The sequence below is a fragment of the Ammospiza caudacuta genome, chromosome 2, assembly GCF_027887145.1.
Source record: "Ammospiza caudacuta isolate bAmmCau1 chromosome 2, bAmmCau1.pri, whole genome shotgun sequence".
Taxonomy (NCBI): domain Eukaryota; kingdom Metazoa; phylum Chordata; class Aves; order Passeriformes; family Passerellidae; genus Ammospiza; species Ammospiza caudacuta.
The window spans coordinates 86,148,672-86,437,029 of record NC_080594.1 but is presented as its reverse complement, the minus strand read 5'-3'; the positions used below and the strand labels follow the sequence as shown (position 1 = coordinate 86,437,029).

Below are 288,358 nucleotides of genomic sequence, written 5' to 3'. Positions count from 1 at the left end.
TATTGTATTCATCATAAGTAAAAGCACAGGTATTTTCTCAAGCAGATCTTCATCATTTTTATGCCAGGATACTTCAGTTCCAGCTTTTACATAATAAAAGCAGACACCAGCCAGTGTTCTGATGAAAAGCAGCACAAATACCAGTTTTATATTTTGTAACCAATATGCTTTTGCCAGAATATTATGCTCTCAAGGTCTTCTTGACCATCATGACCCCAGAAACAGATAAAAAGTCCTGAAAATTTGGGCTACAGGAAAAACATTTAGGTGGTAGTGGTGTTTGACAGACGCATTCACCACAATATGAGCACATCAGTCATAACCTGAGGGCTGGAATCAAGGTACATCAGATTAATTTTTTTTTTCAGATTGAAATAGTTGCTATCTTCAAAGGGGTTTATTTTACATGTAGCACTGTTTTATTTTGTTCACATGCCAACTTAGACAGAGATGTATGAGACATTATGTTCCTGAAATCTCATATCTAGTAGAGAACTAGACATCATGGAACTGGAGACGCTGTGAACATAACTACTTTTATTTGCAACTAAATATTAGTCATGGAACACAGAGGGGTAACCACCTTCCTGTGAATTCATCCTTTCAGGAATTCAGCACCATACTAGAACAATATCAAAGTAGGAGCCATGATAACCAGAGACCAAGGCAAAGAGAAAATACTCCTGTTTCTCACTGCAGAGACTCAACACAGTGCAAAATGCAGCTACTTTGGCAATAGTGCTTATTAAGTACCTGGTATTTTATTTTTATGGGACTTTTACATGCAACTGAAATTTAGTTCATTAAAATAAAATCCAGCTGAAAAGAAATAGCTTTTTATGCTTGATCCAGCTCAACAAAGTAACATAATTGTTTTATCTATAAAGATGCTCCATAAAATGCCAGCTACACAATCCAAAAGTAAATGATTAATTGGAACAGAATAGATAGAAAAGGGCCCTTTCCAGACTCCCAGCTTTCAAGAATTTAAAATTTTCAGCTGAGTGAAATGTTCAGTATTTGTTTCCATTTCTTTCTAGTGAAAGTCCTTTGGGAAAAGCATAGTGTGGAACACTGTAAATTAGTCTACTTGCATTTGGAAAAATATTAATTCCTTGTTTAGTACTTCTATAATATATTTTTTATTTTGACTGAAAATTCCTTTAGTCCATCAAATACAATACTGGTCAACTGCTTTTGTTTAACCTGCAACTATCCTTTTCCTGAGAAGAGATTAATATACTTTATCTTGTATCTGTTTTCACTCCTTTCTGGAGTTTCTTTATTTACCTTTAATATTTTGTAGATATATATGATTATTTGCCTTTTCTCCTTCCAGCAATGCAATAATTCACTGTTTGTGTTATTTTTGGTTTTGTTTTTTTTTTTTTTTTTTAATTTCTAGGCTATGTCTCGACCAAAAGAGTGCAGATAATAAAATAAGCTCCTGATTTTTTGTTTGGGAATAGCATATATTTTTAAAATTTTGATCATGCTTGTTTTTTCTTCAAGTAAAAGTTATCCTTCAGATACTTTTGTATTCCAGATCATGTTTTCCTTCCCTAAACTTCTCTGCATTCACATGCACAGCTAGTTAATAAAGTCCTCCAGATCTGATCATGTGAAGCAAAAGAGGTAAGTGCAAATTTACTATCTTTAATAATTTACAATCAATATAGGTCTGAATGGAGAGTGTTAAAAGCCTTGTTTCTGCACCAGATCATTTAGCCTGTCCCTCCACCTTCCTTCTCCTAGGACCCCAGGTGTTCTTTGAACACCTCTAAGATATTACACAGCCAAAACTGGGGCTCCCTCCCTTTTCACTCCAGCCCATCTTCATATTCCAGATCTACCTCCTGTCTTTGCTTCATGACCCAACCAAGAGAGGCTCTGCCTATTTCTGAACTTTGCCTCAAACCTCTGCTCCACTTCTGCCAGCACTAAACATCTCATAAAACCATCGCCCTTTTCTGATCACTTAATTTAAAAGCCTTCTTGTACAAAAATGATGTCATTTAGTGGAATCATAACCATAAATCTATTAATTTCTTTTGCTTGTCTATCTAAATTTATTTTCAGAAACATAGTATAAACATACCTGCCCTGCCTTTGTTAGGTTTATTTTCCACATTTTACCTTCACAAAAAAAAAAAAATTAAATTTATATATTCTTACATGTATAATTTAAATATTCTTACACAGGATGGCTCCACTGAGCCACTGCAGATCTCATTGGCAGTTCTATCACCATCCTTCTCAGATATGGATCTTTTATATCTTTTAATCACAGTTTTGCCTTGAGAAATTTTTTTCATAACCATAGTTCTTGCCAAATCTAATAAAAAGCCAGCAAATAGAAATGCTGTATATGTCTGTGAAATCTAATCTGCAGCAAAATTGCTCAGACAATGAAACATTCCATTGAGATGGAAATTTATTGTTTTAAATCTATTTCTATTATTTTAAATCTAACATCTGGAAAAGTACATAATTAAATAACACATTTATTTTTTCCCCAAAATTTTAATTTGAATCTACATAGTGCTGAATGATTGGAGCCTCTCTGATGACAATCTAAATGAGTCCACTGAAGAAGGAGGATGGTACTTTTTGCATTAGCAATATGCATGATCAGTTTAACACTTTTATTAACAAATATAAAAGTAATTGCACCAGGCTGTTTCATCCTTACCAAGCAAAGTAAATGAAGAGATGATTCATGTTCTCGGGAGGTACTGTGATATTAGGGAGAAATTAACTCTATGCAGATTTGAAGAAAGATATACAATAATATTTGGGAAGAGTAAATTCAGTGTTTGTAAAATATTCAGCCATGTCCATAACCAGAGAGTAGGCTGTGGGATTTCATCCTTCTCTGATAATTGTCAGCATTCCCTGTGGCTGGGAAATCACATGAAGGATTGAAGGGATGTTTTGCCATTTAAGCCTTTTTGGTGAACCAGCCCTGAAGATGCCCAATGTTGTACTGTTCCAGTAATGTGGGCATCATCTGCCTCTTCACTGGGCTTTGCATAGAGCCCACCAACCTTTTCTTTACAAGCTTCTGAACACCTCAGAAGAGCAAAGCTCCTCAGTCCAGGCCTTACTGAGCCAGACAGTCCTTGGATATGTGTGCAAGCAGTATGACAAAGAGCAGGACAAATCCAGGGAACCACTACTTGGTTGTTATTGCACCCTCAGCTGGGCCGTGCAGAGCTCACTGAAGACCTGCTTCTTTTCCTCGCAGGCTGAGACTTCCAAAAATTAAAAAAAATATAAATGTTAATAAATTTATAAAAAATAAATAATGACTAAAAATTCTCTTCCCTTGCCAGTTCACCCCAGAAAAACATCCACCCAAAAGGCACTCTTTTGATGTCAGTATTTTTGCCAATGACTTCCCTTATCCAATATTAATTTTGGGGGTAAGATGGTTAAGACTCCCATACTATCTGGAAAAGGATTTTATGCATGTGGCTTATTTTAATCCTGGGAAGTGGCAGAAATTATACTGTTGCTATTAATTTACCTCTTCTGATGAAAATGAGTATTTTTTTGTCTCATGCTACATTTAGCTCTCTCTGCCTCTCCTCCCTCCCCGAGGTGTCACTGTTGAAATCACAGGAGCATTGGCACCAGCTGGCTGCTGCTAACTTTGGCTACCTCCTTCTCCCTTCTCATGGCTGGTTTGTGTGAGTTGCTGCCAGTAACATCCCTCTAGGATCTGATTTGCCAGATCTCATACATAAAATGCTGCTATAGCACTCAGTAGGGTGTTACTAGCAGCATTGCAGCTCACAGTGTTTTGCAGAGTGCATAAGATTATTAAAATTGTAAAGGGGTTGAATTTTGGATAAAAGCTCTCTTTTACAGACATCCCCAGTGAAAGCTGAATGAGGAAGGTAGATTTTTCATTTGGGAAGGTTTTGGCAAGTAATTTTTTCACATTCCTGTTCATAGGAATTTTTCACATTCCTGTCATTGCTCCTAATTTTAACTTGTTTTAAAATTCTTTAAATACTTATAAAGAAAAATGCCTTCATAAGCAAAAAAATTAAATAAACACATTTAATAGATTTCAAACTGAGATAAAGACTTCTCCTGCTCTTACTGAAGTTCCTGAGGACAGTGTGAGACAGATATTTCACAGTCTAAAAGTCACAGTAAGACTTGACAATGATCTTTTGGCAATACAGAACACTAATCTGAGACACAAGAGACCGTGAAGTGTATCTGCAATAAATTGTAAATGAAAAAGTTAGGCAAGGACAAGTGTATCCATTAAGATTTAACAGAATTATTATGATCATTAGGAGCTGTTAGCTTAATGAAATTGTTATTAGTTTTACCAACCAAATACAGTATCTGTGCAGGAATTACTCCAAGCAATGCTACTGGAATCCCTGAGCAACAATGGATTAATTACCGAAGTAATTCTTCTCCCTCCCGCCCCATGACCAGACTTCCTTGTCAGTGTCATTGGAGACAGTGTTAATCTTATAACTTTATCATCCCTAATTGGCAGAAAAGGGCAGACAGAGTAAGATGGTGCTGTGACATCAGGTATTCCATCACAATCCACAGGGGCATGTGGTACATCCTTGTCTGTAGTTCAAAAGGAGAACAGAGCATTTGAGTTTCTAGCCTGGCCACCGTTCACTCTGACTTTCCTTTTTGCCACTGTTTGGGATGCTGGAGTCTGCCACTGGCATGGGCAGCCACACGTTTGTTGGCCTCAGTCAGTCACCTCAGCAGTTAAAGAACATCATTTTGACACCATCTTGCTGGGCAGCCCAGGAATAGAACAGAGCCGCCCCTGCTTGAACAGACAGCCCTGCTTGCTGCTCTGGCTGTCCCACCAGCCCCAAGGCAAGCTGTCTGTGCCAAGGTGGCCCTGGCTGGGTCACCAGCCCCTGGACATGGCCTGTCCATCCCCACTGACAGCAACACTAGTCCTAGAGGGTGGTCTGACATCTGGGGAGGTGTTCGTGGACCTTCAGAATATTTCTTTCTAAAATTATAAAGAAAACTTAGCTGTTTAAATGTTGGATTAAAAGGACTCTCATACAGATTAGATTTAACTCAATTTTTTATTTATACTCAAGGAGACTTCAGTATTTAAATCAAGCCTTCATTTCTTAGCAAAAAAAATTTTGGAACATCTAACAGAAATCTCGTCTTCTGATTAAAGAAAATGCAGAAAAATTAAATCAGACTTAACTGTTTATAACTCCTATGGAATAATTTGACTTTGATTACTCCTTCTTTATTAATTATGGGGTTTTCTAATGACTTATGACCTAGATATCAGGTTTAATTACCTTTGTCATCCCTACCTGTCACGCTTACAATGTATTAGTGCATGATGTATCTAACACACATGCATGTTTGAAGCAACAGTACATCATCTGTTTCAATTATTCTCCATGTGTGTGTTTGAATATCACTCCATACAGGATCTGGCAGGGGTGCAGTAAATTTCCCACAGAACAGCCCAGTATGTGCTGTATTTTGGATTTGTGAACAGAACAGTGTTGATAACACAGGGATGACATGTTTTTTTCTGGTGAGGCAGTCCTGAGGCACAAAGCTTTAAAAAAGAAGAATTAAGTTGATCTGAGATAATGAATTCCTTGGAAATGTTTTGGTTTAGAGGCCTGTGTTTAAAAAGGTGAATGAGGACCCTTGTCCCAAACTCTCAACACCTAACTTTTAAGATCAATATTCAAATCTATATATCAATAGCTAACTCCTAGTCAGAGTCACATGATAAGCAGTCAATAAGTGTTACAAACATTTATTAAGCACAAGCATCTGTGCCTGTTTAAAGACTAAAATAAATAATTTAAGGACTAAAGTCAAGTAATGCAGAGTATTCCTGAATGGTGCCCCGTGTCCTCATAATGTTTCCACACAAAATTTTCTGTAAGGTCAGACCTGTTTACAGCTGTGATGGTCACAATGGTCCCATTCAGTATTTACCTATCATGCCATCCTACTATTTACACTTCGGCTGAAGTATGCTTATTCCTAACAATAGTAAGAATATAAATAAAATCACTTAATTATAAGGTATTTTCTTCAATAATAACTTAGGGCTCAAGACTTCCCCCACCCCCGCTAGAAGTTGAAGTCACTTGGCTGTTAAAATTCCATTGTTACAATCACTTCAATTTTATTATGGAGAATAAATGGCTGAAACAGATGGTCATTCTCTTAGAGGACTCATCTTCATTTAAAGTGAGTCAGCAATCTAAGTGCCTAGTAAAATAAATCTGTATATATTAAACATTTGATGTGGGGAAAGGACAAACTGGAAAGGAAAAATACAAACTCATTGAATCAGTGTTCTGAGTACAACACATTGTACCTAAAGAATCAGAAAGAATAGTACCATATGTGCTTCTGATATCAACAACATACAAAATAAAAACTCTGTACCCAGAAGCATTTTTTTTCATTTTCTAGTATTTCACATTTGATACTCAATAAATCTAATTCTGGAGTTAAAATAGGTTTTGCATAATTATTTTTACATTCTTTTTATTCTGATGAGTGAGATCTAGTACTCAAAAACTAAGATTTGCTATATTATTGAATATTTTTGTGGGTGCTAACTTTTATAATTATGCAAATAATCTTTTGCTATTTTTTAATTCAAATTGCATAGAACCAGTTCTAGTTACAGGCAACTTTGTTATGTTTAGTTTAATTAGCCATCAGACTTCAAATGGATTATTAAGAGTTCCAGGTGGTTAATGCTCAGGTTCATTACACTGAATTTAGAAATACATCATGTTACTAGAGCTGGAGGCCTAACCAGAGTGACTCAGCTTCATCACTGATTTCCCAGGAACATTTTGATTGATCTTTTGTTGTGAGACCAGAGGGTACTGCCTGCCTAGATCACTTGAAGGATATAAATGGCCCATGTGCAGAAGAGCTCCTCTCAATCTATATGAGGAGGAGAGGGTGTATCAGGAGAGGTATATCAGGAGAGCTCTCCTGATACCTCCTGTTTCACCACAACAACATCAGGTCCATATCTATGAGGGACTAAGTAGAACTGGAAGGTCTGTAACCTCACCTGACAATCTCTCCAGTGACAAGTGGATGCAGGAGACCCTTCCCCAGCAATGGCATCCTACAGTGGTTCTCTCTTTTCTGCTCACTGACAGAGGATGTGCTTCTACAAACTACAACAATGTCTTGTAGATAGAGCTTGTCTGTCTTGCTGTGCAGCAGTAAACCATAATTTGGGGTGCTGCAAGGTGTAGCTTGTGTTTTAAATAACAGCATGAGCAGAGAGACATGACAGAAGGGCTGCAGTAAAGCATTAGTTCGCCTGCGAGAAACTTGGATGTTTCTCAATTGAACCTGGGTTATAGGACAATTTAAATATTTCACAAGTCTCCTTAGATCCTCTGGAAAGTGCATGCAATTATCTTTTAAGTACCTGAAAGAATAATACATGATCATAATACATGATTAATAGTTGGTAATTATTTTCTTCTTCTATAAGATATATTTTCAACATCCCTTAATCCTAATTAATTGTTAGTTGGAATACAGATGCTTAATAGATGCCAAGTACTGGATCTGTTCCACTTTTTTCACAGTGTAGAATATGCTGCACATGGCAAAAAGAGAGTTTCTTTAAATCCCTGGGCCAAGAAACTACCAGGAAATGGGAAAACCCAAGGCCTTAGAAGGCAGCTTGAATTACTCTGGACACCATGGAAAAGCAAGCACGGTAGAAAGACTGTTGTCATGGGAAAATACAAGTTAAGACCTAGTGGCTAGTCACTGGTGACAGCATTTGATGTGATTTTCTAATTCTAGCTGAATAATTATCATGCTTTTTGAAGGGAGAAAACTGGGGCTGTTTGTTACTATGGTAAAATGGCCCTGGAAAATGGAGAGATGGATAGCTGAAGCACTGTCAGAGAAGCTGTGTTAAATAGGAAGGGGCCACACCTATTTTACCATAATTGATAAGGTAGAAGTGACAAGGGAGCAAGCTATCAGGGGGCACAGGTGCTTAGCATTCATCTGGAGCAGAGATTGCTGTTACATGAATCATACAAGGTGATGCTTTTTCTCCTAGAAAGCAACCAGAAGAGTATCACACTGTGACTGTCAGTGGGAAACTTCCCACCCTTTATTCTCTCTTGCCCTTCCCTGCCTCTGGAATATCAGTCCTTATCCATCCCAAGAAATAGAAGGGTAGCAGTAAAAGAGAATAATCAGTGGCATCTCTGTTGAGGCACTTGAGACCTTTTTCATAGCATATTGCAGCTGAATAGAAATTTCATGCATTTCAGTGGAAACTTGGATGCTAACAATGATATTTACATAAAGAGATTTTCTTGTCAGACTAATGATTTATTTCTAGGTAAACTGAGGTCTCAGGAGTTGTTTCTATAGGGTGGATGTTGGGAGCACTCCCAGTCCCTGCAAGCACAGGCTGAATGCCAAGGCTATGACAGGGCAAGATCAAGCTAGCCCCATCCCTTCTCAGCCCACACCTTGCTTCTATTGGGGAAGAAAACTGGGGCAATGAACACCTCCCATCAGGTCAAGGCACCAGAATTGGTGTAGTTTGGGTAACACAAGGCATTGAAAACTTCACGGTTTACTAATGCCTCTCCTGCCAAGAATATGATACTTACCAGGTGTAAACATGGTGACCACGCCATGGAAAGCAGCCCTGCTGTGACAGCCTCTTCTGAGGAGCACAAAGTTAGCTAGAAACTGTAGCACTGCCAACAAGGGACCAGGATCATCCCCTCTCTTTCCCACCAGGCAAGTGGGATTTATGCTACATATGATCCGCAGATTGAAAAAGTTGTCTTCCATTTCTGGGGGTTTCACATTGGATAGGGTTGGCAAAATGAAAGCAACTAGGATGAAGAAGGAGCTGAAGTTTTGATTGTTCTCTGCCTCTCACGGTTTCTTCTTTTAAGACAAAGCACTGGCTGTTGTGTCAAATGAGTGCAATCCAAGCACAGTTCTTCAGCTCAGGTATAGCCTGAAAGAAATAATTTCAGCAGTGAACACCTGGTTCAGTAAGTGCTGGGTTCAAAGCCAAGGACCATCATATCATGGCTGGCAACAGTTTCAGTGTCTAAGACCCAGACACAAAGTCCTGGATTCAAAAGAACATAATAAAAGATACTTCAAGATGTTGTGGTTGATGCTCAAGGCTTGAAGATGTGAAATAAGAGTTTCCTAAAGGCTCTGCAGCTTGAACATGAAGTAAAAGAATGTTGCTAATATTTTTGGAAAAGGATGAGAAGGGAAATTAGTTAAGAATTGAAAAAAAACTGGGATAGGCAACCTGATCACATCACATTATAAGATATTTCATTGTCACTTGCAGCATTTCTGGGAAGTGAGAAAAGCCATTTAATGCCTTGACAGGACTTTGTGGGGCATATGAGTAATTTTATTTCCCTGTAAGAGGGTTCAACATTCAAAGATAGAAACTTGAAGCCTTAATTGTTATCCTAAAAGTAATTAGGCAACAAGCAATAGAACTCTATCTTACCCAAACTTTCCTCTTCATCTGTTTTCCAGTCCTCTCTTCCTTCTCAATGCTCTTCCGAGAAAATTTTAGCTCTGCATGCCATCCAGGCTGTCCTGTCTTCCTTGGATTTCATTGCTCAACAATCAGTATTGCTGCACCGCAGCAGAGGTCAGCACTGAAAGGAGAAGGATTATTTGAAATGTCCTGTTAGCAGTGACAGTTTATTAATCATTGTGTGTGATTAATCACATGGGCTTTGCATTTACTCAATTCTTGAAGCTATGATTCACAACAATTCTAAATATACTTCTACAGAGCTCAAACCAAGCCCTTTGTTCCCTTCCCTATTTTTGTGCAGTTAATTGTTCTTACCCAAGTTCATGGCCTGAGACTTGTCCGTAATAAACAGCATCTTTTCCCTTTTTATGTGATTTCCCTGTGTATCAGGATTCCATTAACTCGATTCCCATTTTGCAACTATACTATCAGCTTATTGGTGTCTTCAAATATAATGAAAACATATTGTGTTTGATCATCTGAGTAATTGAAAATAATATCTGATAATACCACTCCCTTAGGACTGATCCTTGCAGAGCATTATTCAGTCCTTCTCAGGGTGTACCTGAACCACTGGTAATGAATTCACAAGTAGAAATTTTCCCCTGACTTTAGAAATATTTTTTCTCATCAAAATACTCTTTAGCTTGGCTACTAGACCTCTAGATAACATAGTGTTAAAGTCTTACATTAGCCAAGGTATGGCATGTTTTGCTTCTTCTCTCTGGTAGCAGACCTTCTCTGCTACCTTGAGTATTAAGAAACTGATTTGATTTGATATGGTGTGTTTTTATAAAATTCATTCTGGCTATTACTAACCTCTATGTTTTATTTTAGTTCCTTAAAAATAGCCTGTTTGTCCTATTGGTTTTGGTAGGAACTATGAGAAGCTGTAGGTTTCTGTATAACTATTTCTGGTGCCTGGTGCCTGGCAGCAGGCATGTGAGCATGCCTAGCAGCGATGGCAGTGGAGCCCAAGTTTCCCAATCTTAGGTGTGCACAATTAAAGCTGTTAGCAATGAAGCAAACTGTACTGGTTAGCAATGTGCATTTAACCACATTCTGACATAGAATCTTAGAAACATTAAGGTTGGAAAAGACCTCCAAGATCATTGAGTCCAACCTTTGATCCAACACCACATCAACCAAAACATAGCACTAAGTGCCATGTCCAATTGTTTCTTGAACACTTCCAGGGATATTGACTCCACATCTTCTCTAGGCAGTTCATTCCAAAGCCTAACAGGTTTTCAGTGAAAAAATTCTTCCTGATGTCCAAACTGAACCTCCTCTGGTGCAGCCTGAGCCCATTTCTTCTAGTCCTGTCCCTGGCTGTGTGGGAGAGAAAACTGACACTCATCTTACAGTGATCTCCTTTCATGTTGTACAGAGCACTAAGATTTCTACTGAATCTCTTTCACTCCAGGCTAAAGAATCCCAGTTCCCTCATAGGGCTTGTGCTCCAGACTCTTCACCAGCTCCAGTCCTCTTGTCTGGACTCACTCCAGCACCTCAGTGTCTTTCTTGTAGTGAGGGGCTCAGAAGTGATCACAGGGTTTGACATGCAGCTTCCCCAGTGCTGAGCACACAGGGACAGTCACTGCCCTGGTCCTGCTGGCTGCACTGTTGGCACTACAGGCCAGGGTGCCACTGGCCTTCTTGGCCACCTGGGCACACCCTGGCTCATGTACAGCTGCTGTCAACCATCATTCCTAGGTCTTTTTCCACCAGGCAGCATTCCAGCCACGTTGCCCCCAGCCTGTAGCGTCGCACGGAATTGTTGTGACCCAAGTTCAGGACCTCTTACTTCACCTTAATAAACTTCACACCATTATCCTCAGCCCATTGCTCCAGCCTGTCCAGTCCTTCTACACGGCGCTCCTAACCTCCAGCAGACCAGCACTGCTGCCCAACTTAGTCACATGCAAACTGATTGAGAGTGCACTTGATCCCCTTGTCTTTGACTGCATCAACAAAGGTTTTATTGTAGGCAGAAATATAGCAACGTGGAAAAGAGCAAGCAACTCACACCTAATACTTCATTCTGTTTTGTTCAAATGAAAAAACCCTTCAGTCTTTGAGAATGAACCTGTGCTGATCCTCTGCCCTCATATGTGTTCTGCATTTCTTCTAGGCAGCCTCCAGTGACTGATGGTTTTTACCATTCCACTACAAATTCAAGCTCTTTAAAAATCAAATGGCAACACCATTCTGAGCCTGATGTGTCACTAAAAATTGTTTCTGTTACAAACCATTGTCTCAGCTCATATGGTGTATATGGATTGACTAGCCTTAAGATTTAGCCCTGCTGTTCATTTTCCTTTCTAACTTTCTACGTGTAGTAAAGTGTGTTGCAATATTTTTCAAGGTAAGTATGAGCATCTTATTCAGAAATACAAAACTTATACCAAGTTTCAGCAAATCTTGTTTGTGACTCCTTTGTAAGATGCAGGTTGTAGTAAAACTAAAAGAAACCATTGATCCAGAAGTATTCTTTATTCACAGCAAAGTAGGGACAGCAAATTTGATAATGAGATTGCAGAAAAGAGATCCATTCTTGTTTCACCAGTCTGGAATAGGATTTTAAAAGCATTGGATTCATTCTCTCTTCATACTGAGTTTACCTCTCATGCCAAGGGCAGTCATTACCATGTACACAAAAAATATCAGTCTTAAAAATGGGAATTCCTGTCTTCTAACAGCTTAGTGAGCAAGACTACAATTCTTTAAAAAGAGGTATTACTTTTGTTATTCTTAAAACAACTTTTTCTGTGAAGTTTATTATTTGAAGCAGCAATATATCTCAAAATAGAGATTTTTTCCCATGTTCATGGATCTGTTGAGTTTGATTTTTTTTCTATTTCCCCCTGTAGGTACAGAATATTTTTATTTGTTACATAGGAGTATAGGTTAGAGAATTGTTTTCTGAATAAAATTAAAAATTATAATCTATCTTATTCTCTATTTCTGCATCAGCTCTATTAAGACAATAAGATCATTTTCAATCTTTAATAATATTTGAAAAGTGCACTCTACTGTGTCAAGTCATACCGTGGGAGCTGACAGCCTACATCTCAACTCAGCCTTTATATCTTATGAGATCCATAAGCAACTGTGTCAAGACTTACTGTGTGTATTAATTAATTAATTAATTAATGTATTTTTCAAGTACTTTCAGATGGAGAAAAAATATTTCTGTATTTTTGATGCTACTGATTATAGATTTTAAATACTGATTATTTTGAATGTTCCAAAATACCAAGATATGATTTTGGTACTGGGAAATGAAAGTTTGTTTGTTTAATAAAAATATATTTTCTAAAGCATATGAACATTGAGAAAATAATTTCCAAGGAATTTCATATTGTATGCAACAGAATTAGATGTATGGCTTATCTAGAATTCAGTGTACAGATTCAACTATTTTTCATGTCAAATGTGAAAACAATGTAGCCTTTATTTACATGGTGATATGGGAATGAATACTTACAGCCATCAGTATTTAGTTACTGGGTTTGGTTTATTGCATAGGACTCAGAAAATGGTGTGGCGTTGCACTGGCTTGATAAGGCTTGCCACAGTATTAGAATATATTAGTTGGTCTTTAGTAATTTCAAAAAGATGTTAGGAAGTTGCCTCGTAGACAGGAGATAAGATGTACATATTTAAGGAAAACTGCCTTCTCAGCAGCCATCATTATGGCTATGTCTTGGCCAGCCAAAATATTGTTTAGATCTACTGCTTTTGCTGCTCCTGCAGCTTTTCTTGTTGCTATAAGATGACATGACAAGCTTACTCTTCCTAAGACCTTCAAGACTAAATTACCTACAGAAGTAGAGACTATTCCAGTGCAAAAAGAAGAGAAACCTATTTCTGTTTAATTTTCTTCCTCAGTCAGGTCAGTTCTGCAACATATAAGGACCCATTTGTCATTAACATTAGAACCTTTTTATAGGAAACTGATTATTCCAATTGCAGCTGTTGCCCCTGGCCCACTGGTGGTTCAAAGGCTGCAAGGGAATTTCAAGCTGCTTGTTCACCTCCCCAGTGTTGTGAAGGACCAACACAGAACAACAAAAAAACACTGTAGCAGTGAGATAAGAAATCATCTGCCTGAGCTGATAGTAAAGTAAAGATTAGTTCATACTTTAGGATAGTACAAAAATCACTGGGAGGAAGCAGCAGGCAGGAGGGGAGCCCAGGAGATGGCCTCCTGCCATGTGCAGGGCACACACCTAGGCACACGCAGCTGTAATGCTGCTCTCAGCACAGAAGGCATCATGGATCAGGCCTGGCAAAATTCATCAGCTGCCACCAGTGTACCTACATGGAGGACTGAGACAGCTTCACCTCTACTGTGGCCCAAGCTGATGAAAAACAGGGCACCTCCAGCCCAGCCATAGGAGATTGGTGCTGTGCTTAGGCTCTCACTGGCATTCGGCCAAGCAGAGCCAAACACATTCTGTGTAAATGCACCATTCCTACTCAGCTGGCTCTGCCTCTAAATGCTTCTCAGCACAGCATAGAGCCCAGTAGGGCTCTGAGTGTTCAATGTCCTAGTGAAGGCTTCAAAATACATTCAGTATCAGGCTTGGAAGATAAGCAATAATTACCAGTGTTGGGACAAGGAGACAGTCTTTCTAACTGCTAATGTATTGAAGTATTGACATATTTACAAATTTGTTTTGGCAGTTACCCTGCTGACATTCCTCTCCATTTTCCATTGTGCCTCTGTTTTAGTCAAGGTAGTTTTTCTTGTTATAGGCAGCTAAACCAACATACCTGCGTCCACTGAGAGGGGAAGGAATTTTTTTCTCAGGCAAAGTTGTACAAAAACAATCAATCTTCTGTCACAGACATTTTTTCACAGAAATCCTTTCTTTCAGATTTCTGTGTCTTCTGGAGGGCAGAGGCCTCAGAAGAGAACATAAACAATTATTATCAGCTGCTGTGGAATGCAACAGGGGCACCTTGATTGGCTCATGTTCCCATGTTTATAATTGGAGGCCAATCACGGGTGCAAGCTAGGGACTGAGTCCTTGGACACAACTTTGTTATAGAATTCTTTCTTTCTATTCTTAGCCTAGCAGCAGCTCTGCAACTTCTCTCTTTATTCTATTTAGTATAGTCATAATGTATTATATATGATATATCAATAAATCCAGCCTTCTGATCTAGGAACAAGATTCACCGTCTCTCTCTCACCAGCAGTGACCCATGCAGGGCGCTGTAATAATCTTCCTGTTTTAAAATGAGCCTGGTCCCTTGCACAGTCCATGAACAAATTACCACACTTGAAACTCAGTGCAGCTACAAGGGCACAAGACAAATCCTGTTCTCCTGCTGCATTTCCTGAGCAGGTGAGTTCATCACAGTATCCTTCAATACTCTTAAATATAGTGTCACAATTGTACTGAATAAAGAAAATAGTGCCCAAAGTATAGTAAAGCAAACCAAGGGAACATTGAGAAGGATGAAGATATTGAGATTGAAGTTGCCTTTGCTACCTCAGAGCAGGAGCTCTCGAGATGTGCATGTAGCTGCTCTCCCTGCAGCCTCTTGCCTGGGTCAGAGCAGCATGTTGTGGAGCAATGCCATGACGCAGGCATTTAATGGAAGTGAACTCTGCCATTTCCTTAATTTGACTGTCAGGTCTTGCCTGCACAAGATCTGGATTATTTAAGATTATTTATTGTTGCAGTTTTTTTGGTTAAAACAGCTGGGTAGACAAAGGGTCCATTGTATGATAGCACACTGATTCCCCACAGACACTTTCTCAAGTTTGACATGGTTTAGAGTGAGCCAGATGTGATTGAAAATCTTACTCAGTTGTGTTTTAAATAAACATATAGAGCCTTCTGCCTGTTACTGTCTCTGTTTGGTTCAGTTGTGTGCACTACTCCATTCAGAGAGTCCCAAAAAGGAGTACAGCACAGCATTAGGGCTTCCTGCTATTTTTCAGATTGGCTGCCACTGGGTTCAGCACTTTGTCTGCATGTAAAAATCTCATTCAGGATCCTGGAAACAATAACATCATGCTTTTCCCTGCCTTCTCATCTTCCCTCTCTAGGCAGCAGTGCCAGCAGTGTTCCTAGGACAAAACCCAGGCACAGCTGGTTCTCTCTCTGAGCGTCTGCCACCCCAAGCGTGGTGCCTCGCCCAGTGCCGCAGTCTGGCTCCACTGGTGGTCCTGCAGGCTGCCATATCCTGGCACCAGGGCAGCCACTGGGACGCTCACAGGGTCAGGGTGCCTTGTCAGCTTAGAGAAAAGTTATGCTAAGTCTTTGGAACTTGTGCAAACTTTTCTTTAGTGTGATAAATTACTTTCCATTTTTGGGGACAAGCTCACTCCATGGATCTACACAATTAAAAGCGGAAATCTACTCCACTTAGGGGAGAAGCATCGCATGTCTTTATTTATTCTCTAAGCAGACACTTCCATCTCCTTACTAAATCCAAAAGAATAGGTGGAAAATTCATTGTATTTCTTCCATTTTGCTTAACAGGCTTCAAAACTGACTGATTTTCATAAAAACCAAAATGTTATACCACTCAAATTTATTACTGAAAGGGTATTTGCACCATTTCAGAGACTGTTATTATTGTAAAGGCCTAGAATTTGTGCTCTTTATCTGCATAATACTAAATTTTTTTGTGTGAGCAGGAAATATAACATTCTCTCCCATATTTCGTCTTCAGATCTACACAGTAATGTGCATTCCTGCAAGTAAATGAACATTAAGTGGCTCAATATTCAGTTACTGTTAGACATTTCAAGGTCTGAAAGACTAAATCAGAAGATAATTTCAGGTTACAAGAGCAAAAACTGTGATTTCCTGTAATGTAGTTATTAAATAAAAAAATCTATTGATTTGCAGAATATTATTAGGAGGGTTAGTCTTCACTAGATTTCCTTTACAAACGTTCTGGACTATGCTATTTAGAACAAAATAGGTACTGCAAAAGTGAGTGTTGTACCTGTCATTCAGAAAATAAGTGTGAATGCATTGCATTTTGTGCAAGGGAACAATGACTAAATAATTCACATTAACTGAAACAGAAGTTCAGCTTTATTTGCTGTCATAATCACAGAGGTTTCGATGGGTTTATGATAATTTTGACCTGAAAAGATTCTGCTTCATTATTCTAACTGCAGAGAGTGATCATCTGAGTTTTCTTTTAATACCTTACACTTGAGGTTAAAATATGAAGGAGATTTGCCTCTTCAGCCTACTTCTCCCTTACTTTTTCTGCTTTTGCTTTTTCTTAAGTCTCTTATAGAAGTAAAAGCAAGAAAAAAGGTGTGGTGGTGATAGAGACGAGTGAAATTGCAGAGAGTGGCACAGCTTTTTGAGGCATCTTAGCATTCACATGGCTCTACGGGTTGAAGACTGTAACTGAAAGAAAGTACAAATCTGCAGACAATCTAAGATTTTTTATTTTTCCATTTCTCACAATCTTGTGGGAGGGAACAATCTGGTCAATTTAACCAATTCTTATTTTACTATCACCTACTCAATTAATGTGTAAGTAACATTTCTTCCCCAAAATGTGACCCATGAAAGTTATGGAATGATCACTTATCTGGGTCAGATTCTTTATAGCTGAGACCAGAAATGCATGTATCTAGTAAAAAACACAGGTTTTACATAAGATGTCGTGTCATGCTAATTCAACACAAAGAATGGGAACAAGATAAACAAAGACTCAAAACAACTGAAAAAGAGGTAACAACAACAGAAGTTATAATTTAATGTTAATGTTTTGATTGATTTCTGTCCATATATTTGAATTTTATATAACCAGCCTTCAGACTGCCTCTGCCTTGGGCTGTCCTTTCTGCTTGAGCTTTGTGTTTCCCATTAGCCTCATCCCTTGGTGGATTCCTTTCTCCCTTTCAGAGGGACAAGCTAAATCAATGCTCCACTGCTTCCTCCTGACTTTTTCCCTGCAAATGCAGGGAATACCCACAATGAGCCAGGCAGGATTAGTCTTGCTAAAGCATGAGCTGATCTTGGGGTCATCAAGGCAGAGGCTCTGGCTCTGCTGGTCACTCCAGGCTGGAGATTCTATCCACACAGACACCCGCATACACATTCAGGGTATGTGAGTCTCAAAAACAACATTCAAACCACTAAAAATTTTTAAGATTTACAGTTGACACTGAAACTACAGCTTCTACTTCTTCATTAAGTTGTTTTGTGTCACAGTCATATTTTCTGAAAAATCCATCCGCCCAGGACTTTTCTCCTGAGAGGCTGAGAAGCCTCAGAGAAAAAGGAAAACAAATTCTTATCTCATTTGCTTTTCTTGTGTTGTGCTCACGTGGGGAATGTTTTTGGAGATTGTTTACCAGCAGGTGGTTGTTTCATTGGTTTAATGTGAATTGTTTTGACTAATTGGCCAATCAGGGTCAAGCTGTGTCGGGGTTCTACAGAGAATCATAGTTTTCATTCTTTTTTGCCTTCTGTAAGTATCCTTTCTGTATTCTTTCGTTAGTATAGTATAGTGTTCTTTAATATAATATAGTATCATAAAATAATAAATTAGCCTTCTGAGAGCATGGAGTCATATTCATCATTCCTTCCTGCCACAGGGCACCCCGCAAATGCAATAGTTTTGATAAGCTTGTAGTGTCAGAAATACTTTGTGGCATTAAGCTTAATGAAATTTCAGTTTAAAAAAGAGGAATGGAAGAGAACTTTCCTGACATTTCTAGTGAAAATATATAATGTTACTATCTCACAATAAAACAACCTAATTGTTTGTGTGAGGACCTTCATTTAGAGGACTAATTTGCAAGTCACATGGGACTGTTTGATCTCTTCATGTGGAGAATGGTAGAGCTCTGTTAATTTGAAGCAGAGACAATCACATAATGAATTTGCCCATCAGGAAAACAGAGGTCATTGAGCAAGTGTGCCCAGAGCTGTTAGTGCCAGGGAATGACCTCTCATATCTGATTTTACACTGTAATAACTGATGGCAGAGCTCGCTGAAATCACATCTTTGTTCAGCAAACTTAAAGAGAAAGCACTCTAAATTTTTTTAAGCACAGCCTCTGTTTTGCTCCCTCAAAAAATATCTGCACCTGACACAGTTTAGGCTTGTAAGTGTCTGGAGAGAAATGTTACCTCTGATGAAAAATTACTTCTTCAGGAAGTACATTGAGGAAAGATGGTTACAATTTTTTCCTCTTCATTTCTTAAGGAATAATGTCACATTTTTTCCCCTGTGCTGTTCCCTGGGAAGTAAAGCCTTGCAAATAATTCTGATTCCATCTTATTTCTTAAAACAAAACACCCCCAAAAAACCAACCAAAAAAACCAAACAAAAACCAAAACGAACAAAAAACAACCAACCAACCAAAAAACCCACCAAGCCCCATGTGTTAGGTGCAGTGTTCATCTTGACAGGAGCACTGAGTAAGAATAGAGCTGCTTCTCACCACTGCAGCTCTCATTAATCTTTTAAAATCTTGACATAACAGAAGGACACTGCTTTTCCTGATCAGTGTCATCCACCCTCTATTTCCAGAACCACTTACAAAAATCAGACTGGAGCTATATGCAGCTAGGCTCTAGCTGTGACAGCTGACCACCTCAAATTTCCACCTGGGTTTCTCTTTCACTTCATCTCTTTTAAATCTGAGGGTACACAGTCTGCTGACTGGGTGCTACAATTTTAATGTTATATAGGTTAGTTTTTAAAAAATAGTAATTTTACAAGTTCAGAGTAGTGCCAGTCCCTTCACAGAGGTGGGAAAGAGTGTTCCTCCTCAGAGAAATAATGTTTTCACACAAATGCCTTGAATGCAATATAAAAAGCAGGTTAAAAAGCACAGCAACAGAGAGGATGCACAGAGAAAGCAGTTTAAATAGTGCAGGGGATATTTCCAGACACTGAAAGGAGTCCTTCCCATGGTCGATTGGCCTCCATGGGCTTCTGTAACATGAATCCACCCTGTGGGCAGCAGTCCTCCATGAACTGCTGCAACACAGGTCACTTCTTCAGGGGGTGCTGTCCCTCAGGAACAGCCTGCTCCACAGTGGGTACCTCACAGGGTCACAGCTCCTACCAGGAAACTTGCCTCAGCTTGGGCTCCTCTCTCCACGAGTCCACAGATCACTGCCAGCAGTCTTCTCCAGCACAGGTTTCCCATGGACTCACAGCCCTCTTTCAGAACCCCCCCTGCTCTGGTGTGGGTCTCCTCCATGACCTGCAGGAGGATCTCTGCATCCCTGTGCTCCTCCATGACCTGCAGGAGGATCTCTGCATCCCTGTGCTCCTCCATGACCTGCAGGTGGATCTCTGCATCCCTGTGCTCCTCCATGGGCTGCAGGGGCACAGCTGCTCCACCATGGGCTGTGCCAGAGGCTGAAGGGGAATCTCACCTCTGGTGCCTGGAGCACCTCCTGCCCTTCTTTCTCCACTGACCTTGGTGTCTGCAGAGCTGTTCCTCTCATCCATTCTCACTCCTCTCTTGTCTGAGAGTTCTTCTCTGAGAGATCACTCCTCTCTTCTCTGAGATATCTTATGAATAAGATTGACATCTTATCAATAACTTTTTTTTCCTTCCTCATCACGGAGGCATTACTATCATTCCTGATGGGATAGGCCTTGGCCAGAAGCAGGTCCATCATGGAGCCAGCTGGCTTTGGTTCTGCTGAGTGTGGGGGGAGCTTCTGGCAACTTCTCACAGAAGCCATCGTGCATCCCACTCACTACCAAACCAGACCATGCAAACCCTGTGGCCACAGCTCTCTTTACAGAGAACAGCAGGCACAAGTTCTCCAAGGATTTTTCCTGGGAAGGCAGTGAGAACCACAGAGAGAAGATGAGAAAAAAATTCTTATCTCTATTCACTGCTGCTGTTGTTGCACATGTGGAATGTGTTGTGGAGATTGTTTACCCAAAGTGATTTGGTTATTGGACACTGGTGAAAGTTGTTTTGAGTGATTAGCCAAGCACTCAAAGCTGTGTCCTGACTGTCTCAGACAGTCTTGGGTTTTTCTGTAGTACAGTATAGGATAGTATCTCTTTAGTATGTAATTTAATACAGTATTAGTGTAATATAGCATAGCTTAATAAAGCAATTGTTCAGCCTTCTGAATCATGGAATCAGGGCACATTATTCCCTGGCTGGGAGATCACCTGGGTGACCCAGGTCAGAAATTTTGGTCAGAAATTTGTATTTCTACAATACAAACCAAATCCAGGCTGTCTGCCCATTGATTTGCCAAATAGAGAGAAATAGATTTAAAGAAGGGTTTCCTTTGGGTCCTGTTTTGACAGAGGCATTGGAGCCTTTCAGCCTTCTTACTGTGAGCATGTCTGCTGTCTCCTGCTGGTTGGCCAGCACAGGTCTGGCCCATATAGCAGAGGCACTCTAGATCTTTTCTGTGGGATGAAATATGGGTGCAAGTATCAGAAAACTGCCTGACATTTTAAGTCTGACTTTTAACCTTAGGTAGTGACCATAGACCATTTCCTATGCACTCATATGCACATTCCTGCCCATGAGGAAAGCTATGAAAGAGGAAGGCAAATCTATGTAAGTCTATGAAAGAGGAAGATCTATGTCTCTATACACAGGACAAGGGCACTGACTTTTTTTTTTTTTCTTCTTTTTTTTTTTTTTTTTTTTTTTTTTTTTTTTTTTGTGTTAATCTTAGAATGCAGGGTTTGGTAAAAGCTGACAGGAACACAGGAAAAGGCCTGTAGTCTCTTCAACATGACACTGCAGAGATAGTGACAACAGAAATGGCAAAAGAGCAAAAATATATCCTTTTAACTTCTTTTTAGTAGAAAATACTATCCAGGCCCGTCAATGGCCTTAGCCTTCTCATTGTGATCTCAGTTTTGGGATGTCTTGAAAATGCTCCTTTCACTTGTATTACAGACTGTATCAGAGGTCTGGTAAGATGAGGCTTCAGTGAGATTTACCATTCACATAAAAATGACAGATTTCAGTCACAAGATGCTATCAGTAGCTTGGGAGATAGTGAAATGAAAACTCTTCAGAAAGCAGACTGCACAGAGCAGTCCTGCTGAAAGATGACAGTGCCACAGGACGACCTCACACATCTGATTCCCTGCCAGTGAAGGCAGATGGGGCTGTGTGGTGTGCTGCAGGCACTGGGCTGCTTCCCTTGAGTGATCAAATACAAGAGCTGAAACAATCACTGAGGCAGAGAATTGCACAAAGCTGCTGCTCCTATCCACACACCTTCCACAGAGCATCTTGGGAAAAAGCAGGGATCGAGGGGAAACAGAAAAATAGAAATGAAGGAAGTGGTGCAGACTTTTTTGCAAAGTGTTTTCAGACCAGCAGATTAAAGCCAAATGTGAACCATATTATTATTAGCAATACGATTTGACAAACAAATGTATTACAACATTTTGAACAATGAAATTTAGAGTGTTTGCAACTTTTTAAAAGAAAAATCCCTCTCAAGAGACATGTACAGAGCTGTCTCTTTCTTGCAGGAGATGTAAAACAGGGAAATGCTTCAGAAACTTGCCTAAAACATGGTTAACTCTGTTGTTTTTCACATTTTCTCCCCACATTTTAAAATTGTCTTTGAAAGTAAGTGACATCATGGCTGTACCAGCTGGAGAATGGCACAAACAAAGTGTACTGGAACAGGAGTGACAGACTGCAGGGCAGCTCTAATTAATAAATGACTTGCCTTGCCAGGCACAAAGCAGTTGGGTATTGACCCGATGAATAAATTGAGCTTTTGCATGAGTAATATAGTACTAAATAAAGCAGTGCATGCATGTTTTGAGAGAGTACCCTAGCAGGGGGTTTTATGGAAAAGAGAAGAGTGTTGGGGTTTTGTTTTTCTGTTTACTGCTTCTTCCTTTTGTGCTTTGCTGTGCACTTTTCAGTCTGAAACTGGAAGGGTGGCCCACAGGGAGCTATTCTTTTGCATCAGCAAAGGGCTCCACCACAGCCCTCATTCGTCTGGTGCCTTCACTCTCTGCAAAGACCAGTACAGAGCACTGACTAAGTAAAAAATCCTTGCAGCAGGTTACAGTAATTTCCTGGACTAATATATGTTCTTCAGAGAATGACTTGTCATTATTTATATTTGTTTTTGATGACTGTATGCAGGTCTCTCTTAAAGTGAACCATCAACTGTTGACATATTCTATTCTCTGTGTGTTCATGCCTTTCTATACCTGTGGAAACCTGCAGGAAGTCGTTATGTAAGGTGAAATTTATCAAGTGTGTTTTCTGTCTCTTCCACCCACACTTCTTTATTTGTTGTTGAAATCTCTCTGGGCATCACAAAGGTGAAAAAATCCTCATTGTAGCCCTATAGCTACAACCCTTTTAAGCTCCATATGGGTCTTTAGGCTCCATACAGATGATGCATACATCAAAACTTTAACTTTGGCTTGCTGTGCTTGCTAAGTCTTCTGGTAAGGCTTTGGCTTGGGCTTTTCCCAAAGTCATACACCCACACCTCTCAAACAGTCCAGTGGCTTGGCAATACTCCTTTCTGTGTCTCAGTCTAGGCTGGTTTGGTGGTTCCTTCTTCTGGGAGACACAGCAGGGGATATAAATTGATGTAAGCACTAGAGAGAGATTTTTAATACAAAATGTGTTGTGCAAACAGGGAACATCATGGTCATCATCATAATCTGTAAATTGAACTTGGTCTCTCCTTATTCATAACTAAATATTCTTTGGAGTTAGATCACTCATTTTCCTGATCGTCTTGTTCTGAGCTTTCTCAGTATTTATCTGTGGCTTAGAAGTGTTTCACCCTTTGCCCCTCTTGTTGCTAGCTTGCTTTTTCAGATGCCAAAATTCATTGATCAGTTCTATTTCACCTGGAAAGGACTACTTCTCTTTCAAATACACCTTATTTTTTGGGAGAGAGAAGGATTTGCTTCCTTAGTGTCTCAGTTCATGGCTGTACCAGATGACCTGGTAAAGCTGGTTTCTCTCAGGACACAAACCTGTCTCAGGACCAGAACAAAAGTCATTTAAAGTGACCATCCTGTTTTCCCATTCTGGAGCTTCTTCATGCATCATGCTTTTTTTTTTTTTTTTTCCCTAGGTCCAGTAGTGATTTATTTCAAATTGAAGTTTTGAGTTACATATGAAACTTATAATCACAAATCAATGAATGATCCTTTAAAAAACATTTAATAACAAAAAAACCAAACAAACGCGAAGTAACCATCTTTGTTTTAAACAAACTTAACACAGACCTACACAACACCCTTCCCTAACACTATGTTAAGGTCAAAAGTTAAATAGTCAATTGTACTGCCTCTTCTCACACAAGCAGAATTGTTGGGCGACACAATTCAAGCCAGGATCATGGTTGTAGAGATGGCACTTGTCTCGTTATCTGCTGACATTTGCAGCCTGTGCAAACACATATGAGCTATTTGGTCACCTCTAAGTATTTCTAGAGAGTAATTTACTTATCTGCTGCACACATCTGCCTGCATATCACCTTCTGTAAGTGCCTCCATTCCTACCTTGAGTGCAGTGACTCTAGGTGCATGTCTCAGGAACCTCACCTCACATCTCTATGGCTCTGCTTGTAATTTCAAGGTCATACAGATAAAATTATCTAGGATTATATATCTTGGTGATTACACTGGAATCATTATCAAGGACACATTTGCTTCCACAATTGTAGCAATGGAATTACATTTCTACTGTAAAATTGGGCTCTGTTAAATGAGATAGTGGCTTTCCACCTTCAAGGTGTTACCAGTTTCCATATCCTACTTTCTATGTGCACAAATAAAAAAAGGATTTTATCATCTCTCCCCTCAAACTCATCCCAGATTTCAACAGCTCTGCTGTGTTTTTTCCAGTTCATGCACCAGCACCTCTGAAAGTGCTCAGACAGAAAATGGGATTACAAATGGAATCCTTAAAAACAATGGCAAGATAACAGCTACACAGGTGTAATAAGATCTGTTTTAATTTACAGAGTATGCTTGAAATGACAAGCACATTAGTCAGAATAGAGCATATCAATTCAGAAGATAAAACCTAGAGAAGGAGAAAATATGATTTCCAAGACTTATAGTTTTGCTTTCAAGTCTACTTTTAAACACAAGTATTTAGATGTTATTTCCATATATATATATATATATATATATATATATATATATATAACATTAAATATTTTTTTTTCCCCGTAAGAAATATAAAAATAAGATTTTTTTTTCTCAGATTTCTTACGAAAGAACAATACTGACTTGATTTCTGTCAAGGACATACCCATTACTAAACCTCCCAGGCTGAACAGTTGAACACTCTATTAGTACCAAGAAATGGCATAAATCTTACAATTAGGATAGAGTCAGTGCCAAAGATATTAACTTAAAACCTAATTTTAGCACAAAAAAAAGGCATTTAGAAAAGCTTTTATCCACTAGGAAAAAAGAGCCAGACATTGAGAAAAAAAGAAACAATATAACACATGTGAAAATTTCTCATAATACGTTTGTAATTGTCATTCCAAAGAACCACAGTGCTGTCATGGAGTCTGTTCTTGTGCCCTGTTTCCCAAGGGTCCTGGTTTCAGAATTGTTATGCAGAGAACAATGATGAGGAGAATCACTGTTAGCTAACTGGCACAGCAATTTCAATTACTGTAAGGATTTAAGGAGCACAGCTGCCTGTCTCAAACACTCTTAAGGCCACAGAAGGACTTTGCCATGAGATAGGCACAGGATGGAGTAACAGGGTGGTGCTAACCCAAGGTCTGGTGAAGGCCAGATCTGGTTAGCTCATCCTAGTTAATGCATCCAGACAAAAATTCCCACTGGGGCAAACAGTGTAAAGCAGCTACTTATATGCATATCACTAGTCAAACAAAGATAATGTCCCCCAAGTTAAGGGACAGATGGCATCTGTGACCACCAATGGTCACTAAAGCCCCCCTGAATATGCCTCCATGGATGCATGGAACTTGGACTGTAAGAGAAGTCACCACTGTGGGAACTTGAGATAAGAATAGGTGATACTATTTTCCAGGTGCTGTCTCAGACCTTGGGAGAGGCCAACAAAGCTTGGGGAGAAGAATCTATCACTGATAATGGACAGAAGGAATGCAGAATTTATGGACCACAAGGAAAGCCAACTCTGAAACTGTGCTGAAATCAGCTCCAGTGGGAAAAAGGTAATTCTGGCAGGAGGAGATCATAATGATGGACTCACAGCCTATCACCCCAAGAAACGCACAGACTCAAAAGAAGAAAAAGACTGAACACACAGAATAATGAGCATTAGATGTGAGGCAATCATTTAACCAATAGTGTAAGAGAGCTGTGTATCCAATGAGCCTTAATTCCTATATTTGCTAAGATGTATAAATAGTGAAAAGTTTTGAACAACAATGCAGCCCCCCACAACTGAGAAGCCCAGCGTAAAGCAGGAGCAAGGAGAGGCCTCTGGATCCAGGTGTGGTGACCATCTTCTTCTTGTTCCCTCTCTCTGTCTTTCCTCTCTTGTCTATTGCTTGTCAATTTATTTATCTTGTCTATTTTTTTCTATGGCTCTACCTCACATTCCTTGTTAAATAAAATCTGTATTATTGACTTTGGCATATGATCTTGCTTGAACCTTAATGCTGACACAGGCATCTTTCACTAATCACATCTTAACAATTACAAAAATTATTTGGTGTGTATTTCCATCAATCTACCTTGTGGTAGATTTGTAATGGGAATAAGTCTTATCCCCTGCCAAGCTAGATCTGCTTGGGGAGCCTTGCATCCAGCAGAAAGTACTGTGGTGTAATAGGAACCAATTTCCAGAGCATTAGTTTCTGCTGGAGACCTGACATCCAAACTATCTGCATTTCAGGAGCTCTTTTCTTTGGATTAACTCTAATTAGGACCAGTTTTGTCCCGGTGTCTGAACACTGACTGAAGAGTGCTTTGGGTTCCTGCTTTGTTTTAGTTTCACCTGAGAATCAGAGCCTAAGTACTATGAATAGTTTCTGGACAAGAACCAAGGTGCAATAGGCAAGGAAGCTATGAGATTGGCTTCCAAGCTTCCATTCCAGCCTGAATGGAAACACTAATGCAGGTGCACCCAGCAAGCACTACACTCTAGAGCTAACAGTAGGGCTCCCCAAACTCCTTCTACAATAAATTGAGTAAGCTGGAAGTGCTCTTGAGCATTAATTCTGGCTGTACCCGCTGTGGTGCCTCCTCTATAGGGATAGTGACTGCAGGGAGAGCACAGAACTGGCATTGAGACACACAGGAGTAATAGCAGAGTTAAAAATAAATCAGCATTTGGCTGTTTTTCTGGATCAGTTTTGGTTGCATTATCATAGCTGCTAATAAAGGATTTTCCAAAGCCATGTGCTGCATGGAAGAGCACTGCACATCCCAGTATCTCTTGTGCTCACAGGAGGCACCTCTGTGCTGCATCCCAGAGACTTCCAGGCTGGACAGGTGTCCAGGTTGGGCTGGTTCCCAGCACAGTGAAGCCCACCTTTAGCCAGTCTGTAAGGATTCAGATCTTAAGCTCAAATATGGAGGTGAGCTCAAATATAGAAGATGCACTCAGAAGATCCCCCATGACTGATTCAGGACCTACAAATATTGTAACTCTACAGATGAGAAAAAACAGCTGTTCATTGAAACACAAATCTATCAGGATCAATAACCTGATTTACAATGTTTCCTTGATAAAAATGAAAATAGGAATTGCATTAAGCTTAGTCAATCTTATTTAGATTATCATAATACATATTAATGTATCTTAAAAGTCAGATACATACAGTTTTTTGTTCTACATGATTTTTATCCTATTGAGAGAAGGAAATTTCAGTTTTCTGAACTGAGATCTTATGGCATTTCCTGTTGGTCTGTGAAAAACTTGGAATTTTAGCTGTTGTTTAAATTTCGAAAGGAAGCACAAGTCTGAACAGATTTCCCATGAGAACAAAATTGCCTTCTCAGTCTGTCTCTAGGCCATAATTATTCAACTCTTCACTTCCTTACCAATAACACTTAATTATGGCTGGCTCTGGTGAGGGCTTACAGAGTGTGCAGAATCCTTCCTCTGTGTTTTATCTATATCTCACCTCTATTTCTTTATCTGTACCCACTATGGATGTAGGCTCATCCTGCAGCCTTTGAAGGTAACTGTAAGAGATCAGGAGGAGCAAAGCTAAGGTCTAAGGCTTAGAGCACTTCAAATGATAGCTCATGATCTGATTGATTCACCCTCAAACTACCCTTTGTCTTCAAGGACACTCCATTTAGAGGCAACTTTCCTCTTGTGAGCTATCAGTGGCAGGATCACTGCCATAGGCTTTCTGTTAGTGCTTTGAGCAGGGAAATGTCTCCCTGCATTTGTCTGAAAAGTGACAGTAAAACTCAAGGCTGTTGTGGAAAGGAAATAATGAATATTCAATTTAAACTAGAATGTACATTTTGCAAACTTTCTTCTCCAAATTCGGTGCACATTTTCAAATGCAGCCAAATTCAAGGCTTAAGAAAATGTCTTTGAGAAATATCTACTAATGGTGTATATCTCAGTAAAATTTACTCAAAGAAACATACATCATAAAGCTGTTTTATTCCTTAATAAGGAATGTACATGTAGAATGAATTTTAATGCACTGATTTCACACCACAGATTTATTTTGTTCTAATATTTTGCAATATTGATCAAATTGGTTTGAGAATGCTGAAAATTATTTCATCGTGGCATGCTTATTTATACCTCTTTCTTACATAAATTCACTGTTTATTTTAAAATTGTCAATAAAATTCAGTGATCTGCATCTAATCTTTTTTTGGAGCAATGATTGTGTGTGTAATCTGTTTCTATCAGGATCATATCCACCTACCAACACTGGTTTTTTGCTCTCTTTATGGATTAATTTTAGGCAACCAAATTAGTAGGGATTGAATTATTAGAACAGGGGGAGAAAAAAAAGTTTTTATGCCTAGACTGAAGCCACACAAATTTTCAGATCATGAGTAGAAGGAACAGGATTTGGGGCATTCAATCAGGTATGCAGATGTAAAGATGCGTAATATCCTGTCATTTGGCCTACCATGCAAAACAACTGTTTCTTAATCTCCCCATGGTAAAATCTTCATCTAACAACCCTTCAGCAAATTAGAAAGCATGGTCTTTGAAGGTGATCTTTCTTGTAATAACGGAGGCTAAGAAGTCTGCCAGAAGGGACACATAAATGTTGGTGTAATTATCCTATGTAAAAAAAAATGCTGTTGTCATGTATAAATGTATTTGTATATGAACAGATGAAAATGCCTACTATATTTTCAGCATATTTGAACACTAAGTTGTTGGTGGTATTTCTCTGATTACAAAGAGGTATAAAACATGCTATCTGCATCAGCAGTCTAATGTTCCAAAATCTAAGTCAAAAAATATTTAAAATTACATAATTCATGGAAATATCTCCAATTAGTTTTATAAATCCTAGAATCCAAACAGTGTTAGCTGATCTGCTGGAGACTGGAAAGCTCCAGCAGAAACATGAAGTTGGAAATGTTCATTGTGATACTCAGCAGAGCTGGAAATGAGAAAGCGATTAAGAGTGATGAAGGATGTGAATGTTTGCATTCAACTCCGCAGCTTTTAACCACTGTGACACTGCATACTCCTGAGACCTCACTCTTTGGAGTAAGTCCCACTCAGTTTAGCAGGTACAGCAGTAACAAGTGCTGAAAGTTATTTTTCTTATGAGGACAGGTGTTCTAGATGATTTTTGTTACTAAAAATTACTGGCCATCATTTAACCTGAGAAACCTCTGCTTACTGAAAATCTAAATTTTCATGCTCTGAATTGCCCCCTGGATGAACCTGTTTCTCTCCATCAGCTGTGCTGGCCAGAGAGATAGGTTTGCAAATTCAAAGTAGTCTTTTAATTGAGCTAACAAGAAGCTTCACTTTCTAATTACTTTTCCCTGGTTTCATTTAGCAGAGGATGTCTTCTGGGACACATTCCTAGTTTCTACTTCAGCCTTATGACACAAGCAGTGGACTTCAAATAGGATCTGCACTGCTAGAAGTACCTCATGCAGCTGTTTCCTCTTAATACCTATGCACTTGTTTGTCTCTAGGCAGTATTATCTAACAGGAAGTGTGACTAGAGATGAGAAAATAATATTTTCTGGATGATCCAGGAAATTCAGCTCTTAATTTTCAAATTAATTAGCTTTGACCATCTTACTCTACTTTCATGTTTTGTATATGAATATTCCAAAACCCAGGGAAGCAGATTGAAAATAAATAGCAAAATATGGAAGAAATTCACTATCATATTTTAACTAAGGCTATTCACTCTAGAAATCCAAGCCTACAAGGTGTTTTTAACTATGAACATAAAGGTGTGACATGATCAGTGGAGCCAAAAAGCGTATTTCAAACCAAATAGTCTTTGGGGAAAAGTTCATCTCCCTTGTCTGTGACCACTGAAAATGCAGATATGTAAGTCAGATCAAAAGTGCTCTCTTCAGTTGCGCTGGTCAGCATGGAGGAATAACCGCTTTAGAGGGCAACTCCTCTCCACTGCTGTAGACATCTGTGTGAGAAGATGATGAGCTTCCTAGACAGAGGCTGCAGTGGCTAGTTCACATGCAGAAGTTTCAGAAACCTAAGTGAAGGTGTGACCAGTGGATAACTTCCAGCAGTGCACGCCTACGTGTTGCCACATTTCTCTTCACAGAGAAAAGCAAGGCACAATTCTTCCCAAGAATATTTCTGGGTTTCACATTCTCTGAACTTCAGAGAAAGAAAAACAATTCTTATCTCATTTACTGCTCCTTTAGTGGTTCACAAGTGGAATGCATTGTGGAAGATTGTTTACCTGAAGGGAATTGATAATTGGGTTCTGGTGTGAGTGTTTTAATTCACTGACCAATTGAATCCATGTGTGTGTTGGGGCTGTTGGATGACAGTCATGAGATTCTGTGCGGTTGGGCAGTTGAGTGCTTGGCAGATTCAATTTAGATGTAATGTAATATAGTATAGAATAATAAAGTAATACAGTATAATAAAGTATAATAAAATACAGTATAATCAAGTAATTAATTAGCCTTCTGATAAGATGGAGTCCTCTTCATCATTCCTCTCCTTCATCAGGGACATAAGTATCTACTACACCCACGAGTCCTGAAAGCAGAAGTCTGCTGCTGATGAAAGCCAGCAAGCAACAGCACCAGCAGGGGATCTGATCTCATCCACAGATAATGGAAAGCATAATCAACAGGCAGAGAAGATTATGGTAAAAATGATAAAGTAAGGCACTGGAGATCCTGAGCAATGGGAATAGCAATACAAATTGTTTAAATACTACCCTTTATTCACATGAACCTCAGGCAGGGTGAAGGAGCTCATTCTACAAAGAATGTACATTCCTATCTTAAAGTGTAGAAACACACCTAGGGTATAGCTGATGGAAATAAGACTGCAAAAGTGCTCATTTTCTATCAAAATCTCATTTTTCACTGCTTGTTTCATAACAATCTTGTTGGGAACTATCAACTGTTGTTGGGTTGTAAGTAGAATGGACTGGGGCAACATGAAGGCAAAATGCTTTTAAAGATGTTTCATTGGGGACATTTACTATTTAAATGAGCAGAAACTTAACATTTACTTGATTAGGTGCTCTTTTCTAGGAATGTTTGATCTGTAAACAATGTAGTACCTGGCAACACCCCCCATAAACCATACACAGTGATGTCCTTAGCCATGCATGAATTGTTTTAATATGAATTTTCAACAGAATTTCATCTACTTTTCCACTTAAATTTTCATGATTTGTGGCATAAATACCCATTCATGTATGGAATTTTCTAATAGATCATTCATTCTGTCAAAATAAATTCTATTAAAACGCTATCAAAACTGAAAGTTTTGTGAAGAATACAATAGAATGGAAGTGAGAATGAGAGAACAAGTCTTATGAGAAGGGATTGAGGGAGCTGGAGCTGGTTAGCCTGAAGAAAAGAAGGTTCGGGAGGAGTATTGCTGTCTACAAATACCTGAAAGAAGGCTGAAATGAGGTGTGGGAGGTCCTTTTTCCAAGGTGATGAGTGACAGGGTGAGAGGAAATGACCTTAAGTTGCGCCAGGAGAGATTTAGATTTGATATAGGAAAAATTTATTCTCTGGAACAGTGGTCAGGCATTGGGAAACACTTCCCAGGGAAGTCATGGAGTCACTATCCTTGAAAATGTACAAAAACCAGGTGGATGTGGCATTTGGGGACACAGTTTAGTGGAGAAGACAGTGGTACTGGGTTAAGGGTCAAAAGCAATGATCTTAGAGGTATTTTCCATTATCAATTCTATGATTTTATAAGTTTTTCTCATTTTATTTATAAATATCATGTTGTCTTCCTCCTTCCCTACCAAAAAAAAAATAAATTCAGGTGCTGAACAGAAACTTTTGAGGGGAGCAGATCTAATCACAAAGTAGCAAATGGTTCTGAGTTGGCATTAATGAGAAACCTGTGTAGTGGGATGTGACACATGCAGATCTGGACTCCTCATATAAGAAGTGGATGTCCACTTTTAAGTCCTGCATCTTCAGGAATGCTAAGCAGGTTACAGCCTGCTCTTTATGCTCTTCCAATTACCCTTTCCTCACTTGCAGTGGTGCTGGGGATGCTTCAAACAAAACACGGATTTGTTATCTTTACTTTTGGTAAGTGCTCATCTTTTTTGTGTTTCATATGCCCTCCCTAAGCAATACTTATTGTGATTTTTTCCCACACTACAAAGGTTTATTCTAGACTGGATCCAGAACCTGGAAATAACACAGATGTATAGCTGTTGTGTTATCCTTGATATGAGCAATGGGCAGAAAGCTGAAAAAAATCCTCACAACTTTGCTTCCTGTTACTTTACTGAACAAAAATAACCAATAATTTGTCAAAAAATAAAGTCAAGGGATTATTTTTCCTACATTATTTCATGCAATGGGGTTGTTTTATCAGAAAATATGAAACCAGGTGTAACCATTCAGGATCTAACCCTTTGCATCTGGTACCACCAGGTGTGACAGTGATCAGTAACAGATGTATAATGTGACAGGCTAATAATAAAGTCCACAAAATTGATGTTTTATTTGCTCAGAGGGAAAATACTTTCCCAATTCCTACTGTCTGTTATTTGTCAATGCCTGAAGCATAAAGATAACCTCCTTCTTTCAGTCTTTGGTTTGGTTTTCAATATGCTTGAGGATGCAGCTTTTTTTCCCTATCAAAGATACACACAGGGTCTCAAGCTATGTATCATTCTCTTTGCTTGTGTGAGTTTTTTAAGTAGTTTGAAAGACCAAAATACTTGCATATAAAAGTGTATGGCAATACTTTAGCTACCAGACCCTTATTCTAAAGGCAGGATGTGTGCAACTGGCACAACCCTTCATGTCTGGAAGCTGGGAGACATAAAAAATGGCAATTTGTTGCAGGGATATACTAAGAATAATACCTTCAGGTATTAAGGTACTTCAGACTTCAGTGTTCATAGGGCACTTCTCTCTGAATATATAAATCCTGCCTTTTTCCTCCTATTTTCCTCCCTTTCTGGATAGTATGTCTGGAGAAGTCCCTGGGGCTGTATGGAGGGTGAGACTTGCAGCCACTCCTGTTGTTTGGTCGGAAGCTCTGAAAGAAGTGGCAATCCTTTCCTATACACAGACCATGGCCAGTATCACCTCTTTGGACAATTTTATTTTCATCTAATTTAACCAGACGTTAAGTCTTTGCAATTCAGCCAGAACTATGTGACCTAACCAAGGTCGAGGCCCAGACAAAGCCCAGTGTTAATTCCTGCCCACTCTCAGCCTGCTGTAGCCCTCCTGGGCTCCCATCTCTGGCAGCCTCACTGACATGGAGAATCTCCTCACTGCCCAGTCCTCTCTTCTGGCAGCAAACCCATTTGGATGCATATTAAATACCACAATGAACAATCTGGTTAAATCTGTCCATAGGGTGTCATGAATGGATGTGGGGGGTTTAGATAAGTCCTTGGATTTTGCCCAGGCCTGAGGCAGCAGCCAGAGCTTTACTGAGGCAGCCAGCACCCCAAAACCCACTCTCATTCACAAGTGCTTTAATTCTGATTTGGTCTGTTATAGAATGAATTATTTATTCAATAGACATAAAACTAACAGGCATAAGACATACTACACAGGAATTAGGACAAAAAGAGACTACTAATAGATATATACAGCACAAGGTTAAAGGTACCTATTAATGTTACAGCTAGTGAAGAAATAATATAACTTAGGATTCAATGCATCTTGCCATCCAGTTGTTGGTGGGGCATACATCGAGATCCTTTCCCTCAGTCCCCTGGGAAGTAACCACAGAACTGGGGCCAGGCTCCAGGGGCAGGTCTCCCACACTTTCAGGGTGTGTATGTAGAAGGCTTCTGCCTCTGTGATAATTTGTGTGTCTTTTACAGTTTGCAAAACTGTGTCTCTTAGTCAAGAATATTTCCTTTATCTCTTCCCATATCTACTCTCCAGACTAAGATGCTGATTCTTAGCTGAGGACTGAGCCCTTTTGGCAGCAGAGATGACCCCTTGCTGGGCCTTTCAGCCTGGGTTATCTCTTTATGCACTAACAATCTGTGGTATAGAGGGAGTGAGGGAGATGTCCTGCCACATAGGGACAGGCAGAAAACAAAAGAGACTATTAATTTTAATCTTTTCAGAAAAATGAGTACAACAATCATGAGTGATATAGTGTATACTGTGGTAACACACATTGCAATGTTTACTGATGCACTGTGAAATTTCAAAAGAACACTTTTTCCATTGAAAACTTAAGACCTTCATTGAAAGCAATGAAAATTGCATGCTAATTTTACAAATATTGCCTGTCATCACTGCAAGACAGTTTTTACATAGTTTTCATTGAAGCAACAGAGCAGAAATATCATTTTAAATTTCATAGCCATTCATCTCCATTATTTTGTTAATATACTCTGCCATTGCCACATCTCCACTCAACCGAAAAATATACTGAATAGTTGTAAGAGGATCAGCACCTTCCAAAATAATTGTTTGTTCAGGTGTGAAGTGTCTCTTTCATACAGAGTCTTTACATTAATGACTGTGTTTAATTAGGCTGGTTAAAAGTCAGAAAGAAGAAATTCGTTCTCAGCATAATAAACTGCTAATTACTAACTGCAAGGAAAAGGTTATGAATAAAGAGGACTTTGCTATTAAGGCACAAAGCAGAACAACTTCCATTCCCCTCACATTCCCTGCATTTGTTACAAACAATTGCAAAACTCTTTTCAAGGCTTATTGGTCTCTCTTTCCCCACACTACTCTAAGATAAAGAAGCAGCTTTAATGCCAACAGTGTCATTTCCATTTTTATAGAGGGTGTAGAGGTATTTAAAGGAACATTGCCAAAACACTAAAGATAGACTCTTAGAATTTCTATTTTTCTAGGGTTTTTTTAATTCACAAACCAAGTGACAGACACTTCCAAAACTCCTGCAGGAAGGATATTTGCAAGCATTATTTGGGAAACTGTTTTAGTTTCAAAATACAGAGATTTGTGTCTAGAGAATGTCAAAGTAATCATAATTACAATAGCAAGTGGCATTGTAATATGATTTTAAAACAAAGGTAACAGCTATCTAATGGACATTTTATAATTAGGGTTTTTTTCTTCTTAAGCCTAAATAGTTCCTATTCACACTGCAGTACAGAGCTGTGCTCCGTGACTGTCACCCCTGTCCTTGCTGCACATGTGCATAACCCATGTTTGTTTGCGTGCCAGCAAGGCACTGACATGGCTTTCATCTCCCTGTGGGATAACTCAGGCTGGAAGGGGCCTCAGGAGGTGTCTAGTGTAGTTGGGTCCTAAGCGTTCTGCTTTACTCCATTTAACTGCGATAGTGGTTATTGTATTTGCAGGGAAATGCCCTGATGAAGGCAGGAATGATGCATCTGACTCCATGTTCTCAGAAGGCTAATTTGTTACTTTATAATACTATAGTATATTAAAGAATGCTATACTAAACTATACTAAAGAATCCAGAAAGAATACTTATTGAATGCTAAAAAGATAGTAATGAAAACTCGTGATTCTTTCCAGAGTCCTGACACAGCTTGGCCATAACTTGTCAATGAGTCAAAACAACTCACACCAGAATCCAATGAAACAATCACCTTTGGGTAAGCAATCTCCAAACACATTCCAGATGAGCACAACACAGGAGAAGCGCATGAGATAAGAATTGTTTTCCTTTTCTCTGAGGCTTCTCAGCTTCCCAGGAGGAAAATCCTGGGCGAAGGGATTTTTTCAGAGAATGTGAATGCCTCGTATGTTTTCAGGTCAGTATCTCAATTCACCACCTGATTCATATCTGAAATTGTCAGAGACAGAGATGGAAAATCCGTCAGTTCTTGCTATTGCTATCATTTAAATATGTCTTCTCCAGAAGCTAATTTATCCTCTTTGCCTTTATTAAATGCACTATTTTATTTGAGGTATAGTTATTCTTCCAGCTGTTGCATTTGTTTTGCTACTATAGTAAAAAAAGCAGAGGAAAAAATTCAGAGTAAAAAAATAGCAACTAGTTATGTTCTCACTGAGCTACAACATCAGGGATATAAACTCCATTAGCAGATTGCAGGCTTTATAGGTTTACCTGCAACATGCAGTGTTAAAAATATACTCTATGACAAAATGTCTGTGGTTTTGCTGCTGAAAGCAGTAACTAGCAATGTCTGTGATGAAACATGTCTAAAATGAATGGACACTGATATGCTATTGCTTTCCAGGTATCTCTATTGACCATAGCATCATAGTACTGTTTTCCCTAAGACAGTGCATTCTTCTTGCTGGCAGTGAAACATGTCAGGAAGACAGCCTTGCCACCCACTTATTTTAAATTCTCTTGTTCTTCAGTCTTAAACCATACCTCATGGGAATGACAGAGGCTTTGGAAATATGATAAACAGGTACACAAGTGCATAATCAAGAAGCATTTAGAGTTTTTTGCAGAATCCACTGGGCAAATAGGCAAATGTTTGATAGCTAGTTAGAGGTCTCTACAGGATATCAACATCAAAGAAGGCAGAAAACAATTTGTTATGTCTAAATTCCAACAGCTGCGTACTTATTCACTTAACATACTTCAAACCAAAACAGATAGCATGTCTATAAAGTCTCAGTGAAGTGGATTGTAACTCAAAACATTCACCAAAACTTAATTTAATTGTAAAACAAACTTTATTGTGTACCTGCAGTATTCCTCAGTAGTCCAGGTGTCTTTACCATTGAGATGGCCAGATGACGAGGCCGACCTCCTTTACAGCAGGAGCTCAGCCCTCTGTCTTCAGCTGTCTGTGCAATGACAAACAAGACTTCCTCATTGCATCTCTGTCATAGCTGCTGCACAGAACTTGTTTGCTAAGAGCCAGAACCACTTTCAACCATGAGAGGAAAGCTGGCAACACAAAGAGCTGCTAATGCCTCGTCCCATCAGGGGCCACAAAGGTTCATCAGGCATCTCTCAGCTTCCAGCAAAGTGGAAGCTGCTGTCAACTTGTCTTAGCTGATAGTAGGACAATGAACTTAAGTTAACCCTTCTGCTTGAGAAGAACTAGAAATAAGTTGTTTCAGATATATAGACACACTTATGTATATGTATGTGTATGTGCACATGTGCATATTCACCGGTAAAGATTGTACAAGTTTGTTATGCACATATGTGAAAGCCATCTTTATCCCACTAGATAAATACACATTTAAGTGGGAATTAATTTTAATATTTATTTCTTCACATCTGTGTTTAATTTAGTGTAATTTTCTTTAAGGAATGAGTCCTGTGAAGAACTATGTTTTAATTCAAAGTTTACTTATATAAAATTCAACATTAAGGTTAAAATTCAGGTTCTGCTTTTCTTACAGTATTGAAAACTTGGGGATCTCTTACAGGGTCATCCACTTTAGCCCCAAGACCTTTCCTAGGACACCTACCAGGGGCAATCCATCTGAAGCCATGGTGAATAACATTCAAACAGCATGTCCTGAAAGCTGTTTGAAGGGCAGTTTCTTCCAGCCAAACTTCAAGCAAGAAACATGGACCATTCTTTGGGAAAAGCTAACATTTTGAGGGGTTTTAAATACCTTTAGAATATATATGGTGTTTTTGAAATACTAAAATAGCTCTTCCCTCACTCTGAGACTCACTCCTTTGGGTTGTGAATTTTAAGCATTTTGTATTCAGACCCCAAGCAGTGTTTCTCCCTGGAGTTTTAAAGCATGGTCTTGGTGTGAAAATCTTCTGCTGATCACCACTGTAGTATGATTGTTGTAATTCTGCTGCGGAAGTGAGACACTCCCAAGGATCTGTTTGAAGAAGCAAACACCTACTGTGGGGGCCAGGGCAGACACCTCAACTTTTCAGAGGTTTACCATGGGAAAAGGGCAGTTTTTGATGACAGTTTAGAACAAGACCATGAAAGATCCTTATTTCTTTCTTAGCAATGGAAGATACTGGATCATACAGACTTGTCACACAGCCTCTACTCTCTGATGACTTGCTGAATGTCACTCCTTGTCCCCTCACTGCCCAGGTCTGCATCCAGCACAATTCCAGTCATCATCCGAGCTCCAAAGGTTGTCTGCTCCTTTGTGCCTTGATTGGATTATGACAGTTGCAGAGTCACAACAGCCTGTCTTCTCGCCTCACAGCCTTCTTCTTCCCTGTGGCTCTGTCCATCCCTTTCTATAAATTTTGTACTTCATTAAAATGTGAGATATCATAATTTGCTAGGAGTTATCAAGTACAGGTCACACCATGTACCAAAAAGTCATGAGCAAGAAGAATGGGAACGGACATCAGGAGAAAGATAAATAAAAACAGACAAATAGGTGCATGTCAGAAAAATTACCAAGTATGCCAAACATCCCTGTCTTCAAGAAGTACAATATCAGATTCACAAAGGTTATGTTTGCAGTCCAGATCCCACCGAGATTAACAATGAATTCCAATTCACCGAAGCAAAAGTTGATTTAATTTTTGAAGACGGCTATTTTGTTTATGCTTCAGCAGAAGTTCAGGCAATCTTTGTTCTAGACAGTGGTACTCAAGTATATTTTTACAGAGAAAAAATTATCTTTTGAAAGTGCACACAATATTTCAGAAGTCAGCAGCTCAAATACTTCTAATCTGAAAAATTATTGTAAAAGTAATATCATAATATCCCTTCCTCTTCTCCTCTTTATTTCTGATATCAGTACAGTTAATGATTAAAATAAAAAGTACTTTAGAAATGAGGGAGTTTACTACAGACAGTGAAAATATGTCTTCCTGAAGTATGATCAGCAAAAACAAAATGCACTTTGCAACTGAAGGAGTTGTAAGTTCTATTTATTTTTTCATACTAGTGTTTTCTTTAACCTGGGCACAAATAAATTACTTACTGCTTCTCCAGAAGGTTTTACTCATAAAAGTAGTAAAAAAAAATCCACCAACAAAGATACAGAACTTGTCTCTGAAAAAAACCCACATGCTTTTTTTTTTGGACTATTAGTTGCTTTCTGCATATCACTTCCTTTCTGTAGAAATGAGCATTATTTTTCAAATGAAAAAGCACCCTAAAATGTTCATCAATGGATGAAATTGGTTTAGTTCACTTTTCTATATTAGACTTCATTTTTTGTAAATGGAAGAAAATCAATTCACATCACATCAAGGACACAGTGTTTGGTGCATATCATTCCTCCAGCAATGTTTTCACATAAAAATGGAGACTCAGATGTTCCTGAATGAGGGTGGAACAATAGGAACCAGAAATTCTATTCTATTATGCTCAATGATAATTACAGACAAGTATACTCAGCTCCCTTCTTCCAGATTCAACAGACAGCTGCTGTCATAAAAGTTATTGACTGTGTAAAGACCGTATTGTGGCCAGGTATAGATTACTTCAGTTCAGAAATGCAGTAGCTTGAACTGTTTCAGATGCCATTAACATTCCTGTTCCTATTATAGAAAGCAAGAAAATTTATAAAAATCAACCTCAAGCTTGCAGCTACAGGCAATGTAGTTACATAATTGGAAGTGCAACGTAGAGTACATTCCGGTGTTTTGAAAGGCTCAGGGGCCTGAATCAATGCCATAAATCAGGGGAATAAATTCTGGTACAGAAAACAAATTTCTGCTTAAGTTCAAGTAAAACTCAGACATTTAAAATGTATGCCTCCATTCTCAAAATGACAAACAAAAGATAGTTGGAATTCAGTCGTCAGTACAGGTCTGATGTGTGGGCTGCAAACCCTACTCTCTTTATAACACGAAAAAAAGCACATTTGCTTTTTTAACATGACATATTTTATTTTTCTGTAACCAGAGAGACCATCTGATGAAATAGTATTATTAATGATGACTTTATAGAGCAAGTATTTCATGGTATGTACCACAGTGCATTCCATGTATTATGGATGGTTTTGCTGTTAATCAAAAGATTCTCTGTTTGTCAGAGAAGTCAGAATTGACATATGATAGAAAATCATGGGAGCCCTTTTATTAGACACAGCTTAGTATGTCAGAAATTGTTTCTGTTCCCAGAGAGACCAGTGAATTGTCAAAAGCAATTGTGGCTGTTCCAGAGAGCCAATCATCCAGGGAAAATTATGTACAGCACTTACTGGCTGCAGAAGAGTTGTATATTTTTGCTGCCCCCAAGATGATTGAGACCATGGAAAATCCATTTCACAAGAGCCGTGGTGGGCTGTACTTTAGGCAACATCAACACCACAAAAATCTGCCCTTGTATCTTTCACATATTTTAAACCATCAGTTTCCCTTTTACATTTTTCCAGTTCCATTTCCAATGTACTCAAAATAAAATATGAAGAAGGATTAGGCCAAGAAAAGTCTATCCAGTCCTGTGTCCTTCAGCATGCCTGGAAGGGCTAGGAACATATTAGCAGTATAAAAAAATATCAATAATAATTATCTAACAATATTGACACACTCAGAAATACTTCCTCAGAATGCTCTTCCAGTCTGTGCAAGCCATGGCTCAGAGACCTCCTTGGCAGGGGCAGAGTCTTTGCCTTTGGGAGTCACTAATGTGGTTTTTGCCCCCTTGATTAGTCCAGCTGTCCCTTGACATCATGCAAACTTTTAACTCCGCCATATCCATTTGTAAAATTCATTGTGCAAGATGTGAAAAATAGTCTCTTTTTTTGGTTGATGTTTTAAATATGCCATTTACTGCTTTCACTAGATCCCCCTTGCACTGAAAATGACAGGGAAAATCCATTCCCTGTTGACAATGATTTCAGCCAGCATGTTACCTGTGTTCTGTTCCTCCCCATTTACCACCTGGTGAGCTCTTACATCGAGTGATTCTTTATTTGTAACACCATTTCCCTCCTTTGGTCCTTGTCATTGCCCTCAGTGGATCTTTTCCACTTCTGTTGTACTGGATGGAGACCCAAGATTTCTATTTAGCATTCAAGATGCAAGCACCCTATAGACTGTGTTTGTACCAAGCCACGAGACTGCTGCTGTTTTGCTGCTTCTCTTTCCATCACACTCCCCAGTACTTGGTGCACCTTCTGAAAACTGCTCCTTGCTGACCTGGTTGTTGGGAGCTCTCCCAGCAGCCCCAGACCTGTGTCCTGGGGGACAGCTGCTGCCTTAGAGGAACCAGAGCCTATAGCCATGTTGGCATCTGGGCAAGGATCCCAGGATTTTCACCATGAAAAGCTCAGCATTTAGAACCTGGTTGCAGACTCATGTTCAGTGGTGGGACTGAGCTTTCCATCATATGGTTTTCTTTGGAGGAAGGCATGAACTGTATTTTTGGACAGACTTTGGCCATGTCCCCATCTTCACCAGCACACTTAGACTGACAGCACTCTAACCTATCCAGCAATGCTGTCCCAGACTTGCTGTTGCAGTTTTAAATTTAAATATTTTGCATTGGAGATATGTTTCATGTTCTATACCATAGTTATACTAGTTGAAGTACTGTTGAGCACAGTGTGATGCTTATTATTTTAATCATATTAAACCCCATTAGGGAAGTAAATTGTGTGCAGTTATTGTGGGCTTTTTATCTCTTAGGGTAAGTTTCCCCACCACCTTTAGGAGGGTGAAAGGTTTTAATGAATCAGTCTGTGCAGGGAGCACTGGCAGCTAGCAGCATGCTGCTGCTCCCTTTCAGAGCAGGAGCTATAAGGCAATCTGGTTGTTTGGGATTTTTCTATTTCAGTTGAGGAAACACATTTATAGAGTTTATAATCTGCTTGCAGGACTCCTAGACGTTTGCAAAGTACTGTCTTCAATGTGAAGATCTAATCAAATTCCCTTTAGAAAACATTTAAAGTTCTGAAGGACAGACATGCAGGACCAGTTGAGAGCTGAAATTAAGAAATAAGGTACACAAATTAAGCATACTGGAGCCATGTTATTTCATTTAATCATGGCATTATAGTTTATTATGCATTTCAACATCATCATTGCTATTTAACAGATTATCACTGATGTGTTCTCTAATCAAAAAAAATAAAAAAGGAATGGCAGATTTTGGTCCATTTTGCTTTTGCCATTGGGCTTCGACTTGATCAAGAGTGATATAAAAGCATGGGTTTGTCAGAATGGGACTGAATTTTGCTTTATTACCTTGATATAATTGGAGATGTGGAGAGCATACCGACTTGAAAGAACTGACTTAAGGGATTCAACAACAAATCCACAAAAGTAATAATTATTTTCATTGACTGTTAGGGAAAGTATTAAACAAATACAAAATTTAAAAAAGGGCGAAGAGAGGAATGATGTTTGCTGTTGTATATAGTTTCAAGGATACTTGTTTTTTTGAATGCCAGATGTTAGGCTCTTTGCTTGGCTCAGATGCTTTGCCTCTGATGAAGACATCTAAACAGAAGCATGGCAGTGTTCTAAAAAGGTATGTAAATCCATCCACAACCAAGTAGAACTTGTTGCTGTTTCCAAGACAGACAGCCTTTTTCAGGCTTTCATACTCCTATTTTTTTCTTCTTCACATGCCTTTGGCTTTAATGTTTATGAATCTGACCATGGGCAGGAAGGTGGGGTGGTGGGACTTTCAGCAGCCAGACCCAGAACTAGCTATGGAAAATGGGGCTGACACCATCAAACACTTGGCACCATTCAGTCTCTGCTTCAGGTTCACTCACCTGTCAGATGAAACCAGGGAAGAATGAGCAAGAGTTTGGCTCAGTGTGTAAGTGTGATATAAATTAAGTACTAATTGGAAAAAAAAATAGCAAAAGGATTTTCATTGCAAATCAAAAGATGCATTGGATCACTGTTCTGGTTTCAGTTTCTACCATAGCTTTGGGGAAAAATTCAGGTGGAATAAAACCTGATAGCTTTCTTGACAGTCATAACTATCTGTCTTGACAGTGAATAAAATTACTCTTAATTTAAATCTGAATTTTGGTTGAAATGTATATGACTATGAGCAACCTGCCATAGCAGGAAAACACAAGAGTAAATGATCAGGGAGAGTGTGATGCACTTTCAACAGGAAACCAAAATTACTATTTTACTTTGCTTTCACCTTAAAATGTCTCTGTTTCCTGTGACAATCCTTTTTCTCCTTCAAAAAGGCCTAATAATTATCCATCCAACATAGCAGATTTTCCAACAGTTTTAAAAACTAGAGCGCCTTAATGTCTCCATGACTGTCATTATGAAAATGGGGCACTTATGAAACTGGGGCACCTGGTAACCTTACCAAAGATTTATAGGGAAAATAATAATGTTAAAAGCAGATAGACAATCTAAATGAATCCCTTTTTTTATAAAGCTAAAACTATTCCCGTGAATTAGGATTGGAATTTGGAGAGTTAGTATGTGTGCATTTGCATTCAGCCTGTCTGCACACAAAACAGTTTGGGTGCTTCCATAGGCACATGGGCAGAAAGCCAACAGGCATTTGCAAATGGCAGTGTGGCCACTTCTGAATGAGAAGATCTGAATCAGTCCCACCTGGAATACCTGAGCAGCCTCCTCACCATTGGGACCACAATCTCATGGCACGCCTCAGCAGCAGGGCTGGATCGAGGAGCTCTTCCCCGACCCCTCTCACCCCTCACTCTTCAGTCCTTCTCTGGACAGCCCCATGAATGAGTCACAGCTTAGTGAGGTGTGGGGGGATAGAATGTAAGAAAATAAAGACAGTGCAGAAGGTAATCTCATCCCTGAGGAGTTGCAGCTGTGCTAATCACCAAAGATTAGGAACAGGCCTGCCCTTAACAGGCCACAGCTGTGTCCAATGAGGATGAGTGCTATAAAAGAGGGGGTTAGCTGAATGAGGAGAGATTTGGAGTTTGTTGGCTGTGCTGTGAAGAAGAAGGAGTTAGTGCTGCAAGGAGATACCTGTGAGACATCACCAAGAAGGTATGGGAGCTTTGCAATAAGATGACAACAGTGGAGAGTTCTTGAGGATCAGCCCAGTGATGCCTGGGCACCTTCCTGTGTGTAGACCAGGTCAAATTTGAAGTTTCTCATCCCAGCTGCACAAGAGGAGCCTTGGGGCAGCCCCATGGGACAGGCTCATGCTGCAGCTGCCAGACTGAAGGACTCCAGCCTGAGGAACACACTGGCTGTGTGATGGAGCTCATCCTGAGCAAGGACATCCTGCTCAACCCATGTCATGGACGAGGCAGTGGGGCTGAAACCCATCTGAGCTGTGCCAGGCCATCTGTGGAAATAGGGGCCTCAGAAGGCAGAGGGGAATAAAATATAGCTACTTCTGAGGAACAGAAGCAAAATAGCCTGTACTAGCCTTTTCTCTAGTGTTTGTAAAGGGATCTGAGGGAATTGCATAAGTAAAGTGTATGCACCCTTAATTTATTAGAAATCTGAACTGTTATGGGAGACCACAATAAATATACAGTTTGAACTCTGTCTGCAGTGCTGTGCTGTTCATCAGCCAGGCAGGGGACATCATTATTTATTCCACTGCCAGAGTGGAGAGGGCACAGGGATAAAAAGCTTTCTCACTTTGGTAATAAAAAGCTTTTTCACCTTAGAAATATAATGGAAAAGAGTGTGGAAAATTATTCAGTAGCAGAGCAAAGCACCCAAAGCATACCTGATAGCTTTGGGAAAGGGTAGATTAATATCTGTATCTATATATATGCTGATATCTTTGTACATTTCTGTCATAGATATAAAGAGCTTGCTATGTTTACAACATTATAGACAGATTGTCTGTGCTGTATTACACTTGCATGTGCCCCTGATAAAGTTACATTGTAAACAGCAGTAACACCAGTCACCTTCCCAGAAAGTAGTGTGCTTAGTCATTAAAGCAGCTTGGGGCTCCCAGGTTATGCCAGAGGACTGAAGAGGCTGTCTAGGGTTGGATTTGAGAACTGTTGTGGCCTCATTTTAGGTTTCCTCCAGTAGGTCTTTGTACTGACTCCAGGGCAGAACAAACCTGAGCAGAGCAAGCCTGTCTCTCTGGATGTGTAAGGCAGCTGCAGAGCTCAAAACTCATTTTCTTACACTTTTAGGACATACCTGCATAGTAGTGTAAGAGTTTTCACACAGGCGCTTGAAGTGTCAGTTTGGTTTCCACAATCCCGAGTGCTCCTATGATTTTTTTAATGGTACTGTACCACTTCATAGTCTGTCTTTATTTATGAATACAGTGCATTTTCTATAAGAACTTCAGTGTGATCCCAAATTTATTCCTGGGATCGTTAATCCTATTTTGTGAGGCATTTAAAAAAAATTAGTCTTTACTCTCTATGATATTTGAGGAACTTTGTATTTCAGCATTTATATCTTCTACAAGGTTAAAACAAAAATGGGAGGGGGGTAAAAAAAGCAATTACTGCTTTCTTCTATATGTCACAGTTTGGAGATCTTACCAGTGCTCTTGATGTATGAGCTCCACTCCTGCCTTTGCTCTGTTAGAACATTTGGCACCAACAATAAAACTGGAATCTAATGTACACAATGTTAAGAAAAATTGCCTTTTCAAAGCCAAGTTCAGAAATATGACAGTCCTTACATCCTGATTATGGATGGTTGTTTTTTTTTTTTTTTTTTGTTTAATTTAAGGACAAAGTATGGGACAAACCAGAGCAGTTTAAGCCTGTGTGTTTTCAGTATCACTGTAGCATGACATTTTTACATAAACCACAGTGGCTGTGGTGAGACATTGCAACAGAGAGCCAATAATGCACCCTGTGAAAACAAAGCTCTGTTTCACAACTGCTTATTGACTTTTATTCAGTATGTAGTTCTAAGAACTAGTATGTTGCAAGAGTAGTTGTTCTCTCCTATTTACAAAAAAAAAATCTTGAGTGCTGTAATTTATTAACTTTGATTTTTGAGGCTGTCTGTAAGTGTTAATAAGGTCCATTTTCTGTCACTGTTGATAGTGTTTGGTGGCAGAGCTTAGCACTTGGAGTTGGGAGCAGTGAATACTAATTCAGGAGCTACTTTCAGCTGTTTGCACTTTGACTTTGACAGTGTCCATTTTAGAGGGCAGAAACAGCCTTTTCCTCCCTCTTTTTGCAGTTGGCTACCACATTTGCAAGATTCATATTAATTTAGATCTCCAAAGGAGAATCAATTTTGCATGTTTTGACATGAGAAAATTTATCTCATTGCCTTTAGTCTGACCCTTTTATTTTAGTTCTTATTTAAATTCACACAGAGTCTTTATCACAGAGGTTATCCTAACTTTCATCTTTTGTATTTGTCACTGGAACAACTTGTTCTTGTCTGTTGTATGAATATAGCACTCAGATCTCCTTGAAGATCTCCTTTTACAACATAGTTCTTAACAAGAGAAAATAATGGTTTCAGTAGTGTTCCTTAAAAAAATAATTACACCCCCCCAAAAAAAAAGGTTAAAAAAAGAACAACAGAACAAATCCTTATCATTCAACAGATATGAGGTCACAGCCAGGAATAGCTTAAGAAAGAGACTGAACAAGACTTGCTAAATCTGCAGAGGGTTATGATGAATAAAACTCCTGGAATCCTGGTGTATTTTCCAAATATGATGGCTAGTGCAGTGTAGAAAATGGCACCATAAAGGCTTTCCCATATCAATGTCAGCTAATAAAAACAAATCCCCAAAGGACAGATCTCCTGTTAAGGTTGTAGATGAGGAGGAACTTAGCTTCACTTAATGACATTCAGTGAAATAACTCAAAAACTATATATGAGTTTTTATTATATATTTTATTATTTTATATTTATAAAATTTATTTTATTAATATAATAAATATTACCTATTACACATAGGTCAAAGAGGATAGAAGGCATCATTGAAGATATTGAGAAATACTGAAGCATCTTTTTTCTGTTGAAGGAATATGTATAATAGTTAAGTGATGAATGAAAGGTAGAAGCTGAGATGGCCATTTCCACAGTCCAACCTTTACAGTTAAGCTGCCCAGCTTTTCAGACAATTCACTTCATTCTGTGCCAAGTCACCTTGAGGGCTGGAAAAGACATGTCCAAAGGAAATAGGGGAACCTGCCATCCAGAGGTAATGATTTTTCTCCATCGACTGTAGAGGGAGCCTAGAAACTAACTTTGACTTGGTGACAGGCATAGAAAGGTCCAGGTGGATGTAAAATCCCTCTGGCTGTGTTTACAGCCATGCACTACTGACAGCAGTCAGAGCTGGATCCATGCTCAAATGGAAGAGAGCACCTATGATTTCCTGCATTTTTTTCTTCCTTTCTCTGTCTTTAGTAGTGTTACTCAGCAAACCTCCATCTTCACTTTTTTTTACTGTCATTGCATGACCGTTATCTTCCAGGCAACACCTAAACAATTCTGCTTAGCTAGAATTTTCTTAACAAGAAAAAATGAAAAGCTATGTGAAGCTCTTCGTCTTCGAGGCCTGGTCTTAAGAGTAGGTAAAGTCTGTAGTATAAACACAAGATTTCTTATCCCACTTATTTCACTTTTGAAAAGAAATACTTTTTTTTTTTTTAATGTGTCCCCACCTTTCCTCTATTATAGTGTATTTTGAATTATGATTTTTTTGTTCAAAAATATTCCTGTGTCCTGTCTGCAAAATATCATGCAAGTACAAAAATGTAATGGCAGAAGTTAGTCTTGCAGACATGTTCATCAAAACACACAGAAAATGAGAAGATTCAAGAAGATTTATCCTTCATGCTGTGCACTTGATAGCTGCTTTAAAAAAGCATTCACCTGTATCAGAACATTTTAGCAGACTACACATTTTGATGTATTTTACTGCTTAAAATTGATTCTTAACCTTCTGACATTTCACTGTTAGGCTCTAACATGGCACAAGAATGGAACGAGGCAACAGTGTTTAACAGATCATATCAAGGCTGGTGTTATGAGCCACTCTTTCACAAGGTGCCTCTGCAGAATGAAACTTTTGCTGATGAAGGATGGGGTGGAACTGATTCATTACCATTGTTTCAAAATTTCTTCCACTCCAGAATGGAAAAAAAGAAAAGCTTCCAGAAAGTCTCTGTAAATTCTACAATTATTTCTGAGCTGGTAAACAACACATCATTTTGAGAAGTGAAAACAAAAGGTTTTGGTTTCTCACCAGGTCCAGAGAGGAAGATCACCTCTGGCTTTTTCCAGGGCATGTATCTTTGTTGCTTAACCCTGATTTCTCTCCTAAATGAGACTCCTACTGCAGGCTCCTGTAAGTCTTAGAGTAGCTACTTCATCAGCTGCAGTACTGCCTGACACCTTGTGCAACCAGGACACTGCTCTAGTCTACAACAACCCTTAAAAGCAAAGCTTTAGTGTTTAAGAGTCTTTTCAGCTTCAAATGCAGGAAACAAAATACGTACACACATCTAAGCTGGTGGAGTTTCTCCCTTCTCTGTCTCAGCACCACTGGGATCCATTCACTCCCTGCACCAGCTATCACCCCCGAGTAAAGCATCCAGAGACCTCAGTGTTTGGTTTGAAGCTCTAGTCCCAGCATGTGCCTGTGCTCTGTTCCCCTTGGCTGGCAGTCACGAAGGGGTCCATGCCCAGCTGTGGAGTGCCAGTGTCACCTCCAAGAGACCAAGAAGGCAGGAATCACATCTAATGCCAGGCACACCTTGACATAAGGCAAACACGCTGCCTGCACTGCTCCATTCTTTACAGCTGGCAAATATTTAATAATAATGTTATTTTAACTTAAAAAAAATCTTTCAAGAGGTGATTCTTTTATACTTAATGTTTTACCAGAGTTAACATTTCATCAAGGCACATCAGATTTTTATAATTCAGTCTTAAAAAAAAAGGAACAAAGCTGAAACCACAACAGAACAGAACAGAACCAAAGCCCCATTAAATAACCAAATAAGCCACAGTCTCTGAAAATTACAAAATAGACTTTCCCTGTTATTTCATGCTGGAAGATGGGAAGGGCCACATTCTGCTCCTGAAACCTTTTCTGGGAAAACTGTGGGATCTTTAATGGCTTATGCCCATGGCACATCTGGATGCATAATGGGCGAGGGGGAAGCAGGGAAAGATTGTGTGCTTCCACAGCACTGGAAAGGGATTCTGGATCAAAGATCCTCTAAAAACTGCTGGGCCCTTGCCCAATGATCATTCCAACAAATTCAGGGATATTGAACTAGAAATATAACACTATTTTTTGATATTTTGAGGGAGGAAAATCCAATGTCTATTTGGCTCCGAACATCTAGACTTGGTTTTTTCCAGGAAATTGTCTGCAAAAAATTTGATTGAAGCAACTTTAATATAAGCAGGCATCCAGTTGTATGCATCCACTACCCCCCAGTGACACTGCCAAGCAGTTCAGAGAACCATACCCAAAAAATCCCATTGAGAAGCTGCCTTGGCCTTGTTTTTCTCCATCCTAATTTCAGCCTTAGAAAAAGTCACTTATCCATCCCAAACTTCATAATTCCAGGTAAGAGGAATCCACTTGGTTTCAGTGATAGTTGGAGCAGCTCTTTGAAGGATACTTGCCCTGGGGTTTTGCCTCTGATGCTATTTTTTATCCCAAGAGTTTGCACATTCTGGTTCCCAGTGCATTCAGGCAGCATAATATAGTACAGACCAAGGTACAGGAAGTCAGACAACATTTATTATACAGAGGCATATACTGGAAAGAGAAAAACAGTGGTTCAGAGGTAAGCAAATCTGTGCAGCACCTAGAAATCAGTCATGCCATGATTAAATCATAGCTCTAATATTATGTATATTTATTTTCAAAGAAATTCAAATGCGTTCCTTGGTACTTTTGCATGCACAGTGGGAGACCTTGAAAGAATTTTGTTTCTCAGTGCTCATCACTCTTAATTGCTGCCTTTTCAGGCAGTACACAAAGTCACCAGTCACCTTTCAAAGGTTTGACAGGTGTGTCTTATCACATCAGTTAAATCAATGCAAGAAAACTCTTGGTTAAGAAACCCGCAACCAAGTCCAGTAGCTGGACAGCAGTTAATTCTTCCCTGCCTCTCTGGCCTCATGTTCACTCTAACAATAAGCCCAGTAATAAACCAATTAAGCATAAAATATTTATAAAGGCAAAAATAAGAACAGAGGAAGAAGTGAAAACCAACCATCAGAAAATTGTGCTGGCATTTTATTCTTCACAGCTGATTTTCATCTAGAAGATTGCTCAGTCACCCTCACAGCACAGGCACTGCAGCATTGCGTAATGCAAAGCTGGCTCTAGGGTGACTTTTAGTGCTCCCGCTCTGTGCTCTGCTCCACTCTTTCCGTGCTTCACAGGAAACAGGGCTGTATTTGCTCTATTAGGAATGCTGTTCAGCTGCTTAAAGGAGAAGTAACAATTTCACCCTTTACTGCTTCCCCTGTGTAAGTAAGGAATATCCTTTGCTCTCTGCTGCAGTTTGCACCATGGCTCAGCTTAGGCAGCCTTTTTAGAGTCAGGGAGAGAATGCAGAGGGTGTTTTGCAGCAGACTTGAGCATCTCCTGTCCAAGTGGATGCTACATTAGGAAGCCCTGCAGCTGGAGAATAACCAGGACAGTGTGGTCCTGACAATGTTGTGCAGGTCACAAGGAAGAGAACACGAGCTGTGCCCACTTGCAGCAGCTTTTTGACATACCTGTCTGCAGCCTAGGACATCCACTGCCAAGGGCAAGTGTTCATGGAAAACACCAGGTATGTGCAACACAGCGGCTGGTTAGGGGAGGATAAGACATTTGGATCTCAGGGCAGAGAGCTTAACTAACTTACAGACAAGTTATTTACACTGTAGATGCAAAGTTATGGCAAACATTCCTGCCCTCCGCACTGGCATCTTTTAAAACATCTATTAAGATGCTCCAAATTTTGGCCAGAACTTGTTTTAAAGTTAGCCTGAGGGCCAGGGAATGGGAAGGAAGGCTTGTATCCAGAAGCCAGGAGCTTGAAATATAATTTGTTATTTTTAAGCATCATGATCATTATAGCTTTTCCCTTTGAGACATCTGTGAGAGAGATAATTTATACTGGATAACTTTCTAGTTGTTTTTGGAAACGGAGGCATCATATGTCAGAGCTGGTTTTCTGATAAGTTTCTGCTTTGGCTGACTTTTTCAAAGTTTCTGCTTCCCATTTGTTGGGTTATTTTGTGTGATTAACTGAAATTTAGTTACATTACATTCAGGAACTGAGCCCTATGTTGATATTTATTGAAGATCAGTCTCAGTCACAAATATTTCTTTTCTTAGATATAAAATCAAGGCAAGAGAACTGTACAGATCTATCCCTGCTTTCAGGGATGCAATCTGATTTTCAATACCAAAAATGCTCCATGACCATTCTCCACTCCCCCAGATGATTCTGCAATTTGTACTTTAGGTTGTAAACAGCTGCACCGTTATTGCCTCCCTTTCCCCACTGATACTACTACTGATGATATAGCAAGTTTTACTTGACAGAGAATTAAGCATTTTCAATTAAGTTCCTCAGAAGTATTAATGACACCAGTAGTCCTTGAACATGTGCTTAAGTACCTAGCTGATTGTTTAAAAATTGGTAAAATAGGTACTGCAAACCACATTTTCTCCATTTCTTAGTTTTATGAAGCAATCTGGTCTATTCCTCATTCTGTCAAACAAAATGTGGTGTAATACCAGAGATGGAATCTGCCTGCAAGCAAAAATAGCAATGAAAGCTACAGTGCTCCCCCAGAGCACCAAGGGAAAGGTTCAGTCCGAAGCATCTGGGATTAGAATTGCAAAAATTAAAAGAACAATAAGACAAGATCTGTAAGTTTATATTGTGCTTTAGAATGCTGTATCAGTACCTGTGGTATTATGTAATGCTACAGCATCTTTCCTAACTTAATTCAGCACAAATCCTCATATGATATTTCACATTTTAATCAAAAGGTTAGAACAACATTTTAGCTCCCATTTTCCAACATGGGCTGGAAAGAAACGAGTAGGCACAACATTCTGGCTAATCCCAGAGAGGTTTTTTTTTTTTCCAATTTGTTAATGTTTTCAGATACATGATTCTCATCTCTGTAAGGGTGAAATAAGCAGAGTTTGAGCATAAAAGATACAGGGACCAAACATAGTGTGTGGTACTAATGGCTGGCAGCTAGCCATGCCAGCTCAAATCTGTTATGATTTGAAGGATATGGCAAGGAGGCATTTCAGTCTTTTTACTGAAGTGCTGATGCTTATTTCTTAAATTTTGGGGCAATTTCTTTCTCTCTGTGCTGAGAAAGTAGGTTCCATTTTCAATACCAAGTATTAAAGACCTACCTTTTCATTATTCTCTATCCATAAAGAAAAATCATCTTCAAATTTTTCAGGGCACAATGACTATAATTCCCTGATCTAGTGGATGAATTAGACTTTCCTGAAGCCTGGGAAATTTTGCTTTAGACAGATGAGGTGCTGAATTTTCTTTCTCTGCTGAGAATCTTTTGACAGTACTAATCCCCAGCTGCAACAGTAAATACACTGAGCTTTAAAGATGACTGAATTAGATACAAATTCACAGGGGATTTCCTATTACCTTCATAAATGTAAGTATCTCCTGCTGATTAAATGCCCTGTAAACATTCTTAGACAGTTACTCATGCAGGTTGATTGTACAGTAGGACTAAAGAAAAACACCAGCTTAGCTGAATAAGATATTCTGGAAACCTTTTAAAAGTAGGAAGAGGCTAGAAGAGGAGGCTAGAAGTAAAGGCTAGAAGAACAGCCACAATTTTAGCACTGAGAGGAAAAGAACAGCTGGGTACTCTTGGAGGGGCTGAGCATCTGTCCTGTTCATGCTTCCACCATCCAACAGTACTGTAGCTTAAGTAATCTCTCTCTATCTTATCCACACTCCAAACAGATATTTGAACCTAGACAGTGGGGTAAAATAGCACTATCATTCCATTTCTGCACAATTCAAATGAACGGGAGAAATATAGTGAATTACTCCATTTAAAGTACATAGAAATAGATTGATTTGAATGTATAAATGTAAAAAATGAACATATATTTTTTATGTGGAATTACTGTCCCATTTTATTTTACCATCAAATTTTCCTATAAAACTTAAAATAGAGCTATAAGCATTTAAGTGATAACTAATTCTAATGGAAATATTACTGTTTCTCTTCAGTTCTAAGTGCCTGTTATGGGGCATCTAGGTGGGCTTTTTAGTTATGCAAAGGTAACCAAACATGACAATGTTTTTGAAAATGAAGCCTAAGGTAAATATTTTACATACAACACATATTGCATATGCTCATATTGGTTTTGGAGTTTGCTTTTCATGGTGGTTTTTTTTGTTTGTTTTTTTGTTTATTTTGTTTTGGGGGGGGTTGGATTTTTTTTGTTTATTTTTGTGGGGGTTTTTGTGTTTTGTGGTTTTGTTTGATTTGGAGCTTTTTGGTTGGTTTGTTTCATTTTGTTAGTTTTTTTCTGGTTGGTTGGTTTTGGTTTTTCTTACAGTTCAAGAATTTCATGAACAAGGAAACACCTTTGAGGAATATCAGCGATGACATAGCAGTACTAATTCTAAAACAAATTTAGAAATTTAACATTTAACTTTTGCTAGAAAAGAAAAAATTGAGAGATGGATGAATCAAACAGTAATGAGTCATCTTCCATATGAGTGAAGCACAAAGTTCCATTTGACAATATTCCCAAGTTTCCTTCCTTGACATGTTCCCACTGAAACACAAAGAGTATACTAGGGACAGATGGATAAATATTCCCTCAGCTCAGAACCATTCTGCATCTTTTGCTGAGTCCACAGAATCCAAAAGTCATTGCCACTAAGCAGAAAGAGATAGTTCTCCCCCACCTCCTCCTAGCAGGAATCTTTGATATTGATCTCAAACATGGATATCTTATCTTTATCATATTCTATATGATTTTAGAATCCTCTTCAAGTTCCTAGCCTGGGACAATAAGCAGTAGGATGGTGCAGCACAAATTGCATTTTGCTGGTCTTTCTTCTTCAGCTTCTATGCTCTCCTTGTCCTTAAGGCACCCTCAGGGTGCCATCCTTTGAGACTTTAGCTAAATATTTGTGTAGATGAGGGCACTTTGTTCTTTTATGATTCATGAAAGTGTACTGGCCCATTAGCATCAGCAAGACTAAAATCCACTTTTCCTTTCATTTAAATAAATCTCTTGCATCTGTATGACTCCATCAGTCTGACAGTCTTAATGTTGATGTACCTTCCTTTGAGTACGTACCAAACCAAAGCCAAGGGACAAAATGTCCAGTAAACAGGGAACTCTGTAATTCTCTTAACTGAAGAAAAGAAAATGAGACAGAGTGAGATTATACAAGGTGTTGACATATTTAGACTTCTGTGAGCCACCTAAAATGTTACTGCACTAAATCATTTAGGAGAATGAATGATATAAAAGAAGTATGCTTTTCATTCAAAGGATGATTGGGATGTCTCTACCTATAATCATAAGGAGTAAATCACTTTAAAGGGACATTTAAAAAAATTAGATTCTTCTAGCCTTTGGAATACAACTTTAAAATAATTTTCTTATATTATTATACAGCTTTCTGATATTCAAAGACTGAGAAAATTGGAACCATAAAGAGAACCTGGTTAGGGGCTATTCTAATTTGCTCAGCAAAGTGGAAATTTCAGCACCAACTGAAGTGTACTACCAAAGCCAAGAAAAAGAATGAGATTGTAGGACAAGCAGAATAACAGCTGCCAGCCTGGGAGAAAAAAAAAATTGCTCTGAAAAAAACCCAGAGGAAAATATTTAGATTAACGTAATTTCTCATGGAATTTGATGATCAAGAGATTAACATGATAAGGTGCATGTATGCATCAACTGATTAACTGTGTAGGGACACTGTGAGCAGAACTCAGCTGCCTGAATAGGTGTCTACTGCTGTATGAGGCTGTTCAGTACCCAAAACCCAAGACCAGGGTTGAAAAATATGGCAAAGGACCTACCAGAGAAGAATACCCATCTGGATTAGCAAATAGAAGTTAATCAAGAGACCATCTAAATTTTCAATTTACAATTGAAAATATTTACAACATACAATTAGGCAAACAAGCCCTACCTCTGATATTACTGAATTTTAGTATCAGTGTAACTGCTACCAGGACATGGTACTGTGCTCTACTTCCAATATCTTATTGTGATGGCTACAAGAAACTACAGGCTACAGGAAACTCAGAAAATATTTTGAGACTTAAAGAAAAGTACAACTGACCATAGGCTAAAGTTTCCATATGGGAAAATTAAGCCTGAGAATACACAGGTTTCCAATGTAAAAGATTAAATTCTGCTAACTGCCACTCAAAGACAGATGCATTCTTAGCAAAAACTGAAATGGCATTTTCCACAAAGGTGTCAAGGGTCATAGTCTGGGGAGGGGACAGCTTTCTGCTTGTCAGTTTGCACTCATTACTGGGAAGTGGCAATTACATTTGAAGACTTCCCTAAAAGAGAAACTCTAATTCAAACAAAATTTAAGTTTTGGTCCCCGTGATGGATGTGGATTGGGTTTTTAATCTGAGTTCATGAAGTGGCTTCACTATACATTACAAGAAAAGCAAATTATAGAGCTGGGTTCAAGTTGATACTGACCTTGTGATGGGAAAGAAATGGGTCTAGCAGAATCTCATGATGTCCAACAAAGAGAAAAGCAAATCCCTTCGAATAGAGAGGAATAGCCTCATGTACCAGGCTGGGGACCCAGCAGCAGAAAAGTGGCTTTGCAGAACATGTGCTGAGGATTCTGGTGGACAGCAAGTCAGGCTGTGCCAGTAATGTCCCCTCAGGGCAGACAAGGTCAGCAGCTTTCTGCTCTGCACTAGGAGCAGGGCTGCCAACAGCTCTCACCACCCTGGAGATACATCTGGAAGGTCCAGTTGTGGGCAGCTCAGTGCAACTGTAATGGGGAGATGTGGACATTCTGGAGTGAGTAGAATGAAGAGCCACAATGGTGTTAAAGGAATTAGCACATGTATAGAGGCCCAGAGACATGCCACACACAGAGGAAATGCTCTGCTTGGTTTCAAGTGCTTGACTGAACCTAAAGTTGATTTAAAGTAACTTTAGACTTTGAAAACATAGAAATGAGATCAGAGACTAACCAAATGCTTAAGCATGTTCCTATAATTCTTTTAAAAAAAATACCTTTTTTTTGAAAAAGAGAGCATGTACAAACGGAGGGGTCAGGGGAGCCGCAAGCTTTTCTCAATTAGTCTGCTAGTAGCAATTTTGACTTTTCTTTCATAACAGAACTTTCAGAAGATGAAAGGAAAGAACCAGTCCTTGGAAAACTCCAACAAATGTGAAGCATTTTAGAGAGTAGAAGCTATTTTTGGACAGCCCTTTTTATAGACTGATTGAATTATTCTTAGCACAGAGCTAGATTTTCTGGTTTACATAAACAATGATTCATTGTTTTGTGATTTGCAGTTCTGTACGGCTGAATTAAGCACTGTTTAGTGGCCAGTCATTGTGAAACTACTTTATATTATACACAGGTGAATTGAAGGTGAGCTTAACTCACACATGACTTAACTCACACAGAAGAAATGTTGATGACACACTTGATCAACTGACTTCTTGAGCAATTTACAGAAAATAACTACACGAATAAATACAGCAGGCTTGCAGGAAGAAAAATGGGCAAGGAACCAGGCTGCCCACCTCAGGTATCTAACTTGCACCTAGCATTTTCCAGTCCAGTGTTGCAATCTCTTCCAGTCCTTTCTTATCTGCATGTGAAAAGGCAACTGGAAGCTTCCAGAGGGATAACTGGACTGTCTTAAGTGCCTCTACCGAGGAGCTGAGACCTTCAGAGATGCTAATTCCCACTTTGTGCCAAAGGAACTGAAGCATTTCAGGGGGTTCCTTCCATCTCAGCTCAAAATTTCTGCCCCTGCTATGTACCTAAGCAACATAATGTTTTATTGATGCTTTATCATCATGGAGTGGATCACGTATTCAAAGTCTTGTTCTGTCCCACAAAATACTTTTAAACTTTCATTTTTTGGAATTTTTTCTGCAATTACTCTTCCAGTAAAGCAACAACTCTCACCTTCCAAAAGTCTTTTTATCCAGTGTGAAAGCAAAGGACTTGTACTCCATATCTCCCAAGACGTCTCTGCTGTAATCTCCAGCAGGTTTTCAGCTCATTCACACAGCTACCAGTATTGCCATCCTAGCACGCTGAGAGCTGGGTTCAAACTGCAAAACCTTTTTGCATTATCACTGATAGGATCAGTCTCATACTACTCACTTAAGACAATTGTTAATTCACTGTTTGGAGGTCAAACCCCCAAACATTGGTAATTCCAGTTACAATTCATTCACTATGCAGCAGAGATTTATAGTCATTGTGCCTGGACGCAGCTGTTTAATTTAAAATTAACTATCTGCTCAGTCAGGGGGAAGATATTTTCATTGGTACTTTTTGAGAAAGGGAGGGAGAACATAAAATCACTGAGATGTTTCACATGTTGGGAGGAGGAGAGAACTGCATTATGAATGAAGCAAAGTAATCAACCCAGCTGTCCTTTCCCCATCAATTTCAGCCACTGACATATAAATTAGAGGTGCCCAACTGCTTGGATAAAATAAAAATATGCAAAAATTTTCATTATATTTCAGATTGCCTAATTCAGAAATTTAAGGATAACATGTCTTTGATTTAGAATTATTATTTTAATTCTGTGAATTTTCTTCAGGCTGTATGATTCTGTGGGAAGTGTATTTTTAGATCTTCATGCTGTGGGAAGTCCTCACCTGGATAAGAATGCATCTACAAATATATAAGTACTTATCAGATTATTCTGTGGTTTGCCTTTTGTATTGTGAAAGCTGTGGGAAGAGAAGAAGCTGAAGTAAAGGGAGGGAAATCTGAAAACAGGAAGAATTTTGAAGACACATTCATGTATTTGATGGGGTTTTTTCACTCCCTTTGAAAATTGTGCCCATCCCTGAAATAATGGGAGGAGATGTACTGTGAAATAGGGTTTGCTGCTGTCCTTGGTCTCTGCCTTTGGCAGAAAGTCTTGGTTTCTTTGACATGGGATTGTCAACTTTCTGCAGTTAAAGGGAAGGGCTCCCTATAAAAAGATTTCCAATTTGAAAAATGCTAAGGAAGTAGAAAGTGTCAAAGGTGTTAAATTGAGTGCACAGGGTTCATTATTTCAGTAATATGCTATATGGAACATAAACTGAAGCTGTGAATAAATTTTATGCACACACATGGTCTTCGCATACTTTATCCTCTGATAAAATGACCTTTTTTTTATATAATACCAGTTGCCACTATAGTTGTACAGTTCCACAATTTTTGTTTAGGAGAAGGCTGAAAACCCTTTATTCTTAAATATATTTTACTTTTACATTCAGCAATTAGGGTGACATGATTCCAAAACAACAACTATGAGAAAAGACTGGATGTCTAATTAGGGTGTTGTCTCCTATTTTATAGTTCTCTAAAAAAATAAGAACTGGCAGATTTAGAAGTTTAATGTTAACCCTGGCCAGCAACTAAACACCAACCAGCAACTCACTCACACTCCCCTAGAGGGACTGGAGACACAATTAGAAAAGCAAATGAAAAAAACTCTTAAAGCCTGAGATAAAGACAGTTGAAGTGAAGCAAACAGGGGAGAAAAAAGCCAAATGATGAAAGGACCATTACTCACTGCCTCCTAGTACCAGACCGATGCTCAGTCAGGCTCTGAGCAGCAGCTACCTTGGAAAATCTAGTCCCCCTCCCCAGTTTTTACTGAGTTTAACCCAGTTTTTACACATCCCACATGGCAGGGAATGTCCCCTTAGTCAGTTTGGATCAGGTGTCCCAGCTGTGCCCCACTCCAGATCCTTGCCAGAGCCCAGACTGCTCGCTGACAGGTCAGAGGGAGAAACAGAGAGAGACTAGAGACTGTGAGTAAGCATTGATCAGAAACAGCTGAAACATCCCTGTGCCATCAGCACTGTCTGAATCTGGTCCCAGATTCAGAAGAGCACTACAGGAGCTACCAAGAAGAAAGTTAGCTCCATTCCAGCCACTTGCCTAAATTAATACCTGAGTCATACCCATATTTCTGTAGATTTTCAGCCACTGTTTCCCTTTCACAGGTTGAAGCATTCAAAACAATATAAAGTCAGATTGCAGTGGTGGTTTTAGTGTGCTTGATTGCCTCCACTTTTATTGATCATGTAAGCTCCTATGCTGCCTGTTATTTACCTAGGCTTGACTTTCTTTTTCACCACGTGGTGTTGTATGTGTTTCTCTAATAACAGATTACCTCTCACGTTCTCTCTGCCATTCCAGTTGTCAGGCACATTGCAGAGGTCACAACTGCAGCAGATAGAAGCTGAGCCTCCTCTGAAAGAGGCACAGCCGGCCTCTTATTTTTAAGGTTATGTCTATGACAGAACTTAGAAGATAAATTGCAGCTCACAGAGAATCTTAAACTTGCCAACTTGGGTCTTGACAACAGTGAGGCCAAGACACCAAGAGGCTGAGGACAGACTATAGGACGTATTACGATCCCAAAGTAAATACTTATGCAGTCTATATCAAACTAACTCAAGTATTTTTACAACTCAAAATATTTAAGTGTAGTAGTTTATTTTTGTACAGTAGAGAATGAAAAAGCCATTCTAGTTGATGCCCTGTCATAGTTTTCCGTGTGGAACACTGGAATCGTGGCTGGATGTAACAGAAATTAGTTCAATATGACTGGAAAAATTATGAACTATGAGTTTTATCTAGGAAAAATCCATAAGCATAGAGGATCTAAGAAGACACTTTCAACTTGTTGTACTCAATGGATAGCTCCAAAATCTTGAAATCAAGCAAAACAGGAATGGTAGGATATATAAAGATGTGGTTCAACAGATAAAAGAGTGTGCTTACAATAGATCCTGTTCTGAAATCCAATATCAAATGTCCAAAGAACCAAATTAACTTTCCATTTTTTTCACTATTTCTGAGAATTCTCCCAAAGAAAATAGGCACTGCATTTGCTTGTTATGATGAAAATAATTTCATTTTATTGAGTTCACTAAAAGACTTTTGATCCAGAGAATACATACAAGAGCTGCCATCAGTGGCACAGGAAACCCACATGTTCATGGCATATTTTGTTCTAAGGGGTGCCCATCAAATTCCACTGCTAATACAAATTTTAATTTCCACTACCCTATGTTGCTGAAACAACATGATATTGTTGGACATCTCCTCTGGAAGAGCTGATCAGGCTCCTCTTGTGATCAGTGGACATGGCAGGCATCCCCAGAGCTGGTACGTATCCCCTGACACATCCAGTAGAATTACCACGGAGTCCACATGTTAATTTGGACCACATGCAATAGGCTAGATGTGTTCTCTGTGTGTCACATTCACATTAACATTAGTCTGCAACAAAACAAATCACATTGAAGACCCAGATTTTCCCAGGCCCACCACAGTACATTATTAAAAAAAAATAAATTGCTCCCATGACCTGAGTCTTGCCTAGCAGGGATCTTGGGCCAGGCTGTACACAGAATTTTAGATGTTTCTGAGGGAGAACTGGACTTCAAATACCTGAAACAAAACCATAGAAATGTTAGTGTTAAATGTAAAATAAAATAGTAATAAATGAAGAACCTCTTGTTCTCTTTTGTTCTTTTCTTATTTTTTCCCTGCAGGTGATGGAGAATTTTTTTTTGCATTTCTTGCTGCAAGAGGTATTCTAATGAAGGTATCTTTCAAATCTGTTTTGTTTCTTGTCAGCTCCTTTTGGAACTAACAGCAACATCTTCAATTCTGGCATGACTCATTTCTAAATTTTAAAGCATATTTTGATTTATAGACAGTGAAGGAAATAGTTCTATATATTGCAAGTTTCACAGAACTTTGTTTTTCTTAAGACAGCAGATTTGCTTGGAAAAAAACCCAGCTCTAATTTACTGAGTATTCAAAGGGTACTGTTGGCACAAATTATGACAAAAAAACCAACTCCATTAGGGTCCTGCTCTACAAATCAGGCTCTTTTTCTCCATGCTATGCAGAAAAGAATCTGAAAAGTCATCTTAATGTTGACACAAAATTCCTTTGGATATTTGGACATGCAGGTAGCAATTTGTATATATACTCTACTGAATGTTTGCTGTCTATAGCTAACATTATGAGGGCTGTTAAAGATTTGTAAAGCTGAAAGGCCAATCAAAGCATACATTAGTAAGAAATTCTACAGTTTTCTGTGTCAATTATACTGAAATTGTTGTGAAACTCAAGGGGGTAAATTAGCTCAGGTAAAAACCTGCAGCCTACCCTGGCATTCTTTGCCTTTCTTCTCATCCGAGACAGCTCAGGGATAGCAGCAGCTGCCAGAGCCCATTGTTTGCTGATTGTACAGGCAGAACCCACAGAAAAAAAATCCTCTGCTTTCCACTGCACCAAGGAAAAGTGTGTGTGGTGACTTTTCTGAGCTGCCTGTTTTGTCATTCAACAGTGAATTAAGGGTAAGGACACAAAAAGGATAGGCTGCCAGGCTTCATTGGCAGAACTCCCATTTGGAGCAGCAGCAGAGCAGGACTCTGAGGACAAGGTTTTGAAGCTCACATCCTAGGAAAGTGGATGTGCATCACTGACTCCTTTCCTGAATTTCTCTGTAGTTTTGGTAGTATGCAACATCACCTATATGAAAATGTACCCCTTAGATACAGTTCTTGAGACTTTGCATGCAGAATCTCTAGAATCTAGACTGATTTGATGTAGTGCACACTGCCGACAGCTCACACATCATATTGCAAACATCCAGGGTTAGGTGAGGTTTTCCTTGCTAGACAGTGAGAAAAAGAGGCTTCTTCAAAACCTTGCCTCAGCCATTATAGTTGGATGGCCTGAATCTCCATACAACTGCTCTCTGTAGCTAAGAAAGGAGGGTGGTTTAGATGCCTAAAATAGGGAGCTACGTATGCTTTCTACCTACAAAAATATCAAGCAGAAACACCTACATGGCTTCCATCCCTGTTCAGTGAAGATCCACTCAGTTCTTTGCAGCCATTTTCCATCTGTGACCCTGGCTCTTAACATTCAAGGAATTTTCTCCAAGTGCTTAGCATTAAAGCAAAATTGCAAAGAAAACTCATATATCATGTTCGAGTCACGTGGAACACAAGGCATATTTTCCTGATGCTCTGCAGCTTATGAGTAATTAAAGAACAACCTGCTCTTTTTTATTGGCAATATAATACAGAACAGAGAAAATGAAGACATATTATAAAAGATTGGAAATAAAGCATCTGTTTCAAAGCTTATCTACTTCTTGAATATATCATTTAAATACAGTATTCCGTGGTCTTTGCTTAGATAATTTCATGTGAAGAGCTTCAAGACTTTTTCCAGTGGTCTTCATCAGCTTGCTGTATGGCTCTGTGCATTGTTCTACTGAAACCCATTTCACACACAGAACAAAAGGAGATTTGCCCTGTAGAATTCTTTTGACTTCTTACTGAAAAAAATTAATTTCATTTTTTGTCATTTGAAATAAGGAAACATTCCCTGTCAATGAAACCAGACACATTCTGTCTTTAGGAATTTGCAGAAGGCTACACCTGAACAGTTTCAGTGGGAAGTATCAGCAAAGCATCAGGATGTGTTGAAACAGGGGATTAACCTTTTTGAGAATGGGATGCTGTTGCTAAGGGCTCCCAGCACAATAGAACCTTTCTCCTTGTATTCCCTTGCTGTTACCAGAGTTTAAATCTCAAAGAAATACTGTCAATTCTGCAGCATGTTGTGGGATTCCAAATACCCCAAAACAATTTCAAAATAGCATGCATGAGACTTTTGTAGAGGTAACAATGATAATTGTACTAAAGAATGTTAGTGTTTTCAGTATGATGAACACTTTTAAATACAGTTACCCTTAGTCATAAAAAAAATTAGAAAAGCATGTATGATTTAAGTAAGAGTGTAATAAAATTATAATATCCTTATTTTTCAGTTTTATATTTTGCCGTCATTTCCTCCTCTTTGGATTCATAATCCTCATTCCATTTCTTATGCCTAGTTATGAGCCTAGTTATATGTATATATGTGTTTAAGCACAGTTATCTCTCCACATTCTTAAATCATCCTGTTTGCTGCAACAAACAAGCTCTATGCAGAACAGCAGACATTTGTGTAAATGGCTGGCATCTGTCAGCCCAGGTGTGAAATCCTCTGTGGAGTGTGGCCTTCTTTGGAAGAAGGTGAAGCCTCTAAATGCCAAGATAAGGGGTTGCCAAATGAGTTACAGAATGTTTCCAGTGATATTGTTAAGGAGTGATCAGCTAAGTGTTTGAACGTGATTATAATAAAATGTTTCACCAGTCAATATTTGCAAGTTCAGGTGCCAAACTGCAATTAGAGGCTAAAGGCCAGGAGTCAGGTGGCACCTGGTGGCTGTGATGAGCCCTGTGCCCATCCATGGCTGTCAGCTGCCACTCTGTGCTTTTTCAAAAAAGCTGGGGCAGCTGGGGGGAGAAAAGGAAAAAGTTGTTGAGTGACCAAAATCTCATAAAGTGTTTGGCTGCTCTAGTGTAGGTCTGAATTGCCAATAATGCTCAGCAGCTTCATGGTCCCTCACAGTAGAAATGTGAGTGAATGCACAATAAAAGAAAAACAAATTCCTCTGAGATATTTTGTTTAGTTATTTCTGGAATGCTTTCTATTTGTATTCTACGATTAAGAAGAACTGGAGTTGAATGTGAAATCACAATATAATATCACAAAATTAACATCCCTGTGTTCTGCAGTATAAATATGAGCACACACCTGGACATTACTACTGCTGGCCAATGCCTATTTTTTTTTCAGCTCAGGATTCTAAAACCAGGGGAAATTCCAAAATTATTTAAATATATTTATTTGTTTATTTCCTAGAAGGAGCCCTAGATGATTCTGGTAGCAAAAGACCTGCAGGCAATTGTGAAGCTGTTGGCAGAATGAAAGGAGCAATTTTCTCTGAGTGGTAAAAAGCTTCTTCCTCTTTTTAGCTGTCTCTGTCACTTAACCCTTTCTCCTTGGTGCACTGCCCCTGCCACTTGCCCTGCCTGGCTGGTTAGTGGTCATAAGATAATGAACACTAATGAGCTTCTGCAGTGAATGCTATGACTTGGCTGAGGTTAAACATTACAAGCAGCCACTTGAATAATGAATGATAAAGAACATGAAGGCAACTTGTTGTTAGCACTTTGGCCTTTGAATGTCTGAAGTTGCTTGCTATTAGTTCTGACATTTAGCACAGGTACAGCACAGCCAGCAGAAATCTGCAGTAAAAGTGAGGAAAGTTGTTTCAATATGCAAGCCATTACATACTTTGAAAACGTCTGTTCTACACTGGTTTAGCAGAAATTTTTTTTCCTGATAAAGTTATTTAGCTAAATTGTCTGTTTTGACTATTTAAGCTGATAGACTTGTGGGAGGAGCACTTCAAAATGAACTTGTCAGGGTTATTTTTGTTCTGTTCCCCTCAGGAACAGCTGATATTTTTGGATGCAGTATGAAAATAACATAACCAACAAAAGTGAATTGTCACGAGCAGAACCTAGTGATTTTAAAGTTTGATACAAAAATACTGTTTAGGTTGATTCAAAGTTATTTTAAAATTCTAGTCAGATTCTCAAGATAGCTTTGAACAAATAAAATGATATACAAGAAACTTTGAGAGAGGCCATCCTGATATGTTCTGAAAGAAGTATCTCAAAAAATTTCAATGCTATTTCAATAAACCTGGAGGCAAAATGGAAAAAGAAATAATAAATATTTATTTGTCAAAGATGGAACTGAAAAGTCATCTAAAATGTTAGAATTCTTCAATGAGAAGCGGGAGGTCTTAATTTCAGTTCATGCTTTCTTTACTATTAAATGTTTAATGAGAATTTTTAAAGCTGCAGCAGAAGAGAATGAAAAAAAACAACACAGAATCTCATATATCTCATATATCTCTCAGTAATGAGGGCATTCAATGATGGATGTATTCTAAAACTAGCTTTTTAGGTTTTTAGAAGGGTTCTTGGCTAAATATTTTGCCTATCCACACTGTTTTGATTTGGTAACTTTATTGACAAAATTGTATGAATTTAATTTGGGAAAAATATTTAGAAATTCTTTTTGAGCACCAACCAAAAACCTATTGTGGTCATCGCCACAGTAAATGCCAAATATTCTTAACAGGGAAGGAATTAATTTTACTCCCCCAAGAAAGAAGCAGAGTTAACTGTTAGAAGAAACAGGATATTTCTTTTAAATCCATGTGTCTGTCATCTATTGCTGTTTACCAGAATCAATGAAAATTTGATTTCTTTGATTTTCTGCAAGTTCTTGAGCATGGGAAAAAAAGCCAGGGCATATATTTTAAAGTGTTATATATAAATGAAATGTTTCATGATCACAGGCACAGCACTAAACAGGATTCACCCCTTTATTGCACCACTTTTAAATGTAGGCTTGGGCGTATGGGTGTGTGTGCTTGGTTGGATTTATTAACACTGGACTTTGTCATATTGTCTTGGAGTTTTTTCCTCATAAACATTCTAAATTATTAATTAATCAGAATTAATCTTTATCATCAGAATCATATGGATTTGAAATAATTTTAATTAGACAGTTTCAGACAAAAAATATTTCCAATTAACTTTGCTTTAATTTCATTATGTGCTTTTGGGGAGGAGTGGTTAATTGACTGCCATTTCTTCAGGTGAAAATATTGGTTCTGCTAGCTTGGAGGGTTGGTAGGGGGCCTTCAATTTACTTTTGTGTCTATTCATGTTTGTCATCAAAGTCTGACTGATGTTCATGCCTTTCTGCTGTGTTTTCCCTCTGCCTTCTCAATGTTTGTCTATGGTACTTTGGACCTTTTTAATTCTCTGCATCTCATTTGCATGCCAATACTGAAGAAGGTATTTCTGTATGGCTTGGTCTCTCTCTTCTGTTTCACTAAAAAGAGCACCATTTCTTATTATCCATAAATAAAGTATTTCATACCCATTGCCTGCATATAAGGTGATAGTTATATATTATCTCTGCTTCTGAGTCATCAATACATTAATTAGTTTCACATCTTACTTTTGCTGTCTCTTTGTTTTGCACACCAGAGTGAAAGAGTTAGCTTGAAGTATTTCCATAATATAGCTATTCAAGTTTCCCTAATTATTATCTAATACATCTACTACCATCATTATATAATATTAATGACAGCCATATTTCTTTCTGGACAGAGGATTATTGTTATTACTGCAACACTTTCTAGTATGATCTTGGCTTGTAGTGGAAAGAAGTAGTAATAGTGGAGGAAAGGGCCAAAATGCTTGGTTCTTTGATGTATGCCAAGGAAAATAAATTCATTATTACCTTTCTTTATTGGGTAATCTTGGTGGTGCTGACTGGGACATAGAAGAAATTGTTCCTCTGCCGTGCATAAATATCTCAGCTGGAAGAAACTCAAATGAAGTAACCTCAAATACATGCTTATCCCAAGAGCCAGAATCCAGAGGTTTACCTCTTCTGCTTATTTTCAGTGTGCTTTCCATGTGAGAGATTCAGATGAAATAGATGTCCACCTGCCTTACACAGCCTGTTCCATTGAAACACAGACATTTGTTTGAAATCTTGATTTGTTGTATGCCTGCCCAAACTGCTTTTGATGGGTGGGCAACACTGCTCTTACTAATGCTTTAGCTTAACACTGAAAGTTGTATTGCTGTCTGACTTTGTAATCAATTTAATCTTTTTACTGTTAACTGATGTTTCTGAGTAAAAAATCAAAGAAATCAGGTACATACATGACTCCCTGAACACGACCAGTAAAGACATTTAACAGTTTCCTTGTTCTCTTTAACCACTCTGGTAGGTTGAAAAAAATGACACTAATTTCCATCATCTTCCTTCTTTCTTATGGGTAAAGAACTCCTTCACTTTTGTGAATATCTTTCAGATGTGTAATTGAGCTGATTTCTGGCAGTTCTCACCTTCTTCAATCTCAGGTGATAAACATCTAATAATTAAATCTGTCATTGAGGGCATAAATTTCAGTATTTAGACATATCATATCATAATATAGAGATCCTTGATCCATGTATATGTTTAACCCTCAGGGTTTTTCAGTGATTCATCAAATTTTCTCAGAAGAAACATTTTAACATCCTTTCCTACATACTCTCCAACTTCTAATTTGCTGCTGAACCCTCATTCATCTGAGCCCTCTTCAGCCAAGTTTTAATACTGCAGTGATTCAGAAGTGTCATTTCACTTTTCCTCTTCCATTTCTCATTTTTAAGTCATCCACGTCACAGCCCAGTATCTCTGACACCTGCATGGTGTCAATCCTTCAAGATAAGCTCTTCTTACCTGATTGCATACCTGTTACTGGAAGGCAGATTTTTTTCATCATACCAACTCATGTTGTTTGTTTTTAGTTCTTGTTGCTATGCACTTAGATTCCTCACCTGGGAATGGATGGATTCCAGAGATATAACTTAAACCTTCTCTTCTTTGCACATTTTACCCAAGTGTAGAAAGTCTTGACCCGCTCCAGTCTAAGTTCTTGTCCTGATGCCAAAAACACTCAGTAGAGTCTTTCCTGATATTTTCAAGAACCCAATCCTGCTTTTCAGTTCTTGTTTTCTTTACATCAGCTTCTATGACAGGATTTTACTTTTACTTCTCATAATTTGGGCTCTTTCCTGGTACAAGTTATGGTTTTCTCTACACCAGCTACCAAGGACTCCTTGGCTCTCCATTCCATTTTCTTTGGTACATTAGGTGTGCACATTCTCATTTTTCAATTAAGCTTGTGTTCCCACCTTTTTCTCTTCTGTGGAACAGACCTCTTCTCCAGCTCTGAGTTCTCTCTTTTCCTGTGTTTTCAGATTCTCTTTCTTGTTCTGGAGTTTGCCCTGTAGTTCTGCTATGCAGCACATTTGCTGAACATAAATATGCCCAAAATTCAAGGGATCTATAGCTCAGGCATATTGCCAAGTAATACATCTTCCCTCTCTTGGTCATCCTCAATCCTGAAGTCTGTCACCACTTTTGGTTATGCCACTTATTTCTCTTCATTTTACTGAGTTCCAGATGATAACTCTACAGCCAAAACCAATATGAGTACTTGTGTACTGCTGGCAGCAAAAGGGGAGGAAATTATATTACCAAAGGTTTTAATAAAGTAATTCAGCAGACTTGGTCTTTGCTGAGAGACTTTTTTTTTCATGACAAAAGCTTTATCAAGCTCAGGACCTCACATTATGTGCTGGGGTCTTGAAACACTTTGAATGATTATAGCACTAATTCATAAGTCTTCAGCTTTAATTTCTAAAATGTGTAAGGAATTTATATTTCTTTATGCGAGAGGGGTTAAAAAGAGCACTGATATATATATTTCCCTGTCTTTCTTTCTTTTTTTTTTTTTCTTTAATGCTGCAGAAAAGCTAGTATCAGGTTAAGATCTGTGCAGCTATAAACCTTTGCCACTGGCAGGAATCTAGCAGTCACAAACAATTAGTTCTTTCTGTGAATGGTTCAAGGTTAATTTTAGCCTCCTAAACTGTCTCCTGCCAGATCTGATAAGTTTTCTGCTTTAGCTCCAGCTGTCAGGTCCCTGATGGGATTTGGCTACAAGGAGGATGGCATTATCAGCCCATTAACTATCACTAGCAGGAGAACTGTGATGCTGATGAATATTGATCACCTGTTCCACGGGGCTATCAGATGATGCTGAGTGAACCTGACGCTTGGTTGTTTCTGTGGGCAGCTTTTATTTTTTACTTGCTGAGGGCACTTCTCTCCCTGCTTCTGCCCCTGGAGGAGAGAGCAGCACAGCAGGGCACCTCTGCTCATGCCACCAACAGGTTCTGTCTGGCTGCAGGAAGGGATTGGAGTGAGGGCTTTACCCCCTCTCTGCCCCCCTTATCACACAGATTAGCAAAACATTTTTGTTAGTGGGGCAGGGAAAGGCCCAGGTGGTCGGAAAGGAGTCTGAAAGGGCTTGCAATCACTGGAGGCATCTCTGTGGTGCTCTCTAAACTGAGGATGGTTTCTACCACTGTGGTGACTCAGCTGTGTGCAGGGTGGGTAGGTGCATTTCTACTGAAGTTGTGCCAGGGGAGGTTTAGGTTGGATATTAGAAAATGTTTCTTCCCCCAGCTGGGCACTGGAACAGCTCCCCAGAGCAGTGGTCACAGCACCAGCCTGACAGCTCAAGAAGCATTTGAACAATGCTCTTGGGCACACTGTGTGATTCCTGGGGCTGTCCTAGGCAGGGCCAGGAGCTGGATTTGATGAACTTTATGGCTCCCTTGCAACTCAGGATATTCTATGATTCTAAAAGATGTGGAAGGTCTACCCAAAAGGAGAGCAGTGTGCAACCCAGATTCCTGTGGACACTTGAAATCAGAGGATGTGCTTGGTTGTTTTTTTCTTCAGAGCAGACAATTATAAAAAAAACCCAAAACTATACACTGCCAGTATTTTCTTCCTAATAAGAGCATTATTTCTTAGGGTTATGGAGGCTAGACATTACTTTGCAGTTTTTTTTTAAGCCAGTTTGGAAAAATAAATGTTTTATTACTTCTCAAGGCATAGCAGCACAAATACTGGGACTAGAATAAGGAACAATGCATTATTTATGAATACATAAAATATCCTGTCAAGTCATAAAGTCATAATTTTATAAAAATCCCTTATTTTTGATATTACTTCCCCTTTTATTTAATTACTCCAGCAGTAATAATGCATTCAAGAGATGGGAACAAATAATGGTTATCATATTAAGACAAAAATCATAAACAAATATTTCCTAGGAGTAAGCAGTGCTTTGGAATAAAGATTTTAAAAAAAGTAACTTAACATTATCTTATCAAAAAGAAGGAAGAAAACACCTAAAAGAGATGGTCTTAAGTTTTCTCAATGTTTTGGGTTTTTTTGTTTAATCTTTTTCCAGTGCCTGTTAGGAGAGGAGTAGATTTTCTATTCAAGACAACCGAATCTCCTTTTAATCCTAAATTTAATGCTCAACAGATTTTTAAAAATGTTGGTAATCACTGTTGCAATTTAGCTTGATAGTTTTAGGGAACATGAGAATAAAATTGTATTGTTTTCTTTTTTCCTTTTGTTTCTTTTACAAACATCTAAGAGATATTGTCTTCATGTTCAAAGATGATTTCTAAACATGGGAAATTCTAGTAGCAATCATCATTTGCTCAACTTTTTTCCAGCTTACTCAGTAAAGGGGGTATCAGTTTTAGCACAGGAACATCCGTATGTGAATGGTGGTGGAGGAAAAGGAGATCATAGTGTCTGAAATGGGGATGATTTAAGTGTTGCACCCATACTTTGGAAAAAAAAATCTGAAAAAAAAAAACAAACTTTCCTTATTTAGAAAGGGAAAAAACATTTCATGGCCTTCAGCAGATGGAAGCTTTGGAAATCTTGCAAGCTCCAGCTGCTGCCAACTGGCTGTGACCCGTAGGCAAGGCTTCCCCAATATCACAACAAAATCTTGGCCTTCCCAATGCTCTGCATTTTGAGAAACAAGGTCTGTCCATTAAATATTACCTCTGCTCTACTCAAAACACATCACAACCAACAATTTGTTCTGCTTCTACCAGTACATTTGTTTTGACACATCAGCCCATTTTATAAATACTTGGGTTTCTGTGAGACAATGCTTTGTCAAGATACTCAGGTACTTCAGTGTTTAAACTCAGCAACATTACAATGCAGAATGGCTCATGAGAAATTGGATGGAAAGAGAAGCAGAAAGGAAAGAAAACAGAAGAGTGGCATAAGAGTCTGTAGGGGTTTTTTAAGTTAGAGATCAATAACACTGAGATGGTCTTGATTACTCAGTGGAAATAATTTGAGGAAAGCACAGAAATGTAAATGGAAATGCTCAGCCACCAGTTACAAATGTGCTCCTCTTGATGGCAGATTATTTTCATTCCTATAAATTTGCAAACACTATTTAGTCGGACTTTGCATCTCCCAGATTTTGGCCCTTATTGGCAATGAACCAACCAAACATAACTCTGAAACAAACCAAATAGAAAACCACCATGGAATCAAGCAGCAAAAAAATATTTGAAGGATGAAATAATTAAAACCCAAATTTTTGTGTCATTTCCATCCCAATTCCTGTTCCCCACTCTCTGCAGTGTTATTCTTTTTCCCAGCTGGGATACCTGCAAGATGTAGTTGTGACATGTGAAACTTGAAAATCACAAAAATGCATATTTTGGTCAAGTATCACGTGTCATAAGAAGAAGAAATTAGGAAAAGATCAATAAATTATATTTTTTTACAGAAATGTTATAGAGAAAATATAATCTTCCTTTAACTTCTTGATTTTTGACAGTTAATACCTGATTATATATTGTAGCAACTCCAGTAGGATCCTGTCAGGCTCCATAGTGCCTTTGTAGAGCTTACATATCTGTGTTGCTGTGTGACTTTCAAAAAACTCAGCTTTTCCAGGATTGCTAAATGATAGAAAAGTTCAATTCAATTAATACTTCCCTTTTTATGCTAGGAACTGCTCAGACCAGCAGAAACCAATCCACCATGAACATGGGGTTTCACCTTCACAAAGTATTTTTGGAGTACCAGAGGAAAAACAAACAAATGAACTACAGATCCTTGCTGAGTGGTTAAGGCTGGATACAGTATGTGCTTCCAGACCAAACACATTTGAAGGTGCATGTATTTGACCATAGAGGATTGACTTCTAGCAGCTCTCAGGAGAAGGAGCAGAGCACCCAACACACCAATGTCACAGCAGTGCAGTTCAGCATCACCTCAGGAGACGTGCTGTGGCACCCATGGATTGTTCAAGAAAAGCTCCACAAGCAAAGAAGAAAAGAAACAAGAAAAGCCAATGCACACACACACATATGCTCTCACTCTTATTCTTGTGTCACATTACTTTTTCCCCTCTGTCTCAGCCCATGGCAGAACAAATGCTGGTATACAGATGCAGTCAATATTTTCTAGTTTCTTAGAAACTCTCTGAGGACATCACTCAAGTCCAATAGACCAGAACAATCTCTGGAGGTGACTGAGTTCTCTGTGCAGTAGAGGAACACTAAGTGACACGGACTTGAGCTGTCTCTGGAGAAATGCAAATGTGTCTTCCACACCTCATTAATTGTGTGACTGTGACTGGTAAGGGACCTCAGTTAGAGACCTAAACAATGGGGCAGAATTCTCTCCCATTCACTGATTTTTTCATAGCCCATCTTAAAGAGAAAATAAGAGCTGTCACTGTTCTGTTGGTTTCTCTAATAGAAAAGAGTACAACTCCTCTTTGCCTGGCAGTACACATTCAAGTGTATTTCTATGCAAAATAATGGGAATTGTGGCTCCTATGAAAGTATTCATGTCTTCCAGAGTGAATTACACTAATCTGGGCTTGGTCCAGCTTCCAGCTGAGCAGGAGCAATTCAGCCATTCTGGAACAGCAGCATCCACCTATGACATAATTCAGATGCAATAACTGTGCTTTGAATTCATAATTTGTTTAAATGTTATTTAGCTTTTAGGTGCAAAGAAGCAGTAATGTACGCACAGTCAGGGATAAAAAAAATCCACAAATAAATTTCAGAGAAATAGAACAGAGAAATATGACAAAAAGCATCACAATAACCACACTTGTGGATGTCACCCTACATTGGAAAATTCAGGAAGAGTACTTGATCACAAGTTTGTTTTTGGCCAAAAGCTTTTTGAGCCTTTTGAATTCTGTGTTTGGAAGCTTTGAAGTTGTTTCATCCTCTCATGCTCAGCCTTGTAGGCGATGGATGTGCATACTCTCTTTCTGGCCTTTGAATCTTCTTAAACCTTATATATGTTTAATGTTTTTTAAAGCCAGGAGAAAGCCTATGAAACACAATAGCTCAAGGCATAGCTATAGAATATGCACTTCAATGGGGCATTACACATCAAAGGACTGTGACAGAGCAGGACTATGAAAACACTGATACTGAGACAAGTAAAATAGTTATAAAGACTGTTACTTTGTGACCTCAAAAGTCCTGGATCAACAGGCAAAAAGAGTATGTGGTGAAGTGATGACTGTAAATGAAAGTCTCAAGCATCCAGCAGCATCAATCCATTCATAACCTCTTGAAATACTTTCTAGAATTTGCAGAATTAGCCCCCTTTTCTGATTAATTCTCTGTTCTGGCTCTGCTAGGGGTGGACAGCTCAGAAGTAAGTCACCACCTGTCAAACATGAATACTGATATTACAGTGCAGAAAAAAGCTGTTGCACACTTCTTGAGGCTATTGTTGTGCTACTTGTTTTGCTCAGCTTGCCTGTGCTGATGGTTAGGCTCAGGACAATCAAGTTCGCACATACATCAGGGATTAAAGATGCAAGTGAAACGGGCAAGGGGTCATGGCCATGTCACTCATTAATTTCTGTTCATTGATCTTGACTGGTAAAGAGATGGTGATTTTGGAGTTGTATTTTGTGCCTGTTTAATGACAGACAGTGCTTTCTACCCCTCTCTGCTCACTGCCTATTATTGTCTCCCTTTGCTGTGAATATTTGCAGCATTTGTTTTAATTTGGATGCAGTGGCTGGCACTGCAGTAGGGAAGAAGCTGCTTAGGAGCAGTTATTCCACATAATTCTCTGCTTCTTGGTTTGGTGGGGATTATTTAGCACAGGAGTGATTATGCAGGAAAGAACATTTCTGAGCTGCTGAAATAAAAGCTACTCTTCACAATGTATTAGAGTGGTGGAAGCTGAAAGGGGCATGCTCAAAACAGTCTCTTCTGAGAAATAAGGAAGGATCAAAGACAAAATAACTCTTAATAACATCAAAAACTTTGGTAAACTGACACAGAAAGATAGAGCTCTAGAAAAAAGTTCATGCATTAGAAAGGCATTGATAGAAATCACTGACAAATTACTGTGCCCTTAAAAGTTCTGGGAGTCCCGGACAGAATGTGATTCCACTGCTCTCCATGTGGTGCCATCAGCACCTTGCACCCACCAGTTTCCTTACCTCAAGTAAGTGCCCTAACCATTTGTCACAGTTACCAGAAGTCCATTCTGTCCCGAGGAATCCTTCTGAAAACATTTAATTGCAACCATATGTTCCCATCAGAAGCTTGAACAAGTCAGCATTTCCTTTGCTTGACATCAAAGCTTTATCACCCAGCTCTAATTGCCAAATCTATCAGCAGGGGCTGTAGAGACAACTAAAGGAGTGCATTGCTCATCTGCAATTAAAGCTTTGCCTCAAAACTGATTGCAGGTTTGATTACTCTGGCCAAAGCTGCTGTGAGTTCTTCCTACTCAGAGCAAGGCTGGTAGGCAGGTTCTGGGCTTGGGCAGAGGTGGGGGAGGCCACCTGTAAAAGCAAAGTAACAGAGGGCATGTGCCTAGGAACTGACTGTGTCTTTTTGCCCAAGGGTATGTCACCCACATTTGTTGTTTCTTTAGAAAAGTTGAACTAAGGCAAAAAGGTAGCAAAATTTTTTTCTGACAAATTACTGAAACAGCAGAGTTTCAGCTGGCAGCTCGAGGAGAGCTGTCTGACAAGCTGTTGTGAGGACAGAGCTGGAAAACATCACAGAGCCAGCCTTAGAGAATGCTGAGGACAGTGACAGATGAAGGTTTGGGAGCAAGATTCACAGGAATGCTTATTCGCTATGAAGGAATTTCTGCTTCTGCTCAGAGCACTAACTTCAAATGGTGAGGTTATTTTGTTCACCAGCTCCTACTACAATTATTTCTTTACCCAAATTTGTTTACTTTCTACAGAAAGCAGATGAACATGTTTTGTATTGTTTATTAGATTTGTCCTGAATGATCCTAATATTATGCTTATAATAACTGAAATAAAAAATAGTAATTTATTTTTTAACCTTATTTCTGACCATTAATTATACCTGCTTTTCAAAGCCATGTACACTTGAGATAGCTACCTTTATGAAGGCCCCTGGCTATAGCTGTGCTTTCAGGCTGTACTTCCATCTGCTTAATTCATTTCTCAGACTTTAAAACTGTCACATCTTAATAATCTACTAAACCCCATAAAAGCTGTGCATTGCTTTTGTCTGTAACCACAGAATTTTACCTCTGCATTAATCATGATCTGCTCACAACACCCATAAGGGAAACATTTGTCAAATGATACTTGACTAATGAAATATCTGATGGTTGCAGAAGAAATAAGCACAGAATCACAGAATATGCCAAGCTGAAAGAGACCCACAAGGATCATTGAGTGCAACTCCTGGCTGGCCCTGCACTGCACCATTGTGTGCCTGAGGGCATTGTCCACGTGCTTCCTGAGCTCTGTCACACTGGTGCCATGAGCACTTCCCTGGGAAGCTGTTCCAGTGGCCAACCATCCTCCGGGTGAAGAATATTTTCCTAAAATGTAATCTAAACCTCCCCCGACACAACTTCAGGTCATTCCCTTGGGTCCTGTCACAGGTCCCCACAGAGAAGAGATCAGTGCCTGTCCCTCCTCTTCCCCTCATGAGGAAGTTGTAGACTATTAAATGGAAACTACAGTATTTGCAATAATCAAAACATTAGAATATTTTAGTAATGTATAATGTCTTTCAGATGTTGGTGCCAGATTTATTAACACCAGCATTTTAGAGATTGAATGCTTTGATAGAGGGTTCAATGTCACCTGCTTCAACAGGGGTAAATAACTTCACAAAATAAGCAATATACTTGTTTCAAAGGCTCCAGGGACTTCTCCTACCCTGTTGCAGTTTAATTTGGAGTCAGATATTTTTACCAGGATAAGATACTACTGGGCTAATCATGTCCCGGGCTGCATCAAAAGCAATGTGGCCAGCAGGGCAAGGGAGGGTGTCCTCCCCTTTTACTCTTCCATCATGAAACACTGCCCAGAGTCCTGCATTCAGCTTTGGGGCTCCCAACATAAGCACGGACCTGCATGTGGGTCCAGAGGTCACAAAAACGAAGAGAGGGCTGGAGCAGCTCTCATATGAAGTCAGGTTGAGAGCACTGGTAATTCAGGCACACAGGTTGTGGTAATTGGGAGTGGGGCTGGGCCAAGCCTCATCCCCAATGGGCACAGCTGTGAGCAGCAGGTGAGCAGCATTGACAGCAATGAGCCATGGAGTGCCCAGGGGCACTGACCACCAAAGGGAACAGAGGCACACAGGTGCAATGCACGAACCATGAAGGTATGGAAGGTTGGGCTGAAGAACAGGGAAGAATAGCTGCTTGAAGCCTTCTGAAGTGGTGTGATGTCACTCTGTATGGAGTTGTTTGAAGCCCTCTGATGAGGTACGGTATTACTCTGTATGGGCAAATGCTTAAAGCCTCCTGAAATTGTATGATGATGTACACAATGTTTACTGCGGCCATCTCAACTGCAACGGGGTAAGAGAAGGTTTTAGGGATAACTTAGAACATCCTTTCATCAGTTTAGGTTAGATATTAGGAAGAAGTTCCTTACTGTGGGGCCACAACAACACGTTGCTCAAAGGAACTGCAGATGCTGCATCCTTGGAAGTGCCCAAAACCAGTCTGGATGTGGCTCTGAGCAACCTAGCCTAGGGAAAGTTGTCCCTGACCATGACAGGGGGCTTGTAACTAGATGAGCTTTAAGGACCCTTCCAACTTGCACCATTTCATAATTCTGTTACATGATTCAGTTTGGTTGGTAATAAAAAACAACACTTACAACATGCCAGCTGTCTGACTGTCAGACTTTTGGCATTTCAATTGAGATAAGTTTTGAGAGGAAACTTGCATATGATCAGTGGAGCCACTTTGCAGTTTTCTGCCATGCAAAGGGAGAAGCATAGGGGAAAAAAAAACCCTTTCTCGTATTTGCCAAGATATAATTTTGAGTATTATGGGCTCAGTTTTGGAAAAATATTTGATAGGCTAGATAATGGAGATTTCAGACCCCCCCCTCCCCCCCCCCCCATATGATATGGGCTCCAAATGTTGCTGCAATAAATGGGGCTAAGGAAGGATTCATAAGAATTTTCTGGAGGTTTAACAAAGAAATAATGTCATGAAATGAAGAATATGGGAAAGTAAACCTAGATAATGGAAAGGATTTATTAGCAAGGTTGTGACAATTCAGACAGATAACTTCAGGGCATATATGAAATGATAAATCACAAGTATCATGAAAAACCTACACTTGTTCTTTTTAAATTTGAACTTTACCACAGCAGAAATGAAAGAGCAAGCCTCAATATTTCTGATGATTTCATAGAATTTAACTTGATAACACATGTTTTCCTTATCTTTCTATCTCCCTTTGCCAAGTGAATAACTATAAAATGCTGACATTTTTATTTGGTTGCTAATAAGAAAATAGAAATTCTAGCAGAGAAAATTGAAAAGAAGGTTAATTGATCCTTGTCCTCTTATAGGGGAAACAGAATAGACAGAATTGCCTGTCATCTGATTTGTAAGTATAGAATAAAGCTAAGGTTTAATTTACGTCTTATCTCCCCATGAACAGTAACTTGTCACAGAAGAAGGTCCCTGAGGGAATCAAAAGAATGTGACAAAAGCCTAAACGGAGCACAGGGACTTCAAAATGTGTTCACTAAACACATCTATTTTTTAGCACTATGCACAGGAGAGCAGCAGCACCAATCAAAGTTAGCTATCAGCTCTCTAAAGCTTTCTCACCGGCTCCCATCTGTAGGTTTTTCATTGCCCAGGTAGACAAGGCCATGTCTGCTGACCCGAACTAGCCGAAGGGATATCCCACACCATTGAATGTCATGCTCAGAATATGAACTGGGGGGAGCTGGCTGGGAGCTGCCAATCTCTGCTCAGACAGGCTGGGCATTGGTCAGCAGGTAGCCAGCACTTTTCTCAGCTTCCATTCCTCTTGCTTGTTTTGTTACAGTTATATTATAATAATAGTAGAAGTAACATTTTCATCTCAATGATTAAACTGTCCTTATCTGGATCCATGGGTTTACCTTTTTCTCCAATTCTTCTTTCCACCCCACCATGGAGACATGGCAGAATGTGGGTGTGAGGGAGGAGCTGCATGACGTTTAGTTGCCACTAGGCTTAAATCAATCCATTGATGGAACTTCCAATGATCTGATATGAATCAAGATAAAGGTCCTAATTGATTCCAAAATAAGAAAATTAAATATCAAAGGCATGTTAAAATACCTGGGTTTAATTTTTTTGCACTAGTGCAGCAGTGCAGTTAAAACTGAATGAGAATAACATATGGGATTTGAGGTCTGAGAAGTACTTTTTGTGAGATCTCCATTACGCCCTCTAGGATTCTTGCTTTGCAGATCAACAGCAGCAAGAACACAGGATATGACTTGTCAGATGCATAATTTCCATTTAAAATTAAAATAGTGTCAGTACGACTAAGTTGTTCCTGGAATTTATATACATTTCCCAACCCAACTGACAGCAGACTTCAGGCCTGTTATGCTTCTATGATCTTCCCCTCATTAAAATGTATAAATAAATGATGTGGTAAATTATCTCATGTCTAACTCTTGTCTTGTTAGTAATCTAGAGGGAGATGAAATTCTTAGAACAGGGCAGGAAAGACAGAAAATACAAGATGATTAACTTATCTTCAATTTCACTAACAACACAATTTTTTAAAAATAGATGTCTATTCTTTAAAATGTTTTTATAATTGCAGAGGAGTGATCCTCTTATGACAATAATCTTTTACCTTGAAGTGGTAAAGAAAAACCCTCTAATAGAGGTTCCCACAAATTGAAATTAACCCTGAAGGAGTTCTCCAGAGTCATTACAGAAAGCAAAGGATGGAGTTTTTTACCTGATTTTTTGTACTCTGAATAAAAATAAAACCCCTCCATTGCTCACTCTTATATTAAAAAATGCAATTATTATTTATTCGTTGCTCATGCAGATGATTGTTGTTGCCAATAGGCAAATAAAATTAAACACTCTGTCCCAAAGAATTTATAATTCTTGTTTGCATTTAATAGATGGGACAGGGATAAGTAAAACGAAAGAATAATGACTACAGAAAAAGGTCCCTGTGGGCCCTTTGGTTTATTTTGCATATGTCAAGGTAATATGGCAAACAAGCATCCCTCTGAGTTTGTATGTTGTATGAAGTATGCATAGCATGAAATCCTAGTTATGGCCTGACTAAGGCTGTGAGAAGATGCACCCTCTGTTTGTGGGCAGGGGACTCCCAGTCACAGGGGAGAAGCCAGGGAAGAGTGGCAATAAAAAGCCAGTGGAAAAAAAGCACAGAGTTGATGAGGAGGAAGGGGGTAGGTGGGAACAGGAATGCATCCCAGGAGCTGGTGTCACAGGACGGGGAAGCCTCATTCTGTCATGGAATTTAGCTGGAGGAAGATCTGCAGGCTGTGCCAGCAGACCTGAATTCCCCAATGATGGTCCCCTCCATGCTGTTGTGGGGAATGGTCTCACATTCCTCACGCTCCCCAAGAGCCCAGAGCCGTCTAATGTTGGCAGTGCAACAAACTGGTGATGCTGAGCTCAGCTGTGCCAAGGTGCTTTACAGAAAAGGATCTCTTAGAGAAATTGTTAGAGGCTCTTTCAGACAGAGAGAATAAATATATTCTATATCTATCAATAAAAGGTCAATTAAATAATATACTAATGATCACACACAGAGCACTCAGTCCAATCTCCTTTGACTGAAAAATTAACAAAAAATTTTTTTTTTTCTGGCAAACCAAATGAAAAAGTGAAAATGAAATACCAGCATCTTTCTTCTATAGCTGCACAGGATTGTTTCTTTAATGAGGAATCCCCCTTTGCTCTCTTATGAAAGAGAGCTCATGAGAGCCAGGAAGCTGAACTTCATTTCAGAAAAATGCTCCTGTATCAGTGAAAAGGATGATTATGCCTACAAACCCTGTCGGCAAAAAAAAATTAAAAAAAAAAAAGGACAAGAACAACAAAAATCCTTCCAGGCCATGTTGCCTACAAGAGCAGACATCTGCCTTTGCATTTGAAAATGACCAAGCAGTGCCAGTTGGCATTTTAGGGTTGGCAAAATGTGCACAAGTAGGGCACAGGCTCAGAGTGGTTATTAGCCCATTGAAAATGTAATGAAAAATCTGTGCACATGGGTGGCTTAAAGATATTTAAACGTGATGAGTAAATATAAAATGACTGTAGTTTAAGAGTCAGTCTCGGTGGACATATTTAGTCTTGTAAAAATTCCAGAGCAACCAGGCTGCTTCCTTAACTGCAGTTGTATCTGGTTGTGTGGACAACTGAGGGAAGTTTGAACAGGCAGCCCAGGATTGCACAGGCAACTGAGCATCAGACCAGGGGAATGGTGTAAATAGAATAGGTGATTTAGCCTTTCTGTGCCCAGCAGGGAAACAAGAAATAAATGCCACTTCTGCTAGGCCAGGAAGGAGGTCTAGAAGCCCTTGCCTGACCATGATAATATCACAGCTTCCAACAGAGTCTGAAGAAATGGATTTCTAATTGCTCTGCTAGGAGCAGAGGGAAGGGACAGGCTTCTCTCCTGGGCATTGGTGCTTCCCTGCCATACTGAGGTGGGCATTTTTGGGGAGCTGTGTGTTTGTGACCTCTACTGCTCATCAGTTTCTTGGAATACTGGGGGTATGGGAAAAGGGTCTAGAGAGAAGAAGGGACACTGGTTGACATCTAGCTGACTCTGTGGAAGGCTGGATAAGGACAATGACAATGCTGCCTCTCACTTGGGAGCCTAGCAATGGCAGTGTCTGACCAGGACACACTGCTATCCAGCTTCCCATATCCCCAGTGTGGAAAGTATCCCAGAAGGCCAAGGCAGCTGCACTTCCATATATTTGGGCTGCTATGGGATTGTACTTAAGAGATGGGAGAAAGGTGCAGAAGTGAAATATTCCATTGCCTTCAGTTTCCATCAGCCCCTGCTACATTCTTTCCCCTTTTCTTTAGATAGTTCAGCTTCCTTTCATGGCTCACAGAGAGGGTACAGTAACCCCTTGCCCACTGGAATGCAGCCACTGTGCTGTGCCCTCCCTGCTCTGCTGAGAGCTTCAAACCAAGCCCAAAGGGATGGCCAGCAGCAGATCCACAGGGATGACCTTCCTTGCACACCTGGGCAGAGGCCCTTTCTTTTCCTGACTGTGTGATGCAGTACAGAGCAGAAACACATCCTTGCCCCACAGAATAGATCCTAGAAGGCAAAGGGCTCTCTGCGGTTTGCACCCTCCCAGAGCACTGCAGTCTCTCACTGGTCAGAGACTTCTGCATCACATGAAATACCATAACAACATCTCTGAGGTATGGGAGCAATTTACTTAATTATCTAGCTTATTCTCTTGATTGATGCTAAATTATTTTAATGATTTTGATAGCAATAAATGCAGAAAATAGTACAACAGTACGTTATAATTAGACTGCAATCTTGTGCTTTTCTCCAAGTGCTGCAGCCTGTTTCTGAGATGCTTAATAATTTCTGCTTTCAGAGGCCTGAAATTATTTTTCAAGACACAAATCAAAATAATTTTCTCTTTCAGCCTTTCTTGCGCCTAATGTTTTTCAATTTTATGCAACATTCTTATAAAGTAATTTATAGAGCTTCTTAGTTTGAACCAGCCCTGCAAAAGCATTTTGGATATTGGATATATTAAGGCATATTAAAACACAAAACACTATTAGCAGTGCCCATCAAAGAGCTGATAGACATGTTTGGCTGTTTTACATAGTATTGATTTCACTGCAAACTGTGAAGTTGCTGGTTTATATAAAATTAGTAGAGCAACTAAAATGGAAAACTGAATTTACATTGAAAAGTCATGGTAATGGAATCAAGTGATTGTTGTAAACACCTGAAGAGTAAAAGAACATTCCCCAGATCGTGTCAGGTATAGCAAATGTTAATTCAGAGGGATTGCCAAAGGAAATCTTAGTCCTGTAAGTGCATTTGGAACACAGGTAATTTTAAAAAGATCCTTTTAAATAAAAGTGATTTCTTTGTTTTTAAAAACTCAAATTTTAAAACATATTTGTCTTGAAGTTTTTCCTTTTTTCTTCTTTCATTCTTTACTCTCTTTGGAGAGAATAGGAGCTGGACTTTGGTGATGCTTGTGGATTCTTCAGCTCGGGATATTCTATGATTCTTCAAGAATGCAAAATTTAAAGTCTGAAACAGGTAAAAGCAGGGAAAATCACAAGAAGGATAATTTAAAAATGATTAAAAAAAGACTATCACACACCAAATCCCCACCTTCTTTCACTGACCTAAGCATGGAGAAAAAAACTATCACTTTTTGGATGGAAAAAAATGAAATGGTTTAAATAGGAATTAAGGCAGTTAAAAATGTTAATTTCAGGGATTAAAATTTTATTTTTTACAATTTTTAGGAAGACAATTTTTTACTTTTTTTTCTCTTTTCCTATTGAAATAGTGTAAGAAGCAGATTTTTTTAAACTAGTTTCATTACTTTGTGCTGTAATGGTAAGCCCTGGCCAGCTAATCAGAGCCCTATTCAGTCAGGCCCTGCATTCATTGGGAAAATGATGTTTAATTTGTAAATCTGACAGTTAATTAGTTGGTTTTTTTTCAGATTGGACAAAAATGACATAAGAAGGACAAAACATGAGTCTTTTGACAGACTCCTGGTCAGCAGTTCAAGGGTAATCCTTTCACTGGCAAATCTAATCTTTTAACATCAATCCAATTTAGGTCCTGTTGAATACTAAGAGCAAGCAGTCACTTCTAGGCAAAGAAATGCCTTCATATTAAACATTTACACTTAAAAACAAGAAGTAAATCATTGTCCATACTGTCTCTTTCAAAAATTCATTCACGTGATGTTGCATCTGTTTGCTTGAAATGGGAGATTCTGGTTTTAAGTCACATTGTGACACTTGCAAATGGGTGATGGCTCAACCACCATTACTGACCTTATCTAAAAAAAAAATAAACAAAACCTCAAAATTCTCTATAATGAGTTTGCATCTTATTTTAAAAAAATGTAAGGAATCTAATGGCCATAAAGAACATGTGGTTCTTAGCCAAGTTTGTCTGTCTGAATAGACTGTTGACATTGGCATTTTCTGGACATTCTGCCTACTGGCTGGAAATGAATTGAATTTTAGTTCTAATTATTATTCAGTAAATGAAAGAGGGAGGTTTTTGTTTGGGTCTTTTTCCCCTGCTGAGGCTTCTGTAGAAGTTAAATCTGCTGTTGTGCATAGACCATCATAGGGTATATTTCTTACTTTGTATTCTTGACCTCTATCTCTCTCCTACCCTCTTCTGAGGATTAGCATAAAATTTCATTGATGCGTTGGCTTTCTGCTGATCTTTCCCATAGGGACAATCTTCCTGAATAAAACTTCTGAAAATACAAGCAGAATTGGTTTCATTTCAGGGATTAATGACAATTCTAAAAAGACCAATAATAAATTCTTTTAGGTTGCTTAGCTGCACTAGAGCAAATCTGAACCACAGACTAACTCCAGGCTACCACTTTCTGCTGAATAATTTTATATGAAAGCTATTTTAAATGTGACCTACAGTATCCCAAAGTACCCCAGGCTCATCTGTTTTTATATTATAAACATCCTGTTTCTTGAAGACAACGTAGTTATGCAACTTTTGAACAAGGATGAAAAAAAGGTTGGGGCAAACAAACTGCAAATGGAGCTCTTGTGTCACTGGAGGAAACCTTACACAGAACAGGTAGACCTGATCATGTCAAATGCCAGGCACTTATTTACATGCATGTTGTAAGGACTAAAATTTGGCAGTGGTAGGAATTGGAAGTGCTGTCTTCTCTCCTCAAATCTGCCTTTAATATGCAGTATTCTCTAAATAGAATATTTTAGCATATTTCTAGCCTCAAGAAAATTTTAAAGGGGAACTTGGGTATTCACTGCAAATTATTTCCTGACACTGCAAAGGTCTAGGATTTTTTTTGGCACCAAAGTACTGCTATGCTACCCTGTGATTTGCCATTTCCCCCTTGGTAATTCATAGTGACAGACTTTTAAACAGAATTACATCCCTCTAAGCAGTTTCCTGTTCTCTGGTAATGGGCAGGACAGCACAAACAATAAGGAAATATGACTGGAATACAAACATGGCTGTCCTTGTTTGGCATCCACACAGAGATAGGTGTTCAGCTGTTTTTCCAACAGTGAAAGAACCCCCTGTGCCCTCTATGCATTTTATTTTTGAGGCAAAATCAGTGTGTTTGGGAACATGCATAAAGAGGGAAAAAAGTTTAGAAAAGAAATCCTGAATAGACCAGTGTTTCTCAAAGGCTGAATGTTGTTATTCTCATGAGGTCAGACCTTTAAGGCAGCTCAGCTCTTTCACAAACCTATTGTTGCTATGCCAGAATGCTGTCATTGTGCACACGTACTTTATCCAGTCTCCTCATCCCTTATGTCTGTGCTATGAGCTCATAATTGAGAGGCAATATAGCCGCACACCTTTTTAAAGATCTTCAGAATAGAATGCATAACTGCCACACATGGCTGAAATAGAACAAAAAGCCTTTTTGAGCATTGATCTTTCTGTGGGGAAAGAAGGAACCATTGTCTTTTATGCAAAGAATAGCTAACACATAGCCTGGAACGTGCCATAGTTATCTTCCTCCAAAATCAGTATGTCTATAGGGAAGATAACTGAATATCTTTATGTCATTTACATATACAAACACTTTTAATGGCTTTGAGAAGGGAATAAAAGGATAAGTGTGCAGATATCTAGAATCCCCTGTGGGGCAATCACAGACATTTACTATTAAAGAACCGTTACCTGTTTTCCTGTTTTGTATTATTTTGTATGTATCTTCCCCATCTTTTACATACCATAAAAACATAAAATAGTAACAGATTATGAACTGGTATACCACTTCCATCTACTTCCATGATAGGATTTACTGTTATAAATTGATAAGACAGGTCTGATTCTAGCCTTAAACCCTTTTTTCCCACTTCCTCATCTAGAATGAAACAGTTTTTCCATTATGCCAGCCAACTATCTGAGACAGCAGTGAAAACTGCAAGAGAGAATTCATAATTAGCCTCTGTGGCTCTATTGCCAACAACCTTTTAATCATCAGAGATTCTTTCTGAAGAAATAGGTTTTTGCCCTTGTTGCAGAAGAGGAAGGATCTGATTCTGCTCATAAAATTAATAAGACTCTATGTCACTAATTTATTTTCCTTTTTCTTGCAATTTTTCCATCCTGCAGCACAAGACTCAAATGTGAACTTATGTTCAGACACACACACCCTATGGATTACATTGCAATATTATGGAAAGGTCACAGAGGGAAGAAAGGAACAGGATTGGATCAACTGGCACTGAAGGACCTTCCATGAGAAAAAAATTAACAGAAATCTCTTACATAGAGCTCTGGTTTTGGATGGAAAACACGGAAGTCAGCCTCCCAGGCCCCAATCTGACCAAAGACCCTGGTGTCTCATGGTCAATTTTGAGGCTCTTGGTCCTCCAGAGCTGAACCTGGGCCTCTGAATAAGTCTCTGTTATGGTCAAAATTTGTTCCCTTACAAAGGGAATTAAAAGGGAGGGGGTTTTTGAGTCAGGAGCTGTCTAATAGTTTGCATTAATGAAACTTTGGGCCTCATTTTCCAGGTACCTTATTCAGCTCAGCATTCAGATGACTCTACTACAGAGGTGCAGCCCAGAAGACTGCCATAAATGTTAAATGCTCTTAACCTTCACATAGAAAGAATGAAAAAGGCACACTGCTACATTTCCATGGTGGTTGAAGTGCAAGGCTAATTTTTTTTTTTTAGATCCTGGACACTACTGTCTCACCTAGACTACAGGTTAGGCAGGACAGATCTCCTGTCATACGATTAACACAAAGTTTAAGAACTATGGACTATATCTGGATTGGGTTTAGCATACTTTTCCCCTCCTTACTCCAGACTCAATGGCCAATTGAAGATGACTGGACCCCAAGCCATGTTTTTCCTGACTCACAGAACTCCTCCCCTCCCTGGAGGAAAATCAAGGTGCTCTGCAGAGACATGTGGACCTCATAGTGTTGGTGACCCCTTCCAAGGGGAAAGGATCTCTACAAGCCACCTGGTCCAACTCTCTGCTCAAAGTAGAGTGAATTCTGGCTCAAGGAAACCTTGTTTGGCTTTGTCAGTCCCAGGCTAAGGTGCCTCCCAGCCACTCTGAGCAGTCAGGTACCTCCAGAAAACCGCGCACTTCCTGGCCCTGTTGTGTCACAGTCATACTTTCTGAAAAATCCTTTCACCCAGGATTTTTCTCCTGGGAAGCTGTGAAACCTCAGAGGAAAAGGAAAACAATAATTATCTCATTTGCCTCTCCTGTGTTTTGCTGCTTTGGAATGTGTTTGGAGAGTGTTTACCAGCAGGTGAGTTTCGTTGGTTTCATGTGAATTGCTTTTACTTATTGGCTAATCAGTGCCAAGCTGTGTAGCGACTCTGGAGAGAGTCACGAGTTTTTATTTAGTATCTTTTTAGCCTTCTGTCTGTATCCTTTCTGTATTCTTTAGTATAGTTTAGAATAGCATTCTTTAATATAATATAGTATCATAAAATAATAAATTTGCCTTCTGAGAACATGGAGTCAGATTCATCGTTCCTTTTTTTTTCTGGGGCAACACAAATGCAATCCTGTTGAGTTACCCCAGTTCTGCTCTGAGCCTGTCTCCTTGGCAGGAACACCCAGAGGGAGATTCATCCAGCCTAAAAGCTGGGCATCTGACCTGCACTTCAGAAGGCTTCAGTCTGCCACAAAGAAATAGGTGCTTTTAAAAGTGAATTGTGTGCCACTTTTCTCCTCTTATTATAGACCTTGCAGCCTATTTAATTCCTCAGAGAATAGCTCCTTTCCCAGGCTCAGGGGTTTCAACCTAAGCCAAACGAGAAGAAAACACCAAGCTGGCTTGAGAGCACAGTGTGGGCAGAGACATAATTAAAGCTAGCTGAGGAACTTTTAAGCTATTTTGGTGAAGTAATGTGGTAGCAAATTGAAGGAGAGGATCTCAGGATTACTATTCTGAACTAGAATTGAAATTTGGGGAAAAGACCCACCTAACCCAGCACTGAGCTGTTTGTTTCACTATTTTTAGTTAAATGTCTGTTAGTAACTGAAGCTTCACTTTTTCTTTCCGTTTCAGAAGCACAGATTGAGAGAATGTTTGCTTCAGTTCCCCGTTTCTGATTTTATGCTAAGATCAGGGCACTAATTTAAAAGTGCATAAAGAAAACAGAATATGTGAAGATTTTCTTCCAAAACAGACATCAGGAATAATTAGAGCTTCTCATTCTCTTGCAATAAAATAGTGATAAGCAAAAGGTGTTGCTCTCCAGGCAGCAATGTCTGAAGCAACCTTTCAAGACAAACAGAAAGTTTCTATTTGTTTACTCTGTTTTCTTCAAAGTGCTTAGCTGGGATTATACTCTCTTTTCTTCTTCAGCTGCCTTCTCCACAGTCTCTTTTATCCCTGGCAGTTTACCTTTTCCTTCATAGATCATCATATTTGCATCATTCATATTTCTTTATCTCACCCTTTCTTAGAAATTGCTGTCCAACCTCTTGTTTTGTTCCTCAGCCAGCATATTTATGTTTTGCTTTTGTTTTCTGCTCTGCCTTTTCCCACTTTCCTATTGCAATTTGCCCTTGGTGAGCTCCAGTTACCTAACACAGCCAGACAAGATCTCCCTCTGGGGAACTGCAGACTCCTCTCAGTCTCCACTGGCTCTGTGGTGAGCAATGGAGTTACTGGAGTTCAGAGGCTGGTTTCACTAAGACCCTGGAATTTAGAAGCAAGCTGGATGAAGGGAACTAACATTTCTTGTCACACAGATTTTTGAAGTTTAATCCCTTCATTCTACTATTTTTCACTTGTATCCTTTGGCTTTCTCCAGATTTTTTCCTCCAACAGTTCCTACATCCCTTTAAAAACTGTCTGCACAGACAGCAAAGCCCTTCCCAAACTTGGATTGGTTTGAACACCTCACATCTGAACACAAAACCTTCTTTCTTTGAAGCATTTCTCTTTCAGAGCTTCATCTCTGGCCCTGCAGCAATACTGGGGCACCACAGGAGAGCAAAGCCTCTGAACTCTGCTGCAGTTCCCACACTGGAAAAGTAACTTGGATGCAGTAAGACCATCTCCTGTTCTTTCTGCATTCACATATAATTCAGATACATAAGTGAAGCCTTTAAGTAAAAATCATGCTCTATTTTACCTTCTCTCAAATGCCATCTATTTTGCCTACTGTTGGGAATGACCCAAACTCCTGTGTGTTAGTCCATTTTTGAGCTGCAAATCTCTGCCCTTTATGCCAACAGAATGTCTTTTTATCCTACTCCCACTCATAGCAAAAGTTAAAAAGGCCAAGGCTCGACCAAAAAATTAGAATCTCAGCTGAGCTCATATGATCTATGCTGACAAACAAGCATCACTCACTACCTTCATCCTTGCACACCTGCAGAAGATGAGCAGGGACACCAGAGCACCGTGCCAGCCCCAGCTTCCCAGAGTCCCTGCTGGCAGCACAGTGTGCTCACTGCTATCTGCGCCTCATCACTCATGTCTGAGGACATTATACCAAGACAATAACCCACTTGGGAAGTGTGGGAGGGGAAGAGGCATTTCTATATAAAATTAGCCAACAAAAAATTCTCAGAACTGTATGACTGAAGTCAGTAGGAAAGCTGAAGGAGTTTAACCACAGGAGGTTTCCCAATTTCTTGGAATAGCGAGCACCAGGCTTTCACAGCATCCCATAGGGCTTCTGAGGACCTTCTAGACCCAAAAGAATCACCTATGATGTGATCAGTATGTGTCAAAACCTGTATTATGTAGGCATGGATTTAAAGCACTCAAATCAGGATGTGAATTCAAGAGCAGCTAAACCAAATTTTATCAGACCCTTCTCCCACCACCATTCCCTCAGTCTCCTCCTGCCCTGAGAAGGTTAATTCAGACACTTACAGATTGTTTATGTGTTGTTTACAGGTATGAGGACCACAAAGTCACCACAGACAAAGACTAGACACTCTGGTCAAGATTACCCTTAATTAATGTGCGAGAGACCAAGCTCCCTTGGAAAGAGGAATCTTCAAAGTAAAAATAGGGGATTCTTCTGTTCCCTCACTGTTCTTGGATGCTGAGCTACAGCACAAGCCTCTAATGTGGTTTAAAGGCAGAGTCTTATTGCTTTCTGAATTTCTAATAGGAGCTTTGTTAATCTCTCCTTTATGTTGCAATTCTAGTCAGTGCAAGAAATCTTTCCTAGTGGAAGGCTTGCCCAGGGCTGTCATTCCTAAAAATCCTTCAACAGTTTTCACAAGTAACCAACATTCACCAGAATGCAAACTGCTCTCCAAATAATGTGATGCTAAGTATGTCAAAGAATTTAGGTTTGCAAGAAGCCACTCATGCTCAGGCCCGCTGCAGTGTATTTAGCCACCTCTGCTCTAATGGGGCTCCAGGTTTAAAAATACTTAAACTTCTTTAGTTCCCCTAGTTCTGTTAAAACTATTCCTGGGAAAAAACTCCAGATCATAAGAAAATTTCTGCTGCTGATCAGGCTTATTTATCTATCACTGAATTATTGCTCTTTGTGCCAACACCCCTGTCTTTTAACTTAAATATTCCTTTTCCCCAGGGTGTATACAGATGAGAGCTAGAGTTTCTCTGCAGAGAAACAGGCACTGGGCTGCTCCAAAGGGACACTCCTGTACCCAGCTGGGATATGTTTAGACACCTACCATCCAGGTCTCACCTGACATAGATGCTGTTTGTAATGACTTGACATGGATGCTGTTTGTAATGACTTTTTGGAGGAAAGAGGGAAGGAGAACACACAGAGAGAGTGTAATGGCCATCCCTTGCAACAGTTTGATTTTTGTATTAATTTAATATTTTTTGCCAGGGATTTTGTATTAATTTAATATTTTTTGGGTTTGATTGCTCCTTGTGTCTCCTGCAGTTCCTTTTAATGTTCTGAACAGGATTTTGGATGCCCAGGGCAGGCAGATACCCTTCAGCCCCCCACCAGCCCTGCACTACTTTTCTCCCGGCAAGAAAAATGATCTGGCTGCTCTAGCACTATGCTCCAGTGAAAACAAGCCAAACAACCAAAACCTCTAAAATAAGACAGGGATGAACACCATAATATCAAAATATTCCACAAAAAAAAAAAAAAATCCTGCTCAGGACTTGCCTAAATGTAGGAGCAGTCTAACTCATTAGAGACTCCCTGTCTCACCTGGGGTTCCCTCAGGCACCCAGAAATCTGCTTATGTGCATGACAAGGACCTTCTCCATCTTGATAGTTGATGCTCCTATATGAACTCTTTTACCAAGGAATTAAGCTAATCCATGCTTAAATCTTCTACTGTCTGAACTATATTCTAAGCTCTTCCAAGTTTCTCTTGGATGCCTGCAGCAAGCACTGGGACTGTTTTGCTCATAAATTACCAAGCTCAACACCTCCTCAGTGCTAGGGGAGTGAGCTCCCCCTCTTTCCTTGCTCTTCCAATTAATCTCCTTCTTTCCAGGAGCACAGCACAAACAGCAAAGGATTAGGTGCTCTGGGCAGGTGGGCTCCTCTTTCACAGCCAGCGCTGAAGTTCTGCCAGGCTGCAGAACAGCACAAAAATGGGGGAAAAGCAACACAGTAAGTCTGAAGCCCTGCAGCCTCCCGAACATGCACTCACCTGCAGCAGGGAGGTGCCAGCCTTGCTGTTTCCTGGTGTCTGGAGCATCATCTCAGCCCACATTTATTTTAAGCTTGTGTTTACTTTCATTGTTACTAAGAGAATTCACACACTATCTCACCCACATCTCACCCCACCAGACTCACCAATTTTTTCTAACATCTACAGAGCAGTTTTCTTAATTTTTTTTCATCTCCAGCAACATTCAGGCCACTTAAATCCCATAAAAACTAGTCCTACTTCTTGGTTGCCTCTGAACAACTATCTCCATCCCCCAGGATTGAAAGCTCTTGTTTCCTTCTACCAAGAAGATTTCTTCAGGCCCATAGCTGTCACTAAAGCTTTTTCATTGACTAACATAATGAAGTTAAACTAAGAGCAATTAGTCCCAAGATCAGTAATTGCAATTTTTCAGACCCATAGAAGGTTTTATGAGATGCAAGCCTGATTGTTTCTCCCCACAGCCATATCAGCTGGTCTGGAGAATGATGTGTGCTTCATCTCACTCCTGTTTGTGATCCTGACGGCCACAGTATAGGCCCATCTCAAATACACAATTTTTAACTGTATTTCATAACTTGATGTGCATTCTTGGGGAGGTGGATGGAAGAGATGGCAAGAGGCAGCTATTATTTTGCCTGGCAGAAAGCAGGTGGAAAGCAGGCCAGCTGCAGGTAGTCAGGGTGGAAAGCTGCTGCTGTGCCATTTTAGAATTGGCAATTTGCAATCGGGAGAGACATTTTTCTATCCTGCCAGCTGGAGGCTCTTGGCAATGTGGTTATGTTTTTAGAAACCAAACAAATCAATCTTTCTTGGTTTTCCGCAGAGTTTTGGATTTTACCTCCTGAGATTTGATCTAAAGTTTTTTATCACATCTGACTAACAAAAGACTTATTAAAAATGAAAAAGGACACAAGAAAAATAGGAGGAAGTACAACTGTTCATCTGTATTCCGCAAATCAATTGCTTTGAACATATGAAAACCAAGTGGTTCTGAATTTATTTTCCATTCATGAAATAAACCATTTCATGCTGGCATAATATGGTTACCACTCCAGTTTAAGTCCCTGTAAAGAAGTGCAGGGGTTTGAGTTCCTTTGTAGTACTGTACATAAAAATTCTGTGCCTCTTGTCTTTAGCAAACTTTGATGTATGGTTTGAACTTATGGTGTATGACTATTTGTTCAGCAATAGAGCACTAGTTTTGGTTTTCTATTTTCAAAATGTATTTTAATGTCTGTATTGTTTTTCTCTGGAGATTATGAAGACAATGATTTTCTGATTGGAACAGATTGAACTAAAGGGCTTAAAGTTTAAACTTATCTTTTGTTTAGCATTGTTGTTTATAAAAAAAAACTTTCAAACATGGAGACCATTTATCTTGCTCTTTATTTCAGAGAAAAATCAGCCCTCTAACTTGTATTGTGTATTCTACCTACTGAGGGGTGATTTCAAACCCTTTTTGTCACCTGTCCCACATTTGAAGCTCAACACACTGTAGCACCAAGTCAGTAAAGCACATGCAGAAATTTGAGCATATGCTTAAAAGGAATTGGCTTATTAGAATATGCTCAAGCACATGTTTTTTGTACTAATGTGCTTTATAAGTGCAATATCCCAAAACATCTACTCTCAGGGCAATTAGGTCATGTAGGTTTATGGAACTTCATGGAAAGGAAAATTTACAAATTCAGTCTAATCTATTCCCCAGATCTTTTCATTGGCTTTACAAGAATGAAGGATAGAAAGGTATTTGTAGGATCAAAACATTGATAAAAATATTTTGCAGATATTCAAGTTCAAAAGCTGTTGTCTTCAGACCTCAAAACCTTTGAAAAAAGAATTGAATGATTCTGCATGAATTTGTCACTGAAGTAAGGAGTTACTATTTCAAAAAAGAACAACACCCAGCATTTGACCTTTTCAGCTGTACTGAAAACAGCAGCCACTTCATGCTACCAGCTATGGTGAAACAAAGGTGAAGAAGCACAGAAGTTAAGACTCATTTTAAGAGAAGGTAAGTCATACCCTTAGCAGATGGGACCAAATTTTCTAATTCTTCTGACCCTGAGAGCTACTCTTCAAGAACATAATCAAACCTGGGATATAGAATCACAGAATCACTTAGGTTGGATGAACCTAAACCACTAAACCATGTTCCTGTGTGCCACATCTTCAAGTCTTTTAAATATCTCCAGGAATGAGGACACAGCCTGGGTAGCATGTTCCAATGTTTGACAATTCTTTCCACAAAGATGTTTTTTCTGATATCCAACCTGGAAAAATCCCAGTGAATACATCAATTATATGAAGTACTTAGTCTGATTAAGATTTGTATAACTGCTCTTTTATTTTTATATTCCATAACAGCTCTTCTCCAGTGGAAGAAAATTACTACTAATTTCATTCTGTTTTCATGCAACCTTCAGACATGAAACAACTGAAGGAAGAGAAGATGAAAAATCAAGCATATATATTGTGTCCTCCTTTCTGGATCTTCATGGACCCCAGCAGTTTGAAGTGGAAGAAAAATTTGAATCTTCTCCTATAGTTTAAGTCATTAAGTCTTCATTGTCAAAAGGAGAAATCTCTTTTAAGTACAACTGCTAAAGATACAGAATTTAATTTTCAGAGTAGAATGAAGGACATGCCTTTCACCAAAGGCCTTTTCTCTGAGCTTTTTTAAAAAAGAGTTTCATTGCAAAATGCTGCACCATCTAAAATATGAGGAACACAGTCATATTGATCTAGGTCACTTCAAACTTGAGTAAAATTTGGAAGATTGCGTATTTTGAGATTTGAATAATACCATGGTCTTTTCAATGTTATCTTCAGGAAATACCTGCATCTTGGGTTTTTATTCAGACACAGAATGAGAATTGTACTTTTCAGTATTTCAGACAATGAGCTGGTGGTAAAATGGTTTCTGCTCTGCAAGAGGATGGGCAATAAACGCAGCAGCAATTGTGGATCAAGTAAATGTGGTATGAAATGTGGTTTTGAGTTCCATAAAGCAGATGGTAATGCTTCTCCTCATAACAAGCAGAGAAGCTGTGAATTTGCAGCTTGAATTCAGTGTCCAGGAATAAGACCCAGCAGGGCAAGAGGGAGTTACAATACTGCAAATCACAACTGCTCTGCCAAGTGACTGTGTAGAACAAAACTTGTTTCCATCAGCTCTGGGAGAAGCCCACACCTTTACTGAGGGCCATAAAGAGAAATCACATATGAGAGGAAAACAGAGGTTAGGAAAAAAAGAAAGAGGTTAGGAAAAAAAAAAAAAAAAGAGAAAAATCTCTGAGAGCCTAATCTTCTTTTCTAAATCACTGTTAGAGCCAGTGTGTGTAGCCAAGTTGCTGAAGCTCCAGCACTGTACTGAAGTACTGTGTAATTGCTGGGGGATCTCTTTGCTTCAGAGGGGCAGGGCAATATGCATTTATCCTGCTAGTTCTGTCTGGGATGAGAGAGAAACATCTTCTGGGAGATTCTGTCAGAGTGATAAATAACAGAAATAATTTCTAAAACAAAGGAAATTACTGAAATTTGTTATGTTCCAGATGAAGCAAGTCACTGTGCGCTGTTTTATCTATGACTTCAGCTGCTGAACTAGGGCATGGTTTCATGATGTCAGTGCTCTGACTCTCAGTCCCTGTTGCATCTTCTGACTCAACAGCTCCAGAATTTTCTCAAGCACTCTTCAGTGCAGATTTAGGGCTTTAATGGTGGAAATAAATCACAATAAAAGAAGCATTTAGAGTTCTATTAGATCATGCATCTTGAAACAAATCAAGTGGGCTTTATTTATAGGATAAGGTTTTATGTGTCTGAAAAAAGGCTTATAGAATCTCCAAATCTGAGTTCCTCTATGATGCTTCAGGGAAGAAGGTCCATAAGGTCTTGGGGCATAGGAACAGAAAAAAATAAGCTGACTAGTGAGGCTATATTACCAGTGTATATCAAAATGAGCTGCTAAAATCTCAAAAGCAGGAGGAAAGTTGAAAAATCAGATAAGACTCACAAAGAGACTAGAAGATGGTTGCAAGATGTAAAACATGACTTCCAATGAAAGATTCAAAGATCAAGCTAGTTTATCAAAAATATGCCAAGAGATGCCTTCTTCACTGCCTGTCCATCTGTACCAGGATCAGAAGATGGGTTCTTCAGCCCAGCAGATAAAAGTGTAACTACATCAAATAGCTGGGAGCTGAAAAGCTACTCTGATTCAAAAGTGAAATAAAGATCATTTTTTAAGCTGAAAAAAGTTTGTGGCTGAAAAGAATATATTTAAGGTGCTCTGTTTCACTGGAAAATTTTAAACTTGGGCTGATAACTATCTAGAAGAGATGATCCAGCCATTTCAAGTCAGGGTTAGATGATCTTTGTTGTGCAGAAGATTAAACTTACTGTAAATTAGCTATGGTGCATTTTGAGCTAAGAAACTGTGGGGGGAGGAAGATGAAGAAAGACCAAAAAAAAAAAAAAACCAAGAAAAAAAGAAAAACTTTATTCTCAGGTAGTTTTAGTCCATGGAGAGCAGCTAGCTGAGTCAACAAGAGCTCACATGAGTCCTATGAGGAGTGGCTGAGGGAGCTGGAGTTGTTTAACCTGGAGAAAAGGAGGCTTAGGTGTGACTTTATCACTCCCTATAACCACCCAAAAGGAGGCTGTAGCCAGGTGAGGGCTGGTCTCTTCTCCCAGGCAACCAACAGGAGAAGAGGACACAATCTGAGGCTGTGCCAGGGGAGGGTTAGGTTGAACCCTGGGAACAAGTTCTTCACAGAAAGGGTGATTAGATGTTGGACTGGGCTGCCCAGGGAGGAGGTGCAATCACCTGGAGGTGTTAAAGAAATTATTGGCTGTGGCACTCAGTGCCATGGTCTGTTTGACAGGGTGGTGTTGGATTTGATGATCTCAAAGGTCTTTCCCAACCTAATTGATTCTGTGATTCTGTGATTCTACAATGTACAGGTACTGGAAATTTACTTCAGCCTACTAGTCTGTTTTCCCTCTCTGGACATGGGATATGGCATCATGGCTCATTTCCCACTCCAATAGCAGACAGAGGAGTTGTCCCATAGGAGTATTATACTCACTGACCACAGATGGAGCCTAGCTCATAGGCTCAGACCATCTATCCTGCTCTTAGATGACTTTAAGTGAGATAAATGCTACTCTCTCTTCTCAATACACCATATCAGTGGAATTTTTAGGTTGAACTTTTTCAGACTAATTTCTTTAAGACAAAGAGAGGGTTTTAATATATTAAAATAATATAGCAGAAACATGAATTATCCTTCACTCCAGAGATAATGTTCTGAGGCATTATAAAATTTAAATGATACAAGGTTTTTATAGCTTCTTGTGCTATTAAGTTACATTTCTTCATACAGTGATTCTGGGATGTCTCATTAACTTAAGCAGAGCTGTGCAATGTAGTTAAGAGAAAAGTTCTGTGCAAATGTTTTACATTAACTTCCTTGAGTATGGTCTTAGTTTCCTTGTAAAGAACTGACTTTGTCTTCAATGAAAGCTTGCCCTGAGGAAAAAAAAGGAAGTGGGATTTGGCCCTTAGCTATCCTGTGCATTGTAAAAGGAATTTATTCTTTTCCTTCAGTATTGCTAAAAAAGCCTGAGATACAGCACACATCTTCAATATATGCAGATCAATGTGGACTAAATAATCAGTTCCATAAATGTGAGCAAGCTGAAATAAATTTTGTTTCTACTTTCAAAACAGGAAAGTGATAAATGAAATTGATCTGTTTGTTTGCAAACAGTGATGTTACTTGAGCTAATTTTGAGGGTTCAGGCAATGCCAAGATAGAGGGGAAGGAAATGTTTGTTGATCTCTATTCTTTGGAAAGGACATAAGGCAGCTTATCATCTTAATGTGTCTTGCATTCTGACTGTGAAGAGGTGACCAGATTTAATACCACTCAAAAAATGCCATACCCTGGGTTTTGGCTCTTTTTATTTTTTTACTTTTTCCTTTCCAAAATTAGGAAATCTTGTACTTTAAAGTGACAGTTTGTCAATCTAGACAGTTTGTCTAAATAAATGAGTCAGTGCTACATTTTGACTCTTCTTGATTGCATGTGTGAAAGGAATTCTTGGCTAAGGTCCATTTACAAAGGGAGAGAAGCCAACAAGGGTTGGTACAGTATGGAAACCAATAACTACATGTATTTGGAAACAGCACTCTTGGCCACTGGTCTGTTTTCTTCCTGTTACCTTCCTTCAGTGTTGCCACAGTAGATTGCCAAAGCCCAGTACATTGGTTTTAAAAAGAAATAAAATTACCTTCAAAGAATTGTTTGTGGCTTAGCCATCTTGCCTGGCCTGATGTTGTACAGTATATGTTTTGCTCTGGCTTCCTCAGTTATTGCAAATGGGTCAGTATACTCAGCCTCACCCTCTTAAAATCATGGTAGTTCTATCTTATCTATGGCAGATTTTTCATGCGAACTTCACTGGAATCTGATTTTTGTCTTTCCATGGAGGCAGCTGAAGCTGAAACCGTGTCATAGAACGAGCAAGGGCAGCCTAACACCAGAACTGAATAAGAGCCTGTATGTAGAAAATTTTTTGAGGAAGAACATTAAAATATCTCCCATGTGCTGTTATATTTAGAGTTAACACTACTGTGCATTTGGAAGAGGCAGCAGCAAACCTGATGCTAAATATCAACATCCTTTGTTTCTACAATATCAATTCTCACTGTGTACTAAAGTAACTGATAGTTGTGTAAAGAGTCAACTATGAAGTCTAAATATTTATGAAATATCATTTCAGATGTGTGGCTGGTGGCTCCATATCTAGTTCCTAAAGTCAGTATTGAACTGGAAGCAAGAATGTAGCTACTTTATTATGTGCAAATAACAGTGTATTCACACACAAATTATAGCACTTGCCTTTTCAGTTTACCCACAGTTGACAAAGTAGTTAATTATTGAGGAAATTATAATTTTTTCTAATAACCTTAGAGTGCTTTTTTCAGCAAGTTCTTTACTTCCTGTACAAGTTCATTGTTTAAATAACATTGCCTTACCCAATTCCTAGACAACTGTATTCATTCTCATAAGATCCATTCATTCCTGTAAGATCTATATCTATTTGAACTATTCTTCATAACAGGAGTCATCTTTTTTGGTCCCTCTTTGGAGATTTTTTAATTTTACTTTTAAATTTATAATCCTTTTTAAGAGAAAAAAAATTGGTTTGCCATTGTTTCACTCTGCTACCAAAGGCAGTAGGCTCAGATCACCTTGGTACTTAGTGGATGCTTCTGTTTATCTCAGACTTGAACTGGACAATGGATTTTGTGTGCCTTTTTGTGCCAAGGTAGAGGCACTTTGATTTCTGAACTAAATATTAGCCTGGGAGGAATACTGGCAAGGAAATATCCATTGTAGAAATTGTGAGCAATGAGTCACTCTCACACTAATCAAAATAAGTGCTGTCATTGTGGACGTGAGGGAGAATCTAAGTATGGCTTCCCTGTGAGTGACCTACATTTTTCGGAGCCTACCTGGCCTATTTGCCAGGTGTCCTTTCAGAGGCATTTTTAATTATCTTCGGTTATCAGATCTACATGTTCCGATATAAAATCACTCTCAGAAAGGATCTGCTTTCATGCTGGAAGGTTAATTTGTTTACTTTCAATTTACCAATTATTGGGGCTTGTTTAGCCTTTCTTTGCGATGTTAAAGAGCTCTCAGGTATTTTTTCTATACCTATGTATGTACTACTCAGCCACATATTCAGTGGTGAAATACAGCCTTGTCCAGATCTCTGGAAATCCCATGACTTTAAAATGTGAAATTAAATCAGCTCTAACCATTTATCTGTGCAAAAGTAAAATCATTGTCATCTTTTTACACGTTTCATGTATTTTTTTCCCTAGATAGATATGTTAAGAACTATTTTGGATTTTTACAGCAGTATCCCGAGTGATTATTCTCATTCACCCTGGAAGTACTTTTATAACAACACCAGGTTTTGCCCCAGATAAGCTCACGTGCGCTTGTGTGACACTGCAAAGCTGACACAGTTTTCTGCTTTTAGTTCCTGAGATAACAGTTTTGCAACTAGCTCAACTGTATTTTCATGAACTGGAATGCTCTAGAAATCCCTGGCCTTAGGATGCTTTTTTTTTCCCCTCACTCAGCCACATCCATGTTTTCGGTTCTCACGAACCATGTTTTCAGTGTTTAAACAGATTTCATTGCACTGAGGAAGTTAATAAATTAGTTCCGATTACACTGAAAGTATGAGTCTTTACTATTTTTGTTAATTCACTAATCCCTATGCCACTTGAAACTGGTTGGGCAAATATTGTGGAGCTTCAAGAGAGTTAAAACTGATGATAATCTCATCCCATCTAGTTTGTGTAATCCTGGACATGCTGTTAGCAGCAATGATGTTCCATAGGAATGCTATGGCAACATCAAAATGTTGGCTGTCTAGCAGGCTTACTGCATCCTGTGCATGATCCATGAATAAACAGAGGAATTTAGTTCCTGGAGTGTCAGTCTGGCACATTTCACAAGCACTACATTCACTTACCAAAAAAAAAGTCAGCCAGTCACACAGAGAAAGTGCTATAGTGACTGAGTGATAAATCTCCTGCTGTTAACCCTTGTATATACCAACTCTAAGAAGCTAAAAATAGATCATCCATGGCTTAATTCAGACAGGAAATATGCTCTCCTTCAATTTGTTTATTGTTTTTGTTCCCAGATGCTCTTCTTTGGTCATACTATTTTTTTTTCGTCAGTGCATCTTCTTCCTAGGTTCTGGAGAGACAAGAATGCTTACTTTCTCTTAGATGCGATCTTCCTCTGAACCAAAGGCTGCAGATAAGGTCACTTGGAGTGAAGTACTAAGTTTGAGCTAAAGAGCCCAAAAGGGATATTAGTCCAGGGTTCAGTGCATAGGAACATGTTCCTACTGTTTTAGTCTGCTGCAAATGAAAGCACAACACTGTGTTTGCACTTGGTTCTGTCATGCAGGGATCTCCATCTCCCCAAAATGAATATAAGCTTTATGCCCAACTAATAGTCTTTTTCCCTGTGTATCTTGAAAAAAAGGAAATGCAAGGACATTTACAGGATTATGTGGCTTTTTTAGATGGCACCTAAAATCAACAAGATGGGAGTAGGGTAGACCTTACTCCATTAACAATGAGACCTCGAGCTCCCTAGACAAAGGTCCCGTGCTTGGAAAGACTCACTGAAAAGACATCAAAGAATCACAGAATGGTTTGGATCAGAATGGGCCTTAAAGATCATCTGTTTCCAACTCCCCTGCCATAGGCAGGGCCATCTTCCACTAGACAAAGCCCCATCCAACCTGATCTTGAAAACTTCCATGGATGGGACACCCACAGTTAGTGTGGGCAACCTGTTCCAGTGCTTCAGCAGCCTGACAGTGAAATATTTTTTCCAAATGTCTAACCTAAATCTTCTCTCTTTCAGTTTAGAACCATTACCCCTCATTCTATCACTACACTGCCCAAGCCCCTCCCCATCTTTCCTGTATGCCCCTATAAGTACCCTAAGGCTGCTGTAAAGTCTGCCCAGACACTTCCAGATGTTTTTGTGAGACATAAAATCTTGACTGAAAGTGTCCAGGGAAGTTTCTCTGCAAATTATTCTCATGGCTTACCAAACCATTCCCATCAAAATATTTCTATCTTCAATCTAGTTTTTTTTCCTTCTAGTTATTCGAGCTTGTATGAATTCAAACTATCTTTGTACTGCCCAATGTCTGTTTAGGTTTTTACTCCATGAATGTGAACATCATTCTTAAAGATTCTCTTTGGTAGACATAGGTGGAATTCCTGGAGTTCCCCGAACTGTACACAACTGAAGTGTGTTCAGAATTGATAGCATCTGAACCAAGTGCTATCCCACTGAGTGGGGAAACCCAAGTGTTTGCTAAAAATAGCTTCATAAAATACATCAGCTCCACACTCAGAGACAGACAAATAAAATTTAGAATAAAACAGTTGCTAGGAAATTTCAGGAAAGACATACACAACTAATGGGAAAATACCCTCTTGCTCCTATGAAAGCTGGATGAGTAGGCAGGGGCTATTCTTAAAAACGGCAAAGACACAGTTTAGGGCGGATGCATTGCACATCTCCAGAGACAGGAAAAAGTGGGCTGGCATGAATTGCTGTCTCTTCCAAACCATGAACCTCTAGTTCTGAAACTAATATGAGCTAGGATCAAAACCAAAAAAAGAAGGTGATCCTTCATGCAACAGTACATGAGTGACTCTCCTTGTCAAAGAAAATGAATGAAACTGCAGATGCAGCATTACCGGGGTTCAGGCAAAAAGGGGACAAGTAAATCTTAGCCCACTGACAAGACAATAGGCTGGCTGCATCCTCTACCAAAGCCAGTGTTCCCATGATGATGTTTGATCCCTTCCTCACCTTTGTAGAAGAGATGAACTTAAACTGGAAACAAGTGAATTCAGTATCCTGTTTGAAGAAGACCTTGTTTATTTACTTTTTGTTGTTGTTCTGACCTTCAATTAATACCTTTGGATAAAAGCTGACATATAAAACTGACTTTAAGACAGAAACAACATCATGATCATGAATGCCAAATTTCTGCATTAGAACAAGCTGATGAAAGTGTCTTAAAGATTAATGAAGCTTAAGGAAATAAAGCTGCAACTTCTAAAACTGATTTAAAAGAGTAACTTATATGTACAAAGGTGATTTAAGTTCAAAAATCTCCCAGCACAACATGCTCAAGCATTATTTCTGTTGAACAAAACAATGAAAACTCATCTCTGCACATGTTTAAAGATTGTATTTTAATCACGGACTGAAACAGAATGATTTACAAAACTGATGGTTAGATTTAAAACCAACCACTACACCTTTCTGTGGGAATATTCCCCCCACACCCTATCAGATTAGGGATTCAAGTGAAGAACAGAGCTGTTCACGTTTGCCTTTGGGACTGAACAGTGATTTCCAGGATGATGACTGATGCTTCAAGAATTCACCTAAGGTGCTTTTCAATGCATTTCATTTACCCAGCTGAAAGTGGCTTCTTCTAGGGAAGCCTGCTGGCTTCATCAGAAATCCCAACCATCTTGCAGCTTTCTGTCCAGAGCCTTCTCTGCAGCTCCTCATCATATGCTACGTCTGCCGATTTTGTCCTTTCCTCGTTGTAGAGGTAGCAGCCACCAGCTCCTTCCATCTCAGGTGATACTGCTGCATAGATGGTTGTAGAGGCTCCTTCCTCTGGGCTCTGCAGAAATGAAAATATACCCAAATCCAAGTGAGGCAGGTACAGCAGAAAAATTATATTACCACCAAAGGACCTTATCAGTGACAAACATCTTCCCTAATTTTGCTTTACACTTCTGGTTTTTATGCGAACCCAAAGCTTGTAATAATAAAAAAGTCATTTATTCAATTGGCAGAGTCCATTTCTTCAATAGAGCTATTTTAAAATAGCTTAAAGCCAGAACAGATATATGAAAACTCCAGTCTATTTTTTCAAGAGTTAGTCAGATGGAGCATACAAAATAATTGATTTAGCTTTCACAGTTAGAGCTAATAAACCCAAAAGCAAGCACAAATATTAAAATCCTAGTTTAATTATTCATTTTGCAAGGATGAAAGGGTCTGTGCTTTGCCTTAAGAAGATGAAGGCTATGCTGTACATGCAATGTGTTCATTGTAACAACAATTGTGACATGAGCAAAGGATCATGGAAACCATGACAGCAAATTAAGATTCTGCAGTTCAGTCCAAGCAGGCAGGTAAATGAGGGAACTGCATTTTAGACACAGCATAGTTATCAGGGTTCTGCTCTGTCATAAAGAAAAATGGTGAATGATCTATAATTTCTGATATACCATGAGTATTAAATGAAAATTAATAAGTGAACAGCTTAGAGTGATAACTCCTTTCATCCTGAGTATATGCAAAAATTTTACATTCTGCATTCAGAAGAATCACACAGCTACCACTAAAATTATTTCCATGGCATTTTTATTCTAATTAAAGGAAATATTCAAAACATAACATTTGATATGCTTTGCCTTTATCAGCGATATAATTATGATCAATGCCTGCTAGACAATAATGTATTATTTTGCAATCCTTGCAGTCATTATCTGAGGCATTAACAGTACTGATGCTGCTCCGAGCTTTCTCTGCAGATCCTGACAGGGTGTCTTTTCCTGAAGACCTCACTTGATGAATGAGACAGTAGTGAATAGGTTACTCATTGCCTTATAAAAACTAATAAATCTAAGTAAGTGGAAGCTTTTTGTTATGTTTGGTTTTTTTAAGAAAATTATTGTACTATGATATTCTGTCTAAAGTCACTTAAAAATGCTCATTTACCTTGGTTTAGTACTTTATTAAGGGTGCTATTTCACCCTTCTTTATTCTATGGAAAATAGTGCTTATTCATACTCACTACATTATGTAAATAACATAAAAGGCCTGCACAATTTTTTGTTCATAGAGTGGCTAAGATAATGATCAACTATGAACAGCAGTATAAAATATCTTGATATTGTAAAGTAGCAGAACAACGATGATTATGAGCATTCCTATTTTTACATAACTTTTTCTGGATGACAGAGAATAACCGAAAGGTTTTTTTATGTACTCTTGTGCTCTACTTAAAAAAAGTAGTGACACAGATAAACCATTACTTCATGTGACGGTTCACTGGACTTTATGTTCCTGCATTTATCAGCTCTCCAGCACAAACAGGCATAAATGTCAATATCATGACTCCCAAATCTTAATGACAACAGCTCAACACTGAAATGCTGTAGAAAAATTGCCTGTGGGTGGAATTTGTGTGATTATGTTCTTATGAGCAGGGCTCTCTACCACGTCAGAGACTGGTCTGTATGGAGATTGTTATAGCATCAGAAATACCAGGCTGCCTCTGCTGATTCAGTGGTAAGGTTCTGCCAGGATATGCAGAATTTCCCAAGATTTTTACTTTTGATGATATGCCAGTTAAGTTCCCAACCAGAGGAGATCTATACCAAGAGGGTGGTAAACATTGGAGCTGGCTTCCTAGAGAGGTGGGTGGTGTATGCCAAGCCTGTCAGTGGCATTTGAACAGGCATTTGAATAATGCCTTTAAGAATGTGCTTTATCATTTGGTCAGTTATGACCTGGTCACAGCTGTTGTAGGTCCCTTTCAACTGAAATACTCTATTCTATTCTCTTCTATTCAAAATTATATAAAATATTTTAAATAAAGATTATGCTCTGGTTGAAAGTACTTACACGCCCCCACTTTGACTTATAAGCACTGCAACACTGACCATCAATTAAAGTCAGCTTGTGTAACTTTTCATATGATTTATTTTGCTCTTGCAATCCACCATATGTAATATGCTGAATTGAAAGGTGTATGCTAAATTCCTATTTAGCTTTTACCATCTGATGCTAGAAGCAATTATCTAAACATACAAAGAATAAACCCAACTTCACTATATTAAGGAATTAGCCATCATTTGAAGCATTCAAGGCCAGGTTAGATGCAGCTCTGAGCAGCCTAGTCTAGTGGAAGACCTCTCTTCCTATGGCAGGAGGGTTGGAATTAGCTGGACTTTAAAGTGCCTTCCAACCCAGGCCATTCTATGATTTTAGGATTCTAGATATTATGGAAATATAATAAGGAAAACAAGTTTTTTCAGTACAACAGAGAGTGAGATGCTTGTGTGTGACTAATGAATTGTCTTATTCTGTCTTCTGAGTGCTTAATTAATTATGAAAGTTTTATTTTCCCTTTCTCTATAACCTCTTCATTGTTTTGACATGTTTTCTGTTTTAGTGAAAGTAAAAATGAAATCCTGCATCAGGAGTGCCCTGACTTTCCTGCTGGGAGTTTGACCTTTTTGATTTGAGAGGCTGAAGTAAAGAACATGCTGTGATTCCTTCTCTGGATCTTGTCCATGCCTACTATGACACAACAGCACATCCACACACAAAGCTGAGATTCTTTCTGGGAAAGTGTTGGGTCCACTACACACCCAAAAAATCAACTGCAACAAACAAAGACACACAGACACAAGCAGACATCCTGTCTGTGCCCCAGTGCCTGAGGACCTCTCAGGAAGGATGGAGCTGGCAACAGGCTGCAACCACTGGAGCAATTAATGGGTATCTGGACAAGGATCAGGATGAATTGTTCCAGCAGTGGCAGACTCACTCCTGGTTGTCAACTTTCCTTTGAAGAGCTTTTCCATAGCTTTTCTTTTACCTCATGATAGGCCATCAAAAGATGAGGAGAAACCACAAAGACCTTGGAAAACAAAAGGGTCACAAACAGGAGACTACTGCCAAAGAAACACATCTGACCCACCCTTTGGTGCCAGTGGCTCTCTAAGAAGGAGAGCCCCTGATAAAGGACCGGAGAAATCACCGGCCAATGGACAAATATCTTGACCTATAAAACCCCAGGATATTTGTCATGATGCTCTATACAAACATACAATGAAATAAACCCAACTATGCTACATTAAGGAATTAGCCATCACTTGAAGTGCTCAAGGCCACGTTGGATGAAGCTCTGAGCCACCTGGACTAGTGGAAGATGTCTCTTTCCATGGCAGGGGGTTGGAACTAGATGGACTTTAAAGTCTCTTCCATGAAATATCATACCAAGAGTTCCAGGCAGACAGGAGGTAATAGCAAGTATAATTCTAATCGCAGGGGAGGATTCTCTACACATTGCCAGTGTAAAAAAGTCTTAAAAAACAATAAAAGAATAATATTCGTATGCACAGAATCAGTAACATCTTGTTCATTAATTGACTGGACTTGTCCTAAGAGAAAGGGTATGCCTATAAATTGCACAATGATTCTTCACTCTTCAGTTGCCAACTTATTGGTGTTGAATTTTTTTTAATTGGATTTTTGTTTACAAACTATTATATTATTAGTATCCAAGGAACTGTAATTAATGCCTTTGTAATATACAGGTAAAACTGATTTCTGCTTAACTTCTTCCTAATGAAATTCTGAACCTGTACTTCCCTTTGCTTGTTATAGTATTGATCACAATTTTTACTTTCTTTTTCAATTACCTTTATGTTTGTCTTCAAAAGTAAATAGTAAAAAGTCTGATTGAAGGTACATCTTTGCTTGTTAGATATATAAGTTGTGGAAGGAGAAAAAAGATAGCCTGTGACCGGCTTACTTAAGCAAAATGTAGCCTACATACATAAAATGACATTATTTTTGCACTATCTATTCCCAAAGAAAAAGCCTTTTTCTTTTTACAGAAGCTCTGATATTTCTTTCTTTTCTTAAATATTCATCAATTATAACTCATCGACAAAGAATAATTGTCCCTCAGTATGAAATGGCATATTCTGTTCTAGAAAAAGTGGGACAAGTGCTAAGAGGGTTTGTATTTTAGTCTTGTTTTTTTAGGACTTGCTACTTCATGCACTTCAATTAGTCCAATTTTAGGGGCAATATAATTTTGTCAATACTAAATGCTAATTCTTGCAAAATGTGCTAGCTGACAACAGTCAGTTCCTACAGCCATGTCACCATGAAATGTTACATCCTTTCCATTTGTCTAAAAGAGGGAATAACAGCTTAACTCTTTAGAAATCGTGTGTCTCCATCAGTTTTGTGTGATGGTTTTGAGTACCATGATAATCCAGGTACTCATTCACTTCCACCTTCACCTGAATTCATAGCTCAGAGTCCTGGGTAGCCAGTGTGTTATGCTCATCAGAAGCCACAGAAACTGGACAGGACAAAGTTTAATAAGCTCCTATAATTCCTCCTCTGTAATCCCTTCATTTTCTCAGTACCACTTGCAGCAGCTACCAGCAAACAGTGACAACTGTTCTATGTGTCTTAAACACTGTGACAAATAACTTGAATGGACAGCCTGCATATTCTTGTATTTCTACTGGCTAACAGAGTTGGCCATATGATTGAAAGAGCAGCAGTGATACAAGCCATGGTATCAGGGGATTTATGACTTTGGGATAGTTTCTCCTCATCCCACTCAATCAGAAAATTGCACTTGATTTGTATTCCATGAATTCAGGAGTCTGCCATCTCAAAAGATTATAGGAGAGAAGGTTGGGTGAAGAGGACAGAGATGCTGACAGAATTAGTCACTGACATCACAGCTGAGTTTTGAGAGACCTGAACAAGGGGTCAGAGAGATGTGCACACAGGACTGCCTGGTAAGCTGGAAGATCACTTAATGCTGAGAAAAAACCTGTTAAAACACCTTTATCCCTATAATTTGTGCTGCAGAATACATCAAGTATTGATGGAATAACCCTAGTTAGCAACATTAGGTAGACTGCTTGTCCTGGGGTGACGTTATGATGCTTGTATCCCCATTCATATGTTCTGTGCCTTTAAGACTGTCTCTGAAGAGTGAAAGTTGTGTTTGGGTTTCTCTTATCAGGGACACAGAGACGGGCAGTACATAGGGCTGTTTTCGCTTCTTGCTTTCGGCTTGCTGCTTTGCTCTCCCTCTCTCTCTCTCTCTCTGCTCTCGCTTCTTCTTGCTTTTGCTTCTGCTCATTAGCTAGTTCTAGCTAAACAGTCCAAATTCCCTCCTGGACTGTTTCTCCTCTCCTTCTTCGACCATCTTGAACCTGCTCCGGACTGGGACCTGGGAACACCGAGGGTTTGCACCGTTTGGCTGCAGCAGCTGCCCCAGCGCCGGAGGGACTGAGAACAGAGCAACCACCCCCGAAAGAGACTTTCTGATTTCGTCACCCTTTTCAGAGCAGTGTCATCCGGTATTGGTCATTCTGTGTGCTGGGGGGTGCTGTGCCTGTTAAATAAACAGGTTGTCTCTACTTCTCTCTGAGGAATTCTTCCCGAACTGGTTGTGGGGAGGGACCTTGTGGGTTTGCTTTCTGGAGGGCCCCCCCTTTGGAGATTCTCTCCCAAATTTTCCCTAAACCAGGACGCTGCTGTAGGAACTTTCATCAAAAGTGAGCTTATAACACTGGTCCTAGCTCATATACCATTCATTAAATCATGCACTTTTCAGTTCATGTGAAAAATCTACTCATAAGCTGATGAGTTAAATGAGCTTGCCGATGTTTTTTGATTTGGTTTTCTTTTTGCCACAGGTGTTCATGGTATTTGCTCTGCGGCTTCACTTTTTTAAAAGAGTGAGTTCCATCAGGCCTTTCCTGGAGTGGGTAACAAATTCCCTGGTTCCAGCTGGGAAAACTCAGAAAGCACTGAACAGGCCATCTTCTGGGCATCAGTACTCAGACACTTTAGCCTGTGTTCCTTCACCTTTATCCTGTGTTCCTTCACCTTTATCGATGATCATTATTCTAGTAATATTTTTAAAATGCTGCTTTATTACTGACTTACTTCTGTACTGAAAAATCTGTATGTGAAGAGTTTCCTTCTTTTTCTGTCTTCCTTCAGGAAAGACAATATTCATCTGTGATACCGGAGGAGTCCTATGCATATACACTGTAGGGATTAGCAACAACAATGAGAACATGAAATTGCTCTTACTTGGTACAGCAAAGTCTTTCATCTACCTGGTGGCAGCTAGTGGAGGGGTGACACCCTGAATGCACTGCTTGACTCTCAACAACAAAGGCAAACACAAAACATTGAATAGTTTGAAAAATTTCAGAAACAGAGGAGCTGGGATTGTGTTCCCACGAATATTAAAGCAAACAAGCTTGTGAGAAGCATATTACCTGTGTTCTGGGATGCACTGACTACTATGATCAGTGAACCACTGAATCATTTCAAAGCCAGGAGTCTTGGGAAGACACCAGGTTACTTTCTGGTGCAAGAGTCCAAGGTGAAATAACAACAGCTGCTGTAGAGCCACAGCCTCCAGGTGAGCACAGGGGCTGTGTGTGTTCAGTGTGCATTGTGTAACTTGCACTGTCTAGACCTCCTAATGTGATTGCTGCTTTGAAAATTCCAGACAAAAAGTAATCCATTGAAATCCTGAGTACGAAGACAAAGGCTAGAAAGGAAACCATGACGCAGGTGTGCGGACGTGTTCAGCCGCCTTTGATCAATCAGGCTGCAGCAGCTGGCTTTATGTCCTGGTGGCACCAGGGGCCAGGACCAACTCTCAGGTCCCTAGGAAGCCAAAGCTGCCAGACAAGTGTGGCAGCACAGCTCTTCAGCAATCTCTGCCTTTACTCAAAAAACCTGGTTTCCATCTGTGCTCTCTCTTTCCTTCTATTCTTTATATGTAGCTTGCTATTATGCTATTTCTATCCAATTTCTGCCTTGATAATAGACTAGAAAGAGATATTTTATTGAATATAACTCTCCCTAGATACCCAGTCAGCACAACCAAATTAATTTCTCTTCAATCCCCAACTTCTGACAATGAGAATTCTTTAATAAATTCACTCCATAATAAAATTCTTCAGATTTTGTCTTTGAAAGAAATAGCAGAAATGGTTCAGTTAAAGCGTTAAGCCTTTCTCCTGACAATGTTGTGGCCACAGAGAAATAATTTCTCAATCAAGTTATAAATATATAATAAAAGATGAAACTCTGATGAATTAGGAACACAAAGCAATTTTCACACTAAAAATGAATCAAAATTTGGGAGGAAAGGAGCTTTTATAATCTGAATAATTCATGACTATTCAGGGAAAAAGAGAAGTTTTCCCTGAGCACAAACATACTGAAAGAACAGAAGCAGAGACAGCTGGCAAACAGACACAGAGAATATCAAATCCCAAATCTCCTTTTCTCTTGAAAGCAAATTCTCTGGAAAGACCTTAAAAAATTCAGGTACATGGAGAGACTGGGAAGTCCCATCTTATTTTCAGATCAGCCCCTGCATGGGTGGCTGGGATGCCTGTAGATAAGGCAAGCTATGGAAGAAAGGAGCTGTCCTGGAAAGCCTGTCAGGGTCAGCCTGTTGCTCAGAGAACCCAAGGAGCAGGCACGTGCCCAGATCTGAACGCCTCATTTCCCATGAATCTTTTGATGGAGTTGGCAGTAGAATGTTTTAATTGGTTTTGTGTCAGAGATATGCCTTCTGAGAAATCTGTTTTGTTGAAAAATGGCCAAATAGCTCTGCTCTGAAGCCAGGGGGTGAGTCTGGTTGCAGATTCAGAACATGAGCAAAGTTTCACTGAGGAAGGCATCTGCCATGACTCTGAGCCCTCTTCCTCTACAGCAGCTACTTCAGGCTAAGCAGGTGTGCTGCTTTGGGCTGGGGCAGAGTTAATTTTCTTCACAGTGTAATAATAAATATTATAAATAAAAAATATATATAAATAATAAAATTATATTTGTATCTTAATTTCTAACTGAAAGTCTCTCAGGTTAGAAAAGGAATATAATGTTGGTGATGTGAGCAGGATTGTTTGTGGATCCAGACTTTGCATTTTCTAAGATATCGAAGAGAGCACTAAAAGAACAATGTTCACTTTTAAGCAATTTTGAATAGTAACAAGAACCCAACTTTACATGACTGAATTTGAGCAGGGACTTGAAACTTTGGGTCAAAGTCATTAATCATGACTGACTCCTTTATTCATTTTGTCAAGTGCATTGAGGAATATTACTTTGCCTGCAGGCTGATCCCTAAGCTTGCTCTGCAGCAGACAGTGATGTCTTCAAAGCCAGAACTGAGATATCGCTGCAGCCACTGAAATCACTTCACACTTGTTACCTCAGCTCAGTAACTGTATGCAAAATTTGACAGATAGGAGCCTGCTGCCCCAGACATTGCATAAACATCCAACCAGAGACATTCACTTGCTGGAACATCCAGTCTCTAGGAAATAAGGCAGGCAATAATAGGCAGAGAGAGATGAAAAGTATGTGTACTTCACAAAATACTGAATCCTGTTCTGTGAGCACAACACTCTGCCTGGTTAATGAACTCTCTGGAAATCAGGTGATATCCTGCAGCTACCTATTGCTGAGGATGCCTGGGTTAAATCACTGAGAATTGTCCTGGATGCTCACATAATCTGGAATTTTCTGCAACACTTCCATTCAGAGACCCACAAGATATTTATTGAAGCAAATGCACAGGTCAGAAGAGATAAGGAAAGAATGAGTCTCTGAAATCCTAATCCTGATGCCTCATGCACTAGGCTGTAACTCCTGTGTTTGTACAGGAAAATGCATCATTTAGTGTTTACTTCCAGCTTAAATTTTCAATGCCTTATCTTACACAAGTACATAGGCCAGCCTTAGATTTTTGAATTTTTTTAAAGAAGATTGATCTTGGCAAGCAAAACAACACAGCAAAGCACACAAAGAAATATTTGTGTCTGAAGTGGTAGCTGCCTTTTTAGCAGTCCTAGAGAATAGGAGACACAGCAAGGCTCAAGGTGCTAAGATGATGCTCCTGAGTACATTTACCTCTGAACAATTTATTACTGCTTGCTCATGCAAAGTAAAATATCTTTGCTGGCTTTTGGTGAAAACATAAGACTTCAGGGATAATATATATGGTAACTTCTGACTTGTAGCCATCTACCATCATCTCTACTTGTTTACTTACTGTTTAATATTTGACAAGTCACATATATTTTTTTCCCTTGTTAGGAAATAGAAACTGAAACATCTCCCACTTCATAACTTTCTCATAATGAGTATTATTCATTTTTTAATTATTATAAAAACTCAGGATGGGCATGGAACTCCTAAATATTTAAAAGAAAACCACAATATAGAAAGCCTTTAGGAACTATGATGAGATCAAAAAGCAAAAAGACTGTGCAGAACACAGAGAACATGAAATAACCCAAAATTACATAAGCCAGCAGCTATTTCACAGCCTCTTCTGTTTTAAATTGCTCCAACCCCCATTTGCACCCCAAACAGCAGCAGGACTGTTTCCAGCTGTGGGCTCAGCCAGGTGGAGGAGGGCTGGGAGAGGGTGGCTGCCAGCCTCAGTTTTCTACCTTTCCCACTGGAAGCACCTCCTGCAAACAGACAGTGGAGATGTGAAAGTGCAAATCCTTTCCTGGATCACCAGGTAAGCCCAGCAGAGAACACTCCTTCCCTGGGACTCAGGCAAGCCATGTGCCTGCACTGCCAAAGACGAGGACCAGAACTAGTGAGGTGCACAAACTAACTCAAAATGACTACAGGGTGCTACATCTGTGCATTAATAGCAAACAAGATGAAAATGTGTCTGGGAAGATGGGAGAGATGAAAGCAAAATACACTTTCCCCCAAATGTATTAGCTGTACATTGCAGTGGCATGCTAGCTGGGCTGTAATATGTCCTGCTGATGGGTCTGCTCCACACAAAGCTCCTGCATGGAAAAAGACCTTCACCTTGCAGTGCTTATCCTCACCTTGGGTCTCAGCCTTTGTCTCCTTGTCCCTGAGCTGCCAGGGAAAAAAGGAGTTTAAAGCAGGTCACTGGCAATTAAAGCACTTACTCCCCTCCCATGCCCCAGTGGGGTGGGGAAGAGAGTCAGGAAAAGATCAAATCCATGATTGCTCGCTACAAACTGACTGAAGCGCCGTGAGCAGCAATCGATGGCTCCTGGCCAGCTCTCCTCAGTTTAAACATCCATAGCCTGATGCTCTGTGCTATGGAATATCTCTTAGGCCAGGCTGGGTCAGCTGTCCTGGCCATGCCACCCCACAGCCTCTTGTGCATCTTCTCCCTGGCAGAGCACAGCAAACTGAGAAGGCCTTGGCTTAGGGTAAGCACCGCTTAGGGACAGCAACAACATCAGTGTGTTATGAACCTTACTCTCACACTGAATCCAAAACTGTACCAGCTGCTAAGAAGAAAATTAATTCCATCTCAACCCGAACCAGAACAACCATTTAGCAATGTCCATGTCCCAGCTGGTCTGAGTTTCTGGTTTTTATAGAGTTATTGTGCTTAAATTATAGTTTCACAGTATTCCCCAGACTGAGACGCGAAAGTCCAAACTGGAGGACAGATAAAAGTGGTGGTGAGGGAAGGAATCTTATTCTGGAATTCACATAATTCCAGTTGCTGGCAATTTCATCCTTTAATCTTGAATGATAAACCAAAAAGATATAAACAAGAGGGTTAATTTACATCTGTCCCTAGTAACCTAGCAAAAGATGGAAAACAAGAAGACCAGACTTATTTTCTATAGTTGTTTTAGTGGAAGACTAGAATTAGGTGCAACTCCTAGAGTGACTCAAATTTTCTAAACATGTATTTTTAAAAGATAGTTCAAAGAAGTAATTTCAGATTTTACATCTTCAATTTTGCCCAATAAGCTCAGGGCTTTTCTATTTAAGCAATAAAACCCTTGAAAAATTACAGTTCTCTTCATTATAATTAAACTCTCTTTTATCAGGAAGCAGTTTGTAAAAAATAAATAATTTAAAACAAAATGTAATCTTGTAAACAGAACTACCACTTCCCATTTTCCATCACAATGTTATCAGATTGCTAAAGTCATGAAACGATGGATAGATTCAGAAACCATACCATTATGGAGCTGTCTATATAGCTTATCCTTTGTTACCCAAGAGAAGTTCTAAGTTTAGAAGCAAAGGCAACATTCAGTTGCAAATTGACATATCTGAATGCTTATTAACTCGACAGAATCAACTTGTTTTTAACAAAACAACAAAAAATGCAAATGTAAAGGATGACTGAATCTGATTATTCAAATCAAGTTTTTGTTGTGTAGACTGAAAGTGAATTTAAGCTCTGTAACTTAAATCCTTTTGTTTAAGTCAATTAACCCCAGGGCTCTTCACTATCTGCAAAGGAATCTATTGATGCCTTAAATTCAGAAAAGACCCACAAACATGTATAATTTTAGACAGGCAAAGAGTGCCATTGATTTCAATGAGATTAGTCTCTAAAACTATGTCAGACAAGATTTGAGGCATCATATCTTTAACTGTAGAGCTCATTAGACAGAGAGAAAACACGCAGACCCTCAGCCAAACAAATGATTCCCAAGGTTTGAACAGAAGCAAAAAACTTTCATCTTGAAAACAATTACTCAAGAGTTTAAGCTCATCACCTTTAATCAGCTAAATGGTCTGAAGGAAGGGCAGACTGGTACTCATAGTGCAGAGGGGACTATAAGCCTATGGAGAGGTGATACAGCTATTCATTTGCAGGGGCTCTGAAGGAAAAAAGTGGTGTCAGTTCTTGCCAGTGGAACAGATAAAGGAAAGCATGAAATGGCCTGTACTTATTATATGTAATTGTTAACTACTGGTAAGTAGGAAGACCCAGATCTACTATACACAGGAGCTTTCCAGTTTAATTCCTAGGCTTATTTCTAAAGGTTTTTTGTAAATTTTCATTAACGTAGCAGATGGGAGTAAAAAAAAAATTGTGACTCCATTGTAAAAGTCAGGATTGAATTTGGTGACAGATGTGGTGTTTGCCATGTTCTTGTTTCCTTTTCCAGATGACAGAAGTCACAGCAGAGGCGTCACATGGCTGCATAGGTGAGGTGGCCTGCCCCATTCCTGTGTGAATGACTACACTGATTGTCCCAGCTTTTGTTGGAGGAAGAATTGGTTCAAATTCCAAAAATGAGATCTGTTATAAATGATCAAATCTCATTAACTGAAACAGAACAATGAAAAACTGGAAAGGAGAAAACCATTTAATCCCTTTCATATCCCAAGCATATTTCCCCAATAAGCCATTAAAAAAAGAAGAAGAAAAAACCCTTACAAAAAAGGGGTTGTGAGGCACGAATGTTAAAAATCCCAACAATATTTCTGAAAGTTTTCTTATTCCTTTTATTCTGTCTTCAGGTAGCTCCTGAAGACGAATTTCTGAGAGTTTCTGACTGGGGTTTTGATACTGGAGTAATTCAGGGCTTACATAGCCATGGACAAAGGCTTGCTCTTGCAGAACTATTGAGACACAAAATAGCAAAAATTAACCTTTTCTTTTCATTAAGCTCCCCAGGAGAGCTCCTGTTGCACTGGCATTCATAGGGCTTTTTGACATAAAATTTAGAGAAGTTGTTTAGAATGGGAAACAAATACTGTGAGGTTTTGTGGTTTGATGAATACATTTTACTGATTCATCTGGTGCTGAAAATATTCACTTTATTTATGAAGCTCAGCATTGAACTGTGCTCTGTGGTAGTGTCATTTTGCTACACACATCCTTTGGCCCTGACAATTCAATCAATGAGCCCCCCTACCCCAGCTCGCTCTCTCACCTGAGGTGATGCTCTGCCAGCAGCAAAGCTCCAAATGAATAAACTTCTGCTTCCCAGGAAAAATTACAGCTGAATCAATGCAGAACTGTGCTAAGGTTTAAGCAACTGCTTTTAACTCATAAAAGCACAGGCTGAGGTGTGAGCAGAGCTCAAGCACCAGTGCTGGGTGCTATCCCAGCCCTCTCCTCTGCCTCTCCTGCCTGCACAGCCATTTGTTTAAAATTCTGCTCTTCACCTGCAAGTCTGCACAGCTCTGCAGCCACCTATTGTTATTTGACATGTACTTCACAGTGGAATTGAATTGTTCCAATCAAGATTAGGTTCTGTTTCTCTATGTGGTATGCAAAGCATGTCTGCAGATAAAACTTTTATCCATTTCTCCACCTGCCTTTTCATTGTGCCCCACAACAATCACACTGACAGTCCCAGTGCTTTTTCATTCCCTTCTCTTCATGAAAAAAATGCCTCTTGCCAGGCCCTCACTCCAAACTCACTGACTGCGGCTGCTCCATCAGTGTGCCCCTTGCCCCACTGGCTCAGATCCCTTTCTGCAGCCCACATGCCATGTGGAGGAGGAAGAGGCTCAAGGTAGGAGGGTTTGCCAGTGCAGCACCAACACTTGCCTTCCTCATATCACCCATCCATGCCACTGAGCCCCTTCAGAAGGCAAAAAGGGGTAAAAAGCAAACCTCAAAGCATGAGCTGCTGGGGTAGATGGTGTTTACAACCTGTGGTGCAAACAAAGGAGCAAGCCCAAGCCTTGTTGCAGTAGAAAAAGGAGAGGAAAATAGTAGGTGAAACCTTGTCAGTACATTGACCCAGCCAAATCTGACAATTCAGGAGAAATGGGTGGGTCCACAAGCAGGGCCAAAGCCCTAGAGCAGGTCAGACAGCAAGGCTCCTCTCTGAAGCAAAAGAGGGCTGTGAGAGGATGTTACCCTGCTGGATGTGTGGGGCTGCAGTAAAGGGTCAGGAGTGAGGCCAGTCCTCACCACCAGCATCAGGCACAATCCCTTCTGCTGCTTGGCCCTTGCCAGGGCATGGACACTGCTGCAGCTGGGGGACAAGCTGCAAAGCCCTCTTTCACTCTGCAAATCTGCTGAGCTGATGTGGCCATAAGGGTGCCACAGTCAAAAAGCAAGGGTTTCCAAGCAGTGAAATTTTTATATAAAAATAATCTAAATGGCTGGGTTTTATCAATTGCATCAATTCCTTAGTGTCCAAAACATAACTGACCTTTGCTTTTAAATCTGTGTTCAATAACAGATTGATTGATTGTGAACTGATTGTGAACTTTGCAAAGTCTGTAACACGGTTCAGGGAAAAATACATTTAATTTCCCTAATAGCTGCTGACAGTCTGTGAAACAAATAGTTTTAATTATTTTCTCCTTGGTGAATTTCAGCTCTCATCATTTAATCAAAAAGTAGCACATTACCACCAATTGAGATTAAATGGAAAGACATACAGTAGGGAAAATAGGAAATTACATTAGCACTAACCAGTGACAAATATGTCCTTCTTATTGCACTCTTGTCCTGATACAGCAGAACATTTACAATGCCCTGATAAAAAAACCTTTAAAAACCCAAATGAGCATTTTAGGTTTTTCCCATTTATCCTGAGACTTAGGACTACTGAAAATGCCCATGTAGTCTCTACAATAACAAAAATATATATATTTTAAAGAGTCATTTCACTTGTTGATGAACAATATACAGATCTTACACATTGATGTAAAGTAAATGTTACTCATTTTTTTTACTGGCACTACTGATGCACTACTGAAAATAACTACAGAGCTAATCAATAGGTAATGACTGTATTTCACAAGTAATGCTCTATTCAGAGGAAAAAAATTACTGCAATTCACAAACAATTATTGACACCACGAAGCACATGAATCAATGCCCACTAGAGATCTGCACATTATTTAAAATTTCTTCAGCAATATTTGTCTTTGTTCCTTAGTCCCAGTGTAATTTTTCCTGCCTGTTATACTGTGAATATATTAAAGGTTAGTGTGAATATATTGATGACAACTAGAATAAAATGTAAAAGCTAGACTCCTGATGGATAAATCCAACTATTAGCAGTGGTGTGACTATCACCAGAGCACTGTAGCCATGGGATTCCATGCACAGCTCTTTCTTGCATAAGACATTTTTTGTCACAGAATGATCAAGACCTCACCTCTTAAAGGTCCAGCATAACTCTGCTGGAATTCATTTTCTGTCTTCCCTGTTGCTTTTTCTGCCTGCAATGATTTACTGCTGAGAGCAAGTGGAAGGACAGGAGGTGGCCAGAGCTGGAGATGGTGTGCCTCAGGCTTATTGAAGTGTCCCAAGGAGAAGATTTATCACTGACTCTCACAGGGAACCATTGAATTCCTATTGGCCTAATTCTCTAATTATAGCCATTTGCCTTGTTTTTATTGTTATCTCTGTGTAGAGCAAGGGAAAATCATGAAACAGTCCAAAGTACAAATCTGAATTCTCATTTGTTAGCACAGGGGAGAGAAGAACACATCTGTTCTTCACTTGTATAAACAAATACCTGAGATGTACAGGGCAGTGAAGATGATTACCACTGGTTTTCACATTTTTCTTTTTGATTCACACGTGGCTTGAGACATGGCTGGTTTGCAGCCTGATATGATACTCCTTTACTTGAGGTTTTAACTGCAAATCAATTCTGCTTAGCCCAGAACAAACATCTGGTCCTTGCTTAGGAAATGAATTGAAACAACATCATGCCTGCCATCGGAGCACAGCTACTCAAACATCTGACAACAGTTACCAGCAGCACCTGATAGGAGGGACAGATTTTCAAAAGAACAAATGCCCAGCTGTGACTAGAAGCATATCTGGGTGTTTGCTTTAGTTCTGCATAAGAAAACAGCAATCATTTTTAATTACTAACATAAAATGAGGAAAAGCACTTTGGCTCTTGAAAAATCAGGGAGATTCCTCTCCTAGTCTAAATTAATATTAAAAAGAATTTACAAATATTTTCAGATGACCACAGCAGAAAAAAAGCACGCGAAACAACAAACATAACCACAAGGAGAAATACAGGGAGAAAATAGTGCTAAGTACACATCTTTACATAACATGTTTCTCTAAGGGAAAATAGATACCTGAGCCAAGTCTGTTCTTTAACTCCTTCTCTGAAAATATAAACTCATTTCCAAAGAGCTCACCCAGGGTATTTTTTTCCTTTATTCAGGCAAGTATGAGAAATCATAAAATAAAGATTGAAAATTGTCCCAGCATACACCTCATTTGCAAGTAGTAGACAGCTGCTCAATCTCATAAAGCTTACTTTTGTGTTGAAAAGGAAATAAAATCTAGACAGCACTCAGGCTGGAGCTAACTGCTGCTACATTGAATAAGTTCAAGTATAGCTATTTCAAAACTATAAACGATGAAGTAGGCTCAATGAAATGGAGATGAGAGCATAGCCCAGAATATATTCACATAATTTAAAAATAAACATTAAAAATGTATTTATGGGGTGATGAGCAGGAAAGGAGCTGCTCTTCCAAAGCTCTGAGCATACAGCCCTGCTGGGGCCTGGTTTTCCAGTTTAATTTAGAGAAAAGGTTACAGTCATCGATCTCATTCCACGAGTTGTCAGAAGAGCCAGCCCCACGTATTTCATCATTAAGAAGCCCCACTGAAGAGGAGTTTTAAGCATTTGCAATGGAGGTTAACTGAGCACTTCCCAGCTGCTCTGTAGCTCTGCCCTTTATTCTAATTCCAAAAGTATATTAGCTGGAGGGCAATTGCAGATGTTCTCATCTATAACCTATGGTGACAATAACAAACAGCAGATCTTCCAGTCTCCCAAAATATTCAGCCCTTTGCATTTTGTTAGAGTTATTACCTATCTTCCCTAAAAATTCTTGGATACTGCAGATGAGTAAGGTTAAGAGTAGAAGAATATTATTGAAAACTACTTAGTAATATCTGTTTATCTTGTAAACCTACAGTAGGTTACATTTTTGGTTAGTATATGAATAAAAAGGAAATTGCATTTTATTAACATAATTTTGTATATTAAAAAGTTCTATACTTGAAAGTAAGTAATATTTTAACATGAAAATTATCTAATCTCCACAAATTTAAGCAAAGGGACTCCAAAACATGAGAGGTACTCAGTCTCCTGAATTTTAGGTACATCTATTTTTCTGTGATAAAGGCACTAAGAAGCCATATTAATACTTGCAAAATTCTGTTAATAAATACCTACTGCCATCCAAAGTTTTACAGAAATACTAGCTGAGTGAAAACATGTAAATCCATGAAATAAAATCATATGCGCTTGCTTAACAAAAATACCTTCCACCTACCACATAAAAATAAAGATTTTTTTATTCAAGAAAGATACTTACATAAAGAAATGCCTAGTAGTACAAATGACCCAGAAATATGGTGTTTACCACAGAAACTATGGAGTGCTTAGTAATTCCTTGAAGTGGAAAAACCACATGCATCTCAGTGACATGATTCATTGACAGATATTTCCATCATAAATATAACAGAAACCCCCCAGGCCGCTGACAGCAATGAAAGGTGAGTGAGAGATTACTGAAATACAGCTAAATTGCAGGTATCTTGAGACCTATGTTTCAGTTCACCACACCATTTATTTCTTGACAGTTCAAATTTTCTGTATAATCCAAAGGATTTATTTTCAAATCTAGACAGTCATTTATATCAGGGGGAAACTTTTACTCAGTCTTTTGGAGCACTGACACATTTCAGCTCTCACAACAGATCCATGACCAGTAGTCTGCAGCAAGTCTATTGCTCTGATTTGAAAGACCCACTCAAGAAAGATCAAGCACTCAGTTTTGACCTCCCTATAATATCACATCAGGGTTTAAATTAAAAGGGACAAAAATCAGAAAACAAATTTAAAAAATGATTTTTTTTTTAATTTTAAAACATGTAGCTTGGCTATGTTGGTTATCTCTACAGCTCCATTTGCAATTTATCTTGGGTCCTTTTTTTTTAAGAGCACGCAGAGATATTTTGATCTCATTTTCACTGAAGGCTCCTCAGGCTGATCCATAGCTGTCATCTTCCCTTTTTCTTCTCTAACCAAAAGAAAGGACGAGACTGTTGGACAGTTCAACACAGCTCATGAGCAAACTGGAAGAACTACTGTCAAGAAAGGCAAGGATGGAGGTGAGTGCAAGAAATGGTGCATATTCACCAAAGGTTTTCCTAAAGATGACTTTGCTAGGTACTCAACAAGTTCAAAATCACAATGGACATTTCTTAGAAAATCTTCGCTTTTGTACTCTTATACTGGATTCATTTTTCCTTCTCAGCATGGGAGCAAACCAGGTAAACCTGGGGCAAAAAAAACCCCAGGATTTTAAATACAAAAAGGATTCAGAAGCAACAATCGAGCTTGGGACATCTCTGATCTAATTTTGCAGACAATCTATCAGCTGGTCTTCTCCAAAACCTATTTCTACTCCATCATAAAAACAACACTCTTCTTATAGCTGCCACACTGTGGAAGCCATTCCCAGATAGAAACAAGTTTCTTCTTTTTGCTTATTTCTTTCTCAGTTTCTCAAAGTAAATACATATCCACTTTACTTTCATTCATTCCTATCTTGAGTAAATTTTTTACCTAAAAGCTTTCTTACTCCTTTTTGATTAGAGACTATTACTAGATATTTTGATATAAATTGACAATAAAAAGAAGGAAAAAATTTCCAAGAGTTTCTACAGAGTCAAACTGATTCCAGCTCACCAAAGGTGTGTTGTCTTTATGGTAAGAGTGACAGTGCTGGTGCCAGCCTTGAGCAGGATGGTACCTGCTCACATCTATAAAGCCTAATGACTGCAAATTCTTTCTTTCCAACCAGGAGAGTATGTGACAGATTGTACATCAAGTGTACAAGAGCTGCTTCTGAGCACTGGAGGTACTTTATAATTCCCTTGCCTCCTCTGCATAAACCACTGTGTAGATGACAAATCCAGGTAACTGAGTACAAATGCATTTCATATTTTATCACTTTTTCAAAAAGCTGGAAATAATGACACCAGCAATCTGCCTTTAACCTAGAACTATAACAAATGGGTCAAAGCTCTCATGGGAGAAGTTGTACAGCCAAGATATTAGGTTTTAGATATATTTTGCAGTGAAAATAGTGCCTGAGGCTTTCCTTACAATAAGGAGAAAAAAAACCCACTAAAATGAAAACTGAGAATTAGGTGTATATAAAATAATATTAACGGGGTAATTAAAAAAAAGACAATTGCAAAATGCCCTGCTTCCTTTCTTTCAGATCTTCCTGAATGGATTTCAAGCAACATCAGCTGAACATAGTAATATAAACATTTGAAGTACTTACTACCTCTGGAGATTTGCAGGCTCTCTAAAGAGATTAGGGTTCAGTGTATCTGTGCCAGCCTTAATCCACTTCCCGAGATAACAGGCATATAAAATAGGACACATGCTGCACAACCTAAACCAGGCAAGAAAAATAAAAGGCCAGCCCCAGATCAAGGAGAACCTCTAAGGAGCAGGATCAGACATGTCTTACACGCTTTACAAAAGAACAGAACTCCACACAGAGGATATGAAATCAAATCAGATAATCCTTGGTAGAAGAATATGCAGTAAGATTCAGACTTGGATGCTTTTGTGTTCAGATCTTATTTACTTCTTTAGCAGGTTCTGATCAGCTACACTTGTATAAAGCCACCGATGGTGCACCACAAACTTCATGGTGATGGAAGTCATCATTTCATGTGCAAAGGAAAATGGGGACCTAAGCTCTTGTTACTGGTTGTGATGCATGAGAGTTGTGATAACTGAACTCCTCTCTGAAAAAACTACCAGGCTACATTCACAGCTTGGGCAGTCGTAAAAACAGCCTTTGTAACTGGACTATGTACAGCCCTGACAGAAAAAACAAGTATACAGCTCCACAGTGTCCTTCCTACATCATTTTTAGAATAATAGTTTGGGTTGGAAGGGATCTTAAAGATCACCTACTTCCAACACAACTTCCATGGGCCAGGACACCTTCCACTATGCCTGGTTGCTCAGAGCACCATTCAGCCTGGCCTTGAACACTTCCAGGAATGGGGCATCCACAGCCTCTCTGGGCAACCTGTTCCAGCACATCACCACCCTCACAGCAAAGAATTTTTTCCAAACATCCGATCTAACTGTACTCTTTCAGCTTGAAACCATTTCCCCTTGTCCTGTCACTACATGTCCTTGTAAAAAAAAGTCTCTGTCTGTCTTTCTTGTAAGCTTGTCTCCGATACTGGAATGCCAGAGCTAGGTCACCACAAAGATTTCTCTTTTCCAGGCTGAACTATCCTAACTGTCTTTGCCTTTCCTTGTAGGAAATGCTCCATCCATTTAATCCTCCTGGTGTCCCTCCTCTGAGCTTGCTCCAACAGCTCAATGCACTTCCTGTGCTGGGGAGCCCAGAGCTGGATGCAGCACGCCAGGTGGGAGGAACCCAAATATACTAACAGTCTGTATAAGCTTATTTTCAACACTCTGAGCTCCAAAAACAACAAGACAGCTTTTCTCTTTCTACATTTTTAATCATCTTAGGATAGTGTATGACAAGTGACAGACTGTAGAAGACTGAATTTTGCATCTTAAGCTTGGCAGGCAATAATACTGAGTAAGTCTCTTCTTGAGACATAGCCAGCCTCAGCAAACTGCTGCTGGCTGCAGGGCTGTGACATGGCTGGGCTGGGGCTCACAGTGCCTCTTGCAGCAAAGCCCTGGGAAAGCAGGCCTGCCAGGGCACCAACTCTGGCCCCTGCTATTGATTCAAAAGATAACAGATAAACTAAATTGAGTAAAATATTGGAAGTAAGTTAAGCTTGTAAGTTGGTAGTGGCTAGCTCCAAGATTAGATGACCAACTAGGAGACATGGGGAGCAACTCAGTTTTTCAGACTGTGCCGGAGCCTAGGACCAGCAGCAGCACCTCCTTCCCATTTCAGTGACAGAAAAGTAGGTCAGCACAATGGGCCAAATAAATACCACTATAAATCCCATCTCTGATAAGCTGTCCAAGTTTGTTCTTGTTTTATTGCACATTGCTCTGGTTTCATCCAAATCCTCTTCTGCATTTGTTCTACATCTCCTGCAGAGTGCCTGGTCTGTGGCAATGTAACTCTGTGGTTACTTCCCCTTTCCCCAGCACTGAGATGGCACCACACAGATGTAGTCAATTTTCCCTGAAGAGACTCACAGACACAATTTAAACAGAATAATATTTAAATATGTAATAATGTCCACAAACCACTAGCTCTTGAGAGATTGAATTAATGGTGTGTTTGTGCCACATCTAAGATCAGGTTCCTTCTAGAAAAAATGGGGACTAGAGGCACTAAACCAAAGTCTCTTCTTGTGTTTACCTGTTAAAATCCACCAAATCCCAAGTATTTAGCTCAGAACATAATGGGAACAAAAAGAACCTCTACATCACATAGTACCTCAGTAGTCTTTCTACAATGCAACACAGAAGTTTGCGGCTTGCAATCATAATCATTATAGTCATTACCAAAGCCAGAGCTATTCATGTGACTTCTGAACTAAAAGTTTTCATAGCTCACAAATTGGGTGCCAGATGATCCTCTTTTATTTTTAAAAGTGTGTTTACTGTTTGCAGTTCATCCTCAAAGAGGAGATGGTGTTTGCTTCTCATGGCTCTCCCTTGTTACAAACATTAGGCTATTACAAGTATCACAGGGAGTACACACAACTGTTGTGTTGCATTACACATAACTACCCATGTAAATGCATGGCAATATCTGTGTGATAAACTGTGGAGGCACACCATGAATTGTAAACACTTATGAGAAATGCATTTCATAAGTAACTGGGATTTCCTCACCCAGGGCTGCTGTAGTGAAGGCACACAATAGATTATAAGCATATATGAGAAAGACATTTCATAAGTAACTGGGATTTCCTCATCTCTAGCTGCCCACGAGCATATTTCCCACTTATACGGGAAATGGTCTAACAGCTGAGAGCTGCCATGTGCAAAACCAGATTGATAGCAGATTACTCGTGCTCCAGATCTAAGAACAAACCTTTACAGTTCCTATTCTCTCCTCTGCACATCCAAAATCCTACCACCTTCAGTTTGTTAAAAAAAAAACCAAAAAAAAAAAAAAACCAAAAAAAAAAAAAAAAACCACCAACAAACAAAAACAAAAAACACCCTAGAAAATTAACATTATTCACCTTTGGAAAGTATTCATCTTGAACAGCTTTATACAGCACAGACATCTACAGGTGAACTAGTCACCAGAGGAGCCCTTTGTCATTCACAGGGATAAACTGCCACTTGAAGGACTTAATTCAGTTGTCCAGCTGTAGATATTTATCTTAGGATAAGGCAGGTCCTGTAGCAGTGACCATGAGGAAACCACACCTCTGATGCTGGCATTTATATTGCAGAGATTTATGAACCAGGAGACCTGTCAGAGGTGACTTCCAGGCATAAATGCCATAGACCTCCAAAAAGGGGATTTTTTTCTGCTTCTTGGTAGAACATGATATTTTATGTCAACCTTTGAAAACTCAGGAAAACGACCAAAAATTGTGTCTGTGTGGTTCATGGAAGAATTTCCTTATTTCACACTGGAACGTTTTTCAGTCTCCTTCAATGACTGCTAACTTACAGACTGTCATATTCAAAGAGCAGGAAAGGAGGACCTGCAGATCTCCAACATCTCCTAAAATTATATTTCTGTAGTGGATAGGGTCTTTAGGTAATGAGACTCTTCAATACAAATTTATTTTTTAGGGACACATAACTCACAAATAGCAAAGCAATGAGGAATTTAGATAGACCATATACATATATATGATTATGTAAATATATTAATATATATATAAAATATACCTGAATATGCACTCCCCACTTACTCTTCTGCATATTTTTATTTTAATTCCAAACTGCTTCTCACTCATAAGCTAATTTGGAGGGTTTTCCAAGGGAAGCCAGTGCTCTTTCTCCTTAACTCTGTTTTCCAACTCATTCACATTGAAGACAGAAACTGCCTGCAACTCCTGTTCCTACCCTTGCTGAATGGGTCATTTCACTGAGGCTGGGGTTGCATTCTCTCTCTTTTGTTCTTTCTCTGAGAGACAGACTGAAGAGAAAGAGTAGTGGCTGCCAGTGGGTTCAAGTTTCCAAGTAGAGTTATACTCCATGATAATTTTAAGCACAGTGATTGACTTAGTACTTCTCTGATGCATGAGGAAGAATTACAGTAGTGTGATATTATAACCCATAATTTAAAAGATTGTGCTAATGTTCCAGTGGAAATTTCAAGATTCTCTAATTTCCCAATCTTTCAGGCTCTTTTTTGAGACCTTTACTTCAGAGACATCAAGGAGACTTTCTTTTAAACTGAGAGGAATCAGTCCAGAGTCCCTGATATGTGTTTGAGCCACAGGAAAATTATCCTCCTTTTTTGTGTTTTTTCCATTTTCATCAAGTCTGACTGGCAATAGATTACCACACAAAGGTATTAATCAAATACTTAGGAAAGTACTGCAAGGAATAGATTGATGGATGGAAAATGTCTTTCCTAACTAACTCTGTGGTTTCTGAATATGAAACCAGTTACAGATTACAGGATGATAGGTTCTGATGTGCTAACAGTGGTTAGGCTCATATATTTTCACAATTTCTTAACTGTTTACTTACTCTCACCCCAGTAAAGCAATGGAGGGACTATTTTTCCCACTCTTTTGGATACAAATTTAAATGCTTTCATATAAATAATCTTCCTGGGCTGTCAGGTTAAATCAGCAATCCTCTAACACACCAGAGTTAAGGATAAACCCTCTCTTACACAGTAAGACACACAGCTTCTGACATTTCAGTTGCGTACTGAAATGTCCAAAACAATTTCACACAGTGCAAGCATGGGTTTTCACATAGTGCACAGTGTGGTTCTAACCTGTTTTCCTTTAGATCATTTCCTGGGCTAAAAAGGGTGAATCCTGTAGGCGATATTAGACATAGAGACAGTTTTCCTGAACAATTTTGAGAGAGGGAAAACGATATTCCCATTTCACACTGTGAGAAGGGAAAAGAAAAAGAAAAGAAAGGATGCTTATTTTAATTAAACAACTAAAACTGCAGGACAGGATGTGAGATGTATCTCTGTGCACACTACCTCATTTTTTGCTTGCTCCATGCCTGTATTTCAGCCTGTTCCAACTGGCACCCTTCAAGAGGAAGCTTGGGTGTGGTTTGGGGATAAATCACAGCAGCAGCTGCTCCACATAAGTTATAAACAAGAACTTCAACATCCTTAACTCCCTGTGATGAACTGTGACATAATCCCACCCATTTTGTGCTGTCCTCTACAGCAATCTATACACTCCTTTGTGTCCCATACATTGGGGCAAGCAACACAAATCCTTCATTTGCCTGCCATCAAAACATCCTGTCACAACTCTCAGCGTGTCCCTTCAAATAAATATTTTAACCACTTAGAGCTAAGAAAATATGCAGAAAAATAATGATATCTTGGGATGTAGGGGGCCACAGGTTCAGTGGAGACGAGGGTGCAATGCTATTTATGTGTGCACTGAGGGCCAGCCTGCATTAGAGGGTCTGATCTGACTTGGAGCACCACACAGGGCTCTGTGTTCAGAGGGCTCTGTGCTCACAGTTACAATAAATAAAGCAGCCAAGCTCCATCCACATACCCCATAACAGGCAGGATCTGGACACTTAACCAAGTCCAGGAGATCATATACAAGAATAAAACCCAGATCATCAGGATTTGGGAATTAAACAGTGGATTATTTACTAGCCTTCTCAGGATGGTTCCCTCATCTTTCCCTCTAGAATCATTCTATGGCTGTACAAATAATAAAATACTTAATAGATAGAAAAAGATACCTATGGCTCTGAAAGCTTAAATCCCTGTACCAATGTGTAAAAATGGTATCTGCTGAAAGACCAGTGTTACTCGATTCAAGCAGACTGTTTTCTTCTCTATGTTTTTGACCAGAAAAACCTTTTGTAAAAATTAACTGCAAATTATACGTTTCTGCAAGTTTTCATTTTTGTGAGAAAGGCCCAGATTAGCTTTATGTGAGGACCACACACTCTCATGCACAGAAAATGTTGATGCTGATGAATTGCTGCTTTCAGCTGTGGGATTTAATTACTCTCATTCTCTTACAGCTGGTGTTATTGTGCGGTGATGTGTTTGTCTTCTGACACCTGGGGGGTAGGATGAAATAAATTTACTATATTCACAGTGCCAAAGGGACAGTTTGAATAAGAAATGCTGCAATAAGACCTGCATGACTATGTCCTCTGGCATGAATGATGAATCCAGGTCCTTTAGATCTTGTTTTCTAGACTTGCTTACTGACTGGAAGCATTTTTTAAAAAATGTTATAGGAAAATCGCACTAATGTTAAGCCTATTTTGACAAGGTGAAGGGAAAGAATTAGTTTATACTGACTGATATCTATCTAGCACATGTTCCTGAAGCCTTTCCCTTCATTTTTAAAGGCTGGCAGGGTCACTAATCCTACTCATTTTCAGTTTGTCAGTCAATAATCACTTATCTGGCACTATGTCTTTGGAAATGACAGCTGAGACAGGATCTGATGCAAAGCCTTCCTTCCACAATGCCTCCCTAAATACCAATCTGAGCTGGCTGAAAGGACCAAATACTCTATATCTGGTAATGACATGTTCACCAAGCTTGTCATAAACAAGGTTTTGGGAATTTTACAACACTGCTATCCGTCAAATGTCTCTAGTTTGATGCCACAATGAAGTTATACGAAGCAGAACAGTCCCTGTTATCGGACATTAATGAGAGTCAACTTTTTTGGTTTGCTCTAGGCATTTTAATTGTATCACAAGCAGAGACCATCTGGTTTAAGAATGAATATTCAGGATCTGCTGCAGATGCAGAAATACTTGGGAAGGAAATGGTACTTCCTGGTTTCCAGCCTGCACGGTACCCAATGCTAAAGCTGGTGTGTTGCACACTTAGCTAAACTGCAGTTTGATGCTCAATGAATGACTTTTCAAGTTATTACTATCTCATTAATTAGTTAGTGTTTATTAGTTAGTGTTTATTAGTTTGGACTTTATCTCTTCAAAAAGAAGATGAATTTATGTTAAAAATTACTAAAGGATGACATACTTCATTGCATTCTACAGAAGACTCTGTCAGCTCATCAGGCTCTACTTACCAAAAAATCATAGGGATAGAAATATATTTTTTTGAGTAATAGACATAATTTGTCTCTTGTGTGACAGGTCCAGTCCATGTGTATGAAAAATACAGAGAAAACATTTGAAAAGTGTAAATTTAGAGTACCACAGCAGACAATAACTTTTCTGAGAAAGAATTGAGCTGAGAAAGAATGAAAATGTTACTTGTAAAGGGCAGCACCAATTTCACAAACTTTATGACTGTCACCAGAACCTTTAGTTTGTTCTATATCTTATTTCTACAGCAATGCCTTTCACTGTAACCTGTGGGGACAAAAAAAACCACCAAACTGATTTGGCCAAGACTTTTCTGAGCCATATATAAAGTCTAGAAGATCATGCTTTGCAATTTTAAGAAAACCAAGCTGCTAATACTTTGAGTAACTTATGCATATGTATCATGGCCTATTTACAAGACTGCAAGTCTATTCATTTAAGTACCTAAATATCTTGAGGCAGCTCCAAGGCGGATGTTGAGCTGACAGCCTTGTCTGCCACACTTTTGAGCTGCCTCCAACATGAGCAGCCCAGGGAAGGTGGGGGCCAGGCTGCAATCCCTAAGAGGTATTTGACTTGAACATGACTGGCACCAGCGCTGGCAGAAATGCATTGAAAAGTGGTGGGGGCTCTGGCAGTTTGTTGGGAATTAAATCAAACAAGATGCTGACTCTCTCCTGAGGGAATGCGATGTGATGTATTTCCTCACTGCAGCTCTCTCGGCTGGGCTGGCTCTCAAGAGTGCCATGTTGAAGTGAGTGAAGCAATTTCCAGCACACATTTAGAACCCACTCTGGAAAACTTCAGGGTGACAATAGTTAGTTAAGTCAATATGATGAAAGAGCTACCACCTCATTTTCACTGCATTACTTCTATAATCCTAGAAGGAAGATTCATATAAGTGCTCAGGAACAAAATTCCAGGGGAGAATAAAATCCATACTACCAACAATCAGCTAATATTACCAGAAAACTGAATTTTCTGGTATTTTCTTTCTTACTTTTCTTGGGGAAAATTTACCCTAATGCACGAGACCAACACAAGTCTCACTCAGGCTTGAATGTTGAATACTACAGCCCTCAGTAGAGCACTGTTAAAATTGCCAGGCAGGCTTTCAATGTGAGCTTGCTGTGGAGCTAAACATCTCCTTGTGATGCCAATCAGGGTGCTCCTCTGGGCTGAAGTGCTCCCAAACACACAGATATATCCTAAGCAATAAGCAAAGAGTAGATCTTGGAGCTCAGAGGTCCAAGGGAGGATGGGAAAAGAGAAAATAAAAATTTCCCTCTCCTCTGGGTTTTGGGAAAAACACATTGAGTGTTAGACAAAAATGTGAAAATCTCAACCTCAATAACTGAAGCATTCAGATATCCAGAGTTGAGGTTATTCTGGCTCAGAAAGCAATTGATACATTTGCTTTCCAGGCAGTAAGGGCATTGCTCTTCCATACAGATCAGTATGTCTGTCTGTCACCTATTTCAAGGCAGAACTTCTTTTGAGCAGTATCACATCCAAAGAAGAAAGAAATGATCAGGAACTGTCAGTGGCAAGGCTGTTAGAGTTGTAAGCATGGGAATCCCTCTTGTGATAAATCATTTTAAATGTTCAATAACATCCAATTCAATGTCTAAACATCACCAGTATAATACAAAAGTGTCTCCTGGGCACGTCAATAAAACTGGGAGGGATTGAGAACTGCAAAAAACAAGAGACTTGAAACTCACTCTCAGATGCAAGAATTTTTTCTCTCCAGAAGAAATTCTAAGCACAACCTAAAAATCTACATGAAACTTTTATATTAGGAAGGTGAAGTGAGTCCAATGAAAAAACACTGCCACTCAAGACTGATATTTAAAATGGCAATCACAAGAGGGAAAACAGGTTTAATGGACATGGTTTGGCAAAGCTGCAGTCTGCTTCTTTAAGAATGCATTACAGATTATGAGCATTCTTATTACAATTTTATTGCAATATTCAAGGTGCATTCACAAGAATCTATGTTTTTTTAAATATGGGTTTATTTGTTTGCATCTTATTTTACAGTCACTCTTCCAGCCTCCAGTTCATTTCTAAAATGAAAGCAACTGATATTTCCATATCAAAGTTTAAAATTAATTTGCTTTGTGGGACATGCTCCTTGATGTAAAATACTTCATTTTAATTAGGACATTTAATTTTCTCTAATGGAATCAGGTTCCATTTACTTAATCCAAAACTACTTTCTGAAAGAGCTATAAGCAGTACATTCTCTCAGCACAAGCCCTTCAAAGGCCTGTGTGCATGAGGAGATTTCACCTACACAGCTAAACTGATTTCAGTTTAATCTACTTACACCCCTACAAAACATTGCCCATAACTGTGTCTGCCCCACTTCTGGATCCATTTTATTAAACAACTTTTTGTTTCCTAGTGCAGATCAGGATTGGATAATAAAAAATCAAGTACCATTACAAGTATGTGTTAGAGTGAAAAAGCTAATTAAAAATTGTCCCACCTCACTGAGCACAAGTGTCTGGACCTCACATCCTGGAGCACAGCCACCTCCCACTGCCACTTTTGTACAGCTTTCTTCTTCCCTTTGCCCTCCTCTCTGTAACGTGTTGTGTACATGTAGACCATGCCAGATCATGTCTGCTTCTCTTTAAGAGAATGAACAAGTCATTTCTGAGGAACACTTTGCATATTCTGGCTCCATGTAAGGGTGATGTCCTGCCCCCGTTCCAGCCCAGAAGCACGTGGATAGATCAGAGCAGAGATTACCAGTGCACAGGCAAGGACTGTGAAAGGCATTCCCTTTCCCTACTGTGGCAGCTTGCTTCCTCCATTTAAAAAAAATGTTTGTTTGCTGGAAAGCCTGTCCTTATTGATTTTGTACATCTCATCAGCACAGAGAAATGAAATAAATACCTTACACTATTATAAACTCTGAAACACTTTCAGCTCCAGGCCGACTGCAGATTTCACAATGCAGGAGCACAGCAACAAAATTATTTTAAAACGGAATACCTTGAAAAATAGCCAGGCTGTCATCCATTTGACCACTTTAACAACCCAAAAGACATGCTGGTAGAGCTCAGTATTCACTACTCCAGGGTCTACTACATTAGCAGTCACATGGCTTCCATTTGCAGTCAGAAGATGCTGTAGTCGATAGGTAAATAACACGAGGGCAAGTTTGCTTTGGGCATAGGCTCCATGGGGTGAATACGAACATCTGTACACAGGAGAGAAACACAGAGGGAGATGCATGTAAAAATAACCAGAAGGAGAAAAGAATTGCACAAACATCAAATGTACCACATTTTGCAATATCCAGATATACACTGAGTCGTCAGAAGAAAGAGCTTATCACTGGCAGGCGTGTTGTTTACTCAAGTTCTGGTGATTATTCCATCAGACACAAGTCTTATTTATAGCAGGGAAAAATACTAAAATAAAATTACACAATACCTGCCAGAATCTCTCTGTCAAACTCTTTAAACCAGAAATGCTGAGGCATAAATCTCTAGGCTATCATCACCTGGAGGCCCTTAAACTTCTCTCCCCTCTTTCACTCTGCTCTTTCCAAACATACACACCCCATTCCCTGTTAAATCCATGACTGATCATACTACTTCTTGTTGCTATTATTATTTTTACTTCATCAGAACCTACTAGTTGAAGGCTCCTGTGTTGGGAGCAGTACAGATGAGTGAGGCACTCATTGCAGCTGCCCTGGTCACACACCAGATTGTGCACAGCTAAGAGATGGATAGAAAGATAGAGCAAGGAGAGCAGCTGCAAGTGTAACCATAGTTTACAGGCCTTATATAGCTTTGAAGCAGAGATGGCTGACAGGGTCTGTGCCAAAGAGGTATGACAAAGGCACACAAATTCCAGGAGTTACAGTAAAACATTACCTGTTGAGACTCCTGTGCATCTCTCTCATCTGGATGTCAAATGTGCCTTTCTTTCAAGTCAAGCTCTCTAGGAACTGCTGAGCTGAGTTTCATTGCATGCACGCAATGAAAGTACTATTTTTTTCTTTTTTTTTTTTTAATAAGCAAGCTATTTTCAGGCAAATTAGCAGGCATGTCACTTAAAATGCTCTTCCTGACTGAGACCTCAGCACCACTTCCACAAATTTCTATGCCATAACAATTTACTCCTGTAATTACCCCAGCCTCTCATCTAACCTTTTTTGTGCTAAGCAGAACCAAAGGGAAATGGTGGCATTACAGACAGCTCAGAGGCAAAGCAGGCAGGAGCCTAAAGCACCAGGCTCCTGGGAGCAGTGGAACCACTCCAGCCCATCTGCTTTGGCTCTGCTAAAGCCTGGGGAAGTGGTGCTGCAGCTGTTCCCCATGTGGAATCAGGGGTTAGGTCCATGCAGCAGCAGAACCTTAACCTGTTGGTGAAAGGTGAGAGGCACCCACCCAGGAACAGAACTCTCTTTCCTCATTCCTTCCTTTCCCCCAGATGTTGTCCTATCTCTGTGGTGGCCACAGCTACAGCTCCATCCTCTACACCTTCACCCTAAATGCAAGAAATGTCCACACTAGGGATGCCCTTACTCTGCAGGAAAGCCTGCCTGTGATTTCTGTGGCCGTTACTACCTGCAAGATTTTTTTTTATTTTGAATGAATAGCAAACATATGAATTCATTTTGTTATCTTATTCTTGTTGAAGATCATATTTATAATATCCTGTGCACTTCATCACAGAAAGCCCTGGGTGTTAAGAATCAGGCTGACTCTCTACAGAGGTATAAGGCTACTGAAGCAATTTTACTGTCCATGTTATCTGCAAGAACTCAGAAACTTGGAGACACCACAGTAAATAATACAGCTTAGCCACAGGAAGGAAAAGACAACAACAGACAACAACACTGAGCGTCCAGTGCATATCTTTTTTTTTTTCCTGTCTTTTTTTATGTACAAGCAAATCACAAGCAGTCTACAAAACCATGGTATGAATTGAGGACCAAAAAGGACAGCTGATCACAGGTGGCCCTTGCACCAACCAGCTGCCTCAGCTGTACCGTGCTGCATAACATATCTTCATTATCATAAGGATTTCACCTGCACCTTTGGGCAAAATGGGCTATTTAAAGAGTAAAGAACAATCACTGCATGAATATGAAAGTGACTTGGTATTAGTCAGGAAATTGCAGTTACATTTTAAATTCAGTAACGTCCATGCTCTGATCTGAGACGCTCAAAATGTCACCTTATGCTTCATGCATATTCCAACCCCTTTAACTTGAAGGACCAGATCCTCAGCTGCTACAAGCTTCTCCTGTGCACAGCCACGTGGGGCAGAGCTCACACTACCCATGGGAAGCAGCCTTCATCCCGAGCCGCCTCCGGCAGCCAGCTGGCAGCTGCCCCTGGCACTGCTCCACCAGCGCCACCATTCCCCACTGAACGCAAGCTGGGGCACGGGACGGGCTCCCGAGCTGAACCAGAGCCATTGTGTCTGGCAAGGGGCTCACAGGGAAGCAGAGCTGGGGACTACTCTGATGTGTTCTGCCTGGGTCTATTTGGGCCTTTGGTAATCTTCAGATGCCAGGCAGGAGGATGCTGAATGCTCCCCATGACTCCCCATTCCCACATTTTCTGTGAGTGCTGTTTTGACTTACCTTGTGGCAATGAAGCATGAACTACAAGGGCTGGATCCTCCAAAGAGTTATATTTTGCATAGGTATGTATGTCAGAGAAACATGAGTGCTGAGAAGATATAAAAGCTACCCAATCAATGAGGAAGCCTTTTATATCACAGTGCAGAGATGCAAATGATCTGCAAGGCAGCCAGGAATCAGACTTCAATAAAATAATATAGATATGAAGAATATAAAATTAGATACACAGAGCAAAAACTTTTGGCAGAGGCCCTGCAACGATTAGCTTTTCTCTTCCCAATTTCTGTGTGTTTTTTGCTTTCCAGGAATCTAACACCAATGGACTGCATAAGACAGAGGAATAACACAACACAGAACTGCTGAGGATTTCTGTTGAACAACTGTTTTTTGTCAGACCCCATTTTATTAGAATCACATTGTTTAAATGCCACATTGAAAAAATAAATCAACACTAGTTATTTGACTTCATTACATCCAGTGTTGACTTCATGTATCAGAAAAATAGGCACCTGAACTTACACCACAATTCTGTCTCCTAAGTACACACCTGTAGAATCACAGAAGGCTTTGGGTTGGAGGTTTAAAGATCACCTAATTCCTCTAACCTACCATAGAAGAGACATCTTTCCACTTGACAAGATCTCTCAAAGTCCCGTCCAGCCTGGCTTTGAATGGATGGGGCATCCACACTGTCTCTGGACAACCTATTTCTGTGCCTCACCATCCCCATCATAAAAATTTCTTTCTTTTGTCCAGTCTAAATCTACCCTGTTTTAGTTTAAAACCATAAAATGTATTGCTCTTGCACATGGAATTATCTGGCTTTAAAGCCTATGCATCTAAATCTAGCCTCTCCTGGCACTTTATGCTCTGTATTTACAATGAATAAAAATATAATTGCATACTAAGTAAAATAATATTGATGTAATGAATTTCCATATTTTCTGAAGGTTCACAAGTGCACAACTCACTAAATGAAAAGTACAAAAGGAGTTAAGGCAGGCAGAATTTAATTTGCTGCTTTGAAATTTCTCCAAGAGAGCAGCAATATACAAAACCTTATTCTTTCTTTAAAAATAATCTTTTATGGATTTTATACGGATGAATAAAGGGTCAAGTTAAAGCAGGTTCTGCATTTTGTATCCAAATACTCTTTTAGCAAAATTCTTACTTCTGGCTTAAGATTTTTGCAATATAAGCTACAGGTTTGACTTACTACTGTAAAAATTCAGGAGGAGAAAAGGAAGGGATTGTTTTGATTTTTTGCAAGAAGAAAATAAGTAGGTATTCCATTCTAGAGTGAGTGCCTTGAGGTTTGCTGATTTTTTTTTTTCTTCTTTTTTTTTATTTTTTTCTTTTTTTCCACCAGAAGCTGATTAGCTGATTTTTGCTACTTATCTCTATGGTGCTGTCTCCAGAAGCAGTCTCCCTATGGAATGTATTTTCAAAAAGTAATGAGAAGCCAAATTTCAAACTGGAGCCTGCAGTGGCTAATTAGGTGTTTAAATATGGACTCAGCTGCTATCCCAGTTTGAAAACTGAAATAATGTTTAGCACATCTCTTGGCAGTCTTACTTGTTTCTCCTCAGGCTGGCTTCAGTTTTCTACAGAGGTCTCCCGCTTAAATCAGATGATCCCATGTTTAGTAAAGAGCATTAAGTGAGGTCAGGGGGAAGCTGTGGTGCCCAGCAGAGATCACTCCCTTCACCCTCCTGTGCACGGGGCTCTCTCGCTGCTCTCAGCTTTGCCACCCTCACTGAGGGCTCCTTTCGCGTTGTGCACACACCTAACAGACATCATGGGCTCACGGACAGCACCCTGTGCCCCACCACAGCTTTCAGCAAAAGGCTCAGAGGACCTGTGACCATCCTGGCTGGCACACAGATCAGTTCAACCCAGCCAGTGCTAGCCCTGAAGGTTTCCTGATGTGAACCTTTCACAATTGTCTTGCACATCATTCTCCTCTCACCCATCAGCGCTCCCCAGTTCCCTGGGTGTTAATTTACCTGCAGGGCAGAGTGCACCAGGATCAAACTGCAGAGAGCCCAGCTGCTATGTGCTCCATTAAAAGACAAGTGATGCAAAACGTGGCTGCCATGCTGGGCTTTTTAATGAAAGGCCACACAAAATTTCAATATGTGCCTTAGGATGAATCAGGAAATTAGGCAAAACATAGGCTGTATTAAAATGACTAAAGCTTCCTAATGATTTATGTATTAATCTTGCAATACATCATCACCATTGCTTAGTCAAGACTATAAAAGTCTATTATTAAACACTCATGAAGCTTTCACAGTCTTAGATTTTCTTTCTTCAGGGAATGCAGCACAAGATTTTTCAAGTTTTAATAGATTTTGCAGCTTATTTTGAAGCAGCCAGAGAAAATATTGGAAAATAAACATATCTTTACTGTTATATTAAACAGTTTCTTTATCTTCTCTTATGAAAAAGCTTGAATCCTAAGTATTGTTTATTAGATTAAAGCAGGCTTCCTGGCAGTACTACATATACTTATCCTGTGAACACATTTTCTGAGTCTCATTAATTGTGATTTTTCTCTCAATAAAAACCAACCAACCAATAAACAAAAAACACACACACAACAAAAAAAAAAAACCCACAAAAAAAACCCCAAAAACCCACCAAACAGAAATCTCAAATCTAAGGTATTAACTTATCTACTCTTGAGATGTTGCTGCAGTTATGTTTTGCTCAGCAGCTGTCCTGTTACCAACGACTACTATTAGGCTATTGCACAGTCACTCATCTCATGTACATGACTGGACACTTTGTGTGACCCTGAGCAACTCCTCGTGTACTTCTTCATGTACATTTCTTCAATGTATGTGATGTATAACCTTAAAAAATCAATTTTGACAGTATACACACAACAGTTAAGATGGCTGAAGCAGAAAGCTTGAGTGAATAAGGAATGCAGTGTTAGGGACTCCCGAAGAGCCCTCACAACCCTGTGATGAACTTGTTCAAAAGGAAGGCCACCAGAACAATACATGAAATTAGTGGTTCTACATGAGGTAAAAAGCAAATCCTTCATGTCCTAATTTGTGGCATGGGGGTTACTTAAGTGGTCAAAGGCCAGTGGCAGACCAATCCATCTTGCCTTTCATTCCTCTTCCTGCAGTGAGCTCTTCAGTTCCACATGTTGCTCACACACAACTCTGGACAAAGCCAGGCTTTGGCTGGCATCTTTCAACTGTAGGAAAATAACATTTTTCTTCCTAAAATTAGAATATAAGCATAAAAGCCCAGAGCTGGGAAATGCTCTCTGTCTCTCTCTAACAGGTAAAATGCTGGTGATGGTCTCAATAACTGATATTTCAGCAGATCAGTGACTCCTGCCTTGTGCTTAATCCTCAATGCAGTAGAAGCCACAAGCTGGAAGCTGGGTGGTGTTTTGGTTTTTGTTTCTTTTTAAAAGCCATGCTTCCCAGCTTCAGCACTTCACTGTATAAATACATAGCTTTCAGTGACTAGCCCCTTCTAATAGCCTTTAGGAAATGCAGAGGGAACAAAAATTAACGTACTGTCTTTGAGGACTACATTTAGTAAAGAAATGTAGAATGTCTCTATTTTAAAATCATTTACGAAAGGCAAAATAAGCCAGAGCTTATCATCCAGGTTGTTACTGTCATCCAGATGGAATCAGAGCATCATTTTTCATTTGGCTGATCCCTACTCCTAATGGCAGGAGGTGAGATGCTGAGAGCTATTCTGATCTGCTGAGACTGGCTGTGTGCAGCTCAGTAGCTGTGCGCTCAGCATAGCTCTCAAATGCATATAACATGAACTCAAAGGCTGGTCTTCTCAAACTGTCACCAGAATCAGTACCTTTAAAAAGTCAAATTTTTCTGTTTGTGTACAGTTGATGTTAACTTCAGATGTTTTGGATTATTTTCAATATCAATGTCAAATTCAAGGTATAATTACTGTAACTATTCTTCTAGGAAATATATGACTTTATTTAGAATTATATAAATTGCCACTTTCTACAGTCAGTGCATTTGATGCAGTGTTAAGTATGTGCTAACAGCTGAAGAATCATTTGATCATAATAGTATCCCTTTATTCAATTAAAAATCTCCATTAAACAAATTAATAAGTAAATATATAAAAGGAAGAAAGGGTTTGCATTGCTTTACCTAAGAAAAAGATCACAGCTTCAAGACCTGCATTCTGGGTCTTCATGACCCTTTTGAGGGATGGGGAAACAACAAGGACACCTCTCTTTTCATACTATCTCTTGCGTAACCTGGATCTCAGGTTATTGAAGATTGTCACACATCTTGTAAGATTATCTACAGGATTATAAATCCTATAGAGGTACTCTCCACCCACTTGTGGAGAGCTTCCTACCTCTTCTGCAATACACCTTTTGAGTTGAAGAAAGTAATGGGGGATTTTAAGGTTTCTTTGCTTCCACCAGAATGAACATAGGACCACAAAATCCCCAGCAAAAACTTGAACAATCCAAGATATTCTTAAAAAGCATCTTGAAACTGGTGTAGACTTTTGTAGATGAGTCGCAAGTTCTGAGCTTCTCATTCTGGGACTCAAAAGGAACTGTAGGGTCTGAATAAGCACAATGAGGTGCTGCCATTTCAGATCCAGCACAGTGTACCTACTGTGGTTGGCAGATTTACAGTAAAATATGTTGGTGTATTTGCAAAGATAATTTAAGGTTTAATTGTGGTGGGCTCAACCCACTGCACAGCCTTGGATTTAAGGAGGGGCTGAATGTGCTCTGCAAGAGCAAAAATTAACCATGCTGAAGGACTGGTCTGTCTTACCAGAGGAAATGTGCCTGCAAAATCAGTTTCCCTTTGAGATATCTATAACTACTGTGCAGAAAATGCTATGCCATAAATCTTTGTTTACAGAAGTAACAAAAAACTAGCAAGTCTGTCACAACATACTTTTGAAAATCAGTTTCTGCTTGTTGAAACAATTTAACAACTTCTGCTTTTTAGAAGTTTTCTTATGTAGTGAGAATAGGAACATCACAGCTTCAATCTGAGTGATAAAAGTGACTAACTCTCAGTATATGAGTTAAGACAAGGAACAAACTCATAAAAAAGCTATTTGTTAAAAGCCATCACAAAAAGCCTTCTCCTCAGTTGTAAGATCTTCCTGGGTTAAAGAAGAGATACACCTGAATGCCAGCAGGTACCAGAGGAATTAAAATGTGGAAGTATTCTGCATCCACAAAATGACTCACAGTCCAGACACAGCATAAAAGGCTTTTGCTCTTGTGAGACTGCACATCAACAGCATCACTCATCCACTGTCACAAATCAGGTGGGATTTAAATAAGCTTTAAATATGAAAGGGGCCTGTGAAGGGGGAGGGTCTTATCTGAGGAACATAAAAATGCCAACTTGAGCAAAACACAAAAACCAAGAAAGGAGTAAGATACAAAGCAGTCTTCAGCCAGCATTGCAAAGTGGTTATTTCTAAGCACTGTAAAGGACAGTGTCAGCAACCACTTTCTGCACCACTTGGCCTTAGAGCTGAGTTTTGGGGTTCACTTTATAAATTTCACAACACTGTGTGACCCTGGAATACTGTAAACAGGGATCTGTAATAGAAAACCAAGCATTTCATAAGAAGGGGCATGGCATGGCCTGGGACCAGAATGCTTAAGACCTCTTACTCTTGCAGACATGCCAGAACCTAGTGAAATCTGGCAGGTTTAGCTTTCCAGGAAATGACAAGAAGCTTCATGTCCTGAAAAACCCACACAGTCACAGAGCTGCCCTGCCCAAGCCCTCGCTGAAAAAAGAATGTAAAGAAACTGCTGCTTTGACAGATTGATTGATTGATTGATTTTTTTGTGGCAATTCAGGCACTGTACATGCCCACTGCTCCTTTAACATCACTGTTAAAAGTTCTTGAGCTTCTCCTAAAGTTTCTGTGAGCCACAGTGCTCCTCAGTCTCTGTCCCTCTTGAGAAGCTGAGATTTTGCTGTGTACAGCCCCTCTCCACCTCTCATGAAAAGAAAGACTGGGCTACCACAGCACCCAACACAGAATGAGAGCAGAAGAAATGCAGCAACAAAGCTACAACTGTATCAGACATTCTGGCAGTATTAAAATTCCTGGGGGCTAGAATATTTTATGTTTACAGAGGTTCATTTTACTTAGAAAGTAGAGTTTTCACAACACATTTTTTATCAAGAGCTTGATTTAATCAAAAGACCAATTTTTCTCCACAGGTGTGGGTTTCAACTGCTTGGTCTGCTTTTGAACAAATCAAGTTCTCCTTCTCTAAACAAAGAGGTTTAGGATGAGGACTAGAGAAAAGGTTAAGAGTTAAATCACAGAGGCAGAAACCTGCCTTCAGCTCCCTGCACAATACCTCCTAATCCTTAATGCTTGTAGCAAGACATGGCTATGAAGAACCAGGAACAAAGCAGGGCTGAACCTGGAGGGGGTTTCTGGAAGGTGAGCTGGTCATTTTGACCATTTCTCTTAAGACATTATTCCAGGGATTTACAGGCATGTGTGCCAGCCTTCCTGCTGCTAAGCAGCCCAAAGGGCAACTCCACTGACGAGATACAGGGAGGATGGTGGTAGCTAAGGCAATTGAGAGAAATGCTAAAAACATTGGAATAATCATCCAAGACCAGAACTCCAAACTTATAAGGTTCATTCAGCCTTCATGAGTCTTTTTGCTGGCAGAAAGGTGTTAAACTAATCCTCCCCTCTCAAGGGCAACAAGCTCTCTCTCTGCTCCCAGTTCTCCAATACCTTTTGCCCTGTCTATCACATGAATGCAATACATTAACTTTAAATTACCATAGAGCCATCTTGCCTCTCTGGAAAACAGCACATCTGTGACAGTCACTGTCCTGAGTGCCACACAGAGCTGGCTTCTCCCACCCAAGCCATGGTGCAGGGACAGGCTGGGCAGCAGGAGCACCCATATCTCACATACTTCCCAGCATGCTGCTGTTTTGAACCAGTTCAGAAACACCATGTCCTATTAAACCAGTAACCATTATTAACAATCCTTTGTGAAGAACTATAACTTTTAGACAAAAAGGAATTTAACATTGTGACAACAAAGTAGCTACACTTAATATCCCCAAACACATCTAAGTCTGACATTACCTTTGTGGTATCAGTGTTACACTCTGTTATTTGATTCAGAAGTCCATCAACCCTAAAAGCATTTTGATTAGACAGAATGAAAATACATTGATGAATGTAAAATGAAAGCTTTCTGAAGTTGGCATCCTGACTTAAATATTTCTTTGTCATTGGTTGCAGGAACAGATAAGAATAGATAAAACACTTGATGCATTTGAGCTGGAATGTTGTCTTTTGAATTGATGAATTGGTCTGCTGATACAGTAGCCCATTTATTTTTTAAATTAACTTATAGAATTTGAGATCTGTGCCTTCCCCAGAACACTCATTTTCCAGGCCAGTCAATTTTTGCAATTAATGCTAATTGCTGCAAACACAAGGGATCATTTTGCAAAGCAGCAAATCCTTTTGCATTTATACAGAAAGTATTTGGCAAAGAAGGACTTATGTGCATGGAGTAAGCATTTAAATACTTATCATCTAACTCTATACAGGAAAACTAGATAACCCACTGCAGGAAGGACATGTCTAAATGCATGAAGCACTGTACTGCAGTTGGCATTTGCTCCTGTGAAGGCAATATGATTTATCTTGCAAATAGAACCAGAATTTGCAACTGAAGACATCATGCAGAAGCTGCTTAAACAGCTGAACTGTAACAGAACCATATATTCCTTGAGTTAAATAAAACCTATGATAATATGTGTCTATCTAATGATCTAGAACAATCTTTTATGATCACTATTTCTGTATTTTTTCCCAGCATTTTATTGAACAACAGTCCAGTGACATAGCTCTTTATATGTTATTATGAAATTGGATTTACGAAAAAGGGGTAATAATGAAAATCTCTCCTACTTCCTTTTACAAATTTTCCTTATATAAAAGAATATAAATATACCCAACAGTGCTATGCTACTACTATGCTACAACAGCTTCATGTTTGTTTTTGCTTGAATTTAAAATGTATAATTCCAGTTCTTCCAATCAGAGAGAATTAAGAAACTTTAAGTGACAGATCAATGATGAAAAGCCACTGAAGGAACTAATTGGGTGTTTAAAAGAGAGAAGCCTTTAATCAGAAAAAAAAAGTTGACTCATCAAATCATTCTTAGTAAAAAACCAATCTATTTTACACAAATGTCCAGCTTAAAAAAAAAAAAAGAGCGAAAAAAAAAAAGTAATTTGAAACTGATGGAGATACCTGAAAAGGACAGTTTAGAAATTAAAGGTCGGGAATTTCAGTTTTATCGTCATACTTCAAAATCTGAATACCAAAGTACTCATAGGGATAATTACAAATAATTTTTAAAAATTATTTTAGAACACTGAAATCAAATGTTTTGGTTTCAAAAATGGATCAATATTTTCCAAAAGTAATTCAATATCTTAACTTTTAGTTGCTGTTCATGGAAAATATTTTCAAAAAATTCAGTAATGCTGATGGGAAAAAATCCTCAACTTTCTGCCCAAACTTAATAGGAAATTTTTAACCAACAAACATCACATACATGGAAGAAGATAAGGAAGAAGGACACCCCTCATCCAAGAACAGGAGATCTCCAGACAGTTTGCTAGGAAGATTTTTCCATCAGTACCTAACCCTTCTTGTTAGAGTTCTTTGTTCTCTGCCTAACAGAGGAGATGAACTGGAGCTGCCTGGTCTCTCCACAATCTTCCTAGGTCTAGGCAGAGCTGTTTATCCTATTTTACACCAGCTAGGACACACATGTGGCAGCTGGGAATTCTGCAATTCTTTTCATTTAACTTCTATTGTCTCTGACATGATTCATGCACTAGGGCTACAGGGGAAAATACAGAAATTATATCTAATATATTATATTCAGCTTGGAGAGTTTCAAAAAAAATCAGCTCCTTCTGCAGTTGGAGAGCAGAGGAAAGGGAGCAGGAAAGTGTGACTAACTGTTCTTGAATATACAAGAGATGTGAACCAGAAAAGGAGCTGTGTTGCTGTGGCTGGGGAGTTCATAGATCTGTGATTCACAGCATTACAGGGCCCATTTGGTGTGCAAAAAGAGAGGATGATGAAAGGAATAGTTAGTCATGGAGAAAAAGCTAGACAGAACACACAGGGATGCTAACCCCTGGGAAAGGAGCATATTCAAGTGTGATCCACAGCCTGAGAAAGAGAATGGTCTTTTTTTCTTTATTTTCCCCAAAATACCTTCTTGTTTTGGTAGGTAGAGCACTCAAAGGAATGTCCTACATCTCAGCCTTGAAAGGACACCATGAACTCAAGCCTACCTCTATCCAAGTGGATGGTAAACTATTCTTCAAGCTTTTGCTAAAACCAGACAGCCGTATTCTCTCACGACCATGCTTCTTTTCTCCTCTCAATTTACAAAGTATTATTACAGGCAGGCAAAAGAGGAAAGAAGGCCATGCTGGCCGTGCTGCTGGAGCACACAGTGTACAATTCCTCTGCATGGAATTGCTGAAATCACCCCTGTGGAAATGCTTGCAGATAGGTTGTGTTTCTCTTAAACTTTCACCTCCCTGAAAACAGTCGTGTTCAAAGTAGGGATGAAGGGGAATGATTTGCCTCAGGGATCCCCTTGTCGACTCTTGTGATTGCTGCTGAAAATGGTCTGGATCTAAAAGACCACAAAGGTGTTTGATGTTCCTCATATATATCCTTCAGCAAAAGAGCTGGGGGAACAGTCAGTGCTCTTGTGCGTGTGCGTTTGCATTTCCAATAACACACATGAAACAAGCTGTGCCCTGCCTGCTTGGAACAAGCTCTATCCTGCCTTGATATGCCCGTGCCACATCTCCTCCACTGCTCCGTGTGTGTGTGTGAAGAGGAAGGGCAGGAAGGGGGAGAAATGGCATTCATAGGGAAGAGATAGGAGAGGGGTAGGGGAAAAGATGCGAGGAAGATAAATGGAGAGGAGGAGATAAATTGGTGGGTAGAAATAAAACAGCCTCAAAGAAAAAAAGAAAGACATAGGGAGGGAAAAGGCAATTTAATAAAAAAATGCTCAAAAGACACAGATGAAGAAGCAGGCAAGCATGAAGAAAGAGACCACGAAGGAGGGAAAATAATGCAAAATGCAAAAAGACAAAATTAAATTATCCATCCTACTGAAAAGAGCTAACCGGGGCAACATGGGATAAATCAGGTTGGAAAAACAGCAGGAAACAAACTAAATAGGAAGCATGGGGGACAGTAACACCAGCTTCATTTGACACTGTTCATGGGACACGCCTTCCAACAATTATTTGTTCTGCAGTCGCCCTGTGGTCTCTGATATGGATGATGGCTGGTTTCAGAGCAGGTCTCTCAGCAGCAAGTACAAGCAGTGAGGAGAAATGGGTGGGAGAATGATTCCACAGAAAAGTCTGTGGTAAAGCAGAGAACTGACCCTCAGTTTAGTATCTCCTTTAAGGCAAGACAATTCTTTTGCTCTTCCTTCTCTGCCATGCTTGATGGATGAATCCCTGCTCCAGTACTGTCACTCATCCCTAGTCAGGACACTAGCCCTACTAGCATCTAGGATAATGGGACAAGAGGGTGGTAAACAATTCAGCCTGCTGCCAGCAGTCATTTCCCCAGCACAGAGTACATCCCCTTTTCACCAATAATGACTCAGATGATTTTTGCTGCTTTCCTGCTAGGTTAGGACTACCAGCCAACCTGGGAACAATACACCCAAGTTGTAAAATGAATTATGGCCAACTGGCACAACTCAAAATAAAGAAGGAAAAAAAATAAGAGTAGAGAAATTTTAGAATGATTTCCCATTCACATAAGCAGCAAAAATGAGATATGGCATCACCAGGAAACTGTTCACCATGGGTGTCTTTACCACATGCATTAAATCTGATGAATGTTGCTCTGCATCACCAGGCATCTCCAGGGCCCCATGGAGTAGGCAATGCCTGGCTCTGATACCCCCCAGCAGTGCTCCTGCTAAACCCCCTAAGCTCATGCTGCAGGGACACACTCAAACACACAAGTGATCTCACTGGTTTTTGCAGCACTGATTATGATGATGTCAAACTATTTGCCTATGTGGGGGCTTATTGGCAATTAGGCTAAAAAAAAACCCAACCCAGGAGCATCTTTTTACACCTGAACCAAGGAAAGGTTTGGACTGAATTTACAGCCCACTCTGGGTTTCACCAGAGTGCATATGTGGAGGCACCACTGCTACCTCTGAATGATTCAGAGCATCTGTGTGGGAACGAGCAGGCAAAACCAGTCAATAGTCTGTCATCTTTTATGGCCCTCCTTACATCAATAATGTTGAAAGGTAAAGGATACAAAAGCTGCAGGTAAATCTCACTGGTATATTATTATTCTTTATGTCAGACTGGTCATGATCTTGCTCAATCATAACTTTCCAAACCGAAACATTTCTGGTTCCTTTAAAATATGAGTTAATAATGACAAGTTAAAGATAGGGATGATCCTAAATTAAAGAGGCACAGTACAAGGCCTTGCTATAATCAAGGAAACTACTGTTATCTAGAGACATAGAACAGTCATATTTAATTCTGCATTCCACACTTTAGCCCAAAGAAATACTAATCCCCTTAGCCCCCTTGCATGGTGCCATCCAGCACACGGCCATCAGAAACAATGACTACACACATCAAGTGAAGAGTAAGGGTAATTTCCTGTGGTTGTTTTACAAGCAAGAGATTAAATTGTGACTACCCTGCAGAGGTTTAAACAATGGCTTATAATAAAACTGATGCCATAATATGTAAGGAGAAGTTTGACGTGCCTAATGCAACATTCATATGTAAAAGGTCTGCAGAGGAAACAGCCCAGCCCTGTAATTTCAGTCTTTGTTCAGAAATGAAACCTTGGGCCAGGTACCTCTGATCACCTGCTGAAGTCCCTGTCAAAGGACGGGGACAGATTGCCATGGAAATGACACAGACTGGCTCCATGCAGGCAGGCAGAAGCTCTCTAGAGCCCAGGAGAAGGCAGGCTCTGCTTGAGCCTGTTAGTAAGCACGTCATTGCCACGCATGACTGCATGGGGACATTTTCAAATTTATCTCAGTTATCTGCCTGTTTCTCTGCTTACTAAACCACCCCATGTCGTTCCGGTATGACACCAGAGGCATTTATCACACCATTTGATGTCTTCCTAGAGCTAGAAATACCCCACAGACATTCATCCAGAGTTTTCCTAAATGAAAGCAGGAGGTCAGAAGTTATGCATGCATTTAAGCCCGTTTTACTGTATTAAAAACCCAGGGTGGGTTTGGGTTAGGGTTTGGGTCTCCATGAGCTCTTGGGGAAGCACACCGTCACGAGCCAGGGTGCAGCAGTGGATGGCCAGGCTGATGTGTGGCAGGGCAGGGACCGCAGGGCTGGGACAGGACAGGCAGTGTGACACAGCCTGGGGCCGGGGATGGCTGAGGGATGATGGAGAAGGGCTGTGATGGGGCAGGACTGGGATGTCAGAGCGGAGCAGGAGAAGGAGAGGGCCGGAGGCAGAGGGAGCTGCGGGCAGGGCAGGAGCAGCAGAGGGCCGGCACTGCAGCTGTGCGAGGCAGCTGGGCAGCAAGGGCGAGCTGCCCCCTGAGCCCCGGCAGCATCCCTGCTCGATGCAGCCACAGGCGGCTGTCTGAGCTCATCTGAGGGCTGCGTGCAGGCATCCTCTCGGGGATAAGCTCTATTAGCATCCCTCCAAGCCATTTCAAAACATCCCGGCTATGGAGCATCCCTCCCTGGTTAGGTAGCGGCGAGTCCAGGCGCCGCATGCACCACGAGCATCACCGCAGAATAAGCATCAGAAAGCAAAGTGAGGTTTGCCAAGTCCAGAATAAAAGACACCATTCAGAATTTATAAATTGTTGGTACCTTTGGCTCAAGGCTGCAACTTTGATCAAATGTTAAATATATTAAGCAAGTGCTTGAGAAGCACCATAAATTTTGTTTAAAAAAAAAAGGCAACAAAACCCCATCTCATAGTCAGTAACAGATCTTCATAGTCAGTAACAATTCTCTTGTATTTTAATCTGCACAGGATTACTACAGATCAGTGAATACCAAAAAGGGATAGGTACCTGCTTTGTAAGTCGTTTAGGTGCAATTTGCCTACATAATGGGTGGCTGATGAGACAGTGATGATCCTAGCGCTGTGACTGTGCGTTCCTGATTGCTTCAGCGTATCCAAGAGGAGGTTAGTCAACAGGAAGTGTCCCAAGTAGTTCAAGCCGAAGTGCTCCTCAAACCCATCCTCCGTCTTCCTTTCAGGGACCAGCATCACCCCAGCTGGAGGAAAAAGTAGAGGTAATACCTGTTGATTTATTTCAGAGGAGCAGCAATCTAAAAGGAGCACGGGTCTCCTGCTGCAGAGGGCAAACACAGCATTCTGAGCAGTGAGTGACTGGTGATGGCATGTAAAGTCGACACTGACTGATTCCTGACAAGAAAAATGTCTGAACCCTCACTTTGGTTTCTTTATCCAGAAAATGTGCTGATCGACTCTCTCTCTCCCTCCCTGCAGGACTGTGAGTCCATTTGTGAAAAGTGTTTTCAAGAGGTGGAAGCTGGGCAATCCCAACAACATTCCCCCCATCAAAGCTCTGAGCAGTAGAGACAAGACCAGGCTAAGCAGCAGACCTGCTCTCCCAGACAGCTTTCTCCTGGTCCTGGCTGGAGTTGAAAGCTCTGGTGAGTCTACATCTGAAATCTGCAACTTCTCTCTCACTGGTGTGGCAGAGAACAGATGTAGTAAATTTACCCAATATATCTTAATTACCATGCTTACAAACAGCTGCATATTGAAATTAGGTTTTCAATGCTTATTTTGGCAATATTTTTGCATAAATTTCCGCAAACCACAATTTTCAAACTCAGCGTCTAAAATAAGTATCCACATCCCCATCATGCGATGTTGATTTCAGCATCTTGCAGAGAATTCTGAGCTCATGCATAAATTATATCCCGTGTGAGGGATAGTTACCCTGCTCAGTTATAACATTAACTGGAATGCTATAAATTTTTCTTATTTTGTTAAAATGAAATTACTGTACAAGTGGACATGGCCTTTGTCATTTAAATGTAGATGGACACAACTCATGGAGAATCCTGTTATAGGAAGCTTCTGTCTAACACCCATAAATATGATACAGCAGAAAGGCCACTCCTGCACACAACATATGACAGAGCATCAGCTTAATCCTCATGCTACTTCATGTGCCCACTAAAAAGACTTTAACATCCCATTTCCTGATGTTAGCCTGAACTGATGATTGCACACTAAATGACCATCATGCTGTGCATCTACATCACTTGTTTTGGGGGTTCCTGCCACTTGACATTCCTGCTTTGTTGCTGTCTCTAAGGCTGAAAGAGAAATATTTTTGGAATCTTTTTTAGTATGGCAAACAGCCATAGGGATTCACCTGTGGCTTCCTGCCATTTAATATAACAACTGGAGAAGCAGCGGGAGGGGAAGAAACTCAAGAAGGCCACAGAGAAAACAAAATGTTTGGTTGGAACACAGCATACTTGCAAATGGAGAACTTAAGACTGGACATGAGCGATGCTGACCAGTGGCACAGGGAAAGAAACACAACACAAATTATATTATGAGGCTCCACAAAAGCTTTGATTAGCATCTCCCTATGTGATTTACTGCTGTAAACTGTGTATAATCACATCTGTAAGTGGCTGGGACTGAGAACTGCCATGAAGGTTATGGACAGATGCAAATGAGAGACAAGCCCAGCTGTGACTTTTTCTTGTTTTCTGGGAAGAAGGAAAGGATGGGAACGGCTTGAGGATGAAACAAACCCCAGGCTCCCAGACTAAGTCACAGCCTGCTACAGTGCAAGTTTCAGCACAGACAGAGATCAGCATGAGCTGTAGGAGGGCACATGGAAACATTGCTGCATCTCTGACACCAGGCCTAGTACAAGGAAATTGATTGCATATCTCTGAGGCCATCCTGCCCTCCAAAGCTCTGACACTTGGAAAAGGTGAAAGGCAGCAATTTGCCAGAGTTCTGTTGGCAGCAACACTGATAAAATACAAGCCCGAGAAAGGCAGCCAATGTAAAAGAGCCCCAGCAAGCAAGGCTGATCTGCATGGCAAATGCTGCTTCTGCATCTGCTGGGATTGCTGCAGGGCTCGGTACAGGACCCCTCCATGCACAGACACACTTCTGTTGGTTGGGTCAGATGGAGGGATGGAGAAATTTGTCCTGTGTGTTAGGCAGAAGTGTGTTGGACAGCTGCTGCACCGTGAGCAGCAGGCAGGCCCAGGGAGCTGCCGTCACTCACATTAGCCCCGAGGATGCCTGTGCCTCTGCAACCTCACCCCCGACCTCCAGAGGGGCACAGGATTTCAACAACATGGAGAGGCTTTGCCCTCCACCCCAATTAGTCTCCACCATCTGTGCTGTGCATCCTAGAAGCAAAAAAAAAATAGATCTGAGCTCAGGTCGGGAGACAGAAAAAATTTTCATTTACGCAATGCACAACCATAAAGATACACGCTCCCCAATATTCTTTTGCTCATTCTTCAAGAGCATCCCCTGAGAAGAAATTCTGGTCAAGACCTTGAGCAGGCACAATCACCCCTGCCTCAATCTGATTCTATTACAATTCCCTTTCTGTCTTCAACAGCTGCTCAAATAATGTTAAGCCAAAACACCTTTGAAAGACTTGTTCTGTTTTTTAAAGGCTCCCATCTTTCAGGTAGTTCATATCAAGGCTGTCAAAAAATCTTGCCCTGTAGTCTGAGGGCAGTTTCTCTTATTTGAGGAAAAGACATTTTTAATTTACTAAAAGTGAGCATACAAAGGAATACCCAACAGGCAACTGAACCTGTCTCCTTCCTTAACAAAAGGGAAAACCTTGTAAGTGTAGCAGCAAGCTCTCTTTCTTAAATTATTAACTACCTAACATTCAGTAGATACTAAAAGTGGCACGCTATTGATTTTCTCTTATCCAGAAACATCTTCAGCTTTACTTAAGGGTCCCAAATGCTAACTCAAAAATGAAAGCTGGTTCTACTTTTAATTCTTTAGATTAATCCAATACTACTTGAAACATTAACAAATGCCTTGTCTTTTCATTGTAAACTAATAATGACTGTACTTTTTCTTCCAATATGGAATCCACACAACTCAGTATCTTTCTGATTTTAATTATCAACAGTCAGCCTTATAATTTTTTTCAGAGTGTATGTGAAATTTGAAGAGGCAGCACACAAACCATTAATGCCAAACACCTCAGATCTGATATAACCTTCTTATATGTTTTTCCCCTTGATCTAGCTGCATTGTCTCCAGAAGATTCAGTTTTAAAATATCACTGATAACATCATGGCATAGGAAAATGAATTAATAAGTAAACTGAACATAAGCTTCTACTTTGTAATTGATTAGCTGTTGCTGAAATATTCCAGCAAAAAGACTGATAGTATGGGAATAAAAAACTGACTAAACAAAACATGGATGTGTGATTTTGCAGAGGTAGTAATAAATTAGAATAAGGAAAATACTTTTCTGCAAAACGATGCTGAACAACTGCTCTTACAGAAATGGCAACACATTCCAGTGTGCTGCAGTTCTGCATTTATTGTCATATTCAATTCAATGTTCAAATTATACACATTTTTAATTCACTTTAATGCATAACAAAAAATATATTCTTTTTTAGTTCTATGACTAGGCAATCAATAAACATATTTCTCACTCAATGAATAAATACACTTCAAGACAGCTGTCTTTGTAAGGAATTTATGATGAATTTCTATAAAAGTTTGTAATGAAACTCTTGGTTTCTGATCCATCTTATGTAATTTAAAGAACAAAATGGATCTGACACTCCATGCAGCATAACAAAAAATTTTATGATAGTTATAAATATTGTAGGCCAGACATACCCCATTTTTATTGAATTATACAGGAGAATTTGCACTATGCCTGCTTGTACTGCAGATGATGACAAATATTGCTCTAACTCCCATACCTCCCACTGCAAAGTCGTCCTCCATCTCCATTATAAAATGTGTTTTAAGAGCTGTAAAATTACGAGTATTTCACTCATGTGGATTTATTTACAGTGAGATGCTTGGAGGTTTTTAAAGTCAGTTCTCTCAAACTCACTACAAAAGAAAAATTTAAAATCTCTTTTTCACATACAGAACAAAATGTCTGCTTTCCCAGGCAGGTCCACAGAAGAGGGTTTGGAGGCAGATCGCCCTCACACAAGTTCTTTTATCTCCAGACAACCAAAGGCTGGGCAGATAAAGCAATAGGTCAGCCACAAACACACATAACACCACAGCAGGAGGGGAACCTTTATAATCACATTCACCCAATTCTTGCTATTTGCAAGGAAGAGATACATACTGTACCAAACATGTTCCCAAGGGGAAAAATGAGGAGACAGTTACTTCCAGTAAAAGCACAAAGCCCTTCCTCCATAGCTGATGCCTTCAGCAGCATTTCCAACCCCACGAGTGCAGCCACACAGGGAAACCCACCCCCACTTCACAGAATGTCAAAACTGCTCTGTTCTGCACACCCATGCAACAAAACACCTCTGGGTGTACCTACATGTAAAATGCATGGCCCACCTCTCACGTGACAGGAGAACCATACAGCAGCATGCCCTGGCTAGGCTGTCTGTATCAGATTGCTTGCTCCACCTTGTTCCATTGAACTGTGCAATCCCAGAGTATGCCTGCCCTGTGGGTCTCTCCTGGCTAGTGTGTCGCCCTGGCTTTTTAAGTTTTTCTAAGCCTTCTGATGTTTACATTCTTGTAACAAACTTTCTCACTCACTTTATGTAAATAACTTATTGTTTTGCATTCTTTTATGGAGGAGGAGAAATTTGATGGAGTGTTGGTTTGTCCAGTGTCATTGGAGAGGTGGCACTGTCAGCCTCCAAACCACTGTCACTTTTGGAAATCTATAAATGTTGGAGTCAGAAATTAAAAGCCCTCTTTTTTACCTTGGGAGAGCTGTGTGTCCACATTGTGTTATTTCGTGTCCTATAGTGACAAGTGAGCAACAAGAACATGCAATGCCTTTAGTGTAAGAATTGCCCCAGAAGTGCTTACTGGAGGCACAGCTGGGCCCGCATGACTGCTTCTTACAGATGCTGCTTCTTCCTGCCTTGTCTGGGCTGAAGAGCAGTGAATCTACAGCACTGCTCTAAAAGCTGTGACATGGCTGCTCACTAAGCCACATCCCTAACCCAGAGTCCAGTGCTACAGGTAGGCCACGTGCCTCTTGGTATCCCAGGAATGTTCTGAGTCTCAACAGGACCATGCACAGAAGCCAGATTAACAGTGCATGAGAACTGAAAAGATAAAAATCCCAACAGTTTGGGAGAAAACCACAAAAACACAGACAAAATGGTGCAGCTTCCCAATGTTATTTTCTGTTACTCCCTGTCTCCCCAGGGGGAGCTTAGACTCTTGCATTTCCTAATGTCTTTTGGAGTTTTATATTTGTGTATGCAATTTTCCAAAGCCAAATGGGAGGTAAATGAAACAAAGCAAGAACTTTTACCCCATGGCACAACAAAGACACCTGGATGACACATAGATACCACACCAATGCATTTGACCACTGGGGAGATGCAAAGACACCTGGTAGTCTGTTTGGCATCAGTGCTGGAACAGTGTCCTGTGCATGGATCTTTCCTGGAAGTTACAGGCCACTTTGAAAATAGGTTTGATAAAGGAAAGGGACCGAGCCTGGGGTTGTGGAGAAGAACCATCTCCAGAGGATTAGGTCTCTCCTGCCTCATCCCAGGACCACTCCTCCACAGGAGTTTGCCTGAGCCTCTGCTCCAGCACTGAACAAGTTCCCATGAGCTCTCACCTCCTGCTTCCTACTCCCAAGATGCTCTGCATCATCCATTGCCTTTTCTGATTACCTTTCCTGACAGCTTCCCCAGTTCCCTGTGCTGGGCAAAATGCATGGCCATGATGAACCAAGGACAATGTTCTGCTTCCCAGCCTCCTCCCTTACTACCACAATCCAATGATCCCATGCTGATATTATCAAGGAACTGCATGTGCTCAGGAAGGAGGGGAGAGGCTCAGCTCCAGACATGTAGATTGGCTCCATCTTCCTCTCTGCTTCCCTGCAAACAGTAGGTTCCTTCTCCCTATTCTCTTACCCAGCCACTGTAACTCATTTGTGTCTCAATCAGACGTCACTCTGCACCCTGCAAGCATCTGCCTGTCACACACCTGGCTCACCCTACCCTCACTTCTGAGGCTTGTTTCCTGCTGGAGCCATGATCTCTGGCTCTGAGGCTCCTCCCAGCTTCTCCATCCCTGCCTCAGTATCAGCCAGATGTGACTAAGTCACAAGTATCCACCCTATTGAATTGGATGATCAAGCAGGAGAGGTTCCAATTCCTTCTCCACCAGGAGCAATAATTCTCATCCCTGTTAAACATCAGTAAACTTGCAAGTAAGAGACCAGTCAAGAATGCCTCCATAGAGAAAAGATTCAATCATTTAGTACCCAATACAGACTCCAGTCCTCAAGGTTAAGAACTTGATCCTTGTGAATTATATGGTGTCTAAGCATTTCCAACCTCGGACTGAGACATCTCCTACAGTTCAGAAATGCCTAATGCCTCTCTTCATCCTCACCACCCACCCCAGCTCTACCTCAGTACTTGCTCTCTTATTGATTTTCTGATATTTAACAAGAGTATATGCTATATTGTTAGCTTAATTCTCTATAGAAATCTGTAGGGGGATAGAACATAAGTAAATAAAAGTAGTATAGAAAGTAATTTTACCCCCTAAAGAGTTGCAGCTGAGCCAATTATTAAGGATTAGGAGCAGGCCTGACTTTAACAGGCCACACCTGTAGCCAATCAGAAGAGTGTTATAAAAGAGTGGGTGGGTTGGTTGAGGGGATTTGGAGTCAGTTGGCTGCTGCCAGGACAAGTAAGAGTCAGTGCCTAGAGGAGCTGCCTATACAAAACATCAAGGAGGTAGGAAACTCTAGCAGTATAGAACCTTTGCAGTGTATCGATAATAGAACTTCTGTAATTTAATGAAAACAGAAATCTTTCAATCAGAAAATTCAAATGTTTTGCAATCAAGGTTTCTGTCCATCCTGATGCTTCCCAGCCAACTGTCCTGTTCCTCCCACCCATGAACTTTTCACAGTCTATTTTTCATGGGACAGAAACTTCTCTCAGAGCCCATGGAAGACTGAGGCCACCAGTCTCGATAGTGAGAGACTGGAGGGGCCTGAAATGTGACCCAGTGCCCATCTCCACCAAGCTCAGAGGCAGGCAGGAGGAGCAGATGGGATGCTGGTGCCCAGTCTCAGTGCTGGTGCATTTGCCTGCACACAGCATCTCCCACCACAGCTCAGGGCTGATTTGGGCAGAAAGACCTGCTCAGGATTGACTTGGGGCATGCTTGGAATAGGCAAAATATTCTGAGAGGAACTTATAAAAGGTGGCTCACAAATTGCAGTGCTTAGCAGGCTTCTGCCTTGATCCATCAGGGGAATATTCCATATGTAACAAAAGATGCAGCCAGCATTGACACAAAGGCAAGATCTTGTCTGCATTCAATTCCACGCTGTGTGATAACACCACAGCCTTTATGAAAAGATTTGCCATCATTTCTGACATTAAAAAAAAGCTCCTAAGATGTTTGTCTTATCATTCTTGGAAACAGATAAACTGCTTTATCTGGTATTACAAAATAAAATAAAAAAAAAACAAAGCCAGCCTAAGGCAAATAATTGGCATGGAAACTCTTAGCCCAAACACTAAAAGTTTGGCAAAGTAGTGAGGAATTGAAAACTGAGTAATGTCTGCTGCTGGTGCTCCCAGACCCACCTAATGTTCGCAAGGGAGACGTGCACTGTATTGGCTGTGCCAAAGACAAAGCAATGTGTCTTTCCAGAAAAAATAAATTCTTAGTTTCCCACTAGGTTAAAGAAAATAAAAAACTGCAGACAATACACATTCAGGGACTGTGAGAACAACAACAAAATCTTGGTAGATTCAGAACATGACCAAACCAGCTGTAATACCTCCATAAGAACAGATTCACATTCTGAATCAAGGTCACACTGCAACACATGAACACAGCACAAGCCAGTTCCTTGGGAAATGTGTCAGTTAAAAAAAGTAAATACATTCCATAACCAAGATTTTTATTTTGGACTGAAATAAATCAGAGCATTCCTAATTAGGTCTGGTTCAAATAACCCTGTGTTTCCTAAAAACATGCTCAGTAACTGCTTGGTTATTTGAGCTGGCACAATGGTGAGTTAGCCCACTCACAATCAGAAAATAGGGAAGTGAGTCACAGCTTTCTAATTCAATAGGATATTCTCTCACAAGTAAAGTATTTCAGTTTGCATTTTGGATAAAAAATATTTCTACCTAAAATCTATGAAAGGATTAAGTAAAAATAAAACATGGCTCACTCCTGCCTTTCAGAAAAGCCAGTGGCAAATGTTCCACACACTTAAGTAGAACTGGTTGGGTTTCCTAATCCATCAATAGCTGAATTTTATGTCTGTCTTCCACTGATAAAATGTTCACACTGAAGACATAAAAGCAAATGGGTCAAAAACCTGCAGCATGTGGAGCCTCAGATATTTTCCCCCTTCAAAAAGTGTTTGATATCACAGACAGAAAAAAAAAAGCTTTGGAAATTATCAGAAAGAGAAAGATAATATCAAACAAAAGTCAGGATTTTCATGAATGAAATCCTTACTCTTTGAAAGCCAGAAGAGTCTAAGGTTACCCCTCTAACTTATTAGTTCTTCCAATAAATAATAAACCTTTTATATTAAATTTGACATCTTCTTATAAGGTACATATAATTCTGGCAGACAGAAGTGCTATCCAAGTATAATAAAATCTCCAGCTGATGACTGCTGCTAAAAGTCCATATGGCAGATAAACGTGGGCATTGCACAAGCCTCACTTGCTGTGGATGAGCCAGGCTGGATACTGCCAGAGGTGTCATGGTGCTCTGACACACGTGCCCAGACAAGTTACTCACAATACCCCAGGCATCTAATACCTGGGAAGAGCAGTGTGTGAGCAGCCAGCCAGCCTCCCCACAGCCAAAAAATCTGAGGAGATGGCATCTGTCATGCACTGAACTTCATAAAAAATATGGCTCTGGGAGTTTCTTCTCATTTTAGAATGTGTTAATACTGTATGCTAAGGTCCTTATGAATCTTCCCAGTTTTTCTCACCATACATGGAAGATCCATTGTAGGTCAATCTCTCCACCACCTCAAATTAGATTTTTCCAGGTAAAACCATTCCCAAAGACCCAGCTCTCCCATGATGTCTAGTACTTATCATCCATTACATACAGGTAAAGGCTATTTACTCTTCTGTTCATCCCCTTCTGTCTTTGCCCCTATCCCTCTGAACCTTTTCCATCACAGCTTTGCTTGGGTATTGCTCTAATTTGTCTTTGAGGAAGGATAAAGATGAAACATGATGTTGTAAGTAAGACACTGGAAGAACTTTATTGAGATATCATATCCTGAGTTCACCATAGCTCTCCTGTGTGGCTGCAAGAGAAGCCTTAATTTCAATGAAATCCAAGTTTCACTGGAGTAACAGCAACCCTCCTCACTAACTTTCCCTCAAGGCCTTCTCCAGTGAATTTCCACATCTCTGAGGTTTCTTTCCTTTTCATCAGAACAGCCAGTGTAGCCTGCAGCTGCTACAGGCAAGGGAGCTGGCTCTTACCTAATCCAGTGGGACAGGATCTTTTCATAGATCTCACTGTGATAATTTCAAACAATTTAACAATTTAACATCTTATAAATATGACCTGTGAGTAGGTAAGTATGTATAAAATTGTTTGCATTTGATACATGTCCTTGTTCCCAGCCATTGAATTTCACTTTTCTTCTGAAGATCTGATCCTGCAAATACTCAAATGCAAGAATAATTTAATATGTGATCAACCATGACAGCATCTATGGGACTATTCAAAGGACTCCATGGCTGGATTGTGTGTATGTAACACAAGGAAATATATATATTTCACATACTCAGCTACTGATACAGCTTTAATGTGCTCTAGGAACTGAAGAGGTAAGCTTATACAGACTTATTCGTTCTATCAAGATACTGATAATTTCTCAGATGATCCACAAAATACCAAATATGATCATCTGAATTAGCTACCAGTTCAGGAATATTGATTTTAAATTGGCCTAGATAGGCTTCAACCTGAAATACATTAACTGTAATCTGCCTGCAATAGGCCACTAATAAATAGCCTGAAATCTCTAAGTTGGCATTTCATTGTTAATGAGTTAGACAGTGCATGTTTGGCATGCAGAAGTATCCTGGTGTCCCTAAATATCTTGTGATTTTTGTGTTGGCTCTGTTGGTTTTAAGATCATTAAGTACTGTAAACAACATACAAGCAAACACATTAACTACAATGTGCTAAGAAACAGTTCTAGCACACAGAGAAAATTACTTCCTTCAAGGCTAGGGAAAAACATCTCTGGCATGAAACAGTGACTGCTGGTCATGGAATTTTACAAAGTGTTTTAGTATCTGTCCCTTTTTCAACCACAAGAAGACAGCAGACTTTCTAATGCATTTTAACAGCAATGCCATTTTTAGGAATATATTAAATAATTAACACTAGTGTACATGCTGTAATTTGCTAAATGCTTTTCAGCTGTACAGAGACAGAGTTCTTTCAAAAACAAAACTAAAAATTAGCACCCAAATGCTAATTAGCAGAGTAGAAGACACATTCTTCTGACCTTCTGTCAGATAAAGCTTTCTTCACTCCTTGCGCTGCATCCCTCTTTCTGTGGCTTACAGTTCAGCCATTTAGCTTACTTCTTGTTTTCTACAGAAAATGAATTTTTTTCTGTGTCATAGCATTTTTCTCTTTCTAGCACAAGCACATTGTATTTAAAAAAAGTTTATATAATACTCTATTTTCATTTTTAATATGTTTTGTTTATTTTAAAAACCAAGAGCTGATTCTGCACATTACTGATGCAGAAAGCATAGTAATGGAAAAACAAGCCCTTATTTGTCAGCTGAAATAATGCGTGCATTCAACCAAATTTTTCCTTTTAAATTAGAAATTAGAAAGTTAAATGTACATGCTAAAATAAGCTACAACAAAAAGAGGAGGTGACTAGTGCACTAATCTCCATTTAGTTGGATACCTAAACTTCACATGATTATTGTGGGATCTGGATGCTAAGGTCTAGGAGAATACTTTGAAACTCAGGATTTTAGTATTAATTTAATTTCCAGCTGAATCCTCGAGTTAGGTAAGGGATAGAGAGCAAGTGGTGAAGAGATATTTTTTAAAAAAAAATCACCAATGACCTTACAAACTGCTGAATTTCATAACAGTCTCAGGTCAGACATGTAGTCTTGATTATTTATTTAGTAATTCACATGTAAATGTGTAATTTACACATGAAATTCACATGAATTCACAGTAATTCACATGAAATCCCTTATCTTCAGTAATGTTTTAATGTTAATTTAATAGCTTGCATTCTTGTAAAATGTTGGAACTTTTATCAAGTCATCTTCAAATGTTTGGCCTTTTGACAGGTTTGCACAAATCCTCAGTGAATATCATACACCTTCACATAGATACAGGATACATATCCATGGAGATAATAGATGGAAAGTTCACTAACATATGCACATGATTATATCAATCAATTTAAAAGATTTTGACTTAAGCAATTAAACAATACTAGTATATAATGCAACAATCTCAGTGTAACAGTTCTTGCATTTTTACACTAAATGTAACAGAAGACTGCAGGCCTGATAATAAAATGCTTGGTCCTATGAAGACAGAAATAAAAAATTTTACTAGCTTGCTGATGGTTTGATTCAGAAGTCATGGGATGCATACAAAATCTGATTTTCAAAACCTATGGGAAAGGCAGTGGAACAGGCAACTGAGATGAGGCTTCTGAGAGAGTAGTGCTTCCAGCTCTGCAGCCCACGGTGGACTGAATCATCCTCCTTAGTGCATTGAAACAAAAAAAAGTAAAAAGATAAAAAAGGGGGAAAGAGTAAGGGAAAGGGAAAGAGAAAAGCCAACCAGATAGCCCCAAGGTCAGCACCTGTCTTGACTGTGCTCAGTGCTGGTGGTTTTTGCATCAGGCCACTTCTCCTCTATTGGGTTTGTCCATTTTCCTCTTAGGTAGCAAGGAAACATTTGGGCTTTCACTATGAAACAAAAGTTACTGGTGAAACTGTACTTTCACTAGTAACAAAACTAAATGCTACAGATTATTTACAAAAGCAAATAAAAAGGACCTTAAAAAAAAAGAAAGAAAAAATATGTGGAAAGAGCATTCAGAAGTGGAGTCATTGCCAGGCAATGGCCAGAGACTAACCTAATTCTCTGGAATACTTTACCTGTGCTTTGGATGTGATTCTGTTAAGGCAAAAAAAATTACTTGAACCATTCATTTCATTGTAGATTCTAAAAGGATTTTATCAAACAACAGATTTCTCCTGCCAACTGTATTTGGCAAAAAGGCATAGTGAAATCAAATGGCTTTATTGCAAATTACAAATACATAGACTGAAGCAGAATAAATTTTAGTTTCAAACTCCTTTCTTAAAAGAAATTTTGGGCTTACACTCTTTGGTCTTGTAACATATTAAGAACAATAAGAGATTAATTTTAATACAACTTTGTTTCTTGGATAAGAAGACACATTTAATTTTCATCCAACCCAATTCAGCAGCAGCTAGGGCAGAAAAAAATCCTGTATTCCAGAGGACTGCTCAGTTGCTTCACCCTCATAATTTCTCCCCCAACTGGCCTCCAAGCCCCAGCTAACAATGCTGGCTTTGCTCATGGTGCAAACCAGTGCAGGATAGGAGATGCCTGATGGGTATATAGAATTAAAAAACCCTTTTCCCATAAAATGCTGTTTTTTCAAATAGTGTTGTTCCCATCTGTGTAACAGTTTTTATTCTGCATGTTTAAAAGTAAATCTGGAAAGACTTTGTAACTAGGTTTAAATACTCACTAATTAACTACAACTAGGCTTATATATCCACCTCTAATTATTGCATGATTAAAATAATAATGGTAGGCTTTTTGGACTAATCAAAGAGAAATGAATGTTTAACTGAACATTTCACAAATGTTTTATATCAATCAGCAAATAAAAAACACTTGAATTTTTATTACAGTATTTACTTGTGTTACTGAGAGCTCTTTAAGGCACCAATGAATATAACAAACACATTTATTTACAGCACATTTGCTCTCACTAGGATAGAAGTGTGCACAGGGAAACAGAAAGTGTTCTCTGGGATGTCTTAATAAAAAAATATGTAAATAGTTGGGAAAACAAGAACAGCAGCATATCACAGCAGCAAACTTCTAAAAGAAACCTAAATTGTTGCTAGTGGGTTTTTCCCCTATTTAAATAGACAGGTGAAAATTCCCCTTTAGGACAGTGCATGCAGAGCATCCATGGTTTCTGGAAGAAAATTGCTGTTTCTGGAAGAAAACAGGCTGGCTTCCAAAAATACTGTGGCTATAATACAAAATGAGATAGCAAGTATGTGAATAACAAAACTGAAATCCCTAAAAATAATTAGATTCATTTGATAATTGCATGAATGCAAGATAAATATTGTCCTTTTAATTTGTGCTCTGACCACTGAGGATGCAGTTTTATGAACAGATTTCCAGTAGCATCTGGATCTATGCAGTGACTTCTCTGAATTTGCTGGATAATTTGTCAGATTACATTTCAGGTGGATTAAACCCCCAGCCCAGATCACCAGTCACCCACAGTAAACATGTGTTTATACAGGGAAAAAACCTAAGGGGAGAGAAAGTAAATAAAGGTGAAAAGACAGATTTTCTACTGGCGTAAAGTACAGCATCACTTTCCTTTCTTATTTTTCTTAGAGATGCTCAAATTCCTGTATAATTGCATTCTTTTTAGTGCTGGAGAGCTAAAAAATCACAGCAAAGGAACCAGACTTTCAATAACAACATGAGCAGGTGTGGCTCAGTGTTCAGACTCCTCAGCTAATCTCTCCAAAAATGCAATTTAACTCTAGAAAGACATACCAGTTAATGCAGTCTTATGGTAACCTGCTGCATGATTCAGATAATCTATTTGAAATCTGAAGTGATAGATAAGACCTCAGTTTGTCACATCTTCCCCTACAGGTGTGTGAAGAAAAAACTAGAACTCACCATTATTCACCAGGACATGGAGTGGACAATTCTTTGCTCTAAACTGCTGCACAAATCGCCGTATAGACTTCATGGAAGCCAAATCACAGTGTAAAAACTCCACTGGGAGAGAAGAGGAGATAAAAACAGAGTTAAGTCACTTACAATGATATAAAAACACATAGACATCAACAAGGACTCCTGTGATGATGTCACTAGTAGAGTAAAAGTTTTAAAAAGGAAACACACTTTCAAAATCCTGGGTGAAGCTGGTCTCAGGTTCTTTCTTTCTCCTTCTTCCCTACATTTCTATTTTTAAACTACTGATTCTTCACAGAGCAACTATGGGAAAAGTGGCTGTCAGGAGGTGAAGGAGGGCATCAAAGAAGTAAATATGCACCAGTCCTACCATTCTTACTACTGCTACCATTTAAGAAGAGGAGCTACAGCGCTGCAGCACTGGGGTGATCAGGATATGCCAGCTGGAAATCAAATGGGGAGAGGAGAAGGCACATCAGACACTGCAAAGTTTCCCTGTGCTTCTGATGCAAATATGTTGTCCTTTGTTTTTTCCCCAAGATTATCTGGTAAGTACCTGTGGTTGGAATAGTTTATAAATGCTTTATTGCCAGTAGGAGAGATGAGCAGCAGCACACCCTGAACACAGCAACTCCACTGATCACTACAAGCAAACAGAGAATCATAAATAATGCTCTGGCTCCTGTAGGCATCCAGGGACATTTGGTATCCTGGGAACAACAACCAGCCATGAAAATACCTTGTAAATGTGGGTAAGAGTTGTGCTGCCCCTTGGCTTTGGCAATGGCAGTGTGATTTGAGAGGAACAGAGCTCACATGAATATTGTGGGGGGCATCGTGCCTGTGCTGCTGCTGATGTCAGTTCGAGGGCAGGGTGGCAGGGGGCTGGAAATCCAACAAACAACAAGATTGCTCAAGGGGCAGGGTGTCAGTCTCAAAATATATTTGATACCAGTATGTGTCTATTGCTAAAAGAACATGCATCAAACAGGTGTCTGCCCTTTTGTCCAAAGCATTGACCTGCACTAAAATGCTAGAAAATTTATTAGTCCAAAAAAAAAAAAAATTACTAAAATGCCTCAGCAGCTTTAAACCCATCAGGTCTTAAAATTCTCCTACTGCAGTTGTTCAGCTTTCAAACCCAGGCTCTCACAGCACTGCCTCATTGATTGCCTTGCCTTGCATGAAGCCATGGCCAGAGTTATGAAGTGAAAAGAAGCACTGCCCCCTGCCAACAGCAGTAGCTGTCCCCACACAAACAATCCAAATTCTTTAGAAGCTCTGCAAAAGGAAAAAGAAAATTATGACCTTTTCTGGCTGTTTTAGCCTTTAAAAAAAAAGTATGTTTTGCATGCCAGACTTTTGGCTTGTTTCAGCATTAGCTATGCTTTAAGGAAGAGAATATGATTCTCTGCCACAGATATTGGTCTCTCTTCTGGTTTCCTACTTGTCACTGTGGGAGCCCAAGTCAGCCAACTGTTGTCAACTCCACCCTGCCAAGACACTGGGGCTCTGAGGTGGATTTGCTTGAACCTCCTCCATAAAGTGACTTTTCCAAGTAAGACCAAAATGTGTTTCAAATTGAGAAAAATCAAACAATACCGAGCAATCTTCCATGGCTAGGTCCATCAGAGAGAAAAGCAAAGGCAGTACAAACCATCTCCCCTAGTTCACTGTGTCCTTGCAGGGTGAGCCCTTACTGTCCTGTTTCATTTCAGAGAGCTCCCAGATTTCCCAAGCTGTGGCAACCTCTGCACAGATGCTGTCTCCAGGATGGTTTTGGCCACCCCATCAGAGGACTGGGGTTTCAGAGGCTCACCATGTTTTCCCCCTCCCTGCTGCCCTTCCTCCTCCTGGCCCCAGGGCTGCTGCCCTGTGCTCCACAGGAAGGAGCAGCCACCCCTTCCTTGTACATGGGTTCCCCCACCTCCTCTTATGAAAGAATCAGCCTTTGAAAGAAGGGGAAATGAAAGAGATACGGTTCTTCAAAAATGCCTTTCTGATAGGAGGATTAAACTATTGGATAAATAGGCTCCAGTGCAGACTGTAATACAAGACCTTTCTTCTTACTCTCTTCCCTGGTCCATCAGGGATGTTCATCCTCTCCCTACCAAGGCTCTGAGCTATAATGCCTCTTTACAGCATGTCACTACAGTAAGAGATTAGGAAAGCCTGCAGGCACAACAATGAGATAAATAAAAAAAGATATTCACAACTGTTATTTAATTTCTTTGCAGGAGAACAGTTTCTTTAGTTCCCTTAATACGAAGCTCCAATAATCCTTATCTATTTGGAACCTAGACAGTCCTCTGAAATTGTTGTAGTTATGTGTATAAATTATTCAGTGGCCATTTTCTAAACAAAAAAACAAGCAAGAATTCTTAGATTCCACTTATAAGATAGTGGAAATACATTTTTTTTTCAAAGTGGCTCTAAATTAATACCATTTCAACAATACCGTCCCATGAATAGAAGTGGACAATTTCTTGATCTCTCTGTAGACCTTTAGGTGCTCAGCAATTTTCTTTAATTTCACTGAAGCCTTGCACCTGGAGATGGTAAGGAAATGTAGAAGTTTTAACTTCTGTCAGTGTTGCTCAGGCCACTCCACCTGTGGCCTAGCTGCTGTATAAAACCACATGAATGGCACTGTAATTGCTCAGATATCCAAAACCTGGTCATAATAAATTATTAATAATTAGTGCAACAATGAGTGGAATGAAGACCTAGATGAAGATTTATGCTGACTCTGTTGTTGTTCTACTTCATTATGCAGCTCATCAAGGAAAGAGATTAGGAAAAGCATGACCTTCTTCTTGGGAAGCAGTCACACTGCCAAAGGAGGAGTCCCTTTCAATACTAAGATATTTATCCTGATAAAGGAGGCATTAGGTCTTCTTCAGCCATGGTATTTTGTGGCACAGTGCAGGCTCCAACCACTTCTCCATCACCAGTGTGGACTCTGACAACATTATTGACTCTATTGCCACTACATATGCAAGAAAAACAGACCTCTGAGGACATCCACTGAGCTAAATTTTAATCTCTTTCCTTATCTGGCCTTGCATTGCCAACAAGAATGGTGGTTAGACAATGTGTGCCAAGAGAGTGCTTTTTAGCCTGACCAATGCAGTCTGATCCTTCCTGATAATTAACTTTTTGCTGCAGCTGTCTCATCTCCCCTCCCTTAATTTTCCAGTTCTGCACAACAAATGCTGTCCTTCATTATGACTGTACAGTGCTCAGACTAATGGCACACTAGGCCAAGGCTATCATTACTAAATTTATTTACTTGCTTCCTTGGGAAGCATGTCACCATATTCGGCATTTGTAAAGCACGTGCCATCAAAAGATCAGAACATGCTTTGGAAAGGAAACAAACAAACAAACAAACAAACCAGCCCCAAACTTTTCTCTCTGCTCACAGAGCCAGGGTCCTTGCTGGTGCTGATTCTTTGCCAGGGAGGCGGATCCGCTGGCGCGGCACCGCGCAGACCGAGGCGCTGTTCCCCTCGAGAAACTGTGCCAAAATGTGCTCCCAGCCGCGTGCTGACTCACAGGCAGGGCTTTGAGCAGAAATTCAAGTTTCTTCTCCATCCCATAGTGATTTTTTTTTCTATCAGTGTATTGGAGAATTACAAATTGAGAAGCTAAGAAAAACGGTAAGTTTTTAGACTATTTTGAAGCTTGCGCAAATATACTAAGCACAACAATTTTTTCGATGCCTTAGTTAATAAAGACCAGGGTTTTAATAATGTGAGCAAATGACCAAACTGGATTGTGAACTAGGAAGTTAACTAGAATTACTTCAGGGAAGCAAGAATACCAATATTTATCCATATAGGATAGGTATGAGCAAAAAGATGTGCATTAACATCAAGAAAACTGAAACATGCCAAAATTTTACCACAACAGTGGCCTTTCTGCTTTAGAATTTAATAATCTAATAAGTTTTCAAAATGACCTAGTTATTTTCATTTTCTATATGCTATTAAATACAAAAATAGAGAGTAGAAGATACAAACATAATAAGCTACATACAGAATATCTGCAGCTAATGCTACTGAAATACTCAGATTTCTAACTCTACCGCATTTTATCTCTCCTTTTCCTGAATTACTTGCTTTCAGGTACTTCTGTAGTGACAGACATGCCCGTATTTCTTTCTTCACACATGCTGGATGTGTCCCATGTTCTTATCTAAATAATTTTTCCAATGAAAGCAACTACATCCATAATTGTCAGACAATGGCTAAAATTTTCACTCTTAAAAACATTTTTCTATTCTTTTATTGTAATTTGATGACTCAGTTGTCAGAGAGTTATTAGCAAATGAAATACAGAAGGAACAAAATTTCCCAAAAGACAGACAGAATTACTTATGCTATTAACCACATATGAATAGATATATATATGATGGTGCTACAATTGCTGCTTTCCTTAATTGCCTTCTTTCAAATGTATCTGCCTGGTGCAGCAACTTTTCAGCCACAGGGAATCAGCACAATGTTTTCTGGCTGCACCTCTTGAGGCACATAGAGACCCCACAAAGCCAAGCTGGCTGCCACGTGTGACACTGCAAAGCACATGTGCAATGCTTGCTCCTGCATTTTACTCCTCTTGCTTGCTTGGTCATGGTCACTAAAAGGAGAGAGCCTGAATGAGTGGCATCTCCTGGAGAGCTTTTGACACCCTGAGCTCCATGAAATCCAGGAGGATACCCAGCATTAGGAAAGCCTGACACACCCCCTGAGTGCTCACACTCCCTGGAGCTTCCCCTTCAGGGCCAACTTCCCCATTTCTGTCCTTCTGCTTCTTCACACTATTACCACACCTTTCTTCACATCCAGAGTTCCCTCCTTTGCTTTCCACACCAGCACAGTTGACTGTGACTGCACATTTCCTCTGTGTCTGTACCACAGGGCATAAAAAGCATGAAATGGGAATTTCAGTCTGGTATGGAAGGAAAATTCAGAAATAAAAAAGAATGGACAGATATTTCAGTGAATGACTGTAACTTCTGAGATGTTTACTGATCAGCTGAATGGAGGAAAATGCAATGTTATGGTTCCCTCAACGACTATACCACTTAGGCATGGTTTAGATCAGATTAAGATGAGATCAGGCCACCTACTAACTACCATTTTTTATGTATTCAGCTCTAACTCACCATGTTGAAATTTTTATGGACAGCTACAGCTCTGCTTCAGCAGAAATAATAAGTCAAAGTCTACTTGGTTTTAGTACTTATGCCTCAGCAGTTTTCTATCATGCATTCAATGTCTTTGTGTTAAAAAAACATGCAGGGGATACATTCTAAGGAAAGTTGCAAGTCTGCCCAGAACTGCAGGGAGCTGAGTCCTTTGAAAGATTTGCTTTGCCTGCTACTTGCCACCCATCTATCCAGTGTCTGAAGATAGCAGAAGGAAGAGTTACTTCTTCAGCAAGGAACAAGGAATGCTTCCTAGACAAGATAATAAAAAAATGGTGTTCAGTAGTTAGGTATTCATCTTCACAAAAAGCATCTCACAGATATACCACACCCTGGTTTCTGTTTCTTCACCGAGGAATTATACTTTGGCATCTGCACAGCAGCAAAACGAAATGCTGTCCTGCTCATAAACAACTGAGAAGCTGAAACAACAACTGAAACAACATGATTCTGAGAGTCTGGACAGTGCCATGGGGATGTTTATCAGAAAGGACCCTTGATGAGTCAAAAACCTTCCATCTGCTACCTGCTGCACTGCAGAGCTAGGGTAGCTCTGTCAGCAAGGTGGCAGGTGAAAATGAAGAGGAGAAAAACTCAGGAAAGAAAGAGCATGAGCTGTGAGGAGAAGAAGACATAAAGCAGTACTGATTGGAGTCTACTTGCCTTTTGTCATCACTCTGTCTTTACTGCGAGTGGAAAGTGCAAAAGTGGTTCTACACTGCTGACACAAACTTGTGGTTTATCATTCTGCCAGCTGGGCATGTGCAGCAGCACACACAGTCCCCTTCTACAAAACATAACTCCCATTAACAGAACTTTCCTACCTTGTCTGGGACTCACACAAGGGCTGTGATGCAAGTTCTGCCCAGACATGCATGATGACAGAGCACTGCATGCTATTCAGGACCATAAAATGCTTACTGTAAAAGGACTTCTCAGTAAACAAAACCAAACAAAATCCTTCAGGCAAGCAAGGCATGTACCAACCAACTGCATATTGAGCACAACGAGAGGCAGCCAACGTAAATGCAGCAAGCACAGTGTCTCCTGATTATGCCATGCTCCTCCCTTCATGCACTTGATGACCTCCATGGCCTCTACACCACAAGCTCTATATAATCTCCTTCATTCTGTGTTAGCAGCCAAGATTCACAAGGGTGAAACATTAAATTGATTAGCACACAGAAAATCCTAGTATGTGCAATCCTACCCATGACATTGGTCGATGCTTAATTCCAGTTGTGGTTATGGTGACAATTTGCAGAATTTTGGCTCCTAGTCCTTCAAATTACTATAAACATGTGACCTTGGACCAAGGCCTGCTGGGCATTTTATAAGTTCTCCCCAGTATTATTCTCTGTATTTTATTAGCCTGAATAATTTTTTGGCCCTTCATCAGACCACTGATCTTTCATAGACTATTAACAGAAATAATAAAGCATGGGTAACTCTAGAGCAGCTTTATTGCTTAAGCTACACTTGTGATATACCACTGAAGAAGAAGACAAATGGAAGATATCCATCTGTCAAAGTGTGTGAGTGCAGTGGCACAGATCAAAATAGTGAGCATATTTAAAGATATACCATTTGGGTACTTTTTATATTAGAAGATACACTCCCAATTTAAGGCAGCCTAGTTTGCCTACAGCCTTTCAGCAGGCAAGCAAGAGCACCCAAATTCAGCTGCTTCTTCTCTGAGTCATCCCTTCTAGCACTTCTAACTTTAAAGGCAGTATAGAGAGATGAACTTCCTGTGCCTAATGTCAGCCTTTGTAAACAGCCTCCCTGTGTCATCCTCCAGCCACTTCAGGGAAACAAGAGCTCTGTATCAGTCTTACAGCATAAAGAGAAATAACAGGCAAAAATTAGAAATTATTTCCTTTTCTTCTTCATGAAAGTTTGAACTTTTTCTGCTCTAAGAGCTATTATAAAATAAAGGCACTTTGTGTTGCCATTTCTTAACCACAGAGCTTTGCCCCATTCTACTGAGATAAATGGGAGAAAACATCTTCATCTGGGAGCTGTTTCTTTCTCAGAGGTGGAAGAGTAAAATAAAGAAAGGGATTTGCTTTCAGAAACTGAACAGTCAGCCTTAGCTACTTCCAGCTTCCACAAGAGAGTGTGTGGCCTAGTACAGTGACCCTTTAACTTGTTACAGTCAAGAAACACTCCAGTAGCTCTTATGGACTGCTTAATCAAAATGGACAAAATTTAAGGCAAAGAGCAATGTTCCAGTTCCATCACTACCAGCAGCTCCCTTTACTGCTAAAATGCCAGCTCATCACAGGAGAGACCCCTGAACAGCCTCAGAAAGCACATTGCCAGAGTAAAATCTCTCTGCTTCACGGGGACAGAAAAGCTCATAATGATGTTCTGAAGATTCACCATATATGGACAGAAGAGAAGATGGTTTAGAATACCTTCTTTACTATTATTGCCCTTTGATTCTCTATACTTTTAGACATATTTTCCTCTTGCTCCCTGGTGAACAGATTTTTATATTAAATTTCATTGCTGTAATTTGTGAATTGTAGATATGAGGGTTTTTTTCTTCTCAGGTGGCATTTACTTCTTGGAATGGCTTAACTCTACAGTGAGACTTCTATCTCATTTAAAACCTAAAAATACATGGCACATATGTGATGCACACAGCACATTGTCCTCCATTGACACTGTCGGGACTGAAACTCAAGTGAAGAGCTTTTTGGATGTAATACAGAGTCAAGCTGTTAATGAAGATAAAAGTCAGCAAAGCTTATACAAGATGACAAAAAGAAAATGTGCTTCAGCAAAAGCAAGGAGCATGATTCTTCCTAGAGATTATGCTGAGTCCTCAACTGACTTAAACTGGTGTAGTTTTGCCAAGTATACGGAGTTGTCATTTGTTTCCAGTTTCTCAGCTCTGGGTTTGCACTTTCCCAATGCATCTTGGGTTGCAAAGCTTTAAAGTAAAAATATCAAGTCACTTGTACAAGGATGCACACAAGTATATGAAAGAAAGATGGCAAAAAAAGGGGCAGAGACATTTTGCTGATAGTCTTTTCATTCAGAATATTTTATTAAATGAGTATCCTAACTAAAACAAGCACCAGCACTCATCTTGAGCTGTTTCTGTCTCAACTTGCAGATTTTTTTTCTACATGAACAGCTTACTTTTCACAAGAAATTTAAATTTATTTATTTATTCAAAACGTTTTCTCCAAGCTAGCCAAATCCTACCAAATTCAATCCAGCTTCAAATTAGATACCTTGCTCATATCTGTATACCCTAAATCTTGCTTTCCTCAACCTCCCTAATTTATTTAACTTTTAGTGTGAAAGAAGCCCTCATATTCCCAATATGAGGGAGAATTAACATGAGCTTCTATGAAAAACAGGCTGTTCAGAAAGTGAGGGGTTTACTAAAACAGGGCCTTAATTGCAGACACTCATAGAGCCATAACATTTGTAGAAATGACTTTTTGTTTTAGTTGCTACAATAACAAACCTCCAAATCCAATAAGACTGCTTTTGGACTGCATCATTAGCGCTGATGATACCCCAGTTCCCACAGTAGGACTGAGCTGGGCCACTTGGTCATTGTTGGTTCAGGTCTGGCTTCTGTCATGGATGTAATTGTCAAGAGATGTGAACTGTCTTGTCACCTTCAGTCCTGTAAATTTTACCTGCCATTGTAGATTTAAGTATCAAATGTTTCAGTCAAAATTCAGAATGCAACCAGCATGTCCTATTCTGTCATGCAGGAGTTTCTTTCCGTAAGCCAATAACCAGTAAATACTTGGAGATCTGACATAAATCACTTCTAGTAGGACATTTCTTATTCTGTCTAGATATTTCATAGATAACATCAAATTTTGATTCCTGGCCAGACGTTAATACCAGAGAATCATTATGTGATGGCAAAACATATCTCCCATTGGCTACATTTCCTGAAAAGAACATACATTTTCTGAGAATAGTTGCTTACCCTTCCAAAACCACGAAAATAAAAAGCTCTGGTGTGAAGAAGCATGTTTGTAATAAGCTTCGGTATTACCGCAGAAACACCTCAGCAAATATTCTGCTTCACACCCTCTGAGGTACCACAGAGAGGCTGATAATGTCTCTGCTTTGTAGTACTTCAAGGATAGAAACCTTGCAGGGTCCAAGAAAATAAAAAGAAGGGAATAATATTTCCAAGCTCCAGGCAAGAACAACTTGGAGTTGTCAAAAATACAACATCTAGACATGAGAACTATCCATAAAACATACTTTGACAAAGACTGCCTTCCTTTTTCCCAGAGGTTTTCTGCTTTTCTCTCTCATGTCATTCCTAGTGCTCATGAGGCAAGCTTGAGGGGCTCTCGGATCCAGCTTCAATCCATTTTCTTTTCTTTTTGTTTCCTCTTTATTTGGAGATACTCTTTGCATGGATAATCAAGTCACTGCTCCCCTGTGGCAGCAGAGGAAGCAAATGTGGCAGAAAGCAGCAGGAGCAGGTAGCCGGGGTGAGGGAACTGCAAAAGACCCTTCAGATTTAGGGCCAGGTTGATCACAGCTCACCTGGTTGCAGCCAGTGGGGTGTCTGCTCTCCCCCCACACCCTCACCCCACTTCATCCCACCCACACAGGTCTGCTGGTGCAGCTGCTTCTCCTGGTTCATCCCAGCCTGTACCTGGGACGGTACCTGGGCTATGGAAAGGGAATATCAATAACTTTGCAGAGCAATACTGTCATCCTTTCCCACTCCTCCAAAAATCAAGATACACAGATTTATTTTTTCTTTTTCTTCTGATCTGACATGAGACTGTTTCTCTTTCATGCTTAAGCAAGCTTAGGTCTGTAGAGGGCTTCTAAGATATGATTCATCTGACCTGTTTCACAAATCTAGCTTAAGATGAGATGAATCATGTCTTACAACTGTTTATTCCTCTCCACAGACTGCAAAAGAAGCTTGGGGACACTGACTCAGATTAAAACCTCTGCATTACAAACCTCAAAAGTTACTTGATTGCAATCCTAGTGTTCAGTTCCAACTGCTAATGAACAAACAGAAAGGAGGTGAAAAAATCAGAGAGCAGGGAATGTGTGCAGATGACTCAGTGTTATTCACCATACTTGAGCTTTGGGGAAAAAAAAAAAAAGAGAGTGAGAACTTCGAGAAGAATCTTGCCAAAGGCTCATAGATAGCTGTAACACAAAGAAAATTCATGCTGGAAAAAGATAAGAAGTCTTGCAGGGCGTGTTTAAATTCCTCCCTTATTGTGAATGCCTCTGAAATAACTGACTTCACAACAGAAAATTTGAAATATTGTTGCACACTCTAATTCACAAACACATCCCAAGAGTCAAAGAGAGCAAAGATAATTGTAGTGGCTGGTTTTGGTGAAATTGTGTATGTACATGCATGTAACTGAGACTGAGCTTAAGCAAACTGCAAGACATCATAATTTTTACAATAATAACACTATAGCTATGCATCCCAGGTGGGAACTGGCAGCTTTGCTGCTACTCTATAAATCACACACCTCTCACAGCTACTAATCTGCTGCAGAGATCTTTCAGGCTAGCAAAGTGACAGGGAAAAGAAGTGCAGAAGAATAAAATGCTAAGAATAGAATCAGTCTCTTGATTGCTGCTTCACAAGCTGCCCTGCACACTGGATCCCACCTCCTTTTTCTTTTGACTTCTATACAAATACGTATTTCTTATATTTTTTATGAATGTATTAATATAAAAAAGGCTTTAGTTTTTGCTATTTTTTCTTTGAGATGGATTCATCTTTAGGAAACTAGATCTCTAGATCTCACTCCTCACCCCATTCTGTTTTGTTGCTTTGTTGTTCTTCTCATCTCACTTCCCTTGCTGATCCTCCAGAACTTTTAACATGATCACTCTAATGTGGAGTCCCTACTCAGTAATGGGGCTTTAAAGCAATTATCTTTCATAGCACTTCACTGCTAATGCTGACCTGGAATTTCAGGCAGTCAAACAGAGCTGCTGAGCAAGGAGCCACAGGGTTCTTCTCCTCCATCTCAATGCTCAGTGCTCCTGGTATTTTCATTCTTCTTGAAGGCAAACTCACTTTTGGACATCAGTATATTTCTTTCCTTTATAAATATACATCCTGTGTATTGTTCAGTATTGGTTCATGCTGATAAGTACTTTCATTAGACATGTTGTGAAAATTCTTCCTTTTGTTAGAAAAAATAACCCTGGGAAGGCTATGTCTGGCTGGAAAAGATATACTCTTTTGGGAACTATTTAGGAAAGAAACAGATACTTTTAACTGCCTATAACCCCCTTTCTCAAAAAAAAAAATAAAAATCTAAAGGTGCATCTTGGGGGAGGTACCAGGTGAACAAAACTAGGATACTGAAGTCTTTCTCAAACTTCTCAATAAGTTTGATTCAAAAATCAAACTTATGCATGACAGTCTTTTTCCACTGCCCTTTACACCAGCTTTAGGGAAAGAACTACCTGTACAGGTAAGTCTTGGCATTCCCATTCAGGCTCTGGACTCTATGGAGATGCTTCATTAGCTAAACTAATTTTTAAAAGATGATGGTGAGATAGTTCTCCGGGTCTGAATTTCTCACTTTTGGGAAGGACACAAGGTAAGGATCAACATGTCACTTGTACCACAGTGAAGGCAGCCAAGCCTGCTGAATTGGAGAAAAGAGATGTATAGCACAGTTAGACACGTAAAAAGTGCATGAATCTATTTCTGTGCACACCTGCTCTCTCCTTAGTGGGGAGGAGATCAGCATCAGAATGGCCTGTCTTTGAAAAGGCAAAGTCACAGCACTGTTATTTCCCTTCGGTGCACACCCTTCAGGGAAAAGCCTTTAAGAGAGGTGAGGGAGAAAATGGATTCTCATTAGTCTTCTTATTCCCAAGTATAACTCAATACAGTTAAAATGGATTTTTCCCCATTCTCTAACCTAAGAAAAATAAATGCAGAAAAACAAACCTCTTTTAAATTTTGCATCCTCTACGGAGTATTAATAATGTTTGAAATTATTCTTCCTACGCCTTCTGATGTATTATTGGCATTTACTTAATGAAAAAGCTAGAAATTCTCCACACCATAGACTACTACTCCTAATTCACTGAAAACTGTGATCCTGACACTATGATAAATTAGAGATCTGCACCTGGCAGGATATTGGATGTGAGAACATAAAGGTCTTAGATTTCTGCATATTGATAAACTAGCATTTTTGGGGAAGATTACCCCACACACACTTATTGGGAAAAAAATCAGGTAATAACTTTTATTAATTTAAGCATGAGATTCTAGCAGACAACCTTTAACAGCAGGTCTGGATCTGAATGGTACTGTTTGAACACATTTTGAATTGCTGCAGAGCTCCAGATTAATAGTGCTGCAAGATCAAAAGTCTGTGATGCAAAATTTTAGTGTTGCAAGTCATAACATAAAACCCACACTGCCTGCTTTTAGCAGATTCTCACCCACCAAAGTTCCTCCATCAGCCTGTGTTTATGGTTCAGCTCTACACCTGTAAAAGGCTGAATTTGGCCTCAGATGCCACAGAAAGCATCGTACAGCCCACCTTGCTGCTAGGAGGGGTGGTGGGTCTCCTTCTTGCCCTCCCTCTCCTGTTCAGGAAAGGGCAGAGCAGATGAGCTGATGCCGACCTGGGAAAACTTGTCAGCTCTGCCTGGGAAAAAAGGGAATGGGGCTGCTGTGAGACCTGGACCTAGCCCGGTATCACTTATTCTTCCTCTGGTTACTTCATAGGAGTGACACAGACTCCCTCAGCTGTTTTTTGGGGGGACCAAAGTAAATTTGGTTAGCCATGTATAAAGCTCTGGAACAGCACATTTCTAATAGGTAGGTAGAGTGCTAATTTAATGGTAAATTATATATTTGGGTTAGCAGCTTGGCTGCTTTGTTGTTTGGTTCTTTCAGACAACTTGGATGGCGGCCATCAGCTCTCTGTGATTTATCTCTATTTAATTTTTCCACTTTTTCAGACCTTTGGCTGTTGGTAATTCAATTTCTGGCAAGTGCAGACCTTCACTCCCCATTATAAGTTACACCCCAAGGCAGACATACTGCCATCTGCACTGCAACAGTGGTGGTAGCTTGTGGATGCAGGGAGGCAAGTGTCCAGATGCCACTTGGGCTCTGAAATAGCTTTAATGTACAAATAACTGTTTGGATTAGAAATGTTATCTAAAAAAAATATGAGCCCCTCAAAAACATTAGGGTACTCTCCCAGGGGATCACTCCCCTCTGTACCCCACTTTTATGTTTTGTTTGTTGCAACAGCTTTCATGGATGAGGAAAACAAAGTATTTTCTTTTGCTCAGCCTCCAAAACCATCAAAGGAGGAACTAATCCCCATCCAGTCATCCTTCATACACACTCACTTCACTTCTCCCATCTTCACTGATCCTCTCCTCCCAATCTCCAGTCTCTCCAGAAAAAAATCTTCTTTTAGGAGATTCGAGCTTACAGCAAATCATCAGCTGCTGCTTTCCTGAGAAATATATCTTGTTCCCAGCTACTGGCAGCAGCTCTCCACAGGTGGCAGGCAAAGAACAGTGCCACAAGGTGCTGATGCACTTAAGAGCAGGTGGACATCATCCCCTGTCCAGCAAGCCTGAAAACAATACTAGCCTTGACCTGAATTAAAATGGGATAATTATATTATAGACATAAATTATCTCAAAATCTTTCTAAAAAGCTCAAAAAGACATCACCTCCTGTGAGGTGGGAAGACAATTCAGGAATGCCCAGATCAGCACCAGTGTGGTCCACCTTTCTGCCCTCCTGTGTGACACAGGGCCTGACCCCACACTCACTCACTCACTCCTGAGTCAAACCTATAATTTCTCAATGAGCTATGGCAGAGCTTGATGAGCTACTAGCAAGAAACAAGGATGCTGCTACTTCTCCATGAGCTGGTTATCCTGAGATGTAGAAAGCCCATGTGACCATGGTTACATCTTCCTGGCCTCTGATGAGAAAGGGGGACTGCAGTGGTTATCCTGCATGATAACCAATGGGGTGGAGAGCTGCTCATGACACCAATGGAGAATTGCTTTGGTTCTTTTTATGTCTCCTTGGAAAAATATTTCAATGTACAAACTGGCATCTCCTAAGCAGAGATCCACCTGATATTATCCAGGCAGCGTTTCAGCTGTCTCTATCCAAATGCTTCAGCATCTGTCTGATAATGTATCTTTAAACTTCCTGAACTCCACAGTGAGAATGTGAAAATTTCATTTGCTCCTTGTTGATAGGCACAGCTTTCTATAATACACATGCAAACAGCCTGTGTGGGTGCCAGCCCGCCATACTCAGCCTTCAGTTCTGTTTTAGGGCTACCTTCCCAAAGAGAACAAGTGAAGTGGAAAGATCTCTAACACCCATCCTCTGATAAACTGTTCTGAAAGTCATGACAAAAAAGGTAAATCTATCATAAGTATTTTCTATTTAAAATGAAAACTCCATTCTTATTCTCTAAAGATGTCTTTGCTGTTGCCTCAGCAAAGTTAATGAAAAAGAAAGGGAAGCTCGAGCCAGAGAGAACAGAGAACAACTTAAAGACATTTGGGGAACGTGGAATTAAATTCTGCTGGAGGTTAATATTCACTTTCCACATAATTTTATTTTTGTGGAATAAAAGACTTGTTTCAGCTTGGCAATGCTTTTTAAGAGATCTAAATTTCTAAAAGAAAACAAACCCTTTAAGATGCTTGACTTGTGTTGTTCCAAGTTATTACATTCTTTAGCTCTAGTCAAGATGGTTTTGATATTTTAACATCTATTTTATTAACATAAGCAGAAGTTGCATTGTGTCTGCATAAGATGTGACTCAAAGCAATGATTTTTTTATTATTTTAATGTAAGAGTGTTTTCAAAAATGTATCATAAAACCTGTGAAAGCAATTTGTACTTTAGCAAGGATTTTTTTAAAAATTAAGCAATTAAGAAGAAAGATGTTTTAAATAGATACTTTACTCAATATCACTCTACTTACACAAGCAGCAGGTAAAGCACCAATATTGTCCAAACTTACCACATTTGCATTTTAAGAAGACTTCCAAACACTCACAAAGTGAAGCACGGACTGCAGAGCCTTAAAAGACACAGCTCTAGAAAAGCTACTAGTCATGGAAAAACCTTGACCTAAATATTCGGGTGAGCTAGCAAAGATTAATGTGCAATATGGTTTATATACTTGGAACATCACAGGATTAGAAGAACAATAGAAAAAGGTGAGATTGCTTTCTACAAATAGCGAGAATCCTGTAGGCCCTTGCTGCAGTTACAGTTTAGTGGGATCCCTTTGAAGCCAAAGGATAAGCTATCCTGTGTGAGAACATCAAAGTAGTCAAATAATGACACATTGGTGTGGCAAAAGCTGTGGCTTTCCATTATCTGTTCCCAGCTCTGCATTTCTGCAGGGCAGTGTGGAGAGCATACCAATGTGCACAGGGATGGCCCGACAGATACGAGTGCTCGTCCGTGAGGATAACAAATGGTGCAATTATCAGAGTCACAACAAAGTGTGGAACTGAAAAATTACTAATTCAGCATATATATCACATTATCCAATCTACCTGAAAAGAATGCAGTGGGAAAAACTGTTATGAATTCTGAAAAAGTGTTAAAAATTCATCAGACTATGGAAAGACATCTCGCTAACCTATGAGCCGTTTCCTGGCCACTTACCGCATTTATTCCAGCAGTCTGTGGGGTGGATCCATTAAAATGTAACATTAGCTAGGGAAGATATTCCCTGTTATCTGAATGTTTGAGAGCTCCTTGAACCCAAGATTTCAAACAGCTTTGTAAGCAAAAGTGACAGTGTTTATCAGGGAGGGTAAAATATAGGAAAAAAATTATATACACTCGTAATTAATTATTGCACTATTGAAATGCAAAAATTGATCTAAGAAAAATAATTATTAAGAACTTTTAAGAATGAAAATACAATGATGATTTTCTAAATTAATTTAACAGTTGGCTTACTTTAATTAGTGATAAATTGTTTATTGCAAGTTTCTTTAATCACCTTCTATTTACGCATGGGAGCCCAAATCTTGGTTGAGTTATAGAAATCACTGTAATAATAAACAATGCAAGATATTATCTAATCCTTATGGGTTTGTTTGTGGAAGAGACAGCATTATTATTATTTTTATCTTACTTTAATAAGTTATGTGTAAACCACCTATTTTAATTTAAAGGTAGGGAGCATGGAGTGAGCAGACCTTTTCTAATAATGGGCATATCCACATGTCCTGTGTCATATCCCATCAAAAACTCATCAACTTCTACTTGAAATACATCTTTTCTTGCAGTATTATGGGAAGCCTAAGTCATAATTTCACTTATCCAGCTGATGGGAAAATAACTTCTAACCTTCTAACCTTCATGGCTAGTTTACACCTCATTGGTTTCATAAATTGCCTTTTGCTATGAATCTGCTTCTACTGGTTTCATTATTTGTCCTAGTGACATATCCATGGGCAGCAAGAGCATCTTCTCTCACATTTAATTATTTTTGGACAAAACCAGCCAAGTTCACTTAGTCCTCTTTTGTTACAGCAAACTCTCTTTACCTCAGAAAGTCTGCTCCATTTCAGTTTGAGTTCATTTTACTGAATTTGAAGAGTAGGACAGCACTTTCTATTTTAGATAGATTGCAATGGAAGTTGAAAATTTACTAATTTCCTTTGGGTGCACACCACCAAATACATCTTAGGATCATTTGTCTTCTCCAGAGGTCTATATGAAAGTCTAAACTGCTACAGACACGGCTTCTCTTTGTCACCTTTAGTCATCCTCGTAACATTGAACACACAGATGTCCTCCTTTTCCTCAGCCATTTTTAGCAAATGAGCTTCGAGTTTATAGCTAAAATCTTATTTTATGTTACAGCTCAGGGAAGACTTTTGATACCAGACAGACAAAAAAGTCATCCCAGTATTAATATTTTGCAGCTTATTAGCACAGCATACTTCTGCTGAATTTCATTGCACCACACAGAGCTTCATTTGAGATGATTAAAATTTAATATCAAGACGTTCAACAAAGCTATGCTGGAAAATCTGCCATTAAAATTCGTTTAAGTTTCATTACACCAATCCATGGAAAAATCAACTATGACAGGCTCAGAAAAGTTCACATTTAAGTAATGCTCTTTGTACCCATACAGGGCACACAGAAAAAAGTCTGCACCAAATACCACAACAACTTTTCAACACACTACACCTTTGCTCAATCTTTGGGGGTGTATGGGAAGAAAAATGGGAGAGCAGAAGAAAGGACAGTGCTTCGAGGTAAAGGTTTCTGATCTCATTGAATGGAAAAACACCAGATAAAACATGTCAAGAATGCAAACAAAAATGAAGACTGTTTCCACAGCGTATAATAATCTGTAGTAATGTGAATAATAAAATGGCAGGAGTTACTTTGGCTGAAAATTTTTGTTGGAAGGAGATAAATTAAACAGCAAAGTTTTGAAGAACTTTTTTTTTCAAACACATCTGGTGACCATGAGGAACTGTTAGAAAAGATAAGCATGAAGATTGTTGGAGTTTGGGGTATTATTTTTTTTTTGGCTGGACTTGTGGCAATAGAGGTTTCTTTCTTTGATGTATTTGGTTTTGTTGTTATTGTTGTTGCTTTGGTTGGGTGTTTTGAGGAGGCAGATGTTTGTTTGTTGGTTTTTCTTCTATTTTTTAAATGGTAATAATTTATTTTAAAACTTTTTTCCAGTTTTATCAACAGCACTTAGTTCTTGGAGGGCTGGGTTTCCATTTTTGACTGGCATTCTAATCAGAGGAATCAAAGTCCTCCAGACACACTGTCCCAATCACAATCAGCAGACCTGCAGCTCCTCTGGCTTGGGTGAGTTCCTGGCAAGCAAACTCCAGTTCTGGAACTACATAGACATAAGAATAAACTTTACTTTCCTGATGACAAACTTTAATATTTTTGATTATTCCCTCACTCCTGTTTGATAAACCATATTAACCCAAATAATATTGATTTTTTACATATTTTTGTACTCCCTTTGTCATTATTGCACATTGTCCTACCAATGTGTATGTCCTATCACAATTTCCATCATATCTCTTTTGATCCATTACTTTTTTTTTCTAGTATCAAATCATATCTCTCTTTACCATGCTCTTAGTTATAACAGGAGAGGGAATCGGTGATTCAAAGCCTTTTTTCATTATTCCTTCATATTTTGCACCTGCCACAGAAAGAATTGTTTTTTCCCAGTGTACAGATAGCTCTTGCACTTGTGCTCTGTGCAGGCTCTGGTGGGTAATTGAAATCCATCTGCTCATGAGGGATTGCTACATCCAAACCAACAACTCGCTATCTTGTCTCCTGCTTCCTGCAGCTCCCCGTGGGGTCAGATCTCCCTCTTTTGGCCCAGTTCTCTGTCCTGTTATTTAAACATACACCTCACTGCCCAGGCCTTCTCCAGCACAGACCAGACCTGGGGGATCCCACAGCAATCAGCGGCACATCAAAGAGTTCATCTTCGTTCCACCAGACCTGTGATCGGGGCCAGGACAGAAAAACTTTCTCTAACCGTACCCCCTCAAAGCTTGTGAACCCAACCCTGAAATCTCACAGGATTCACTGTGTGGAGAGCCTGGTTCAAGCATGGCTTAAAGAAAGAGGCCATGAAGGTATACAGCTGATGGGAAAGTAAAAGGCAGCTGTAAAGCAGCAGTTCCCAGGCTTGATTTTGTAAATAACTAGGTTCTCAGGCACCTTTTCTATAAACAGCAGGATTCTCAGACAGTCTTCTCATAACAGTCCTTGGCTGCTCTGGGAGCAGATATGAAGGTTTTGAGAACAGATATGAAGGTTTTGAGAACTTTTCATATCACAGTGAGAACACTAATTTTGGTTTCAATAAACAACCATGGGTATTGTAAACAAAAGGAGGGGTTAGAGTTTCTCTGTAACCTATCGTGAGCTCGGATTTTGCAATATGCATGAAGTTAATTAACACTATTATAAAAGGTGACTGATTTGATCAATAAATCGGAGTCGATGCTGATCAACAAAGATGGGTCGTCTCCCTTCGCTTTCAACATCACTGCACACCAGTGCTGCCACTTGTGGACATATTCTTACTCTGGCCCCATGCTTATGGATTAGAAAATGCATGGCATGTTTAGGCACATGAACGGCAAATAGGTTGCATGTGACCTTTGTTTTCTATTTTTCTCTTAATGAAATTCCATTATGTTGGAAAGAATTTTAATGAAATGCATGCAAGAAACAAGCAGAAATTGTTTTTAAATTAGATTTAATTATACATTAACTGCGAGTCTTGTATGCAATGACCTGATACAGTACTTAACATGTTTATCATTAGAAATTTAATGATAAAAACAACCAAGAAATGCTTTTGGTTCCTCTAACAGTTGGATAAAAGCATAATTTAATTGGCTTATTAATGGGTAGAAAGTCAGAGGGATTCAGGAATGTGACTCTCTGCCTAGAGGATTAGAATAAACAACTATGACAAGAAAACAAAAATGTTTATATTTCCACTTTCTCAGATGATAATTTTTAGCAGTTATATAGGATATGAGTACTAAGAAAGTAAATTACTTCCCCAGTGTTACATTTGTCAAAGTTATCTCAAAGAGTGGTAGCTGGAGATGTTTTGTGAAGTTCCTGTTTGCTGCAAAAGTCTCTGTCCAAATATAATAATCATCCATGAGAGATTGCATTCTTTGCACATTCTACTTCTACAGTGATGCTGAAAAATGAAACTGATTTACCTGCTTATCTATTCCAGCTTTTGTTCTTTTGCTAAGAATCCATTGACCCATGTAACTATTTTCTTATTCACCTCATAACAGCTTTCTCAGAGAGTTGGTGAGCTCATTAATTTAAAGAAAAGCTATTTTGATTTAAGACTAGACAACAAAAATTCATCTCTTCTGGAAATTTTTTATTTCATTTATTTTGTTTTATCAGCCTTGTTATTAAACTCGATTTCTCATTTGACCTTATCTTTCTTTAACTGAGGGACATGCATCCAATGATACTGTCCCTGCTCAAATTCTTTAATCTACTTCTAGTCTTCATAGGAACCCACACCTTACACAATCACTGTGATAACCATGCAAAATGCTGTATTACAACTAGCTGTTTTGCAGCTCTCCCTAACATATTCTTAGTTGCTTTTGTTGTGCCTTTTATTTTTCCCATTGCTGCTAACAGCCCTTTAGTTTTAGTACCTTTTGCATTTTTTTCTCTTAAAATTTATGACAAGGGACTTTGCTATTCCAAGGAAAATCTACACGGTCAGGCAGAAACTCAACACAGATTTTTTGCCTGGGGTGTAAACTGGCAGGATGCAAGCTGGCTCTGGTCTGGAATTTGATGTCGCGTGGTGCATAAGCAAATAAACTTGGCCAATAGTTGGCTCCAACACCTAATTTTCCCTTTAAGGCACTTTCTACAGTTCTTCAGTAATTTCCTTATGTGTGTGTATGCATACATGTATGTATGTACACATATACATATTTTGTTGCAGCAAGTCTGGTTTTTGAAGTATGATTTCAGGGACTTAAAGTGCTTCTCTTTCCTTTGATTTTGCACAGCACTTCACAGAGTAAGCATTCTTGACATCCTTAATTTTAGGTTCTTATATTTTTGGTCCACTGTTGGTTTAGGAAAAAAAAGATTGATGCATACAATTATCAGGAGCACACAGAAAATTATTTAAGGCAGATTCTTGACTTGCCTACTTTTGTGTGGACTATGGGTTATCCCAATTTATTAAGGTTAACAGTGCAATTACTCTAATGCAAAGCAAGTAATTTAACAGGTATATCATTTGAGGGGTGGGATTTTATTCTTTGTTTTCCAGGCCAAACTGTAATTCTGGGCATTGGAGCCATCTCACTCTGCACCCAGAAACCAACCACTTCCAATGAAACAGCAGCAGACTTTCTAGCCAGCATTTTGCATCAACACTGCTCATACAACTGAGAAGCAGCTGGCCAGATTTTAATTGGGCTTTTCCAAGTAATGGACCTCAGCATGGGATCAAGCACAAAGAAGATATGAAGCAACCGAAAAGGAGAGGAGGTGACAGACATTCAATGGTAAATGAAGCAGCAGTAGCTGCTGTGGGCAGGTGTCTCAGAGATCTGCAGCAAATTTCAGTCTGGAATGCCTGGATGATGCCTCCTTCCCACCTGGCCTCCTGAGGTTACCAACAGCCCCTCTGGAATGTTTTCTCCCCGTGGCAGTTCCTGCACCTGTACCAAGGATGGCGGCTGCACGCTGGGGCTGGAGCACCCACAGCTCTGCTCCTCACTGTGCTGCCCATTGGGGCTGGACCCCGTGGTGCCCATGGGGCAAGCACCCTCCTGCTGCTGCAAAGAACCCCTTGCTCCTTGTGGCAGCAGCTACCAAACATGTTGACAGTCTCCTTCACCCTTAGGACACCCAAACCATGTAAGACTGATGGAGGCTGCAGTGCAATTCAAGCCCAACTCATTTTGGAAACACTGTCCTGTGATGAAACAGTGCAAGTAACTCATCTTCCAGGAAAAAAAAAATCCTCATTAGATGAAAAATACATGGAAACAGCTACAAAAAATATGTCAGAGCTGTACTGCAGTGTTTCAGTATCATTTTCCTCATACTCATTACTGAAATTCACAAGACTTGCCACGATACGCTGATAGGCTACAGCTGTAATACTTGAAGCTGTTGTTAAGAATTCAAAACATGACAATCAGAACAGTTCTCTTTATATACAATTTGAACATTCATTTGCTCGTTCATCACAAAATTAGGTAGTAGAAGCAACCAGAAGCTGGGAAAGCAGCCAAGCAATAAAACTGATTGATTGCCCAAACACATAAAAATCATATCCCCAGCTTTCAAACAATCTCTCAAAAGCAGAAGATCAGCTCTTCAACATTACCAAACAACCTGGTTAGAGAGGATGGCAAACCTGCTGTTACATGGAAGACAGAGTTTGTCTGTGAGGTGTAGCTTACACAATTCCTGGTTGCTCAAAATAGTGTGCATGTCCATAAGTCTATCTCTTTTTAAATTAATTACCAGAAATTATTCAGAAATTTCATTTTTCTTTATTCCTCAATTACATAGACATACAGCTGTGTGTTGAGGGAAAACAAACCTATGGGTTTTTTTTGAAAAGGTGCACTCATTTTACTTTTCAGCTGCTTCTTTCATAAGGCTACAGACCACTTCCCCACAGCACATCAGCTTTCTTTGGTTCATACATTACAATCAGAGTGGATCAATCCTTACAACCGAAGGGACCAGATTTCAAATTATATCCATCTCTCCTAGACTGCCACATCATTCTCTTAAAGTCAACATTGTCCAAACCAAGTATTAAACAAACCTTTATAGTATGAATGGGGTATAAACTGCAGAAATGAAAGCAAGTTGGGTGTATTCACAGGCAGATTTTTCAGTGAAAGGCTGGTATATTCAACCTCTAGTTGTCATCAGAAGAATGAGAAGAACTATTTAAAACCAAGCAAATAATTCAACTAAAGGTATTTTAATTAAGCAAATTAACTGTTTTTCATAGAAAGAAATCCCAATAAGAAATCTGAATTCAGCCTCGGAGAAGGTGCTGAATACAACCCCGTGTGTTCTAGTCAAACTCATCTCAAAAACTGTTTCTGATCCTCACCAACTGAATCAAGACCACAGCTGTGCATTCAAAATCTACACTGGTTTTCGTTATTATGATGTGTGACAGCTTTAGTCAACATGAAGGATCAGAATTCATGGCACAGAGCATTCAGAAGGATTCAGTGTCTTGCCCTGGCAGAAGCTATTGAAAATCCAAGCCTTTTCAGGCTCTGATCAAGGGAAAAAAATACTGCTGACAGGTACGAAAACTTGTTGAAATACTTTTCATGGGTGAAGTTGCTTATGAGACAAAAATCTAGCAAATATATGGCAATAAATATCTTCAAAGACTTTTGTAAATATTAACTAACAAAAATTAATTTCACTAAAATTTCTACTTGACTCTTAAGTGGTTGGTTAAACAAAACAGCCAAACAAACCTACCTGCATGCTTAAACTAGAGCTTCTGAAACAGATTTGATTCACATTAATTACTAAAAATAATAAAGCATCATGAATTTTACCTACATATATTGAATGGACACTACTCAGCAATCTCTGAGCTGTAAGAGTTGCAATAGTCTTTTTGGTTTTTAAATTGTGGTTCAGTTTTCCATATCATTGTAATTACTGCAGCTGCACTGTTGCCAGCAAAATCCTAGACTCAAGCTCTTGGCTATGACAGCACTTCTAAGTAATCACCATGGAATACTAGGCTAAACTCAAACTGGTTTCTTTTTATGAGCTATATACATGAGCAAAAGCTAGAGCATGTTTAAACAAAGCAAATCAATTCAAGTAAAGCCTCCCTACCTAATAGATTCAAACAGCTTATTAAGAAGAGCAAACATTAAGAACACCCATCTTCTAAATAAGAGAAATAAGGCCTTGGTTGTCCTATCCAGGCAAGGCAGGGCATAGCCCCAGTTTCAGGATGTCTCAGTGCTCAGAGAAGCAAATCTATTATGAAATGAGTTTACTGTGGACTTTTCACTCCTTTGTCCATTGTTTGTTGTCCTACTTTGCTGCCTAGCAGAGCTGTTTCGGTTAGCTGATGACTCCTGACTGGGCACGTCACCTTTGCAGGACAGCAGGAGTCATGGCTAAAGTGACTTCTTATTCAGCTGGGCTTTTCAAATTACAGGACAGCTTCTTCCACTTCCCCTTCTACAAAATCCCCAAGTATTTCAGAAACTTGTAAGGTGTAAACAAAAACTGGCTCTAAAGAAATATTTAGAGTAATACTCTTAGTCAGTGGAAACTACCAGCATAATTTCCTACAAAGAAAAATCTCCCTTTCACATATTTTATTCCATCCCTAGTAAAACTTGAAGAAATTGCCAATATAAGTTGGTCAACAACTGTGTCATCCTTGGACTGTGACACCTCAGGTGCTACAAGCTTTTTCCACTGACATGTCCATTCTAGGACACCACTGTAATGGCTCTAATCTGTCTGTGAGGCAGCCATTGCCACGCTAGGGCTGTGAGCAATGAATGCCACAATACAAACATTCTTTCCAAAAGGTACTCAGACACACACATTTGGAGGCAACAGCTCCAAACCAAGAAACTCTGCTCTCCTTAGATTATACCATACTTGGGTAGGAAGGTAGCCAGAGTATTACAAATTACATCTTTGAGAAGACATAGTTGGTCTGATTTTCCTTGTATTTTGCCCCAGCAGTTATAAGTATGGACAGCACAGGCAATAGAAGTGTGAAAAAAGGCTATTATTTTTATTTGTAGCACTTAGCGGCTCCTTAGCCATGGTGAATTTGTCCAGATGAGTGACTAGAATGAAAAGGACTGGAGGGCTCAAAAGCTCCAGAACAGGAATTGATTAGCTGAGAATCTCTTATCAGAGGCACTGGGCATGGGTCTGTGGTTCATACACACAGACACAAATCACATTCAGAAATTGACTGCTTAGTTCATTATGTAAATTTTTACATCTAATTACAAAATATATGCTAAGGAGTGCTTCATATTCCAAGGGATTTTGATCTCTATGAAAATTATTAAATACAGAATTGGTAACTAGATTAATCATTTAATAAAAATTTTAAAAGGAAAATGTAGGAAAATGAAAATAATTACTATACAGCACTGTGACTTCATGCAGAATTAATTCAGAATTTCAAATAGAAAATCCAGTTTGCTTGGAGGTTTTCCTGTTTATCATATTTTTAAAACTGTCTATCTGACATCAGCATTTACTTTCCACAGTACATCTTGCAGTCATTTCTATTCTCTCTCTGGTTGCATAACCACTCTGACCAAACAACCTTAAAATACATGGTTGCTTATGAAGAGAACTCAAATCGATAAAATGCTAATATAAGTGGTATTGAATGGCATTAGAAAGCCACCAACATTACTGAGCAGATAAAATTAGCATTCTTCTACAACATTAATACTCCCTCACAGAATGCAGCTCAGAGCACACGCCTTTCTCTATCTTTTATTCAAATTAACTCCTGGCTTTTCCTTGTTTTGTGGCTTTATAGGAATGCAGAATTATGATGGAACACTCAGTTGCTGCCCAGGTACTACTACTCACAGGAGTCCCAAACCCCACCAGGCAACCAAAATATACATTGAATAAATAATGTGGTATATGCCACATAAATATCGGGTTCTGTCATGAAAATAAATATTTTAGTACTTTCTTTTGGTTTCTTCTCCCCTCATCAGTCAGAAGACACTCATGAGCTGCAGATACTTGAAGTTTTACGGTTAGAGCAGTATTTCCTCATTATCTACTACATATAATACATAGGGCCTGAAAAGTGAACTTTTCACACACAAGGATTGAATTCTGCAACAAGCTGCAGAAATGCCATATATTAGCTAAGGCACAAACCCACATTCAAACTGTTTTATTGAAACAGAGACATGTCACACCATGGCACCACAAAACTTACAATTCAAGCATTTCAATAGAGCCTTTAATCACAGTTGACAAGAAGAGCCCTGTTTTTCCTTGATACACGTTTTCCTCTAGACCTCCAACTTTGAGATTTGAACAGAAAAGAAGCTTTTGCCTCACTGACAGCTCAATGCCACCTTGACATGTTTCTCTTGGCTGGACTTTTCCCTATCTTGACTTACATTTCTTCTTCAGACAGGGAATTCTATGCAATTGCCTTTATGATTCTGTGCAGTAGTGGCACCACTAAAAAAATACATGTTCAGAGGCCAGAGGAATCCATCTGTTTCCAGATATTTCATACAAAACATCACCTTCCCTCCTGTGAAAACATGAAAGCTGCAATATCACAGTCTGTCTTAGGTGTTTCCAAGGTGGGATCTCCTCTACAATTCTCTCTGTAGTGGGTTCTTTCCGAATAATTATTTCAATATGCTACTGTTAATGTATGATACCTGAAATGCAAATCCCACATCTCTGGCATACTAGAATTTCTTCCATGACATAAAATTCAAGCTCTCACTGAAAATTTATGGTGTTACAATGATGCTTTATGGTGGGAAAAAAAAAAAAAAACAAAACAAAACAAAAAAAAAAACCAAACAAACAAAAGCCCCAACTGAAAAGCTCTGCATTATAAATTTTCATTCTTTTATAAATTTTCACTGACATCAAGTGAGCTACCCTCTTTGTACTGAGCATCCATGAATAAGCTGAGAAGTAGCCTGCTTGATCACGAGTATTTACAAAGCAAATCTCAAACTGTTCCAGCAGTCCTGCAGTGATGCATGTGGAGCCTGATACTCTTTGTGCTGAAGTCAGATACATTTACATCAGTGGGAGGCTTTAGAGGAACAAACTGGAAAAGGGGAGGATAATGATCAAGACCGTTGAAGTCCTAGGGGAAGCTGTGCATATTGACCCAGACTAAGGCTAGGTAACACACCATGATGTAAGAAACTGGGGCTTATATAGGAGCAGGAGGTCAAGCAGGCAGATGGAAGAACAGATGACTGGAGGGAATTATCAGAAGAATGTACATCACAAAAGGTGAAAATAGAGGCATATATGACCAGTAACTTGGAAAAAAATCCATCATGGTGATGGTCAGCAATTTAGACTAGCTTGAGGCAAGATAAGGCATAAGACTTGGAGAAGAAATTATTGATATCTTGAGCAGGGAAAAAAAAACAACAGGGGGAAAAACCACCAAGAGAACGTTCTATATTACCCTATTTCTATGCAGAATACTTCTTACTCCCTTAGGTATTGCATGAAGCTTATACAATACTTGTAAATTTTTTAGACATAACTGAATGTAGCCAAATCAGAAAAAATCTGATACCAAAAAAAAGTCAGAAAAAAAAGATAATTTGAAAGTGCTTCTGCAATAAAGCCTCCTGCTGAAAGACATGAAACAGAACATAGAAAAACACTTAGCAGATAATGTTTCTGCAGGTTTACAAGTCTGTTTCAGAGAAGTCAGGATACTTTGCCACTCTATCATGTCAGTCAGTCTGTGAGGCTGAGAATGAGCAATCTAACCAACTGGAAGCACAACAAAGGACCAGCAGGAAGTTTACTGGCAACAACAGAAGATTAAAGGAGATGAACAATTGCATTGAGTGTCTGCTTCAGAATTGCAGCTGGAGAAGGAGTACTGCTGGGGAAAAAGAGACCAGAGGAAAAACAGAAGGATTCTATTCTGGACTAGCAAGGGCAGAAAACAAGAATGCGCTCAGACTAATCTCCCATTAGGGTGTCCCAGGACAGGTCGACTGTGCATAGTTTCATCAAAAGGAGACTTCAACACTGATCAATACATAGAATTTCCTTTAGGAAGGGAGAATAAAAGTATCTTTGAGATACAGGGAAAAGCATTAATAACTTCAATGAGAATTATATATATTGACACCCTGCTTGCAATGTCCTTTGGAGAGCTGTAAATATGAGGGATCTCTAGGAAGATGAAAATTCTGACTAGGAAGCATCAAGATGAGCTAGATTTATGCAGAAGTAGCTATGAGAAGCCATATAGGTGAAGGCTGTATGATACTCCACTCAAAAGTAAGGCACAAGACATAAATCAGTGACTATAAAGAAGAAACATATACACTATCTTTAGATTTACTATAAATGACAGTGGAATCACCTCCATTGGTGCTGAAAATTCTATTGGCTCATAGCTACTTTTGCATGCCATATCTGCATTTTCCCAGAGCTCTGAGCTGGGTTCTGCATTGTGTCTGCAAGGAAAATCAATAATTTCTGAAAAGAGCAATGGAAGGGTTCTCTGTATCTATAACAACCACCTTCATTTTAGCTGCAGGTAATGTTTAGAGGAAAAAACACAGAAGTGATTAGATCATTTAGAGAAAGTGCATTTGCCCAACTTGATGAAATCTATTTTCTGGATTTTGACCAAAAGGGAAAAAACGATGGCTTAGTTGATGATGTTTCTAGAACAAACTGTTTTGAGTTTATTAATATCCTTGACAGCACTGGAGAGTGAAATTATTGGAAAATTATATTTGAAACATTACCTTGAAGTTTTAAGCATATGTTCCAATAAACTGAGATGAATTAATTCAGCTCTCTAGGTATTATTGACTCAGAGTAAGGATACTAAAGTTTAATCAGAATTGTGCTTCTCTTTAAATTATACTACTTTCGCAAAACATACACTATAGTTTAAAGGAAAACTGTACATTTGTTATGATTGCATTAATGTTAGGCAGAGTTACATCACATTACAAAAAGGATTTAGTTAAAATTAATGTACAGCAAAGCTATTAAAGAAAATTCACCAGCACAGATGATCTTAAAAATATATAGTGAGGTAACTCTTCTTTGTAGATAATGCAGCATATTGTATTTATACTTCTACTGAAAATTTGCTCCTGCTTCTCTCATCTGTCATTAACATTAAATCAATATACTCACATGGACTTAATGAAGAAAAAAGGACCAAAAGTACTATTCAACCAGTGTGGACACTTGACAGTACATCATTTTTAAGAGAGATCAGACTTCCTGAATTAATGTTTCTCCTCTCGTCTTCTACAAGAATGTTATTGTCATAAATGCAGAGTATTGAAGGACATAGTCAACCTTAATCTAATAGAGTATTAGGAATATTGCATATTTATTAGTTGAATAATTTAGTTATGTAAGAGGAATAATGCACAGATAGGCCATCCTTTGGATCCACAGACCTTGTACACCATACATGCAAGATTTCTCCAAGGCTGAATTTTACAGGCTCTGTGTATTAACAGAATAAAAGAAGGGGGAAAAAAAAGAAGCTAGAGGCATTTGAAAAGCATGACAGCTCAGAGAAATCATCTGCATACCATCTATATGACACAGCTAGAATAAGTCCAGTAGTGTTCACCCAGCTGCAGCCTAAGGGATCTGTCATGCAGCCAGCTGCTGCTGCTATTTGACATCTGGGATCTGTAACTGGCATTGAAAAGCAAAAAGAAAAAGAAAAAAAAAGTAAAAAAAAAGAGGGGGGAAAGAACTGAAGTGTTATGTGAGGTTAACAACAACAAAAACAAAAAATTCCCTATCTCTTCCAGCATTAAAGGCTTTTCTAAAGAAAGAAGTAAATTTTGTTGCTGCAGATGGAGCCTCCATGCACTGCATACATACAGTGCACAAATGAAAGGTCAAACAATGCCTGGCAAATGAGTGAAATGAGTGTATCACAATGAAACTTTAGAGAAACACACTCATACTGCTCAGAGCAGCACTGTGTGCCCATTTCTGACCAGCAGTTTTGTTACTTCCAGCTCCACAAAGATTACCACTGCTAATTCATGCCGTGGGGCTGAGAGCTCAGTTAAGGCTGACTCAGTGGTCTCAAGCATTATGCCAAGGGTATCCAATTCTCCACACAGAGAAAACCTTAGCCTGATTGCCCCTGACTGCTTAACGGTGCTTACTGGGCATAGAGAGAAGCTTCAGTCAGTGAAGTGAATTCCCTGAGAATCAGCAGAGCTGGGGAAGAAAAAAACCATCCTGCCAAAGAAATGCCCCTTGCACAAAAGCCTGGATCCTCCCACCACACCAGGGACCAGGTGCACAGCATCCATGGGGTACTGCAGATGTGTGTGCTCTGGGTTTCAGTGTTTTGCAAATCTCTATGAAAGACAACAAAACTGTCAATCAGTACTTCCAGATTACTGCACAAGCTGCAGACAGCTTCCCTGTCTGTGGCCTGAGCATTTCATCAAAGGTTACTCTCTCTGTCTGAAGAGCTTCTCATCCTCATATGACCCCCTCTTCCACTCATGACTGAGAGCACTTGATATACACGTGATTCAGATATGCCTACATGAAATCCCAAAAGCTTTACTAAGTGTAATTTTACAGAAGCAAATTGCCTGCTTCTCTGAGCTGGATCAGCAATGTTTCCCCCTGCCAACCCCCAGTGCTAGTGAAGCTTTGAACTGCTGCAGTGACTCTCTGAGAGAGAGACCTCACTAGCAGAGATCATGGGTGGAAAAAAAAGACTTCTGTGCCCCTGCACGTGTTTCTGTGGCAGTTTCTATATTTACATCCTTAGGGAACTAACTCTGGGCCAGATTTTGTCACTCCTATTCACAGTGAAGAGTATCCTACTGCACAAATAGTCCCAAGGGAGTATGCTGAGGCAATCTGGATCATGTTGAAGAGCTCTTTCCACTGTGAGAGCTTTATTTTTCTGTCTGGCTTAAAGATGGCTTCAGCTGAGCCATTCTTAGCATTCATGGTGGTGGCAGCCTGTGACCTTTATGTGGGAAGGAACATATCTGCCAAGGGTCCTCTGCTCATGGAAGGGGCAGATGATACTGCTTTGAGCTTGGAGCATCTGCATGAAGTAGGGAATGAGAAAGGTAAGGCACATCTGCATTACACTGATGCTGCTCACAGGCACCTCACCAGCAAGTACTGACACTGCACTGTGCCAATCACTTCAGAACAGACCAAACATTTCACATTACACTGAAGACTTGGCCTTTGCTCTTGGCATTAGACAACTTGCAGCATCATGCTAGCCTGGAAATTACAATTTTGGAAACTATGGAACTGCAGCTGTACCCAACATGTATAGATGTTGATACTGAGTACATGTACTAGAATGTGCTTCTCTATGAGGCTTGGATGCTGGAGCTGTGGCCATCACACCAGCAGTCTTTCACAGAGGTCACAGCTTCTTCCTGAGGCAGTAAGGAAAATCCCACTGCATGAAGCAAATGCACAAACATGCATAAGGTATGACTAGGCATATTCATAGGTAACAGATAGATGAATAGATCAGCCACAATATTAGCACCTAATATTTTTGTACTTTCCTTTCAGCATACCTACATTTCTCTGAAATCTTACATAGCAAAGTATCTCATTGATGAATAGCTACTATTTGACACTATTGTAAACAAGAGAATGCCCTGACAAATGCAGAAATGATGCATCTGACTCCATGATCTCAGAAGGCTAATTTATTACTTTATTATACTCTATTATATTAAAGAATGCTACACTATATTATACTAAAGAATACAGAAAGGATGCTTACTGAACTGTAGAAAATGAAAACTCTGTGGATTCAGGGGTGCAAAAGAAATCTGCTAGGTTGGTTTTGGGTGAGGGCAGAGGATGGCTGGTAAATATAACCTTGGACCAAGTTCTGGCCTTTCCTTTGTGGGTCCTCAAACACTCCAGCCCAACAGGCTAAATGGATCACACTAGATCAATGTCTTCAGAAGAATAAGGAGAACAAGCTAAGCAGATTTTCCTTTGTCAAGGGTTACCCACGTCTAATGGCTTTGCTGGACTGAGGCCATCTATCCCAGCATACATCTCCTTTGAGTTTGTCTGGAAGTGGTAGGTGTATTATTTGTTAAATTACTCTTCCTCATCTCATATGAAAAAAACAGTATATAAATTTTGCTACGAAGATACACAAACTGTTTTGTAGCAGACTGAAATACTTATATATATATATATATGTATATATATATATATATATATATATATATATATGTAACTACCTGGGAGCCTTTATTCTATTCTTTCACTAATTCCAACAAACCCTTTTCCTCCCTGTAAAGGATTGAATTATGCATGGCAGCAAAGGTTCAGAAAGAAAGGAGGTGATCAGTTAAATAGAGTTGCCTAGATGTCAGCTGTCCAGCTCCATCTAGCCACTTAGGCTGCTGTCCTTAAAAGAGTTGTCTAAGTTGCAGGAAATCACCTTTCAGGTGGGCCGGTCTCTCTCCTGTTAGTAGTGAAGGTGTTTGGTAAAGAATTTGAAGGATTCAAGTTCTCAAATGGCTGAAGCTGGTGAGATGTTTCGTAGGGCCAGAGAACACAGCACAGGACCACAAGAGACCAAGTTGAAGCTCCCAAAATCATCCTCACCAGCAGCACCAATTGTTGGTTTCTTTATTGCTTCATGGCCTGCCAAAGGGCACTCCAGCTCCCCAGGACCAGTCCAGGTGAGTTTTGCCCTACAATCAGCAGCAGCAAATGTGCACAATCCACAGCGACATTGCGGAGCTGCTTCTTACACAGTGGTGCTGCTGAAACTGAGCAGGAGGAGGGCTTGTCCAGCCCTTCCCACAGCACTTCCCATCAGCTCCCAGGCACTGGTGGTTTAGACACACTTACTGCCCAAGGTATACCTCAGAGACACTTCAGCAAGTGAGAAGAAGACCACAAGTTACTCAAGACTATCCACAAAGACTTTCCCCGATACTGAGTTAAAGCAACAGCATAGATGAGGTTAGACAGACTGACCAGAGCATGCCCAGCATTAGCTTTGCTGAAGAACTGTTTCTAAAGAGGATATCATGCTGAGTAATAAAAGGCCTTGCGTCTTTCATGGAATAAAAAATGCATTAAGTACTCCTGAGTTACTTCCTCACCCCTCCTGAGTTCCTTCCATCTTATCTTACAAAGGTGTCTGTTGCTACGTGAATGAGGAAAGAGATACATGCTTGATGTCTCCTGACATCTTCAGAAAAATATACCCAAAAGCCATATCTGGAAGAAGTTGTTTGTACCAGATGAGGTCTTTATGAAACTGAGGTTTTGATTCAGCAGGGTGGATGAGATGCCTCATACAAACCTCTAGGATATATATCTCCCTCTAAACCCACATTGTTAGCTCCTGAAATCTCCAACTCTTATAATACTGAAATATGATTTTATCCCTCAATCACTTTGATCAGAAACTCAAGAATCTCAATGTTTCATACAAGATACATTCACCAAAATATATCCCACCCCCTGCGGAATATTCAAAAAAACCCCACCAATATCCCTAATGGTTTTAACTTAATGGCCCCTTCCAAGTCAAGTAATTTTGTGGGAGCATGTTGTGCTGTACCCCGGTTATCCAGAACTAAGTAGATTTCCACAGTTTCCAGATTTCCTCTCTGGAAAAACAAAGGTGAAAATCAGCACTGATATGTGCCACTGTCTTACCCTGATACGGGATGCAGATTCCACTAGTCAGAAGCACCTTTGTGGTCATTTAGTTTGCACATAGCTCTTCAGGAGCAATTGGGACCAGATTATATTTCTCAGCCTCAGAAAGCCATGTGGCTATATCATCCAAAATCATGACATGGGTAGGTACTATATAACAGGCACCTTAACTGAGCCTATTACAGTCTCAACATTCTTAAACAGGTCCAAGGCTCTTTGATCTGGCAGATGAAAGAATAACATGATTCAAAAATGTAAGTTAGGCACTTCAAAAAGCTAAAGTTAGGCCTGGCAACAGCAGGCAATTTTTTAATAACAGTAACTAATAAGCACTTCACACTGCACATGATATATTCTTCCTAAGTTGCATCACATGTAGCCTTGGGGCCTCTTTTTCTTCCCATGAAGATCTAAGAAAAGGTCTGCTGACCATCTTATCTTACATCTCACTAGATTCAACTTTTTTGGTACATTGCATGGTTTTTTGTTTTTTTTTTTCTTAAATAACCTTGAGACTTAATAGTTTGCTTATAGCATACATGAAAATTGAAATGAACATTTCAAATCATGCATTTATTATGAAACTATTTCACTGACACAACTGCATTTTTTCTCATGCTTTGCTGGTGCCCACGTTTTCCCTCCTGCACAGCAAAAATAGATAAACCCCCACTTCTATCTATTTTAACATCTCCCAGCTTCTGTGTGATCTATCACAACTGCACACTTTGAAAGACTTTACTCAGAAACTGCATTTGAGCTAAAAACCAAACCATTATTTAGGTAAGCATCTGTACTTTTCCCTCTGTAACTAGAGGGACAATACATAAGGACATAAACTTCTAAAGCATTCTAAGGCCTCTTATTCCCCATTTCCTCCAGACCCCTGCCCATCAAAGTCTTTCTGCAAGTCTGAAGGAAAGAAGGCAGGGAAGAATACTTTTTATGGGGCAATGTTTCTATGGGATCTCCATAAAAACGTTGCACCTTTGTTCTGGAGCTCCACCACAAAGAATTGTTCAAACATGGCAAAGATGATTAATATGCTGCAACATCTTAGGCAAGGAAAGCTTATCCTACAGGTGAATCGAGGAGTCCAGGTGGAAGGCTGGCCCCTGTGTCCTCCAATGATTCCAAAATCACATACTATTTCTGGAGCTTTTTCAAACCCCTTTGTTAAAACACCTGGGCTCTCTCAGCTCCTTCTGCTAGATATTGCCATGGGGGAGTATTACATATTACTCATGTGCACCTTGATATAACTCACAAAAATAAGTGATCAATGACAATGAGAGCCAGTCATTCTCAATTCAGATCATATCAGCTCATAAAATAGATTCTTTTTCTTTTATGCCTGCCAATTCTTAATTAAAACAGGTAACATAAACACGTAAGTGATAAAATTGAATTTGGAAAGGCTTAAATTCCCAAAGACAAGCTGTTATTGACATGTTACAGAAGAAACAAAATATTACTTCCTTTATGAGTTTTCACTTTTGGCTTACATAAGAAAAGATTAATATCTAGCCAAAATAAGTCTCAATTTATAATTTTCCCTATACTCACATAGTGAAATGAAGCTTTAGATCTTCACTGTAATGATAAATAGCAGATTAAAAAAAGAAAGTCCAAAGAACAAAGCATACTCATGAATTCAGAGGCTGACTGTAATTAAAAAGTCCAATATTTACTCACCTTTAGAAACTATTCCTTATCTCATACATACTACTCTGCTTTCTGAGACTCACAAAATGAGCCAGGATACTGAAATGACCATTTAGTCAGCAATTTATATCACTCTTGAAACTGAATATGGATATTCAATACCAACTGCTGTTCATTTATTGTGTTAGAAAATGTGAAGGATCTGTGTGTAAACAGTTAATGTGTCCAAGATAGCCAGCAGCTCTCCAGTTGCAGCTGACTTCACAGTCATCCTTCAGCTATTGCTAAATCTTCCACCATTACTATTGCATCCCTAGGCTTGGATCTGTTTCTTGAACCTCTCCCTTGTGAGATAAAAATCCTCTATGTCGTGAAAGAGCAACTCAAAGACTCTTACACTTATCCAGTCTTCTATCTTCATGCTAGTACCTGCAACCCTTTCAGTTCAATATATCTAGGTTAAAGGCACACGTTGCAGTGCTCACAAAAAACTTTACAACGCCTTCTGATGTTCTTGCTGCTCATGTTTCCCTGACTCCTTCTCTCACTCCAACAAAACGGGAGAAAACCTCCAAATTTATCCAACTTTTTCCTATATATTTCCTTGCTGCATTCACTTAAAACTAGCTTCACTTTCCAGACAAGGTTTCTGATCAGTCGACACAGCATTCCCATTGCTCTGTGTCTGACTGCTTGCTCTTCCATCTTCTCAGTAGACTTGACACCCACACACCGAGGTAGGGAATTTACAGGACAACTCCTGAATAAAATATCCTCTTTCCAAAGATGCTACACAGCAGCAGCTTGCTGCTGTGCATCCTGGTGTGCTGCCTTCTTGGTGCCTTCAGCTCCTGCTTTTGCAACCTGCAAGCTTCACTCTTCATTTCCACAGAGCTTAGTAAAACTGCTATTATAAGATGGGGTTGATTTGAGGCAAAAGCACTGGCTATTTCCAAGTCATGCTTGTTTGTTTTATCTGAGTATTTGCTGTTCTGTACACACATCACTGGGAAAAGAACCAACCAGGTTTTCAGTGTCAGGTTTGTTTGGACTCTAAGGAGAACCTTTCCCTGTGCATCTGACTCTAAGGCTGGCTGATGGTCCTGCTCACCAGGACCAGTCATTGCCTCTACCTGCTGCCAGCTCTGAGCAGCCCCCAGAGAAACGCCGTGGTTCATTTGCTCCATACCCAAACAAGTGCTGGGTGCCAGGTGTTAGGAATTTTCTGTAGAGCAGGCTGAACAGACAGGTGGTGAAAGTTGCTGACAGCACAGAAATATTTAGCTCAACAGAGTCTTGGGAGGATCATTAGGAACTTCCTGAAAGATGAAGCAAAAGTGGGCAATTAGACAACACTTATCAGGGGAATGATTGCAGATCCGTGCAAGGCGTTGCTCCCAAGCAGAGAAAAACAAACAATGTTCTGGAAGAGTGTGACCTCTTCAGAATGAGAAGTTCATTAAAGGAAGGACTGCAAAATGCCTGCAAGTGTGTGTATATGCTGGGCAAGGGTGTACAGTATAAAGCTGTCACCCTGGTTTTCTAGGATTTTCTAAGCCTTCTGATGTTGACATTCTTATAGTGAACTTTCCCACACACTTTTTCTCCAGATGTCGCCGACCGACATGAAAGGACACAGGCACACACCGCTTTCAGGTGAAAGGAAAAAAGGGAAGTTTTATTCTCTGACTCCACTATTTATAGTTTTACAAGGGTGATAGTGGATTGGAAGGTGACAGTGACACCTCTGCAATGCCAAAGGTCAAACCGACAGTCCATCAAATCTCTCCTCCTCCAAAAGGAATGAAAAACAATGAGTTGTTTACAGAAAAAGTGTGTGGGAAAGTTCACTATAAGAATGTCAACATCAGAAGGCTTAGAAAATCCTAGAAAACCAGGGCGACATAAAGCAACTAGGATCTTTGATTTGTTGCCTGTAACTACCATGAATAAAAGAAAACAGCAGTTACAGAGAATATTTTTGGCTTGATTTCTTCCTTAATAAAGAAAAGCCTGGTTCAGCCTCATTGCACTGGAACTGCAGGCTGTTGGGAACGCACAAGAATCCAGCTGCTTGTCAGGCAATGTGCAGACAAAAGGTGACTGAAACCAGCTAATAGCCAACTTTTGCAGGCTACTCTCCCTGCAAATTAGCCCAATGCTATGCAGTGTTTTCTAAGCAGTCAGACTGATTAGCATATATGAACTCTGGCATATACAGAAATCACACCACTATTCAGCACTGTACAGGCTAAATAAGGGTTTCGAAGCCTTCAAAATAATCCTTGCAATTAACTGTAAATTCATTGGAAACAAAAATATTACAAGGCATGCATTTTAAAATACATAGCTGAATTACAGTTCTTACTGACTGAAGAAATGGAGAAATTTAGTTTGTGGGTCTTTTAGTAGCAAGGGTGTACATGGGTGGGAATAACAGCTGCCTGCACACTTCTTATGATTCAGATCTGAAGAGCCATGGGACTCACCTCCCAGAACAAATTTATGGCCAACTAGGATCAAAATTCTGGCCTCAGTGCCTTCAGTGCCTCTGAGCACCTGTCCAGATGAATTGCTGGAATTGTCACTTCCCCATTAAATCTGAGGCAAGTTTCTAATTAAGGCAGTCCGTTTGAAATTATGAGATAGAACCCCTGATTAGGTTAAAGTCAATTGTAAGTTTTCAAGAAGACATGAAATTGCAGCCCTAAACCCCATTATTTAGAAGGCTATAATACTCCCCCCACAAGGGTTAGAAATATATGAATGCAACAATCAAGTAGCTTTGTGAATCATGTTTATTGAACGTAATCGTACAAACTGTTAGGTACAGAATGCTTCACAGTTCTTAATCCTGCATAAATGACAAGTTCTTTTCTGACCATAATATTATATCTATTTTCCTTTAATGTTCGCTTTTTTAGGAGTTAAGGAGTTACTTGGCCCCTAGGTGGGAAGGATACAGGTCAACTTAAAAGGAAAACAAAACAAAAAAAAAGAGTTAATAAAGGAAAAGTAACATTAATTGGGTTGGGGTTTTTTTTCCCATTCTATCTTCCTAGACCTCCAGTGTGGTTTCACAGGTTTCTACCTGCTTGCTGTTCATGTCCAGAATGAACATAAAACCACTAAAATAGCTTCCCAGGTTTTAATAATGCTAGAGAATTGGGTCAATATGTGCTGATAGAAGGACTTCAATTGCACCAGCCACAAAAGAGAGGGGGAGGAATGGACAGGGCTTCTAACCTCAGTGGTGGTGATCTGCAATGCCCTTTCAGCCTCCATTGTACAAGACACAAGGAGCAGTGGGGGTCTCCAGTCCCCAGACAGCAGGGGCAAGCTCTGTGCCTCCATGCCATGTCCTTCCTCACAGCATCACTCAGGGGCTTTCCCTGCTAACCTAGAGAAGCAGGAAATGTTTGAATTGATCTGTGCAAGGAATGACTAAAAAGCTCCCATGTCAAAGGCAAAAGAGAGCCACACTGCCAATGAACTGGTTGGGGGCCATGATGAAAGTACACTGATGGATAAGTAGAGGTTAAGTTCCTGCCTTTAAATTTCTGTGTCTGCCCACTGATACCTATTTCTGCCTTGCCTTTGGCAGCGAAACTCAGAATTTGTAGTTCCAAGATATAAAAAAAAGGAAGCCAGAAAGGCTTGAGAAGGTAGGTTTTGGAAAAGGACAGAGGGATGGTTCAGTGGGAATGGAGATGCCAGGGAGCCATTGACATGAAGAGGGCAGAAACACAAGAAGAGAGGAAAACCTATCAATAGCTATTTCATCCCCTTCAGAGAAAATTAGCTTAATGATTCAGTCACTCTTTTCTGCTTTTCAGTTGAATAATAATGGAAGTTATCTTTCAGGCTTTTCCCAAGGCTAGCATGATACCTCTTCCTAGGACAAAAACAGCCACTGGACAAAACATGTCATTCTTACTCCATGTTTTTTAAATTTGACAGCTTTGAAACTAATTCTACAGAATAGTTGCCAGAGAAAAGATATCATGCAATCCATGTCATTCATGTGTACTCTTCCAATCCTATATAAAATCAATGAAGAACCTTGTTTTTCCTGGTTGGGCAGCAGGATGTCTCCATCTCAGGAGCCAGCTAAAGAGAAACTAAAAAACCTTAGCATAGTGGATAAAATATGGAGAAAAGCAAATCACATTGTTCCATTTAAAAATGTGCAATTTTTCTGACTGTACAAGCACCATTAATGTGGGATAATTTTTAAAAATGAAAATGAAAAAGCACAATAAAACTACAGGTTGTTACCATTGATATGTAATGCTGGCTTGCAGTATGCAAAGCACAGAATGCAAAGCAATTCCTATGAGTGCATGAGTACTATCTTAGATATAATATGAAACAGGCAGATATGTGTTACAAAGCTGTATTTTCCATTCTGTATTTTATTTTTATTTTAAGAAAGATGGAAAAAGAGAGATAGAGTAAAGAAAGGACAGAAAGAGTGAGGAAAAGAGAAAGGAAAAACAGAGACAGAGATGGAAATACAAATGTGCCAGGAATGCTGAACACTTTGGAAGGTCTTCAGAGAAGACAAGGAAAGTTAAGCATACAGAATGGAAAGGAAAGCACACAATTTTCCTGGATGGAGCATTAGGGGGGAATATACAAGCTAAGGGATAGAATAAAGCCTGCAGCCTCACACATGCTGCCTGGGGAGTTAAACAAGCCTTGTGTGCACTGCGCCAACCCAGCTCATCCCTGCAAGCAGGTACAGCTGGGAAAGATCTGTCACTGCTGACCAGGACATGACTCAAACATCTTAGTGTAGTTTCTCTAATACCTTAGTGTAGTAAATACAACTTCCAACAATAAAATCCTGAACTATGGAGCAACTCCAATTCTTTATTCAGGGACCATCTACTCAAAAGTCTGCTTAGCATAAACACTAAATAAACAGTCAACCCCTGCACATATTTTCTGGATATGATCTTATGCTCCTTCAAGTTCCTGTGGCAGCAACCTCTTTCCAGGTTCTTCTTTCTCTCTGTTTTCACATGCTTCTTCATCCTTGCCTACTACTTGTGCTGGTTTTCTCCTTAGTCTCCCTTTCCTCTCAGCCTTTAGTATGCTCATCAATATGCACATCAGTGTCTTAACTGTCTATTTTGGATTAAATTTAAAACTAAATTAAAAAATATGATCATTCAAAAAGAAAATGGTACATGAAATGTGGAATTCATGCTGTGTTTTTTTTCTTGTATCATTCTCTTATCTGTTTTCCTTTTTTCACCCATTTCTCCCATTTTATATGTCTGATTCAGTTGCTCTTTGAATACATTGGTACAATTCCTTTTTATAGCATCCATTGCAGTAGAAGGCTAATTTTTATTTAACTCAAAGGCTAGACTATATTAAAAAAATATTAACCAAAATGAATCTGCAAAATCTGAAATTAGCCTGCAAAAAAAGAGAAATTATTTTTAAAATGTTTTTTAAAAAAATAGCTCAGTAAAATAATCTATTTTTCAAGTAAAAGAATAATTTACTTCTGGCAGCATAAATTTATACCATCCCTCTGAGATGGAATACTCTTTATATCATCAGTGACATACAATCCCACCTGGTGCTAAAAAGGAACTGGAGGAAAAACATCACTAATTTTTAGCACCAGAAGATGGTGTGTTTTAAAAGGTTCCTGCAGTGGCAGCTTGTGGAAAGGGTCCATGAAGCCAGACAGCAGGGAAAGCACAACCTAGGTCCTTTCCTCCTCAAGCTGCAGAGAACAGACCCAGGCTGGGACCCACAGCCACAGTTTCCTTCCAGCCCCCACCCACTCCTTACACACCTGTCCCCCATGACAGACTCAAACTCCCCAGAGCATGATCTTCTTACTGTAGGCTGAAATAAATTAATTAAATCCCCTGTTCTGTCCTCATTTTACTGCCTTACAAATCCCTAAAACGGGCTAGCAGGTAGCACTTTTCCAGCTGAAATGAGGGATTAGCCATTTTGCATCCAGCTTCTGAAAAATAACCCCCATGGAAACACTTTGGAAGCACAAAAGAATGGCTTTGTTTCAAAACATTATCTTTGGAAAATAAGGTAAAATTACATTTAAGACACTAAGGATATAGATGCTAAGTTTTCACACAGCCTAAGAATGGTATTTCTGGACTACCCTTGAAAAATTACCTTTGGCACCAGCAATTTATATTACCTGAGGAGCTCTTTGTCATCTGAACAAAATAAAAGCTACTAAGATCTCTATCTCAGTCTCTCCTGCAGACTGTGCACCCCCTGCACAAGGCGGAGAGGGCTGAGCTCTGCCTGGACAGGGAGACAGAGCAGAGCCCAGAGCTCAGAGGGGGTGAGGGACATCTCAGCTCGGCTTGTCAGCTCCCCAGAGCTGCTGCAGCCATAGGTCCTGCCCATGTCCACAGGCACACACACCCTGGGGCACAGTGCTCACCAACCAATGCAAACATGGCCCTAAATGCTCTGATTGCACTGAGATGAAGAAAAGGTTAATTGGATACAACAAATTGGCCTCTTTTGCAAGTAAAGGCAAACATACTATTTTCTCCTGCTGGGTGGAAACACAGAAATGGGTACTGCCTTCCAACTAGCATGTCATGTTTTCTAGAGGTATGACTCAAGCGAATTAAAAACAAACAAACAGACAAACAATATTCTGTCTCTTCGTCTGTAGGGCTGACTGAAAGGGCACCTGGAGAGGCAAACACAATATATTATATATCATTGGTAGTCAAGGTAACTACAGTATTATGATTCCAGACTAAAAAGTTGTTTCATGTATCTTCTAATATAGCAGACTTCTTCCAGCCACTTGAGATTATTTTAACTGGAGGAAGAGCCTAAGATTCTCAGGAGAGCTGCTCAGTACATCAGCCTTGTTCTGTCCCAAATAAGCACATTTTTTGACATCTCCATCTATTATCTATAGCTAGTGCTTCAAAGTATAGGCCTTCATGGCACTGGAGGTGTGCTTTGTCTTCTACTTTCAGAAACAAAAACCTGGAAGGAAATCCCATTTGAAGATTTCACTTAGGCAGGGACAGAACAATTAATTTTTGCATCAGCTCAAAGGAAAAAAAAAAAACCAAAAAACCCAAAATAGACTGATGGAAAGAGGGCTCAGACTCACACAAAAGTGTTTTGCACAGGATATTTCCATTTTAAACGAAATATGTTTTTTAAACAAACTTTTGCAAAAACTTTCTTATTAAAGAAACCCAAATTGATAAGCTGAAGTTTATTAATTCAAGAAGATTCAAAGGTCTACATTTTAAACCAAAGATTGTCTTCTATAGTACAGCAGGCTGGGACATAAGAAACACAGTTGGGATGAAAAGCCTTTGATCTGGATCGGGCTGAACACAAACTGCCACTTTTCAAGTTAATCCCTTCTACAGAGATTCTGCACTTTCTCTGTGTTATTTTGTAGATATGAGTGTAAAAGTGTTTCTTTCTCTCTTTTGCCAATAAATACCCCCATTTAAACAGACATATCTCTTGGAAAAATTCTGTCTTCACAAAAAATTGTTCCAACTGGGACCATGGAATTTTTGCATGGACTGACTTTCAAGTGTTGAGTGTAAGCTGGGAGAAAGCCTGTGATATTTAGGTTGGAAAATTAACTTGTTACAAACCTCCAGTTCAGAAGCCCCCAGCTGCCATGACAAAGTTTTGAAAAGGAGAAATTGCTTTTTGCCTTATATTATTTTTCCCTCCTTTCATTTTCCCTCTGATATGCCATCGAATTCTTAAAGAGACAGAAGTACAGACAATGTATCATTTAAACGAGATCCATGTTCCGGGAAGCTTAGTTGTTGTAAATTACTTCTTTAAAAAGCACAAGTGAGCATAAGTGAGATTGGAGTACAACGAGAGGAAATGCAGAACAACAGCAAATGTTGCCCAGAGCCAGGGAGATCTCTCTACAACCACAGGCCCACATTTTTCATGCTTGGGAGCTAAAACATTGGCAAGGATTATTTTTCAACTAGGTCAAAGTAAATGCTGGAAAGATGATTTGATTTATTTTGTCTCCTCAAGTCACATCAGTTGTGAAGAGCCACTCCTGCCAAGCAGCCTGAAGTCAACAGTAATCTTGGTAAGAGAAGTCAGTGGCAGACATCATGTTAAAATCAAATAAGGAATGAAACACAGACGAGCATTATCTTGGGGAAATTAATCAGGTGGTGGAAACAGTTCACATCACCTTGTGCAGAAACAGTGCCTCAATATATGAAGAGAAATCCAAACTGAGACATGATTATTAGGCTTGTCATGATTATCATGTTAAATGTTTGGCTAATTGAAGAGCCTATAAATATCTTTAGGAATATTTACTTTTCTTCTTACAAGCAAGGATTTCTAGCACCAGGTATCAACAAAGACATTAAAAAATGCTGGCATTGGACACTTTCTGCAAGACTTTAGGCTAAGAAGGGTTTCAAAGTGTACATGAGCATGATAATTTACAGTCAAATGATGAAAATGTGGCAGAGACAACACACATCACGTAATCTTGAACAAATTAAATTTGGAAACTGTATTTTAAAACTTAAGTCTTAACAAAAAAAAAAAGTCTTTGCCCTGCACAAAAATTGAAAATAAAGACAAACAAAAATCAAGAACAAAACAAAAACCAAACAAACAAAAGACACCCAAACAACAGTAACAAATAAAAAACCAGCAGCAACAACAATAAAACAAACCGAAATCCAAAACGCCAAAAGAAACAAGAATGGAAGCTGCTTCAGAGTCATTCTTACACTAAATATCAGCATTACTTTCTTTTTTTTCCACAGAATTTTTTTTTTTTTTAGTTGAATAGATGTGATTTTTTTTACACTGCTATGAAGTTCTTTTCAAATATCTGCTTCCCAAGACTGCATTCTGGTCAAATTATTGCTATTCCTATCACTATATGCACTTAAATCTTAATATTGGCACTGTATGAACACTGATGCAGTGTCTGGAAGGCCCTGAAGCTGTGTAGTTACAGTACCCATACTCATGTCTGGACACACAAAGCAGACAGGGTTTCATGTGGGTTTGGCAGCTAAAATGTGCAAGATATAGAGAGTTACAGTGTGCCTGGGGCTGGAAGGAGATTGTCCCTTCTCATGCTGGGCCCTCTGGAGGTGGTTGTCCAGAACAGTGTTCAGATGGCCTTTGAATATCTCTCAAGACAGAGAATCTACAAACACTGGGCAACCTGTGCTGATAACCAAAAGCTCTTATGCTAAAAAATTATAAAAACATACAGTTTTTCTAATTTTAAATGGATTTTCTTGCATTTTAGGTTGTGCCCAGTGCCTCTGGTCCTGTCACTGGGCACTGCTGAGGAGAGCCTGGCTCATAACTCGTTTAAGAAATGGGACATCTATTCACAGCTTCAATTCTGTGCCACTGAAAAACAGTCCTTGAAGAACAAATTAAGCATGGGCACAGTGGCATTGGTCCTTGGAGGTGCAGAGGCTCCTCTCTAGCAGTTCCTCCTCTGGAGCTTTGCCATATTGCTGCAAGGATGGAGCAGACAAGGAAATCCTGGCACTGCCTGTACACACAGGCTGACCAGCATCTGCTGTTTGATGTGCAGCTCATACCTGGCAGGTTGCTCACACAGCATACAGGCTCTGCTTATCCCACATTTACTTCCGCCCACAACTTCTCCATGCTCTTGGCAGCTGGGCTTCCAGTACAGAAGCCAATGACATTTCCACATAAAATATTCTACTTGTTATAAGCAAATTAGCTTCTAAAGCCCTACATGTAACTCACAGAAGATAGGTCTATATAATGTAGTTCTTGGAAGAGAAGTATGAAAGCATTCCAGAGAGAACACAAATTGCTTTTTTCTTGGCTTTGTCTTTCAGTATATGCTGGCAAATTTCTTGAAAACAGACAAGGTCTAGAAATGGCTCACACACAACCTGCCTGCAACTACTGATCGAGATGGAAAAAATAATGGCATATTAAAGGATGTGACAAACCCAGGAGCACCTTTATTCAGCCACTGCACAACATCATGACTCTACAAGTGCATACAAGAGGATCAAAATCCTGTGAAAGTCTGAAATGGGAGCTTTTTCCAGACTTGAAGAGGCAATTTTCATTTGAAACTCCCTTTCTCCAGATTGCCTTCAGTAGGGCAGCACAATCAGCAAAATCCTAACCTCAGAGCTTTGGTGCCATTAGTCACACAAAGCTTTGGTGATTTACAGTCAGAAAATGATTTCAAGACATCTGATGGGACTTTGTTATTCTGCCTACAGCTACACCTGTGCACTTCTTTGTCTCTAAGTTTCAATTAGAGATAATTTAAATAAGAGAAAATCACATTTCCTAGTGGCAGAGCCTGTTAATGAAATGTGTTTCACATTTCCAATGGAAATGGGAATTCAGGAAACCAACAGGCAGAGCTTGTGTCTGCATTATGAATACATTTCACATTTGAAAGACTTTATCTCCATCTCAGCATCCAGATATGCAACTCATCTTCAGCTATGTGAACCATATTCATATTGCTCTTAATTTCTGATATGCCACACTGTTAACATGACCACTCAATTCCCAAAGTGTTTTAAGAAACACAAAAAATAGGGGGTTCTCTATTGTTTTAAGTACCTACAAGAACTGAGAGGGGAAATCTTCTATCACGTTACGCTGGAAGTCAAAAGGAGAGCAAGAAAAGACATAAGCAAACAGGCTTAACAAACTTAACCATGGTTTTGCATCAAAGAATTATGTAAAACAAACAGAAAAGCAGGACAACTGATTTGAAAAGTTTTAACCTAAGTGATTTTATCAGAGGGCTCTGGAGACACCTTTCTGTGGATTAAAATCTTCCCTGCTTAATATGAAGCAAAAAGTCACCAGCTTTACTGGATAAGAGATTTAAGTGCTATGAGCACAGAGAAAAAGTATCAGCCCAGGCATTACTTTCTTGGTCTCCAGAAAAGAGTCTTCCATCCTTGTGCATGGGGGGGATCCAGTCACAAATCTATATTAACACACCCAATGCTTTTCAATATTCAAATATGTTCATATGGCTTGAATATACCTAGTATAACCTCAGATGAGGAAGGAAAATAAATCTTAATGTTTAGGCAAGGTTCATCAAGTGACAAAGCAGAAAAACTCTGCAGTTCCACACAGGGTCCTGCAAAGTGGAGCACTGTCAGACTGAGACTTCTCTGCTCCCATTCACATCACCACCTTGGCTTTCAAGGTGTCTCCATAAGCCTGGTGTTCAGCTGTCCAACTCCAACTGAGGGCAGTCATTCACCTGCCAAGGCCAAGTCCTGGAGATGATGCACCAGCCCGAGAACAGAAACCAGGCAGGTGGAAACTGCGCTGTCATTGTCAGAAAGCTCTTTAAACCAATCCTGCAGGTCTCTCAGCATCAGCAGTGGTAGAGAAAGGATATTTCAATAGGATGTGGTAGAAGAGACAAAGTAACCACATTAGGTCCAGCCACAAGCCCAGGATGTGACGCTTTTACAATTCAAAACGCCACCAAAAAAAAAAAAAATTACACAAAGGCAAGCAGAAACTCACACATGCTTATGCACACTTGTAGAAGATATGTCTCAAACACAAATATTTTCCACTATTTTTGACTGGTTGGACAACCGCTTCCATAATGATGGCCTTTGGCATGCCATCCAAAAGAAAAAGTCCTGTCAGACATTTTTGCACATATTAACCAGGCATCAGTCCTTGCTGAACTGAACTCTTTGCTGAAGACAACTCCAGCTTATATGATGGGAATACCGCCACCACGTTTAAAAGTTTGTGAATTTGAGAACTCAGCAGATTACTTCCTCTAGCCTGCAGGGAAAGCTAACAACAAACTCTCTGGTACAGAGCAGAAAAAGCTGGACTGCTCTGTTAAAAATGGTGCCTAACACAGCAAGCATTGGTGGAGAAACCACCCACGAGTTATTCTGTAATTACACATGGTACAACTATATTAACCCATCTTCTTTCACAGCAATTCTTCAATCTCAGGTCTCTAACAAAAAGGAAAAATTCCTTTTTTATTAGCAAGTTATACTTCAAAAGGGAGCAAGAGACTTTGTCATCTCCTTATTCCCTGGCTGAGCCACATGTAGCATAAACATCTCTAGAGAAAGTTCTGGGAAAAAGCCAGGCTTGTTAAATGCTTGCAAATTTTTTTAAGACAATTCATTCTACTATTTGGCCCATGCTGTCTTGATGTGGGTCAGACTGTAAATGACACAATTTGGCTGCCACTATGCTAACCTCTGCATTCCTCTGGCTCTGAGGGAGAAAGTCTCGTCTTCCTTTCTCTCCTGACTTCAAATGGAAGTTTCATGAAGGCTGTGAATTTAGCTGGTAGTTTTGTAATTGTGGTTTTATTTAAATTGCCGCAAAAATGTTGGGTGAGATTAAACGCAGGCTTCTTCTTTTGAAGAGGTCTACGCTTAATAAGACTTTTACACCCTCTTTTCTCACTAAATGATAATTTTTTCTCCTTTGACTCTAGTTGCAACTCCAATCTCTGGATGTGAGAGCCTTCCCCTGGTACTGTGCTATTTGATATTTATGCATAAAGTTTTGCTAATTGCTGATTCCATTGGCATTCATGAACCTTTGCTGGAATGAATGAAGTTTTCATTCATGTTTATATATGAGTTTCCAGCATTTGTATGTTTGTAATCATCAGGCTAAAACCAGCTTTCATTTGCAGAGACATAAGCTGAGGGTAACTGAGTCAGGAGATATAACTCTGTTATGTAAATTGAGAGATTCTTTTTCAGTACCATTGAGAGCTGACTTTATCACAGAAACTTCCCATTTCCGCAGCTCAATGAGGTTTGTTCACCACTAGTAACTGTGGTTATGGCTGCACAAACAAGCAGTTTGGATCAATATAAGTCCATTTCTGGAGCTCAGTTTGCGCTGGACGCCTGACATAGGCACTTGCTGCAGGTCTGTGGAAGGCTCAGATAAACTCTGAAGTTTGCTCCCATGCAGAACTGCTCTGTTACTGCTGCAACTCTCCTCCCAGGCTAGTCCTGTCCAAAGGGAATCCAGGATAGGACCTGCAGTGCCCTTCCTGATAGGAACCTGTGCTCAGCAAGCAGCCAGGAGCTGAGGGTTGCCTGAAAAGCACCCAACTGATCTAAATAATGAACACACTAACATAGACACACCCTATGTGCAAATTACAGAGATTTATCCAATTAGAGTATCTCTGTGGCAATCCCAAGCCATCAACAATTTTCCCAGCCATATAATTGCCACTATTAACAACATAAGTTCCCAATTTAACAAATGGAAGCAAGATAAACGTCCACACATCCTGGCTTCTCCCAGCTTTATGATTCATGCTGTAGCAATGTGTTGCCCTTGGTCTTTTGGAAATAGCGCCAGTGTGAGAATTTTAATGACAATGCAGCACTACTTCTGGCCTGTTCTGGGTATCTGAGGGCTGGGATTTCTTTATCATGGAGGAGGTGCTGATGGTTCAGCTGACTGGGTCTATCATGCCCCAAGGACTTGTAGCTTATTTACTTCCTCTCAACTGCCCACGTACATCCTCCCTCCTTACACTTTGCAATAGGTTACCCAGAACAGAGACTCAAAACCAAGGAGGACACTTAAACAGTCTGGAATCAGCAGGGAGAGGAACCAAGAAGGTTTCTGATGCAGCCCCAGGATAGGGGGTGGGTGGAAGAGAGGAACTACTATGTTATTTAGATTTTCTGAGTCCTTTAGCATCACTGCTTTGTAGCAAATGGCTGCAACTGCTTTCCTCTCCAGTTCTGTACTCTCTTTTGGCATTGGCTCTGATTTCCATGCCTCCAGGGTGGGAAACCAGGCTCCCTGCCTCCCTGTATTCAGAAGCTTTGTCCATCCTTTCATGTCTTGCCATGCTTTTACAAAAAAACAAAACAATAAAAAAACCAAAACCCACCACCTGCATGCATAGCCCTTTTTATTACTATCCTTTATCCTCCTCTGCAATGTTAGCACATTATTGCTCCTCAGCTGCTTCATAGGAATTACTTATGTACATGCTTTGAATCTCACTTGTCCCAGAAGTAAGTACAGATTATGTCAAGTAAAACTACTTACCCTTAGATATCAGACAGAGCCCCAGACAGACAAGGCCAAGACAGAGAAGGATGACAGTGCCTTAAAACATTGTAATTACTTGCATTCAATAAGCCTGGCATTTTCCCAGAGCTGTCTCTGGGGATGATTGTGCTATGTATGGCTCAGCCAGGCAACAAGGAGAGGACAAGGTCTTTTGCTCCCTGTTGCTGTCTAACCTGATAAAAAGCAAGGAGATTTTCTTCATTCTAAGGAATCTGAGATCTAGATAACAAACTGATGGCATCTCACATTGTTTGTCCATAAGAGCTATATTGTCCCAATCCTTGACCACACTGGCTGCCCAAAAGTACTATTTTGAGTAGTTCTCCTTCAAGAGTCTGATGTTACTGATGGAAGCAGTTTCTGTAAAGAAGTGTTTTCATATGGGCCATGAAAAATGCTCAAAGAAAAAGCAGGGAGAAAGGGTCAAGACAACCAATAATGTTTTTATGCAGTGACTAAACAGATCTTGAACTTTGAAAAGTAATACAATTGCACAGCCCTGTCTCAGTGTTTTGATTTGGATACAAGCATCATCTAGCCAACCAAGGACACAGTCACAGTACCTACACACACATCATATTTAAAGCAAAGTGCAGATTCATTGATAAACAGTAACACAGGGGTGGCTCTCAGTTCTGAACAAGTCTTTTGCACAGGACATTGCACTTTTAAATACAAATTTTCCTCAATCAGTGAGAAATTTCGAAAAGACAATACTCTTCCAATTTATTTTTAGGACAAACCAATCGAGGCCTGAGATTACTTAAACCTCAGTTAAAATAATTACAGTGAGGAACAACTTCAGTTGACTTTACACTTTCAGCTTCCTCAAACTGACATCTTTGTCTTAAAAGTTTATAACTGAGGGCTATAACTGACTTTACCTAGAAAAAGCAAGAAGGACTGGAGTGCTAGAAAAGCCTGTGATCACACAGAGGGAGAAAATAACACAGACCCTGGTTTATTCAGATTCATGCAAGTCACATGACATTGTTAATTCCAACTGGTTTTGGTCTCTGCACAGAAACTTCCAGCAAAAAACTTTAATGATGTAATAATTACCTTTTTCCTTTTATGATCCTTCTAACTGTGCCTTAATTTATGATGCTTTTAACTAGCATACATGTATCCTGAGGCTATAATGGACGCACATTTATTTAAGCCAAAAGATAAATCATAATGAAAGGGTTTTTTTAAAACAATAATTAACATGTATTTTGATAATCATAACAGTAATTATGGTACAAAAACAGAATCAGATCTCAGAAGAAGCCATGAAGATCCCAAATAGTTTGGACTAGCAACACTGCTCTATAATTTTGCCAAGAAATTATGCGTCAAAGTGGCAGGAATGAATCATCATGCACCATTAGGAACCACGCCCAGTGACACCCAGGGACAAAAATGTGAGCTGCACTAACCTCCACCACGAACTGCAAATGGCAATCACAAAGCAGGTAGTGTGGAACACGCCTTTTCTCTTAGTTATCAAGCTATGCTGTCCTTATACCTCTACAAACATGATAGATCATCAGGAAGGATGATCTATCTAAAAGAAATAAGAGAAGAATCACAGAAGATAGGAATTTAGGTTTGATATGAAAGGTCTATTTATGTTTAAGAAAATGGTTTTATTTGTGAAGTATTATAAGCTCTTAACATGTGTCAAATGACCCAATCAAGCAGCCTTGATCTTTAAAAAACCTGCTAGCTCCTAAAACAAGCAAAGTAAAAGAGCACACACTCTTACCTGCTGTCATCCTCCCTTTAGCAAAAATTACTGGTATTCTGAATTTTTCCCATCTATTAAATCATACACATACAGATACTCAGGCAGAGTGTAAGTTGCAGGCAACCCTTTGTCAATGACAAACAGTAAAGTCAAACCAGGCTGAAAACATTTTTTAAGAAATACCCTATGCATTTTACCCCTGAGTCAGATTTATTTCTGGAATTCAGTTCATAGAATCACAGAACCATTTGAGAAAAAAGGACCTTAAAGAGCATGTAGTTCCAAACCTCCTGCCATGGGCAGGGACACCCTCCACTCCACCTTCCACAGTTTGCTCAGAGCTCCATCCAATCTGGCCCTGAACATTTCCAGGGAGGAGGCATCTACAACTGCTCTGGGCAACCTGTTCCAGTGCCCCAAATTAAAAAAAAAATAAAAAAATGTAGCATTACACAAGGGGTCCTCATATCAAAGGAGATGACAGCAAAAAGAGAGGAAAAGTGGTTTCTTAAAGGAAATTATATAATATGGTACCTTTTCCAGTCAAAGTTTCTTCTTTTATTTTCCTCACCACTTCTTGGCCATCACTTTCACTGTTTCCAGCTGTTAAATTACAAAAATGAAAAATTAGCAATGCAATCAATTTAAGGACTGGCACCTATGAAGTGACAACCACAGTGTAGAACCAGTGTGAAGTTTTAGGTGGAAAGGTGTGCTGCAGAGGCTTTCAAAGAAGGCTGCACAAATGCACTATGATTTCCACAAGTTCTGCCAGTTTATCTCATTTATTCATATAAAATAGAACTATCTACTGGAACAGCACACTTGAGATTTGAGTCTGTGAGACAAGTGAATTGTATCACATCCAGATTGGGCAAAAACTTCACTACAGGTAAGAGCAGATTTCCCCTTGCTCTTTTTCCAAAATGAAGACTTCCACAGTTGGAGGAAAGTCCTGACTACCCTGTCTCAAATGCTCATGAGAGGATTTATTAGTGCTAAGATAAAATGTAATTAGGCATCACATAAATGTTTTTTGTACCATTCCGCTTAGGTGGGTGGTTACTAATTGTCTGACACTTGTTTGGCAATCTTTTTATAACACATCAAAGGAAAAAACATAAGCACAAGAGATATAGGAATTAACACAAGTTGAATTTTTAAAATTAACATTCAATTTATCCATCAAAATATTTTCCATAGCATGGAACATTAAAATACCTATTGTTTATTATCTAAATTGGATAACAGTACTGTTATCTCTTATGAATTTCATGAAGCTGCCTATTTTCCTCATTATGTAAAATTCTGCCAAACTTTCTGTAAAGATTTTTTTTGTGCCAGCCTGCAAGTATCCTGTTCAGCACCACAAAATAAAATGAAGTTGGAAGAGACTTCAGGAGGTGTCTGGTACAGCCCCCTGTTCAGATTAGCTGGTACATGCTTGTATTTACTTGTGAAAAAGGACTTGAAACACATCTTTGTTTTCATGATATGCAAGAAAACCCAACATTTACATAAATTTAACCAAAATTAATATACTTAGCATTCCAGATACTGGAGAGAAAATAATTCTCACATAAAATCAAGATTCATACAGGTGTACAACTGCTGTCTATAAATTCCATTAACTATGGAAAGGAAGGAAGGAAGGAAGGAAGGAAGGAAGGAAGGAAGGAAGGAAGGAAGGAAGGAAGGAAGGAAGGAAGGAAGGAAGGAAGGAAGGAAGGAAGGAAGGAAGGAAGGAAGGAAGGAAGGAAGGAAGGAAGGAAGGAAGGAAGGAAGGAAGGAAGGAAGGAAGGAAGGAAGGAAGGAAGGAAGGAAGGAAGGAAGGAAGGAAGGAAGAAGGAAGGAAGGAAGGAAGGAAGGAAGGAAGGAAGGAAGGAAGGAAGGAAGGAAGGAAGGAAGGAAGGAAGGAAGGAAGGAAGGAAGGAAGGAAGGAAGGAAGGAAGGAAGGAAGGAAGGAAGGAAGGAAGGAAGGAAGGAAGGAAGGAAGGAAGGAAGGAAGGAAGGAAGGAAGGAAGGAAGGAAGGAAGGAAGGAAGGAAGGAAGGAAGGAAGGAAGGAAGGAAGGAAGGAAGGAAGGAAGGAAGGAAGGAAGGAAGGAAGGAAGGAAGGAAGGAAGGAAGGAAGGAAGGAAGGAAGGAAGGAAGGAAGGAAGGAAGGAAGGAAGGAAGGAAGGAAGGAAGGAAGGAAGGAAGGAAAGGAAGGAAGGAAGGAAGGAAGGAAGGAAGGAAGGAAGGAAGGAAGGAAGGAAGGAAGGAAGGAAGGAAGGAAGGAAGGAAGGAAGGAAGGAAGGAAGGAAGGAAGGAAGGAAGGAAGGAAGGAAGGAAGGAAGGAAGGAAGGAAGGAAGGAAGGAAGGAAGGAAGGAAGGAAGGAAGGAAGGAAGGAAGGAAGGAAGGAAGGAAGGAAGGAAGGAAGGAAGGAAGGAAGGAAGGAAGGAAGGAAGGAAGGAAGGAAGGAAGGAAGGAAGGAAGGAAGGAAGGAAGGAAGGAAGGAAGGAAGACCCAGAACAACAAAGCAGATATTTGAAATATTTTCCTCTTGCTGCTTTTCCCCATTTAAAACCATCCAGCCTTGTAGAGAAGAAAAACACTCAGTTTGATGCTAATTTCCAGATATAGATGCAGCACCAACAAACAAACCCTCCAGTGAAATTCTGCCATTTCTGGGGAAATTTTTGCACAGGGTTTATGGGCAACAGATTAATTTTCCTCACTGTTTCATCTCAAGTAATGTACTAGAGTAGGATTTCAAACTCAGAGTGTTGTTATTTATTAGGCTGGATAGGGTTATGCTAGAAATAAGAACACTTGTGTGCCAATTCTGTGAACATCTTATTTGATTCCTCTTTTATTCAGCACCTCTCGTGCAGAGATCTGGCTTATTAACGCCTCCAGTGTCATGATATAACTCTCAGTATGTTCATTTAATTTGTTCTTTTAAAAGAGCTTGTGTTCACAACAAATTTTAATTTGCTTTATTTTGCTGTTATATAAATGGTTATTCATTAAAGCTCAGTGCCTTCCAAATGAGCTCATTTTATTTATATTTGCATATTTTTCACTCTAGACCACTGGGAAAAAAAATTATTATTTTGCTAAACAGTCACTTCAGATGTCTGTTTCCAGCCTGATCCAACAGAGTTTGAAAACCAGATGCTGAAGGCTGGAGTATTTCAAAATTGAAATAGCTTCAGTGAAAACTGCCACAATAATAGAGGTTTTAAAAATCCTTCTTTCAAAGAAAATACTGCAAGAAAGAATAAAGACATTGAACAAATGACCAAAGTCCTCACAAAAAGCTCAAAGGCACTTCGATCAGAAGGATGCATACCATGAAACTGGGAGGCTAATCTAGGCTTCTGAGCTAGGCTAAGGAGATCAGCACCCCCTTGCCAAGGGCAGGTGGGAGAGGAAAGGACCATTGCACTTTTGCACTGCTTCCCTTCTAGCACATCCTTCTGGGATCTTCTAAGCAAAGTGAGTGGTAGGCATCAAAAAGATCAACCTCCTTTTAAGTGCTATATTAATTATTCAACATTTTTTTAAAAAATGCTTTTTAAGTCATCAAGCTAACACAGTCAGCTTTGGGTTGGGAAAAATCAAAAGTAATCTGCATCTTCTTGATGAAGTTGGGTCACTAAAGGGCACAACCTTCAAGTGCACTGAGCAGATGTACAGCACCCTAAATTCAGGATGGTTTACTAGACCAAGGTCAAATTCTTACTGCTGTCAGCTGGTTTAAATCCTCAGTATCATATTTGTCATGATGCTTTAAAAAATTTTTGATACACAAACTGATCCTCTGGCTGGACATTTTTTTAATGATTCACTATAATTTCCATATGTTCCATATACTAGAATTTATCCATTTTAAGTGTTATAGCATCTGTAGCATAAGATCTGCCTACTCTGAATTCAAATGGTTTGAAGGGAAGGGTAAGAAAGGGAAGAGAGATGATCATGTATTTTATGCAGTGAGGGAATCTTAGAAAAAGCTTTGAGAACAAGGGATTCTTTGTCTTGGGAGCTTAGATCATGACAGTACCCAAAACCATAATAATCTTGCGTTTCATGCTAATTTAAAATGTCTACTGGGAACTTAAAATAGATATAGTTTTCTCAAGAACTGTTTATGCAAGCAGTTCAGTGCCCTACCTGATGGGTTTTTTTCCACTTAGTCCACAAATAGTGAAGAATTTTGGGTGAGACTTATTCAATAACAACACTGACTATAATCAATTCTGAAAAAAGCCCTAATAATATAAAGAAATAAGTTCATTGTAAACAGATGCACCCGTATAAAATCAGATATCATTTCAATGGCATAAAAAATATAGTTCTTAATAAAATACTGAAAAAAAGGAAAACATATTTAAATACAACTTTTAGCCAAAGAAATGTATTCATCTCTTCAACATTTACTTCCACAAACATCACAAGTCAACGCAAGTTGATATGAAGCCACCAGAGAGGTACATATTAAAATTCTTATCAGCACCAATAGGCTTTGGATCTTTTCTTAAATGCCAGGCTCTGTCATCTCAGTCACTTAAGTAGATCCTAACTCTGAAAGTTATTTCAGGGATTTCAACAGAATTGTCACAGAGATTGCTCAGTCTGAACAAGGCTGAAAAAGAGCACAGACCTTAGAAAGCCTGCATGGGCTAAAAACACATTATTGCTAATTAAGGGGTTCTGATACATCTATGTGTATTTCTGTACTATATTTTTAATTTCTTTGAATGCAATTATCTCTTCAAAAGAGTATTTGCCACTCACACACTGAATTTATATACAAAACTGATTCTGATAAAGAAAGTAAGAGCTTTTCCAAATGGGGTTTTGTAAAACTAAGAATTTGCAATCTTGATGTTTCAAGGAAATGTACTTCAGGGCATTATAAAAAATTTAAAATAGTCTTTGATCAACAATAGAGCCTGTAAAGCTTAAGGTTGCCCGGAGAGAATAAACCCACAAATCCAAAAAAGCTCTTGCTTACTTAAGTGTGGCAAGGGAAAATTTCCTCACTTTCAGTAAGATAGCACAAAATGAAGACAAATACAAAATTTTTGGAGATGAACATAAAGAAGATTCAAAACAACCAGAACATGGTGTCAAGAGAAGGACCTGACTCCTCCAGCTTGGAGCCTGAGAGCCACCTTGTGCAGGGAGCCCCAGGGGGAAGGCAGGACAGAGAGCTGCCCAGGGGCAGGGCAGGTACATCACCTCCCAGCCCACCCCACACACCCCACACCCTGGCAGGTGTGACCCCCTCCATCACCAGTGCCTGGGGAGCCTGAGATAATGCTCATCCCTCGATCTGTGGAGCCACAATGACAGAGCAGTTACTCCCTGAAACAATGGATCACTTTCCAGGGTGTGCAGCACGCCCCATGGCCCTTCCCTCGCCCCACTGCTGACTTCGAGCCACCCAAGTTCAGAAGTGGTGCCCACAAACTCTTACGTGTTTGCCAGGAAAAGCTTGGTGGTACAGTAATCAATTCTGTATGAGTGTATACCATCTGTTTAAGGAATTGCAAAGGATAATTGTTAGATACCTTTGTGCAACAGAATATAAAAGTTCCTAAATGGAAATTTGAATCAAGATGCCTCCTCAGAGTAGCATAATCCTCATTGTGATTGAAGGGGAACTGATTTCTTTGAAGCACCAGCCTGAAGACAGGGCTTATGAGGGCACCCAATGCCTCAAGAAGAAAACAAAATCCTATCAGCTGGTGTTAGGAAGATTATGATTTTATGAGTGTACATAAAAAATAGAACATGCCTAAAAGAGAGGAATAACTGCCCCCAAAATCTCCAAGGATGAGAAATTTGAACTCAATACAATATGAGCAAGTTTTTAAGGAATTTGTAAGGTTTCCTTTAAAGGAATTTGTAAAATCTTCAATAAAAAGAATATTGATCTTACATCTCATATGTAAAACATTTAAGGCATGGATTTCAGTAATAGGTATAAGGATGTGACCAGCTATAAAAAATAAATTGTGAACATGATACAAACTTCCTTGTGTCTAGAGATACCACACATCTTTTGTCATTGAGTTCATCACGCAACAGTCACAATTAAATACATGCTTTCCTTACATGAAAGGTGAAAATACTGTTGTAAGTGATCCCTTGAGAAAAGAAGCAAAAAATGAGCAAGGGAGAGAATGTTGATTTGCAAGGAAAAAAGAAGTCATCATTATTGACTTAGGTTTCAGCTACCCACCCGTTCCAACAAGAGGTTAAGAACAACCCTGTTCACCAAACCCAAGATGCATCTAGACAAGTGCCCTCTTTCCAACAATAACTTGCAGCAGATACTTAAAGAAAAGACACAACAGCATTAAGTCTAGGAGTGATTTGCTCCAATACACCCTCCCAGAAGCAGGAAGTTTCAGAGATTTCCTGAACCCAAGGTCACACATGGCCTCTCAATGAACATGGCAAGAAGTGCTGCTTCACCTAATTGCACTTTCAGTTCATTCAAGAGCTTGATCACCTAAGAGTCCTGGGACAGCAGGCTCTGTGATTTAATGACACACCTAATTATGTTTAAAAGGTTGTTCTTCAGTAGCTTGTTTGTTGTTGTATTTCTTATTTTGCTGGATGTTCTCTACTAGGTGCACAATAATACAGGGAATGATCCCTTCGCCTTCACTTTCTACACCGTCCATAACTGTATGATCACACCTCAGTCATCTCTTTGGAAGCACAAGGATGTTTGTTCTGGGCCCCACCTTGTACAAAGCCATCCTCTACTCCTAACCATCACTCTTTAGTTTTTTCCAGTTCAACCAGACTCCTTTTGAGTATGCACAACAGGATGATCCAATGGTTTCTATAAAGGAAGAGAGACGCTTTCTGCCCTGTTTTCATCTCCTTTCCTGCTCAGTAATATAATTTTATTTGCCTTTATGACTGGCACGAAATATCGATGATGTTGTACATTGAGCTTTCAACAGTAAATCACAATATTTATTTAACTCTTTGACTAGCAGTTAATTTAGGTCCTATTCTTGTAAATACAGAGGTGTGGCTGTTTTTTCTCATATTCTGTATTTGCATTTACTAACGCTCTGTATTTATCCATCCCTTCATAGCACAGTCATCCACTATTGGGAGATTATTTCCTATTCCTCATAGTAGTTAAGATTTCGCAAGGCATCTCTGGACACCTCCCAGTCCCACCCTCTGCTACAATTGGTGGCCCAGGACCATGTACAGTCAGATCCCAGCTGTTTCCAGGGATGGAGACTACTCAACCTTTCTCAGCAGCCTGTGCCAGTGTTTGAACACCCACAATGTAAAAAAAAAAAAAAAAAAAAGGGAAAAAAAAGGAGTGATTTTTTTCCCACTAGGTACTTATACACTGGAAAAAATACTCCTAACCCTTCTCTCCTTTTCAGGCTGAATCTCTCAGCCTCTCCTTACATGTCAGAAACTCAAATTCTTTAATTATCAATAGTCAAACAATTTTGAATACCCTAAACACATTTAAACAAAATGCATCATCTCACTCTTCACCCTGTATTCTGTATCTATCTTTGCTAAATGTACTGAACATCTGTCTGTGGGACCACAAGCATCTTTACTCCAACTCAAAGATGATAAACTACTTCTCAATATTGTTTTCTGTTTGCTAATCCATTACTAAACTACAAGAAATCTTTCTCTTATCTCAAGACAAGCTAGCCACTTTAAATCTCTTGGCATGAATCTTAACAAAAGGTTTGGAAAACCAGGATTAAATTAATACACACAGTTGTTGAATATTTCAAAGCGTTAGGCAAAAATGCTTAATGAATAAATTGAACAAGCACCAAGAGAAACTGCACTAACTCTTCCAAAGTTCCAATAACACATATTTAACTTTACATTTTTTTAAATGCCTGACTTATTTTTCAATATAAAAAACACACTTACTGGCCTATGCACAACATTTTCCCAAAACTGCCCAGCACTGTATTTGTCACCTTACACTTCTTCTTTACCAAAGATGATTTAAGGTTTTATGCAGCAGATACTAGTCCAGAAATACTTTTACACTTCTGATGGATTTTGGTTTTAATCACAGTGGCCTGTTTTAGATTGCTTTAAATTCTTTTTGATGTCTAATACTGTGTTTATAACAATCTGTTACTGAATTTGTAACAATCTCCATACTATTTTAAGATCTGTATCTTTTTAGCTGCTCATTTTATATACTTCAGAGACAGTGAACAGATTGAAGACTTCAAGCCCATTTGGTTTCTCCTCATAAGGTTGCTTTTCCATCTCCCTGATAAAACTTGTTTTCCCCTAGACCCTTTAAGACCATTTTGAAATAGGCAGACCAGAACACAAAGTATTTACAGTTCTGGCCCACGAAGGGTTCATAGAGTTGAATCAACTCATATTGTCTGTTTAGTTTGTTCATTTTCTAATCATTTCTAATATTTGTTTTGATTTTTGCACCCTATGGAGCACCACTGAATTTCACAGAATGATCTATTTTAACCCTGAGATCTACTTCCAAAGTGATGGTGGTCGACACAGAATCCATCACATCTTGTTTTGGCATTAAAATTTTTCCCCATGTCCATCACTCCATATTGATCTACATTGAGCTGTACATGCCTTTTAACACTCAGCTTCTTATGGTCTTCCTGAAATTCTTCACACATCCCTGGTCTTTATCACCCTGAACAGTTTGATACAATTTGAAGCACTTGTCACTTCATTATGTGCTCTTCCTATAAAATTATTTGTTGAAAGCACCATATGTTAAAACAAGCACCGACGTGACAGTCTTACAACAGAAGTTAGAGACTCAAGTGTTTGACAAGATTCAAACATATTTGGAAGACTGTGTGTGGCTGTGTGCACATGTATGGTGCATAATTAACAATAAACAGAGATTTCCATAACCCTGATTACAGTGCACTGATATGATAAAACCTGAACTGAATTACAATTATAAAGGAATCTGCATGCATTTCCTTTATGCTCATACAGAAAAATGAAATCATCACCCACTTTTAATAGGCTGGTAAAATTTTGACACTTCCTGAGTAATTCTAGAACTCATTCAGGCCTAAAAAACCTGGCTGAAATTAGGAAGATAAATACTTTTAAAAAAAAAAAATATATAACCCAAGCATCTCATAGATCCATGTATATTAAAAAGGACTATTAAAGTAACCCATAAAAATTTTCAGTAATTGAAATTAAATCAAACTGTCTTTGAAAATGAACTATTGCACCATCTTGATAGGATTTAATTATCCCTCGAAAGTCACTTTTTAGTATTATACAATATAGGAATTGTCTGATTCATGGTGCAGAGAATCCAGCTTGAGAATTGGAAACTAATGGGAATGAAAGAGGTGACAGAAATATCTCTTGCTCAGTGTCCTGCAGAGCTTACCGAGGTCACACAGAAGTGCTGAATCTGGTGATGGAAGTACATTTATTTATGCCAAATTGCAGGGCTCAAGCCAAAATTGCATAGCTCAAATAAATCACCTGAATATATATACATATGTATAAGTATAATGAGATTGCTTCCTTCAAAGTGTGAGCCTGTCTTAGAAACCTGTGACACTGATATACTCAGACATTAAAGATTGATTACACTGCCCTGAACCTGGTGTTTTATACCAAGCAAAAGTGTAACATTTTAAAGGTGCAAATATTTTGATTTTCATTTACTGTTTTCAGATAGAATTATCAAAACTTCTACATTAGATATTATCACACATTATCTCAGCCTTCTTTTATTAATATACTGAGGGCAAAAAAAAAGAAAAAATCAAATTGAGGCTTTCCTTTTTTGAGTCAACAATTTTAACATGCACACACAGAATCCTCATAAAATTAAACTGTGAACATGGATGGAAGGAATATGAATAGTTTATGCTTTTTTATCATTCTAAATTGAGAGAACTGTGGCAAAAACCTTGAACCAGACCTGAACATACTGAGTTTTAAGTCCTGGACTGGGGGAGGTCATAGAATAGTCCAGGATATCCTGATTTCCAATGTCCTCATTTATTTGTAAGTGCATACAAAACATCACCTTCAATATCAGTCACTGCTGAATACAGTGTGTCATTTACTTTCTGTCTCTGAAAATGAAATTTCAAGTTTATTTATCAACAAGTAAATTGCATAGGAGGGAGCAGGAGCTCCCTGTATAGCTGGATTGTGAAGATTCACCACAGCCATCAATTTTCCCTACCAGGGGTTTGGTGTTTGCCATGAGATTTTCCTGAAGTAAAAGCCCTGCTGACTGTGAGTGCAGCTACTGAGAAAAGCAGCCTGGAAGAAAGCCTCAATGAAACCTATCAAACAAATACATAAATATACAGAAAATTACTTTCATCATTTTAGCATTCACCAAAGCCTCTTTCTCAGGGAGAGGCTGAGGGCAGGGCAGGGTGAGCAGAGGGAAACCGTCAGTGGGGGATGGAGGCTTGTGCAACAGTGCTGGGACTGGAAAGGAAGGAGGTTTGAAAGAACTATGAAACCACCTGCTGTAAAGGCTCTGAGTGAAGATACTGCCTTTTGTACAGTGCCTACTCATGCTCCACAAGGTAACATGCTTCCTACTTATTTGCTTTCCTCCTTCCATGGGTGGATTGGATTTAAAAGTAGGTTGTTTCAAATATTTACTCCTCTAAAATGTCAAACTGCATCAAAATCACATCCATCACAAATGGTGAATCATTTTTCACATCAGACATTCAGGCTTGACTCATTTGTCTGCTGCAGGGATATCATCCTTTATTGCTACAGTTCCTATAATGGGTAACAAGCATTCAGTGATTGAGCATGATTGACTGCAAGCTACATGTGACTCTCTCTTGCAAGCCCAAATTCACTTAACATCCACACCTTTTTCACAGAAGTTCATGTCTATAGACAAACATAGGGTGAAAACAATCCTAGAGGAGAAAGCTTGAGCACGCTTGCTCTCTTATTTGAGCCTTGTGTGGCCTGAAGCAGAACGTGCTAATGCATGCCAATGTGCCAGCAGACATTTCAAACATACTCTGGACACTTGGGCCCAACAGTTATGAGCAAGGATGGAAGGTCATTGCATTTATTGTGCTTTTGAGACTGTTATGATCTTGCAGCTGGAAAAGTGCCTGGGACTATCCATTCTTCCAACAGGGCTGCTTTGGTCTGAAGAGTTTCACAGGCAAGGAAGATGGCTGTGACTCACAGGGCTCAGTGTTTAGGTCAGAGTTTGCTCAGAAGAAATGAATCAGCTGGATGACTTACTCATCAAATGCTTCCTATAATTAATTTCATTAATTCACATTTGTAGGGATTCATAATGAAAACAGTAAGATTGATACAATTGTGGAGTCAATGGAAGTGTGTGGGTTTGTAGGCACCAAAAGAAAGAGCCAAGTGTTAAACGAATGCCCTTTCTTGACAAACAAAGGCATGTTTAGAGGACACTGTTCCTGTGCTGTCCTGTCAAGGCCACAGCACAGAAGACTGGCAGCAGACAGCCATGCACTCTGCCATCAGGAGGATTGCATCTCCAGGTTACAGCTCATTACCAATACCATTATTTTCCCTGTTAGCCCAGCCTAAAAATAGGCTATAGACAGAGCCTAAATATTGCAGACCAGGAAAAATGTACTGAGAGCTGCTGAGCAATATAAAAGATCAGTGAACAGCAGCGGTTGGAAGGGAGCTCTGTCCAATCCCCCTGCTAAGGCAGTTGCACCCAGAACAAGTAAGACAGGGCACATCTAGATGAATTGTTAATACCTCCAGAGAAGGAGACTGCACAACTTCTGTGGCAGATATGGCCATAAAATAGCCTGTCACTTCTGATCAAGAGGAACCACAGGGACAGGATAAGCACTGTCAGCTGGCATGACCTTTTCCCAGACTCAGGTGATGCTCACAAGATCACACGAGCTCACACATCTGGGTGCTTATGAGACAAGGGTGTGAGGCTGAGTGAAGGAGATTTATGACAGAGTGACTGTGAGTTGAAAAAAATTCAGCTTATTTAGAGATTGTGCACCTAAATCTCACCTTCCCATTCCCAAAACTCTCACACTGAATTTTCTTATATGGAATACCCTAAACTTTAAGTGATACAAAATAAATCTTTAAAAAAAAGAATGTTCTATGCTTTTGTGACCCTATGCAAAGAGAAGAAAATTACCCTTTTTGTTTTCCCAGAGTACATTTGTGCAATCCACCTTAAAGATGAAAAGCAATTTTAGTGAAATATTAATGCTGACATCATTAGCTACATCTAGCTACATTAGTAACATCTGGCATTTAGCTACATAAAGAAGCATCTACTTGCACTTTGCAAACGCTTGGGTTTGACACATCTATTAAAACATGTATGAGTAAGTGGTGTTCCACATTACACCTGTATGATTCCAGGACAATTCCATTATGTTACTGACTGCACTACACTAAAAGTACATGGCTGCTGTGCTCTTGTCCATTGTTTGGAGTGGGTCTGATATGTGTACAGAACCTTAGAGAGCAAATTCTGTATAAAAGTTGAACAAAATGGCATTATCAGCTTGATAGTGTACAATGAAACAGCAATATTCAGTGACTCTATGGAATACAATTTACAGTGGTTTAGGTAAAAATCTAGTTAAGGAAAGATGAAGTGAGCAAATGTAGCAGTTTAAACATAAAAGTATTCATTATACTACATTCTGATTTAGTAGACATATTAGTAGACATATTCCTCTACTACAAATACATATTTGCAGTAAAAGAAGTTTGAAAAAATAGGAAGTCTCCTAAATAGTGTCTGTGGTAGAAAGAAGAAATGGTGCACACGGGACAGTTTTTGAATTCATAGAGAAATTCACCTAACTTGAAATGTCTCACTCTAACTCAGCCACCTTATCAACTCTTTATTATCAATGGAGAGGAACAGGCACCTCCAGAAGGTGAATTGCCCAATCCGTCTCAGACTGACATGATTGAATCTCCAGGTATTTATTTTCTTGTCACTGCCTAGAGAGGTCTCTCACAGTGACAAAATTGAGAAGTAAATGTGCAATTTTTACATGGATAAAGTTATAAGGGCTTGCTCTGTCCTTACATACATCATCCCCCACTAAACACTGTAATACTCCTTCAAGTCTTTAATTTGTTTTCCTCTTAATGAAAACATACACCCCAACGCTGATGCATGACCCATCTCCAGTAACAAGGAACTAAATAAAATAAATACTTTTGTAATACTAATTTTTAAGGATTTTTATTGTTTAGCACAACTCTTACAAGTCCTACAGAAAAAATCCCATCCACTATTTTTTTCAAGATCTTGCAAAGCAAAACCCAAATTAATCTTTAGCTGTGCTAAACACTAACAAAATATTCTTCTACATTCCCCCGATGCCAGAAAGAAAATACACCTTAAAAGAAAAAAAAAAAAAGACTTTATGAAGCAAAAAGTATATTAAGAAAATAATGACTTTACCTATTATCACATGCATGCCAAGTCTTGCCAAATACTTCACAGTTTGGTAACCAATTCCTTTAGTGCCTCCAGTCACTATAGCAACCTTTCCATTTTGTGTAGGGAAAACTATATGAGAAAAAAGAAATAACACAAGGTTAGCTCACAATAGTAGCACAATTAAGAAGTTAAGATGTATTTTAAAGAGTGTACACTTAACAGACCACTCAAGACAGGCCAGTAAACAATCTCAGAAATAAACTCTGTATGGAAATAAAAACTTTGGGACATCCACCATTATTTACCGCACTATAATTTTCCAGTGTTAACAGTTCACAAAAGACTGAGGTTGACGACACGAAAAGCAAACAAGCACTTCAGAAATTTTCTCATTTCTATTTGCATTCATTTCATCATCCTGCAGTCATCTGACCTTTACAATTTCCACCATAATTCTGTTACTGAGCAAGGTGGCGGCACTTACGTCAGCTCAGGGGCGGCTTACTCAATGTGTACAGGGAAAAAATTCAATTGGCAGCATGATTCCCTGGAAATTTCTTGAATGACAAAAGACCAGCCTCTGTCAGTAACACGGAGGAAAGATCTCAGTCAAAGGTGAGCCTTCAAAAGTACACCAGCTGACCCAATTTCCCCACATAACTGAGCACTTTCCCTTCTGAAATCACGAGGCCCTGAGCCCCAAAGAAAGGAGGAAGCAATTTTCTTGTATGAAAGCCCCCATCTGCTTTTCCCACCCACATTAGCCCTGTCCCACAGCAGCCAGCATCCCCAACACTTGCTGTCAGCCTCCACTCCAAGTGCTCCTTGACCCACACACAGCCTGGCAGGCAGGGAATGCTCCCAGACTCCCTCTGCTACAGGGGTGGCTTAGACACATCCTGTGTCTCCTGCCTCCCCAGGAGCCCTTAGCCTGCCAAGTGAGCCAAGAAGCCTCTGGGATGGCCCTTGCAGAGCAGCTGCCATCCCAGCTACGAGCTCTCACACTGGGTGCAGGCTGCACAGCACATTCCCCCACCATGGAGGGAGTCATGCAGCCAAAGCACAGCAAAGGCATTATCATTCAACTGCTTGGGAAAGGCTTGAATTAGGTCTAATATCAACTACAATTTTTGTTTTGGGGTGGAGATGTTTCGTGTGAAGCACCATGTAGCCTTTAGGTGACCAAGGTGAATTTCTAATTTGCTTTGGAGTCAATGCCATGAGGTATTTGCACAGGAAAAATAGTATTGAATACTTCGTTTTGCTGTGGTGCAGTGTCTGTAGGCAATGCTATAGATAAAAAATGTTAAAAAGATGCCAAGTTTCATCTTTCAAAGGACTTTCTATTTTGATTTCCAGGTTTTTAGGGGATTGCTTTGTTGTACAGCACCAACTCATATTTTACATAGTTATGAAACACAGGACTAACACTGATACAAGCTTCTTTCTTCACAGCAACTTCAAAAAGGATCCACATTTCACCTTTTTTGAAATACATAGTTCTTTCCATCATGATTCAACATGAATTTCTCGTCAGTTAACAACTCAGTTCTTCCCTTCCATGAAGAAGAGAAATTGCTTGCATTTCTTTGAAGGTTAACTCCAATTACAGTGATATGTATGCACACAGGTGTCCTGACATATGTAATTCAAGCTAAGTATGACTTCCCCAGGAGCCTTCTTAAGGGGCTTCAATTTAGCTATATGCAGCCCTGCAATTTCCACCAAAAATACTTCTAATCATGAACTCTAAACAAAATGCCTACAGGTCCAAATCTTGTAAAGAGAAAATGCACTCTTTTGGGCCTGAGTACTAGAGTGTTTGCAGGGAACCCTGATGAGGGGAGAGAAATGATGCATCTGACTTCATCTTATCAGGAGGTTAATTAATTACTATATCATATTATATTATATTATATTATATTATATTATATTACACTATGTTACATTCCATCTAAACTGAATCTGAGTGTGCACTGACACTGCACACCCTGCTCTGAATCTCATGACTGCAGTCCCAACACACACACACAGCTGGCCCTGACAGGCCAAGAAACAAAACACCATCACTTTGGGTAAAAAATTTCCATGCTGCATTCCACATTTGCACAAACACAGGCACAGCAAATAAGATAAGAACTGTATTTTCTTTCTCTGATGTTCAGAGAATATGAAACCCAGAAATACTCTTGGGAGAACCGTGCCTTGCTTTTCTCTGTGAGGAGAAATGTGGGGCTACAGAGTACCTTCTCTTCCTCTTCTGCCTCCCCATGCCTCCCCTGCTTCCTGGCCTCTCACCACATTGCTACCTGACATTCGGGTTTCACATGCGGCATACAGGTGCTGTCACTCATTTCCATTACTGCACCACCTATTGAATAAGAAGTGACATTTTAATGTGAAATTCACTTAGAAGAAAATTAATGAAAGAAAAGGAGAAAAAGAAGTCAGGACTGGGGAAAGGGCAATGACATGAAGTGAAAATGGAAAGTCAGAAGAGCAAAGCAATAACAGGAATCACTGTGATAAAGTGGTTCTTAGCAGAGGACCTGATTTAGCAGATGAAAAAAGATGTCCAGTCCTACCCTGTCCACAGTGGCTGCAAAGAAAAGGACAAGTTTTTGGTCTTAATGGCCACTTGAAGACTTCACTGAAAAAATGCATTCTGTGCAATCCTATATCACAGAGAAGTTTAAAACAGAACTGCTTGTAGCAGCTAGCCCCAAGGATCTAAGAAACCAGACAGGGAGGGAGAAATGAGGGCTGCAGACACACAGATAAATGGTCATTATCTATTTTATTTCCAAGAGATACAGCGTCCACATAACATGGTTTCGTATAGACACAACACTGCATGGCACAACTCAGTCTATCCACCCACTTCAGTCAAAATGGGAAATGAAAAGAGAAAAACTGAAGTACATCGGGGAGTGGGACAGGAAGAAAAGAAACTCCTCAATTAATTCTTAACTGTTATTAATTTCAAAAATATGCACAGTTTCCATCAAGTCAGATGTCTTATTATAAAATGAATCTCCATTTAAATGAGATACAGCTAGTATTTATTTCAACAAAAGCAGTCAAGATCAAATATAGGTTCTGTGTGTATCCAGGAGCAACTCCAGTGAAAGGCAGTTTATTAGTGCCCTGTTCCCTCTAGAACTACAACCTCATGTGGAATTTGCAGTACACCCAACTTTCAGTGTTGAAACACCACTTCCATGATGAAACTCCGCATGAAATTTTCAAAGCAGACCTGGGCTCAGCCTGGTTTTCAGCAGGTACTGGTTTATTTTGTGTGAGAGGTTGAGCTGAGTGCAGCAGGAGCCTCACAGCCCCCCAGGCAGGAGGCAGTGGGGACCCACCAGCTTTGCAATGCCCAGAGAGGTTCCCTCTGGCACTCCTTGCATCTCCTTTAAACCACCCCAGATCTCTCTCTCCCTCTGCTCCTGGTAAGGAGGTAGATACTGATCTCAAGTTCAGAGGAATAATGCCAGTGATATCTCTGTGGGACATGAGAACAGTACAGCTCTGTGCTAATGAAATCCCCTGACCAAGCAGGAGCTGTTAATTTCCCTTGTGTTCAAAGAAACCAGCCTGCAGTCCTCAGGTGCTCCTTTATCACACCAGTGGCTGGGAGAAGCTTCTCTCAAGCTGCAGGTTCTGCCTGCATTCCAACGTATTTGGACGACATAAGCCTGTTTACTTTGCATGTGGATTACCATAAAACAGGAAAATAAGCCAGATTTACTATGTCCTGATATGAGGCTATTTAAAAAGAATTATTTTGCTTTTAAATATACTTGTCCTTAATCAGAATTAAATTGCATGTCCATAGACACCCTCATACAAATTCAATACTACAAAAAATGTAAGGCAATTCTGTAATTTTAAAAAATACTAATTTTCAAGGGACTCTAAAACAGGGCTGTCAGGATGCCCCTGCAACTGCCAAAACCACATGGAAATAAGACAGTCTGCAGACCCATATCAATGACCTGTTCCTGCCAGAAAAATCTCAGCTCTGGAGCAGGAATTAAAGTCATTGAAGTAGCCAAATCAAAACAAAAGCACCAAGGTTTCTCTTTCTTTTAAAAAATACACCAAGTGAACACAGACAATGCAAGCCTCAGAAGAAGACCTTCCCTTGAGAGTAGCTGGCTTTGGTATTCTGAAACCTTTACAGCACACGGGGCTTGAGGCCAAGGGAAAAAAGAAGAAAAAAGTATTAGAAGTTTATTTAAAGCAAATTGCATCAAATTTTTACAAAATTCCATCTCCTAATTTACTAATCCAGCACATTATGGGTCATGTGGACATTGCAACAGAATTTCTTTCCAGTAATTTCCTCATTAACCCTCCTTTTAAGACATGGAAGGCCAAGGGTAGAATTTAGATTGTCTAAATCAGTCACCTGTGTTTATCAGGCAAAACCTGAGCACAGCTGAAGGCATCCAAAATGTTGGTCGGTGTCCACCTGTGAGGTGCCACACTGGGACCTGCCTGCACCTCCTGAGCTGGCCACACAGTGCAGGAACTTTGGTGCTATTTGTGCTGGAGAGATCCCTACAGACAAATCTCAACAGTTTTTTTTGGTTTTTTTCATTCCTCCTATAACTGAATAATTTACATGCAAATATTAGTCCTGAAGGTAACTGGCAGAAGCACAGATGGAAAAAAAATGAAAAGAACTAACAATGAATATTTAGTTTCCTGACTGAATAACAAGATCCAAGTTTGGAGCGATTCCTGTATAGCAACACTGAGTGAGAAAAGAAGGCAAACTGTAATTTCCAGTCCTCATCTAACACCACAGGACAAGGCACAATCAAGTTCTTCTACATGGATTAAAGAAATCATATAGCTCAATGTACCGCAGAATTATTGAGTAGTTTTTCCTATTGCAAAATATTCTGACTCTTTTCCTCTGACTTATACCGTGGCAATGTTGAGATTACAGCCATTAAGCAGATGTAGAAAAATAATTCATTTTCCATTCTGAGAGGCAATCAGTAAACTGCTGGGGAGCCCATGCAGCTTTTAGAAACAGCCTTTTTTGTGTGCCTTACAGAAACATCTCCATAAAATTCTGGTTTGGCAGAAACCAGGCCAACAGGGTCTGGATTCAAATGTCATTCCAGGACTATCCTAACAGAAGACAATTTAAGTACTCAAATCCTGACAGATAAGCCAGACAAACTGCATGTGCCTCAAGCCTGTCCTAAGCCTGTGCAGAGGATTTTTTCAAATGCAAATTGTCTTCCCAAATTTGCACACCAAAATCTTTTCTGCTCCCAATCACTTTCCTAATGAACATCAATATGCAATCAAGATTGAAGGCCTTTAAGACTGGAAACCAGGTAGGTGGCAACCAGCCCGACGAGTCCTTCTGTGCGAAGGCATCCTGCCGGTTTCAGCAGCTGGGGCCACGGGGCTCAGTGCTGATGAACAACTGCCATGCACGCATGCAGGTCCACAGGCACACAGCCAGCAGCTCCAACACACCTCAGATGGCTGGATGCATTGTGAAAGGGAGACTTATCTGTCCAGGGACAGCATCTGTTTCCAAACACAGCTGGAGTTCTGCATCAGAGAGGAGACAAGCCTCCCAGCTTTTAAGAATCATGAGGAAGTGGAGGTATCGGAGAGGCTGGCCCTGGAGTCACTCATGGGAAGAGAAAGGTGTTGAAGAACCAGAACAGCAGGAAAACCGAACCATGGAAATGTGTCCCTTGCCCTACAAACTCATAGGTATCTCAAGGTGCTATTAATGGAACAGCAGCAGTCAGATGGCTCTAAGAATTTCAGCAGCCAGGGGAAGACCTAATTTAACAAGGCTCCCACGCAGCCACTGACAGGGAATAGGACTGGCAACAACTTCTCACAAAACCACAGCAAAACCCCTGGCACACAAAAGTTTCTTGTTTAACCAATGCACAAGACACACACAGAGCCTGAAGTGCTGCATGCCAGTGAAACAGCAAACAACAACTCACACTTATCAATTCTGGAGACTCACAGAAGTTCCATCCCTGTATTTCAGGGGAACGCACACTCAGCCTGTGCCCCATGAAGTGGACATTTCCACAACACAGCAGAGCAATTTGTCTGGGCTGCCTGGGCTGCCAACCAGTGCTGTAACTCCAGCCAAGGCACCACATATCCAGGATGCCTGGACAAATGGCCAAAGTGCAGCAAGGCAGCAAATGACACAAAAGGAGAGGAGCTGGCAGATACACCAACTAGAGAAGCAGAGTGCTCAGCCAGCTAAGGAGATGTTTACTCATCCCTTCCTGATATTGTCAACACAGGAACAAGTGACATTTCTTCAGAGTTAGCAGCAAACATCTGCTGAGCCAGACTAATGATTTTTTTTTTTTTTTTTTGAATTGCCAATGAAAACAACTTAAAAAAAAACAACCAAACTTAAGGCTGCTCTAAATTTATAACATTTGTTTAGCTTTTTGATAAGCATGCCAGCTTGCTTACAGGGATGAAGTGATAACGTTTGCAGGCAAGATGACAAGCCCTTCACAGAAGGCTGAGATACAAGCTTCCAAAATCCATTACAGGACTTGTTCCTAGATATCTCATTTAACACATGCAGAAGTCATACCACAAATGAGCAGAACAGCTAATTTTCCTCTTGTTTTTTTCAACTCATGAACAAACTGTGGAGCCTTGGGGGGTATTAGAGAGCGACAGATATTGTTAGAGTCGAAGAGCACAAATTTGGAGCATGAGTATCCACAGCAAGACCTAACTATATTTGAAAAAGCCCCCACATATTAGAAAATATGTAAGATAAGCTGGTGCAATAGTAAGATGAAAGTTATGATGCCAGCATTACAGTCCTGAAAGAAATACCTTTTACTAAAGAAAAATAACAATACCCTAAATAAGGCAGCTGTTCAGAGCAAGAGTTTTTGGCACTCAAAAATACAAGACCTGTGGAAAGACATCTCTCTAACAGTGGGAAGGGGAGTGGAAAGCTACGCTAAAAATTTCATTTGCATGACACACCTATCTGCATTTCTTCTAGTGATTCTTGGAAAGACAGCATAAATGCAGATAAAGGGAGAAATGTGTGTGGAAAGCAGGGTGTGGAAGGGGAAGCAGAAGGAAGTGTTAGACTTTCAAATACGACACAGGAAAAGGGTTTTTTTGGTCAAGATGAGGTCATTTTCAAGTGCCTCATTCCCTTTGCCCCTCTCTTCACAGGTATTCAGATGAAAGAGACACAGCTCTAAGCAATTTAATACACCTGAATCATAAACCTCTGCACAGTGTTATTGTCCTCAAAGCCAAAAAAGGACCCCAGTGAGAACAGTGGCACTGCTACCTACAGGTGCAAATCAACCATGGTTTGGTGGGGTAAGTCAAGGCACTGATCCACAGACTGCTAGAAAAGTAAGCTACAGCTATTGGCAAAGTAATAAAAAAGATATTTCCTCTCCACTTGCACATGTATTTTCAGTGCCCTGTTTTTCAGAACATATGATTGGTGTGTTTGCAAGTGAAGAAGTCCTGCCTGGTTACAAGAGCCAGGGGAAGATGCATTTTCATATATCTTTCCACTGGAGCCTGAGTGCTTTTGCTTTATTTGTCTAATAGGATGCTCAGTAATGTTAGTTTTGGACTCTGTGATGCTGCTGGACTTGGCAGAAGGGCTGCATGGAGAAAATGATAGTTGGAGTTTTCAAAAATTATACAGACGGTAATTTTCCAAACTGATGTATGCTGCCTTCACTCTGTCCAGGAAGAACCTCCTCCCCCAGGAAACCCTATGCAGACCTTCTGCATCAGGATCATGGATCATCCACAGCAAAAAAGCTGGATGTTGCCACCTCTCCCCCAAGAAAGAGGAGGGTGAGAATGGAGAAAACTAAAGAGGACTTTTAATTTGGGAATTTGTCTTGACATTTCAGAATTGCCTTTCTCTCAGACAATGGGAAATAAGGCTGCATTGAAAAACTGTTTGGTGAAGCATATATATGAGCTTTTTACAATACAAGTTCAGGCTGATTTTGACAGAGATATTAGGAAATTTGATCCTAACAAATATGAAGCTGCCCTAAGGTAAAAGAAAGGAAAGGTAGATGAGAGGGTAAGGTTCCCAAGTCCTGAATCTCACTTCTGGCCATGTTTGCCAGAGTTCCTGAGTACTTTGTTCCTTTTGCCAAAATTCATCTGAAGATAAGATATTTGAATTTAATTTTTTTTTTATGAGTGCCAAATAGATAGATTGAACACCATTATACAAATCAGTCAGATGGAAAATACCACAGTGCAGCATTAAAATCTGCTAAAATTTAATCAGGAATTCAAGTTTGCCTACAATCTGCTCTTGGGAGGAAAGTTCCCAACTGAATGTGCAGAAAAGGAGAGCACTTGATTCCTGGGAGGGACATGGGGTGATAGAGAAAGAATCAAGAGATGGAAAAGTTGTCTTTCAACAAGTACAAATTATATTAGTGAAATTATGGCTCTGCAAGTTCCCAGCGGACATCAAGCAACTCCTGCCATCACACACTAGTCCTAGTCTTACATATTCTTGCTATTCCTGGCTTAAGCCAGAGTTTGTTTGTTTGTTTGCTTGTTTTTCTGGAGAAACACTAGTCTTAAGGATTATTTCAGACAAAGGCTGATAGTACATTTGACAAACTTGTGCAAAAATATCTGGCACCTGACTACCCACTGGCGTTACACCACACATGGCATGTTTTGCTTCACTGTGCAATCATTTTGTGCTGGGACAGATGCCAGCTGGGACTTGGATGAGGCCATGGGCATTGCCTTTGCTTGGAAAGGGGGGCTCTGCTGCCATGAGGCTGGACTGGAGAGGTGTGGGGGACAGCACTGTCACTGGCAAGGCACGGCACTAACTCAGCTCAGTGACAGTGAGCAGTCCCAGCCTCAGTCATAAAAGGCAATTCACAAAATATGACATTGGGTTTTGTGAAATAAGTGCAGAATGGTTGTTGCAATAATACGAAGAAATCCCACTAATTCCTTACACTACACTGAACAGACACAGCCTGCATATGAAAGATTACTGGATTTGTCAAAAATATCGTGAGAAGAAACAGGATGCTAGCTCCAAGAAAAAACTAATCTTCCCTACATATGCATATATTTAAAGGCTCCACTTACCCATATCATTTTTTACATGGGAAAATACTATCACAAGAATAGAGAAGGAGATTTTTCCATTTGTATTCCCTGCTCTGCTTATCTTTCATTCCTTTTATATATTTACCTATTAAGTCTTACTCTTTGGCTTTCTTCTCTTTCACTCCAGTCACACTAAAGATAGGGAAGTTATATACAGGTGTATCTTTAAATCAAGAAAAAGCATCTGATTATCTTTTAACAGATTTAGTGATGCTTATTCCCATACTCCCTCCCTCTGGGCAAATGTAATTCTGCAATACCTTGGGCAATGTCATTTTATGTAAAACTTCCCAATGCTCTTCAAGTCATGTCACCATGTAATTATACTTTTTTCCTGTTGTGAAATGAGAGATGAAAAAGAGAAGCTTATCCCAGGATATTTAAATAGGGGCAATGGAAATAGCTCTGCATAGTCTAGTAGCTGCAGAGTGCATTTTCCCATCCTGCAGAAGTTTGAGACATTAGAATTATTTTTTCATTCTCTACCAAGAACTGAAGATTGTCTAGGCTCCAAGATTTCCCGAACAGCTAACGAGTAGATGCAGCTGCATCTGACAATGCTTTACATCCCTCAGGATGTAAGAAACCATTTCAAGTCCTTGCTTTCAGACATACCCCCAAGCACACAAAAGCCTTCCCAAATGCAATTCCCTATTTCCAAGTGCTACTTCCCTACAGAGAAAGTTTCATTTTAACCAAACATTTGACATTTAAAGACACTTTTCCCACTCGCTAAAGTCCCAAATAAATGTAGAGTTTGCCAAATCATGTTCATAAATCCAGTGAAGAAGCCATAAATAACCAAAATGAAATGTGAATAATCTCAGAAAAGCTCTTCCCTTGGAAAGACCACATCCTATATATCTAAAAAAAACTAGACAGTTATCTGCATGAAATGTGGCACAGAATTCTTAAAGTTTTAAAATTTCATGCCTAACTATGAAAAATTAGCATTTGGGTTACAGTTTTGACCAAAAACCAGGGTAATGGCAGTGAGTTTGAAATGCTGGAGAAAATATGAATCAGCAAAGCATGATGCTGCTGTCGCTTCATTACAGACTGAGTAAATGTCATAACTAACTGCAGAGCAGAAACCTAATTTCAGAAAACTGTAAATGATAGTTATTTCACAACAAAGAGACTTAAGAAAAGGAAAAAGGAAAAAAAGTGGAGAAGGAGAAAGAAGGAGGAGAAGGAGAAGGAGAAGGAGAAGGAGAAGGAGAAGGAGAAGGAGAAGGAGAAGGAGAAGGAGAAGGAGAAGGAGAAGGAGAAGGAGAAGGAGAAGGAGAAGGAGAAGGAGAAGGAGAAGGAGAAGGAGAAGAGAAGAACAGCTGATATTCTTGATTTGATCCCAAATACTGTAGAAATAAAGCTAAGCAGGCCTGTCCCCACACCTTGCATGGAAGAAAGGTTCCATCATAAACCCACAAGTCTGGAGAACATTTTAAGTTCCCAAAGCTCAGAAAATATGGAGAGTCAGGTATTCAGCTTCTGCTGAAGCTCAGACTGCTGAAACTCAGCACTCTCCTGGAGAAACTGGCTGGTTGGACAGACATAGTGCTTGCTATGTAAAATCCTGGCTGGATGGCCATGGCTGGAGTGTGGGGGTGAATGAAGCTACATCCAGCTGGCAGCCAGTAACAAGTGAGGCCCCCCAGGGCTCAGGATTGGCATCAGTCCTGTTTAACATCTTTATCAATGGTCTGGATGAAGTGATTGAGGGCACTTTCAGCCAGTTTTCAGATGACACCAAGCTGGGCAAGAGTGTCAAACTGATGGAGGGCAGAAAGGCTCTACATAGGGAGAGCTTGACCAGCTGGATTGATGGACCAAGGCAAAGGGTATGAGATTCAAAGAGACCAGCTTCTAGGTCCTGAGTTTGGGTCACAACAAGCCCAGGCAGTGCTACAGGCTGGGGGCAGAGTGGCTGGAAAGCTGCCCAGCAGAAAAGGCCCTTGGGGTCCTGGTTGACAGCATCTGAATGTGAGCCGGTGTGTGCCAGCTGGCCAAGAATGCCAGTGAGCATCCTGGCCTGTATCAATATCCTAGCAAGAGTGTGGCCAGCAGGACCATTGTCCCCCTGTGCTGAGCACTGGTGAGCCCACACCTGGAATCCTGTGCTTGGTCCTGAGCCCCTCATGACAAGAAAGACATTGAGGGGCTGGAGCACATCAGATAAGGGCAATGGAGCTGGTGAAGGGTCTGGAGCACAAGTCAGACACAGAGCAGCTGAGGGGGCTGGGGGTGCTTAGCCTGCAGAAAAGGAGGCTCAGGGTGACCTTATTGCTTTCCATAACTCCCTGAAAGGCATTTTAGCAAGGAGAGGGTAGATCTTTTCTCCCATGTAAGAAGTGAACAAGACAAGAGGAAATGGCCTTAAGCTGCTCCAGAGGAGGTTTAGATTGGATACTAGGAAAAAAATACTTCCCTGAAAGGGTTATCAAACATTTGAACAGGCTGTCCAGGGAGGTGGCTGTGTCACCAGCCCTGGAGGTATTTAAATGACATGTAGATGTGGCACTTAGGGACATGGTTTGGTCATGGACTTGGCAGCATGGGTTAACTGTGGAATTTTCCAACCTAAATGATTCAATGACTCTATGATTCATCAGCACTTTCATACGCAGAAACTGAAGCACAGTGATCTTGTTACTTATGGTCAAACTGGAAAGACTGATCCACTTATGGCCAAACAAGAAATCCAAACCAAAAGCAAAATATTGCCACCTGCATCTTAGCTTCTCACCAGAAGAATTAAAAAGACAACAGAAAACAATTTGTACTTTGCACTATGATCTATACCTTTCAAAAGACAAAATATTTTAATTTTTGTTTTTAAGACAGTATTGACTGTATCATCATATTCCTAGATAGTACAGGATATATTGTATCACAATCCCCAACGTCATCTTTACAGCTCCTACTTTTACTGCTTGTGAATTCCAGCAACTCTTATTCTGACCCCATGCTATTAAAAGATTGAGTTAATCATTCCATCTTGCTCACAGCACAGATGGACAGATACAGTTGGGCAACCAATACATTGGGAAAGTCAATTCTTTAAATATTCCCTTACTATATTGTATTATATTCTGGGAATATGAGGGGGGTGGGTGTGTGTGTGAAGGAAAAAAACATTGGAAAGATCATTAAGAGTAGTTTAAACTGCATCTCCTCTCTTCCCAGAGACAGAGGATGTGATTTCCATATCCCAATCAAGCTTAAGAGCATCCAGCTGAAGGTCACATTCTGATCTGCCTCTTCCAGCTGACAAAAATGCTCTGCTGCCACTCAAACAGTCTCCTCTGCTTCCCATGGCTTCAGGGTGACAGTATTTCCATCAAATAAGTAAGCAGAAGTCACGAGTTGGTATACAGAATTTAAAAGGTAATTGAAAGTTTCTGGAGTAGTTCACTTCAGAACACTGCAATCACTTGTGAACTGAAGTGCTTGTTATCATATACAAAGCTCTAGTAATTAGAATCAGGAAGAGAGGTACAAGGTGATTAGAGAATATTGGGAAAAATCTAGTTAACAGGAAACATAGCACATAAACCAATCAGTACTAAAAATTTCCCTGAGATACCTGCAATTTATTAAAATACAAAATGCTAAAAAGCACATTTCCATATTATTAAAATTTTTTGAAGCAAATCAGAAGCCATTACAGCATTGACATTAATGTGAGATTAACCTCAGATGCTACTCACTCAATAAAACCATAGAAAATAATCTCAACATCCCTTCCTGTCCCTCTATGCCCTGCTTCCACATCCTTCAGAGCCACCCCTGGCCAGCCCATTTATGTCTTTGTCTGGCTGGCACCTGGTGAGGAGCCGGGGCAGGGGCAGAAGCTGCGTGTGGATGGTCACTCCCAGAGGTGCCGCCCGGTGAACAGCCCAAAGCCGTGGAAAGCAGGGCTCACTGTGGAAGCAGAGCAGGCCAGTGAGGGGCACACTCACAGCTGCACAGCCCCAGAGGTGCTGCTTTTGCAGGGCAGTGCCCCACATTGATGCCCCAGCTGCACCAGGCTGCCCAACCCCTGCTGCCACCCTCCCAGGGCCATCACTCAACCTCCAGCAGGAAAAATCCCTGGTGGAACAGAACTTTGAGGGTTTTTTTTTATTTTAAAAGATATTTTTTATATATTTTAAAAGATTTTTTATATTTTTATTTTTATAATTTTTTATATTTATATTTTTATATTTTTTAAAAATAGTTTTCTGAAGCCCCTGAGCCTCTGGATGGAGCTCAATTTCGTACTCAAAACTACTTAAAAATCAGTTTTAACTTTGAATGAGAAAGTACAAAGAGCATGCACATATTTTGTCTTCAAGACAGCTACAGTATTTGTGTTCCAAATATGGAATTTCATTCATTCGTCTCTTCTTTGATAACACAAGCAGGTCAGGGGTTTCAAATGGAGTATGAATGTGCAAGAAAGAGTATGATGTGCAATGGAGTATGAATGTACAGAAAGGTCCAGACTATACTACATACAAAATTTCCTAACTATGTCTCAACAGTCCTTTACTAGGAAAAATCTGATTTATTTTCAAAATCCTCTTTCTCAACACATGCTGGAGTGATCTTACACTCATGGATATTCTTTCAATTTTCATCTTTCTTGTTCCTCATAAAATATGCACTGAAGTTTTCACAGGAAAACAACTACTTTGCAATAAAGAAAGCTAATTGTTTGGAATTTTTTTTTTAATTAGATGTTTTTATTCTTCAGTGAAAAACTTAATTTTGAATGAAATTGTATAGCCCATCAATCTAGAGCAGATTCACTAGACTTAGGGAATTAGTTAACTTAGAAGAACAGCTACTGTGCATGCTCTATAATTGCTCTTCATCAAAATTGTCAAAGATTTTTAATATGCAGTTACCACACAGATTAAAAGCTGTTAAAGTATGTCTCCATTTAAGAGACCATCATTCCACAGTGTCATTATCTGCTATTAATATTTCAAGTAGAGAGCATCGCATGCTCCTTTGAAGAAATGTGTAACTACTCACAAAACAAGTCCCATTATTGATAATGCTCCAGGAGTATGACACAAACATCCTATTTTTGTTCCTACATTTAATTACCTTCCATAAATAACTTGCCAAAATTTTAAGGGATTAGCTCCTTTCATATAGCAATATGCATTTGTGTTGACGAACACCTTCCAACCATTCTGCTCCTAAGAAGGGAGGTGACAGCTACGGGAATTATACTGGCCCCTCTGCAGAGCCCCTTTGCAACCTCCCTCTTCAACCAGGTGGTCAAACAGGCTGATACATCACAGTGCACCATGTCAGTCCTTCTCAGGACATCAGCCAGAACTGCCAGCACTTTTCAGGCATCACTGGTAGTATAAACAGGCTTCATGCCTGACTTTTTTTTTTTTCTACCTGACCAGAGGATTTAGCTCAAATGTTACAGCTCTGCAACAGCCAATTTGGTGTGCAATATTTTTCAAGGCATGATTCCTTTCCCTTTCCTGAGAATAAAAAAAAAAAACAAAAAAAAAAAAAAAACACTTTCTTTACTATAACAAATCTTATAGTCCTATTTTCATCATATCAAGCTGATCATCAGTTTCCAGTAAAGCTGATACCTGGAGCTACCTCTCAAAGGTGAAGGCATTGGAACAGGATGCCCAGAGAATTGTTCAAAAAACATGGGGATGTGGCACTTAGAGACATGGTTTGCTGGTGAACATGGTGGTGCTGGGTTTATGTTTGGACTTGATGATCTTGTAGGTCTCTTCCAACCTAAATGACACCATGATTTTAAGCCAATAGACAGCATTTGCATTCCACCTCACACTCAACAGCAAAAAAGTTATAGCTGTATTTAATTTCTGTTGAGTGCTAAATAATTTAAAAAATTTGAATGAAGCATTCTTTTTAAGAAGCATAAAGGAATTCAGCAATGTAAACATATCAAGGGGAGGAAAAAAAAGAACTTGAGGAATAAAAGCCCAAGAGCTTGCACTGGCTTGTTTGGCAGCTCTCTGCTGTTTCCAATACTTTTCTCTCTAGGCCTTTTCCATAAATATACAAGGCATTTGAAACGCGTGTGTTACCCTGTGCACTGACTTCTAGGTGATTTGAAGGATATGACCTAAAATGCAATTTCTGTTCCAGACTCCATCCTTACATCTCCATCAGTGCCCTGTAACACACAGTGTAAACAGCAGCCCACTCACACTCGGTTCTCTGGCGGGGCTTTGCACCCCTCCCAGAAAAAATCCTCCTGATACAGAAGGTAAAAGGTGAACAGTTCCTTGCAAGAAGAGAAAAGTGAACCTCTGACAACTCTGCAAGCTGCACCAGCAGCTTCTGTAGCCCTTACATCAGCATTTCTTTTGTTATTGCACTCGAAGCTTTGCAACTATCCACACAGAAAATCCAGCAGTGCTGAGGGTCACACACCTTCATTTTGGCCACAGTACCACCTCCCTCCCAAGGCATGCTAAGACACTTGGACAACATGTCTGTGACCAGTGCTGCTGCTGTCCCAGCAAAGCCCAAACTCTGCTTCAGGCAGTTACCAGCATTCTCTGCTTTTGCTTGGGAAAACAGAAAACATTATCTGACCGAATAACCTGTTCTGCAAGTGCTGTCCTGCCAATCTTTGTGGTAACTTTACAGGGCAGTGCTTTGCCCAGCATGGAGTACCCCAGCACAGCCAGCCCCACGCAGGTTTATCCTGGAGGAGAGAAGTGTTCAAGTTGAAAACCAGTAGTTGCAGTCAAATGTGAGGCACAGGGGAGCACTGTCAGAACAAAGAGGGACATCCAGAGCTACTCACCAGGATGGCATCACCTACACTCCTGTGACAGCAGTGACATTTCTCTAGGGAGCACAGGCACTTTGGCAGCCCTTTATTTACTCAGCCCTTTTTGTAGTTAAAAATGTCAGAGACCAGGCAGGAAGAAGAGCTCTCAACATCTCCCCCTCCAAGCTGCCATGTGCCAAGCCAGAGCAGCACACTGTGAAGCCACTTTGACACGGACCCTGATGCTTTTGCAAGGAATAGATCACACCTGCAGAGAGGCTGCTGGCAGAAAAGTCAGACACATGCCAGACACATGCTGCCCAGAGAGCCATGAGCCTCGGTCCCTGTCCCCACAGCCCTCAGCAAAACCACGTGCTAGCCATCAGCCAGACCAAACTTGCAAGACTACTTGGTTCTTTACAGCCAAGGGTGGCAGCTTGGAAGAATCTGGACTGAAAAAACTGGACTTCATTGCTAAATTGAAATAATTTTCTGTATACATACGTGGGTATGTATATGTTTTTTCTTCTTTAGGGAAGAAAACAAATACTTTGATAATTGGATTAGAAGACTGGGAAGAAATAACGGTTTTCACTTGTGCCTCACTAGAATACTTTATGACTAGTATTAATGAGTAAATATTGATAAAAAATAAATCACTCTGAAAATTGATGCGGAAGAGATGGATAGAAGATACAGTTAATAGCAAAAATCCCATTAAAGGTCATTATATTAGAGCATACAATAGTAAGTCCACATGCCACTGTGTAGTACAACCTTAACAGAGCCATGCTTAAGCTGAAGTCCAGGCCTCAACATTGCCCACCTATTTTGTTGTTTTACATCCTTTCCTATACCTTCAAATATCCCTTTCCTCCTTGGAGTGCTGGATGACTTCACATAATGTCTTCAATAGATTGACTCCAAAAAGGAACCCATGAGGACCACAGGAAGAGTACATGCCTACAACCAAGTGCAAAGAACTCTGCTAGCACCTAAGCACTACTAAATGGCAGCGTTTGCAGCTCTTGACACTTGCTTCTGACTCAAATTAGTTGTTCTTCAAATATCTGTATCATACAATTAGAAAGTACAGCATCATCAAGAGAACATGGATTTTGCATTTCTTGACCTTTTTCCTACTAATTTTCAGCAGACTATTTAATGTTAAAATTATACATTGTGAAATGTGGTGATTCCAGCTGAGAATGCACAAGTAAGGCTGGCATATATAGGTAGTGGTATTAATTAGCATGAAAACACTCCAGCCAGCAGGCTAGGTGATATCTGCATTCACCTGGATGACTTTATTCATTAGCACGATGTTCTTTTGGGAAAATATGTCCAAGAAAAGTCCTTTTACCTCAGCTATAAGAAGTGCTTCACAGCACAAATGTCCCATTTCTAGTTACCAGTTAGTTATCTAGTTAGTTATAGTTAGTTGCCACAAAGACCACAGTTACTGCTCTGCAGGCACTCTGTTCACTGGGATACATTCAGTAGAAAAATTACAAGCTTCATCACTGAGTCAGTCCTGGTCTGCAGAAAGTATAGTGCCAGTAAGGTTTTGTTTACAAAGTCCTTTCATTCTGTGTAATTCTCAGACTATTGCAGATTTCATACGCCATTTGCTGTGGTACCACTGAACTTTTTTAAAGAATGAGGTCTGACTCCAACTCCTCTGTAATTTCCTTAGTTGGGACTGGTTGACATGTTTGAGAACTATCTGCTTCTGTTTTAAAAATAACCTTCCTACAACAGAGTACACCTTGTGGGTTGGCTTTGTAAAGAACACAACTTTGGGGCCATAACCAGCAGTTTTGGTACAAATGGCTAACATGGAGCATCACCTGCCTCCTGCTGCAACACATCGCACCTGGGCAGCCAGAGCTGGCAATCAAACCCTTGCTCACAGCATAGCAGATTAAAATCCTAATCCCAAATTCTTTGAACACTCATAAGGTTCATTAACTTCAGACCCTGGTATGTACACAAGAGAAGCACCAGCATGAGATGAGAGGTCAGGAGGTGCCAGACCTTTGCTTTGATTTGGTGTGACTTTGTTTCCTCATGCCAGTGAAGTTCATGTCAGAGGGTAACTTGGAGCAGAGTTTACCAGGTGTTTAGGTGTTTAGTTACATCAACCATGTTACCAGTGTTACCAGTGTGTCAACAAGAAGAAAAAGAAAGGTTTTAACTGTTCCCTCAAACTCCTCCTTCAGAAACAAGTTCAGTGCATTTTTTTGGTCTACCTTTCCTTTTTTTTTCTTTACCTCTCCAGGATAATTTAAAATATTGAGCAATGTTAGCAATCATGGTTAGGCATTCCCTCAGACAGCAAAATGTCCATGACCCAGAAAGCATACTCTGGCAGAAAATAGGCACACAACAAAAAGCAGAAGCGTATCAGAGCTAAGCACTCTAAATCAGCTTTACACAACTCAGAGGAAGTTTTGGGTAGGATGAGGAATGTAATTTTCGTGCCCAGTTAATGTTCTGTGAAGTATCAAAGCTCTCCTAGCAGACTACAAATATGATGAAATGAAAACAAACATAATTATTTTATTACAAAATGATGTCACTTTCTTTTTTCTTAAAAGCAATCCTAATGTGAAGCAAAATCTCCCTGCTTTTTTGGTTATCTGCTTTGGGAACCACAGATCTCCAATATATTCTTTCCCTGCTGGCAAAATGCCCATTTGAATCATGCTTTATTCCAACACATCTGCAGCTTTAATGCAGTAATTCAGACAGTATGACAAAGCCACAAAACGAAAATCACTGTCTGTAATGACATCTGTAATTTAGAAACTTTGAGGATAGAAAGCTTGAAAGTGGCAGGCAACAGTTTCTGCAAATACCAAGAGAGGACTGATGTGTGTGTGGGTATGTAACATTCTTTACTCTTAACCGCACAAATCTTGATCCTTGCCCAGTCTGCAAGGCAAGGCACATGTAATCTTAGTGACATGGGTATCAAATTATTTCCTAAGAACGCATTTTTTGAATGCATTAAAAGTTTTACCATGACTGAGTTGTATCAGGAATCACACATCAGTGCCCACGGAACTTCAACAATACTCCAGCACTGTGCAAGGGAGCTCCAAGGAAAGCATTCCTGCTGGGACAGTACCTACATGGTCTACGAAAACTGACTTATTACTTAGCTACTACAAAAATATCTCTGAAAATAACATCAGGGGGTCCACTACTTCCACCTGCCTTCCAGCCATGCAAAATGTTAGGAGGCTGCTTCAGCACTCACATCTAAACCAAACAAGACAAGGCCGTTGCACAAGGTTGTGCAACTTGTGCTACACAGGCAGACTCACAGTGGAGTCCACCCAAGCTCCTGCATAACTCAAGACCTTAATCCACCCAACTGCTTTTACTGCTGGTAAAGCTCTTACGTTCCTCAGCTGAGCTCCTACAAGCTCCAGTGCCTTCAGCTGAAGCATAGCTGAGTGGAATTTGGTTAAACAACTCTTTTTAGGATGTAGAGGAACAATTACATTTTCTAGCTCATTTTCTTGAGTTGCAGCATCTCATCATTAGCACCAGAGACGCTAAAGCTAACAGTTTGCTCTATCACCTAAACAAGATCTTAGGCCAAATAGCTCCCAAAACTGCAGAGATTAAAAGACTGCAGAAGCTTGAATTTGCACAACCAGACATTGCTTGGCAGAGTGCTGATTTGAAGACAAAGACCATATATCCTTTGCAAAGATACCATCTGCCCATCGTTAGACTCAAATGCACAGATGGAATCCGTCACTTGGCTCTGAAATCCATCACTGCTTCAGCTGCATGAGCACAAAGCAAACAACCAACCTTCCACCTATAAGAGTGTACCCCATTTGCCTCCTTTCCTTTGTTCTACACTAACAAATGAGCCTAAGTTCCTGTTTACTGAGGAAGGAAGATCCACGCAATAGAAATGCTCATTCACATCTGCTGGAAGGGTTGATTTTATGCTTGCAATGACTAAATCATTGAAACTGAAACATCTCACAAGCAGAATAATGACTAAGTAAAATAGTGTCTTTCACTTGTACTCTCACTGAAACACCATGGGTCTGGTTCTGTATTGCTATGATGCAGGTAAAGGCACAAAATGACGTGCTTACATTTAAGCCTTTTACTCAGAATTTTACCTAAAAATGTAAATATTTGCACTTCACATTCTCCCATATTTGGGTAAAATACAGTTACAATTGCCTCTTTCAACAACAGAATAATTAAGCCTTCCAGCTTATGAATTGTGGGGGAGAATATTTCTCTTACTTCTGAGGCTCACCTACACTTGGGACTGAAGAGTTCTGACAGCTTTTTTAGACAGAATAATTCTATGGATACTAACCTTGGAAGCACAATGGAAGACAAAATGTACACATAAAATAAAAAATTGTGGTTTGTATTTCATACACAGTCCACACAGTCCACCTCAAGATATCATTATTTGAAAGAAATTAATCTTTCAAATATAATAATATTAATAATATTAATAAAAAGACTTGTGATGCTGGCATTTTTAGAGGATCTGAAAGCAGAGCATACAAAATGGATTGCTTTTGGAGATAAGGTCCCTAAATCTGTATTTAGACACCTAAGTCAAGGAGTTAGTGTGTAGACTCTGCAGACTCCTTTTAAGGCCACATTTTGTATCATTTTAATCTTAGCCTAAATATAAATATAAAATGAACAAATTTTGTAGCCCTGGTGTTTGAACTTATCACCTGGCAGTGTCACCTTCTGCACAATCTTCTTCTAGGGGTGGCCAGTCAGCTCAGAGTAGAAGCAGAATCATGGCAAAAGCTGTGGCCCATCCCCTTCCTTCAGGCATGTGCAGACCAGAAAGCAGCCCCAGCAACACAAAAACACAGGGAAAACACTCTGGAGGAATCTGTTTTTCCTTCTGTGGAGCACAGCAACTTTCCTAAACAGCCTAGGGAAGAGGCAGAAGTGCAGCCAACAGATCAACTTTGTGACTGAGCTGCTCCCCTCACTGCAGGGAAGAGCTGTCTCTGGGATAAAATAAGAATGTTATCTTCCATCAGCTCTAGCATGCATTGCCAAAAAAGGCACAAAAAGCATATTGCAATGGTCTTAACAACTGGCAAATAGTTTCATGTATTATCTCTGAATTTATCTCTCTAAAAAGAACTGTGAAATCCTCGTGAACACTGATGAAGGGGAGGTGGGGTGGTGCGGGCAGAGCATGCGCAAGGACGTTTGTATACAAGACTACAGCAGAACTTGTTCATGTGAGCACTTTAAGCCCACTTGGGCATTGAGTCATACCTTCAGATACAACACACACAAGGTTGTGCTTTTCTCACTTCACTTCTCTGAGCAGGTGCACAGGAATTTCTGAGCAGCAACGCCAGTCTCGTGTTCTCAAGACCACAGGGTAAATGCTGTTTTATCCTCAATCCAATGCTCATTCAAACCAGGCAGCAAATCATTAGCAGTGCAGGTGAACTTCTGCCTGCATTCACCAAGGCTTGAAAACATGCAGGTCACACTCTCCTATTCGTACACTTGGAATAAAAGAGGCACACAGCAAATAACACAGCAAAGAGCAGCACCAACATACTTGCTGCCTGCACAGGAAATAAAGTGGGGCTTAGGAGGAGGGCCAAAAGGGACACATGCTCCACTCATCCACAAGACTGGCTTTCTCACCACAGCGCTCAATCCCTTGGGACCTGAAAGATTTATGATCAGTAGCAAGTTCTTGGACTGCATATGAATGTTTATCTATGTAGATCAATGTGTCAAAATATCATCCAGAAACAGTCCCTTCAGCCCATACTCCCATGGGCTGGAGTCCAGGTCACAGTAAGAGCTTGAATCTCCCTTTTTCTCCAATACCTCATTAACGAGAACTCCTCCCTGGCCATTTGGGAGTGCAGGAGCTTTTTGATGTTAACAGAGCTCATTGCCAACAGCATGTGAACACCAAGAAGTGTGTAAAACAATTGTTTTACAGCATTCTTAAATGTCAGACTACAGGAAGGTTAGCCATTTAGCATTTTAAATGCTATCAAGATTTTTGGACAGGAATTGGAGACTCCTGATAAAATTTCAGTGTTTTCCCTAGATGGACCCACTTCCTATCTGTTCCCATAAGTAAAGCAACACCATTTTCCCCAGTTGTTATTAAATTCCTTCTGTTCATATAAGTTCTTCTGTGTGCTCAAGAAACTTTTATTTGGTGCCAAACCACTGAGTGCATCCTAGAGCACAAACTCACACCAAACTGCACTAACGCCCATAAAACAGAACTGTGCATTGCTTGCAAAAGCACTTAACTTTTCTTTCACACACACACATCAGAAGGTTGTTTATGTGAAGATGAAGGCTTCCCTTGAAGCCCTGCATTCACAATATGGGACAGGATGTTTCTGGCATGAGCTCTCCTGATGCTGACTTGACATCTTCCTTGTTATGACTGCAAATTCCTATCACTGTAAACCTAACTAATGACTCATGAGAAAAAAAAAGCAAACAGAAAAAGCAAAAAGAAAGAAAAAGAGAATGAAACCCTTTTAATTGCAGCGTCTGTAGACACAGTGATACACAAAATGTCTCAAATTTAAAAGCAAAGCAGTATCCACTGAGAAATAAAAAAATGAGTGAGTTTTTCATTCCTAACTGCAAGTATTTGGGGACAATGAACAGACAGAATATTGTATGTAATCAAAAAAACTGCCTTTTTAAAAATAACCTTATTCTGCATTGTTTGGGGAAGCACTGTTGAACATGACATCATGCACATGCAGCTATGGACAAATACAGCCATATTTTCAGTGAACTAAGCAAAACAAAGGGATTAATTCTCTACAGATATATCTAAATTATGAGGCTATCACACTTTTACAGATGCATTTTAATTATCTCCTTCCTAAGAGTGTTATAAAAGACAACATTTCCCACTTATTTCAAATGAAAGTATCCCCTCCTGTCTCTTATACTTAAAAACAGGACTGCCCTACTGCTTCTGATAGCTGAATCTTGGTGTACTTCTGACCATGGCATTTATTCTAGGAAAAGCATTCTAAATGTTATCCCCAAAATATCTATCAAATAGGAATGGAAGCTTTACTGTCTACATAAAATATTTATGTAAATGTCACAGAACCCTCTTTTCTGTCAGTATTAAACACATAGCTACTTGAATAATCACAAAATTTCCCAGGCAGAGCTTCAGCCCAGAGAACAAACCAGTATCTTATTACAATATTTACCTTAAACCCCTATCTAAGGCCAGCAGCACAGATATTATTCCTACCCTGACATGCTTATTATGCCTTTGGCTCTGAGTGTAGTTTGCTAGCTGTGCTGAGCTCAATTCCCAGCATATTCCCCTTACACAGGCAATTTTGGTCCAATTGAGCCATGTGTCCCAGTGTACAACACTGTGGGGAGAGGAAGCACCAGCTCTGCCTTTTCACACCACGGCAAAGGTGCTGTAGCTGCCATGGACTGGAGTAAGAACCTAGTTTAAACTCTTTTTAAAGGGAATTTTATCTGCTCTTGAAGAAGTCTCTCTGTAAGAGAAGAAGGTGGAGTTTGCCTCCCTGCTGCTTCCACCCAGCATTCTGCCCCAGCAGGGCCAGGGAGAGGGACAGAGGATTTGGCAAACTCAAGTCACTGGAAATAAGTAATTGTGATGCAAGGCAACCAGCACACGTGTGCAGCAGGTAACAGTCTTTTCAAAACCTCTGAAAAAAAGTTACATCTGATCATCATTTCAAAGCACTGCAGATGGCAATATCACTTCTGTGATCTTGTGGCAGCAAGAGAAATCAATACCACTCAGTGTGGAAGTGTCAGCAGAAATGCTCAAAAATCTTAATATTTTAACAATTCCAGGTTCTGAAGGACTCTTATTTGAAAATATTTGCTGCAACAGCCTCTGAATTTTTAAAAACATATAAATCCAACTGTGTTTTTAGAACACATGGTAAGTTCATAAACAGTGGTTAGTTTTTAATTTTTTCAATTTTTTTTAATGCTAAACTCAGTTCCTCTATGGCATTTTAACCCAACTGCAGGGCCACTGAAGGGGCACTGCAACAACAGTAAATATATATTTAATTGATTTTTATTATTCAATCTAAAGGAAATTCTTTTTTATTTAAAAACAACAGCATTATAAACTGCAACTGCAGAGATGTTTTGAAATTACAGTTTAAATAGTATCATTAAGACATGCTTTACTGATGTGCTCTTAAGGCAGACATAAAATGAAGCTGTATCTTCAACTTCTCTCTACAGCACCAAATGTTACTAAAAAAGCAAAACCAATTTCCGTAATTTCCCTATGTTCCCTAAAAATGTTTTAAATTTAGCAGAACATTAATTTGGAGGAGATAAGGCAAGACAGACCACATAGTCTGGTCCAAAGGGGAAAAAAAAGCCACAAAACTTAAGAGACCACGAGAGTCCTTTCAGCAGAGCTAAAAAGACAGTCTAGACTAGATAATACCACCAGGGCCAGGATCACCAGATCTTCAGAATGACACTCAGAAATGGAGACTATCAAAAGGAGGATGGTGTGCAGACACTAAAATGTAATTTTTCCAGCATGAAGTTTTCTTTACCCAGTTGTCATGGAGTATGTAAAATACACTACTTCTGTGTTCATATACATGTATTTCCCCTCCTTCAGAAATGATGTCCTCAAGCAGACCCTTCTTTTTAAGCTGGACAAAAATCAAGAACTACACATGACTTTTAAGTTTTCAGAAGTCCTAAAAAATATTATAAATAACCAATTTGTGTTTCTTTTGCTTTTAATATTCCTGCCTGCTTACAAATGCCCCCGTAAAGCTAATTGGACACCATGACATTGGTTAAAGAAAATGCTTGAAATTAATCTAACAGACTGCTGCAATAGAAACTTAAAACCATACACCCTTTCCATAAATAATACAGAACTTTATTGCCCTCCTTTAAACCAAAGCACTTCAGACATTGTTTGCTGGAAAAATTCCCCTTTTCAACTTCAGTATGGTTCAGGTTTTCTTTGTCTTCTCATAATCTCTGATGGCAGAGGGAGGTGAAATTCGTGCAGGAGTTGGTCAGAAACCCCAAACTCCCTATAGTTATATTGTTACCCCAAGAAATCTCACGTAGCCCACTGAGTTTTAATACTGAATTGGCAATACCGAATTGGTGACAGGGCAATTCTTCTTTTGACACAAAGAAGGAACTTTGAGACCCTGTTCAAAAATTCACTTTTTTAGCATGAAAGTACTCAAAAGCTGAAGTTTGCTCCTCTATTGTCCCTCCAAAAAGATGTCTCATCTGTACTGAAAGGGAAACATTAGGTTATGGATTCAAAGAAGCTGTCAAGAAACACAAAGTTGACTTAAAAGTGTTATTAGGAAATTGTTATGGGCCCACTGTTAGCAGCAACATGAGGGTTAACTCAATTTGTAGCAGTATTTAAAACAGCTGTGGAACTTTCCTCCTCCACCCAACTAAACAACAGAAAATCTTGTCAATAAATGAAAAACACCACACGTATTAAAGTGAGAGAAACCATCTAAACTTTCAATATTTTTCATCCTCATTTTTTTTAATCCAAAAGATTTGTACAGCATTTTTAAAAAATAACTTACAGGATCAAAAGGAAAATAAATGCATAGCTTTAAATCCTCAGAATACAACCTCCCCCTATTGCGGAAGAGTTCAAAGTCATAAAGTGCTGTAGATATGACCACACATCAGACAAATAATCTAGTAACTAACTTATTTTTCTGGTTTATTTAACAGTATTCCAGGTTTAGAACATTAAATAAAAAAAATCTCACAGACAATGGGTAAGACTAACAATGGTTTTGCTTTTTTTTTTCTTTTTCTTCTCCTTTTTTTCAAAGAATGCTGAGACACATCAATTGAACCAACTACAATTTTATTTTGGATACCAAAAAATAAAAAGAAGCTGGAAGGAAGAGAGTAGTGCATTGCACTGATCTCAGTAAAACTCCTTGTAAGCGTCACTGTTTATGTGCAGCCCTAGGAGGATGAAGATGGACACAATGCTGCCAATAGGGGAAGGCCTGTTTATGTGCAGCCCTAGGAGGATGAAGATGGACACAATGCTGCCAACAGGGGAAGGCCAAGTGCAGACCAAGGGTGCTCTGGGCTTTGCCTTGATTGTGAGGGCACAGCTTCAAATTCTGCTCACGTAAGACAAGATTCACACCAGCATTTGTGCAGGTCCTGGAGGGAGGGCTTGCAGTGGTGCGAACAGCTCCTGCAAGTGATGACCGCAAAAATCAAGAGCTCTTCCTGGCAGACTGCTGGGGTGTCACAGGAGCTCAGGTACCTCACTCCCTTCCATAATTTGATTTTGTTGCCCTCACAGATAGCAGATTTACTTATGGAATTTTAGGCCAAGCCTGCGTTTTTGCGCCTTGGGCAGACATATACATCTCTACAGTGGACATGGAGAGTAGCAACATTCAACAGGATGCACAGTGCATGTACTTTGTATAAGTGCAAATCAGTTTTCAGGGGGCTGGAAAGTGAAACCCCAGGTTTACTAACAGCCAAACACAGGCTGCACCACTTGCTAACTGCATTTTTCCCAGGCTTAAACATTTTTCTATATGTAGTTGCAAGTACTTCAGTGTTCTTTCAGCCTAACCTCTGTCCTTTCCCTTCACTCACTCATCCCTTCCCACCACCTACAAAGAACACAGAGGCCTCAAACTTCCAAAAATTATTAAAGCAATAGATTCAATTCCATCGCCATTCCCATTTCGGTATGTTCCTGCTGTCTGTGCTCTTTTTACAACCCAGTGTCCACAGGTGTCATTGTGATGAAAAAGCCCCAGCTTTCTTCCTCCAGAACAGTAACACATCGATATTGCTCAACGTAGTTGTAGACTAACACCAAATGGGGGGGGGGGGGGGGGGGGGGGTGAGACACCAGTAACAGAAATAAAACCCCAAGCAAACCTTGATTGTAACTGGAAAATGCCAAGAGTTCTCCACTGCATCTCAGAAAAAAAAGCTGGTGCATCCTATTTTGTGTCTAGCGTGAACTCTGATCCCATTTACGACCTGCAGTATTTCATAAGAGATTTTGGGGGGGAGGGGGGAATCTCAGGTTGGTTTCTTTTTTCTTTTTTGTCAAGTTCTCAAAGGGGCTTAAAACACTTAAGCTCAGAGACACAAAGGGAGTAGTTACAATACACAACTAATCAGAAACAGGACTCAAACATTAGACTGGATAGGACTGAAGTCCACTCTACAAACTGAATTAAAAAGAGACAGGTGAAAAAAGATTTTTAAGTGCTAACATAACAAAAAACAATTTTAAAGATTCACTAAATACATGTGAGGAAATTCAGGGGTCCCCTTCTTTTAAATATATTTACATAACATTAAAGCTTTTTATTTTGTTTTCTTGCCAACAAAATTTTCAAGCTACCCTGGGCAAAGTCCCCATTAAATGAAGAGGTTAAGGATTTTATAACACAGATAAACCATTAGACCAGTAGCCTGCGGACGTCTCCCTGCCCTCTCCCCCTCCCTCCCTCACCAAAGAGCTGATGCCTTGCCTGCTACACACCGTGTGGTATCAGCCATGGCATCGGCACAAGGCAAAGGTAACACAACACTGCCTCGACCCCACACTTGGTTCCCACTTTGCAAAAGCACAAGAGACTACAATCAGGACTTGCTTAGACACAAAGCAAAACAAACAAAAAAAAACAATTTTGCCATTTAGCTGCAGTTAAATGGTAAAACTGGACTAATGCGGACACAGCAATACCAGTTTAAGTGTTCAAACCATTTACACTGCACTGGAAAGGAAAATAAATTATCCTGGTATAAATGCATCCACACTACAGCCTATGCCAGCACAGTATCAGTTAAAATAATAACACATCAGTCCCCTAACCAACAGAATTATACCAGCTGAACTCTACTAGCATAGACCAGACCTAAGACATGAGGTAGTGAAAATCAGGCTCAAGATCTTTTTTCATTCCATAGCAACAATATATTCTAAAAATATTCACTGCTCAGATCTATGGATTTTAAAAACATTTTAAAATCCAAAATTTAAAGCTAGCATCCTGAGTCACACAGGATTTACAAATGGAGGCATAAATTTTAAAAAACTTCCTCAAGGTCCTAACTCAGGAAAATAATTTTATGATAGAAAGCACATAAGCATGTGTTTGTCTCCCACTGAAACAAGTGGAAAGGAAGCACATGGATAAGTGCTTTCTGAAATCTGGGCCACAGTCAGAAATCACGGTCTTTGTAGAATTTATTTCCTCATTCATTTCAGTGCTGTTTGATCACAAGTCATTCATGTTTTAAGACAGTGGGAAAAACACAGACAATGGAAGCTAAATCAAGTTTGTTACAACTGTTCAATATTTACAGCATTCATAGCATACAACAAAAGAATTTTTGGTAACTTAAGACAAATACCTCTTTTCTTTGTCATTAAATGTACCGCAGCAGTCCTGTCAAACAAACCCACTGTCTCGAATATTAAAGAAACTGCTGTTTATGTTTACTGAGTCATTTAAATTAAAAATCTGTTCCTGTTCCAAACCCCACTCTCCTTCATCTTCATCCTCCGGTTCTGCCTCAGACCCATTGCGACTGTTTTCATACAAAAAGATCTGCTCATCCACGTGAGCCGGGGCTAACCGGTTTCTCTTTGCACTCACAACATTAGCAGAAGAGCCAAAAAGGCGTTCAGGGAAGACCCTTGTGGCCAGAATACACCAGTATTTTTGAAGAACCTTTGGTAAAACTGGAAACAGCGCTAGTCTGTCAGACCACCACTTCAATGGGTCTTCATTCAAACCAAGGACCTTTTGTGACTTGAAGTTGCTCAACTCCTCAACGATTTGGGCATGCCATTCCTCCTGGTCTTCCACGCCTCCTGTCTGGCAAAAGATCTCTGCAAGCATGTTGTTGATGACACTGGTAGGAGGAGGAGTAGAGGAGATTATGATTTTTTTCATAGGGGGCTCTTCTGAAACAGTGAAGAATTTCTCCTCAGTTCTAAAACTATTTTCTTTTACTTTCTCCAGCAGGCATTTTGCTTCTTCCACCACTCTGTTTTCCACCTGCTGCCTCTCAAAGGCTGAAAGAAAAGGCAGTTTCTTGTAGCGGGGATCCAAGAAAGTTGCAACATTGAGAAACATGTCTATCTCAGGTGTGTGCTGGTAGGTGGTTGACAACTCTTTAGCAATCACCTCCTTTGCCATGCTGATTTCTTTCAAATCGTTCTCTTTGATGTTCAGAGTGGTATTCAGAAGCATGTGGAGAAGTGGCTTTACCATACTTATCGTCGGGTACTTTGAAGCAGACATCATCTCTGCAACCTGCTTGAAAGGCTGGAGCAGCTCCACCAGCCCTTCGATTGTATTCCACTCACTGGATTCCAGCATGAGGTGGTGGTTGTTGCTGTCCTCCACGAGAACAGCCGCAATGACAAACTGCTGCTCCTTGAGGCGCTGAAGCATAGCGAGCGTGCTTCCCCACCAGGAAACACGGTCGCTTACCAGCATGCAGTGGAGAATATTCTGCTGCTTCTGCTTTTCGCTCAGCATGTACATGGCGACCGTAGACTGCTGAAAATACTCCACCAGCTTTCGGCACCTGGCAAGAAGGCTGCAGAGTTTGGGGAGCTGAAAAGCTTGTTGTATTCCTGCGTTAAAAGTGTGCCCCAAACAAGGCATCTGTACGGGAATATCTAAGAGAGAGCAAGCTTTTACAATGTCTTTACTGTAATCTGTCGTAGCACCAAAGACTTTTGTATTGATCCCCCACTCAATGAATGTTTCATAAAGGACTCGTGTAATGGTCTCTGCAGTGTTATCCTCCGGTACTTCGAATGTTTTCAAACACCGTGAATTCACAGCCAGGCAGTTGGCAGGACTGCTGCTGAGAAAGTGAACTGCCACAGTTACATATGACCTGTTCTGGTTTTCACTCCTCCACATGTCCGTGGATATGCCACACCAGAGAACCTCAGTGAGCTCTTTCAGCACAATTTCTCTAATAGCACTGTACTTTTCAGGAATTGCTTTTGTACAGAAGTACTTCCGGCTCGGAAGTTCATACCTGGGGTCCGCTGTTCTCAAGAGGGCCTTGAAGGTAGGTTCATCGACGATGGAGGCTGGATACATGCCCTCACAAATTAAGCTGATGACTGCAGATGTCAGTTCCTGATGTTTTTTGTTTTCATAGTTCTGGTAGGTCTTCATGATGAGGCTATCTTGAACAACCTGCTGTGATGACTCCGGCTTGATTTTTGAAAATGCTGTGGCAAAGGCTTCCCTCATTTGCTCAGTGTTGCTTTTCACAAACTCACAGAATTCATCGGGGTGGTTCTTTTCAAGGTGGTAGGAAAGGTTGGACGTGTTTCCTGAATAGGCAATCTGTGCCATGCAAATCCGGCAGTAGATCTTCTTCCACTGTAATATGCATCCTTCTGCATTGGTATCAAACCCAAAGTACTTCCACACTTTACTCTTTGCTCTCGGGTGAGCCACTAACTTTAGGTCTGATGGGGAACCTTCTAAACTTTTATTCTCCATTGCTTCTTGGCCACCGTCCCACCTTTTGATCCTTCACTCATTAATGAGTACCTGATAAAGGCAGTAAGATAAAGATACAATGAGAAAGCACAAGTTTGACCACACTCAACTATGTGAAATCAGCGTTTCTGTGAATGTATCAAGAAACCTACTCACTAATTACATTTGCAAATTTAAAGATGAAATTTGCAGCAAGTGTGACCTATCAGAAGCCCACTGGATTGTCAAAAATTAAAAGGGGTTTTAATAGATCTTATTCTACGTGAAACAGAGCTAAAAGACCCGAGTAAGTATTTTTTTTGGAATTTCATAATTCTGGGTAGAGAAAGCCAAAGTACCACCACAGACTTGATAAATTACTGTCACAAGAATTGGTCATCTGCTATAGCATTTTCCTGCCTCTTAATTTAGAACTAGATCAACATCCTCTTGCCAAAGAATTACTAAACTTTGTTGTTAACATTTATTTCAACTGAAACCTGATACTGAAGGAGCAAAGGTTTTCTTATTTGTTTATTTTGAAAGAAGTTTTGTAAGCTTGATCTAATTGTTCCAGCTTTCCCTTTAAAAAAATTGCAATAAAAAATCTGTGATGCAAATTATGGCAATAATCTGCTCCTCTCAAATGCAAAGGTGTTTTCTGACTGAAATAAAAGGAAAAGGAGCTTGAACATACATGCAGATCAACAATACATGTCTGACACCTTTCCTGTCCTTCTTCTTCTGAAATCAAAATCATCTCCTGAAGCACTAGCTCACATTTGTGGTTCCTGGAATAACAGTACATAATAATTACAGGAAAAGCAGACAGAAAAGCACTAATAAATGTTATTATCCATATCAGCTGGAAAATAATTTTGCAGCATTTTCTTCAAAAGGCTACAGAAGTTGAGAGGAGATGACACTAGAGATGAATGCGGTGATAAGGCAAGACTTGGCAATCTGTACCTTGCTATCTGCACAGGAAAACACTTCTTGAGCAGTCACATGCAAGTGCTACTTGAGGCCTACAGTGCCTCTGTGAACAGTACTGGCAGCTGGCACCCACTTGAGCTGATCTCACTTCACCAAAAAGCCAAGTCACAGCACAGCACAATTGGACTAACACTTCTCTATTTCTTCCACTCCACCGTGACAGCAACAAGCCTTTTTCCAGGGCCTTGGCCAGCATTGAGAAGGAGAAGGAAGACATTAGTTAGACACAGATGCAGCTTCCTTCACAAAAATTCAGAGAAAGAGAACAGGAGAGGAACATAAGGAGCATCAGACTGAAAAGAACAGCACTGCTACTTCTCTGCTGCTCGGGAGCTGCACCTGTGCCCAAGCCCAGAAATCCTCAGGTGGTAAGACTGGCTGGTTAGGGCAGGAAGAAACAATCCAACTTTTTCATATTACTGCGAGGGAATATTTAAAAAAAAAAAAAAAGCATGTGTGCAAGCTTCTCTGGGGTGCTTTCTGCTGTTGGAGAACATTCACAAGAAAAGACAGTTTTCTCTCTGAACTACAGCTGGTATTTTGCAACATTTTCTGAATGCCTTGAATGGAAAACCAAAGACAGGTTAACCAATACTTTATCTAAACACAGCTGTTTGTTTAGAAGCAGAATGAGAGATGCAGGGCAAGCATTTTATTGGATTTGTTCTGAAGATTTACTTCTGGGTGTAGACACTTTGCATTTTTTCCTGAGGGAGGGGCAAAGTTCTGCCTACTAGCATGCCTTCTACTGTGATTCATTCAGTGCCTTTAAGTTGCCAGGATAAACTATTGATTCAACATGGTAATGCTGCCTAATTCCAAACATGTGCATATCAACAGCACCAAGGTATGCAATCCCACAAAAACGGATGATTTTGAAAGACCAAGTGGTGTAATGTGTAATGAGGAAACCCTGCCATGCCATCAGATAGTGCACTGACATATCATATTGATACATACTATCATGGCTTTTAGACTCCTCCATTTCAATTCATGACATGCTGTCTTGAGGAAGCACAGAGGCTCATGGCATTTCACTAAATCTTAGGTTTCCCCTGCAGTTTATCTGGCAATTCCTGAAACTAAGGAGGAAGGCACTGAAATAAAAGAGTTGATGCATCTTTAATGTTCAAAATTAGTATGACACACCTTGGATCATAAAATGTTTGTCACCAACTGACAAAGTAGAAGTTATTTCAGAGTATGGGAGTGTTACAGACTCACCCCACTCTTCATTCTTATGTATGTCACAGCTTTGCCTTAATTTTGTGATGTATCAGGCACTTGGCAATAGTGGCCCAGAGTAGCACTGCCACAGCTAAGGATGTGCCACTATAATACTGCCTTCAGTAACAGCTCAGATATAGGCTCCTCATCATGCCTGCCTCTCAATGAGTGTTATACAGCATAACTAGCATTATGAACACAAACCCAAACCCCATACCTCTACTTTCATTCCAGGAGGAGATAAACTTCACTTGCAGAAAAAGCGTTCATAGTCTACTCCTGGCAAAAATAACAGCAACCCTGAATTCCCACCCAGAGGAGAGCACCTTTGGAGAGGCTGCTGTTTCATACCCTTGCCTCCTCCACACAGCTGGCCAACACCACCAGCCAGTATCAGGACAGAGGTTTCTAAGAGCCTGCAGAGAGGATCCTCTGCTGGCTTTGCAGCGAACTCTGCTGCCACAGGACGAGAAGAGTCCAGATTTTCTGGCCCTAGCACCTCATCTGGGCTGTTCAGGGCAGGCTGTGCTGTCTCCTCACACCTCTCAGACCCTTTGTCTCATTCTCCTAACACAAACACAAGACCTCCCTCTCCAGAGCAGGCCTTGGGCCAAAATATTAATGCTAGTGGTGGCTTGTGTCCTGGAAGGCAGCCATGCTACCTTTGCAGGTAGGGTTCAGTTTCCCCACTGGCAAAGAAAATTGGTTCAAAACCCGCAGGACGGTCACTTGGATTGTGAAACCAAGCACGGGGATGTGAGGAAACGTGGGGTGTGCAGACACCCTGCAACCTTAGCTCTGCCTCCCTGTGCATGCACAGCAATGGCACCCTGTGGGTATCACTGTCCCACAACCTTTGCCTCAGTCACCAGAGCAAGTGATTCCTCATTCTGAAAATAACTTAATGACTTTTAGGGGCATGCGTGGGGAGAGGGTTTAACTGCTTGATGTAACTGCATTTTTGCCTGCCATCAATCCTTCCTACCTGGTCATTTCCTTACCCACCTCTGGATGATTTACCTGGAGCTCACACAGCTTTGAGCAGGCAGTGCTCAGGCTCCCACTACACGTTAGTCATATAAAGTAAGAGACCTCAAAATATGAATCAAAATTAAGAGATGCATGATCCTAAATCAACATTTTACAATTAACTCTAAAGAAACTTGGTACAAATGTGGATACTGAGTAACTAAAAACTGAGGAAATTTTTAAAAAGTATGAAATTTCAACAACTTCTAAAAAGAACAGGAGTCACATTTAAGACCTCCTTAACTTGTTCCACATAACCACCTTCTTCAGATAGGTTTTCCTTTTCTACACATTACAGGTTCCAAATTTAACTACAAAGACTTCAAAACTACTATGTAACACTCAGGATTTAGGTTTCCCCTACTAAATTTCAATTAAATATGTACCTAAGAAAATATGCAGGAGAAAGATGCCAAAAAATTCCTTGAGAAGTTTTTAATTATATGAACCATTTTTCTTATCAGTAGGATGACTTTTGGTGATCACATTTCCACTGGTAATATCCTGGTGTCACAATTAATATTGGTTTATCTTTTATCGATCCACTGATTAGATTTGTGCTTTTAAAAAGCTGTTTTAATCAGGAACTTTAGTCATGCAGGGCTTTTTTTCCTCCCTCCAATTAACTAAGATTAAGCACTGTAAAGAAGTCCAAACAGTAATTTCGAAGAAAACTATTAATAGTTTAAACCACTGAACACTAAAACTAGGTATTAGCAGTTACACTGTTTACGCAATTAGTACTCGGAGAAGTATTTTTAAGTTTAACTTAAGTTCCCCTTTATTTCTGCACTTTCCTCTATGCTGATTTTAGTTAGCGAAGCAATCACTGACTACAAACTATGCTGTTTGTAGTCTCAGCTCTGTATTTTCCTTCCCTGAGCTTCAAGATCAGACTTTCAGGTTACCTTTCCTACTCTGTGTTGAGGTGGGGGACATTCACTTGAATAGAGAATGTTATTATTTTTTCAGTTTGCAACTCAATTACCAGTTTTTTGGAGTGAACCTAGATTTCAGAGCTGAAAGTCTTTCCCCAAAAAAATGTCTTGAATTCCATCTATAAAAATCAGATGAACACCAGTAGGATGTGAAAGAACACATGGGTCAGTTTTAAAAGCACATGTGCCAAGAGCACACAACTCTTAAGTTAGGGTAAGGAAAAATAGAAGTGAAACTAGTTTTGTTTACTTGGATTAAAATCTTGAGACCTTCTTTACAACAAGAATAAGAAAGCAAGATTTTCTTGGAAAATTCAGAGGCAGAAGGGCTGCATTGAGACCAGAACCTTTCACTCATCCACAGAGCTGAAGGACAAGCCAGCAGACATCTCTCTCTTTTAAATCTTCCAAGCGAAATCTGCAGTGCTGTTACACAGAGAGTGGGAACTCTGATATGGAAACTGGGGCCAAGGAAGAGGAATGGCTATCTCTGCTTCCCAGTCCTGTCCTTCCCAGCTCCCCTGTGCCACTCCAAGCTCTCCCGAGGAAAGCATCCTGACAATGAAATGCCTGTACTTGTGAGAGTTACGGACACCCCTTAGAAAATATACAGAAAATTTTAAACATACACACCTTTCTAGATTACAGCCTGAAAAAGGCACTCAGGGTTTTCTTACAGGAACTGTAGTTTACTGACCCAAGCTTGTTCTAACAACACTTTTGTTACACTGTTGTTACACTGACATCACTATTTTGAAGTTATTATGGAAACATGGTTCATCTGCGTAAAAAGGTTGCAGATGTTAAGGTGAAGCAGTTCTTCAAGCAATGGTTGGACACAGCGAGTGAAAGCAAGGCAGCAGGTAACTGCCAAGAGGGAACTGCATGCAAAGAACTGGCTGAGGAGGAAACCACTTGTCCTTGGAAAAAAAAGATCACAAGTTAAGGCTCAAAGAAAACTTTTCACATCTGTCAAATCCGTCTTGGTCCCACTTAGGTAAGTGACATTTCCTGGGTTGGATCTTCATTGCCTTCCTCTGGCATTTCCAAATTCAATGCTTTTTTTTTTCACTAGCAGCAAAGAGCAGCGTGCAACAAAACACTGGGTCACATTTTCATCATGATGTTTCTCTGTGGTTCAAAAAAAGATTTGGAAAGTGTTACACACCCTGGGCAAAATACCCAAATTTCCTCTGCCAAGAAACGCTAATGCTAGAAAAATGCTCAGATGACTTCAAACCATATGCACATCTGCCCTTTTTGTCAGCGGGGTCCTCTCGTTTGTTTGAGGGTTTCATTGCTGCCTTCTGGGAATGAGGAAGAGAACCCCAGCAGAAGAATCAGGAATGAATAAAAAGCACACAAAACACTACCCAAGGATGCACGGTGTGATAAGATGAACAAATAAGCTCCTATTGTGCGGCGTACTTGTTCCATCCCCTTCCCAGTACTTCAGATATTGTCTATACCAATATCCTCATCTGCCTGAATTCCTTACTGAAACACTAGGCCCTCTCAATATTACTTTTTTACTATTCCTCTGGTTAAAACTATGGACAGGGCCACAAAGGCTCACTTGCTGTTAAAGAGAGAAAGTTAAAGGACTTCAACGCAGCTGTATGGTCAGCTCTGATGATAACCTACACATCTGCCTGAACTCATAGTTTGCTCTAAGTTTATAAACTCAGAAATGTTTTAGCCTTCAAGAGTAATGCAAGTAGATCATTGGTTTTTTTCTGATAAACTCAAAGTTTCCCCTAAGTCAGCATTTAACACACTGTTGATCCAAATCCGAAAAGTGCAAAAACCTAACTTCTTAAACTAACGACTAGTTAGAAGTCCCTTAGAAAAAAACTGCAAATGTCACTCACTTGCCAGCTTAAAGGCTGTCAGCGAGTGTCAGCCGGTATCAAATACTAAGCTTTTGAAGCACGAGTACGTTCCCCTCCCGGAGCAGCCGGGACAGGGAAGCCGAAAGCGGCAGTCGCGGAGGGCTCGGTGGGGTGGGGGCACAGCGGGCAGCAGGAGCGCCCGGGCCGGGGGAGCTGCCCGCCGCTACCCGCCTTCCAAGCACCTACCTGGGCTGAGGGAGGGAGCGCCCGCGCGGCTCTGAGCCGAGGTCTCGGGAGACACTGTCAGAGAGCCAAAGAGAGGAAGAAGAGAAGCGGGGACCCCCGGACCACGGAACCCCCACACCGCCTCCCGAGGCCACAAGTCAGGCCGGCGTGCAGCCAGGCGCCCGTCCCGGGCCCGGCCCCCCGCCCCGCCCCGCGTCCGGGGCGGCCGCGGCCCGGGGGCCGGACGGGGCGGTGGGGCCGGGGCCTGGCGCCGGCAGCGAGGGCGGGGTGCGGCGGGGGTGGGGAGGGCGCCCCGCCAGTCGCAGCCCCCCGGGGCCGCTGCCCTCGGGCAGCTCGGCGGGTCCCGCTCGGCCGGCGAAGGGGAGCGGGGGAGGAGTCCGGCGGCGGCGCCCGTGCCGGGGCCGCCGCGGTGCCTCGGCCCCTGCCCCGCTTCGGGGGATGCGGCACGGCCCGAGCGCCCCTCGCTATAGCCAAGGTCGCGGCTGCCCTGCCCTGTTCTCTCTTTCCCTTCCCTGTCCGGCCGCTCCCGGCTGGGCCGCGCGGTCTCGGCCCCAGGGCCCCGAACTGCCGCCCTGCCGCCTGCCCGTGGTGGGTGGGGGGAGGCGCGGCAAACTTTCCCCTCTCCGCGGTGGGGGCTGCCGTCCCCCGGCCCGGAGCCGCCCCGCCCCGCGGCGCCGGCTGCGGTGCTCACCTGAGGCCGGGGCGCGCCGCGGCTGGAAGCGGCGGCGCAGCTGGTGCAGGATGACGCGGAGGCCGATGCAGTACACCCGGAGCAAGGGCACCAGCGCAGACAATAGCGACATGGCCGCCTCCCGCCCCGCGGCGGCAGCGGGCTCGGGGCGCGGCGGGGAAGGCACTGGGCGAGCAGGCGGCCGGCGAAGTGTTTCCGCCGGGCCAGGCCGGGCCGGGGGGCGCGGCGCGGCCCCCACCCACCCACGGAAGGGAAAGCGCCGCCGCTGTCACAGCAGCGCCCGGGCTCGCCGCGGCTCCCGCCCTTCTGGGCATGTGCGGTGGCGGGGGAAGGGAAGGGAAGGGGCGGCGGCGGGCGGACCGGCCTCGGCGGCGACAAGGCGGCGGCTCAGCCCCCGCCGGGACGCCCGAGCGGCTGGGCAGGGGGAGACGGAGAGGGGCGGCAGCTGCAGGCGGGGGGAGGCGGTTAGCGGCGTGACAGCCCGCCCGGTGAGGCCGCCGGGGCTGGGGCGCAGGGACTCGTGCTGCCACATCCGTGACAGCTACAAGCCTGTCAGCGCCTGGGCGGAGTGAGCACACGGCGTTGCTTCAAGATGCCGCGGCTGAAAGCGCTCATCGGGTTGTCTCACCATTTCCCTTCACTCTGGCACAAATGAGGGGCTGCTGCGGACTCCTACGGCGTCGCCGGGTCTGGGCACGGCCCCTCTCACCTCGGGCATCCCTCAGGCTCACTCCTCTCGAGGTCTCAGTTGCAGGTACCGATTCCTCCAAATGTAGTTCGGTGTACGGAGCTTTCCTACCTCAGGAGCCGGAATTTTACACCTGTCTGACGAATACGTTCTTTACAATGATAACTGGTGTATCGCATGCTATATCGCGTTTTCAGTTTTAGCCTTAGTCTGAGTACTCGGGACAGAGAAGCGGGTCCTAGCTGCCAGCTCCTGCGTTAGGTGGCTGGTTTCGGCTACAGGAAATAGAGCACCTAGTCCTGATACCGTGGCTTTCATTTGCAGAACCGGTGGGTTTTCAAAAATGCAGATGAGCCTCAGTATCGATACAAACCAAACTCAGTCATTGCACAATAGGAGACGTTGGCCCATATATTCAATTCCAAATCTTTAGGTAACTTTTTGTCTCTGAGAAGGATGGGAAGCCATACAAAGTTCTGAAAGTGTATTTGAAATGCAGTATCCTAGCCTTTAAAAAAACCCCCCCTCCATACTTTCTAAAAAACAATACAATTAACAAGATACTTTTTCAGTATCAGATTGCTCAGCAGAACTGACTTCATGTCTTCTGTCAGAAATACACCTAAAGTAAAAGCATAGTGTGTAGTTGCTCCAGGACAAAACCAACCATTTAATTTTATGGATCTCTGGTGATTTTTTTTATTAACACAGAGAATTAGGCAAACATAAATTATAGACATCATTAAGTAACATCAATGAGAGATTCATTCTTAATGTATATTTTTTGCAACCATGCATGGAGTACTAGAAAGAGCAACACATAAAACAACATGAAAGAAGAAACACATTTACTAAAGGTGAATTATTCTTTCAAGTTATCTCAGTAAAAATCAAATCCTGACTCTTTTATGTTGCTTTACATCCTTTTCTCAGAACTAAACCATTAATGAAAGCCCTTTCAACATTAAACTGTGAAACTTGCCTACAGTGTATTTACACAATCTGTATATAAATAAACCATACTTTCTCAGGTTTTCTGGTATAATAAAATCAATTGATGCATATTCAAGCTACTGCAATAAATACTCCTCTGTCTTTTTTCAGGCAATGTTATCCAAGGAATTAGAGAAAACTGATGGGTTAACATTACAGTCTTATTGGACCCACTACTTTTTCTCATGTTACAAATGATTTTCAGCCCTCCATGGTTCATGAGTACAGTGTCACAGAAAAGATAAGAAAATTTTTTTCCAACAATATATTAAATAATTTTTTTTCTAAAGCATAATGGGGCATGGAGGAAGAATGAAAATAATTACAAAAGGCTGTAGTCTTTGATTCTTTTCAAATAGTCCTCAAATACATCCTTATTTTAATCAATACTTTCTTTTCTTTGGTTTTCAACTGCATCTTATTATTGACACTTCGGTTTTTCTTGCAGTCATTTACTCCAAAGCCCCAAATATTCAGGCTGTAATCTCATCCATCTACTTTAGATACCTCACTGAGACATTATTACCTCAATGAAATTTTAGGTGTCTTAGCCCTGGAAGGCAAGAGGAGCAATCTAATTCCTCAGCTCTGCTGTATGGGCAGAGGACACAAAGAGAGGCACTTCTGAGGACCTGCAGAAAATGACAGCTTTCTTTGAGGCACTTAGAGTGCCTGCTTCTTTCCACGGGCTGGAACTGAGCTCCCAGTGCCAGTGGCAAAGCCAGCCTGCAGCTAGAGCACTGATGTCCTCTTGGAAACTCATCTGAAACACTCCTAACACTCCATCAACACAGGATCCAGCCTCTATCCCCACTGCAGGACTGACCTTAATGAGATCACAGTGCTTCCACCCACATTTTGCGTAAAGATGCAAAAACTTGTAGGAAAGGAAGTGGGTGATGTTTTTAGACTCTAATTAAGCCCTGAGTCCCAACTTCCCAGCAGAATGGCAGAACCAGCAGCCATGGGGTAGTGTGGATGGTGGGTGTTGCAGCTGAGCGCCTGTGCAGCCTGGAACACATGAGGCACAGGGCCACATCACAGAGGACACAAGCAAACCCAAGGCTGGCCTAGCAGCCCAGATGCTCTCTGGCACAGGGTGGAGAGTTACAAGTTATGCTTTGCTTTTCTTGTCTGTTGCATGACACATCTTTTCCACATGTAAGTTTCCTGCCCTTGTTTTTTCTTCTCTTGAGATGAGAACTGGAGCCAACAACTCCTTGTATCCACACACAGTAGCAGAGGTTGATGCTTTCTGCCCAAGTGTGGTGTAATAGTTGGGGTAGTCTTGTAAGATGTCAGTGACACATCAGTCCCTCTCTAATGGTGAAATGCACACTTGCATTCCTGTGCTTAGCTCAAGTCATGCTCTCAGCCTTTTGCACCCATGTGGGAGCTGATGGCCCATGTCCGAAAAAGCCAGACATAATTCTGACTGCTGCTAATTTTTCAGGCTTCTAAAAGGGATTTAAATGCCTGTCTTCCTAAGCTGGATTGTATTGGGACTTGAGGCAAGAGATAAGTGCCTATCTCCCCAGAACAGGATCTCCTTAACATGTGTGGGTGAATATAGTTAAATGCCTGAGGAGCTTTCAGGTTCAGTAGGGAGTTGCTCACAGTAATAGGCAATGCTGGGAAACAGTCACTTGGGATTGCATGTGGAATTCATGGTAGGGTTTTTTTTTACCTGCAGACAATTTTGACAGGCTGCCTTTTTTGTTTTGTTTTGGGTTTGTTTTTTTTTGGCATATGCCTTTTTTTTCCTTCCTCTATGCAAGAAGAGTAATTTTAGGTTCCCTCAAACTAGACATCATCTTGCATAATATTGGGCACTTGACCATAGCAGGCCTGTACAGAGCAGTAAGCTTTTACTTACTATGTAGTAGTTACTTAGAAAGAAACTTTGCCAAAGGGAGAGGTGTCTGCAAGCTACACAGTCCTGGGGACTGAGAGGTGGCTCCTCTGGTGTGGGCAATCTGAAGGGACATACTGTTACTGTTCTTCAGTTACACTGGGAAAGATAGACAATAGATTGTTCTAAGATCAACTCTAAGATCAACCTTCTGTGTAACAGAACCATGCTACAGCATTTCCCCATGAATGGGGATGGCTTTTGGTCCCTATCAGCCTTTTTCAGATATTTCACTTTTCAAGAAAATGGTCTCATTGGGAAAAGAATTACCTTTGCCAGTGTGGCTATTAGGAGGTGACACCCAGGAACACAGTAAAGAAAAGAAATCTGAAGGTTTTTTAGCCTAGCATCTAAGTTCACGGGAAAGAGGCAACAGTGCTCAAATCCACATTCTCTGAAGAATATACACTTTTTAGACTAGAGAAGAACAGGATGAAATAGGGACTAATAAATGCAGTGGAGTCTTGGAATAGGGACAGCTTCTCCTCATCCACAAAATGCTCAAACCACTCAGCTATTATGCAAGAAGTATAGTGTGCTTATCGTTCCTGCTGAGTTGTTTTGGTTTTTTTTAATCAATCATGTCTGCAACAACTTTTGTATTTGTACATCTAAGTATTCAGTGTATGTCACACTTTCAGGATCTATCTGGTCTGAAAAGCCTGAAGCATGAGTAGTTTGGTCTGGTTGACATTCCCCTTCTCTCATATGCCTTCTCCATATCAGCTAAGTTCTGAGCATCCCCCCTGCCACTCAGTCAAGACTCAGAGACCAAAGAGTTAGAAGAAGGTATGCAGAAAAAAAGCAATTACAAAAATACAATTTTTTTTTTAAATCTCAAAACATATCTACCCACAAAACTTGCATGGAGACATAAGGCAGGTGAGGTGCTAACAAAAATACACAAGCTTTTGTTAAAAACTTCTATCATAAAACACTTTAAAATACTACATATATTTAGAATTGAGCAAGGGTATTAATAGGCTTCACACTGTACAGGACAACTTGACTTGGCTGAAAGAACAACAAGTTTTATGGAAATTCTAGATGTAACCAGCATTATTTCAGCAGTGGAAATCAGTTCTTATGTAATTCCTGGATTTACTGGAAAATGTTTGTAAGTAGATTAACTGATTGATTAACATACATGAAGTTTCAAAAGCACTTTGACAAAATCTTGTGCACAAGGGATGATAAGCAGTCAGGGGATAAGAACCAGCATATATGTGAAACAGAAGAATAGAAACAAAACCCCACAGAGAGTGAAACAAAGGAATTGACTTTCATCAGAAAATCACAGCAAAAGAAGAATAGGGTGTCAAGGTTCCATTGAACATCCAACTCTGGCTAATACATTCCTTAATGCCTCAGATGGGGTAAGGGAAAAGCTATTGCATTATAATGGCTTGGTGTTTCTGTTAGTCAGGACAGGAGAGGAGCAGAGGAATTTCAGACATTTAAACAAGCAGGGTGTACTGGCAATATTCTAACACCAAGAAAATAACGCTATTAATAAAAAAAGATTATTTATGCCCACTGTAGAAATGGCTTTGTTGACACTTAGTTCATTTGTGTTAAAAGATATCTAGTGTCAACAACTGCCATGTGATTATTTCAGTGTTTGTATAGGGATGTCTGCAAGCACCTGTGGCGTTCCCTATGCAACACTGCCCAGCCCATAGCTAAGGGTATTTTGTTAGGGTTCAGTAAATGGATAGAAAGATTATTATGGTGCAGAGCAAGAGTTTTCCATGACACCAAGGTCCGCCACCTGTCTTTGATCTCTTCCTTAGCAATACTGTAAGACAAACACATCTTTCATCAGTGTGGCTAGCACTATTCTATTAAGAAGGAAATAATAAAGCAGAATCACCCCTCAAAAACTGGGGATCGTGAGTTGATCTGCATCTGTATTTTTGTTGCATCTGCTTGCAAGAATACTTGAGTGCCACATAAAATAATATTGCTCATGGCAAGGTTTGTGGGGAGAATGCAGCAGACCAGCTTTCAGGTGCATGTAATCCTGCCCATCCCCTTACCCAAACGGGACTGAACACACTACAACATGTGACAGCACTGCTACTGATGGTATTGAAGGTTTGAAAGCAGAGTGCCCCGGTCTCATCTGTGCTGTTTGTGGACACTTCCTGAATATTGCACTCACTGCTGTTGCAGCTGGCCAGTCAGCTTCAGGAAGCAGTGGGATTGAGTCCTTGAGGACATGAGAGTCTTGGTTTTGGGCATATCAGCTATAGACAAGCAGGGTGTCCCCACACTGATGGTAGATGGGTGACCAGGTCAGGGAAGCTGAGAGATGGAGTTTGAATGTCAGGATCTTCAGAGCTGGACAGAATTGACCAAAATGGCAACGACTGTGCCCCATGCACATGCAAGTGAGTTTGGGACTGTGACTGATATTTTAGACAGTCAGTGGAGGCACCTGCTGCTGCCAGAAAAGCAGGTGTTTTTCTTACCTGTTGTGAGCTTTTCATACAGCTTGAAGTGACCCCACTGTTTGTGTGTGTCTCACATCAGTATGAAGATACTTTTCCACATGTATTCCTATTTCAACAATTGACTTCAACAATTGACAATTGACTTGTTAGATTGGATTCTTACATGTTGTCTTTAGGACCACACTGCTTTTACACTTGGTTCCTTGGGGGCAGTTCTGACATCAGTGCTCCCCCAAGGATGGGAAGAGCATCTCTTATTTCTGTTGATGTTTTTAAAGACTGACTGGGTGTTTCCAGCTGCCTGTCTCTAAGACTGTGGCATATGAGAGAGCAAATGCAGTGATGGGTAAAGAGATGTGTAAAACAAGCTGGAGGGAAGATCAGGCCAAAAATGATGCAAAGGAAGACATGCAGGTGACAGAAGATAGGAACTGTGAGAAAGCCTAGAGGTTGGTTCACTTTGGTTTAACTTTGCTAAAAAATGTTCCAGCTCACTGCTAACCTAGATCATGTCATGCAGTGGGAAGGATGAAAATGGGCAACCTTCTGTCTGTAGGGTGAGGATGTTTGAAAGCAACTGGAGATGAAAAGCCTGGTGCAGTAAAATCATGTATCTTGTGGCAGTGGTGGGGCGAGGGGCAGCTGCCCCTCCCTGACCCCAGGCAGAGACGTGCTGAGAGGTGAAATCACAAACAGGGGGGATGCAATGGTGTCCTGAGCTGGGACATGTGCAGGGCCCAATGTTATCTTTCTCCCTTCTATACCAAATACACTGGGGGATTATTGAGAGTGGGAAATGGTCTGGCAGTTCTTTAAACCCACTTTACCCTTCTTTTTATTCCTTCCCTCTGGAACAGATGCTTTGCACTACTCTTTGTCAATAGGTCCTGTCTCCCCAATCTCCCTAGACACTTAATACTGCTGCAGCTTGTTCCTCTAACCCTTTCAGCAATCTCTGCACTGTTACTTCTCCTTGTCCTGGGACAGCCAATGCTCTCTCCCATTTTTCCCAATTCCATCTCACTTTACTTTCTAATCACCCAGACAAACCTGTCTCTCTATCTGCCTACAATCACTGGATTCTCTGTTCTCTTGATCACACCTGCCTGTCAGTTGTCCAAAAAGATTACGTATGCCTTGAATTTTCCACTTTAATAAATGAATGATTGCAGTGTTATATAACTTGTTTATGTTTGGCTTGTGCACTGCTGGTTTGGACTTCAGCTATTCTATAGCATTACATTAATTCACCAAACACAAAGGAACTGTGTGAAAAGCTCTCATGGCCAAGAAATTAACAGACTCAACATTTTAAATTTGAAGGGAAAAGTTAAACAAAAGAGTAAGTAACTCCTGCTATTCTTGAGGACAAATTCACATATGGCATAGACAAGGTAAGAGGAGACATCTGATGGCTGAGGAGACATTTCTCATTCCTTGTCCTTGGGATGATCCAAGTCTCGGTAAACACTGAGCTTTATTTTTCATTCTTTGTCTCATTTTTCTCAGTGTAAAAGCAAATCAAAGTGTGATCAATGCCAAATTGCCTTAAGAACAACTGCAGAGAAGGTTCAGCAGGGTTTACACCTTGCACTTTCTCCACTATTTGTCTCTGAGGAAGTGCCAAATGTTCCAGAATTGTAGTTTGACCCCCTAGAATATATGCCCTAGAAATTATCGAAGAAATTTCATTCTGCTTATAAAAATAATTTAAAGGATGGAAAAAGCCAAAGGCTCATCCTGACAGCTGTTAAGAACACACTTTCAGTTTTGATTGATCACTGGAACATGCTCCCCAGGGAAGTAGTCATGGCACCAAGCCTGCCAGAGTTCAGGGAGCATCTGGACAATGCTCTTAGTCACGTGGTTTATTTTTGGGCAGTCCTGCAAGGAGCAGGGACCTGCAATCAATAATACTTTCAGGCCCTTCCAACCTGAAATATTCTATGATTCTATGTCTGATTCCAATTTTATATATGATATTAGTCTTCATATTTTTAGAGGTCATAAACTATTTTGATTATATGTAATCCATTACTTATGATAATTTAATTTGAAAGTCTATTAAGATGGCAGTTTAATTCAACATCATCATCACATCCCAGTCTCCTGAGACAGTACAGAATGAAACATTGGCCATTTTTTAAAATCTCTCACTAGATATTCTCAAATATGTAACAAAGTGGGTAATTCTTAGTCCTCTGGCTTCTCTGAGAGATGAAATTGCTCAAGCCTGATAGATGAAATTCAGATTCCTATGAGGTGCAGTGGTTAGAAATGATGCATTTCAGATTCTGGATTAGTCTTGGCTTCATATTACTTTCTAATCTGCTGCTGCTGTTTCAGTAATATCAGCCATTTACATTCAGTATTTAATGACAATAAGCCTAACCTAAAGGACTCAGCTATTGCTGCTTGTATATATGTTAAATTCTTAGTGTCTGAGTTCGGGGATTTTTTGTGTGTGTTTGTATGTCTAAGAGCATGTGTTTAAGTACCAGCATTATATTATAAAATGACATAGGTATTTTACATGCATAAGAAGCTTTTAAAACTGTTTTATAACAAGTATTTTTTCATCAAGTAAAAGGCCGTAATCCAAACCAACCAACAATTAAAGAGATGACTTGCAACCTTTAAACCTACTTCTTAAAACTAGCCTATTTGTTTTCTAAAAACTTGCAAAAATACCATCACCCAGTCAGAACTGTCACTCTAACTGTTAATTGATAAGTATAGGATAAGCTGCTTTAGCAATACAGAACATTTTATTCCATAATCCCAGCTAGAAGATGTTTTCCTACCCCCTGACTTCACTTCAAAGCGGATTTATCCAAAGTCTAGATTACTAAAGTGAGTTTAGACTACTTTAGTAACAAAAAAAAGTATATATATATATACATTGTAAATGTATGTGCACATTTATGTGTACAGAGAGTAAAATAACATTTTCAAATTGTATTAAGCCTGTGGAAGGCGAATGGCATTTTCTGCACCCAGGAGTGAATAGAGAAGTGTTTAAAGGTATTGGTTTATGCTGTAACTTCTTTACTCAAAAGAGTAGGGATTTTTGTATATAAATCACATTACAGCGTTGTTACTATTTTGAATAAAGGAATTATATTGGTTGTAACACTGACTAGCTACAAAAACACCAGTGATGGAGTCCAAATTCTCCTGGTAACCATATAGTGGAGTTGCAAGCCCTAGCAAACAAGTTTTTACCCATCAAAAGTGTAACTCCAGAAGCCTTTACTACTGTTTCAGATGAAAGCAGAATAAGCAACAAGACCCATATGTTACGTACAGGATGAGTGGCTTTATGCTCATAGTTTCACTAGCTGGGTTTCTAATTGCAAAACCAAGGGGGTTTCCTGCAACTTGCATGTTGGGTCCTGCACCCATTTCACTTCTGGCCAGACTGCCTTTTATTAGGGTTTTGCTTCTTAATTATGAGACTATTAACAGCCAATTCACTGTGTTTTAGTTGGTTTATTAGTTTGTTTTTGATTTTTTTCTCAAGGAGAAGCCAAGATTTCATATCTGGCTTCCCTTGTTTTTTGTTTGTCATGATATCAATTATGCCCTTGTTTTGCATTGTCTTGCAACCAATGCTTACAATATGTCATTAATAGCAATCAAGGATCTGGTTCTGTCTTTCTTGTTGTTGAATAAATAGGGAGAGTATGAAATGAAAGAGATCTTTACTGCTTCATCAAAGTGCAGTTTGTTTACAGAAAAGTGTACAAATTTGCCCATAATCAGACTCAAAGAAATGGCCTCTTTTCTACCTGCAGTTTGATTTTTTTCTCTCTATTTAATTATTAACTGATCCTGCTGCTAATCAAAAAAAAATAGTTTAAATCATGATATTATGAAAAAAAAAATTACTCAGCTTCAGAAATGCATATGGAAGAATGCATGATCTGTAGTTCAGGGACAAGATCAGGCACTGAAGAGCCACACTGGATGAGATGGAAAATCAGCACAGATTTGTATATACCTGTTACAGCAGCCAGGATCAGGTATCTCAGAGGAAGTTTAAAATCTTCTCAGCAAACAACCTCTTATGTGGTAATCTCTACTTTCCTTCTCTACCTATTATTCTGCTATTTAGTAATGCTTGTTATGCTAGGATTCCGAAGATTTTATATCCTTTTTTTCATCCTATTGCCATTAATTGTCTCTTTATATGTATTTGATAGGTAGATGATACTCAAAAATATTTTTTAATTTTATTGTCTCTTCTAGGTCTGCTGCATTTTATTTATATGATTATATATATCATGTCACAAAATATACAATATTTTATAATTTACCACCTTCTGATTTCATTGCATAGCCCTTTACTTTTTTATGAGGCAGGAAAGAAAAATTCTCAGTCTATCTTTAAACAATTTATTTCATAAACTGCTTTTTTGTCTTACTCATTTCCTGTTTACTGTAAAAGGTCTTCTATGTCTCTTCAGAGGGAATTCACAATTCAACACAATCTGTCAACTTTTATTTAGACATCCCCTGTTCAAACTGTACAATGGAGTGTATACTGTAACTGAGACTTCAACACAGAAAGAGGTGTTGATATAAAGAGTATTTCATATATTTATAGAGCAAAACTGCAAGTGTAAACTAGGCAGAGACTAAGGGATGAGTAATAAGTGAACCACCAACAAGGGATGTTCTTGTTAAGGCCTGCACAGAATCAGCTAGTCATGCCAGGCTGCTGTCTACCCTATTTTGAACTGCAAGGTCATATGAAAATACAGATGACAACTGCTCTGGATGTTTTCCTAAAATTCTGCTCCTGGGCTCTCATGCTGTCTCCAGCACTGGTGCATCTCATTACAGCCATGCAGCCCTGGCATTAGAGGGTGAAATCTCTTCACATGCTGGGAGTGATGAGATCGGTGCCGCCGATGGAGATGAGCCAGGATATCTAATGCTGCAAAATGCCTTTGAGAGCATCTGCCCTCTCATCAGCACACACAACTGCTCTCCATCTGTGCCATTCTCCATACTCTGGGACTGCATCACCCCTTCACCAATTAGGCCATTATGCTGCTAAGGACAATTTGTAAGTAATATTTTTGGTGCACTTTGTTTTTCCAATTACATTTGTTTCCCATTTAAAGAGAGAGTGAGAAAAGAAAGAAAAGAAAGGGATTTGCAATGAGTTCTTGAAACACTTTAAATTGAAGGCTTGGTCTCAACTTTTCCTCTTTAATTATCTGCTTCTGCTACTTGGAATTTTCGGGGCTGTTTGAGCCCTGTAATAACTTGTGTGATTTATAGTTATAATGATTTATTCCTGCTGGGGGGGAATAAACCATGCTGATTGCTTCTCTCTTGTTTTTGCTGTGTCATTCCCTATGCTCACAGTATGTATTGCAATGGTTTTTCTAAAAAAGACAAAAAGCCCCAATCAATATAATTTTCTAAAAGCAAACACTCGATGTACACATTGATACACAAGCTGCTAACTATATCATATGTGAAAATAAACACACCTGTTGAGTGCATGTATGGATGCTTCAGGTTTTTTCCCAGAAAAAAAAGTGATTTTCCATATATCAAGAATCTGATGTGTTCCCTGCTATTTTCTTGCTTACTCAGACCAATCTACTGCAATCTGTTATCTTTGAGCTTTTCACTGTGCACTAGACTGATAGCTTCAAAGATTTTCCTTAATAACTTCAAGCCATTTTCTGATCATTGCACTGGATGGTGGGCCCACTTAGTACAGATACTTAATTAAGCTTGGTTGTTGGTTGGGTGTTTTCTGCTCCCAGACTAACCAGTTTACATTTATACAAACTGCAATGATTCCAGTAGAAAATAAAAACAACTGAATGTGGTTTTATGTGGTTGGTTTGTGTCCTTTGACTGAAATTCATTCACATCTTTAGAGAAGGACAAGAAGTACATAATATTGAGTGCTCAGGAGGTGATTTTTGGTGCATTCAGGCCCCCTGCACAAAGGGAAACTTTGCTCTTCTTTCAGTATTAGCATTGTGCCTGCAAATACAAATCATATTATCTTAATTGCATTTACTATGCATCAGTGGCACACTACTCAGGTTTGTCCTCTCTCAGGTTTGTTCTGCATTTAGGAGAGGGGAGCAGGTTTCACTACCCAGATGATACATTTCTTGATAACTCGTAGCCACCAGTAAAAAACTAACATAAGTTATTGGTGACTAAAAACCACATGTATTTGAAATGTGGAGTGATTTTACCACCTCTGTCCAGTGTCTCCAGAAATTATCATTGGTGATGATAGGAAATATTTGTGTCAGGGGAAAACAAACAAGCAGGTAGAGATGGTGCCCATCAGCTTGACACTGCTGCACAGTAACTCATTTTCTTGTCTAGGAATCACTCCACAGATTGACTAGTTTTATTTACCAGTCCTCCTAGACAGAGTTTGGAAATGAGAAAAAAGTGGTTTACATTTATTTGTTATATTGTTTCCTTGCTTCAGTCCATTCTCTGCAAAGCTTCTGTTTATTTTTCTTTGTTGCCTTGTACCTGCACTTGCAGCTGGAGGTTGCTGCCTCTGACCTTTCTGCAGAGAAACTCAAGCCCACGCTCTCATGTCTCAATGCTGTGACTCTTCTGAGGATCTGGCTCTTGAGGGAGGAGGGTCACTACCAGAATACCAAGCACTCCCAATTGCCACCCAGCTCCAGCAGCCTTGGAAGCAGAAGAAATCCTCCTGTATTTTGTGATACTTAGTGGACTTGCAAAATCTTAGGCTTTCCCTATTTTTCAGTGTCCTTTTTGTTTAATTATGGAATAAACCAATTGAAAATATTCAAACTGAGAAATAAGACCTGTTGTGTGTCCAGAAAGAAATATATCTGTTAAGATCAGTAACAATTACATGACAAAACCCCTATAGATTAATTAATAGAGTCAGGATTTTTGGAATTTTTTTGGATTTTTCCCCCTCTGATAATCTGCCAGCTCCTCAAGCATATTTCTTCACCTCCTAATATTTTGAAAAGCACAGTCACTGTCTCTTGCATCTTTAGCACCCACCAATTCCAATCAAAATATCAGCAATGAAGATGGATATCCCTGTCAGGCATCACTTCATCTCCTAGTAGAGCAAGGAAGGCAAAGCCAGTATCATAAATCACTTTCCTTCAAGGGTATAGTCAAGTGACATGGGAAGTTAAAGGTTTAAAATAAAGTTTCAACTTCACCTGTCACTTTCTCTGGCACAGAATGACAAAATCCCAGTGGATACAGTCCGGCTCAAGGATGGAGAGGGAGGCTGCATGGTCTTATGGTCCATATTGCCAGCTATCTCCAGGACTAGTGCTAATTGTGTTCCTTGGAATTGTTCAATGTGATTCCATGTTTCTATGGCCAGGAAAAGCCAATTTTCAGCTCTTAGTATCTTTTCAACAGTTATATAAATTCCTTAGGCTGAGAATTTTCTCTGATAATGCATGAAGGGCAAGAATCAAAGCCCAGCAAGTCCATGGATTGCATCTCAGTAGGCTTTGATTCTCTTTGGACATGACACCCAGCTGCAAAATGAAAGGGCAGAGCTGCACAGAATATTCAAGAATACTGTAGAAAGGAGGGTAGGGAGGGAGGGCTGGCTGGAAATACCCAGCCCTTTTTCAGGTCTGTAAAAACAGATGACAAACAGAAAATAAAGCAGCAGCCAGAATGACCTTCCAACACAAAATGTTCCCCTCCATCAATCCTAACAAAAAGCTTTGTAATAGGCCTCCAGTAATCTTTTTGAGCAAGCCAAGAACCAATCCTTCATCTTCTAAATCCATGGGGGCTTTTTCAGCTTTAAGAGTGGCCAGTCTGCTTTTGGGTTGGTTTCCCAAGAGTGGAAAAAATCCAGTGATAATTGAAATGTAAATACTGTAGAAAATCTATTATCCAACCTGTGACTCTTCTGCTTTATCACTAGTCTCTGCAACACTGCCTTTGAGTCTTAAATTTATTTACTGACCATAAGGCCCCTGTAATTAAACCATTAATTTGCTCCAGAAAGTGACCCTAGGTTAAAAAAAAAAAAAAAAAGGAAATAAAGGCATCACATGATTCCACATAACTGCAAATGATATCCTCAACTAACCTCATACAACATCATGAATTGTCAGTGAGATTGCAGGGATCTGGAAGGTGGATTTGGACTGCAGAACCATAAATCCTATGGGACAGCAGTTAGAAAAACACCAGTCAACTTGCACAGCCCAAGCCAAACTGCAGAGCTGATGGGTGAGGCTAAACCATGTTGTAAATGCAGAAAGTGAAAAGTGTTCCAGATGGTGTGTTCTTCCCCTTAAATCCTCTCAGGTCTCACCTGGGGATATGAGTATCTCTAGACATAGTCATAAAAAAAAGAGACAATACCTAAGAAAAGAAGTATAAAAGAAAAACAAATTGAGCTCATACTTGAGTGGCTTACTGGAAAAATCTTAAACTTTCCATACATATTTTTCTTTGGTTATCAATAGCTATTCTTCTCTAATTTCATAACCTAAGCAAGAAGGGAACAGATCAAACAAATGTTGTCATAAAAAGTCAAAGACATTTTATGCTTTGCTAAGATGCCATTGCTGAAATGTCTGGTGTTAGAAACAATAGAGCAAAAGATTTAAATGACTAACAGCTACTTTAGAATAAATATGTCTTGCATAAGTTGCATACACAGTAAGAAAATAAAAATTAAGAAAAATTGTTCAAATAAAAAGCATAAGATGTGAATTTCAATAGATTACAACATGTAGGCCAGCATATTCTAGCTGCTATTGCTCTATTTGGCTTAAGAAACAAAAGTATTTAGGATAATTATAATTACAACCAATAAGAATTTCCATGCTTGAGGAAACATTAATATTTCAACATTTCAACATGCTGAATCAGAAAAAAAAAATCCTAAAAAAAATCAAATTTTTCTCAGAAAAAAATCCTTAAAAATTATGGGTTTTAGGTATTCCATATAGATACTGTCAAAACAGTACCTATATGGAATACAAATATCCATATAGATACTGCCCTATGTAATATCTGCAGCATTTAGTAGAAACATAGCATTTAATTCATTATTCCAATACAAGTACAAAATCAACATGAAAGGAATAGGAAAATTTAACTCTTTCAACTCACAAAACAGAGTATTTTGATGCTGAACAAGGATGTTGTGGAGGAGATTCTAAGCACTGTGGAAATGTCTGCATACTAGCTAAGTTTGGACACCTTCCAGCTCCACTTCTCTTTGACAATATCCTGATCATGAAGTCTCTTTCCTTCTTGTTTCTTTCCTTCCTTTCCTTTTTTTTCTTTATATGATAATAAAACAATAAATATGATAATGATAAAGCAATTTTACTAGTATATGTGAATTTTTTTTCAACTTATTTTTCTTTCAATGCCTATTTGGAAGCCTGCACATCTTAGGACTAATGTGCAAAATTGAATCCTCAGAAAACCCAGGCAAGGAAAATAAGCAGATAAAATGATGGACAAAGAGAGACGTGCATTTCAGAGGAGAGCTAGGATTAGAAGCAGCATAGCCCTGGGTTTCAGACTGGGCTTCAGAATGTCATGCTTCTGAAAAAACAGCTCAGTGCATCCTTTCACAGAAGAGATTGGCCAGCTAAAGTGCTGTGCATAACCTCAACTTTTATGTCTATTTCTGACCACAAAGTGGATGCCCGTGGGAGGGCAGGTACACCTGCAGGAGTCTGTTAGTTCAGATCAAGGCACACTCTTCTTGAGGCAGCTCCTGCCTCTCCCAGCAGCCTGCCTGGCTTGCACCCTGGAGGCATCTGGGCTACAGAAGGAGGGGCCCTTCATGAGACACTCCTGGGTGTGCAGGTGTTCAGGCCATGCCATGGACTTGGTCCAAAGTAAAAACCCCTGGAGCACCAGATCCCTTTTCCTCCAGTCTGCTTCTGCTGAGCTAGTGCAGACATAGCCAAAAAATTCCACACACCATTCACCAAATTTAGAATATTCCTGCAACTCCTTAGTTGAGATTGGACCTTTTGAAAGTATTTGTGAAGCATGATCCTTAAGAAACATGGTAAAGATGCTATGGAAACATATAGGTCTTATGGCAAACCACAGCACAGGGGCACCTGTGTTACCTACCCATGAAGGTGATGCTTGTTAGAAGGTGGAGTTCTCCTGCCCTCCTGACCTGTCTCTGCAGCCCCTTAGTCTGCTTCTCCATGTCTGGAAACTGGGTGACCAGGCAGGATGTCTCCTGTGACACCCTCACAGTAGATGTGTCTGCTGCACTGGGAGGGGTCCAGCTCTCCTGACCTCATTCACAAATGCCTAGTCCATTGAAAACGCAAGCTGCAGCCCACAGTAACCTGCTGCTCTCCCTCTGACAGGCAACTGCACCAAAAGCTTTGCTGGAAGTAGGGGAAAACAATGCTTGGTGATGATGTGTGTCTCACCCCACAGCAAGAGCTGCAGTTCCACAGCCCAGCTCATCCTGTCCCTGCCCGGGCTGGGCTCCCCAGCCTGACCTGCATGGTGCCCAGAGGGAATGCTGCAGTGCCTCCTTGTGCAGCTCTGGAACACCTCTGCCACCGCTTCAAGTGGCCTGCCTGGGTGTGGGACAAGCAAAGGGTTTGCAGAGAGCAGCCTCCAACCCAGGCACCTGCACGTGGGGCCTAAAAACGGGCACTGCAGGGATTTGCTCCTCACTTTTCAATAAACTCTCTGATAATTGCCTTGGCTTTAGAGCTGAAGGCCTCAGGAGTAATGAACAACTGTTATTTCTAGTACAATGGGATCGTTGCCTGTAATGTTATCCCTTAATTGCTGCTGCGGTGCAAATTATGAAAAGCAAGAATATCCAAATATAGACACTTGGCCCTTGTGACAGGAAATTAACGTCTCTTCTCTGGCACTGCTGCATGCCCTGAACTCCCACTCAAGTCAAAATGAATTACATACATTCAATATTTTGAAAAACAAGCTCTTAACCTCTACAAACGAGCTTATAGAGTTCATATCATGTGTGTTCTGGCTATCCCTATAAATATCCAATCCTTTTTCAGATCCTACTAATCTTCTGGGCATCCTAGTCCCTTCAGAGTTAATGGCAAAACTTGGCTGAAAAGGATGTAGTGTTTTTTTTTAAAATAAAGAGTAAATCTGTGAGTGCATTATCTTTTGAACTTTTAGTGGTTTGGATTGACTAATTGGGGTTTTTTATGGCAAGAAAAAGCAAGCAAATATTTCTATATCATCCACAATATAAAATCTCCTATCTTCCTTCCTATTTTTGACGTGACACATTGAGAGTCTACCATTTTCAGCATCTTGGATAGAAGCTTTTCCATACCTGTTCATGCCTTGCTTTGGTGCTGTACTCTTAGAAGCAATAATGACCAGAACAAATTTAGACTTCTGAGAATAAGTGTGTTATCTCTACAGAGGCTTTTTAATATTTCAGGAATTAAGAGTCTAAATGCTTAATCTCCACTGTGAAGTGTCTGAAAAGCATGGTATTGTCAAACAAAAGACGTAAACTGCTGAGGAAAGTTCCAATCCTTCTCTTACTGATGTCAGTGGGAATTTTGCCAGGAAGCTCAGCATGATAAGGGTACAGACCAAAGTAATCAGTTCTACAGATGATTACATGAAAAGCCCTTCATTATAGCATGATGATTGAGTATTATTACAGTCATGAGACACAGACATCTTCTGGAACCAAAACCAAGAAAAAAATGTATTAAGGCTATTCCTCCTCCGAGTTGGGCCTGTTTGGTAGTGGCCTTTCACCAGACGACTTTTCACATGTTAGCACAGCTACTTTGGTTCTGGCCACAGCCTGATGTGCACAGTGAAATGAGCCCAGATTTCCTGCTGCACAGTTCCTCTCTGCTAAAGGTCTCTCAGTCCATGAAAGCTGTGTCGTTTGGCAAGTAAAATATTTTTGGCAAACTCAGGAACATTACACTTTGTTGTCCATCTTCTCACTTCAGTTCAAGTTCAGTCTTGCTCCATGGGTGCCTCTTCCAGGCTGGAGAAGACCAGGCAGTTACCGCTCGTAAGTGGTGGCCGATGTTTTGACAAAGGGACACTGTGGCACAGAGCCCCGGAGGCAGACAGCGCTTCTGCAGCCTCACCCAGCCTGCCCAGGGCTCGAGCTGAGAGCAGGGGAGCAGGAGGTTATGGCCATGAATTGGGCACTGAGGGCACGGATGGTGTGTGCAAGCTTACGGGGCGCCCTTGCAAACACCTTCGGGATCTTCGCGTTCTTCAGGGAGCATTTGTTAGGCAGATACACTGATGTTGCTTTGCACAGTTCATCCAAGAAAGTGAAGTTGCACAGTACCCTGCAAAAGCAAAGTCTGTATGAAGATGGGAATATGACTAGAGTTTGTATTAACTTTGGATTAAAGTGTTTTATTATTACTTATGTGTAAGGAGGTTAATTTTCTCTCTATTACTTGGGGGACTAACAGAAGCCCGCGTTCCCTACTGAAATCAGTCCTTTGCCAGCTTAGCAAAATCTGTATTAATAAAGACAAAATGTAAATATTTATAAAACATGCACAGTCACATCACTCACTGTTACTAAAATCATTAATAGTGTCTGGTTCTGGTTTTTATTGTCACAGTCACAGGAAGCTGCAGTGATGACAGTAGGAAAATACACATCCACAGTAAGTTTTAGATACACTTTGGGGAGGATTTTCTTCACTATCTTACTTAGGAGAGGAGTTATAATGGTGCATTTTAATTTATTTTCCACATGTGCATGTTGGTTACATTTCTTATCTGAAAGAAACTGTGAAACTCTCCCACTGCTTCTTGCCTGAAACTGCTCTCTGGATTGCAGTTCTGATTGTCTCCTCTTGAAATTATCATTAAAATTGTACACTGGCAAAAAAACATTTGTCATGGTTGGGGGTGCTGAAATATTTTCTGTTATTTTTATAGCAGCAGTTAATAATTCCCTGAAGCTATCCATTCAACTAAATACCTCATCTTTCTGCAGTCCTCTGAAACAGTGGTAAAAAATCACTGCTATTTCATTTGAACCTCTCAAGTGATGGGCAAAAATCAGTTGCCTAGCAAGCAGAAGTACTTTTGTTTGTGCTAAAAGGTCAAGACAAAAATGTGCTGAAAACTTTCTGGATACTTATATAAAGAGATGAGTTATGACTTGGGAGTTATTTATTGCACAAAAGAGTCTGTATTTGACCCTCTGCATCCTGCTCTCACATACTTTAAGGAGAGTAATAAATATTTCTCAAACAAACATTCTGATATTACAGAAAGATAACAGCTACCTCTCTCAGTTTAGATGAACTCAGAAATGTGCCTAGAAAATAATTTTTCATCTGCTATAGAAATGTCAGAGTTCCAGCTTAAGCAACAGCAGTATGAAATCCTTTTCTCTCTTTGACCACGTACTAAAGGAGCCAGCAAATGAAAAGCTATTGTGTTTATTTTCTATGGGCAGCTACCACATAATAATGTGGTAATACTTTTCATGGAAATCCATCACAAAATACATATTACAGTTCAGAATATACCATCTACTCTAACCTATACTATGCTTCAGTTTTTGAGATCTTTGTACTGAGCAGCTCACATGTCCCATGGTGCAAACAGGCTGCGCCTCTCAGATGGGTTGGGTGTATTTCTGGGGTGCTACAAGCTCAATTAGAGTGCAACATGAATTTCATACAGAAAATTTTGGAAGTGAGAGCTCAGTCTAGGTTTAAGCTTTGTGCAGATAATAGTGGGAGGGTATAAAGAGAATCTATGTGTTTTATACAAACATATTGGGCACACCTATAGCTCCTATGGTCTGGAAGTGCAAATAACTGCCTGTCTGCAACCAGCAGTAAAAGCAGCAGATTTAAGAGGGGGGTGGGTGGGTGTAGATGGAACCTCAGCTATCTTTCTTGTGATTTCTAGGTAAAAAAGGAGAAAGCACAGCACCTCTGTCACATATTGTGCAAAGCTGTCCTGTTCAGCCACACAGTACACTAGAAGGCATCACTGCATCCTGTGTCTCCTAGGGTATAACAAGAAAGTCTGACAGACAATGCATTCACTTTACTCTCACACCAAGTAAGAGATCTGTCTGGAGTAGGCAACCAATATGAAGCAAAATGCTCTCCCTTTCCGTACCTACTGCTGTGGATGCATAGAAAGTGGATTGCACATGAAAACATGAAGAGAGAGAAAAAGCTTCTTATCTTTATTAAACTCTCAAACTTTGCCACCAAGTTTCCAAATTCAAAATACCTTATTTTTCTGCCTCATCTGTCTCAACCCAGACCACCAGCTAACTCATCTCTGGTCCTGCAGTGAGCTCAGCTGGGCTGGCACAGCCTCTGGCAGCAGCTGAAGTTCAGGCAGGTTCAGCATCCCACCTGCAGGGACTCTGGCAGGGTCAGGACTCTGGCAACTGATCCAGAAATCTAAATGGCTAAGAAAATGTTTACAGAAGCATTAAAATAAAATTTTGTTTGTGTTATTAATTATTCTTTCCCTCCAACTGTATTGTTTGTATCAACCATTTCTGAAATTACTGTTCTGGAAGCAAATGTACTTGCATTCTCACAGACTTTTTTAACTGATGATCTTTCTCAAAATCATAGAATCACAGAATCTTAGAATGGTTTGGGTTGGAAGGACCTTAAAGATCATCTAGTTCCAACCCTCCTGGGGGGTGGAAGTGGCCAGGAAGACCTTCCACTATACCAGGTTGTTCAGGGCCACCATCCAATGTGGCCTTGGACATTTCCAGGGATGAGACATTCACAGCTTTACTGGGCAACTTGTTTCAGTGCCTTGCTATCCTTATAGCAAAGAATTTATTCTGGATATCTAATCTAAACTTGCCTTCTTTCAGTCTAAAGCCATCCCTCCTTGTTCTATCCCTACAAGCCCTTGAAGAAAGTCCCTTCCCAGCTCTTTTGTAGGCCTTCTTTAGGTACTGGAAGGTGCTATAAGGTTTCCCCAGAGCTTTCTCTTCCCCAGGCTGAACAACCCCAACATTCTCATCCTGTCTTCATAGGAGAAGTACTTTTCAACACCTTCAAAAAAAAAAAAAAGGAAGAAGAAGTGGAGAGGTGTTTATGATCTAATATCCTTCCTAATAACCACAGTAACCTGAATCTTCTACAGAAAATTAGCATTTATCTCTTCCCTGGTGTAAATCATTCTAGCCCACTTTCCCAATTTGCCTGATGGTGAAGGATTGCTAAGCAACACCACACTTGCAGGTCAGCTGTCACTTCATAACTATGCCAATGTCAATTTTTTTAAGGCCCACACTATATATTTTTCAAAGATTATGTTGCCATTTAAGAGCATTTAAAAGTACTTAGCTAATCTTCCTACTGTAATACTAGCTCTTGCTTAGTCTAAAGCTGCGTTGCTATGGATGAATATTGCTTGCAGTGTCTAAATATTTGGAAGTAAAACCAGCCATTTTCTTCAGTGGTATAATGAAGTGTGGTATAAGATCAAGCCTGATTTTAATTATAAGTTGTCCTTTCTCTTACTCTGCCTGCCTTCCCTGTTTTTCATGCCAACAGCAACTGTTTAATTTGACTTGAAGGAAGCTAAACAGTTAGCCTCAAGTAGCAGATGAATCATTCTAATATCTGATAACTTTTCCAAATAAAGGCCTCTCTCTCCAGGAGCAAATGTCAGTCTCCATCACTTAACAAGCTTATCTGAGCCCATGAAGTGAGCAGGGACATGCTTACACTGCAAAGCTAATGGTGGGGTTTTCAGTGTGTTGCCAAACTGCTGAGCAGCACAGTGACATTGCCGACTTCCAGACAAAGTTCAGCCCTCAGCCTGTGCCTGAGCAAGCGCTGAAAAGGAACAGGTATAGGACAAATTGCAAAAGTTCCAAAGCACACAACCCCCAAAAGCGTAAGGTGCTCCTCAGTGGGCCTCCACTGGGGCTGGGGCATCTCCTGCTCCTGCTCTGCTCAGGTGCTCCAGGGGTGCCCTCTCCCTGGGAAGCCCTAGCACGGCCCTTACAGTTTGATCCAGGCACTCACTGACTTCAGAGTGCCAACTAAACATGGGTTTTCATAGAACTAAGCACTTGGATACAGCACAGAGACCTTTTTAATGCCAAGTATCTCATTAAATTGTCAACTTCCTTGCAAGCAGCACTCGGAGTAGCAAGAACAAGCATGGGAGATGAAATTCTCCGGCAACCTGCGCTGGTAAACCAGGACTTCCAGAGCCAAGTGCTCAGGGCTGTGAGTTGAAACAGGGCTTGGCTTGCACCCGAGCCCCAGGAGCCCAGGGGAGCCAAGCAGAGCCATGGAGCAGGCTCTCCTTATGCCCTGGTGGCAGGTTTGCTGGGCAGCATCTCCCTCTGGAGGCTCTCCCCACATCCTGCTCCCCCCAGCAGCCCCAGCTGGGCAGGAGGGTCCACCCCAAAGCGCCATCTCAGTGTGAGGCCTGGGTGAACCTGACTTCTCTTGGTGCATTTTAGCAGATGTCTGGCTCAAAATAGCATCTTCAGACTATAAGAGCATTCTGTAAAATAAGCATTTCAGGAATTGTTTTTCTAATCTGTTACTGAGCCTGGGAACCTTTCAGGATGGTGAAATGCTACTTTTTCTCCAATACTGATCATTAGACACACACTTTTCCTAAAAGTATGGGGAGGCTAATGGGATCAGATGAAATTAGAAAGTCAAAGTTGGTGATTCTAAGAACAGAATCTAATCAAACACAAACATGAAAATTGTCATCACTTTTTAGTGATGACAGCAAATTTAAATTTACAGCAATTTTTCTGTTAAATTATCCATGTGTTTTCACCAACACAGAGGTTAGTCATTCAAGTCATTTTAATTATATGTTTGTATTGCTGTCTCATTTTTTATTTGTTTGGATTTCTTGTTTATTGGATCTTTGATGGGATCCATGCATACTGAGGTTTCTCATACTGCTCTGAAGCTACATTTGGATTATCACAACCTTCAAAAACTCGAAGATGATCCTAAGAAAATTGAAAAGATGGAGCCAGAGTTTTCAGAGAGATTCAGTGACTCCAGTAAACCTCTCCAGAGCCCCAGGATCTCCCTCATCACAGGGACAGCAATATGCTGCCTGATTTTTTTTTTTTTTTATGGAAAAGACAGAACACTCACATGCATTCAGCATGATAAACACTGAAAGTGAAAAATTTCTATCCAGCTTCTAAAATGTCAAGCAAAATGTCAGGTAGCACTGTAATAAAAAAGGAACATCTAACATAAAACAGGAGTGCTCTGATTAGCACATTGCTTTCTAATGAATGTCACACATTCAGCAAAACCACTGGGCTTCAGAAGTAATGAAGTAGTGATTGGATAAAAAAATCACAGAGGCTCACCAGTAACTCCCAGAAAAGCTCCTTTATGAAGCGAATCTTTATTTGGCTGCTTCTGTAATTGGACACATCTTAGGATCAAATTCTCTTATCAAAGAGTAGATATTAAGACCTCACTAAGGCAGTGGATCTTTATGGATCTAAGAAGAAAAGTTGGCATTCATTGGTGTTCCTCTAGGGAGAAGGGAGAGTAAAAAAAAAAAGTTTTAATTCATGGTGTTCAGCTGATGGAGAATGGCAGACCTTTGCAGAGATGGTGATCCAAGCTAATTAAATTAGATGATGGAGACTTCTCTTGCTGCCACTCAAGATAGAAAATCCAAGGAAGAATGGCCATCCTAAAAATAATCATTTATGAATACCACAAAATAGGTCCAGTGGAATAGACTCCTGTACATTACAGGAAATGAAACTGAACTAAATCCTGCAAGCAAAATTTGTCTTGCAAATGGGGAAAGTGAAATTTGCAGAACACATCCTTGATTTTTTAACCAATTATCATTACCACCCTGCAATCCGAGGGAAGTCTACTATCATGTTAACACAAGACCAAGGATGCTTCTGGCCAAAGGAATCTGTAGTGAAGGCAGACCACTCATGAGATGTGAAATAAACTACGACTTGCAATTTTTTTTTTCACCCATCTCACTGCAAATGGTCCCAACTCCTGACACCTGCCACCTTTAACGCAGTGCTCCAGTAAGCTGCTTGTCAATGTTAGTACAGTGTTTACTGTACCAAAATCAGTCTTCTCTTTTTCAACACAGTGCTTTGAGAGACACAATCCAGAATGTTTTATTGCCCTCTAGACATTTTACAATATCTAGCAATTTTTTTTTTCTCCCCAGAGAGATGGGGCATTATCTGCTTTGATTTTGTACTTTTAAATTCATGTGTGCTGCTCCTCATTTGCTCATACTTCAGAAATTCAAAGACATCTTTTTCTACCATTTGTATCAGTAATTAACCATAGCTTAACAGGCAATTTACTGAATGGCAATGGTGGGATTCCTAGCTTCAATATATTAAAGAATTGCATCCTTTGTCCCCTACACATTTATTGTTATTTACAGATTTATTGTCTCTTTAGCTAGCTACACAGGTGTTTTTCTTCAGCTGTTTCTCAACTGGTTACAAATATCCAAAATTCTTTACAGACGATCAGACCATTATTCTGACCTAAGGATCATGTGTAGGTTTTTTTACATGTATTTTTAATAATTGATAGAATTTGTATGCAGTTCTGTTGATACATGATTATCCCACTTCCTTTTGACAGCCTCTGTAAACATCCCATTTGAATTCTCAATAATTTGGTGTATATTGCTATCCTTTTACTGTCCATTTTATTGGAATACATAAAAAATCCTGACATTTTTTGGAATCAGCTTCCTTTGAAGTTCAACAGGATGTAAACACCTACTGTCTTTTGCATCTTTTCACAGTTGCACCCACAAAATACTGTGCATTTATAATATAAAAATAATCACCTGGCAGAATAACAGCAACCCAGAGGGCCAAGGTATCATTGCTTAATAGATCAGAGCTATGGACTCATAAAGAACAGAACTGTAGAATTATCCATATCTAAAATGACACAAATTCTCAAATTATAAAACCACAACATTTGAACAGTTTAGTATTTTCCTTATACTAGCCACAATTAAATTAGATTTTGCAGCTATTGCTATGCACTTCTAGAACTAAAAAATATTATCAAATTGTTGCTAAAAAATGTTATCTGGATGTTGCTAGATAAAGAAGAGTCATCAAATACAAAATACCCACGATGGAGAGCTTCAGTTGCTGGTACACAAGCTGCCCAAATGTCATGAGATTGACTTTACAGATGCAGTTTCTGGACTCCACCAATGATTGCTTCATACAGGTGAAAATCCTACAAAACATGGGAAAAAGCATTTTTGTGGATTCAATCCTAACCAACATTGTGGAGTAAGCTCAGAGGTAGATAGAGGCTGAAGCACTTAAAGTTGGAGCTTCTGGAAAGATCTGCAGCTTCCAAAAGACATCCATATTTTTCTGGCAGCTGTGTGTGACCGGTATCACTGCTAAACAACAGCTGGA

General features: G+C 39.9%; 2 protein-coding genes and 1 long non-coding RNA gene across 4 annotated transcripts; 1 reads left to right on the top strand and 2 right to left on the bottom strand.

The window, feature by feature from the left end:
- Positions 1-101,546: 101,546 nt before the first annotated feature.
- On the bottom strand, positions 101,547-263,068 carry DHRSX (dehydrogenase/reductase X-linked). The gene is made up of 7 exons (XM_058799907.1): positions 262,857-263,068; positions 225,397-225,504; positions 212,455-212,523; positions 161,113-161,214; positions 146,949-147,156; positions 131,175-131,382; positions 101,547-102,004 (listed from the first exon to the last, which is right to left on the bottom strand). Exons 1-7 carry the CDS (start codon positions 262,966-262,968, stop codon positions 101,807-101,809), a joined length of 1,005 nt encoding a protein of 334 aa, XP_058655890.1. The 5' UTR covers positions 262,969-263,068; the 3' UTR covers positions 101,547-101,806.
- LOC131554462 (uncharacterized) lies at positions 107,875-109,215 on the top strand. Its single transcript, XR_009274393.1, has 3 exons — positions 107,875-107,900; positions 108,169-108,598; positions 108,689-109,215. It is a non-coding gene; the product is annotated as an uncharacterized LOC131554462 (long non-coding RNA).
- On the bottom strand, positions 252,972-263,086 carry ZBED1 (zinc finger BED-type containing 1). 2 transcript variants are annotated; one of them, XM_058799905.1, is made up of 2 exons: positions 262,857-263,086; positions 252,972-255,969 (listed from the first exon to the last, which is right to left on the bottom strand). In XM_058799905.1, exon 2 carries the CDS (start codon positions 255,916-255,918, stop codon positions 253,831-253,833), a length of 2,088 nt encoding a protein of 695 aa, XP_058655888.1. In that variant the 5' UTR covers positions 255,919-255,969; positions 262,857-263,086; the 3' UTR covers positions 252,972-253,830. The 2 variants fall into 2 exon arrangements, with proteins under 2 accessions (XP_058655888.1, XP_058655889.1); XM_058799906.1 differs by lacking the exon at positions 262,857-263,086 and adding an exon at positions 260,721-260,809.
- Positions 263,087-288,358: the final 25,272 nt, after the last annotated feature.

Excerpts from the sequence above, each read along its gene's own strand:
- DHRSX (XM_058799907.1), bottom strand. The coding sequence starts at position 262,968 with ATGTCGCTATTGTCTGCGCTGGTGCCCTTGCTCCGGGTGTACTGCATC. Across the intron at positions 225,505-262,856 it reads GCGGCGCGCCCCGGCCTCAG|TTTTCCCTACACAAAATGGA; the intron begins GTGAGCACCGCA and ends TTTCTCATATAG. Across the intron at positions 131,383-146,948 it reads CTAAACGACTTACAAAGCAG|ATGTTCGTATTCACCCCATG; the intron begins GTACCTATCCCT and ends TCCTGTGTACAG.
- ZBED1 (XM_058799905.1), bottom strand. The coding sequence starts at position 255,918 with ATGGAGAATAAAAGTTTAGAAGGTTCCCCATCAGACCTAAAGTTAGTG.